Source organism: Serinus canaria, chromosome 1A, assembly GCF_022539315.1.
Source record: "Serinus canaria isolate serCan28SL12 chromosome 1A, serCan2020, whole genome shotgun sequence".
NCBI lineage: Eukaryota > Metazoa > Chordata > Aves > Passeriformes > Fringillidae > Serinus > Serinus canaria.
In genome coordinates, this window is record NC_066314.1 from 24,066,600 (window position 1) to 24,354,957 (window position 288,358).

Genomic DNA, 288,358 nt, shown 5'->3' on the forward strand with positions numbered 1-288,358 from the left:
GTAAATTATTTAGACTCTATTTTTTTTTGGAGATTGAGCTTAGTAATGTTCCAGATGTGAAAGAACAGGAAGTTCTATCATTTCCTCAGAATATGTGATGTGTAGACTATTATTATAAAACTACAGATTGATAAAATAGGAAGAAAAAAAAGAATAATTTTCTTAAATAAATGTGTTATGATATTAGTATTATTCATTGCCCTTTTTTTAAAAACTTTTTTCTTAGTAACATAATTGTTTTCTCATTTTAAGAATCCATCTAGAAGTAGATTTTACTTCAAGTGGAATGAGAAACCATTAGGATGGTATTTTTAGAACATAATTACACTGATAACAACAACAACAACAACAACAACAACAGCAGTTATAATAATAAACAGTATTTGAAAAAAATCTGTGTTGAATATTAATGATAATTATTAGTACATATATGGAAATATTTTCCATAGTACTTATCATAAAATCTTGTGTGGCATCCCTGATTAGACAAATATGTGACTAGAAAATATGTGCTTGAAATCAGACAAGAATATAATTCAAATTTATATAGGTAACTGTAGAATTTTTTCCAGTCTGAGAGCAGCTAAAGCAGAGCAGATGTTCAATCAGTAATCTCCTCATTAATTCGTTTTAATGATGAATTTGCAAAGTCTTTCTTGTCTGATACACTGAACTCTTCAGCATTGTGCACTTTTCTCAAATACAGACCTTGCTACAGTAAACTCTTTTCCTATCTGTATATATATATATCCATGTTTATGCATGTAAACTTTATGTATTTTCCTCAAGAAAAGTAGTTAACATGAGAAATTCTGAACGTCATGTTTTGATCTTCCTTACAATTTTACTAATTTCTGAAATGTTAAAAAATCCTTCAGGAAAGGTAGAACTTGAATTATGAATGAATTCACGATCCTGAAGAGTAGAAGAGGCAAGCCAAGACCTTCCAAGGACACCTTTCATTGGATTGTATTTCCAAAAACACTACATCTTAGTATCAGTCCCTGTTTGGTCTCAAAATGTGTTCCAAATATATGTTGACCTAGTGAATAAACACATTTCTGAGAATGGTTTCTAGATAAAGACATGAGAGAGTGTCTCAAACACAGCAATCAAACTAATTCACCAGTAAATCTTAAAGAGCAAAGATTTGAAAGTAAAGTAAATCTTAAAGAGCAATGAAATTTAAACCTGATCATTATTCAAGATAATTTGTGTAATTTAATCTACAGAACAATACTTAGATTTTGTTTACTGCAAGTGTCATTATTAATGACTAGACATGCTACAATTGAAGTAATGTGAATTTTGGGCAGTACTGAAGTCATAAGAACTCAAAATCTAATTCAGGTACAAGTTACACAAAGAAAGATGGGCTGTAGTCCAGCTGTAGTGCTGAGCCTGCAAGAATGTCATCCTGTGAGCGTGACAGCAGCTATGTGATACCACAAATAAAGCAACTAGGTGGAAAACCATCAAGAATAGGATTTCTAACTCCCATTTGGAGCTACACTCAGCCCTAAATTGCATAGTACCTGAAAAAGAATCTGAAGCCTGTAGTCCTATTCATCTGTGGGCTGTTTTACTACAGAAACAAAATTTTATTTTACTCCACCAGCAGAAACCTCAGCCCAGGGCACTTCTATAATATAGAGTAACAAAATACTTATGTAAGCAACGTGGAAAGAGATGTAATAACTCTGTGTTACATTTGAAGGGATCAGAATATTGACTATGAGGATAAATATCACTAAATGATTTAGGAGTCTTTCAAGCTGTATACTTGCCTACAGAAAAAATATTGCTTAAAACATTGCAATAAGGCAACATATTCCTATTTATCTTGAGTTAATTTCAAAGGGACCTGTGCATTGTAAGTTTCCAGAAATCCTTCCATTTACTGACATGTATTTTGAGATAGCTGCTTTATACAAGCACATGACCGACTATCAATAAATTAAAGGGCCATCAATGAAGAGCATGTAATAAATTCCTTGGCTTCCAAGAGCTTACCAATAGTCTACTGAGAGTTGTGCTGTGGTAAGGCACCTGTCAAGTGTTAAAAAGTGCTTTCTTGGCATGGCAGGGAGCGACATAAAAGATGAAGGCATGTTTGGACACCTGCTTCTGCTAAAGTGTCACCTGCAGTCTCACCTGATCTCTCCAAAGATTTTACAAACCTGAAGTTGTTCCCAGTATTGCAATCAGCAGTATGGCTGCATCCATCCTTCAACATGCATCCAGTTGTGCTGTTTGTGTTGTTTCCTAACACAAACAACACATCCTTATTTTGTCTTGTTTCATAACCTGCCATGGTGAGGTAAACCTGGCCTAATTTAGGGAAATCAAAAAGAGCACTCTGAAGTTAGAACAGCTTTTGGAATAAGCTGCTTCTCCAGTGGTCCACTTTTAGGAACAGTCTAAAAACAGGAAACTGTATTCTGCAATCCTGAAAACACCTTGGACCGTAGCAAGGAAATAAATAGCTCCTTTCCACTCCAAGCTGCTGGCTGTGCTTGTGCATTGTTTTTTTGGCTGAGTAACAGCTGTGAAGAGAGGAATACCTTCCAAATGCAAATATTAAAATGCCCTTAAGATGTAGACATTTTTATTGCTCTTTGGGAACAGTGTGTTCTAGTTTAGACATTAAAAATTCAACATAAAGTACATAGTTTACACCTATTAACTAGATTTCTAGTGGTGGTTGGCCTAAACTGGATGTACATGGAAAGGGTATAAGAAAGAAAAGACTTGATGGAAATTAAATGACCTCTAAATATATGGTTTTCACAGAATTACATTTAAATATTTTCATTCTTTTTCCAGTCCTTCTCTAAATGGATTAAAAAACTCATGACTTCAAGGACACACAGGCAACATCCTTTTCTTTTAGCACATTATCTTGCAAAAGTCCCCATGTCTAAGACATGAGGACATGTTTTATTACCATGTAGAAGAGGATAAAACACCATGAGTCAGTCTTCTCCACACTCAATTTTCTTCTTGTTATGAAATACAATGTTCTGAAAGCACTGAGTCATGAAAAAATGAGAAAGATCCCTAGTACAGTATTTGTTAAACAGTCAAAAAAGAAGAAACTATTTAATTTTAATGAATTCTAAAGTTATTATCTGTTAGATTTCCAGATATTTTTAAAGAACAATTGAGAAATTACTCATTAACTATTTTGTTCTGATTAGAAATGGACTGAAATGGTCTGAAGAATAATTTCCAACGTAAAATACGGTGTAATGAAATTGAAAAATATATGAGAAGATTTTTTTCAGTTGAAACTGCTAATGGAAGATAGTCTGGCTTCCAGATTTTTATCCTTCTTGTTGTCCCATTCACTTCATACTATTCAATAGCTCTTCAGCATCTCTTTTGAACTGCAATTAAAAAAAAAAAAAATTAACCAAAACCAAACCAACCAAACAACTTTGCCATCAAGAAAAAATTTGCCTTTCATATTTTAATATAATTCAGGGAAGAAAAAGGAGATATTTTATATTTAGCTTTAGGGAGTTAAATTTTTTTTACAGAAAGGAAAGTGAAGATCCCCCATGAAAATATTTGCTAACTCAGAATGTTAAGATGACCCGGATTAAGCAGAGCCAGGACATCCTGAACCTCCATCCAACCTTGGCTTTTTAATCTCAGGTTAAAATTTGGAAGGAGATAAGAAAGGAATGTTAGTGTCAGTAACTAAAGCTCTGTAGTCTTAACTTCTTTACCTCAGATTTGGTATCAGTGCAATTACATTACCCTACCCAGAAACTGGTGTAACTGTGTGGCTTCTTGATACAAATATTTTGTTAGAGAAACTGTTATAATGTGCCTTTAAAAATTAGAAAGGGATATAAGCACAGAAATCTGTATTAGCATTTAATCTGGCGAGTAAATAATTACAGAAATTCTAGAAAATTATCACAAAATAGCTACTTGTAGCTTTCTGTGCAAGTGAACCAGCTATTAGCATTAATGGAGACTCTGCTCTTCAGTGACTCCCACAGCAAGGCTGGAGCATGCTGAGGCTCTCATCCAAGCTGTGACCCATAGAAAATAAGCTCATATGATAAGATTGCTACTGCAGATGCATTTTGCTGATAGTTCCCAACCTTCTCCTCTAGCATTCCCCAAGTGTTACCATAAAGCCACTTCTGGGTCTGGATTCCATATGTGCTCGGGCTCATGCTTTTGCACAGCACATGGATGAAGTCAAAGAAATGAATGGCAGACTCACAATGCAGGCACCAATGTTTCTTGATAAGCCCACTTCAAGGAACTAGACTTCCCTAGACATTAATGTAAAGCATGCCTGGGCTGTGTAGGTGCTCCAACACTTATCTTAGACGCCAAAGTTATTTGGGTACTTTTAGTGGCATTACAACAGTTGGTAGGGCCTCAGTTTGTGGTTAAATGAATCAGTTCAGGGCTTTTATCTGAAAGGGCTTGATTTGTTAGCAATGGTTTGAGCACTCGGGTCTGCAAGGGAAGAGGGAAGGCAGTGGCCATGTTGTTCTGGAGACCTGGGGGAAAGCACTTCCCTGGGAAGTGGAAGATCTGATTCAGTTTCCTCCACATCCTGAGGAAGGGAGAGCCCTCTCCCATTTCCCAGTCTTTTCCCTAGACAGGTATGGGGTCACACTCCATCCTTCCTATTGCAGAAAGGCTACTGACAGTGCAGATGAAGCAAGCATGAACCCAAAGAACAGGCAGGCAAGAGGACCCCCATGTGACTGGTAACGTGTGAGCTGTGGGAAACTTGGCTTCCCTCTTAGGAGTGAACATGTAAACAGCTTGGGAAACCTCTGATTAGCTGTGAATACTAAAACAGCTTGGGAAGTGGGCACTCTTAAGTTATCTCTAAATGAGTAATGTGTTTTCTGGGCAATGCCACCACCTGTGTTTTGGGCTGACATGAATGATTCAGTGTGACATCTGCAGTGTGCACCCTTCTGAATACATCATTGTTATCAGTGGGATGAAAATGTATCTCCATTTTGGCCCATTTAGCAAATTAGCAAAAGCTCTGAATAATGGCCATGGTACAAAAACATGAGATGACTAATCAGTTGAAATTTTTTTTGGCAAGGATGTCAAAAAGGCATGAAACATTTTTCATATATAAGAAATGTAATAAGCCTCTGGACTGCCAGTAAAGGGCAGTGTTAAGGCAAGTGAAAAAGAAAACATTTTCATGCTTATTGCAGCACAGAGGGTGCTGAAAGGTTCCTACTTCTCCTAGGTTAATGAGATGAAGGAAACCCATGCTGAAGAAGAGAGAAATAAAGTATCAAAAGGATGTCATTTTTGGAGACAATTTATTTTTTGGGATTCCTATTATTTTCTTCATCCTTGTCCTCCTTCCCCTCTGTTCCATCTTCCTCATTGGAGTGGAGCAGGAGGTGGTGTGATATTGTGACTAGTCCAGAATATGGAGCAACTTCAATCTTCAATGCCTCTATGTGTTTATGCATGTGTGCCTGTGAGTATGTTAATGCACTTGTACAATATTCCATCTGATGCTGACAAAATACCTCCAAAGGAAGGAGTGATGGTATTTCCTCCTTTTGTTCTTGAGGAGGGTAAGACACATTTTTCTGCACACAAATGCTCTCCTGTTCCTGATTCAATCACTTTCAAAGTGAGCTGTCCCACCCAAATGAGAATTGCATCCTACTTTTCTCCTCTGGGGACTGTGAGCTTTAAATTTTAGGGCATGTCTCTACAAGCACAGTCTTTACTTCCCTCTGGCCCATGCAGGCAAAGAGATCAGACCATCCATTGCACCACCCACAGTCAACTGTTTATCTTGAAAAACCAGGGTACCTCTTACAGTTGGATGGAACCTCAAGATGTGTTGGGGGGAAAGTCTGTAGCTTTAAAATGATGCATAATAAATAACAAAAACTTAACTCTGAAATCCAGTGTTGTTTTGTAATGTCAGTCTGAAATATCTGTTATCTTTGAGCTGATGTCTTCAGGGACCACAGGGGTAGGTGCTGAGCCTGGGGCTCTTTCTGAGTCAGAAAGGCACAGGGCCAGGAAAAATGGCAGTTCCCAGCCCTTATTAATGAGAGCATGGGGAGATCCTTCTGTTTACAGGATCAAAGACCAGCTGACACTTGCTCTGGCACTGAGAAGATTATAAATAAGGATCCTGCTTTTGTGAGTTCCTGAGCACCTTTAAATCTCTTTGACCTTGGTGAAGAGGAAGAAGAAACTGTAAATATAACTCTCTGAAGATTCTCTGTGAAGTCCTTGCATTCATGTGGGACAGCAGCGACCAATGCAGGAATCTGAGTGTCTCCAAGATACCACAACCTCAGGACACTTTTTTTTTTCAAAACCAGCATCATTTTTTTTTAATACAAAGTTGTCTCTTTTAAAATGACCATTGGAAGAAATGACCCTGTGATATGGGTGAAGTTGTACTGAATACCTTAGATGATGAATGATGATATATTGTATCCTATTGCACAGTTCCTGAAGAGGCATAGTTTGTCTACAGGAAAGGTATTAACTTGCATAATTCTTACCATTTCCTTTTCATATTATAAAAGCAAAAAACTATGCAGATTGGATGTCCATGGTTCACATGAAGAAATGTGCTTCATTTGTTTTTCATTCATAAAATGTTATAGATATTATTTACAAAAAAATTCCTTGTCCATGGCTGAACTTTATGCATTTTTCTGCTTTCCCGACTTGTGGCAGAAAATGAAACAAAAGCCTTATCTGGGTTTTTACCAGTAGGGTAGCATACACCCTTTGGTAACTTGGTGTATTTTTATCTTTAGTTTATTTGGTCTTCTATTTGTTTTTTTCAATTGATTGCCATTGATTATTAACATTTTAATTAATGATTACGTGGTAAATTATTTTTTTTATTTGAAATGCCCTGAAAACAGCAGGAAGAACAGAGAAGTAAATCATGCCTGAGCCTTCAGTTCCCTCTTCTTTTGACATCTGCCTTCAGCAAATGAATGACTTGCATAAAAATACCTTTTAACTGCAGCTGTAAGATTTTTTGTTATCTATTGAAGATTAAATGATTATGCATTTCCCAAAAATGCTGCTTAACTTCATTTTTTAAAGAAAGAAAATTTTTAAAAATAAAGGGGGATTTTTGAAATTGTCAACCCTCTTTTTACCAGCAGCAACTCAGCAGATTTTTTACTCACCTGTCCTGTGATTCTTTTGCCTTTTTCCCCCCTCTATGCTTACTTCCTGCCCCTTTTCCCTGCCTTCGGAATATCTCTGTTGGTTCTGCTCTGCTCCTGAAGCCCCTGCATGTGATGTACTATTGCTGCATAGGAAAAAAATTCTTCACCAGGGCAGCTTACCTGGTAAGTGGGGAGTAGAAGCACCCTAATTCCAAAGAAGGGAAATGCAGAGCGGTGGCATTTGGGAGCTGTACATGAAGTCCAAAGCACTGTGTGGAACCAGACTGACATCTATAACACCAGCTAGATTTTGTGTCCCTTCATCTCTCCTCCCACCTTCTGAGGAAATGATCCAAGAAAAAGCAACTGTTATGTAGGCAAAGTCTCTGGCAAATTTTGGTTGCACCAGGGTATTTGGAAACCTCTGTGGCAAGTGTCTTTGTGGCTAAGAGCCTGTAAGTAAATTTGCAGATTAAAAATAACATTCTTTCAGGTTCAGCTCCTAAACAGATCAAATAATCTTAATATCTGCCTTGTAAATGTTTATACTGACAAAAATCTTTAAAGTAAAGTTTGAATTGCAAATTCACCTGTATTAAATGTTGACCTCCTGGAAAGACGCTTAAATACACTTTCATAAGCGAACCTTGTTTATAGTGCTGGAGTGTATAACTTGGAGGATATTCAAAAGAAATTGTTTTGGAAGAGCTTTTTGCTTCCCTAGTTTTCTGAGCAAAACTTGCAGCAAAACTATGCAGTCAAATACAAATGACGCTTCAGTGGGAACAGTTTATAATAGCTTCATTCTGATTCAAATTTATACCAGCTTTGCACTGGTGTAACTGCTGGCTCCAGATGAGCACAAGGGCAGAGAACACACAGTCAGTCCCTGGGGAGTGGAACTGGGGAGAAAAAAGTGATGGTGGTGTATGTAATAGTGTATATGTTTGATAAGGCATTTATAGAATACTCTGTGTGTGTTTATGCAGTATATATGCTTTATGTAGAGAGATCCTATATCCATACAGTTGAAGTGCTGTGCATTTATCTTGTGTGGAAGCTCGCTTCTGGCAGCTGGGCTCCAGGCTGAGGTTAGTGGCAGCTGGAATGGGCTCAGGAGGCTTTTTCTTTCTCCCAGCAGCCTGGTGGGCTCAGGGCTCCAGCCCCGGGGCAGGGTCTGGCTGTGCAGCCCCATGACCCCACTGCTCCTGGCAGGACTCCATCCATCCATCCATCCATCCATCCATCCATCCATCCATCCATCCATCCATCCATCCATCCATCCATCCATCCATCCATCCATCCATCCATCCATCCATCCATCCATCCATCCATCCATCCATCCATCCATCCATCCATCCATCCATCCATCCCTCCCCATGACCTGCCCCTGCCAGGCCCAGACTTGTAAAGAACTAAGCCATTTTTCTGCCCTTGAGCCGAGTCCATGCCAGCCAGTCTGAAGGAGCTCACCACGGCTGCTTTTCAAACATCTCTGATATTTTAATCTGTGCATAACAGTTCATGTTACTCCAAAATCTTATTCCCCATCCCTTTTTCTCTCTTGGTCCCTGTAGGTTATTTTCCCGTTCTGGCAGCATTCCCACCTACTCCATGCTGAATTAATGTTCTGTTTACCTCCTGGTCCAGATTGTTAACAGCATGACCCTGGTCCATGAAGTTCAGTGGCTTTTATTAGGCTTAAATGGGTCCTTTAATAGGGCTGCTCATTCCTATTAAAGCCTGGCAGATTGACTTCATTTTTTCCTTAAATCCAAAGAAGAAAAATCAGAAACACACATTACCTCTAGCACAGTTGCATTTCAAGTCAAAACAGGTTGCTTTTATTTCTGGGATTTCCACTAGGTTTTTCTGTCATAACCCCTGGCTCAGGCAACAGGTTTTTTTTTTGTTTTGGAAAGGGTAAACAGACTATTTTTCCCCCTCTCCAAGACTTTTATACAGATCATAATTCCTTTCAAACCTGCAAAATGTGAATGTCAGAGGACCTGGGTTGTTCCCACTTACTGGAATGAGGCTGCTAATCTCTTCCTGCATCTGATTTATATGTAAATGGAAAGGAGGTGGCTTGTTGGGAGGCCAAATAGGAATCCCTTCTGTTATAGGAAACCACAGCTGTGAGTCATTCCAAATGAAGAGGTTAGTAAAAACATCAACATCCCTAAAGTATTTTTTGGGAAAAAAAATCCATGCAAGAGAAAATTAACCTGCTGATTCTAAACCAAATTATGGAAAGGTTTCCCTTTCTTTTTTTTCTTTTTTTTTTTTTTTTTCTGCATGTTCATTCCCTTCCCTTTCTGCACAGTGCTTTCTGCAGAAAGTGATTTTAAATAGTACCCAGAGCCAACTCTTTGAAGTTTAACAGCAGAGATGAGTGAAGCTTTCATGTCCTGCACACTCAGAGGATCACTGACATGAGCAAACACTGCAGGATGAAGGTGATAAGCAGAACAGGAGAATTACAGAGCTACTTGAAGTTTGTAGCTTTATTAAGATGCCAACACTTACACAAAAAAGCCCAACTGCAGTGCTCCGTGCCTTTTTACACTTCTGAGCTCTCTCCATAGGTAATTCTATGTCTCAAGCTACTCTCCATAGGTAATTCACTCTCAAGCTACTTTTCTCCTGGGTTTCTCACACTTATTTACCATTATATTTTCCTTTTTTTTCTTTTTTTTTTCCTTCTTTTTGATGTGGCTACTGAGCAGACCTGGCTGGTCTGGTGTTCCCCTGCAAGGAACAGCAGCAACTGTGGTTTTACCATTCTGCCTCCCTATGTTTTGTAGCTGACTGTTCCATATGTCTCCTCCCACAGGCTTCTGTTTACTGAGTTTATTTTACTTGAGTTTTTGTTTGCTTGTCTCATTGGCCTGGAAGCTTTTCCATACACAAGGAGCTTAGGGGACAGCATTTCATCTGCAGTAAAGCATAGCCATTACACATTTCTTATTATTTTAGCAGTGTGGCCTGACCTTGAGCTATGCACAGACTGCAGAGAAGTCTGGAAATTCAGCTTAAAACCAAAACTGAAAAATAGCAGGGGGATTCTCATCTGCAAGGAAATGAGCAGCAGGCTCCATGAAGCTGTGTGGCTCCTGGCAGCAGCTCCTTCCCCACGTAAGAGACAGAACATGAAATAAAGCCATCAAACCTCTGCCTGGGATTTTAGTGCCCATATAGGTATTAGGTACCTGTTTCCTAAATTTTGTATTATTTCCTTCTGCTGTTCTTTTTTATATAGTTGCTTCTTATTATTCATACTTGACATCATATAAAACTGTCAACTTTTGTTTAATACAGTATGCATCCAGGAAAAACCTTATCTTTATAATGAATAAGAAGTGGCTCCTATAAATGTATAAATGTGTAAATTGCAGTTTTCCAGTTCCCTGCAGGGGATTTTGCTTGTTATGCAGGAGTGCAACACCTTCCAGTCATTCAGCCAATGTCACCTGAGTTCCATACATTTGTGTAAGTAATAATCAATTAGAAGCAGTATCAAAGCCAAGCAAAATCCCCAAATATATAATCCTTGGGCTTTTTCCGGGTTAATTATGTGTCCTTCATCTGATCATTTGTTTGGTTTATATTATCTTAACCAGCAGATAACCTGAAGCAGGATCCCTCTGGCTGAGGAAAATAAGGGGTCAAAAAAACCCCTGTAAATCTAACAAGTTTCCTGTGTTACTGCCACTGCCATTTAAACTTGTTCTAGGTACATTTACTGTTTAAACATCCTTCCTAATTTGATTATCAGCAAGATAAAGTGTGGAGTTATTTACCTGCCTTTGGGTGCTCCATAGGTTTGTTTTGGCAACATTTCACAGAAGGCATATCTTTAAAAACATTAGTGACTGTTGTACAGTATCTCAATGAACAAAGACTAGATAAATCTAGCAGGTTTTATCAACTTTCCATCTGAATCACAGCTGTAAAGGGAGGCACACTCGGGACTTTGGCCAAAATTTTCTTTAATCTGAAGTGGCCAGCAAGCAAACCCTGAAGGTGAGGAATCCAGCCTCACAGTGACAATTAACATGCCCTTGCAAAACCCAGAGGTGTGGTTTGAAATTGTTGTGCCTTTGTTGGGAACCTTCCTCTTGGCACTTCTCCTTCTTGAACAGCAGTACTATTAGTCTGCTCTCAGTTTGCTTTTCAGAAGTCCAGTTTAGATGCAATCCTGTAAAATATTTGGGACTGTACTACTTTAAATTGCTCAAAGAAGCCATAGAATGAAGTTTAGGTCCTTGGTTGGATTATGGTGATGGCAGTAGAGTTGCTTCAGGAACCAAACAAGTTTGTGGCAGTTGAAACTTTGATGGAATAATGACTTCTTGGTTTGTATGCTGCTCATGCCTGCTAAGAATTGAAATATTTTCTCTCTTTCTTTTTTTTCTCTGTGAGATTAAAGATTGCTTGAGGGTCTCAAGTAACAACAGTTTTCTAGATGTTCCATTTGTTAAACATTCTTACCTGGGTATTTGGACTATGTTCAGACCATTCCTAAATCCATTATTTGGTCATCATTTCTGCTTTGGTTTGGTAGTCCCAGTAAGTGATCTGAAATGAGCCTTTGTCACTCGTTCTGGGCTGAGCAGTAGCTCTGCCCCAAACAGAAGGAAGGTGTAGCTGGTCACTGTGGGTCAGTGCACATCTGCCAGATCACCTGCACAGAAATGTTGTGTGAGAATGAAGAAATCTTGCCTGTCTTCAGATTGTCCTGTCTGTGTTCCAGCAGTGGAAATTGTTGTCACAGGACAGAAATTTTTAATTGGATCTATTGTGTTGTAGAATAGATCAAATCAGTCATGTACAAGACAGGACATCTAATAAATGCAGCTTTTTCTCGTGCTGTGTGATACTTTGTCTGGTTCCAAATCCACCTGAAAGGGCTGATCACTTGTTCTACTGAAGGCCTGTAACTTTAGAGGTGGAAAGACAATATGCATTAATTACTTTGGAAAACAGAGGAGGGACACGAAGATGATCCAAGGGCTGGAGCACCTCCCCTATGAGGACAGACCAAAAGAGCTGGGGTTGTTCAGCCAGCAAAAGAGAAGGCTTCAGGGAGACCTCATGTGGAGGGGAAGGCTTCAGGGAGAGCTCCAGTACCTGAAGGGGGCTCATAAGGAGGGAAAGAGACTTTTTATAAGGGCAGACAGTGACAGGGCAAGGGACAGTGGTTCTAAACTGGAAAAGGACAGATTTAGGTTAGAAGTAAGGAAGAATCTCTTTACTCAGAGAGTGGTGAGACAGAAAGAGTTTGAGCAGAGAAGTTGTGGAGGCCCCACCCCTGGAAGTGTTCAAGGCCAGTTTGGATGGGACCCTGAGCTATCTGAACTAGTAAACGGCATCCCTGCCCATGGCAGGTGGTTTGGAACCCAATTATCTTTAATGCCCTTCCCAACCCAAACCATTCTATGACTCCACAATTCTTGCTTCTTTTTAACTATTCTTTTTAATTTCTGGAAATCCATCTTTCAGCTAGTGTCCCCAAGAAAAAAGTGAAAGAGGATCTAAAAAATCAATTAATTTTGTTGCCAAAAATTGTCAATATTTCCACTATTTTTCAATTTCCACTAACATTTCAAGTCTCAGAAAGGTGTATTTCTTTCATCCCTTCTGTTGTTTAAGTCAAGAGAGTTTGCTGATTCCCAGCCTTCCAACGCAGATCCAAACATTTCTGCTTTTTCCTCTCTTTCTGCAGTAAAGGTGGCAGTTAAAGCATCACTTCATGAGATGCTGGTAAAAAAAATCTGTTTAGCCTGGTAAGATTGATAGAAAATTAATGTGTAGGTAAAATCTGTGTCAGGACAAAAAGAGCTAGGAGCCTCCTCCTGGAGACAAGTCTTCCTACACTTGCCCTGCTAGCCCAGACACATGAGTGAGGTCTTTCCAAGTTCTCTGGCTGGTTTCCTCCTGGTGCCCCAGGCTGGGTGACACAGCTTGCAAAGGCTCCTCTGTTGCTCTCACATTTTAAATTGCAGACACTTCAGCCTGACCCCAAATGCAGCAGAACTGTTCTATCAGGAGTAAAACAATGGTCCAGAAAATGCCACATGGAAGCAGCTGCAGCAGCATCAGTGGTGGTGTCCCAGGAGGGCAGGACCAGTTTTCCAGCAGGAGGTGAGTGAGTCATGTGCTTTTTGCTTCAAAGTACTTGTTTGAGAATATTGCCCACAGATTCTGCTGCTGAATTTACTTTCTTCCTACTTCTCAGTAAAATGTAATAGTAAAATATTCCCTAAACTCTTTGGGATCTTAATTAATGGGTTTGTCTTATGAAAGCAGAATAAATAAGCTGTTACAACTGTTTGCTCCAGTAAGATATTACTTTCCAGATGGGAGGCTCCCTGTTTAGTCCATAGCTTTAAAATCTCTCTTCTGGTAGAGAGATGCTATGTGTAAGTGCTGGCTTTTAACTTTCTTTCCTCAGCATCAGTGACTAGCAAAACCAATTAAAAAGGAGACTTCACAAAATTCCACTGCAAAACCAGCAGTAGCAGCTCACTCTTCCAGTGCCCCTGCAGAGCCCCTGCAGAACACATCTGCTGCACATCTCCAGCTGCTGCCCTCTGTACCACAGCAGATTTTTGGGTTTTCTCTTGGCCAGCTCCTTGGAAATGCTCTCTTGGGTGTTTTTGCCATCAATGAACATAAATTTTAAAGGAATCGACAGAAATAGTATCGGAAAAATTATTTGGAGCAGAGAAGGGAAAATTTCTCAGCTGAAGAATGGCTTTATCAGAAAGGGGAATATAGTCATGCATAGTAACTGCTGAAAAAATCGATAATATGATTTCATTATCCAGCAGTGTAAATCAGGAGTTTTTCTGGCAGAGTCAGTGTCCCAGATTCAATAGCAGAATGCTAGTGGTTAACATTACTGTGAAGCAGACTAAAGTAAAACACATAAAGTCTATGGAGAATCCTGATATACTGAGTGCTGGTCACACATTACATCTTAATATTTTGCCTTATTGCCATTTTTAGCGTTGATTGCTGTAAAACTACAATTTTCTCACAAAAGAAATTAAACAACCCTATTATATATGGCTGTTTGCTCTCTATCAGCTCACCCAAAATGTCTGCCAAATGAGGAGGAGGAAATACTGCATTTCATTTTAAGTTCAATAAGTGAATTTTAAAAAGTTAAGATAGTGGATGAGAATTTTCTGAATGTAGGTCAAGTATATCATACATATATATATATATATATATACATATATATGTATGTATGTATGTATGTATGTATGTATGTTATTTAGTCCAGTAATGAGTAAATGAGTAAGGGCAGAATTAAGTGAATTTCATAACTTGTGTGTGTGTCTGTGTCTATGTGTATCCATGAACACAGATCCTCTGTTGCAATTTTGAGAAATACATGGAATTCCTTCCTGCTTTAAAATTAGTGATGTCTGTGACACATTGATTTTCTAAGTACAGTATTACTCAAGGGTAATGTTTTGCTTTTGCTAAATGTGTGTGCACTTGCTTGCAACACGATCCCTGTCATTAGTAGTGGCTGGAGGCTCCATCTGTAGGAGCATCGTGCCTGGACACCACTCTTCACTTTAACCACTTCCTTGTAAAGACTCCAATGGCAGCACAGGGGGTTTATGATTTATTTCCCCTAAAGAGCTCAGAATTACTGGTTTCTCACTTTGTTTTAGTTATATTAAAAAAAAAAAAAAAAGCTATGGAAGATTCCAAGCAGTATTATCATAAATAGCAACATCTGTCTATCTGAAAGCACTGGGGGTTACATGCCTTGCTCAGATAGTCATAGAATCATACACACATGAAATCATGGAATGGCTTGGGTTGAAAGGGACCTTACAGGTCATCTACTTCCCCTCTGCCATGGGCAGGGACACCTTCCACTAGAGGAGGTTGCTCAGATCCCCATTGAGCCTGGCTTTGAACACTGCGGGGATGGGTCATCCAAAACTTCTCTGGGCAAATTGTTCCAGTGTTTCATCATCTTCTAAATAAGAATTTATTCTCCATATCTCATCTAAACCTCCCCTCTTTCTGCTTTAAGTCCTTCTCCCCTGTCCTATCCCTACATGCCCTTGCAGGATGTCCCTCTCCAGCTCTCTTGCAGCATCTATTTAGGGACTGACAGTCTACTCTGAGGCCTCACTGAAGCCTTGCCTGCTCAAAGGTGAACAGCTCCAGCTCTCTCAGCCTATCTTGGTAGGAGAGGAGTTCCTATCCTAGAGACATTTGATCATCTTTGTGTCCTTTCTCTGAGCTTGTTCCAGCAGGTCCCTGTCCTTCTTGTGGTGAGGGCCCCAGAGCTGGGTGCAGTATTGCAGGTGAAATATCTGTGGCACCAGATCAGGTCTAACATATATTTTTGCATTTAAAGCTCACAGAAAGTTCCCTGCGTTATTTTGGTTTCCTTGCAGTCTTAATAATTCTGAAATGCTTCTCCTGAGACTGTCCCTAGCTGGCTGGCTGGCTGAGAGGGGTCCTGGCACAGGAAAGATGCAGCTGAGATAAGCAGACTGGGAGGGTTTGGAGAAAGCCTTTGCACAAAGACTGAGCTCTGGCAGCAGGCTGCCTCCCCAGGATGCTTGCCCAATTTTCCAGGGTGCTACAGGGGCCACTAGGGACTAAAAGCACATTCAGGTTTTGCTTTAAGTCCCTTTATCAGCATGGGCAAAAATATGGCACTGGTTTAGTGATAGCAGTAAGTAAAGGAAGATAGCACTCCAGCTGAAACTCTCATTTCTATGGGGTGCACTACAAATCATGAGCAATCCTTAGGACTGTGAATTCCATGTGAATGAATAAAAAGCCTTCCTTTGTTGTCCAAGCTTCATGTCAGTCTGGGGCTTAAAGACCATTAGTTGCAAAATGAATTGCAAGTAAATGGCAGGTTTTATTGTGCTTCATTTTCTTGCCAAAACCACAAGAAGCCTTACTCAGTTTTATTAATGAACTGGAAGATAAAAGAAAAATTAGAAGGCTTTACCTTAGTTTAATAACAAAAATCACTCAATAATTTAAGCCAGTTCTTCTGTCATGCTCTACAAGGATCAGCATGTGTCTCCGTATGGAGCAAAAAGATGGAGCAGATTTTCCAGTTTCCTTCTCAATCCTGAGGAAGCATGAAAAAAAAATAGAGCCAGACTACAGATGGTGTGGAGCCTTATGTGTTTGTTTTGTGTGCATTTCTATATAGCACACTGCAGGTGTCAAGCACAGCTAAGCAGCCAAGGGAATGCTACTATATGTTTTAAGCTGTCCATCTTTAAACCTGCATTTCTGAAAAAAATATACCACAAAGAGAGGCAGAACATACAACAGATGCTCTTGAATACTGTTTTATATTTTCATCAAGTCACCCAAATTGTGGATTATAGACAAAAGCATTTACTGAATTAAGGAATTTCTTCTAATCTGGCAAATATAATCTATAGTTTGCTGTTTTATCCTCCCTTTACTTCAATACTTCTTTCCTCTTAAACAGGAAATGGGAGCTCAGGTGGGCTACACCCAGTGTTTTCAGCATGGCCTGGTGGCTGTTCAGTTCCACCTGAGCTGGGGGCACTGATATGGCCATGCACAGCTGATTTGGCCAGACACATGCCACCCCTCTAAAGCCCCACACTGTTCAGCACCAGTTTCCACAATCCTCTTCACAGGTCTTAAAGGTCTTTTCCAACCCAAATAATTCTTTGATTCTGCAAATGTGAATTGCTGTTGGAATTGTGTCACTGCTACTTAAGGGAAAAGGAAAGAGAACAAAGCAAGACTATGTGAGGGAACATTTTACCAGCTTATAAAGGATGAGCTATCTGACAACTAGTTTATAGGCTGCCTAAACTGTCCTAGATTACTGTTCCTCACTTTCAATCAGTTTGAAGTGTTTACACAGTGCAGGTCACCAAATTGGATCAGATTGAGCCATTAGGCTTGGATCCCAGTCTGGAGAAGATACTGGTGGACTTTTAAAATCCTATCTCTTGGAAGGCCTTCAACAAGAGAAAGATTCTGTTCTACATTTTTTACATTTAGATCATATCTGGTGTTAGAAAGAGCCAATTTTAAAGAACCCCTTGGTTTTCCCCCATGACATCAGTCATATCCCTTGCTCTCTCTCACAGCTTGCCTTCTAAAGGCTCTTTGCATATGTATCTCCCATGGGTCTCTCACATTCCCAAACAGACACTCACAGAGGGAAGAGGAAGAAGAGCATCCAAGAACAAGCAATGATAAAGGTCAGTGCTTCTCCAGGCCTTGATTCAGAAAATTGTAATTTAGAAATATTTCAGATTCTGCAGCTTCACATTTGAACTTTCCGAAGGAAACTTCAAGGAAATAAGATTTGGCACTGATGGTAACATCAGACTGGTGGTCTGACATATGGACTTCCCACCCACTTTCTCATCAGCCCTCTCAGATGTCATGGGACCTGGTGGCAAGGGGGTCAGTAAAACAGCTCCTGGGGGCTAGGCAGGGCTGCTAACAATTCTCAGCTTAGTGACAGAGAAGATGAGAATTTTTGAATCCTTATTCTCAAGAGATATCATTTATATCTTGGGAAGATCTGGAAGAGTGGACCAGAAATGACCTTTTGTGAAAAGTAATTTTTTTTTATTGTGATACCCTCAGATGGCTGGCCACTGAGAATTTCCCCTGTGACTGTCACTGCAAGGCCAATGACAAGCCAGTTTAGGATTTTGATCGAGGGAATGAGGAGGACCCTGTCTTGTATCAGGTCATCTTGGCTTTGTTTTCAGGCCACATTGCTGCAGCAGCTCACATTCTTCCTGTTGTGCTCTGAGACCAGGAGTAACTGTATGGAATAAGTATGGTTAGTCCACAGTCCAGTTTCCCTAACATCCATGAGACAGCAGGACTTGTCTGGCTCTCATTAACAACGTGTTACACTTACCTTGACTGATGCAGCCTTCCTGGAGTAGGCATGATGTTCTTACAGATCTTCCACTGTGAATATCATCAGGGACTTGGAGAGGGTAACTACTTTCAACCACATATTTGCAGTTGCATTCACATGAAACAGCCTTGTCTATAAAATTGGAAGCCCCTAGACTGAAAATGAAGAATATGGTACTATGAAGCCTGCCAAGCACCCTTTCAGTTGCTTTCTTCTTTGTTTTGGTTGAATGTTATTTTTGTGTACACAGATACAGTGGAGAATTTACACTGAATTCTGTACTTCTCTTGAAGCCTTTGCTCTGTGAGCAGGTATGATGGTTTGGGATCCTAACTGAGCTAAAAGAACACATTTGGTTTCTTTCTCATCATTAATAATCACTCATTAATCAGTCATCACATATGGAAAGAAGCTCATTTAGGATGCTAGACCTGAAATCTCAAAATCTGCCTTTTTGTTTGGCCTTGGTACTTCAGTTCAGACCAGTGGGACTGTTGTGTTTGTGTCTACAAGCACTCCAACATCAGCCTCCTCCCCTACTGTACAGTGTGTGCTCCCAGGGTCTTCCCAGTTACTGGGCACTGAGGGTTTGCTGTCACAGACATTTCTAACAAACATGAGGAAGGACATGAATGCAGCAGCTTTGTCCTCAAAACGCTGGCAGAAGTGGGGCAAACAGATGCTGGGCTCCCCTTGTACCATGATAGTGGGGGACAGGCACCTCCAGGTGGGTGGGGAAGGAGCCATTTCCAGGGGACACAGGAGGGACACGGACACCCCAGCCCCTCCTGGGATTACTGGAGATGAATAGCAGGGCAAATGACATGATGAAGGCCTTGCTTCTCGTGGCTGAAGCAGGATAGTGGCATCAGCTGAGAGTGCAGAACAGAGCACTGCAGCCCAGGAGTGGGCAGGTGCCCAGTCCTTGAGGGAGGAGGAGGCTTCTCCCAGTGCTGCTGCATCTGCTGCAGAGTGATGGAAGACCTTTTGTTCTTCAGTGAGGGACTCCAGGGAAAGTGTGCAGAGTTTTGTAATAAAAGCTCACTCAAAGGGGTAGGCATTTAGCCTGGTATAAAGCTGGGCAGTTGAATTTTTTTATGGCTAAAACGTGGCTGATTTTCAGCTGCAAGTTTTCCATGCAAAGCCAAATAATGTCCACCTTAGAAATCCTGGAGCTGCAGTGTGTGGCAGGTTTTATAGCCTGTGTGATATGGAAATTATTACAAACAGGATTTGCAATTCTTTTGGAGTGAGGAGACAGTCTTGTGTCAACATTTTGACTTGCAAATATTCTGAAATGTCTCACACCACAGAGGAAATAAATCTGATTTTTCCAGGCATATAATGACTTGTACTGATTAAAGAACACTGCTCATATCTGTGTCCAATAAAAGTAAGTGAACAAAGCAAATAGACATGCAAATAAAAAAGAGATCTGATATGGCATGGTGTAAAGTTTAATCCAAATAAGGCTATGAATGGGTTCTTCAAAGTGCTTCATTGACAATAAAAAATGTATTTAAGGCAGTAAATGTACAACAGCTGGCAAATATCACGTGCCAAGTCTTATTTTAGATTAGTAAGAGAAAACTGAGGCTTATTAAACTTCTCCACTGATTCCCAGGATAGCCAGCTGGAGTTTTAGAACTTCTTTCTGGTGCTACTAAATTAGTACCCAACTTAAGGGAACCTGTGGCCTTGAAAATGGAAGAATACACAGAAATGGTTGGATTGATGAAAACAAAGCAAAAATAAACCTGGGAAAGGCAAATAGCCCATCCCAGCCTCAGTTCACTTAAAATGACTGAGAAGCAGGCAGGGAGGCAATCCATTATATAGCTCATCATCCTTGCACAGACACTCAGTTTAATAGCCTCTGAAATGTTTTAATAAAATTTCTGCTTTCAAGTGCTACCTACCATCTGCTTGCAATGGCATGCATTTTAGAAAAGTTATAGGTTTTAAAATTTATGTAAATGTTATACTACATATTTTTAGTTTTAATTTAAAAAATCAGGTGAAAATAAACCCTGCAGAGAAAACAAAAAAATTCTTTTTGTTTGTTTGTCTTTTTCACTAATAGAAATATTAAAAAAATTCAAGTTACATCTGTACCCTCAGTCACCACCAGTTAAATGGAAATGATATTTTTAGAAGATAATTGAAACTTTTGCTGAGATGAGCAGTGTAGCTCAGCCTGCAAAGTGACCAAAGGGATGGACCACAGGGTCACAGAATATTCTGAGTTGAGAGAGACCCACAAGGATCATTGAGTCCAACTGCTGACCTTGCACAGGACAGTCCCAAGAGTCACAGCACAAGCCTGATGCTGATGTGGTGATAATGCCAAGTGTGTCAAGCAATGGAGAAAGCCCTGTAAGATTTGCAATCAGGTTTGGTTGTGTACAACCTCACTGAAGTCTAAATGAAGGTGCTGCATGTAGAGGTAAGGAAGTTCCTGATTTTTCCCTGCAATAGTTGTCATGTGTCCTGCAGCTGAGGGAAGCTCAATAGGTGAAATCTCCAGAGTGCTGAATCTGCAGGTTTAGAGCAGTCAGGCAGTGTGGGCTCTCAGGTCGGTGTTGATCAAGGTGATGTGGAAAGGTGGTGGCCAAGGAGCTCCCTTGGTCCCCTTGGAAGCTGGTGCTACCTGGGACACTTGCCTGCTCCATGCTGGACTCTGCTCTGAGGTCTGACCTTCCTCCTGAGGGGTTTCTTGCCCTTGTTTCTGATTTTTGTACGCGTTCATCCCTCTAAACTTTATGGCTGTGCTCTGAAATTGTGCTTTAATTTTGTACTGAGTAAACAGCAATGCTGGAAAATTTTCCTGGAGCAGCACTGACCTTGAAATTCTCCATCTCATAACCTGGCAGAGCTGGATTTTACCCACCTCCTTTATGCATGAATATGCTTTGCAATTCAAAGGGTTTTAGACAGCAATATATGATTCTAAAGTCTGGGTATGATTGGTTTTCTTTCCAATCTGAATGCACAGATATGTGCACAATAATGAATTGGGGCCCTAAGATATTTTAAAAGTGCTTGTAGCAAGGACTATGTATTTTCAGATATAAATAAAAACACATGACATGAATACTATTTTATTTTATTTTTGTTATTTATTTGCTTTTTTTTCAGTTCTACAAAGCAATAAACTCCTAACTGTAGAAATGTGGGCAGGAAATATAAAAATGAGATTCAATCTGAAGAGGGGGCTGATCCATCAGATGAAAAAATAATTCAAAACATATATATTCAAGAAGAAAAATAAAAGATAATTGAAATGCAGTAATATAGAAGAGACCTAAGGGTAGCATCAGACAGGAAATTACAAAGCCATTTCAAATGCAATGTAATCATTACTTACATGAAATAATAATAATAATATTTTATCTATCTGACTGAAGATCTCAAAATGATTCATGGGTTTCATACATTGCAATCATTTCCCCCCATCACTGTGAAACATTAGTCTTCAGAGTGCTTTTTCTTATATTTCATATTTTTGCTCCCCTCAGAATGCATGTGACTTTTGTAATTATATTTTGCTGCTTGGGTTTCTGCTTCAGGATGGTGGGAGCCATGCAGGACTGCCAGTGCTGTTGGAGGGGTGACAGCAGTGACTGAGTTTGGTTGAAGCTGTGTTTGTGTGTTCAGAGGAGCTGCTGGTGGGAATCACCCTTCCAGGGACTTCCCAGTTTCCTTTTAAAGCTGCCTTGGTTTTGCAGAGAGCATTCAGCTGGAGCTTTCCCCAGAAGCTCAGTGTCCTGCTCCTGCACACAGCTGTTCAGGGAGCCCTGAGGGAGAGGGGGTTTCATTGGCAGAGATTTTCAAGCAAATACTGGGCTGGTTTGGAGACAAAAAAGGCTTGTGCCAGAACATTATGGGTTTACACTTGACAGACAAGCTTTGAGCAATTTTATAGCACCTGGGTGATCCATAAATAGAACTCATTAATTAAAGGCTTAACAAATGACCCATTATTATATGTATTAAAAAGAAACCAAAACCACTCCAATTTGTCTTTTTTGGGGGTGATGAACTCTTGCTGGGTGTACTTATTCTTAATTTAATAATTATAGAGGCCTGCTTGCCAGTGTGGGTATCTAAATCAAGCATTCAGAAAACAGCAACAGGGTTAGAGGAATAGTTGCTGTAGCTATTCTCTGGTACTTCCTGGGATTTCAATTAAGGTATAAGAACATTTTTAAATGCCTTTATTTTCTACAGTCATTAATTTTATCCATAATATTAAAATAATACCCTGTTATCCTTCTCATCAGCACTCTATGATTTTATCAGCTGGCCTGATTTAGCTTAAATGCATGAAAATGTATTATAGAGCACACACAAAAAACCTACTCACTTCCTCATGTGATTTTTTTCTAGGATTCTTTATAAGCAGAGAAGAGCAAGACAGAAAATACGACTCTTGTGGAAACACCCAATGTTCAAAGACATCAGCTGCATACACACTGCTGCAACATACAGTAGAAGTAAGATTTGACACTGTCAAATGCTTTATTCTGAGGAAAATGGTTGTTCTGAGTATCCATAAAAAATGTAAGGAGAAAGATTTCCAAGCACATTTCTGAGTATCTCATCATTCCTCTGCGGGCGCGCTCCTCTGTGTGTACCCACGCTCTGCTCTCTGTTTCTGTGATGGGGATTTTCCACAGGGAGGAATTCACCACTGAAGTATTTGGATCCTGCAACTGCAGGTACAGCTTTGGATTTAGAAGCTGGAGCGAGCCCAGATGCTTCCAGCTGTCATCAGTTCCTGCTCTCTGAACTGCCTTGGATGCCTACTGCAGCTCCTGCAGTTAACACACTGCCCTCACTGCTGTTCAGCAAAGGAAAAGGGCACAATCTTGACACCCTTCAGCCGGGCTTGCTTTGGGAGATACAAAGAGTAGGAAAAGTTCTGTCTTGCATGTTGAAATAATAAGGCCTATAAGGCTTTTTGTGTCCTTATATAGAAATAGGGTTTTCTGGAGTGCTTGAAGTGCACAAAATAGCTATGGAGACAGACTGGACTCTGAAATGGGTGGCCTTTTCTTCTGGAGGTCTTCCAGCCATCTGTCTAGTTCCTTTCTAATTCCTTGCAAACTTGTAGCTGCAGTAGCATTTTCATAGCTCAGGAAGTCATTTTCCTGTTCATTCTCTCCATCACTGGTGACTGTAGAGCAATTGTCAAATCTCCACCAGTATTCTCTGTTCTCAAGCTGAATTGTACTTGTCTGTTTAACTGTTTAACTGATACAGGAGATATTCCCTATGGCTAGGATCACACATGTAGCATTTCTTTGCCTGTTTTCCATTCTCTACACCTTTTTAAGATTGGGAAATCAGAAGTGTCCACACCATTCAAGAAGTGGGCGCTGTAAGGTTTTATAGCAGGGACACACAGAGCACTCAGGGGGCACACCCTGTGCTGCTCAAGGAGCAATCTGGCAGGTCCAGAAAGGTGTTTCACCCACCTGCTTCTCACAGTGCCCTTCCTCGTCAGGGTCACTGCTGCAGATCCTGCTCCACGCTAAGCTCCACACTACAACCTAAAAAAAGAGAAGTATTCCTCACATAACGAAAGAAGCATCATGAGGGAAAACACTGTGTCTTTGTGAAAGTTATTTGAAACCTGAGCTTGTGTGGTCAGATAATTTCTAAATTTTCTAAATCATCCACAAAACCACTCACTTCTAACTTCCCTGTGGAAAAATAAGTACTAGAACAAAATGAATTAAGAAAGTGAACTTGACAGTGTCATATTTTATGTCTTTATGTTTTCGTGTGTGCATTTTTCTGTTGACCACAAACTATTCAGCAATAAATCACACATTGTGACCTTAAATGTCTTTTCCTGCAAGTTAGCCTCTTTCAAGAAATACTGCACGTCGGGACTGCCTATTTGTTTTATTTTGGTGTTGGTGGTGTTTTTTTGTTGTAGTTTTTGTTTGGTTGTTTGTTTTTTAAATCTGTAGTGCAATTTACAGTGTGATTGTACACTTTTAACATCGCATCTGTCTGTGTTAGGGGCCTACTTTTCCTCCAGATGGAGGAAATAGAGGTCTCTGGTAAAAGCTCTTAGCTGTCTTTCCCTATAAAAATCAAGTGCAGTTAACCACAGCAGAGAATCCAAGGCTGTGTAGGTGTTAACATGCTTAAACAATTTTCTGTCACCCAAAGCTTCTTACTATGTCTTTCCTCCTATGGTTGCCCACGGAAAATGGATCCAGCTTCCATGTCTTACCATAATTCCTGCAAGGTAGGTATATTTATTATATGTTTTATTATCTCAACTTTTATGGCTAGCAACAATCCAGATTAAAGGATTCATTTAAACACTCAATCCTGTGGTAAAATGTTGGATCTTACTGTAGATGGTGTCCCTCGATGCTATAAGATTTCCCAAGATTGCAAAACAGAGGTGCTGTCTTTTCCCCAGTTCCCTTGTGACTTTGGATGTACTCATAAGAATTCCCAACCCTTTTTTGCTCATTTTACTATAGAACAAAAAACTATGGATAATATATTTAAGAGGGGCTGTAAGTGCCATTTTGATGGTAGAAAAGCTTTTACCTATTTGTCAGTCCAGCAGGCCTTGCCTCTTCTCTTATCAAAACTGTAACTAGAAGCAAAATAATGCCAGTGTTAATAATACCTGTCTTTATTAAACTCAGCTTGAAATGGCATGGTTTCCTATTAATGTTATATGAACACCTGAGTTAATGGAATACCAGTGAGCAGTGCAAAGTGAAACACTTGGAAGCTTGGAGCAGTTTCAGGGAAGTTCTAACATGGACTCTAGATGTGGAAGATGAAAAGCAGATTTTGAATTCTCCCATTCAGCTGCCTGAACTCTGCCCAAACTCTGGATGCCCAAACACCACTAAATGCTGATTTTCTTACTCCAAGGTTCCCCAGGGGCTTTCTGTGCAAATGCAAAACATCTTGGCATCTGTCTCAGGACTGAGTAATTAGTAATCATGTATAGAGAAATACCTAATGGTATTTCTCTGCTGAGCACTCCCAGGGGGCCATCTTTACAGCCAATCCATGTGTTATGTGAGATGGGAGAAGGCCGGAGTGCATTTCACCTTTCTTCTTTAAACTGTGTTACTGCACAGAGGGGTGGGGGTGAGGAAGGACTAAGAATCTGTGTAACACAGTGTGTGAGAAGCCATAAGGACCAGAAATGAGGTTTTCCCTATTTCCTGCACTCTGGATGAGTCATCTTGCTGACAGCTCATTTCCCTCTTTCCTCCTTGCTTTTCCCATGCCCGTCTCTGCTCCTGCCTGCTGCACTACAACTCTCTTTCTCACATAATTCTTTATTACTGCTCCTTCATTATCAGCTCTCTATCATCAGGCCACTGCTTCCACCCTACCTTCAGATCCCAAGCATTTGAGCACTGGGATCTTAACATGCCCACAGCTTTCACATCCAGACCTGAGAGTAGTTCCTTTGTGCTACAGTTGCACAGAGCGCCTGGAGAGGGTGAGGAGCCAATGAAGAAACTACAGAGTAAGTCCCAATATAACTCTATGGACTCCTGGGAAATGGAGTTTGTCAGGGGATTGTTACACAGTGTACTAGTGATTTTCTAAGGGACTGCAAAAAGTACATCCTACCTCTCACCTTTCTGCTAAATTCAAGTCCCTACTAAGCAAGCAGAAGAACTTCTCAATACAAATACCTTAAAAAAATTCTTTAACATAGAGAGAACATGTATTTTCCCTTGACCTTATCCTGGACAACAGCCACAGCTGGGATTTTAAAGCTTGCATGTGGAAAATTAAAAAGGGATCAAATTCCCTATTGACTTAAAAGTGCACAGTAACTGCATCTGCTTAAGCTATTGGCAGAACTGGCCTTTCATATCTTCCTCAAAAACATTTCAAAATGATAACACTTTTTAATATAATTCTCAGTATAGTTAGTGAAAATGACTACTTGAATCATGTTGGTTTAAGAAGTGTTTGTCACATAGCACCGGTGTTACGAGTTTTTCTGTAATGGAGTGTAGCAACCTCTCCAAAGCACTTTAACACAAAACGTGTTCCAGACTCTTCCTATTGCTCACTTCTGAGTTTCAATCCATTGAATCATCTCACACGGTATCAGGGTGCATTTTTTGCAATCTTCATAACTTTGCCTGCTGCTTTAACAGCATATGTGCTCCAGTTCAAGCTGTATGGAATTCAGGAACAGGTGGTAGGACAAGATGACCCATCAGAGATTTGTGCTGAGATTAAATAATCTGAGATTGTGCAGTGAATTTCTGGACAAAACTGTAAAGACACAATAATAATTCAGCTGAAAATGCTGAAGTTTAAAAAAAGTAGTTAAAAGGACCTCTTCAAATCCTATGTGTAATTTTAACACTTAAAAAAGATCAGCAAACTACAGCTGACTTTGAGAGAGGGTAAGGTGAACAGGGAATGTATTGCTGTTCCCTCGGGCAGTGTGGAAGTCTTTGGTGAATAGGTTTTGTTCCTTGCATGCTTCACTTAGGTGCTTTCCTGGTCTGGCATAAGTTAGCAGAAGTGGAGCTGTGTGCTTTGCTTCCTTTCCAAACATCTGCCCTCGAGGATGTTTTTGTTTGTGCCTGCCCCAGGAACGCAGGAGCACGGAGCTTCCAGCGCTGTCCCCTCCCAAATCCAAGCTGCTGTGGAACAGCCATCTCCTCCCTGCCTGCCCCTCCTGCTCTCAGCGTTGGGCACCTGACAGCCCCAGCGGTGGCCCTGGCTGGGAGCATCTCAGGGCTGTGTTTTCCTGCCCCCTCCGGGCAGTCCCGACCAGGCAGCAGGATCTGGCTTTGACGGGAGAAGGCTGAATGGCAGAGCCTGTCCCTGCATGGGATGGAGCTGCTGGCCCTGGCACAGTCACTGCAGGAGAGGTGTGCTGGCACTTGCACGAGATGCTTCTGGCTCCTTGCGAGGGCTTGCACCAGCACGGCCTGTGAAGCAGGGTGTCCCAGCCCTGCGGGGAGGTCACAGAATAAATTCATTCCTCCGGGGCACTGGCACAGCCTGGCCCAGGGTGCCAGCCCTGTGCTGCTACCAGGCAGTCAACAGACATTTTGCAATATCTGCTCTCAGTCCCAAACGTGGCAACACATCTTAGATACTGCAATCCAACAGCCCTCAGCAAGCTTGTCTGGCCAAGTCCTTCCCTAAACAAGCTGGCTTTATGAAAATATTGGGGTGAACTTCTGCTATGGAGTTGGGCTTCAATGGTGTCAGCTTTGTTTAAATGTAATAAAGAGAGCATTGAAGAGCAATGCTGGGCAGAGCTCTGGTGGCCAAGGGGTGTGAGGTGTGTACCACAGACACCTACAGGGAGGGAAGTGCAGTGGTGCTGCTGCTCTCTGCCCGTCCCCTCCCGACTGCCGATGCTTTGCTGTGTTTCCTTTCTGTTTGTTTTTCTGCTTCCCCTCTAAACTTTTTGCATCATCCTGGCTGCTTTCCCGAGCTGAGGCTCAGCACCTCGTTGGCTCCCTGGAGCCCTCCCTGTGCCCTGGTGCACAGGCATTAAGCTGCGTTGCCATGGGAAGGGGCTGTTTGTTACCTATTGCACCAGGCTCCCGAGCTGGGCAGGACAGGTCCCGGTTAAGTCAACACACTGCTGGAAGAGTGCACGAACTTTTGTGATATACACACTGGGGGGAAAAAAGAAGGCGGATTTTGGCAGCTTTGAATGCACTTGAACTGGGCAGTGCCCATACCACAGCTCTGACTAAGCCATTTGGCATGGCCAGGATCCCCAGGGCTGGGTTCTCCTTGGAGGTAAAGCACAGCACTCTTGAAGCAAAAGTACCTTGAGGTACTGGAGAGGGTGGTTCCAAATGGCAAAGGGCAAGCACCTGAGCAAAGCCTTTGTTACCTCGTGGTTTTCAGGGTGCTGAGGAAAGCCCAGGTGGAGCCTTCCCTCAGCCACTGCAGCTGAGCAGGGAGCACGGGAGGAGAGAGATGTTGGGTGCAAAAGCTCTGATCAGGCTGAAATTTTACCATGGAAATTGACTTTGTGCAACTAATAAGAACAGGAAATACTTCTTGTTTTCTCTCAGGAGGGGAACATTAAGTAATGGCTTTATCTTAATTTGTCAGGCTTTGCCCAAGGGACCAAAATTAAATGGCTGGAAGCCAGCGGAGACTTGAGAACTGAAGCATTAACACTCTGATAAATAAAAAAGAATTCATTTTAATTAGTTTTCCAGCTGAAAAATAATGAAGCTCTGCATGCCAAAAAGCTGTAATGGAGCAATGGAAAGGCCTGTGCTTATACAATGGAGCCTGATTGCAATCTCAGGGCTCCATTTGTATTCATTTGTAGCATGAAACAAAGGAAGGTGTTTGGATTCTCTCTCTTTATATAAAGCCTCTGCTCCGGCACTCTGGGCTGGTCTTCAACCAGGCTTCCCACAGTCCTACTGCCAAATCTACAAAATTTTCCTGGCTGACATTCAGGAAAGTACTGCTCGGGCTGTAGGATGGAAAGTTAAAAGACTTTGCCTGGTTACTCTGAAACATACAAACAGTACTTGACGTATGGCACTGATTCATCCTGCACAGGCTGTCCCTGCTGTATCCCAGGGGATACAGCATTGTAAAGCTCCCTGAAAGCATCTCACTCTCCAGTGTTAGAATCTAGCGAGAGGAGTCATCTCCAACACTTGTAGGGACGCTTTCCCTTGGAGGATTAGCAGCATGTAGCTGGACTGTAGCACTCCTCAGGTCCAGGGTGGGATTAGCCTGGGATAAACAGCCCAGATGCATTTATAAAAAGTAGGGTTATGGTCAAAAATATCTTTAGTTACTGTGACTAAGAGGCTGTCCTGACTGTTGGAGGAGTGACAGACACTTCAGAGCTCAGAGCTCCTATTTCCCATTGCAGAGGGCTAGTAGAGCTCTAATCACAAGCTCATATTTATTTACTGAGCTGCTATTCAATTAGTAACAACAACAACAACTCTATTTGCTCTCCTGTTCAGAGGAGCAAATAGAAAAGGAATAGGAAATGTCTCACTGCCATGAACAGTCTGACTGATATACACCTTGTTTATAAAATCACATTGTCTCTGTGAAGACAATGATCAGCTGGGCAAACACATCCCTGCCTTTGCCCAGAGATCACCTCTTGGGAAGCAGGACTTGGAGTCTGCAGCTGCCTGCTTCTGGAGGATTTGTCCTGGAAGGATGACATGGACTGTTCCACCCCACCGTGCAGCCACCTCCACAGAGGAAGCAATGTACACTGTGCTCTTTGCAGCACTCCTCCCAGCCAGGATGGCCTTGGCTCCTGCCACATGCCCCAGCATTTCTGTTTGCTTCTCCATAAATGGCCTGGATATAGAAAGACAAGAATTTATCCTTTGCTCATCATTGCTTCAATCTACCTTCTGCCCACAAAGAGCTATGTTTTTCACACTCAAAAAGCACTTGTGTTGTCTGTAGTCAAAATGACATTGTCCCTACTTGGACTTAAAAAATGTGAGTTAAGCAGCAAAAAGCATCAGATGCTGGTTTTTTGGTTTTTTTTGTTTTTTTTGTTGTTGTTTTTTTTTTTTTTTTTTTTTTTTTTTTTTTTTTTTTTTTTTTTTTTTTTCAGCTGGTATTTTCAGGCTTCAGGTCAAGTTGTCAGACCTCTCTGATCTTAAACCTCCTCTTAAAAGTGAATTCAGTGTCTTATGGACAAACTGTGTAGTTCTGGAAGCAAGGACTCTACAGATAAATGTAAAAAAAATAATAAAAGCTGACATTGAAGTACTGATGTCAGGAGCAATTACCCATTTTCAGTTTGTTAGAAGTCAGTTTGGATTGATTTTCCCAACTGCAAGCTGTGATGGAGAACAAATACAACTTATATACTGCCAGTCCTATGGCAAGGGAATAGAATCCTTTCTGTATGAAGTTTTCATGGGCAGAAATTAAGCAGGAAGAGATAAGCACCACTTACTACAACAAGCAAAAGTCAGTCTATAAAGAAGAAACCCTATGAAAGTTAGGAAAACAGAAAAAAACTATTTATCCTAGAATCATAGAATGGTTTGAGTCTGAAGGGGCCTTAAGCATCACCCAGTTCCAGCCCACCTGCCATGAGCAGGGATGCCACTCACTAGGCAAGGCTGCTCAAAGTCCCATCTAGCCTGGACTCGAGCTCTTCCAGGAGCTGGGAATCCACAACTTCTCTTGGAAACCTGTTCCAGTGCCTAACCATCCTCATGGTAAAGAATTGCTTCTTAATATGGGATCCAAACCTCCCCTCTTTCAATCCAAAGCCATTGCCCCTATCCAATCACTACATGCCCCAGTAAAAAGTCCCTCTCCATCTCTCCTGAAGGTCTTTACATACTGGAAAGTGCTCTAAGCTCTCTCTGGAGTTTTCTCTTCCTCAGGCTAAACAGTGCCAGCTCTCTTGCCCTCTTTTCATAGGAGAGGTGTTCCAGCCCTCATTGTGGCCTCCTCTGGGCTTGCTCTGACAGATCTTTTTTAAGCTGGGGGCCGCAGAGCCGAATGCAGCACACCAGGTGGGATCTCACCAGAGTGGAGCAGTGGGACAGAATTCCAGAACCCCAACCTGCTGGCCACAATGCTTCTGAGGCAGACCAGGATATGGTTGGCATTCTGAACGTTGCTGGGTCATGCTGAGGTTCCTGTCCATCAACACCCCCGAGTCCTTCTCCTCAGGCTGCTCTAAATTCCTCCTCTGCTCAGCCTGTGCTTGTGCTTGGCATTGCACCAACCCAGGAACAACACCTTACACTTGGCCTCGTTGATCTTCGTGGTCTTCACATGGGCCCACCTCTCAAGCCTATCCAGGTCCCCCTGCACAGCATCCTTTCCCTCCAGTGTGCCAATAGCACCACAGCTTGGTGTCACCAGCAAATTTGCTGAGCAGGCACTCAATCCCACTGTTCTGTCACCAGCTAGGTATGAAACAGTGCTGCATTACCCACCCAAGAGACATGAGCACAAAGCAAATAAACAACTGTATTCAAAAAGTCTAAAAAAGATGAGACAGTTTACAGCTTTAGTTGGTTGCATTTAAGTTGGGCGTTTTATTTATTTATTGTGCAATGTTGTTTATGAATGATGGCTGGTACCCAAAGTTTTGAATAAGCACCTTTCTGTTTAAAATTACAAAATATGAAAATAAAAGAATGAGCAGGTTTTTAAGGAATAATAAGCTTTTAAGGAGAGAGGAAAGCCCTGGAAAACTGTCCTCCTTAACACAGGCTGAAGTGTTTTGTCTCATTGTTTTGCAACTGATCCTTTGGTTGAAAGGGATTCAATCTTGATTACAGATGTGAACAGACAGATAATTATCATGACGTGATGACTTCTTTAAATAATTATGTGTCCTGATTTTAGGCTATTTTTTTCAACAGCTACATATTTCTTTTGACTTGTCTGACCTTCTTCTGTTGGCTCTTGTTGTGTTTGGCCTCTTAGTACCAGGAATGTCTTTCAGTAAGATGTTTATGCCCATGTGTGGCAAAAACATGCTGTTTTTTCAAGGCTAGAGTTTTTCTCAGGGGAAAAAAATAGAAAATTAGTAATTTTGTAGTGGATTAAGCTAACCTGTTGTGAGGAGCCTACTGTGTCATGTGTCTAAATAATCATCTTCCTGCCACCTTCAGCTCTAGAAAAACTAAACCCTAAGCCAACACAGAAGATGTGTGTGGTTATTATCCAGTCAGTGGTTGTATCATTCAGAACCTGTGTCTTCATGGATTGAAAACAGATTAAATTCCTTCTACAAGATAGAGATGTGTTGACCAAACTGTCTGCTTGTCAGATGTCATAGAACCACAGGAGATGCTGAGTAGGAGTGGACTCACAAGAATCATCAAAGTTGAACTCCTGGCCCTGCACAGAGCAGCCCCAAGAATCACACTGCATGTCTGAGAGCATTGTCCAAACACTCCTTGAGCTCAGTCAGGCTGGTGCTGTGACCACTTCCCTGGGGACCCTGTTCCAGTACTCAACTACCCCCTGTGTGAAAACCTTTTCTGGATATCCAATTTAAACCTCTCCTGACTCAGCCTTTCCCTTGAGTCCTGTCGCTGGTCATGAGAGTGAAGAGTTCAGTACCTGCCCCGCCACTTCACCTTGTGAAGGTCCTGGAGGCAGTAATGAGGCCTTGTCTTCTGTAGGCTGAACAAACAAACAAAATTGTTATGTTTAAGCAGACAGGTTTTTTTGTACTATTTCTGTGATTCAACCAATGCTCTCAAATAAAATGTTGCATGGAGCCTCATTATTTTATACGTAGGTGTTTAACAACCCTGTGTCAAGTATTCCTACAGATCTAAAAACAGGTTAAAAGTCAACTGAAAAGAGTGGAACAATTTTTGAATAGTATATCTTTGTACAACCAATTGCAATGAGGATATGATGTAGCTTTAAATAGAAACAGTCCATGGCTCAGCACAGAGAGGCATCATCAAGCTTTGAGCCAGAGCTGCCATTTAGTGCTCTAAGTTGCAGCAGTAGAAGTAGAACATCTTATGGATAGTATAAGTTTAAGTATCATAAAAGAAAGACTAAGAAAATGGTGTTTTTATTACTGGCTGTTGCTATTGCACTTACAAAATTGTTATTTGACTGAAGACAAGTGTAATATTGACCTGGTTATTAGAGAAAATATGTGGAACAATTATCTCCTAAATAATTGTGATAAACTGGTAAGATATGTAATTCAAATAGCTACTTTTGATTTGTAATGGTCATCTTTGTGACTAAAGCAGTGACTTCCATGGATAAACAACATATTTCAACAGCACCCTTGCCTCCTAGTTTCAAATTCTTGGATTACATTAGAAAGCCAAGTTTGTAGGAAATGATGTAAAAAAGTTCCCAAAATCAAACTGAATAAATGATAGCAGTGGCAGGCTTTGCTGCAGCATCCCTGCTCTATGCATCACAGCATAAGTTGCAGTCCAGACAGTCACAAAACACAGAGTATCACCATATAATTTCAGAAAGCTTTAAGCAGTCACCCGTACAGAGTCACACCAAACCACAGCAGAAGGCTCCAGGTGTCTGCCAACACAGAGTAGCACCACATCACTGCAGAAGGCTGCAAACAGCTGCCCTTCTTGTTCTTTAGCCCAGCCTTTCATACCCCTCATGTTCATGCATTGTACCTGTGTGCCCTCTGCTCCCTTTGGTGGCTGGTCAGTGTCCCTGGGCACTCCATGGCTCATGGCTGTCAATGCTGCTCACCTGCTTCTCACAGCTGTACCCACTGGGGATGAGGCTGGGCCACAGCCCCACTCCCAATTACCACAAACTGTGTGCCTGCAGCTGTGCCCAGCAGGTCTGTGCCAGGGCTACCCTGGTATTATTTGTGCAACACACCATGTGTCAGTAAGGTGAGATATTCAGAGAAGGTTCTAGAGTCTTACCGCCTTGTGAAGCCCATTAATAAACATTCCCCAAGACCTGTGCCAAGGCACTGTAATTCAAAATTGTGTTTCTGGAGTGAAGCAGCCTTCCATCTGGTACTTTGAGAATCAAAAGGAGACTTTTTCTGGTTGAGCCAAACACTACCTTCTCAATAAATTGATGGCAGCTACATAGGCTTTTGCTCTTCCAACAGAATGTTAGGGATTCCGGACTCCACAGCACACATGCATGAATGACAAGTTTTTAGAATGGGCCATGAAGTCTAACATTTACTGTCTTCAAATAGGATGCTAAAAAGTTGAGACAATAAGCACAGTAAAAATAACCACAGAACTCATTAACAAAAGGAAAAAAATGAACTGCCAAAAAACAGGAAGTTCTTGAAAATGCTTGTATTTGTAACTACTGTTCAAAATTAACAATAGGCTGTGAGAATGTGCCCGGTATAATAGCTGTGAGGAGTACAGAAAGGAAAATCTGCTGCTGAATGAGAGGTCTATCCCAGCAATTTTCAGCATGTCAAAGAATTAATCTCAGTGTTCAGTTTTGCTCACCATTTGGTCACCATTGTTTGACATCCACAAGGATCACATCCTATCTTCCAACCTAAGAAACAGTGAACATAGATTTCTTGCTATTGACACCTCTGCCATAAAGGAACATTCCCATTCTAAGTCAACTGAGGAGCCAATGTAACTGAAAGGCTAAACAAGTTTGTGTGTTCATGGCTGTAAACAAAATGTGGTCACTCTTGTGGTCTTGCTGTCATCATTTGTAATCTGGTTTTGCTCTGTGGCATTGAGCTGTGAACACTTTTGGCACAATATTTTCATTCATCTTGTTTTCACAGCACTTCACAAAACCTTTGGTTTCCCAATGTTTTATTACCAGAGAAAGAAGAAAAAGACATATTGCATAAAGTGCCAAAATGAAGACTTGCTTAAAATTGATACGAGTTGGTATTTTTAAATGTGAATTTTCTAATTTTGTGCCTGCATTCCTGAACTCACAGGTTCTGTGTCTCATTTTACTGACACTTCCTGCATTACCTTGGGCAGTTGGATCTGGACTCATTGTCCCTCTGCTAGCCAATGAGCAGAAGTGACAAGATTAGGAGAACATCTTCCCTGAGATCCTTGTTTGATGGGGAAAGGTGAAGAGTGTGCTTGAGTTCTCATGTCTGTCCAAAGGTCTCTGAGCAAGAATCCAAGGAAATGGCTTCCATTATCTGTGGCTCTACCACGGTGATATGGTTTGTAAGATTTATGTTGACTGGATTTCTGCTACCAATATATAAATATAGTCATAGTGAGGTCAGAAATTGTGACTGTAATATTTGGAACTTTGGCATCACTGCATAAACTAGAAGTTTTTAAAATTTTCAGTAAAAGAATGTTTTAGGGCAAAGCTGCTTGGTACATTTCTTTGAAAAAGTATTTTGTATTACTGACTATGCATAAAAATTTATTTACAAAATATAAAATCTTTAAAATACACAAAAAATTATTCTATTTTAAAATAGGTAATTATGCTAATTTTATTGAAAATTATTTGATGCAAAATATATTTTTTTTATTTGAAACTTCAGCTTATAGAATGTCACGATAAGGCACGAAATGATGACACAGACACTGCTGCTCTCGAGGGGAACAAAAAAGAGCACCTTTATTTTCTGACTCCAACATTTATAGTTTTCCAAAGGTGACAGTGGATTGGAAGGTGACAGTGCCACCTCTCCAATGCCACTGGACAGACCAAGGGTCCATCAATTCTCTCCACCTCCATGAAAGAATGCAAAACACAGGTTATTTACAGAATTGTGTGTGAGAAAGTTTGTTGAGAGAATATAAACATCAGAAGGCTTACAAAGTTTTACAAAATCAGGGCGACAATAGAATGTAAATTATCTGTTGGAAAAAAGTTTCCTTCAAGACGTTCAGCTTCTTATATCTAGAAGCTTATGGTTTATATTACAGAGAGGAAAGAAATTAGTTAGAAAACCCTGTCAGAGTGAGCTGATAAATTCCTGTTACTGAATTTTAGTCCATGGGAAAGGGAATCTGTTGGGAAAGGATGTAAAGTAATCCAAACCTGTGACAGTGTTATCATCACCTCAGTGTCTGTATGTTACACTGTTTTGCAGGTCAAACTAATCTGTGTAGCTCAGGCTGTCCATCACCAGAGGCTCTCAGGCTTGCCATCCATCTGTCAGCAGGCTGAGACCAAGCCCTTCTCCAGAAGGGGAATGGATTGCCCCTACGAGCCTGCAACCTTCTGCCAGATTGATTGACTTTGGGTGGTTTATTTGAAAGCAATGGATGAGTTTCCTGAGGCCAGAGCCATAGTCCAAAGACAGGAGGCACAAATGGGATTTGTGGTTCTTTTAAGTAGGATCACAGGACTGATAGAAATTGTAGGGTTTTGCTGGTGTTTGGGAGCATGCATGTGATGAGGTTGGGGTTACCAGCTCAGGGTGGCCGAGAACATCTGGTCTGGCTGAGACATCACAGGAAGCATTGCCACTGCCTAGCACTACACAGGGAACACGAGCAGCCTGGTTCCCCAGTTGTCCTGATACTGAGGAAAAAGGAAGATCCAGAAAGCAAATCAGAACAAAGAGTCTAAAGGGCTGAGGAATACAACACTTTCTGTTTATTGTTTTATTTCTTTTGTGGAATTAAAATGGTGAGATAAAGCTCAAGGACTACACTCCTCTGATAGTACCCAAATTTCTCCAGTGTAAAACATTTCATTGAAAAAGTCTTAATAAGCTCTAGAGAAAATTTTCAGGTCAGGGTAAATAAACCATGGAACAAATTTATGGAGCAGGATTCTCATAATTTCCAGCCTTTAAATCAAGAAAATATTTCTTACTAAAAGATATATGATGCTTTATCTCCAATTAATGGGATTCGGTGCAAGAATTACTGGGTAAAATTTGATAGCCTATGCTATGCAGGTCAGACTAAATGTTCACACTGACCCTTGACCTTTGCAGCTATTAATCAGTCATGAGAGCAAAGCCATAAAAGACAGATGAATGCAATAAATGGGAACTGCTGTCTCTGGAGGACTATTTAGAAGGTTCTCTTGAATTAGCTAATGTGAGGAAAAGACGTTTTCTGATAGAAAGGCCTCCAAATCCCCGAAGTTACACAGATTATCTTTCATTTTGACGTGAGAGGAAATTGCATTTTGGTTAAAGATATTGTTTACTAATATCTTCTGGTTTCTGATCATTTGGAATGTGATCAGAAAGTGGAGGAGATTTAATGAAAAATAGGAAAACTAAAATATTGCAGGGTTTGACCTTTCAGAGCTTTAAAAAATTTTTATCTCTCAAAATACCAAGTCTCTTTGGTGATAAAGTAGAAATGTTCTCTCTCCTCTGGTGTGACCAGGATTTGTAGGTGTGCTCAGGGCACTGGCTGTCTCTTTTGTCCTCTCCATCTCCATCCAGTGTCCTTGAGGTGGGCTTTGGGTGGGAGTAGAACACAAGTGCTTTGCTCACACAAATCCCAGCCAGGAAGGCATGCCCTGTGTTCAGGGAAGGTTTGGTCAGTGGGTGCTCAGGTCCTTTGTCCTGATCATGATGGGTGGAGGGGCTGAAGGATATCACCTGTTTCCAGAGCCCTGTAAGCCACATCCTGAGGAAGAAAGGGGCCTCAGGGACTGCTAGGATGTTTCTTCCCTTAAAAATTTTCTGATACCTGTAATTAGGGCTTTATTAATTTGTCTGTCTCTGTTACAACTTGTCCCTTTTGTTTTTATTTCTGTGCCATGAATTACACTATCATTTGAATATATATGTTGCAATCTAGAGGACAATCTACTACTATGGCACCTGGCAAGAAACAATGCATCTCTCCATAAGAAACATACATCAACACCTGGCTCATGAGATTAATTTTCATCTTCTCATGGAATTTTTATAATTCTATTGAAACTCCTTCAGTGGTGATTTTTAACATTTCTGAAAGTAGTGGTACTTTGTAAATAAGTGCTACATCCCAAGCTGGTGCAAGTTGCAGCAATGAAGCTGCAGCAGCTGTTTCTCATGGAAGACATGGTCTGACTAATACAATTTACCAAATAACCATGGTCAGAGACAAGAGGATGCAGGTTGTCAGCTGAGCTCACTGCCTGACAGCTGAGATAGAGCTGAAAGAAATTTTCTTTGACTGTCCCATCACTAGCCAAAGACCACAGGAGACAGCTCAGGATTTAGTCCCACCACCAGCAGCTTGAGCCCTCACTGATGCCAAGGCTGGCTTTGCAGGCTTATAACCCATATATCAGTTAGGAGAACAAAACCATTCTTCTCCAGTGCATCTTGTGCTCCCTAACCACAGAATTCCCACCATCACTCCTATGTATATTGTTTTCTAATACCTGTGTATATTTTTCAGTTGTTACTTCAATAGGGCTTCTCCAGTGAGCTGTGCTTAAGGCATTTTGCTGACTCACAGGTAGATGAGTCAGGGATGTTTAAATGTGCTGAAATGAGAAGACCATGTTAGGGGAACAGCTTTTCTTTTCTGCCTGGTTTCAGTTCAGTTCTGGCTACAAGTGCCCCTGGTCCATGCTCAGCTCCTCGCTCGTGTTCCTGCTCTGTGGGTCACTGACTCACCCTTGCTGGCTGAGCCAAGGTGCAGGAACTGTTACTGAAGGCTGCCAGATGGACTATTAGGAAAAATACTTAGGCCAGAGTTTTACAACAAATACCAGAGCAGTTGAGCCTTTTCATTTCTCATCCTAGAATAAAAGTTTTCATTATTGTCTAAGCTCTTGCACTATGCTTGTGCTTCTTCACCAAGGTTTGAATCTCTCTTGTTCTGAAACAGAACAGAAAGCACATGGGGAGACTGGGGGAAAGATTTCTTCCAACAAAAATCAAATAATAACTTGAAGATGAAGGCAAAGAATAAAAACAGTTGCTGGGATTCCCACACTGCAGTGTCCTTTCTTTGCAGAATATTTACTTCCACTCTCCATGTTGCCTTTTTTGATCAGCACCTAGTTTTGCTCTTTTCCACACAATATGTAGGCAAATGTATGCCTTAGACTGACTGTCTGTGGCTTTATTCACATTAGAGGTTATTGAAATAAAACACATAAAGAACAAAGTTCTTCAAAGAGTGGCAAAAGTCTGCAGTGTCATTTTTCAGCAGGTGAGGTTTCTGTGAAGTGCTTGTGACAAGGCTCATTCCTCAGAACACTTTTCATAATGGGGTGAAGGATCTGGCTTTTCATTTATAATCCATCTCCAGTGATTTGTTGTTCTCCTCTGCAAAGAACACTAGGTTTCAGACAGGGCTGCAGGAATCTTACCTTCGTTAACGTCAGCAAATAAGCCTGTGTCTTTTTAAACTAAAGACAGAATTTATTCCTTAAACTGAAAAGCTGGTAAATTAATAATTTTTCCAGACTCTCATCCTCTGTTATTTTGGAGCAGTTACACATACATATACCAGTGGCTTACACAAATGAAAAAAAAAAATTGAAACATAATTCCCATTAATCAGGAATTCCAGATTATTACCCTGATTTTGGTATAAGTCCATGGTTTATAGTGAGCAAAGGCTGAGCACTCACAATTGAATTTATAAACTGTGTATAAGTCTTCAAAACTGGCATGATACTGTTAAAACTGTGTAAAATACACATAGCTGAAGGATGTTCCTTGCAGAGAATAAATTCCATGTAGATGGTCTTCTGATGTGTTTACACAATGTTTTGCAGCTTTACACCCAGCATTTGGGCCAATAAATTACATTGGTCCTGACTTTGTGTATTCAGAGACTCTCTAGTCATTGCCTTTGGAAAGGGAATACTACAGATTTCCTACCAATGGAAATCTGCTTTGGTTGCAAAGAATGTATGAAACATCCTGTTATCCTGAAATCAGTGAGGAACAAGAGGGGACAGTTTTCTCTCTTTAAAATGTTCAACTTCTCTAAAAGAAGCCTCTTCTGGCCTTTCCCCCTGTCACACTCTACTCACTTGCTCACCTCTCTCATCCTGGCTATTTCTGCTGTACAGACATGGTTTTTGTACACATATGGCTCCAATAATCAATGTCTGTGTTTCCCCTGCAGAAACCTGTTTCTTCCCCCAGCAGTAGCTCGCCCTTGTTCAGGGTTTGGTTTCATTCCAAAAAGTGATTTTCAGAGTGAAAAGCAGAAATATGCTCAGGATCTGATCTTCTTTCTGCTCTTCTTCTCCCCCCACTGTAATCTGGACTTGAAAATTATATTATGGATCAAATCTGCAAAAATCCAATATCAAGTAGGAAAACATGCTTGGTAGGAGTCAGTCCAATTAAAAATAGCAATAAAACCAGAAATATGTAAGCTTATTTTGTTGTATTAGTAATCAGCTTTGTCATCATATTATTCAAAGTTGGCTTTAATTAATTTCATTTTCTTCTCTTGAGTACTGCTCAAGGAAAATTGTTAGTACTTCAACACTGCTATTGCTGCTCCTTCTGTTTGCTTTATAATTTCCTTTTTCTTTCCTTGCCACTGCCCTCTCCTTGTGCCAGGGCCTGATCTGAACCTTATTAATCAGTCCTTTTTCAGCATTATGTCTCTGGCAGTGTCCCTTCAAATAAGCTTTGCAAAGTTTCCAGTTCTCATGTTTTCTCACATGTAGACTGTGATGAATACTCCATATTCTTTTCCACTCTCTTTGCCTACAGCTACGGCTCAATTTTCCCTCTAGATGTTCTTTAACTTTCATCCCACTACAGTTATGTTACAAAAAAATGAATCACATGTAAAGGTTGCTTATAGAAATAGTATGATACAGTTTGGTGTCATGTTTGGTCTCTGTGTTCTTCACTACATATGTAGGAATCATCTTTTCTCATGAAAGAGTTTGCATTTAATTTTTTTAAGAACACATTAAGAACATACGGCTCTTCTCTCCTGCTAGACCCTTCAATGAAGGTGTGACACCTCTTCATTTTATTACCTTTCTTTTCATTTCCATGTTTCACAACTTCGTGGTGCTGAACAATTCAAAAAGCTAATGTCCCTGTTTCCATTTCATTTGCTTAAGCCAGGAATATGATATGCCACACTGTGTTTCCCCCTTTTTGTCCCTATTTCATTTTCTAAGCATCCCAAATGAATCCTATTGTCTCAACATACTGTTCAAAGGCAAGGGAGAAACAAAGGCAAGAAGAAAGAGGAAAGGAACTTCAAGGCTTTGTCCTGGGTTTATCCTTTTCCTAAGTGAGACCAGACAGTAGGGAGAGCTGGTAACTTTGTGGGAGATATTCACAAAATGCTAAGACAGCACTTTTCTCATCAGCCTTGGCTGTCATATGCACTCTAGCAGCACTGTTGCTGCCTCCCTGCACCTTGCCCTCTCTCTGTCTTGGAGGCAGCTCTCAAAGTCTCTATACCACCCCTGCATAAAGCCTGAAGAATATAAAAGCTTGTCACCTTAACAATCTCTCTTGGCCTGGACAAAACCACATGCCATCAAGCAAGCAGTCAATCAGCTCAGTGCTAGCTGTACATTTTATACTGGTACCACTAGTGAGTGTTACTCCAAGCTCTCCTCTCTGATTATTGGGCTTTATTAAGGTTTCTGGGGCCTTGCTGTGTCACACATACAGAGGTGCAATTTACAGTTCTGCAGACAGAAGATTAATCTAACTAAATTTAGTTTGGCACCACCATTTCAGTGGGGGACATTTTTTGTTTGTGTGTGTCCCCATTTGTTTTTTTTTTTTTTCTTTTTCCTTTATGTCTGCTGCAGTAACCATTATTCTGCTTGCAGTACCCTTTAGGCTGCTTCTCTTTGGTTATTGTATGCAGAGATCACTCAGCTTCCCTTGATCCACACTGCTCTCCTCATTTAGACATTGGTTACATGTACTGCTTTCTGTTTGCTTCTTCTGGGTGGAAGCTGGGGGCTTCTGAGCCCCAGAACCTCAGTGTTATTCAGGTGCCAAGGTCAGCATAGAGCTTGAAGGCCCCCAGCTTTGTGCATTATCTGGATTTACAGTGCAGCTCTTTAGAGGCTTCTGATATCTGAAACAAATAGTACCCAAAAGAGTTCTAAACCCTATAATTTATTCCTCACTGTAAATAACAAAGAAGTGCAGGCACACAGTTTGTGGTAATTTGGAATGGGGCTGTGGCCCAGCCTCATCCCCAATGGGTACAGCTGTGAGAAGCAGGTGAGGAGCACTGACAGCAATGAGCCATGGAGTGCCCAGGGACACTGACCAGCCACCAAAGGGAGCAGAGGGCACACAGGTACAATGCATCAACATGAGGGGTATGAAAGGTTGGGCTAAAGAACAAGAGGAATGGGTGTTTGCAGCCTTCTGCAGTGATGTGGTGTTACTCTGTGTGGGCAGATGCCTGAAGCCTTCTGCTGTGGTTTGGTGTTACCCTGCATGGGTGAATGCTTAAAGCCTTCTGAAATTGTGTGGGGACACTCTGTGTGTTGTGGCTGTCCCAGCTGTAACACTGAAGTGTGTCACCATTCATACAGAGCTGTAAGACTGGGCACAACTGTCTCTGTTACTGGCAGGTTGGGCTTTATCTCCCCCCTTCCCAGGCCGTTTCTGAGTTCAAGTCAGATTCCTCTGTGCATCTGTGACCTTGCCCCTGCCAGCACTCTGAGTCTGGGGCACAGCCCTGCTCCTTTAGAGACTCACAGCCTTGGCATGCTCCATCCTGCTCTGTCACCCAGCTCTCTGAGCTGTGTGTGCCCATACATCTGTCCAGATATTTTCTTTGGGAGGAGAGGATGGGGTGGAAACAACTTTGAAATTTCCAGTGAGACATGGAAAAATTAAGTCAAGTGATTGAGATCAAGAAAGATGAACAGAATAATGGAAAACAAAAAGATTTCTTTTCAGGTCAACTCCTCAGCAGTAAACCCGTGGTTAATTTCCCATACCATAGGTTTCTATACACAGACAAGAAGATGAAATTTGACATTAATTTAACAAGCATAATTTTATTTCAGTCAGTGAATCACTTTTATCAGCCTACTTATTTTTATGGCTGCTTTCATCATTGTATATGTAAACCTGTCATGTAAACATGATTTGTCATCACAACACTTCTCCAAGGCAGAGAATGATTATGAGCTTATTGTGTCTGGAAAACTGAGATACAGAAAATTTAGCCACTTGCACAAAGTTAGGGGGGGATTATCAGACTCCACCCCATTTCCATTTCACTGGCTTTCCTTCCCCATTTTTACAGATATATATATATATATATTTATATACATATATATATATATATATATATATATATATATATATAAAACATTTCATTAATTTATTAAAAAACCTGGAACTCTTAGTACTGCTGATAGATACATTGAATTTGAATTCTTAGCATATGAGTCACAAATTGCATGTATTATTCAGAGGTTTCATAGACAGGAATATGACTGCAGCTTATAACCCTGCTCTCCCAAGGGATTTATGCTAATTTGTCCTGATGGAACCACCAGAAAAAAAAAGTGGGTATTTATATCTAAACTGATGCTGGCAAGACAAGTGGGTTTGGTATCTGAACTTCTCCTACTTTTTGTGACTGCATAGGCCAAATATATTTCTTTTTTTCATATTTCTTTATATTTAATTACATATCCAACTGTCGCTGTTACAATAACTGTGAAAGATTGAAATAATGGTGAAAGATGGAAATTGTAGAAGACACATAGAATGATCTGCTTTTTAACTCCATTCCCCTCAGTCTAAAGATCAAAGCACTAAAAAAAAAATAAAGTAGCTTTAATATTAAGTTTCTGGATTCTCAAGAAAAGTGTCTCAAGACAAATCTACCAAATGTATGGAGCTGTGAATATAATTTTTTTGAAGGGCTGAATTACAACATTTTAATAATAAAGCCCCACTATCTTTAAAAGGCTCATGCTTTAAGTGGCAATAAAAATAAAATAATTTAAAATTTTTAAATAAAAGTAAACATTATTTGGATTAGAAAAATGGATGACATATGGAGTTTTAAATAAAACCAGATAAAATTCAACAAAAATAGGGTACTCTTTTCCAGTTCAGCACTTGTAACCTTTCTCTCCAAAGGCTGCACCATTCAATTATGGTGCAGTAGAAAACATAAAAGTACCTGCTCTAACCAGCTTTGAGCACCAATTGCAGCTTTTCTGCTCCAGTTCAGGTTGAAGCTATTCTGTTCTTTAGGTTCATGTAAGGCCCAAAAAAATGTGCAGGTGTTTGCATTCTTCCCTGTTAATGATTCAGTGTTCAGATACAGTGCCATTATTTCTATTTTTCTCACTGGTACATCCTCACCAAAATGGTTTCTATGATTTTCCATCATAGGTCTTACTGCAAAGGGTCCCAAATGCCAGGCTGACAGTCTAGATGTTTACCTGAGAATTGACAATTACTTTCATCCATAAGCAATAGCTGTTTTATCCTCATTTCATTTTAGTTTACTTCAGGTGACTTTTCTTTTGTATAATTTCTAAGGATTATCTGTGGACCCTGAGCATGCACGACTGAGGATGGAGGAGTTAATTTTTGAAGTAAAACATAGCTGAATTAAGGAAGGACAAAGATTTACTTTATCTCTTTGAAGCCTGCTTCTGTTGAGTTGTGATGTGTCCTGGTGGAAAGAGCTGCAATTAAAAACAAAAGTCTCACAGCATGAGTTTTGATAAGTTACTAAAATATGCATTTAGGGGATAAGTGCAGGTGGTGAAATTCTGGCACCGTTACCATCAACAGGAATTTTGTCAGTGACTATAATGGACTTGCAAGTTCACCCATTTAAAGAAATGAAATGAATGAACAAATCCTTTTTATTCTTGTTGCCATTATTTTAACATTTTTGTGACAGAATGTTCAACATACGAAGAGACCAGTTAATTTCATCCCATTTTCTCCAGCCTCTTGGTGAGTATGCTTTGCAAGAAGATCCAGAAAAGCCCCCCAGTCTTTACCTCTGTCTTTCTCTGGAGCAGCCTGCCTGGGTTTCCCTCCTGAGATCCCTGCTGTCAGCATCCTGAGCACGTCACTGGGCTCTGGGAGGAACCTCTGGCCATGGCGTGCTCTGAAGGCAGCTGGCCCAGGGCAGGGAGGAGGGAGGAGAGGTGGGTGTTTATTTCCATAGTGGCTGATTTCCCAAATGAAGCACCTAATTATTCATCTCCCTCGGTGAGTTTATGCCTGTGAATAGAGCAAAAGTATGTCAGTAGCTGTGCTAGGGAGGGCCCCTGGTTCTGGAGAGCAAATGCTGGGGTGGTCCCTGCTCTGGAGCTGCTGAAGTACCCTTGTGTAGCACAAAGGGAGGGTATATTTTTGGGTACATTTTAATTCTTGCTGGTAGTAGTCATAGCCTCGGTGACTCATCAATCTGGCTCACAAAGCAAAAACAGATTTACCCTTTATAGGGTTTGGCAGTTGGCAGATGGTTCTTTCCCCTCTATGAATCAGACTTTTATTTATTTAGTGTAATCAAGAAGGAACTGTCTGTTTTGTGACCTTCTAGGTTAGTGAAAGGGAACAAAGGATTTCTCTTTATTATTATTATTTTTTGGCATCATGCAGTTAGCAGAACAATGCAAAACTATGATAAAGAATCATGCTCTGGTTGGCTGGCTGCTCAGACTGTAGCTGCATGCCACATTATTATTCCAGTTGGTCTGAAGAACTCTTTTACATGAGCAGAAATAAGCTATTTATGACAAATAAAGTGGAATCCATACGCTTTAGAGTCAGTCAGGAAACATTGTTCCTTTTTCACAGATACCTAGATAACCATTTAACATTAAGGCACTGAAAGTTCCTAGAATAATTTTGCTAAGCTGGACAAAAATAACAAGAGGCTTTTGCAACATGCCTGGCTATTGGATAGAGTACATCCTGCCAGATTACAGACATATCTCATGCAAATTACAAGGAAAAAAAATTCAGATGGCAGTCAGGGACTCTGGTAAGCAACTCAAGGACAGCAATTTGGGTAACAGGCCTAAAATACTTTTAGAAATTGCTCAATGATATTTGAGCTGAAAGAAATTAGAATAAGCTAAGCATAACTAATCAGAAATTACACGTTGGTTACTGCTCCTTATCCAGACCAGGAGAAAACACTGTTTGGAAAGGTCCTGCCATTCCTAAACTTCGTATTTTGTTTAAAGAAAATGGCTTCACCAGCATGAAGCACGCTAATTCACTCCTGGGCCTGGCACTCTGCAGGAATTTTGCTGAGACCTGTAAATGATCTGCAATATGTTCAGGGAATGCCAACAAACATTATTCCTCACTAGAGCTGCATTTGTTACATACTTTTCTAGGCTGGCTATTTCTAAACGTTTTTCCCTTCTGCATTTAGCCAGCAGCAAGTTTCACATGCCATGAAAAGCCCCGGTGCCCAGGGAAGCTGCAGTGGGGCCCTGCAGGGTGGGCTGGCAGTGCCCTTCCATGAGGGGGACACTGCTCTGACCTCCCTGGTGCTGCTGGGGCTCTGAGCATTGCACCCATGAGGAGACAGCTTCTTGTCCTCACTGCATTCCAGTGCTGCCACGCTGTGACTGTTATAAGTGTGCTGGGTTATTGAGAGCCTCGGCTAAGGAAGGGTGTGCTAGGGAGAAAAGTTAGGAAAACACAGGTTCCTCAAGCTAAGCACTTGAAAAAGTACATTGCAAAGTAACCCACACTTCTTTCAAATCAGCCCTTTCTAGGGTATTAAAAAAGGGAAGGGAAAAGATGTGCATTAGTTTTAAATAAAGCATGTCCATCAGTTTAGCTGGGTTGGAGGCATTACAACAGGAGCTTCCATGAACAATTGCTTTCTTAAGAAAGATCTTCTTCCTCAATTAGGAGATCTCCAAATTACCAAGCTGAGAATGTTTGTCAGCAAACAGCATGCTTTGCTTGGCAGTGTATGGTCCATGAGTGACATCAGATGGCCAAGGGATGCTGCAGGTTCTTTCTCACTGGGATCTGCAGACAGGATGAACAATCCCCTGTGGGGAGTGGTTTCAGTGGAAGGTGAGTCAGTGATATCTGACAGCTCTTTCATCACTCTGTTTTTATCTGCTAAGGGAAAGATAAAATGATGGAAACCATGTTTGTTGGTTTGAATTCAGAAATGCATTATTTGACACGAAAGAAGATTGATTTAATTTCTGTTGGAAGTCAATGCATCTCTGAATAGACCCCAATCCATTCTCAAAGCTGTAGTGTTATTGACTTAAGAGAAGACATAAAGAAGTGTTTATCTTGAAGAATGTACTTATGGCACACTCCAAGATTCTTTACTCAGACCCTGATAACACTTGACACACTACTGTGACCACAATTTTAGTGTGGCTTCACCTGAAATGCTCCCAAAGCAAATGCTCTTGACTTTCACAGTGTGGGCTATCTTGCAATAAAATGATTATGGATACAACTAGACCAAGGAGAAAATTACTTGCAGACCCACAAGTGTACTTTATTCTTCCAGTTTCTTTTCCTCAGAAGCATAATCCTCCTGAGACCAAAACTGTCAAAAATAAAACAGAAAAATAATGCCATTTTTGGGTAAAGATAAAGTGATTGTAGTTAGCGATATCCATGATTTTATTATAACTTTCAGGATTTTTGGTGTCCTTCAAGCCTTTTTTTCCCGATTTTTCTTGTGTCATGTGAGAGGCTCTACTATTGCTTAATAAAGAAAGATTCTAATCCACATAATGTGAAGAAAGACCTTTAGAGTTTATAACCAGATGCAGAATAGAAAGAAGACAGATTGTTTTTCTTTTTCATAAAAGTATTTCAATTTCAAAGTCAGCCTAAAAGTTTATTTGTCCTTCCTCTGGATTTGGGGTCTCTGTCTACAAAGAAAAAAGCAGACTCACTTCCAGTGAACCATTCTGTGTATATATATAAGATAAGCAAAGGGTGGGGGAAGCAAACTATTGTGAAGAATGTGGAAATTAGGCTTAAGGGATTAAACTGCCAGTACTTTCAACACTTGGTTATACAGATAAGGTCACAGACCCAAGAGGGCAGAGGCAGCCTGCAGGACAGGAGAGCTGGGAACTGACCCCAGCTGCTCCTCAGGAGGGGACACAAGTGGCATCAGTAAAAAAAAAGACAATAAAACACCCCAGGACCCAATGGTGATAAAAGAGCTGCAGAGCTTGGTACTTTCTTAGTGAGTGTCACTGTGAACAATCTCAATGGACTGCCACAATTGTCCATGTTTTGGTCTCTGGGTTAAGGGACATAGATGGGAAACAAAGAGCACAATTATTGTTCTTCATGAAATAGTTCAGCTTGGGAACTGCTTGGCACGGGGGTCTGTGAATGGTAAAAGTTTACAGAGCATTAAAAGGAAACTGGACAAGCCCAGGGGTAAGAAATCAGTAAATACCACCAAATTAAAAAACACCCAACAGAACCAAACTACAACATTTGCTCTTAGGGTTGACTTTTATTTGAAAATTGCTCAAGGGTGAGAATGTATTTCAGTGATATATCTCCTTTTTCCTTGTTCCCACACCCTTCCTTAGACACTGACTTGTGGTCACTGCTGGAGACAGGATGTTGGTGTAACTGGAGTTTGTTGTGACCTACTACCACTGTCCCAAGGCCATAATGTTATGGGGAACATGCTCTGATGGCAGCTGAAGGTCTAACCCACCAGCTGTTGGAAGTTTTCTTAGATGCTATGTGGGCTTTTTGGCTATTAAGTAGTTTCCAGAGATGCCTTTTCCCAGAATCTCTTGGCCCTGCAAATAAAGCAGTTCTGCATGGTTCTATCTGCTTTAGGCTCTCTGTGAGTCAGTTCTTGGGACTGCAGCTCATGGAAGGGATCAAATGCCTTCTTACCAAGGGTGGGCTGCACCACACTGGAAATTTTCTTCCTCACTATACCCCTGACATTTCTAAAATCTAAGAAATGGGTTTCTACAAATAAACAACATCTGGGTGTTATCAGCATTATCCATCTTCAAGATGGAATACATTCATCTGAGCAGTTCCTGAAAGCCCTCCCAGGAATATTTCAAATCCATTTTCTAGGTAAAGTAAACAGATATTTCTGCCCCAGCCCTGCATCCCACACTGACTCCTGCATTCACAAGAACCCCAGTGACCTCTCTGGGTCCATCCAGGCTAAGCAGACTGCAGGGCAGTGCATTACCTTTTAGAATTAGTACTGTATGGTTTTCAATGAGTATACTTCAATTTTGTCACTTCTCCTAACAAGAAAATTACATTTAAATTGTCATAAATTAATAAATTGAAACCCACCAAGGTAATTTAAATGAAAAAATGTCAAGTATCCACATAAGCTCAAATCAGATAAATAAACTATCAGATGAGAAACACAGGCCTTGAAAACAAAGGCACATCAGTAGCTTTATTTTAAAAAATGCATTTCTGTGTGATTAAAAGAAAGACCTGGAGGTGATGTAAATAGTTTGGAATAGTTTGTAAATCAGCCCCACTGTAATAATTTATTCAGAAGAAATATGTGTGAATTTCAATGATTGGTACAAATATAGCCCAGATCTGTGGGGAAAAAAATCACAACAATTTAATCAAACTGTGGCTCAGACTTACACTGTAATACAATTATTTGCCAAAATATTTACTACATATTTGTATTTACTACAAATATGTAGTAAAAGGGAAAATCTCACCATTTCCCTCCCCAAAATCCACTGGTGAAAGATTCAGTAGCTCTTCAGGCTCCCAATTCTAATTCAATTTGCCTTCTTGATTGCAAGATATTACTGGCTTTCAGTGATCTGGTAGAGACTGACTGCTCCAAGGGTGCTCCTGGCCCTTTGCAAATGCAAAGGGAGCTGGGTTTGTAAGCAGTCACCCACAAAGGTTTAAGCTGCCTGTTTGCAATGGGCTGGGACCACGTGCACGTCCAGCCACTGACAGACAATTGAGATGTGCTAACTTGAGCTTGTGAGAACAAATCATTAAAATGCCTTCACTGCACTCCAAAATATGTTGTGTCAAGCTTGTGATAAAGTTTTATTTATTCATACTACATGGAAATTAAAATGAAGACAGGTACCCTGCAAAGGTTTGCGTCTTCTATCTACCTTTCTCTCATTCTAGATGTTTCTGATCAAGGTTCCATTTGCTCCTTTCAGTACTAAGTGCACTGAGATGTTATCTCAGTTTTTTATGCTTTTTATCAGAATTCAGAGGATCTCAAGACCACACAAGGAGGTCTTTGGCAAACCTCAACTACAGAGTTTTCCACAAGGCTGTGTGGCTGCCTTTTGATGATCTTTAGCTTTAGTTGTTATCCACTTGCTGAAAAAACTTTCTGATATATAAGAAGGGAAGTGCTGTGGTTTTTTTTTCTCAACAAATTATTAATTCATTTTTAGCTGAAACTCCACATCTAGATAAGAGTTCCACTCCGAACAGGCAGTTACTTCTCACTGCCTGAATTCTTTCCATCCGAGAACTAGGTATAAATTTATCACTGTGGGTGTGACAGCAATCTGCAGATACAGTAATAGATAAGAAGAGAATAAATTATTTCTCTCTGACAATTTCGTGGCCAAGGGATTTCATTCTCCTGTAATATTATTTAAAAAAAAAAAGAGTTCAAGGGGCTGGTAGCATTTTTTTTTTCTGTTCCTGCTTACGTGTAATAACAGAGGGACACAGACCTTATTTTTGTCTTCAAATTATATCAATATTTTAAGCTGGTACATAGACTAAATGAAGTCATTGCAAATTCTGCAGATATTGATAGGTAATTAGACCAAATTTGACTCTCAGAAAGTCACATGTGTAGTCTAAGTCAAAAGACTACCATCAAGAGAGAAAAAGAGGAATGAGTGGGAAAAATTCAGTTATTCATAAATAAATGTCTGAAATAAAATCACCCTCTGGAGATGCTTTTACCTCCTCTCTTTAGAACAAGGCTGAGTTTTGATGACTAGCTTCAGATTGACATCTTACTGTTAAATGGCTAAAATTAGGTGACATGAATTTTATCCTCCCATTATCTATTTCCACCCAATGCAGCAAAGCATTTAATAGCAGTCTTATGTAAAAAGACTGCCATACATCTTTTTAAATGTACTGCTGGGTCAGGTCAGGAGTGCTCATCAGTTTGCAGGATTAAATACTGTATCTCTAATGGTGTTTAGGCCTTGAAATTCCTATCAATAACATTGCTCTAATTAGCAGCTACAGCTTTAAAATGTAAGGACCAGATTTGAAAGGATTTGTTTACCACTTGTCTAATCTGCCTTTACCAGAGGGAAGTGAAGGTGTAGGAAAAAGAGCTTGCATACTTCACGTCTGGCTGAATACTAAGCATCTGAATGTTATTTTCTTTTGCTATCTTAAAAAAAGCAGGAAAAGGGGAAAGCAGAGACACTGAAGTGGGAATAGATTTAACACACAATTACTAAGTTTACTTAGTGATACACTGTGCTTGCTTTAGGCATCTACCTTAGGTGCAATTAAGGAGATGCAAGTTTAGGAATCCAGATTCAATTACAGTCAATAGGAAGAGACACAAAGGGACAGTGGGAACATCAGCATTAGCTGCCCATAACCTCCAGTGTTACCTATTTCACTATTTAATTGCAACATTATTGCCGGGTTGTTTCCTGGCAAGGTATTAAGTACATATGGAAAAATTAGATATTGCAGGAACAGAGAGCACCTTTTTGAGCCCATTTAACTCCCCTGCAAGTTGGCAAGCAGAACTTGCTTTCACTGAAGTCTTGTGTCTAAGCAACACAAAAATGTTTTTCAGGCAGTATTTATCATATTTTACAGCACTATTTCACAGCAATCCAGATAAGTGGCTTGCATAAACTGTGTTGCAGTTTGACTATGAGAAGCAAACTCATAGAGACTATTTGTGTTCATATCACAAAGATAAAACAGAAGCTACTAAACAATGTTATGCCTTGACTTTGAACATGGTGAGTATAGCACATTATCATCCGGCAAAAACAAATGTGGAATTTTTGAAAAATATTCAGGAAATTAAACTTTGACATGATTTGCCATCCAGTTTTGTTTCCAAAGTGACTGAAAGAGTAAAATACTTCTCTTGCCTGCATTGCTGTTGTTTTAGGCCAAAGAGAGGATTGGCTTTAGCAGCTCTGCTCTGACTTTTATTATATTGTTTGACTTATTAGAAATCTAGTCAAAACAAAGGAAAGAAAACATTTCATAGTTGAAGACTATTACATACTTATTCGAAGCTAATATAAAACAGGACTTTGCATTTGCTTCTCTGATGTTCTAGTTGCCACAATATGTGTTTACCATTGCTGCTCATTCAAGATGGACTCACATATTTTGTGAGTCAACAGCAAATAACTCTGAGAAAAGTCCTGTTTAAGATGGTGGCTGAAATCTCCACTCTTAAACCTATGATGGGAAGGGAAACGTCTGCTTAAGCTGGCAGATGTTGACCAGTCAGTGTGCTAGTGTTGTGCCCCAGAAAAAAGGAAATTTCATCAAGGATGAACCAATTTTTTTACACAAAGGAGAAGAGAAATTACTCCCTTGATCTATTTGCTAATGTAAAGCATCATTTATTAGTCTAAAGAAGTTACCTTGTTCTTACGTCTTCTAAGACAACACCTAGCACAGTTTGGTGGACTAAGAGACAATTTGGAGACCCAAAAGCAACATTTTCCAAAGGAAATAACTTTTGTCTTCTTTCCAATTCTGTTTTCTATTATTATTCTCCAGACTTTACATCATTGCTTAACTATAAATTGTCCCATGCCACTTATAGGCATAGAGTGCATGCAGCCTCAGTGTTATGCTCAAAGTAAGCTGCTGCACAGGCCTGATAATATGAACATCTATAAAGCTTTTTTTTTTACCTAGAGGAAGTGTCAGCTGCATGCAGATACTCTGGACAATGGGCTTTTTGCCTTTTGTCCTTATTAAAGTGAATTCTAACCTCACAACATTTTCTGACTTAAGCCCATGTGTGGGTTTGACCTGAGGTATAGACTGAGGGGCTGTGGTTTAGATTTGTGCTGAAAACACTCCTGATAATATCAAGATGTTTTTGCTGTTGCTGAGCAGTGCTGGGAATGCATGGCAAGTTGGGAGGAGGCACAGCCAGGGCAAATGATTCAAACTGGCCAAAGGGCTATTCCATATATTACCAGACAACATCATGTTCTGGTTTTAAAGTGGGGATGATGAAGGGGAAAGGGGGGATGTTTGGAGTGATGGCATTTGGCATCCCAAGTCACCATTATGTGTGATGGGACTCTGCTCTCCTGGAGACGATGGAACACCTGTCTGCCCATGGGAAGCAGTGACCCAATTCCTTGTTTTGCTTTGCTTGTGTGCACAGCTTCTGCTTTCCCTATTAAACTGTCTCTTTCTCAATCCATGAGTTTTCCAGCTTTTATCCTTTTGATTTTACCCTCAATCCTGGTGATGGGGCAGTGAGTGAGTAGCTGTGAGGGGCTTGGTTATTGGCTGGGGTAGAACCACAATGCCCCAAAAGACAAGAGCGCCTCCAAAACCTGAGAACTTCCCTCCTGTACTCAGCATTGGTGATGCCACATCTTGAATTCAGTTTTGGGTCCCTCACTTTAAAAAGGTCATGGAGACACTGGAGCCTGTGCAGTGAAGGGCAATAAGGTGAAAGGTCTAGAAAACACGTTTTATGAGGAGTGGCCGAGGGAACTGGGTTTGTTTAGTCTTGAGGACACTCAGGGAGCAGCTCATCACCTTCCTCAATTACCTGAAGGGAGGCTGTTGTGAGGTGGGGGCTAGTCTCTTCTACTTGCCTGCAGTGAGAGGAAATTGCCTTAAACTGAGACAGGAGATTCAGATTAGGTGTTAGAAAAAAAATTACTGTTGGGGTGATGATTGAAATAAGTTGCCAGGGAGGTGCTTGATTAACCATACCTGGAGATGTTTAAGAGGCATCTGTGTCTGGCACTGGGTGTGATGTGGTTTAGTGGGTACAGTGGTAGTGCTGGGTGCATAGACTGGAAAATCTTTAAGATCTCCTCCAGCTGTGATTGTCCTGTGACTCCCTCAGTCAGCTGAATTGGCTGCAGATTGGTATGAGCAGGCAGCTGGCCAGCTCTCACTTCTGTGCCTTCCCTCGGAGAGGTTTCCTGGAGGGGTCACTATTAACAATGGAAGAGGCAACTCTCTGGCCTGGGGTGAAAGGACCGTGCTTGACCAAAAAATGTACACCTCCACATTTCTTGTGTGCTTTATCAGATGTGGGGAATCCTGTGAAAGTAATTTGCTGGATCAGATGGCTCTGATGACTCAGTGTTGCCTCACTTGTGGATGTCGGCCCTATCGCTATGAGTGTAAAGTGAAGGATATGGGTTAGCTAATGGGGTGGGACTCTGACATTCCTCAGAGGCTTCTAATTCCTGCCCTGTTACTGGAGTCCCTAGAGAACCCCTCCCAAAGAGCTCTGTCTTCCTATTACCTCTGCTAATGGGACTGAGACCTGTGTACCACCACGTATGAAGACTGCTGGCAGGCTCCTCTGAAATGGGAGTCTAAAATTCCACATCCTATTCCCTTTCCACAGACTTCTGTCAGTAGGGACCTGTTCTTATCAGTTTGAGAGATGGAACACTTGCTGATACAACCTTTTCCTGCACTAATGAGATCACCCACCCATAGATGTTCTCTGAATGATTAGTAGTGCAGACTAGTGTAGAGCTGCCATAGCAAATAATACTTCTAATAATGCAATCCTAATGAGACCATTTGGGATTATGTTGGATTAAAGGATGTTGGGTTTTTTAAAACTTTTATTTGATTTGGTTCTTTATTTGAATGTTGTCTTCTGGTAAGAAAGTAAATAAATAGCTGCACTTAACTCAGTATACGAGTTAATTGGCTGAACTGAGAACTAAAATTTACCTGCAGTAACAGCATCAGAGTATTTCTGAAATAAAAGGTACCACACTTTGAGCCAAGATTCAGAGCAGGGGAGCTGAGTGGCAACATGCAACTAGAGCCTCAAGGCCTACACGTAATAGCCAGATATTGTCAGCCAAGCAAATTTCTGTATTGAGTTCTGTGAAACTGGAATGATGAGAACATAGTCACCTGGAGTAAACATTTACTACCTTTCATCTTCAAGTTTTTTTTAAACTATTAATTGACTTCAGAAGGTTCCAGAAACATTGGTGCTGCCATTCTAATTTAAAAAAAAAAAAAAACAAAACCACAGAACTAGAAAAGGTTTCACTTTCTCTAAGTGATTAGCAGTGAGAGAAAGAAAACCCAGCCTCAAGATGACACCTCAGGATTTCTGGTTTCCAGAACTAGTTTTCAATAAAAAAAGTTTCACCTCCTGCAAGCCCCCCACAATATACTCAATATTGCACCTTTTCTTGCTAAGTAGAAAGAAATCCTCAGTTTGGGGTATCACATTTGGGTCAGGTTGGGATGCAGCACAGCCCTCTCTGGAACAGTGTGTGCCTTCCAAGTCTGCTCAGACACACGTTGTACAACTGTGCCTGAAGGCAAGTGGCAGTGGTTTACATTGGGATCACAACTGGGCTTGGGACAGTGAGCTCAGCAAGCATGAGAAGAATGCTTCTTTCTTTAGCCATCTGCAGGCTCCACCCCGTTTCTCAAAATTGCTGAACTATTTACAAATGTTTAAGAGAATCTCTGTGTGATGTTTACACTGCCATGCATTTCAGCTATACAACCAAGGCTCACCCCAAAGACAAGAGCTGTGCTGTGTTATCATAATACGTACTGGTTCTACTCTCCACTACCATACAAGGCACTTCTGCATTCCTCCTAACCTTCCATTACCTCCTAAGTTTTCCAGATTTCTTAAGCTTTGTGGAATGATTACAGGATTCCTAAATATAAAGCCCAGATTCTGTTTGGCAGTTTTGTATGGGAATTTCAAAATGAAAAGGTATTTCAGAAAAGACTGTTAAGACCATTTACAGAACTGCACTGCAGTTATACACTTTACAGATTCAATAAACTTTACTGGTTAGAGTGAACCAGGCCTCAAAATATCCCCTTCAGTTGCTGTTACAGCCATCCCACATAGGATGGGAAAGGAGGATCAGAATGCCCAAGGAATTTAGACAATGTCTGTTGCATTCAGGGGACTGGAATTAGATGTTGGATGCTTCTGCTTTGCAGTCATGCTCTGCAGTCTGCTAAACTATGCTGATTCCTTATGCTTTTAGAAAGAGGTAAAAGGATAAAAAGGATTCCAACCAGTGTATATGGATACTCTCCATGCATTTCAGTTAAGTTAGGGTGGGCTAAGAACCTGTCTGTTTGCAATTAAGAAATCTGTAGAGAAATATTCAGTTTTATAGATAATTTCCCTCACATATTAAAAAACCTAACTAAAATAAAACAAACAAGAAATGGAATAGATGCAAGTCCACAAAAGTGGCCTGAAAAACTTCTGAATGCCTGTCATATTGAGAGTTTTTGAAGCGAAAAAAAGCGCATTGAATTCCTGGAATGAGAGAGATGCTGTTTGTATTCTGCCCACAATGTTCTGGCTCCCTATTCTGAAAGGTCATTAAAATGTTTTCTAAGAACTGATGGACTGTTTGCTGATTTTATTCTTACTGACTATTCTTGACTTGTCTCCTGAATACACCACCAAACTTACTAATTTAAAATACCTCCCAGCTTGTTTCAGCTGGAAGTTTAAGCTCTGTTGTTGACTTTCTTCCGTATTTTCTTTGATGAATATGTGTCCAGCTAAGACAAGATAATCCTCAATAGCTTCCATTGAGTCAAATTTCTACACAAATTAACTAAAAGGTGTCAGAACTCAACGCTGTCTGTCAGAATGGGCCATTTTTGGGTCCAGAACTTGAAATGCAGTACAGGTTAGAGCCATAATGCTGAACAGAGGGTCACACCACCAAAACACACCTGTGGGAAAAGCTGCAAATGCTGAACGTGGATTTGTCTGCGTGTTCTGAAGCTTGCTAGTGTCAGAGAGAAATGGGTGCAGACCACACTGAAGTGTTAGTTTTTTGGAAAGACTCTTCAGACTGAGTCATGTGTGGATGTGTTTTCCATGTAGGCGGTCTGTGTGTGAGACAGAGGAGCCTCTTCTCCTGTAACCTTAGCCAAACTTGGCAGAGGGATAGACATCTAATATTAAGTTCCTAAAAGTTTCAAAAAGCTTGCAAAACACGTTTTGTCTGTTAATGCTGAACCTCTGCTGAGCCTCAGCCTCTTAATAGACAACCTAAATTTTGCATGGGCAAGTAAGATCTAATGAATTCCCAAATCATGGGAAATGCATTAGTCAGAGTATGTTCTGTAAGCCACAGAAACCCTCAGAGTTCTTGCCTGTATGGAGTCTCTGCTACACAGTAAATGTAGATGATGATAAAAGTCATAAATACGTTTATAAGTATGTTTTCCCAATTAGATTCTTTGAAGTCTCTAAAGGAGAAACTCTTGCTGCAAATTAATTTAGTACAATTAGATTGTCAATCACAAAACTCTGGGAGCTAAGCTGCTTTGGTTCAGGTACTTGGACATGCTTTGATTGTTGTAAGGAAGATGTTATGGAGCAATGATCTTAGTTGGAGAGAGAAATGGCAGCTGGCAGGCATCTTTTCAGTGATGTGTGACAGTGAAAACCAGAGCAGGCCAGGAGATAACAGAACTAAATGACAACTGTCGTTGGAATAAGCAGGCTGTGACTTTGACTTGGCTGGACAAGGCCCTGAGTAACAATGTACCCACAAATTTTATTCTGCTTTCAGCAGAGGATTGAACTGGATGACTCCTAGAGGTCTCTTCAGTTTAAATCTGTGTGTGATGTAATGAGCCCTCAAACACTGATTCCACAGTTAAAAGATGGACACTTGATTTTGCCTTTATGTTGCTTAGGTGTTACCAGGGCTCTAATTCCTCCAAATGAGATGTGAAATTCCTCAGAATCAGATCTCCTTGCTAGGAAGAGTCATAAAGCTAAGCTCAGGCAGCATGCTTCAGCACACTGCATCACACCAGTAGCACACAAAACCACTTTTGCTTTACTGAAATGAGTTACTCCTATTAATCACCACACAGGTGTAACACATCACTTTTCAATGTAAGTGTGCAACATTAGGAGCATGGAGTCCTGCTGAATCACAGAATCCCTGAATGGGTAAGACTGGAAAGGACCACAGGGGTCAACTGGTCCAACTTCCCTGCTCAAGCAGGGTCATCCAGACCACATGGCATAGGGTTGTGTTTGGGTGGTTCTTGAATATTTCCACTGAGGCAGACTCTACAGCCTCTCTGAGCAGACTGTTCCAGGGCATAGTCAGTCACCAGCACAGTAAAGTTCTTTCTTATATACAGGTGAATATAGGAGGCACTTCCTGAGCATCAGTTTCTGCCTGTTGCTTTTTGTGCTGTTGCTCAGCACCACTGAGCAGAGCCTGGCTCCCATGCCCTTGACACCCTCCCTTCAATACTGATAGACTGTGATGATGTCACCACTCAGTTGTCTCTTCTCAAGGCTGAAAAGGCTGAAAAGGCCCAGCTCCCTCAGACTTTCCTCATAAGAGACGCTTCAGGTCCTCAATCAGCTTTGTTGTCCTCTGCTGAAGCTCCAGGTCTGTCCTGTATGAGGCAACCAAAACTGGGCACAGCATTCCAGATATGCCTCATCAGGGCTGAAGAACTACCTGTCCTCATCACCTGTCATCTTGAAGTCCTCTTCTTATCTCACAGCCTTGATTATTGCAGCCTGTTTCTTACCATCATAGCCTGATTTCTACCCATGGCAATCAAACAGCATCAGCAACTTTCCTTTTCTAGAGAAATTTAACTTCAGCTCTCCATGGTTTTTTACCTTTTAATAGTAAGTCAAAACTATTTCACAGTGTTTCCATGATTCAGGATTATGTCCTGGCTTATTACATATTTTCCCTCTATTTTCCCACTCTGCTCATGTTAATTCTAAAATATCTTTGTTGAGTCTCTTTCTCCTATCCAAATTTCTGGTCATGTTATTTTCCAGTTCTACACTGCCTTCTAGACTTAGAGCTCTGTCCTCAGCTTACTCCTTAAAGCCTTCAGAGCAACTCTTTCAGTTCAAACTTATTTTCCTGCTGTTTCCCGGAGCCCTGCCCTGTGGAGGCAGCAGCCCGTGCGCTGAGCGCAGCACAGACGGCATCTGCTGGGGAACTGAGGAACATCGGGTGGCTGCTTCCAAAAGTTCAGTTCCTGCCAACAGAAAAATCATGTCTTGGCTCATGTAAACAACTCAGGCAGGGCAACCAATAAATAGCCTCGATACTTTATTATGACACTAATTTTTTTTTTTTTTAACAAATGAAAAGTTAACAAATTTATGAAGTTTGACTAGCTTCTCATAAACTGGGTGCAAAAGTTTTCTGTGACAATGCTGGGCATAAATCCAAATCTGAACAATGCTGGGCTTAATTTGTAGCAGAAACATCCTCTTATTTTTTCACTTGTTTTGGGGGGAGGCAAAGGGGGAAACTGATCTGTAACACTTTGTCATGATTGCTCATAGCAGTCACATTGCAGCTCTGGTGGTGGCACCCTGAAGCAGGTATTGTCCACGCTTGCCAGAGGTAAAACCTATCTGGTTCAGTTTTTGTGAGCTAGGCAGTGAACACAGGGTGGCAGTCTGCAATCTGAGAGCCTAGTCCTGGCTCAGATGGTTTTGGACTTTAGATCTCTAAAGCTCCTTTACCCATCATTTTATGTTAATAAGGAAATGGAAAAAAATAAACATGTTATTTTCAGTACTTGATGATGATTAGATATGTTTTCCATTTAGCACTTACTTCTAGGGCCTCTTTGGCAGTACACTCAACTCTACTAAGTACCATTTTTTGGCCTTATGCTTAATTAACTCAATTTACTTTTTGGCTGAAGGATGGAGTAAAGGCAGAGGTAGAAGGCCCTGGCCCATAGACTTTTTCAGCCTCAGCACTTTGAAGCAATAAGGTGCTAGATGCAATGAGTGCAGAGAGGCTCCAACTTTATACCATTAATAAGCAGCACTTTGCAAGACAAAAATCACCAAATCCTGTGTGTGATCCTACTCACTGCTGAGTGCTAACAGCATTGCAATACAACTTCAATGGTGTTTTTCAGTTAACATTAAAAATCATTAGCTTTTGTACTGTGTGTAGTACTAGCTACACATAGTATCATGTGTAGTTTAGGTTGACTATGAAATTCTTATTTGCTTTGGTCTGCCTACAATGGATGATATGAAGGGTGCCTACTTGGAGCTGACACCACAGCTTGATGGCTGGGACATTCTACCAGAAGCTGTGAGGGAGAATTTGGAGATAAAATTCTTGAGAACAGCCTTGAATCAGGAATCCCCTCTTCTGGAAGCAAACACTTCATTCATTGAGAGACATAAAAGAAGGTGAACAAACCTTCCCCGTGTTTCACACTGAAAATAGAAAATAACGTCTGCACTTAATGGAGACTGACTGTGACAAGCAGTTGGAGTGTGCTCCTGTCAGTTCTAGGATAAAGCAGGGCACTCCACAGTCCTGACACATGGAGAAGTGTGGAGGCTAGCAAAAGATTTTCTACTGGCCTCTCCTACCCTTTTTCACCACACAAAAACATTCATATATATTGATGAGAATCAGACTGGAATCTTTGTCAGTGTTTTGCTTGGGCTGAGAAAGAAGGACTACTTGGGACCCAGAGGACTGCTCTTGTGGAGGTGATTTTTAAGATGGCTTTCCACTGAGATTCAACAAAGTATGGGATGCTGCTGTGGTGGAGAGTATGCCCAGGACCTGAGGACACCCTACTTGAACTCTAAATTTCTGCCCTTGAACTGCTACACCCACTAGCTCCCTTCATCCTGCTCTTAGTAGAGCCATTGTGCCCCTGGTCCCCTGGAGAGCCTGCTGCTGGGCGAATTGCTGACCCTCTCACGGACTGCCAGCCTCCTTCCTGCCACCCATTCCTAGCTCTAGCATCCCAAACCCATGCTAAATTTATCAGAGCTATTGAGCAAAATGTTACCATTCTGCCACCCCCACCTCAGCAGTTCTGGGAACAGAGGGTCTGGAGTGTCCAAGTACTTCTAGTTCTGCAAGCAAACACTTCTGAGCCAATGGTCACTATTACTAAAAAGTCAGGTAATTTTGCTTCACACCATTAACTCTGTTCAGATTCAAAACCTGATTCTGGAAGCTAATGGGAAGTTGTTGATTGCTCTTTAGCATGTCCTAAAGTACATAAACTTTAGATTTCCAGAGGTAAAAAATACATATAAGAGCTGATTAAAATATGTTTTCCTTTTATTTCTAGCATATGTATAAACATACTAAGTTTGAAATCTAATCCAAATGTCAGTAAAAGATTATTCCTACCATGTACAAATATGTTACTAATTCAAAGATGCATTTCCTTAGCTTTGTTCTTTCAAAGTTTTTGCAAAGCTTTTGCTAGCCTCAGTTTTACAGATCCACAGAGTATCTCTTCCTTAAATAAAAAGATTGAGCTGTTAAAATGACTGCTTATGACCTTATACCAACAAAGTTCTAATCTTCAACAAAGAACTTCAACATTCAAAAGAGGTCAAAATTTCATCTGGAAAGTATATATTTTTATTACTGAAGTATGCAAAAGCTTCCAGCTTCTATTCTTAGCTTATTAAGATAAATAGGCCCAAAGGGACTTCTAATAAAATAGCTAAAAAATGCAAGAGAAAAAATCCCAACACTTTACTGCCAATATTTTTATTATGACAGTGACAGAATGAAATCCCCTAATCTTGTTTTTGAGCTCCAGTATGTTGACACATCTTTCAGCTAACACAAAAAAGCATTATCTGCAGGAACATAAATTCCTTCCTAGCTCATTACAAGAAGAGCTCAGCACTCCTAATCATCTGTGACCTATTGTGAAATCACACAGCAGTATCTCTACTCTCCGTATCACCTGTATGTTACACACCTGACGTTCTTAAGATATGATCCTTTCCAGCTACTGCATGAACTGGAATTAACCTTTGGATACCCCATAGAAGAAACACCCAGATGCATCAGGTTCCAGGGAGGAGAGCCAGAGGGATCAAGCAGGCAAGAGAAGATACTCAAGAAGAGTCCCAGCTAAAACCAGCAAGACAACATGCTTCAGAAGAGGCCTGGAAAAAGTTAGTCCTAGTTGATGGACTATTGAAATTGTTTGGTTTGACATAAATTTCCTTAGCAATTGTGTCTTGATGGAATAAGTAACTCCTGAGTATTTCCAGCTCAGCTTTGTAAATGAAGGTTATACAGTAATAAATTTTAATAAACAAAACTGTTCAAAACAAGATTTAAAGTGAAAAGTATGACTGCTATCAGTTCAAGTAATCACACTAATGACAAAGCTGTTAGTGTGGCAAGGGAAGGGCAAAGAAAGGTGCAAAGATCTTTCCATTGTTCTTCATAAAAGTCAGCTGTATCTTTTAGAAGAGATGTTAGTGAGTGGCTGAGGACAGATGTACTCAAGACACATAAAACCAGTCACTATTAAGTACCTTATGGATATTCATTAAATAAGACCTTATCCCTCCCCCAGACACCATTCTCACAGCATTTCCTGTACAGGTTTAAGTACATAACCTAGTGCAGGTTAAGTAGCACTTACATGGAAAAACCTTATCTTACTGAGACATTCTTGGTTTAAACCTGCCAATCTGGCAACAATACAGGTTATTGATATAAGCTAAAATACATATACTTTTTGAAATTCCTGAGGATCTCTGAGAAAAGCTGTACAGGCTTCAAGAACATGGATGTAAAGTTTACAACTTAAGACAACATATAAAAATCCCAATGTATCTCAGTGGGTCTTATTTACACAGGACCCAAAGGATCACAATGCACACATTTTCTCAACACATTACCTCACTTGTATGAATTCAAAACTTCCCATCCAAAGTCCCAAAATAGTTTATGTGAACAAAAAATAACACTAAGTTCTGAAGTTGTGTATTTGTTGGAACTAGACCTACTATTCTGCACAATAACAATGTTACACAAGATAGTAACTACTGTACAATAATACAAGTCTTCAGTTTTTAGGAAATAATGTCCAAGCTAAAGTAAGGGAACATTTCCCTTCCTCCTCGCCTCCTCTGAAGGGGACTAAACAAGAACAGAATTAGTAGACAATTTAAAGTGAAAACCACTAATTTTATTTATAGGTGTTACAATACAATCACCATAAAACTGACAAGAACTGAACTTAAGACTTGCATAGACTTTCTTTAAAAATTAATTATTTTATTATTTTTTTAGGCCAAAGACTCCCCATTCAGTGTTTGGCACAGAGATATCTAAGAAGCTTCACTGTAGGGCTAGAATTATTAAATAAAAGAATGAGCTACACATTTGGTTTATCTAGTAAGCAAAGCTAACACACAGCTGTGAATTTTTTCACTCAAATACTGGAAGTTTTCTGGGAAAGACTTCTTCATGCTTTGGTTAGAACTTAGAAATCAAAAGCAGGATCCATTTGCAGAAATACATTCTTGGAAATGCATACAGTACTATGTGCCACATCCTCTTGATAGAAGGCACAGCTTAGGAAAGGAACATTCATGATATAAAACAGAAGCCAGTTCTGAAAGGCTAAAAGTGACACCCACTACTTCTGGCCATTTTTTGTTTAATCTAAGCAAGACCTGCTCTTATTTTTTAACACCAACACACCCCATGCCCAATCTATAACATAACTTTAGTATCTGTAAAATTAAAGCTTTTCCAGGCATGAACAGTTGCAAAAAAGAAACATGAGGCAACATTTTTCTACTGGTGGAGTTACTTTCAAAACTAGACATGAGAAGTCACTATTCCCCAAGAACCCATGTGTCAAAACCAAAGAAATTATTAAAGGCAAAATTTTTAAGTGTCATTCTCCCTGCATACTTGAAGTCAGGAAAACAAATCTGCACATGGCAGTAAAACTGATCATTTTGTCTAAAGTGCTTGATGAAAGCAGAAAAACTATAAAAATGATAAATTAGTGAAACCAGAGGTGGAAGTGTTACATTTATCATACAAAACAAGATAAATTGGAGCATTTTCACATTTTCTTGTTCCATTAGACAAGATACAGCAGAAAGATTCTTCACAGTGAAGAGCTCCCTTAGAATGTACAGAGTTTGTAACACATTTTTTCTTACTTTTCTGTGCTATGAAGTAATTTGAAGTAAGACACAGAAACAGTATTCCAAAAGAGAAAATATTATTATAGCTAAGAAATGAGGATTAAATAGGAAGCTTCAGACATTTAAAAAAAATCTTTGGGAAATGCTATTTAATACTTTCAATAATTTTAAATGCCCTGACACTATATATTTTACAGTAGAAATGCAAGAGCCTTTGGAACACAGCAATACTTGATTAGTTTTGTGCATGTCTTCTTTTAGGACATCATCTTTTCCTTACATCCCACTGAGCAGAAAAGCATCCCTTCCACAGATATGAACTTCTGGCCAATGAGACACTTGCTGCAACAGGAGCACAAGAAGCATTCCCGCTTAGCATGCCAGTTGTAGTTGTTGTAGGTTACACGCTGAACCTCGGGATCTATGGCATTGTGACAGCCTTGGCAGGTCTGGTGAGAAATAAAACAACACTGAAACTAAGCACACATATGCTCTCTTCAAGTGAAATAAAACCTGGAACTTATAAATGTTTTTGGAGGAAAGAGACAGGTGTTAAAAGAAGCCTTTAATAAAAGTCTCCAGCTTTTGATTTTTTTTCTTTACTTTCAAAGTGTTTTGATTAGAATTCAGCTGAGGGCACAGAATAATAAAATGAACAGGCAAGTTATTTGCTGCTGGGACTAAGCTTAGACAGTTATGATGGTTAGGATTTCCCACTACCCAAATAATCATAAAAACCTTTTATGTCAAATGGCACAGATCTTCATATAGTAACCTAAATATGTGAAGAGATTAGCTACAAATCTTCCTGTGCATTGACAGGTTATGCCAAATAATGAAGAGTTATTAGAAAGCCTTGAATGCAATTTATCTTAAAATCTGGTTGTTCACAAATTATAATTTAAACTGCCAACTAGAGATGACCAAATTTTTTCTTCATTCACTATATAAATCACCTAGGTGCACATCAGACTGAGCCCCCAACTAGTGGCTAGCCTACTTATAGATAAGAATGGACCATTATCTCAGAATAGTTTCCAGCATAACCACGAATTGAGAACTACCCTTCTTTTGCAAACTTCTAGCTTTATCCTGTCAATCACTCTCCTTTTTAACACGTGTAGGTAGAAATAAACGAAACAAAAGTACCTAGATTGCAGTATTTAAGTACAGGCCTTTAGCAGCAGCTGAAGTTGATTACCACCAGGCTCAGTGAACTACAACTGATGAGAAGTAAACATTTAGCAGCATCACTCATCTTCATCTATATTACTTCTTCTGTTACCAAATCCTGCTTCACCACTGGCTAAGTTCAAGGTGTTTTTCCAACACCTTCTCCCTAGCAGCAGCTTTTGTTCAAGTTTATGAAGTCACAAAACACTTGCCTGCCTGAAGTTGTGGGTTTTGGTTTCTTTTTCCTGAAGGGGAAGAATATGACTGACTCAAGCCTAAATATTCCATTTATACTCTTCACATACTCCCAGACTGAGAAAAAGTAAGAGTTTGAAGCTCCACAGACTTATGTTCCTTTCCTTCACAACACCAAGACATCTGCAAGGACCTTACCACAGCATGGTTCTTCATGTAGCAGGATTTGCAGACTGGCTTGTCATTCACTGTTATATAGGTTATCCCAGCCAGAACACAATCACAGTCAAAACAGCAGAAGTGTTTCAGATGCCAGTTTTGCCCTTCTGCTAGAGTATATTCATTGCTGAATATTAGCTGTGAGGAAGATACAAACAAGGGTACAAGTAAACAAGCACATTCATTTGAACAGTGTACCTTTTAATAAACTTAGCCTCTGGATGTTTTGTGATTTGCAAGGAACTCCCAGTGGTTCCACCACTGTTTTGTTTCCCAAAAGCCTCCATGCTGCTCCCAAGAGCTCACAGATGCCAGAGGCCCCAGGAGGGCTGTTCCCTGTTGCTGCCCAGGGTCAGTTTGGCCCCTAGTGTTCCTGATAAGGAAACAACTGCCTAAGTGTGACTTTTTGGAAGAATTTGCCCTCACATATCACATCCTATGTCCCTATAGATGGTGCAAAATCACCACCAAATCCAAAGATCCAAAGCAAACTATGGGTTTTCTTCAATGTGCAGTGTCCATACTGGTTTCAGTTCTTTGCAACTAAAATACCAACTGTACTGGTGAAGGAATATCATCTTCCTCCACTGAAACATTTTATTAAAAGTCCTAAGCACTTATCAGGGGAACAAACTTTTGTTTGTTCCCCTGATAACTCTGCTAGAAGAATGGACTAGGATATTTCTCACCTCATCACATCCAGCACAGCGGGGTCTTTCACTATCACAATAATGTCTTCCACAATACAGGTTACCATTCTTCCAGAAATAGATCATGTCCACTAGAAGTTCACCGCAGGTGCAACAGACGAAACAACCTGGATGCCACAATTTGTCATATCCAGCACGTTCTGCATAGACAGCTGGGTCACCTTCCTTCATGTTCATTTTGCAGTGATAGCAGGACTGGAAAGAGATTATAACTAAATTAATGATGTCTTTGAGAGCTAAATTTATAAAAATTACATACTATTGATATATTTAATAAATTCCATCTTTCCAGACTGAAATGAAAGCATTAGTTTAATCCCACAAGCAGATAGCAGTGGTTCAGGATATACCTGTACCATAGTTTAGGTTTAACTAAGCCATTCAAGATGATGCACATTCCACTGTCATAGCATTAGTGCTCTTTAAAAGGATTGCTGTACTTTGCTGTATTCACATTCTGCAGTTGCAGTCCAGTGTTTAAAGAAAACAACAGGCAATTAAAGTTCATGTTATGCTCTGTAAACCTTACATGCTTAGGAAAAGGACAGAATAATGATCCTCCATCCAAGCCAACCAACTATGACTAGAATGCATGACAAGGAAATTGCTGTACTTATAGGTCATGAGAAGACCAAGCCATATCTGCATCACTGGTGGGGAAAATAAAAAATTAGTGAATATTTCAAACTGATTCTGTTTAAAGCTGTGTTCTAGGGACACTTGTCACTTGTGGCTGCTGTCCAACAGTCTGTGATTAATGATTTTAGGACAAGAGAGTGACTATGGATAAACTACAAAGCATACACAGCTACACTACAAATAGTTCCAGAGACTCCACAATCAGTCTTCTGCCCTATACCTGCCTACAGAGAGGGCTGTGCCATCAAGTAAAAAACACAGATGAATTATGTTACTGAAGCAAAATTTTTTTTATCTACAGTTCAATCATCAGTTTGGCATTTCCTGCAGTCCAGCTGGTCTGTGGACTGGGCTGAACATCCTGGGAAGGTTTTCCTCTATGACTCACATCAGCCACAAATGGCTTTGTGTGTGCATATAAAAATAAAATATGCCTCAGCTACAAGGCATATTGATCAGATCCCAGATGCCTGACAATTTCAAAAGATAGAGAGAAAGCCACCAAAAGGAGAACAACTTGGAACAGAAGCAGAATGCAGAGAAATTAATGAAAGGGCAAGTTCAAATATACATGTATATAAAGGTTTCTGACCTTTCTACTTTAGACCTCATACTCCAAGAGAAGCCCACTGAAAGGTTAAGTAGCTGCCTAGACCCAAGTCTAGGCAATGTGATTCACCTGCCTACCATTTACAACAACTCTGGTTTTGGTGGTTAAAAGGTACACAGAAATTTCCTTCTTTACAAAATGAAAATATGCTAAGCACATATTCTTCTTTAATTCAGCTTTCAGTCATGGTGAAAAAGCTTTGTATTTGTAAACACAGGGACAATTACTATAGGTATATTTACATTAATAGTGACCTGGTTGTGTGTGAGTGTTGTTTGGTTTGCTTTTTTTTTTTTTTTTAATCAGGTTTCAAAGAAGTGAAGTCTATTCCTAGAATGAAAACTAATTTTTCAAGAGATTCTTTTTACCACAGCTACAGGAATACAGCTTTCAAACTCAGTCTGAAAAACAACGTACAAGAATATCTGATGAGCAAAAATGCAGAACCAATAAAAAAAGTGTGGACATGGATGGCATTCTCCTGCTAAGTATTTAAGAGCTCTTCTGTATCAATTTATGCTGAACTGTTAAAAAGCAGTTGAGATAATGCTAAATCATACAGCTGAAACTAAGTCTCATTGCAAAAGTAAGACATCCCCCCCACCAGAACACTTAAAAATAACATATCTACATCCTGATTATTTAACCCAGTGTAAAGTCAGTACCTAACAACAGATAAGAAACCCAAATATTCACATATGCTATTAAGAACCTACAAGCCTCTTTCTAAATCACAGCCCACAGTGATAATATATGCTTGGCTTAAACTGAAGGAAGAATACTCAGGTACTGGAGTAAGAAAAGTTTGGAAGTGATAAACAGCTGTAATGTAAAAAACAAAGCACCTTCTGATACAATTACTCATGAGGACAGAGTGCCTCCTGCTATTGACTTATAGTCCAAGACAGTTGGTCAGCAGGGTGCAATGCAAGATTTCTCCATAACAAGACAGTTACAAAAAAAAAAAAAAAAAAAAAAAAAAAAAGGCAAATAACTGCTGGTTTTATATTTCACACCATTAGTCATACTTACTGTCAGTTCAGAAACAAACAACAAAAAACACATCACAACCCCCAATAATACCAAAAGTCACATTCTACAACCAATGTTAAACAAACCTTTTTCTCCATCTAGAACTTGTACATTAATTTTCTGTAAGCAACCTGCAGACCAACATTTTTAAGGATTCATACACACAATAGCAACATTTCTAGAAATCACCTTATAGTAGAGCTTTTGGCACTCCTAAGTAATGTGTACCTCCACTAAACTGATTTAATGTTCCTTCACTAATCCTACCCCTATTTTGAATTTCTAATTGGTAGCTGAGATATGCACAGCAGTAGTCATGTCAGAAATACTTGATTAAGAATATAATTTTTGAAATATCAATGAAAACTGGGTAGTTTTATATACTTTGTTTTTTGTTGAGCTATTACAAGGAGAAATCAGATGCCAAAGGAAAAAAATTGATAAGAAATGGAGCTGAATATGAAAAGAAGGCTAGTCAAAAAAGCCATTGTATGGTTCAACTTGTTGGACACAAGATGGAGACATGTTACTTTATTATTCCTTAATTTAATTTCACTTAAAACACAATTTTTCAAGTGGGTAATTTCAGTGCTCTTCCAAAAAAAGAGGAAAAAACAAGCTTCTAAAATTAAACTAACTCTTCAAGAGGAGAAGAATGTAACAATTAGTCCCTAAGATGACACAAACTCTTTGATTATTATTCTGTAAAAGCCACCCTAATACACTATCTCCAAGCTAACATGTTTTTGCACTGAAAATGAAAGTGTCACCTAGGAAGTTATTTGCAGCAATGAATTAAATACTGTCAGAAACCACGGCTCTATGCAGACATTCACAACATTTTCCAGTTTCTTCTTTCCCTCCCCAGCTTTTTTCAATTCCAAATTAACAAACAATTTAATTGGGCTAAAATGACCAAATAGAGGACTCAGATGACAATATACCTTCTTGCTTTACCTTTCCCTTCTTATACTTACATATTGAGATGCTTTCTGATTTGGGAACTTCTCCATTGCTCCAACAGCAGATGAGGTACCTCTGCCACCACCATTTTTCAAGTTATTCACATCAGGAGCTCTCACTTCGGCATCACCAGGGAGCTTGACATCTCCTACACCAAGTGCCTCTCTTTTGTACTTCTTCACGAATTGTTCCATATGCCTCACTTCACTGGGGGAAAGCTCGTGGCACTTTGAAGGGTCCTGATCGTGAGCAGGCAGCTGCTTTGCCAACTGCTTCTTCCTGTACTGTGCGCCTTCCGAGCCAGCCACAGGCTGCTTCTCCTTGGGTAACATCTGCATGTACTGCTTAGCCTGAATCAGCAAGAATCACACATCAGATGGCACTTCAACTGCACACCCATTCTCATAAGCAAACATAACTAAACTAATCTCTACTGTTTTTAGTGACAGTCAAATTTGTCAAAAACAAGGTTTTTTCCATAAACATTAAGCTCCTGAAAAAGTAATGGAGATAAAATACAGCAGATGCATTAATTGGCTTTTTCCCAGAGTAAGAGAAAGACTCCTTTTTAAGCCTTTTACAACATACAAAAAGAGTTATTACTTCTCTTAATAAATAACATTTACTCAGCACCTTGTCTCTATCTATGAATACTGATCATGAGTGTACTCTTAGAAAAGTAGAAACTGAAAGAATCTGCTTGGGGCACACAGCCCATTGAAGAAATAACTCTAGCTAAATTAAGGGGGAAAAAAAAGCCCTAGTTTAAATAAAGAAATTACAAGGCTAAAAATCAAATTGCTAACTGAATGTTAAGTAAGTCTTAGATGCACAAGGTTTGATTAATTCAATGAAAAGGAATAATTTGAGATAATGTCATTCTGGCATGGATTGCACAACATTTTGGTACAATAAATTAGTAATCAAAGTTGAAAAGTGAAGCAAGATCCTCAGAAGGCTATCTACCATCTCATCTACTTCAGCTGAAAATACACTGGAAGAGAGCTGCTCTTTTAGATGTCAACACTGACCTTGTTCTTGCCATATACAGTAAAAGCTATAAGAAAGACTAAGTGTTCCCCTTAACTTTAAACAATGATATAAATTGATGTGGTGTTGCATATTGGCTTTTTTTTTCCTTTAAGCCTACACTCCCTGTGCAAACGTTTCAACTTTATTAAAAAAAGAAAAACAAAGAAAAAAATGAAAACAAAAAAGAAAAAAGAAAAGAAAAAAACCCAAAAAGAGAGCAGGTTACAGAACCTGGACTCCAGGGACTTAGTAGATAACTCTTAATCCTATGTATTAAAAATGACCTCACCTCCCCAGGTTTTTAAGAATTTCTATAGACAAACAACCATAAAGCAAGATGACAGATGCATGACTCATTAAACAGGCACCATATTTCCAGTTTTGAGGAGTAAGAAAGGAAGAGGCAAAGCTATCCTTCCAGTAAGCTCTACTACTTTATCTCCCACCAACTCTTGACTAGAACATGAAAAAATGTGAGTTGGACTTACAAGGGTCTGATTCTGAACAGGAGGAGCCCACTCATAAGTCACAGTATCGATGGTTATGTTCTTCTTGGCTGGCACTGGGCTGGTCATTATCATTACATTGCGTTTATACAAGGGATTGCCATCATTCTTCAGCTTTGCAATGAGAGTTGTGTATTTTGTATCTTCAAAGAGTTTACCCACTTTCCTATCTTCCTCACTGCTTGAAGGGATATCATGCTCCTCCTGGCCACATTTGCAGTTGCGGCATATTTTCCTGAAATTCATGGAAACAGCAACAAAATTACAATCTCACATCATCAGGTCATGTAGTAACATCACCAGGAACCCAAACCTTTGTTTTCAGTGCAATATGTCAAACACCTCCTTTATGTGTCCTGTTGTATTATTTACATTGTTTATTTGCAGATACTGTTATCAGCTATCACTCAACTACACTAATGCATTTTTAATACGAAGCCATGACATTTCTTCAGTTACATCTCAGTACTGATCAAACACATACATATCCATTATCAGTCACCTACCAGATTTATTATAAGATAACTTAATGCATCAACATGATTTCCCCAGCAATCATTTGCTTGGGATTTTAGTTTTTCAGCTGCTCTTCAAACATTCAAAATTACACACACTCTACTAATTTCTTCATATGTATTTCACTGTATGCATGATATTTGGTTATCAACAGGTTGCTATTGCCTGGAAACAAGCATTTCCAAGAAAGGAAGACAATGCATACAGACATATGAAAAGCATAATTGCACCAAGTTCTGTTCAAAGCACAGGATTTAAAGAGAAGATGAAAGAAAAGTTAAAGGCTTATATGGATAAAGCTTTTCAAAGCAGCTCTGAACCAAGTCAGAGGTACTCTGGCACATGCTGTAGAGAGACTTTTCACAGAAAACAGCCTTAAAAGGTAGAAGCAGATCTACTTCCTTGGATATAAATTATATTCTTTCATATACAACGTATTTCAACTGCTTTGGCTAACGAATATTAGAAAGTAATTTGTTACCTTAAGCATAATTAAACAATTCACATATAATAAACAGAACCTAGGATTAGACAAGCTAATTCATTATTTATTAACAGCGTCTCCAGAATTTCTGCACAAAGCAGTCAGCCAGAAATCAGAGAAACTAGATGTTAACTGAAGGTTCTTGTTACAGACTAAGAAAACATATCAACCTTCTGGATCTCTGGGGTTTGAAGAGGAATGAGCAGTGTTTTACCTCGTTATTTATCCTTCATGCAACAAACAGCATAAACTTTAGCTATAAAATGCTTCTGAACCCTGCCTGCCAAAACTCATCAAACTCTAACATTGTTCTGCATCTTGCTTTAGACAGTCTTGAAGGCAATTTAGGTACCATAAGATATGTCACAGGAACACAACAAGAATATGCCATGACTACAGCAAGTCCCTGAGTTAATGGGAAAGGAAGTAGGACCTTTAATTGGCAACCTGAAGTGACAGTCAGCCAGCCCCAAACACATGCTTTCTGTATGGACACAAGTTTAGGATGTAGGGTACTAACATTTTAATGTGTGGTGGATGCTGCACTGGTCATTTGGTTACACAGAAACATACATTGTGGTAATTTCAGTTTTAAAGCCCATTCCAAACAAAAATACCTAAACTCTAAAATGAGCCACTTATTCAAAATAAGAATGTTAAGCAGAAGTGACTTCACTTTCCAACACAAATACCTAAAGAGATCACTAATTGAGATGTAGACTGTCTGACAGCTTCCAACTCATTTCCACAACAGGAAAGACGTGCAAAATTTCAAAGCTGATACTTACCTGAATAGCTACTATACACTAATCACTTTGCCATCTCCCAGTTTACCAAAACATTCAAGCATGAACTAGCATTTCCCACTGAGCTTAAAAGCTTTACTATGCATCTCAAGCACTCAAAACATAAAATTCTGCAGGATCTTCAACATCTGTCTACACAAGTCCTTTATATAGCTAATACTTAGAGACTATTTAATATACTAATAAAGCAATTCATATTCACTTTGCTCATCTTTTATGGCATGCATGTGATTATACCTTATTACCAATTCTCAGTCATATCTTTTTTGAGATCTAATACCAGGTGACAGAATCAGACCTAGCTTTTTGCAGATTTAGTGATTTACATCATGATCACCATGCAGCTTTATGCTTCAAAGCACACATGCCACTGGAATTGAAGTAGCCTGTCCATCCAAACAATGACACTAAACACTTTATTTACAACTTACATCTTTAGCAACAGTAACCCCCAGTTTTAGACTTGCATCTTGATAGGATGTGATTTAATAACACTGGTGAAGACCAGCCATTCTTGGGCTCCCTGCACAGACTTACACATTTGTAGCACAATCATGCTGTTCAGAACTGCTCTGCTTGCAAGACAGACCTCAGTAAGAACAGTTCATACTGCTGCATTGCCTGTGCGGTCACAACTGCCATGCGACACAGGCTGGGCACTCTACCCCCACGACAGCATCCAACCACAGTAAAGCAGCACTGACAGCAGAGACCAGACCACCCTCCACAAGCTGTGGTGGAATTCATCCTAAGACTTTCATGTGTGCTGGAAAAGCCACAAGAGCACCTTATTTTTGCTCATGTTATGTCACGAAATTGCATATATTTCTCCTAATAGCATTCCTTCAGAATAGCTTAGAGACCCTGTTTCTACTTTCCATTAGATGAACACTGTGACTCAGCTGCTGTTATTATTCTTGGTCCCACTTGAAGGCTTAATGTTTCACTGACTGCAGTATCTGTGAGAAATTTTTTTTTTGCTTTCCTCATAAAGAAGTAGTGGAAAAGAAGTGAAAGCACACAATTTGTCCTTAGGTCCTTCCTGGGACTCACTGTGAAAACTGGCACAGAACTACTGTGCTTTATATTTGCATTGAATATAACGAGGTACTCACTAATCTTCCCCACCAGGAAGCCACTGAAATTAAGAATTTGACTGTGTACATTTTAGTTTAATCTCCTTGCTCATTCAAAATTAAGTGAATAATTATTTGCCAACGGTTTGCAAGATGTTACAGGGGCTATGTTACAAGTGTAATAGTGGCCTGGGCATTAGAACTTGGGTGCTATTATGCCTCTGAATACAGGACAAAACAACACAGAAAGAATGTGGAGAATGCTGAGTCACAACTGATGTCAGCATATCTCAGTAAATCAAAGGAAAATCCCCTAGGCTGTTGCCATTTCCAATGCTCCCCAATGCCTCCCCTGGATCTCAGCCACATGAAGATGTCCATACGGCTGCTAAAAAAAGCAAAAAAGTATCCTGTTCTGATTTATAATCTTTCCTCTTGAATAATTTCCAGCACTAAAAGATATCCAGTTGATACTTACATACATAACTGTTCCTGAACAGTACTGTTCACAATTTAGTCCTAACTTCTATCACTAGTTGCCACAGCACAATCCTGCTCATTAGTCACTCACTGTCCCCTCTGAAGAAGGTATATGGCCAATTATTTCTCTTTAGAATAGGCTGGCTGGCAATTTTTTTGACTGCATATTTTGGAGTATCTAGTATATAGTAAGGAGGTGTTAGGGACTCGAGCTTATGTCTTCACGGCTCTCAGGACCTCATCAAAGCAGAGCAATGTCCGTGTCCTGTTCCCCCCCACCCCACTCCGCAAACTCAACCTCAGCAATTGGAAAAGCTTTTCCCACTCAAAACATGGAAGATAGGGCGGAAACTTCCATGGAAAGTTTTCTTAGAAGGAAACTATGGAATGAAAAGTTGCATATCACTGTAAAGACAGGTCTATTAGATAATGCCTTGCTAGCAGGTCTTCAGTAGTTAGAAAGAAGAAGGAAGAAAGATATGGAGATTCCATTCTCTCAAGTGATGAATTCCTGTGTCCTGAATGTTTACTGACATGAAGGATCAAAGACTTCCAGTTCCTTCTCTAAAATCAAATGTAAACCAACTTACTGATTGCCTACGTTTTGATGTATGGAGAGAAAAATAAAATGGCTCATGTTCCTTTCTATGCTGGCTCCTACTGACAGGAGGCAGTAGCTGCAAGCATAGAGAAATTCTCAAACACCTGGCAAGTACTGAGGCTTGTGCCCTCCATGTAGAACGACTAACCTCCTCCTATTACAGGATCAGAAATCCAGATGGTCTGAATATCTCAGTGAGGGAAACTCCACTCCTGCTCCAGTGCTCAGTCACCTGCACAGTGCAGAAGTTCTTCTTCATATTCAGGTGGAACTTCCTGTACAGCAGTTTCTGCCCATTGCCCTTTGTCTTATTGCTCAGCACCACCAAGCCAAGCGTGGCTGCATCCTTCTGACACCACCCTCCCTTGAGATACTGATAGACATTGATGAGGTCCCCTCACTTCTTGAGGCTGAATAGGCCCAGCTCCCTCAGTCTTTCCTTTTGAGAGAGATGCTCCAAGATGCTCCAGCCCCTTAATCATCTTTGCTGCCCTCCACCAAACCCATTCCAGGAGCTCCATGTCTCTCTTGTACTACGGAGTACAGAATAGGACACAGCACACCACATGCAGAATGCACCCCAGGACACCACTGGCCCCCAGGGCATACTGCTGGTTCAGGGAGAGTTTGTATTCCACAGGTCCTTCTCCACAGAGCTGCTTTCTAGCAGGTCAGCCTTCCTGTACTGGTGCCTGGCCTTATTCTTCCCCAGGACCCTGCATTTCCCTTTGCTGCATTTCATCTCCTGCACCCATCTCTCCAACCCATCAAAATCCTCCTGAAGGGCTGCACAGGACTCTAGCGTATTGGCCACTCCTCCAGCTTTGCATCATCAATGAAATGATGCAGAAGGCACTGAGAAGGCACTTTGCTTTGTCATCCAAGTCTTTGATTTTATGATTTCTTTTGTTATGTTTTTTTGCTATTACTGCAACTATAAGTAATTGCCATTGCTTTGAACTGTGTTTCAATGCTTCCCTGCCAGCTGTAGTATCAGAAAATCATAAAGCCAACTTAGGGCTCTCCCTGCCTTCCACATACTGTATCTGTGCAGAGAAGCCACATGATGAAAAAGATCATTCCCAAGCTTAGGAGTCTTGTTTTCAGAGGTTTATTTTACCATCTTGGGAAGTCACAAAGGGGACAGTAACCACTTTCTGGTATATATGCAACCAAGATAAATCAGAACCTTCTCTCCTGTTTTTATCAACTTCTCACTCCAGTCCCATAGTTCCCCCTAGTGGGAAATACATTCCCTAAGAGCAATATGTAACTAACTGAGTAGCAATCTCTTACATCCAGCCTGACCCACTGGACATGTGAGAGGGGTGTTTTTCAGCCTAAAATAAATCTAACACCTAAATTAAAAAGACCTTCTTCACCTTCTGCTGCACTTACACTTAGACAGAAACATGATTCTGATGACAATTTTAAAAGCAAAAGCTATTAACACACTAAGATAGACCAAGCAATTTTTAACCATTCAATGACCATTGTAGACCACATCTCTCATTTTATTCATTTTTGTATTCAGCTCACAACACTGAGGCTATCAGAACTTCAAAATTTAGGAGTAAATTTTACTAGAGGCTTGGTTTACCACCATTTCTATACTAGCTTCAATTTATAGTTCTGCACCTATAAAACCTGCCCATACAGCGTGTCAAGATTTACAGCACAAATGTCTTAAAACAGTATGTTCCACCCAGGAGAGATATATTCCAAATACTCCCAGTAAAGAGAAGAAGGCAAGGGTGTAGTAGCTCCTTGTAAAGCCCTGCTACTCGATAGGTACACTTGGGTTTTTTTGTGCACTTTACAATCTGACTCCCCAGAGGAAAAATTGAGGGCCTTTTGTATGGAAGTACAAAAAGAAATTACACGTTGGCTGTTCGAGGAACAGCATTTTCCTGTATCAGGCCAAGAGCTGTGCGATGTGCTGAAGCTCCTCGGCAGTCCCCAGGAGAGGGCAGTGTCAGCCTTGCACAGCCTGCAGCAGAACCACGCCCGGCACAGGCTGCTGCTGCCCCGCTTGCTGGGCTGCATCTGGCTCCTATGGAGGTCACTGTCTTCATAATGCCCTTACAGAGCTGTGCTATGGGTTTCTAGCTAAAACAGTCTTGATAGGATTTGCTAGTACTACTGGCACAAAGGCAAGGCTTTGCGTTTTTGAACTCTGCCCCCGCCTCAGCAAGTAGAGAAGCTGGGAAGGGCACATCTGACTCAAATTGGTCAGTGGGGTTTAAATGTTCTATAACATCATGATAAGCCATAAATCGGAAATAGAGGATGAAGTCAGGGTTTCTGACTTAAGTAGTTACAGCTTGGAGACTGGCTGGGCATCAGTGTGCTGGTGGGAGCGGGCCAGTGATTCCCTTTACAGCACTTGCTCACCCACTACTTCACCTTTTAAACGGACAATTTCAACCCATGAGCCGCCTCACTTTTATATCTCCTTTTTTGTCTCCCAACCTGATGTCTGGGACAGGGAGTGAGCAGCTGTATGGGTGTTTGGCTGCTGACCAGGGTCAATCCCTACCCCCAATTATTCTGCCAATGTGTAACTGTTGCTCTAATTACAATTCTTACTCCAACACTTGTCTTTTACAGACAAGTAGCAATTAAGTAAGTGGGTAAACTTGAACAGATTTTGATTATTCATGTTATAAAGACAATATTCTGTCCAGTTGTGCTACAGTTTGTTCCTACTTAAAACAGATTTTCAGATTTAAAGGCTAAAAAGTAAGCAAACAGATATTTGGGATGCAATGTGTTCCACTTAAGTGGTGGACTACAACAATACATGTGTCATGCAATGCATATTAATATATTTTTCCCTTTGAAAACTATTCACACAGAACTGAATGAAGACTTCAGATTCACACTCTTACTGTCCCCAGTAGCAGCTCTGCTGGAGAAACAGCTATTTTCCAACCCATTCTTGAATTCTCTCAATTGTTAACTTTTTTACTGTCTCAGAAGTATGTGCCACATTTGGCTGACACTTAGATGAAGCTTCTCAGACTACTTCCAGCCACATTATTTATCAGGTCTATCCTATATGGACTCAATTTCCAAATTAAATCTTAGCTAATTAGTCACTGTTTTTACATCTTTTTCATTACTTGCTTTTTAATCCACTGCTGTCCACAAACTTCTGCATTTCTAGGAGAGACTGTTCTGGCACAATGAGCCCTAACCACAGGAAGACAGTGCAATATGGATAAAGAAAAACACAGGCAAAAAAACCCAAATACCCACATAGAAGCAGACACCTTTTAACCTGGCAATCATACTATGATGTAAATAAACCACTTTAGCCATTTTATTTCTTTTTATTCCAAATTATTTCATGTTTTAGAATAACCTAGCAATTACATGGTGCAATATTGGCAATCGGGTAAAAAAAAAAAAAAAAAAAAAAAAGAGAGAGAGAGAGAGTTAAAAAGTTAACTGGACTTTTTCCTCCCCCACTTGTAATTTCCCCATCTGCCATGGTGACTATGGACAAAAGAGCTTTCAGTAGAAAGTAATACAATTTCTCATCTAACAATGGATAAACACTATTTACTGTTGCACTTTTAAAAATTATCTTTTGTTGCATTACTTACATTAATTCTGTTTTATTTTACTATTACTTCTACACACAACCCGTCAATGATGCAGGGGTGCTGAAAAAGTCCTTCTATAAATTATTCCTTTCATCTTATGATCACGTTTACCTACTAGTGCATAAACACTTCTTGATCTGTCATTATTTGTAAGTTGTTTCTATAGCTATATATTACAGATAAGAATATAGCTTGATTATGTGTCAACATTTTTGCTGTGTTTTGTTTTCCTTTGCCTGATTACTTTCTGAACAGTCTCCTCTGCAGTCAAATATTTGGGCAAAGATGTAAAATCTCCTAGGCCTTATCAGTACCTGATGTCACTACAGCTGGCATACAAAGGCTACCTTTTAAGACAAAACTAAATTCTCTGCAAATGCAACCTTCACTCTAGCTAGTTAGCATTGGTTAAATGCATTAATTTCATTGATAGCATGTGCTAGTACTATTAAAATGTATTTTTCTGTTCTTTTCAGGCTTTTCCCTTTGAGAGGGACATTTTTTCTAAAAAATCAGAATTATTAAGCTACATCTTAGAACATGCCCAGTATCATGAGTTAACTGGGCCAGTGATACATAAATCCATTGATATACATATATACATCTTGTTTCAGTAAAGCAAGAAAGGTCTTAATGAAATAGAAAGTTTCTGCAAAAGTAATGACAGACTATTTACTGTTATCATCAACTCACTGATTTAGGAACAGTACACCATCCAAGATTCAGCATTATCTAACTTATTTGAATTTATGTGACACACACAAGTGACACCTCCTCCCCATCTAAATAAGTTGTAGGTGTGTACAACGTTTCAAATATTTTCAAAGTAATTTTACAAAGCATCTCAGATCAAAGCTTACATATTTGGTCAGGAGTTGAAAAAGCATTTTATTACAGAAATAAAACACACTTCTCTGTCATGTCTCTTGCAGTAAGGCTAGACATATTTTTATAAATCTACTTCAATTGTTTAGTCAGCTAAAGAAAATGCTGCAGTAGAAGTACCACCATTCACTTCAGGGTGGATAAAATGCATGTTCACAAGTGCCTAGATACTCTGGTGTAATCCATCTCAGAATTTCTGGCCCTGAACCGTGTCAGCTTTTTAAAAACATCCTAACAGTTTAATTGAGAGAGAACAAAAATGGTTACTTAAACATTTGTCATACAGATGTCAAGGTCTGCAGTGCTGAGTCATGGCTCAGGATACATTTGGTGTCACTTACCTCCAGTAATGAAGCTCAAATCCTTGACACTTCTCCTTGCATTTTAAGCAGGGGGCACCAAATCCTTCCTCATGGCCCAAGCCCATCTGTATACACAGGAAGATGACTACAGTCAGCTTCAAGTATTATGGTGCACGAATGATCTTACTGATGCCTTTATAATCTGCAATCAACAGCTAAAGCAAAAGATTAAGCATTTGACTAAGGTGACATAAGGACAGCATTTGGGGTGCACTCACCTTCCTACTGTATCTACATAAGTGGCAGTGGTCACACAAGCCTCTACACAGGATTAAGCTAAGCAGGCAGAAATAGCCTTAGTACTTCTCTGGTGACTTTTCTCCCCAGCCCAGCTTGTTCTACCACCTTCACACAAGACAAGAAGAAGGTTCTTGGCAGCATTTCCTTAGGCCTAAGGCTGTGAAATCAGAGTAAGTGAGGCCAGAAGACCTCAAGTCAAAGGACATTTAATCCAGCTATCTGGACTAAGTGATTTACAGTATTTAACTTGGCAAAACACCGGACACCAAGAAATAAACAAGCCCCAGATTTATTTGCACTAATCCTGAATAAAGAAAACAACTAAGTGGTTTGTCTAATATTTCCAAGTATATTTGAGGCTACTCTGATAGTGACTGAGACTAGCATATACCTTTTACAATTACATTTCAGCTGGACTCATACCAGCTGACTTTCTGAGGGGAAAGAGAAACAGCACAGTTAGTAAAATCAATGACCAGAAGGAATACGTAAAGGGTTTCAAAAGGATGGATGACCAATTCACAATGCAGAGGAAATATCAGAGAATATAGACAACAGTGCAGAGTAAAAGTATTCACACAATATATCAACACATCAGCAAATTTAACCAAGTAACAGCCATTTGTAAGTTTGAAGTGATAAACAAATATGAAGCACGATAACTCATAAGGCATTCATACAACATGGTAAAATTAAAGTGTCTCACTCCAGTACTTTAAACCTTTGAGGCTCTCAAATCAGACAGATGAAGGACCATGGAAGTGTGGCCACAGCTGGGTATGCAGGCTCATGCTCAACAGACAGAGGGTGAGGGGATGGGTATGCCCAACATAGCCATCCCCTCACTCCACACAGTGGAAGGAGCTCCCAACCAGCTGTAGGTAGAAACAGCTCACCTGCAGTTTAGCTTTTACTGTGAATGGAAACTGAGCTAGAACTGACAAGTTCTGGTACTAACTTTAGTTCTGGCAACAACACAATGCCAAAGATAATTACATGTGGTGATAGTTTTATTATTAATTTTGCCATTTACGAAGAGAAATCATACTGCTATTATTGTACGTACAAGGATATAAACCAGGTCAACTTTTCAACTTGGTCTCTGTCCAAAGAACAGATTTTTCACAAACCACTTGTTTAATACAGAACACATGGTAAAATGCAGGGAATATTATGTTTTCAGTTACTTTGTAATTAAAAGGATCACTGCCTCAACAATCATCAGACATCCCTGAGGAAAACTACCCTGAAGATTGTGATCTATTTAGAAGAAGGAGGTATGTTGGCAGCTATTAAGCTACTGCAAGGATGGACAGAAGGATATGACATTATTTCTTCCAGCTACTAAGCTACTGCAGGGATGGATAGAAGGATATGACATTATTTCTTCTGTATCTGGAAGATGAAATACAAGCTGGATATAATCATGGTGACATCATCAACCTAAGGGCTCATGAAGTTCACATGAGGTGCTAACCTGAAACCTACCAGTAGATATGTAAAATAAGCATAACTTTGAAGATTAGGTTCTTCATCAGCTACACTTTTGATAAGCTAACTGGTTAATAAAAGTTCATCTTCACTGAAGATGGGCATTTATAGGACTCTTTTCTGGAATCCAGAGATCTCCCATATATACACACACACAACAAACCACAAAAAAATGAGCACTCTTTCCAATTCACACTCAAAGAGAATAAGATGTTGGCCAGGATGTTTTCTAAAGGGAAAAATAAAGCTAAAATCAACACAAAACAACTTTTTAAAATTTTTTTGGGGGAGGGGGAGGTAATGGGGAAAGACAGGCTGTTTGTCATTTGCTGTTGTTTTCCCTTCTTTTAAAGTCATCCTCTAAAAAAAGTTGTTAAAACTTACAATATGATTGCACTGCCCTAATAAACAAACAAAACTCCCCCAAAACCCTGATCTCCTCCCTCCCCCCATAAAATGACAACATTAACCCATTCTCTCTTGCTGCTACTTCAGTTACAAACTGGCGTTACTCTATGCTCAGGCTCTCCCTTCCTCCAAAAAGAGAGGAATGAGAAGAAAGGGAAATAATAATAAACTCATTAGTACTGCAATTAGAAGATTTAGAAACATAGGATCACTTGTAACAGTGACAACAGTTATACAGTTTCTTCTCAGTTATACTGAGAAATAAGCTTGGCATTTCAAGAATTTCCAAAGCAGCATCAGAAATTCAAGTAAGAAATATAAAAAAATTGCAAAAACCATTTTAACTATCACTTCCAAGCTTCCTAACATTTAAGGATTTTTTAAGCTAAAAAAAAAAAACAAAAAACACCTCTTCAGAAACAAATTAAGGGGAGGAAATATGTGCTATCTAAATGCTCCACCCAGAATATAATCTCTCCAGACTACAGGGACAACAACCAACCAGCCTACTTGCACTTTCACAGCCATAAGTCTTAGTGCAGATTTCTTTAGAAATACAGCATTCTATATTCCCTCCCCAGAAATAAAGAGCACACCATTATGTAAATGCCTGTGTAGCTCAAGACAAATAAATTGAATTAGCAAATGAGAGAGACTTGTTTTAAAACAGGTTTTTCAATTTGCTGTGAAACAGAAAGAGGGAATTACCTTTCTATACACAATGTCTGGGCACCTTATGGTAAAGGTTTAGCTCAAGACCAAAAGGCACACTAAAAACCAAACTAGATTTGATTCTAGATGCACACACAGCCTCAGCCTTTGTTCTGACGGAGAAACTATATGGCTGCTTGCCAAAAATTAAGATATAAAATAGCCAAACTCAAAAGCACTGCAGGTTATTGTCATCCACAAGTCAGTGCATTACACACATTTCTCCAGAGTCCCGGAGTAACAGGACATCCTTCAGCTGTAGTTCAGGAAATTCAGAAAGCCTAAAACTTCAGTGTGGTGCTTCTTAGAGCTATCCATATCTATCTCCATGTCTTCTGCAGAACATGGCCAGCTCTAAGCAAAACCACCCAGAAATACAGAGCAGGCTGAGCACTGGAGAGGTAATGCATGTCTGGAACAGCAGGGAACCCATTTTCCCCACAAATACAGTTATGGAAGAAATGGCACAGATTGGTCAGCTGAATCCTGCCAGAAGAAGGTTCCTGTCCGTCTACCACCATTAATTTTCATTTTACAGCAAAAACTAACCAAACCCATCTGGTATTACCAAAATACCCAGTACTGATTTAAACAGCCTGAGTACAGAAGGTGATATTATGACTGGGATCATCCATTGCATGCTGCTTTCAAGATTACACAGTACCCAAGGGCGAAAAGCTTTAAGTGGTTACAGCCAAGTGACAATTAGTGAAAGACTGCCCATTTCAGTTCACACTGGAATCTAGTGACAAAAGCTGGCTGACTTTACAGTAAGAAAGGAGTCATGCATAGAAGCTTACTTACTATCATAAAAACTCAAATTATCATATTCAAGTGTCTAAGAGTTTGTTCAGAAGTGTAAGAGAAACAGCACTTCCTATGAAATAATTTAAACCTGGCTTATCAGAAGGGTTTATTCTTAAGTTTATTGATCATTTCTTATCTCAGTCCCACCACAAGACCGGAATTAACTCAGGCTCCAGCTGCTTTTCTTTCCTCACTCCAAGAGTACTCCTGTACCACCAGACAGGTGAGCTTGATTCCCCCCCCCCCCCCCCCCCCCCCCCCCCCGACAATAAGACACAATACTTGTACTCAGCCTCTACAAAAGATCAAAAACCCTTCCAGTGTTACAGGTACCTCCAGAATTTGAAAGGACGTGGCTATACAGTGAGAATGCTGTCATTAATGGATTGCAACAATTAACAGTGAGCCTCAGATCTGAACTAAATCCTCTTCACTATTCTTTTTGCAGAGCTTTCTCCTGTGCTCGAAGGTGCTCCAAGCACGGAATTCATGCTAAAGCTATTCTTAGATTTACCATAAAATTCTAGGAATGCTCTGGTTTGAAGAATAGTTAACTATTGATCTGTTTGGAGATTTGAGTTGAAAGCACCTGTAAAGAACAAGAGATTTCGAGTACATCTTAATGTGCTTTAGACACTTTCAAAGAAAAGGACAGACTAAAAACCCCAAAAAACCTAAGAAATCTCACTGCTCTGCATGCTCTGTTGCTGAGATCTAATCTTACATCACTATATTCTGTACTATCAGACGTCTTCTCTAACAGAGAAACACAACAAATGGAAAATTTAAAAAGGTTACAGCATGTAAACTTTAAAAACAGAAGAGCAATGATACTTCTTATGATTCCAAAATTATAAAAGAACAAACTACTACAAAAGACATATGAATATCTGGGCTATGCTCTTAAACAACTTTGACAGACACTGTATGAGCAGGAAAAAAAAATTCTGATCTGTAACAAAGAGCAGTATGCCACAAATCACTTTATACTTGTTTTTAAAATGTCTATTAAAATTGATGGCAACTGTGACCCTGGGGTTTTTTAATATGTGCTTTGATTTGGGCAAAGTTGACTGGAATTAAGAACTCTGGGTACAGAAGTCCATTTTTGCACAGAAAGAAGGATGCCAAAAAGCAGCTGCATCCAAGAAAAATATTTGGAGGAGGATCTGGACAGGCAGATGAATAAATCAAGGAGCTGCAGAAGCCCAATAGTAGAAAACTCCCAGGAATTTATTTGATTGCGGTATCTTCTACTAAATATCAGATAGCTCAGAATTTAAATATTTAAGACACGGCTACATAGTGTACCTTCAAAAGGCTAACAGCTATCAAAGATAGCTCAGCTGGACAGAAAACAAGTGTTGTTTATTCATGAAGTCCAGCATTACACTAGCGAAGTTTGAATGAAGCTGACACACACACAGTAACACAATCTGTAAACCTCCAATACAACACTATCCATCATCCAGAACTGCAGAGGCATTTTCACAATACTCCATGTATTTTGTTTTGACATCAGCACTCTTACCCAGTTGCGCTCTCTAACATTAGGTTTTGAGAAGGTTTTGAAACCTACACATTCATTTTTAGGAGCTCTAGTCATGCAGCAAAGTCATGCCTTTTTTCTGCTTTTAAAAGCTGCAGCTAGACAACCTCAGACTAAAAACAAGGCACAAATAAAGAGTTAGGCAGACTTAAAAAACAACAAAAAATTCCCCAACAAAACCAGAAACACATAGACCAGCAGTACTGGAGTACAGTTAGATCTGGTGTATTCTGGAAATGTCATGACAGAAACCTCCTAACTCCTTTAACCTGTTCATTTGATCAAGTTTGAGATGCTAGGTAACAGGTGTGACATGCTTTCATCTAAAGAGCTCTGCTCTTCCTGAAGGTCTAAAAGAACCCCACCAACTTTGGTCATCAGCAAAAACTATATATATGGGGGGTTTGTACATATGTATCCCTATAAAAAACCATGTGTGCGTATATATATATATATATATATATATAAATATAAATATATTTAAAACCAATACACATAAGTATTAGTTACATATAAATAAAACATGCATATCTAGATTGCAAAATACAATTTTAAAACATACTACATTATAGATGCTTACATCTACACCCTCATAACTGTAAACTTTGTATCTGCTAGGAAGAAGACAGTAATTTGCATGATGTGTTCAGTACACTTTCTTGAAGTAAAAAAAAAAGTATTTTTTAAGCAACTTTTACCAATAAAATTTCTTTTAAAATTGCTACTCACCATTACTACTACTTACTTAGAGAAAAATAGAAACATTTCTTTCTTTTTTTCCAGGTACAACTTCAGAATCAGATCTTTGTTACTTTTATGACAGAATACTGTAACTCAAGGTTAGTTAATTTTCCCCCTTGCTGCAAAATACTTGGTTTATAATTATACCCTATCGAAGAAACTTTCATCTGATCTTAAGTCATGCAATCCTGCATTCAAAGAATTTCTTGACTTGCTATTCAGGCATTTTGTGATATTTTATAGTCAGACACCTGGGGAGTACTTTTGCCATGGGAAAAAAAAGAGTAAGAGTCAAAAAGTTCAGTTCAGCTGTGCTGTATTTGCCAAGCTGCTACCCAGGGATGCAACAAAAAAAAAAATCTAGAGGTGTAGATTCAGACAGGTGCTCCAAAAAATTATTCTTTTTTTTTTTTTTAACTTTGCTGGGGGAAAAAACCCTCAGACCCCACCGCATATGCAGGAAGCAGTTACTTAGCTTGTGAACAAAACTGAAGTAGTTTTCTCTCATATCTATATAAATGTTTTCATTCTTCCACTTTCAGGCAAAACTCACCCCTGAATAAAAGTACATTTCCTTGATCTTACTGTACATATGAAACAGCAAAAACGATCTACTATAATGGGTTTCCATAGCAGTAACACCAAAACAAACAGTGACCTCAACAGGAAGTACAGCCTAGCAGACATGACTAAATCATGCTTTGCAAAACAGAAAAGTTGACTTTGCTCCTATACATACTTTATTCACCATTCATTTATCAAAGATCATTACAGTTGTTGACTTAGCAATGTCTAAAACACTCAGTGTTTGGTTTTCCAATTGTAACAGAACAAACTAAGTCTCACACCACTGAAAAATAACCACACACAAATTCCACATTAGAGAAGTTGCGCCTCTTCTCCCCAAACCGCCTGCCCCTTCTCCACTGCAAGCAAAGTTCTTTTTATAAAGCAAGTATTATACTGTGAAAGTTTATACAGAACAGACTCAGTGCCAGATTCTTATTTTCTCTAGTGAAGCATGAGACTGTGCTGCCAGCACAGCTGAAAAGCAGGACCGTGACCTACTGATTCATTTTACCAAGTTCACAGAGGTGGCAGACAGGGCAGGAATCCAGGCTGTTAGAACAAAGTTCTGTTAGAGTATTCAACACAAAGCATTAAATCTTTATGTTCCCTATAGCCTCAAAGCAAGGTTTGAGAACACAGCATATATTGTATTTGGGAGAAACAGTGGTCTGTTTTTTACACAAGTACTTTTCAAGCTGGAGCTCCTGTTCTTACCCTTCATCTCTGTGGTGCAATCGTTTTATACAAACACTATCTTCATGATCCTCAAATGCAAGAGCAAAGCTAATTCCCCCTGAGAAAAAGGAGAAAACTGTACAGTTCCCCCTAAATTCAAAAGGAAAATTTTAACAGATCAGGAAAAGTCTTAGACTTAGTATTCAAGGCAGCCAAAAAGACACTACTCACTGCCTAGATGTTTGCCAGTTACTTAATAGCTCTAAAATGCATGGGGAACTGACTACAAAATTAATGTCACCACACATTTGCATATGTTCTGCATATATATTGCTCAGTGCAGAAAGTTCATGCTGAAAGTTCTGTTTCTGATAGGCTGTGGCTGTCCAGAGCCCAGGATTCAGCCCAAGAGAGACTTCTGGCTTCACAGTAGTACTGGTTCGTCTGGCCACTTAAGACAGCAAGATGAGTTTTACAACACATGAAAGAAACACAACAGAAGCTAAATTAAAAGTCTGAGCCAAAGTAACTGTGCCCTTAAGATTCCTACAGAAGGGTAAGTTAAACAGGACTGCTGCTTTTCTGTCATGAGACAAAGTATATAAGGCATCCACTGTCCACTGCTGAAAGGATGGGTTAGAAATTGTGGCAGGTGGGGCAGCAGTACTTCCTGCAGAAGAACATGTACATTGTTGGAGTCCTAGTGGTCTTGTACTGGAGGGAAGCGATTCCGATCAGACAGACTGTGACAGAACTGCTACATTTGGAGGGAAAAAACCCACCAAACCGAATAACAGCAATGAAAACAGACTTTCTGAGAGTTTTTTTCTTCACACAAACCCAGACATGTAGATACAAATCTATGTAGCAGCTCTCCAAAGAGACAATACAGAAGCTCAAAAATGGACTCATGGATTACTGACACTTAGAGAAATCTTAGGAATGTCACCTTGAAAACTTCATCTATCAGGTTTCCCAGAAGCAGAAAACATTCCATTATATTACCCTGTACAGTTATAAATTAGCAGTTGTGGGTAGGGGAAGAAGCTTTTCTACAGCACCAGCAGAGTGTCTGAGCCTCCACACCACATGCTGCTCCAAGGCATTAATTTCCTTCTGCTCTGCTGAACACCAGGGCTACAGAATAGCCAACATCTAAACTAAGAGTTCAAAAATGCAATGGAATTACTTATCTGGGGACAACATGACAATTCCTGCTTTCTTCTGCCCAGTGCTTTAGGAAATTCCTGCTCAACAGGCAGATTAGCCACTCACCACTCCATAATATTTACCAGGTTATTTGCCAGGCAACAAATACCTACAAGTCACTACAAAATAAAAGGTTACATAAAGTACATTTTGTAAGAGAACTCAAGCTATTTTGCTCCAGGGTGCAAGATAAAGGTGAGAACCATGGCAAGTGGTAAAGCAACCCATTGCTGCTGATGGACTAAAAATCTGACACAGGAATCTCCATCTCAGGACAAGTTTCTTCTAAAAGCCAAGTAGCTCACCGGTTCTGATAATCTTGACTGGACACTTCTCAGAATGTTCTTCCACCTTTCAAGAAAGAAGGAAGTTGGCAAAAAAGAGAGAAGCAAAAAGATAATAAAACAAACAGGTTGAGAACTGGAATTAAAGGACAGAAAAGGAAGACACACAGTTATTCCAGAGTTGACACGAAACTGTTATTCTATTCAGGGTACAAAATTTAAGACGTTTTGATCGAATAAATTTTAGTAGTCAAAAAAGAAGAATTTTGTACTGAACTCACTGGTACCTAGTAAAGCTTCCCCGTTCTCCCTGTAGGGACTTTCAGAGAGCCTCTTCTGTTCTCTTGGAAAATGAGCTTCATCCAAGTTACAAAGAGAAAGAAGATGAGATGATGTGAGCAAGAGATGAGAGACAGCGCAATAACAGACACACTTTTCTGAGTGTACACGTAGTAGAAACAGAGAAAATGTGATGGTTTTCAAATTATAGACATCTCTGCATACTAAAACTAAAGCGGTGCAGAATAGAAATACTACTTTCATAAAACAGGGCTTTGCTGGTTTCTTTTGTAGCACTTGCTTTTGTGTCTCTTTCAGCAGGTTCAGAAAAAGTCTTCAGGAGTCTTCAAAGTTGATGAAGAAGAGAAGTAAAAGATAAGCAAGAAAAATTTAGCAAAATAGTCAAATAAATTTAAAACACACACAACTACCCAATAATTACAGAGTAATTTCAAGCAGATGATCAGCAACACTCAAACCAAGACTCCATTATCAGCAGAATTTTATCAGTCATTTCACACCCCATATCTATTTTCTCTTTAGATAAATAAGTTCTGAATTAGATGCTGTGTCTTCCATAAATATGCGTCTTTCACCTCCTGGAGCTCAAAAAGCTTCCAGCAAACAAGCTCTGTGATGCCATCAAATTTAAGTTTTAAATTTCGCTTACAACACAAGGAAATCTACTCAAGAAGATTATTTATATTGCATTCAAGGAGTCACAGGTGGGGAACAACCCTGTGCACACAACCAGCTTCTAAAGACAGCAACAGTACTTAGCTACACCCATCTATACGCTGATGGCCTAATGACCAGGGGTTGAGATAGGCAGTTCCTCCAAAGCAGGATCCTCACCCAAGTGACACTATCACACGGTGACACCACTTGAAGCAAGCTGTAACTCAAGGCCATCCATTCCTATGATTCAGCCCTAACAGGTAGCCTTCCACACGACATAACTACTTCCATCCACAGGTCAGTTTCTAGCCTGCAAGCTGGAAAAGCACACAGATATACAAAAGTGCATATATGTATTTTAAAACTAGTTGCTACCTTTAAATAAAACTATTCAGGAATAAACCCCCCACACATTCATACAACATGTATTTCAAAAGACTACTTTCCACATATCAATGAAGGTTATGTATAGACTTAACCCATGTTCACTTATAAAGGTCTTTTTCCCTTTATCAAATAGTATCAAAACAGATACTACAGATAAGTTTTTAATTTTTAAAAAGTCAGTGCTTTAGCACTACATTTAATTTGTGAAAGAACTAGAGGCAAAGCTTATAAGAGTATCCCACGTGACATCAGTTTTACATAAAAAGTTTTAAATGGTTAGTTTTGGAAAGAGATTCAATACAATTGGATTACCTATGGCTTTCTTTTACTTACCTTTTGTTTCTTGCCAGTTTGACTCAACTAACTAGTCAATATACCTTTAAAATAAAGAAAAATCAAGCCCAGGCTTCTCGCTCAAGGAGGTGATCCCTAGGACCGCTGATAACACACTTGTGAAGAGTCAGTCACATCACAGGTCTGCAATCAATCACTGACATAACCACAAACAGCGACTTGGCTGCTTGTAATTTAAGTTTCATACTACATACACAGCGCACGTACATGAAAACAACTATCAGATCTCGGGGGTTTATTGGGGAGACCGAACACACGTTTGACTTGCATGACAGAACAGCAGTACGTCCCACCTGGGGCACGAACTGCGGCGACTCCCTAGGGCCGGCAGCAGCGAGGCAGCCCAGCTGGGCGCGCACCGGGGCTCCCCGGCAGACGGCTCTCCTGCCACGGGGCCCGGGCGGTAAGCGCGGGGCGCCGGGAAGGGCTGATCCCGGCACCCGAGGGGAGACCCCGGGGCAGTCCCCGCGGGGGCTGCAGCGCCAAGGCGGGTGCGCCGCTCCCCAGAGAGCGGACAGCGGCGTGCGCGGCAGATATCCCGGCGGGCAGCCCCGCTTACCTTCTTCACTTTATTCTCCAGGGTCATGACGGCGACTCCGGCTGTGAGGCAGCTCCCACGGAGGAGTCTCCGCTCGCGCGCTCCGCGACGCTCAAACTTCCGCTGCCCTGCGGCAGTGGCTGCAGCCGAACAAAGGCTGCGCGGCAGCCAATCCCCGCCGGCCGCCGCCGGCCCGGCAGCCAATCGCCGCCGCCCCGCCCGGCCCCACCGGGCCCCGCCCGGCTCGGCCCGGCCCGGCCGTGAGTCAGCCCCGGTGCGGCGGGAGGTGACGGCGGGGCGCTGCCCGTGCAGGCTCTCGCCTTCGGGTACAGACCCGTACAAATGCGGAACCTCCCGAAGCATGAGAAGGGAGGAAATCTTGGGCTATAATGCAAGTGTACCCTTGAGGCCAGGAGGGCCAGTGGTAACCTGGGGTGCATCGGGAGGACTTTGGCCAGCAGGTGGTCCTGGCCCTCTCCTCGGCCCTTGTGAGGCGACATCTGGAGCTCTGGGTTGAGTTCTGGGCTCCTCAGCACAGGAGACAAAGAGCTACTGGAGAGGGTCCAGTGAGGGCCACAAAGATCATTTGGGGTCTGGAGCATCTTTTTTATGAGGAGAGACTGCAGCAGCTGGGCCGGTTTAGTCTAGAGACCACTGAGAGGGGATCACATTAATGCACATAAATATCTCAAAGGCGGCTGTCAGCTGGATCGTGCCAGGCTCTTCTCAGTGGTTCCCAGCGACAGAATGACGAGCAACGGCTAGAAACTAAAGCACAAAATGTTTCACCTCAGCGTAAGGAAGAACTTTTTCACTTTGAGGATGACAGAGCCCTGGAACAGGCAGCCCAGGAGTCTCCCTCACTGGACACATTCCACCTGGCCACGTTCCTGTGCCACTTTCTCTCCATGACCCAGCCTTGTCAGGGAAATTGGGCTAGATGATCTCAGAGGTCCCAACCAACCCCGACAATTCTGTGGTTTATTGACTTGAGGAGGAGCAGGAGCCGGCAGCGGGCAAGGTTCGACCGTGCCCCGCCTGGCCGAGACTGCTCCGGAATTCCCAGCGACTTCCTGAGCAGAGCCGTGCCCGCAAGGGCTGGGTCCCAGGCTCCACCTACCTGCCTGCCGGAAACAAAGTTAGACTCTGATCCCAGTCTTCCAACACGTACCCGTGTGTTCAGTCGTGGAATACCACTAAGATAAATTGTATTTTACCCGTAATGTATACGTAATGCAAAATGACAAAAAATTGAAGCGTTTGCGAGACTGAATACTTCCATAAATATTTTAATGTTTCACATTTCTTTTATCTTTGGAAAAAGTAGCAAGCATTCATACGGACTTTATAGATACCCTAGGAAGGGATGGTGAAAAATTTGGTAGTTTTTTCATTTATTTGCAGACTCTAGTGTTTTCTCTCCACAATTACCAGCTTTTCTCAAGTAGATCTTAGGTAATTTTGTTTTTTCCCCAGAGGCCAGAGATTCTTCTATTTCAGCATTTTTTTTTTGTCTGATGCCACTTGTTGAAAGATGTTTGCAACAAAGCAAAAATGTTTTTGTTTGTTTGTCTGTTGTCTGTTAGCAGATGAAAGCAAAACTGACTTTTCTGCTAGGGCTAGCATCATGGTGTATGCCATGGGCCATCAGCTCCTATAGGTAAATCTGTGCAGCAGATCTTGACCAAGAAGCTCAGTAAAAAAACTAAGAGAGGGTGGGGTCAAGCTGTAGCATTAGAAAAAATGAAATACCATAGTCCACCAAGTAATGCTGCTGTATTTAGTGTGTGTCTCCCTTGCAGAGGTGAACAATAGGAACTTGCACGTATTTTGTTTGGTTGGGTTTGACATTTTGGTTTTCATTTCTGGTTCTCACTCTGTTTTGTTTGGTTTAGTGGTTAATTCCTGGTGTTTTGGGGTTGAAAGACAAGGGGAAGTTAAGAGTGCTGGCTGTTGGTGTACCTGGGACCTTATAGTTTGAACACCATCAAGCCTCATAACTTCCTTAGACTACTGTCAAAGTAATAAGCAGGAAATTATTCCTGTTCAGTAATTGTGCTGTCGAATGCCAGCAATTACAAGGACTAGAGAGATATTTTTTACCATACTGAGCAGAGAAATGAAACCATCATAGTCATCATTGTATACTTTTCATTTGGGAATGGATGTAGGAGCATGTTTTCATTCTAGGAAACAACAAAGAAGTGAAATAAAATCTTGTATGGTTTAAGTGTATTTTGCTTATCCTTATCTCTCTGGGTATAATCTCATAAATAATGGTTTTAACCATGTAATTTTTCTCTTTTTTTTTCCCCTACTAAGTGACAACTCTGCTCAGTTAATAATAATAATATCATTTGCGTATATTTTTTCTAAACTTCTTGAGTTGGAAATGCTCTGGTTGTGATTTGTGCATATTTCAATTGTGTAATATAGTGCCAGAAAATAGTAATATTTTAACAACTCTCCTATCTGCAAATTCATATACAAAGCCTACAAATTCATGTATCTAATGAAAAATGCAGACAGTAATATAAAACTTGTGGTTTGCAAACCAGCAGGTTGCTGAGGTTGCTGTTGGAATGCACTTTTTCTGAGACCTAGATCAATAAAGAATGCATTTTAAGATTGTAACTGTTTTCTGTGTTTTCTATGGCTTTAATTTGCCTGGCAGAAATAATTTTCTATTCAGTGGATACGATCCTGTATGACTCTTCTACTTAAAGATTTTGAAGTTACCAGAAGAACAACATTGACATGCCAGGGCACAGAGCTGGGCTTTATTATAACTGTCTGGGAAATATCAATACCTGTTTTAAATACTTGTATTTTCTAAGGAAAGAGCACGATGTATCCCAGCACTAGCTTTCCCACAGCAACGTTCATGAAGCCAACAGGCAGAAGATGGGAAAAGGCTAATACTTCAAGCATATACATTTCTGGGAACAAGGACAGCTGAGAGTGGATGGTCTGACAGATAATTTTCCTGGTTTTACAATTTTCTTTGCAGACAGATACCATAATGATAAATGAACTACATTTCTCCAAACATTAGATACGTAGATTATGTAGATGACTTATATGTCCATCCTCAGATGGAAGGTATCATAACTGAGCAATGCTGAAAATTTGTTTCCAGTAAAGCTGTTATTTAATAAACAGTTCTTCTGTTTAAACTTTTGAAGCAAATACTTGAGATTAGCTTCCAGTTAAATTCTTCTAGTTTGCTGTTTTCTCAGTGCTTTATATGTTAGATGAAATGACACTGTGCTTTTAAAATCTTTTTCTGTAAATACAATCTGAAGTGTGATATAAATATAAAGAGTCTGTCTTGCCTCAAAGTGGCTTAACACACTAATTTAGTTTTAAAAAAGCATTTCAGTTTGAGAAGGAAATAATATTTGCATTTTTGTATCCATTTGAATAAAACAAAGGAATGTTACATAAAATGTCTTGTGGCAGGTCCAATAAAAATGCAGAAGGGAATTCGGGTACATAGATTAAAAATTGTAAGTCTGGAGGCATTACTGATTATCTTCTTACCAGGTAAGCCTAAACATGGTTTTCCATTTTACTGTAATTCTTTTCCTTTTAACTGTTTCAGATTTCAGATGCTGTGAGTGTTAATATTGACACAGCAATTTTGATAATTGTTTCATGCTTCATCCATTGTAAATCTAGAAATTAAACTTTGCTGAATTTCATTCTACAGAGAGGCTTATTATGTTAGGAAGTTTCAGACCACGCATGAAATAGAGGCTGATTTAAGAACCTTGTAAAGCTTTTGGTAACAGCCATTGCCTTTTAAAAAGAATATAGAAAGAAGAGGCTCTGCCCCACTTTTCTATAAAGCTTGAGTAGATATTGAACCTTCCCCCAAGTCAGAATACGTCTTCAGATTTCATCAGCGTGATGGGGAATCAAACTCCATCTGTTAGGACTGTGGCCTACCTGCCAGACTTTGGCTACATTGTAGTTCCACTGTACAGAAAAGAAAAAGTGCTCTCTGACCAGTGACAGAGTGAATCCGTCAATGTGGCTATGCAGTCCCAAGGCCTACATTGGCCAGATGTTGGGTAAGCTTATAGTTTGACAAATGAGGCCTTGTTATCCAAAGAACCCTTAACACAGGCTATAGTCATGCTCTTTCTTGTTCTCTCTGATTGTCCCTGTGACTTTTCAGTTCTTGAAACAGTAGCAAAACAAAATGGTGGGAAAATGTGGTATAGCTTGATGATTATGACACTTGCTGGGAAAATCAAAACTTCCTACAACCAGAAGAGGAACTTGAACTTTTCTGCTTTGTGGACAGTTTTAGGAGCATAAAGAGAAGGGGAGAAAACAGTAAAAGAAAAACCTCTTCTACAAGGAAAGAGTAAGCTGTGCTCTTTCCTTTGAAAGAATTGGGATAAAAGGAGTCTCTGTTTCCTAACAAGTAGAGATATTTTCCATCAAGTCTGGGTGATTCAGCTAAGTTGGGAGACAGCTTTTTGCTGACTATCATTTCTTTTTTGCTCAGTATGCTTCATGGCTTTGTGCCTGTTCTGAGTTATGGGACTACTCCATGACCTCTGTGTGCCTTAGGTCACCTAGCATAGAAACTAAGCATGTCACTTTTAGGTTTCTAAGTCAGTTATTGGATATAACTCAGAAATTATGGACTGGAGAAGGGAGCTAATTCTTTTATTTCATGTCTGGTTTTCAGTCCCAGTCACAAAATGTGTAGTTACAACCTGAAGAAGGTTCCTGCATTATTAATTCTCTAATAGAGATAAATTTACTTAGGCAAAAAACCCTACTCAACACCTTCTCAAACACCTTCTCAAAAGGTATTGTAAATTATAAGAAATTAAATGTATGGCACCAGAAAAATACTAAGTAAAACCAGAGATGCACTTCTTGTTCTTTGAGAAGCTTACTATATAGTAAGTTTCCATACATATTTCATTCATGGGAGAAAAAGGAGCTCCTGTCAAAATTCAAACATACAAAGGGAGTTTATAGAAGGTGAAAGCAGGGACGGGTAACCTGAGAGGAATACTGAGGCACTGTCTGGTGTGCAAAGTTATGTCTATGAAATCCAAAGCCCACTTGTAGCTGAATCTGAAAAAGGATGTCACAAGAAGCAAGATAAAGTTCTTGAGTACACAAGTAGTAAAAGGAAGAGTAGGGGAAGTGTGGACATGCTGCTGAATGGGGAAGTGGCCCTGGTGACATGGGACATGCAAAAGGCATTGGCATCTTCACCTCAGTCTTTACTAATAAAGCTGGCCTTCAGATATCTCAGATACCAGTGGGAAAGACTGGAACAAGGAAGAAGACATACCTTTGGTGGAAGAAGGTGAGGTCAGGGCATACACAAGCAAGCTGGACATATGCAAGTCTATAGGTCCTAATGGGAGGTATCCATGGCTGCCAAGAAGGCTGGATGATGCCATTGTGAGACCAGTTGATGATTTTGGATTCATCATGGTGACTGGTAGAAGTTCCTGAAGACTGGAGACAAGTAAATGTCACTCCTATCTTCAAAAGAAGCAGGAGAAAGAGGACCAAGGGAACTACAGGCCACTCACCCTCACCTTTATCCCTGTGATGTTTGATGGAGCAGCTAGTCCCAGAAATCATTTCCAGGCATGTAAAGGAGGAGGGTAGTCATCATGGATTCACCAAATCATGCTTGACCAACCTGATATGATCCTGAGGTTTATCCACAAGATAACTGGCTTGGTAGATGAGAGTAGCACCCTCATTACTGGGTGATGAGGCAGAGCATAGCCACAGCAAGCTTGCTGATGATGCAAAACAGGTGGGTGTGACAGACACACCAAGGGGGTCCTACTGCCATCTGGAGAGATCTGGACAGGCTGGAAAAATGGGCTGACAGAAACCTCTTGAAATTCAAGAGGAATTGCAGAGTCCTGCAGCTGCGAGGAACAGCCCCAGGCACCATTGCCTGCTGAGCCACCGAAAAGCAACTTTGCAGACAAGGACATGGTGCTATTGGTGGACACAAAGCTGATCATGCACTAGCAATTTGCCTTTGTAGCAAAGAAGACGTAGGATATCCTGGGCAGCAGGGTGAGGGAGGTGATCCTTCCCTTCTATTCACTGATAATGCATTATTGGAAGTACTGTGTCCAGATCTGGGCTTCCTGGGACAAAAGAAACAGGCATACTTTGATTTGGAACAGCTGTCTACATACTGGTATTTTCCATCTGAAGAGAGAGATCAAAAATTTGATGTTTATCTATTAGCTCCATGGACTTCATAGAAGTCGAAAGGTTGTCTATTTTTTTGTTGTTGTTGTTGTTGTTGTTGTTGTGAATTATGTCAGAGGTCTCTCAATATCCAGAGGCAAAATTTTGAAAACTATGGTTATTTAGAATTTTTTTTGGCAAACAGCTTTTTATTTTGTCATGTCAACAGGGCAGTTATTTGAAATCAAATTTTCCTGCAGGAGTTCAAATGCTAGGAGTGGAATTTTTGATGACAACAGAGAACACAAAAAAAAAAAAGCCTCCATCTCATTAGGACTAAAGTCTTTACATGAGTTGCAGAAGTGCAGTATCTGATGCTGCTTTGCCTAGGTCAAAGACTGTAACCATGGGGGATGCTTCCACTCTGGGAGTAGTTAGTTCAATAAAGGATAAAGTCTGTTTCTGTCATGTTTCTCACTTGGAACACTCTTGATTTTGTTCCAATGAAATGTGAGAGAATTTTATATTTATGCTCTCAAAAAAAATGTGGAATGGAACTAATTTCCTATACAGCTCTGCTGACAATATATGTTATGAGCACTTGTTTGGCTTCTTTCCCATGCAAGAGAGCTCCAGCAAGGGTTCTGTGGTTCTCAGATTTTCCATTAGTAATATTTTACATAAAGATTGTATATGTCTAGAGAAGGATAATTTAAGTACCATCTGGATAGAATCATAGCAACTCTTTTGCTATAATTTGTATTTAATAACTTCAGCCTATGCTTGAAGAGATGATGTCTAATGCTATTGAAAGAAAGTAGTTATGGTATATGAGATCATGCTTTTATGACTACAGATGCCAAGAAACATTAATAGATAATTGAATTCTTTATGTGTCTGTTCATAATCCAGTATCCTGTGATACTTGCCACCCACATTTGAAAAAAGCAAATCTGTAATGTCTTAGGAAAAGTGCTCTGATGATCAGAATTTCTGCATACCAGACTCCTTTCAGAGTCACCAAAAAAATTTTCTGGCTTGGTTTGCAAGCAAAAATTTTTTCTATTAAATGGACTGAAGTTGTCATTAGGGTCATAGTTCTCCAAGCTGTCACTTTGATAGATCAAAGACTCTTGCTTTTTCTACTGATCAAACCTACTGTTAGCCCAGCCAAAAAGGTACCCACTTGAGATCTTACTCAGTAACTTACAGGTTGTCAAAGGACTAGTCTCAGGGGACATGATTTATAATTTCAGATGGTATATGTGGTATACAGGTTGAAAAATCGAAATTAGGACAATTATCTAAACGGCAGTAAGTAAACTCCCTGCTTGGGCTTGCCACTTCTGTTATTATCAGTCCTGGAAGACTTTCTACTGCACTCTAATCCTTCTTCATGAAACAAATGTCACAATATAATATGGCCTTGATATGAGTCTAGCATTTGCTGCCTCTATTAAAATACAAGTTTAGGATCTGATCCAGCAGATGGGAATGCTAGCTGAGAGTCATAAGTCAGCCACAGAGATAATTTTCCTACACCTGTGCCTTCATTTAAAATGAAAATGCATGGCAGGTAATTCACTTTGGCCATTTTATTCTGCTGTTCGACTTGGAAGCTTTTGGTGTAGAGGTTTTCTAGCTCTGAAGCATGGCTCAATATGCAGGACTGCAGCTGATGTCTCAGGAATCAGAGCAAACTGCTTTTTCAACCAATAAAAGTTCTTTTCAAAACTTTTCAGAAAATCTGATAATATTTCCCGTGACAAAGAGCCTACAGAGGCATAAGTTCCACCACAGGTGGATGCTTATATTTGCTTACTGGATTTGGTCTTTCTTAGGGCTTGTCCTACAAGTAGTTTGCCTATGCTTTTAGCTTTACACAGCCACATGGTGAAATTGACTTTAAGTGGTTTAATGACTTGCATACCATTAACAAATGTGTTTTGGAGAGAAATAAAAACATTTTCATATTATTAAAAAAATTCAGTAAAGGTGGCTATGTAGCTGAGGAGCAATGAGAGAAGACATCTGGTTCTATCTAACATTCATTTCTGGCTAAAGCAACCGTTCTGATTTTTCCCTCTTCCTTAATTTCTGCCCATTGCCCCTAATGACCTTCCTTGTGCCATCTCTGGTTCTCACCTGATTCCTTGAGCAGTCAGTTCAACTCTGAAACCAGAAGAAACGTATTAATCTTGTGATTATTTAATTTTCTGTCCTCTTAGTGAGCTGAATTTAGAGACCTGAAATGGCTGTGGAAGAATTCAAACATGAGAGAAAGCAGAGGAGAGGAGCGTGATGGTGTAGTTGGTAGCAGAGAAGTTCTCATGGAACTTCAAAGTGAGATAATGGGAGAAGTCATTGCAGAAGCAGAATTGGGTGGGCTGTTAAATACAGCTGTGAGACAGCTTTGTGACAAAATTATGTCCAGAAGGGATTAGGGATTAGCCCTTGGAGATGAATAGGTGGAGGCAAGCATGGGGGGCTAGTTGTTCAGGAGACACTCTAGAATTCCTGTCTTCTAGACAGTATTATGGGGGAGCTGTCTCTTGGACATACCACAGACCAAGAAACAAGTTTGATTCCCAAAGATTATCAGCGTGTTTGCATGTCTTGAACTACAGTACTGTCTAAATTCTGGCTTGTTCAGTAGGAGCTGGTAAAATTACAACAGTATGTAAGCTAAGAACTGAACACTGTATCATTCACTGGTTCAAGCATTTAGTACTAATGAACAAGGGGTATATTGTGTCTCAAAACCTGTGGGATAGAATATGATGCACGAGTGCTGAGGGAAACAGAAACTGTTGAATTTGTATCTCATTTTAAGTTTTTCACTTCTTCATTGCCTGTATGGTGTATTTCTTCTTTTCTGTGCATAGTAGGCATGAAACATTGCAACACAATTTATCACAGCTGTTTCACGTATGCAACAACTGTACTCCTTTACTGGTAAAGACTAAAGGATTCACAAAAAATTATTTAAAAAAAACTGTATGAACCACATGGTTCATCAGAATATAGCTTTTCATTTATCTTCCTCAGTCTTCTCTATGTATGCCTCTTTTCTATGCTTTGCTCTGTTGTTTGGTTTCCATCTTCCCACTCCCTTATATGGAGGAACTGAATTCTTAGTTTACTTTTTTCATCCATGTTTTGCCTTCCATTCTCAAAAAGAGTATTTTAATATGACTTGATAGCATCTTGTATTTGTCTGTTACTAAGGCAATATATACAAAAAGGTACACAAGAAAAGAAAGTCAGAATTCAGTGCCCATGTATGTGCCTACCTCTCAAATGCTTTTCTCATACATTTCTTTGCTTAGTTTTCCACCAGTGACAAAATACAATACCAAGAGCCAAGGCTAGCCCATGCTTCCTGGTACAGGGTCTATATTCAGCTTGTTAGAGCTTTATCAAGCATCAGCCATTTGAGATGAAAGCTTTACTGCTTCACATCCTACCCAGCATAATAGCATAATTATTCCATTCTTCTTCTAAAATTTGTTGACTGTTTTTTTTGGTTTTTTTTTGGATGTGGAACTTTAGAGGACAGAAAGAAATTGTTTTGATTTCCTGTTGATCCCAGATAATTAAGGTGTTTCCTAGAACATGATTAGTGAAGAATATTTTTGTTTCTTTTGCCAGAGCTAACAATTTTTGTGCCTGTTTCCCTGAATTTTTTTCTGACAGCTGGAGTCTCATTTTGGAGGCATTTTGAATAGAAGTCAGTGGCTATATTCAGCAAACAGCCTAAATGGATGTACTGATCTCTTCTTGGATAGTCTTGTGTTTAAGGCCTTCAGCTGTACTTGAAGTATGGGGCAGCCTTGTCTAATACTTTTTATTTTTATATCAAATCTCCCACACAAATACTGTAACCTCAAAGGTTATAAAACAATCTGTCTCACCATGTATGTACCTAAAATATTTTGTATGGAACGGAACAGCTTTGACAGGAAATGTTATTTTTCTAATATATCTGTTTCTGTGCAGAATCCCTGCTGTGAAGGAGCAACCCCTGCTTTGGGATAATTACCCATTCCATTTAATGTGGAATAATTGTGAGTGTAGTCACACTTAGAACATATAAACTCTGCCATTTCTATATTCTCTGGCAACTTTAATATGCACTAGTGGATAAAGTTTTGGAAGAAAATATACCTTTCTTTCCTGGTTTTGTAAATGACCCCTGAAATTGGCTGTTTTGGTTTGGGTTTTTTAATAAAACCTATTTGTCAGATTCAGCCCAGCATCATAGATGCCATTAGAGAATGTAAAATTGCTTTTTTATTAAATTGATTGTTCCCTCCAAAAGTGCATCTAACTGTAATTATAATATTTCTAATCTGCTCAATGAATACTTGAATTTTTGCAGAAAATAAGTCTGGGATTTCTCTTTTCATGTTTATTAAAGAACAGATGGATTTAATTATGACTCTATAATCATTATGGTGTGATTATTAGAGAGAGATGCCTCTGCTCAAATTAAGATGCAAGTAAGACCATATGCCAAAGCCAATAGTACAGATTTTATTTAACTGTAAATGTGAAATAGAGAAAGGGAGAAAGAAATATGAAAGAGAGGGCAGGAGGAAGAAAGAGAGTGAGAGACAATTTAAGTAGAAAGAGCCACCACCCCTGTGGATCCAGTGGCATCCTGTTGGTCCCTTTCACCCTGAGCTTGTAGGTGTTGGGGTCCCATGGAACACAGAGTTCTGTGGATTAATGTAGTTCAGGTACAGGTGGGAATGCCCTGGGAATGGGAAATGAATGAGTAAGGGGCACACTTCTCTGGTCTTTTGTGGTTTGTGACACCTTCTAGACCTGACAGCTGCCTCTCATGTCAGAGCAGTTGAATGTCCTGTGAAAATGGGACCTTCTGGGGTGTGGGAGGGAGAGTTTTACAGCTGGGCCAGTTTGTGTAAGGGAAGACAACTGGCATGGTAAAAAGCACTATTTTTTCTCTGCTGTGTCTGCTTCTTATCTGGCCCAAATCTCATCTTTTAGCTCTCAGTGGTGGATGTTCAGCCTCTCTGTTTTCTGAAGACCAGAGGCTTTGTCACCACCTCCCCAAAAACTCCCCTTCTGCTCCCCCTTGGTTTGTGGGAGGAGAGCTTGCAAACCTGGCCTCAGCAAATGAGTCTGTGGGCTGTGGCCTGCCCAGCCTTGTTTGCTCCTCCTTAGACCTGATACTTGGACAATAGTAGTGGCTTTTATCTTATCTCGAGTTCCTGTCAGGTGGCTTAACTCACTTTCCAGCTTCCTGAAATCAGGAGGCATATATCTGGAGGGCTGAGCTTCAGTGGTTGTAGATGAGCAGTTGCACAGTTTGCTGCAGTGGGCAAAGTCCTTTCGTGGTCTTAACAGTGTTTAAGACAATTATAATTTTAAAGTGTCTTATAATAATATTAGCATTTGAAAAATTGTGTTCTCAAAAACATGTCACAATTTGGTAGCTCAGTTTGAAACCTCTCAATGCCAGGTAGTTTAGCAACCATTCCCTCTAAGCTCAGTAACCTGAAAAGGATGCATGGCTGAATAATGTGCTGGGAATAAAAATTTAGAATCAGCTAACTTAATTTCTTGAAAAATCTGTATCTAAGTATTCATGTCTAAAATATGAAAAATAAGTCTTCCTTAGGTCCATATGACTTTTGAAAAAACATGGATTTAAAAAAATCAAGAATACAAGAGCTTCATATGCAGCAAGGGACAAACTTCATTAATACCTGAAATAGATACCTTGCTCTGGAGCAATTAAATAGAGACTCAGTTTCAACATCTTATTGTTTTCTGATTTTAGTTAAGTCAAATACTTATATTTATTAATTTCTTATGATTTACCTTGTCTTTCCTTTTGAGGGGATGCCTTGTTTAAACCAGATAATTCACTTCAGATTTTGATCCACTGATAGTATTAATAGAAGTTTTTCTGTCACCAGTGTGCCTTGCATCTGGTGGCCAGCTACATCAAACAACAGCAAATTGTTTTATCAAGCATTGCTATGTTTTTAAAGCTCTGCTCCACTCCGAAAATAAAGATTCTACTGCTTTTGGCAGGAGAACGCTGAATTTTCCTTTAAATTCAATTTGCAATTCAAATAATGTCTTCAAAACAGGATTATCAAACATCAGGTTCATGCAGGATTCCTAAAACATCTTAATGCAAGTTGGCAGTCGCTTATCACACATTATTAAGCAGTTTTCAGAAATCACAATGTTGTCACTGTAATTAGAAGCCTCTTTATATTGTACTACATAAGTGGCTTATTAATCTGAAAAGAAAGTTATTAATAGAAGGGTCTTAATTGCTGTAATTACATTAAAAGTAGTTTTGCTATAAAGCCTGAGAAAGCTCTAGCTGCTTTACAGACTTCTGTGTCTTTGGATGATCATTATGAAATGCCAGTGAGTTTAAATTAGCTTTCAGAGATAATTATTATTTAATTTGTAAACTCTGCATTACTTCATGTAGTATAGCCTGAAAATACCTTCTGCTTTGAGATTATAATGTAGCTAAGGATAAAATTCTACAAGACTGCCATCACAATTTCAGGGGGTTTTTTTAAACTTTTTTTTTTTTTGATTATTAATTAATGATTTTCTTTTCTTTTTTGAAATGTTAGTGAACCTGGTAAATAGCAGATCATCCAACTAACAACTACAGTGTAATCTTAGAATTACACAGATTTTAATCTTATCACTCACTCACTCCCCCTCAGTGCTGGGGAGAGAATCAGAAGGGTACAACCGAAGAAAACTCACGAATGAAATAAAAGCAATATAAGTAAGATAGACAGAGGGGGGAAAAAAGTAAGGAAAAACCCAAACAAAGAGAAGGAAAAATAAAATCCAATTTTTTTTCTTGACAATGTAAAAGAAGACAATTGCTCACCAGCAACTGACCAATGCCCAGTGAGGCCCCACCAGCCTCCCTCCCTGAATTTTGCTGCTGAGCACAACGTCCTATGATCTGGAATATACTTGTGATCAGTAGATGTCATCTGTCCTGGCTGTCTTCCCTCCAAGCATCTTGTGCATCCCCCACCTCCTCACTGGAAGAGGGAATGTCAGGAGCAGAATCAGCTTTGACTCTGTAAGCCCTGCTCAGCAGTAACTAAAGAAGCCCTGCATTACCAACATTATTTTCAACACAAATCCAAAACGAGCTGCTGTGGAGAAAATTTACTCTATTCCAGCCAAAATGAGTGGAAACCTCCAGTAGATTTGCATAGATACCAACATAGGTGCAAGAAAGCTCTAGAACATCTCAAGGCCTTCTGCAGTGAACTTTCTTGCCTTCCTAAACCAGCAGGCAAGGGTATTATTCTGCTAGTTTACCTGTTACAAGTAGTTCACTCTGCTGGGGTTGGCATCAAGGATGAGAGGAAGCAAGACACCAGAGGGACAAGAGGGAACTGTGACACCTTCACCAGAGAGAGTCTGAAGCTGTCAGAACAGCTGCCTCAGGTTGTAATTTGAGATACATCCAAATTGCCACTGACTTCCACAAAGCAGTTCCCTTCCTTCTTCCCTGTGCCCATGTGCCCATTTCTGTTCCACATTGGCATGGGTGGATCTGAACGAGCTTGTCTATCATGTGGCTCTGAAAATAAGGTAATTGGTACCACTCAACAGGTATCTAGAAAGCAAAATGGAATGAAAGATTGAGGGTGGGAACTTCTCATAAGGATAATAAATCCAGCTCTGGCAGTGCTGTTCTCTGTTCTAGAAGTGTACTATCCATTTCATTTGAAATTGCATACAAATTCAAGCTCCAAGATGTGCCTTGCTTAAAAAGCTCAATTTTCCTACAGCTTTATTATGTAAACAGCTTGAGTTTGTTACACTTCACATGGGAAAAGGGAGAGGTTTAAGAGAACCACTGATACAAGAAGTAGTACTATGGAAAACACATGTTTTCTATTCCCAAAAAGGCAATCCAAAGATCTATTTCTATCTCTGAAGTAGCTGCATGGCATCATAGAATTTATTTCTGTCACTGATTCAAAGAAGTGCTGAATAAAGATGTGTCTTTCTCATGCCATGATTTTATTACAGGTATAACTATCTCTGTATTCAATTTATGAAACAATTCAGACCATTGAATTTTTTTAGGTTTTATTAAACCATTCCCTAAATATGAATGTGTTAAAGCATGAATATCTTCCAGTTGCCTGAATTCTTGATTATAGAGAAAAGACATTTTATTGCTTATTTTGGTTTGCCATATGAGACAAGATTAGTTTATATTTTGAACAAAGTCCAAAGAAAAAAATTATAGTGCTAGCTAAAGGTCAGGGTTTTTTTTGTGGAAGCTCTGTTGATAAATCTTCTTGACTGAACCAGCTCAGTTCTCTAACAAGCTTCTGATATTGTATTTGATGAGCTGATGTGGGACTTTTTTAATTTCTTCTGCTATTTTAATTTAAAGTAATGCATAGTCATTAATATTGGTGCATTAATTATGAAAAAGTAAGGAACAATCTTATTGGATCAGGAAATTGTAAAACCAGATGGCTCACAGTAACACATGAAATGCATCTAAAAAGGATGTTATTTTGGAAGGTCAAAGGAATATCCTGACACTGGGTGTTTCTTTATCAGCGTAGCGCTGATTGATATCTTTTGTCTCATCTGACAAAATGCAATGTTCAGTCATTGTTTATGGAAGCAGAAACAAGGAAAACAGTGCCTACTGAAATGTACAAGAACTAAGGAGAGGCCTGGGAATAGGAAACACCTGTGAGAAAGTCAGGAAACAGGGAATTCAATGCTCCTTGCTCATTCACAGGGAAGGGAATGGTGACGGTTGTTAAAGTTGCATCAGTAAATTCTGTGGACTGAGACAATGTGATGTAGTTCAGGTCTGCTTCCACTGTCTGCTTTGTCTTACTGTTAATGGAGGTCCACAATTTGTTCATTCATTAGTTTGTTGGAGCCAAGGAGGGCTCAGGCAACTCATAAATGCAAGTCTTCTGCCTTGCTTTGTTTTACAAGGGGACCAGTTTTTAACACAGTTTGATTTGCAAAACTCCAGGTTCAGAGTGTAGGTAGCAGGCATAAAAATCATCTTTTTTTGGAAACTGAATAAACAAGCTCTCTCTGTTAAATATAGACTCCAGTAATGTGGTTAGGCTAGCACCTATTAAATGTCTGCTATAAGCACTTAAGTTTTGTGTGTGTGTGTGTCTGTGTGTGTGTGTTAGTGTGGTCTATGAACCCTGGGTGCTATGGGCTAGTATTTGTACAGGATCAGAAAGTATGATGAAATGATGGAAATATTAGTGAAATATTGATTCAGTGAATCAAACACTTGCAGAAGTACCAGGTGAATTATGTGTGTACTGAGTTTCCCCCTTCTATGCAGAGGGGGAAATATCTTTTTGAGGGAACTTTATTTCTCCCTACAACTACCTGAAAGGACATTATGGACAGATTGGGCTGGTCTCTGCTCCCAAGTAAAAAGGGCCAGGACAAGAGAAAATGGCCTCAAGTTACACCAGGGAAGGTTTAGATTGGACATCAGAAAAAATTCCTTTGCTGAAAGGGAGGTCAAGCACAGGAACAGGCTTCCCAGTGGAGCAGTGGAATCACTGTCTCTGGAAATGTTCAAAACACATCTGGATATGCTGCATGGAGACATGGTTTAGTAGAGGACTTGGGTGCTGGGTTAATGGTTGGACTCAGTGATCTTAAAGATCTTTCCCAACCTAAATGTTTTTGTGATTCTGTAAGTACCTGGGATGTATGTGAGGCCAGACTTCTAGCCATTACTCTGTGATTTGCAATCCTGTACAAATTACAGTACCACTCACTCTGCCTGGACATGTTTTCAGTGGAAAAAGATTAAATACAGCTGGGAAACCCCAAACATATGGCATCATCTTTCCAGCATCAACCAGATTTGAAAAACAGGACAGGGACTTGTAGAAGACACTCGTACAGACTTGTCAGCCCCACAGATATCGTGTTTGAACCATAGAGTTGTAGAAGCAATGACAGTGACAATATTTCATACACAATTCAGCTTGTTCATTTCTGACAGTGAACCTCTAGCACACAGATGGACAGATTTCTCAGCTGTAAACATATCTGTGAAAAGTACCATATTTTCCAAGCTGCTTGAAAAGATATGGAGATACTGAGTACTAAAAAGGCATGGGGCTCAGTAATGTGAAGACTTAGGGAAGGGGATTTTGTTGCAATGAATTGTTACATAGGCCATGTTGTTCTGCTCATTCAATAGCCAGAGCACTGAGCTCAGCTGATGTATCATGAAAAGAAGCTACCAGTCAGTTCACAGTGGGGCACATTCTGTCTCTTCATTGTGGGAGGTTTCATTATTTTTTTTTCCCTGAGGTTCTAAAGATCATTTAGTTTTACTTTATTAAATATTAAAGCATCTGATTTAAGCAGTGAGAAATAATGTTTTTTAAATCAGAGGAATACACATGCTACTGGTGTATTACTTTTTTATGTTAATTGGACTATGAAGAGGTGGTAGTAAAACACACCAGTAGCATCAACTGTGCAAAAGAGTGGACAGTTACGGCTCTCAATTAAAAAGGAGTTTGCTGCCATCTCATGGGCTTGTGAAGTATTTATTTTCCTAAAAGTAGTGCAGCACTATTATGAAAATTCTTTAAATTATTTTCCCTAATCTATAGATGATCTTGAAAGAGCCTGTCCTGTCTAGGGTATTTTTTTAAAATTTTTAAGTCTAAATTCTCTTTAATTAAAAACTGCTTCATTTGGTGCTTTAAAGCCTAATCTTCTCAGTAGGTATTAACAACCAAAATACATAATTTTAACTTTTATTAATTTCAATTATGTATATTTTTGTATGTTATGAAAACTATTAATTATTTTAAGTCTTAAATTACTATTTTTAAAACCCCATTAGCAATCTGGATGACAGGCTTTTATCTTCCCAACCACTATAGTGCTTTACACATGTAGGTTATCTGTTGATGGCTTCTCTATCTTCTGAAGATGTGTTGGCCTTGCCAGCTACTCTGGGGTGCCATACATAGGGAATGCCCTTCTCTCTCAGCAGGGGTCAAGACCATGTAAAAATTTTTTCCCATTATAAACAAATACTCCTATTTAATAAAAGGTTTTTCTGTGTCTTTCAACATATAAGTAGCTGGTCCAGTAGAAATCGCTAATCAAACAATCTAAGACTTAAATCTCCAGACTTTTTAAATACAAGGGAGGAAAGATCAACTATAAGCAGAGCTGAATTCTTGTAAGTATGCTTCCCATTAAAGACAACAAACCCAAAACACAGTACTGTTTTTGACAGCTGTTGAGGAGGGTGTTGATCTGAATATGGAAAAGATTTTCTGCTATACAGAATTTTCTGATATTTAAATATTCTGTGTTATCTTACAATAGACCAGAAGGTACAAATATTTTGTGGAAAAAGATTTCAGAACAGTAAATATGCTCCTTGTTTGGTGCATTGAACTCATAAGGAAAGAACTCTTGCTTCAACAGGTTTTCTCTTTCGTTTTTTGGAAGCAGAAACAGCTTCTGAAAAATAGATCAAGTCAATGTTGTGCAAGCACTTATTCTCACCTGGGATGCAAGAAAGTTTGAAAGGTATTCTTCTCAGGTATTGCAATTTACACTTTTTTTTTTCCACAGAAATTCCATAGAAGCTGAAATTAAGAACTTACTGTATTTAGTTTGGTTTTTTTTTTTTTTTCCTGGGGGGAAAGAAAAAGTTTTGTAGTGAGTCAGTATTTTCTCTCAGGCTGCTTTCCTTGAAAAGTCCTCACCCAGATTAATTTACAAACAAGTTTGTGAAATTGCCGGGCTTTCCCGCAAATCTGAAAGAAAACGGGGTAGATGAGGTTGCAAAAAGTTGAATTGCAGGTGACTTCTTTTCACTTCAAAAGATTTCCCTATCACTTGCACTTAAAACCTCATTACTGTACTTTTTCTGGATTGAAATGGACCAGTAGGGGATATTTCAGAACCATTATGTAGGCGTCAATTTTGATAAAATAATTCTACAAGGGATTTAAGAAAGAAAGCGTGAAAGTTTGATTTTCCTGCGCTCCCCATTGCAGCATGCCCGTGTTCCCTCTAGCGGCAGACTGCGGGCTAGGGCTCAGCCCAGCGCACAGCGCTGCAGGATTGCTCCAAAGATCCCTGGGTGCCCACCCCCAGGCCCTGCGGGGGCTCCCTGCTGGAGCCAGAACCCTGAGCCTCCTCACCCAGTATTTGCAGTGTCTTCTTCATTGCAGCAGCTTGTGCCTGGTGAGGACAGGGGTGTTAGGGAGCAGTGGAGTTTGCCACTTACCAAATATGGCCCATGTTAAATACACCAAATATTATTATTTGGTGTATTTAATATTAATTATTATTACATTATATTATATTATATTATATTATATGTATATTATATTATATGATATTATATTATATTATATTATATTATATTATATTATATTATATTATATTATATTATTATATTATGTCATGTCATGTCATGTCATGTCATGTCATGTCATGTCATGTCATGTCATGTCATGTCATGTCATGTCATATCATATCATATCATATCATATCATATCATATCATATCATATCATATTATATTATAGTATATTATATTAGTATTATATTATATTATATATATTATATTATATTATTATATTATATTATATTATATTATATTATATTATATATATTATATTATATTATATTCTATTATATTTTGTTTAATTTATTATTATTTAATACACCAATACATCTTACCAAATATGGCCCATATTAAATACACTCAGAGAGGGGAAAGAATCACACTGGTTATAGAAATACATTTCTGTGTCTAATTCTCTTCCATATCAGTACCTGAAAGGAAGGTGTGGTGGAGTGGGTGGTTTATTTGCAGCTGTATTTCAGCTACCTGAATTAAGGGATAAATTTTTTCCTTTCAGGGAGTTTAGCTACATGATAAGCCTCATGAATAACATTGCAAGCCAAAATAGGATGACATGAATGTCACTTTATAAGTTTCACTCCAGCAATCTCAAAGAGTAATTATTGCTCCTGTTCTAGCATGACATGCAGTTATTTGTCATCAAGAAGGAACTTATTTGTGATTAATTTCCTTGTCAATCCATGACCAAAGATAGAACTGACTGAGTGTGACATGGCTTTTCTTCCCTTATACTTCTTGGTCCTTCTCCTCCTAGACTAGACTAGGATAATTTGGCAATCAGTGGAGAGTACATAGGAATCTCTTTTAAGAAGAAGTACATGTGGGGCATGTGTTAGTCAAGGGAACTAATAAAGGACATCAGGCTTAGAATTTCCTTGCTGAAATTAGGTTTCCATCTTTGAAGGAAAAAGTGGGACAGAGAGTTTGCTTAGGGCAGGCATATAATCAGCATGGACTGGTAGGTACATACTGGAAATGTCCAGCTATTGCAGGCATATTCCTACCTCGCTTTCTTCTCTAGATAGGCAATCTCTAGGAAGTGCTGGGGAGGTGCTCTCCATCTTGCATTCCCCTCTGCCTGTTTCTGTCCTGAAAATAGACCCTATGGCAGCACCCAGCCTTCAGGGTTTGTATGGAGTTTCTGTGTTCTTTCAGGTAATTTTGGAGGGACAGAGGTCATGGATACTTTGGTCATCTCTTTGTCTTGGTGATAATTTTTTTTCCTTCTCTTTATTTCCATTATCCTATTTGCTGTCATTATCATTAATTTGATTTAAAATTGCATGTTTTTGAAAATAAGCAAATCTGTCTCAATACATTGCTAATGAAAACAGCGCCAAAAAATATTGCATCACCTATGTTCTCTATATTGAGGACTGTTGGTTAAGGCTACATGTCTAGAATTTTCTTCCTTCTTAAGTTTTAGAAGTGCTATTTCCCAGCATAAAGTCTCTTCCAGAGACACAGGCACATGCAGTCCCATCAAGTAGTGGCTAGGACCCTGAGATACTTCATCTATCTGAATATTCCACTTCTCTTTAAAGGTCTGCAGCATACTTTCTTAATCCTGAGTGCTTTATTGTACAAATATAGATCCAGAATAAAGCATTTTACAAGTATCTGGTGATTTTGTTTTAATTTTGATATAAACCTGTAAATTTGGAAGTAGCTTTTTACATAATCAGACAACACAATGACTCAGCAGTTAAACCCCAACATCTGCTACAGCAGCACCTCTTGGGGGTTTCGAACAAGAACTGGGTTGTTATCTGTTTATAAATCAGTCATGTTGAATAAAGAGGAAGTAACCAGTAAGTCAAGTGGGGAAGAATAGAAAAAATTCCTATAATGAAGTAGGTAGTAACTAAAATGTCCATAATATGTCCTTCTTCCAACTTCAATTTGACTATTGAGACAATAAAAATTCTGGAAGAAGAGACAAAGTGGTCAGAAGCTTTGTCTCATAGAATGCTCTAGAATGTCCTGTCACAGCAGCCTCTATGTAATATTCCAAGCTAGACCTTCTGGCTCATCTCTAAAGGCTTACAATACATTATGATGTTGTGTGTAGGATTGGACACAAAACCAGTTATGAGGAAGAAAATTATTAGGCACTATTAACAGTGTCCTCAGTTTCTGCCATTTGCTGATTATCCTTTTCAGTTTTTTTTCATAGCTGTTCTAGTATGAGGATTTACTTTGCAGTGAGGTTAATCTATAGAAAAGGGAGGTTTGAGGCTGGGAGAATGCTTCCTCTTACAGTTCCTTCACAAGATTGTGCAAGCCAAGGGGCATCTTGAGGCATAGTATTTGTATGGGTGGGTGGGAAGTTGGGTATCTAGTCAGGGAAGTTTCTGATGAAGCAATGTAATGAAACTGTGGGTAGAGAAAGGGGAGTGTGGATGCAAATAAACTAAAATGACATCCTGGGGGGTCTATAACTCACATTCAATCAGATTTTGTGATGTGGAATGTCAAGATGGGAATGTGGCCCCCAGTGCACTCTCAGCAGGGGTTGGAGGAACCCTGGAGGTGCCTGTACACTCACAGGGCTCCAGTCTGGCACTTTCTGTGACCTGTGGAAAGGCTGTGCCTTTGGCATCACTCACAGCACTACAAAAACTTCGTCAAGTGTCAATGTGTTTATTGTTCACTTGCCCTTCAATGTCAAAACACAGCAAACAAACTGGGTATAGAAAGGATTTAGAAACCAAATAAGTTTCTTGAGGTCTCTTGACTTTTGGATTTGGATGTTGTTGGTAGGTGTGAAAGCCTTCGAAACGGTTAGAATGTCAAAACCTGTACTTAGGGAACCGTATTTAGGGAAAGAATAGAAGCACTTGAGCAGGGAATTTCCAGGACAGATACATTACTTCTTATACGCATACTCTAAAAACTCAGAAGTTATGGAACTGAAGGCTCTGAAGAGCACTGAAGTACTGGCAGGTGGTAGGCTTCTACAACTACATATCCTGGAATTTTCTAATGTGTGTGGCAGCATATTTCACAAATATGAATTGGCTCTGATCATACTATAGCTGATGTTTCTAAGAAACCCTCATGCTTCAGAAGTATCCAGACCTGACTATATTTTTAGTATTTTGAAGCATATATTAGGTTCTAAACAAAGGAAAAGATTTTGTGAAAATTTTGGAAACTTTTCTGGAAAAAAGTTTCCTATGGAAAAGATAACATGTCTGAGGAAAAAGCATATGCATGTCAACTTTGGAAAAGTTGCCACAAACTCAGAAAAATGGGGGTTTGTAAACCTCCATAAAGTGATTAGTCCTTTTCCAGTCAGAAATGCCTTTTTTGTGTACAGTACACATAAGATTAGTGAATGAATGAGACTTGACATCAAGAGTTTATTTCCTGAAAGCTCCTGAAACAGGATGCTAGAGAAACATCTAGAACTTATATAGACAAAAAAATAAAAAATATATTTAATCACCAGATGCAATAGAGGAAAAATTGGATTTGGAGCCATTTGCAGAGCAGGAATTATGTTTTGCATCCTGAGTTTTAATAATGAAATTGCAAATGTTATATTCTGGTTCTAACCATCACAATGCCTGTTAAGCATACACACGTTTTACTGAAATATCAATCAAATATTATTGTCTGGAAAACGACACAAAGTGTGTATTGATTTGCTGCAACACTTAAAGTGATTAAAGAGACAAATAATACAATGATTTAGAATGTTATTAAAATATTCACATACTTAATTTTTGTAAATACAGTAGATCTTGTAAGAAAATAGTGATCAGCTGTATTCCTTTATGTTTATGTTTGGTATTTAATAGTGTTGTTATTTTTTAGACTAACACATGTATTTGGTTTTTTATCATGTGTAGCACTGGACACTTGCTAAAAGATGCTGTGCCATTTTTCATGGCCTCTTTAGCAGAATTATGTTAGAGGAGTAGCATTTTATCAATATTTCTTGTTTCTAATCTTAAAGTAATATCCTGGCATTTCTTTGAGAGGCTGACAGTAGTCAAAATAGTTACACTTATGTATTAGTCATCACTTAACAACTCTGTTTAATAAATGGGGAACAAGTATTCTGTAAAAAAGAGGAAGTGACTTTGGTTTATATAGCAGGTCCTTGGTCTAAGGGGAGACAAAGACACCCATTTAGAACTGAAAGAGAACATGTTCTTTGTCTGAAAAGCCAATACAGAAAATGCATACAGCAAATAGTGTGCCTGCAGCATTACTGAAGGTAATATTTTTTCAGAATATTTCTTCAAGAAATAGAACCAAGAAAACAGAGGTAATTGATTGAAATATATTACTTACTGATTAAAATCAAAAGAGATAACTTCGCTGCAGCAAGCTCTGGCAGCTAAAATGTTTTTAAATTATGTGTTTGTATTTCAGTGATGTCCAGAGATGTTCTGAATTGGCTGGGGGTCATTGTAATGGACAAAGAGGAAAATAATTTCATTGCCATAAAATGCTTTGTATCATAGTTTAAGGGGCTAATGAAGTGAGAAAACTAATGGGTTAAATGTGTTAACGTTTACACCAATGTGTTTATCTGTTTTATGAAGATGATGTGAAGTTCCATATTAGGTACAATTTTTGCATGTGATGTACTGAGCACATGGGTGTTACTCCATGGCTACTGTAGTGTTTCCTGAGGTTGGTGTTCAGACATAGTTCTGGTGCTCTTGGCTGCATCACATTCTTAGATGCATGCTGCTAGAAATCACAGTTGCAGCAGTGTGTGCAGGTGCACTCCTCAATACTTGGTGCTGGCTGATGCTTAGGCCTGAGTCAGCTTCTTGTTCTCACTCCAGCTGTGCATCCCCACGTGTGCTCAGGGTGGGAAAAGGGAAGAGCAATGAGAGAAAGAGCCGTGGCTGTTCCTGTGCTGCTGTCCGCTGCATTCCGCAGCTGGGTCAAGGCTGATGGCTCCACCCTGTTCAAGCTTTTTACAATGCTTCTATCATGTAGTGATGGAAGCAGCAGGAGTGGCTTTACATTTACACAGAATTGGTTTAGATTAGATATTAGGAAAAATTATTTTATTGTGATGGCAGTGAGATGCTGGCACAAATTGCCCTAGGAATGTTGCTGATAAAGTTCAAGACAGGTTGAATGGAGCTTTGAGCAACCTGATCTGGTGCAAGGTGTCCTGGCTCAGGGCAGGGAGGTTGGAACTAGATGATCTTCCAGATGCCTTCCAAACCACACCATTCCATGATTCTGTAAGCTCTAGTGCTGTCTTTGGGGCTACACCTCTCCAAATGAGTTTTTCTGGAGGAAAGACTTCCAGCCACATTACACTTATTGTGTGAAGGTGAAAGGATAGTTAATCAGCCTTGATCTGTCTTCTCTTCACTTTTTGTTGTACTTTTGATGGAAGAACAGCAAGTCTGTTGTGGGATTTTGAAAGATGTAGAATATGATACAAGGATTTTACACTCAATTAGACTCAGGCAGGCTGAATTCCTCTCACCTCTTGGCTACAAGTAATAGGTATAAACAAAGGACATAAACTTGTATCATTCTTGCTGATGTTGGTCAGAAGTTTTAGAACGGCCTAATGACAGACACAGGGTGTTATTGACTACTTGTAATAGCTAGCCTGGATACAAGGTAGTAGGAAAGTAATCTCTAACTGATGGTCAGAAGTTTCTAAGGCTGAGAGAAATGAAGCTAGATAAAAGACAGAGAAAAAAAAAAATCAAATGAAAGCTTGTTCTTAAAATCTCTGATGTAGAGGAGGTAACGAGATCCTGATTCTTCTTTGGTCAATTTAAACTTAAAGTCCATTATTAAAAAAAAACAACCCAAAAAGCAACCCAGCCTCCCCCCTGGCCCCCCAACCTGAACCCCAAACTTATTTTTTTATCAGCATTCAGGTTCTGCAAATATGGCAGAGGCAGGAAGCCTATTAATGTGCTACTGCCCCCAGAGTGTCCTTAGAACTGGATGTCTCATAAAAAACCCCACACTCAACAACTTATCATGAAATGCTAGAATTGCTTTCAAAAATCGGAGATGTTTTTTCTTTCCTAATAGCGGTCACTTCCTTCATATTTTCCAAAGTACTTAGGACATATTTTCAATTAATAGCCATAATTAATAGAAAAAAGTCTTAGCTTCTCAATACATCTGAAAAGCATTATCTTTCCATGACATAGCTTACCATTATTCAAAGTAATTTTTTTATTATTTCACTCTGCTAAAAATTTATCAGTGATTTTTTCAATTTATTTATCTTTGAAAGGAGACTTCTTCTAATGTAAACCCGCAAAAATGGGAGGATGTATTTATATCTACTTATGTTTTAAAAGATCAGTGGAGGAATTTTAAAAATAATGCAACTTTAGACAATGTTTATTCATATTGCATGAGTGCTATTCCTGACATAAGTGGAGCTACTCAAAAAGTGAAGCACTGTTAAACATGAGCAAAGACATCAAAACCATGCCCAGAATGTGTGGAAAATATGCAGTGTTCTGTAATTGCTCAGTTTCTGGTAATGTTTCTCTGTATATGGAACAATGGGTGTTTGGTTTTTTTATCATAGTTTTTAGCAGCACAAGATGACAATACTGAAATCTCCCACATCTATATTTGGACCATACTTCCTTCTTTCAAATGTCACTGCATATTTTTAGACATGAAGAAAGGGGGATCTAAATTCTTTCAACATACTGCACAATGTGTGATGTTTAAACATGCCCTTTTAAAATGGACCCTAAATGTAGCTATGATTCCCCACCAGTTCCTACTGGGGAAATAAGTCCTGGAGTCTAGAGTGGGGACCTGGGCTCCAAAAAGGAAATTTCTGTCTTGCATCCAAGGTTTTGATCTTCCCAGAGTGGAGATGTGCCTCCACGTGTGTGCTGCGGCCACAGAGGTGCAGCCTGCACTGACATTGTTGTGCTCCCTGCCTTCTTTGTGCCAGTTTGGTGCATGTGCACATCGTGTTACGCTGAGCTCAGTGTCACCCAGCCTGTGATGTGGATAGAGTACCTGGAACTGCATGGGCAGAAGTAGGCAGTATGCAGGTGTGCAGGCACAGAATGCATTTACTCATCTCCATGTGTGTGTAGGGTGCAGCACATCCAGCTCTCCATGGCTTTGGAAGGAGCTTTGGGTGGGAAGTGTCATGAATCCTACTTTTCTCTTTGCTTACCTTCAATGACCAGAAGCCTTGTCCTTATGGTGTAAGAAGGAAGAAGAGTTATATATGCATTTACCTGAAAAAAAAATCTGCTCTGTTAGTTGGAGAAAGGATTATTGCAGGACTTGATGACAAACGGCCAATTTAAAAATGAAGTCTGATGCAGATATAAGAAACTCTTTCAATGTCATGTATTTGAGTTCCAAAATAATCTTTTTCTTGCTATTTTTGTATGGACTAATTTTTTTTTCTTATCACATTTTTGTCAGTAGGTTTTTCCATAAGATTGTCTCTCTGTTGTGTTTGAATGCCTCACCATTGTTTTGGGATCTTTGTGACCCTTTTCACTCTAACTTTTGCAGTCTAACACAGCAAGTTTCTGCATTTACATTGCTTATCTGAGAATATGCAAAAAAAATAAGGTGCTGTGTTCTTTGTGAGACTAAGGCCTTTGTGTGGTAATGTAATATATGGAGAAGGTGGGAAAGAGAAAGACATAAAGAGTCTGGAAGGTATAAGAAAAGCTAGAAAAAAAAGCTATTTTGTGCATAGGTGCTGCCTGACTTATGCAATAAAACAGCATAATGATAAACTGTGAATATATACATAAGATATGTTTATCTTATATTATAGATTTTAACATTACCATTTTGCTTTAGCTTAATTTTACAGTCAGTTTTTATAAATAAAGGTATATAAATAATTAGCAACAAAAAAAGATAAGTATAATTTCCTTATGCAAAGCATTTAGCCTGGTATATGCATGCCATTTTTTTTTCTGATGAAATACCAGTTTTTCTTTATTTTTTGTATTTCTATGTATTTTGTTCAACTGCTCTCAAAATTCTCAGTGGCTCTGTTTGTTAGGACCCAAATGTGTTGTGTGTGCCTCCTCCCCAGTGTGAAAATTGATAGTGGTTGTTCCATGCTGTAAATGCTGCAGGCCAAATAGAACAGCTGTTTGCTGACCAGATACCACTCTCTAGTTAATAACAGAGAAATATCTATGACAGGTTTATTTTTATGTTATCACTAGAACTTAAAGGTGATGTCTGTGTTTGCACTGACTTGTGGCTGTCTTTCACTCTGCCACTTCCAGGTCATTCTGCCATTTTAGAACTCGCTGTTCTTGCCTAAATACTTCCATTGCTTTTTTGAAATTAGTATTGCCATAGTTAAATTTCTAAGTTTGGAAATACCCCATTGTTTACCTGTAGGTTGACTTTTTTTTCCTTTTGGCAACATTATTACTGATGCCAAATGCTAAATTGGAGTTATTTAATTTTTCCCCTTCTTCCGAACCATCCTACTGAAAATAAGACAGAACTTGACTACTGGCTTTTCAGAAATGACTCACTTTTCTCCTCTCCTGATCACATCAGTTTTACTGCTATGAGTTTTTCTGTCTTCTCAGATTTCTCACCTGCTCATGACACAGAATCAGAAAGATCTGATTAAGGTGGTATTTTGTCACTTTTTCAGTGTCCTGGATATGGCCCATTAACTGGAAACTCTTTTTGCAACTGCAGCTATCATGGTAGCACTCCTTTGTTTCTTTATTTTCCCATTCCAACTAAATTTTAAGGAATAGAGGGAAGACAATAACCTCATTTTAAAGTATATAAGGAATCTGCTGATGGAGGAAAAATCTTATGTTGGAATGGCTGAACCAACTTAATGTCTCTTGAAATGGGTTTGAGGGTAGGATTCCATGTTGGCAAAACTTTGTTCTCAGAGTGTTATGTTGACAGAAAGTGAAACCAGAGTGAAAGTGCAGATCTAAGATGTTTGAGGTATAAAGTCCCTGGGGTATAAAGTTGTGTATAGTAATTTTTCTGTGTGAGCACTTGAACATCATGTGAGTGAGAATGACTCAGAGCTGTCTTTCTTCAACTGAATAAAATATCACCACGTTTCCCAGTAATGTGTGCCAGCCCTTTTTGGTAAACTTAGTTTATTTATTCTATAGTGGGGCATGTATTATTGTGAAGTAAGACAGCGAGTATAATTTATAGAGGAATAATATTGTTTGGGGGACTGCATGCTGTTAGAATAGTTGAGATTAAAAGAAAATAGTCACTGTCTTAAAATCATGATGTGTAGCTTCTAAAAAACACTGAATGTTTCTAATAGAGAGACATATTTGTCTAATAAAATTAAATAGCCAGGAAAATGTGCATGTTATAAATATAATTATAAAGATTATAAATATACTGTATAATATGCAAAATTTTAATATATGTGCATATAATTTAATATATAATATGAATTTGACAAAAATATAAAAAAAAAAAAAGCAAGTGACTTCTGATTTAGTAAACATAGTGAGAAGATAATAATAAAAACTGAAGTTACATGTAGGCTCAGCCCTACACATGTTGCCACTGAGAAGTGTCTAGTTTTCTGTGTAGGTATTTCTTTTACTAGAGCTCTTAAAAAGCGTATAATACAAACATCCATCAGGAAAAATATGGATACAATTTATCACATAGCAGATCTGGGAAATGCATGAGATGATTTCCTGATGGCAATTCAAGTTGTTATTTTCCATGATTTTGTGACTGAGAGGCTCTAATGTTTCTGATTTTTATTGAAGTGCTGGGAAATTAGTTAGTCTGAAGAGCTTATATAAAAAATAGAAAAATTACTGCATGTGCAAGACAAACAGAAAAGGTCAGGTATTTTTTTAAAGAAAGCCTGCTTACATGAACTTTATGCAGATTTTAAACTCTGAACTTTTTATATTCTTTTCATGTTTTTACCTACCAATCTGCAGTCTTGTTTAGTATCTAACAGCAGAAAATCTGGCAGCAATCATATGCATGTGCTCCTCATAGCATTCTTGGAAAAAAAAAATCTGGCAGATTAAAACCAGTTGCTAAAGAAGAACTGTGGGCCTGTGAATTCTCTACCTTTCTGCTGCTTCCTGGGAGGGTTATTCCCTGGGATGCTCTGAGCCTCCTACCCAGCTCACTTCCAGTCTTTTCTATAAGCATCATTTTCCCCACACATTGATCAATCAATCATGGGCCAAGTTACAGAGTACCACTAAATTGCCTTCAATATGAATGGACTCTAAGGATTCAAATCAGGAAGTGCTTTATTTTTTGCTTTAGTTTGTTTTCATCTCTCTGGCTTTCTGTGGTTCACGTATGATGGCATTCATCAAAACTGGTGCTACCCTGTCAGGGAAATGGCAATACCAGCTTCCTTTGAAGGGTGCTTTTTGTAGCCCTTTCATGCTTCAAATTGCTCCAGGTGCCTGTGCCTACTCCCAGCAGGTTTCCCAAGCACAGCTGGGCACAGCAGAAGCACTATCATCCCTTCAGAAGGACAATCAGCCCTATCTCTTGGCATCAATATTCACACTTTGCATAAGCCCCTCAGAAGAAGATTTCCATTTTTAATGGTTTTAATTAGCATTTATGAAAAACTGGTCTCACATGATATAAAGCAACAGATTAAATTTGTTAAGTGGATAATAATAAAATGTGAGTTGATTTGTTTCACTGGAGTTTAAAAGGCTTTTGCTCAATGGGGCCTCCATGTTAATTCATTAAGCATGCTTTAGACCTTATGGAGATTTTTTTAAAATTTAATTAACACAGATCAAACTCCCAGGAGATTTTATGTCCTCCACAGCAGTGTGTGATAGAGACAGTAATTTAAAACTTATTTATAGGTCTTTGTGTTCATTTACTTGAAAAAGGGATTAAAAAATTCTATGAAATCATTCTAATATGACAGAAGCTACTGAAGTACTTTAGAGTAGGAGCAAATGTGCTTATAAATGATGGAAGAGCAGTGGCTAAGACTGGGCTTCAGATTTTTTTTTTTTTTCCTGACAGCAAAAATGGCTAGTACCTGCTAAGCAAACCATTTGAACATTTTGTCCACAGATGTTTTAACCCATGCTGCAGAAGCAGGCCCTTAAGCTGGGTCCCAAGACCTCGACCCCTCCTTCTCACAGTGTTCATCAGTGGGCCTGGCTGAGCTCTGTCTAAGTGTAAAAGATGGGATGAAAATATGTGGTGTGGTTAGGGTGATCTCCAAGGAATTAATGGGTTGTTGGTTTCACCCTCAACACCCTGAGGAGGTCCCCAAGAGTTGCTGGAGCACTGTAATAGCATCTTATATTTTCTTAATAAAAAGAAATCACTTCTAGAGACATTTTTGTACTTCTCTCAATGTGATTGCTACCATTTTTCATTGAACTCAGTGATTTCTAAGTCTAAGAATCAGTTCCCTCCTGTCTGTTTTTCATAGTGTTGTGGCTGAACTGATGTATCCATGTTCTACATGTAAATTGTTTCTCAGGTGCTTTGAATTAGATTCAGAGGGAAAAAAAAATAAAATCACTTCCCTACAAAAAATAATGAGAAGTAGAGAGAGAGAAATTCAGAGAGAGAGAGAAGCATTCATTGAGGAATACAAAAGCAAAGAACCGCCTAAATACTCCCAAATAGATTCTGTAAAGCATACGAGAGCCATGGAAGGAGATCTCAAGCAATTGTGCAGTGTCTAAATTCTCCTTTATCATGTGTCCCATCAGGCTGCCTCTGTTCTCAAACAGGGTCTTGAGACAAAATGATATGATATTGCAATTAAATAATATATTGTGTCCCATACACAAAGGGCAGGAAAAGATCGATTGCATACAGCATTGAAGTTGTTCTTCCAAGCCAGGGACCAGACTGATTCTTAGTGGAAGCAGATGGAACAGAGTGAATATATGCTTTGCTCAGGAAGTTCCAGAATAGCATGTTTTACAATCCTTTAAGAGATAGGATTTGCTCTGGGATTCAGCCAGCCTTGTGTCCACCTGTGAGCTAGACTCCCTTGACCTCCATGGATATCTGGTCAATATGGTCAGAGCTGCAAGGAGAGTGATTCAACTGACTGGCTTCTCCCAGGGGAACTGAGTTACCCTCGTGTTGCTGCTTTGGAACTGCTGACTGTAATGGAAGCCTAGATACCCAATGCAGTGAGGACTTCTTCAGAGAGTCTCTTAATCTTCAACCTCAGCCAAAGAGTCCTCTTGATAGACATGATATTTGAACATTGTTTCCTGCAGTACTTCTGTAGCAGTGTGTTTTAATCTACATGGTCTGATGTAAAAGTAGTTGAATGCAGGTTTTTACATTTTATTTTATGATTGTACTGATGGCTGCTTTATACTCTTCAGAGTTCAGTCAAGATTTTTCAGTATTCTATGCAGGAGAATTCTATGCATGCTGAAATGTTCAGTGATGAGAGTTTTACTATTCCACTCTGCCAGCAATTCTCTGAGAGGTGCTGATGCTATGTGTCAGTAGTCAGGCAGATCTGTATTGCAGTACTGAGGTATGGGATCACTGTCATTCTGTGTTCTTTGGGCATTAGGAAAACCTGAGCTCTACCTCCTTCATTGTTTTAGTCAACAACAAATATCAAATGTGTGGGATTGTGCAACAAATGCAAAATATATAGGATTTTGTTGGAAGGTTGCTGGTTGCTGCTCCCTCCAAGTTTTATTTTGTACATCTCAGAAGTGATTATGATTATGATTATGATTATGATTATGATTATGATTATGATTATGATTATGATTATGATTATGATTATGATTATGATTATGATTATGATTATGATTATGATTATGTCAGTGTTATGATTATTATTCTGATTTGTTGCACTTTGCAGATTTCAGCAATATTCCTGGGGGATTTTTTGTGTTGCATACCTTAAAATGTGCAATCATGATCCCAAGCATCATAAGGATTTTCTCTGTGCTATGCCTTTCAGAAAAGCATTTATTTTGTCTTTGAGGACTGCTTTTTGGAGCTCCCTATGATTACTGTCATTTCTTCTTCACTGCTTTTAAGCCTTGGGAATATTTTTATCTCCATCGAAAAAAAAAAAAAAAAAAGAGAAAAAAATGTGAAATGAACATCTTTATAAGGTGTTCCCAAATTGTAATGATTTAATACTGGGTCTGAGGCCTTCCTGAGGTCTAGCAGAACATCTGATAGATTTTATCACAAAAAGAAAATTACATTCAGAAGAAACTCTTAGCAAGGTAACAGAGCTGTTAAAATAGAACTTTCAAAGGAAATACATTTTTTAAAAGCCTAAACTTTAATTTAATATAATGTATTTTCCAGAAAATAAAATTCAGAATCATTCAGTTTCCCCAACACTTAAACATATACTTATGAGTGAGAGAGACAGAAAAACTTTACCAGCTTCTGTACAAATGATGAAGAATATTCCTGAATCTGGGCTTCTTATATCCATGATCAAAAAATGGTCTGCTCTGGCAGACTATTACATCTGACAAGAGAAAGAGTGGTGGTTCATACCATCTTTCAGGTTGTGTTAATAACATTTTTTTTCTGAAAACTTCATTAAAATCCTATGCACAGCAAGGTTTTTTGAGTTTCATCTTTCAAGAACATTGGAGTTATAAAAAGATTAAATGAAACTGTGGAGTCTAAAGGAAACCCACCCAATCCCATCTGAACTCTGTACCATAATACACTTTAATCTTTCATAACATCATGAAATAATACTCTTTTAACCACAAGAGTATAGTTAGAAAGCCATATTAAAATATACAACATAGTAGTATAGCTGGGAATTTTTAAAACACCCTCTCTGCAAGTATTTATACTGAACAAAATACCACTCATTACAAAAAATATATAAAGTATTTGCTATCTTCTGAACATGTTCATTTTAATATTTTTATTTAATTTTTATGATGTTTCAAGATGGGAAATTAAACATCACAAATGGTAAACGATATTCCCAGCTGCCTCTATATTAGTAAAAAAATTCTTCTGGTTCAGCAAATTGTAAGGAAAGACCACCTTCTCCTATTTCACAACCTCTGGATCAATTAAAACCTTCTCTGAGTTTCCTGCAGGAAAGGCCTTAGGCTCATATTTGTGTCACATATTTATACAAAATGAACTCATGTTGGAAGTTCCTCATCCAGGAGCCTGGAGCTGTGTGTGTACATCAGTCTGTGCAGGACTTTAAACTCAGTGCAGTGTTAGGTAATTGGCCTGTGAATGGAGTTGTGAGTTATGGCAATCTGAATGTCCTTTTTTTAGGGTGCAATTTAACTTAGCGTTTTCTTGGTTTCTAACCTGTAATTTTTGTGCAGTGAAGATGTGAGATGGTGGATGCTCTTGGAAGCAATGCATCCCCTTTTTCCAGACATCACATCTTCTGCTGAGGCACAGACATGACAGGCAGCACTAACCTTTTCCAGTATTTGTAAAGTATTTCCAGTCCTTTTTTTGTTCAGTGGATCAACTGCTTTGCAAGTTTTATAAATCATGACGTGCCTTCTTCCTTTTGAGGCTCCTTGAAATGCCTCTGCAATTTCCAAACTGCTAGCTGGAGGTGCAGAGCAACTACTTAAAGGGAAGGTTTTGGTAAGTGGGACTGAAATTCATCCCATCTAATTTTCATCAAAGCATGTTAAGCATTCAGTCTAAACTTTTGTCTAGACTTCCTCTCGAGAGGATGGGGGCATAAGAAGTAGAAAACCTCCTCCCAAGGTGAGTAATTTTATCCCCTGAAGTTTTAAAACAGACATGAAATGAATAATTTTCTATGTCTCTATTAAGGAGCCTAGATGGCGAGCTTAGACCACACATGAACTTTCAGCGAGATGAATGTGGTCTGGAAAAAGATGAGAAGGATAAATAAAGCAGAGCTCAACTCTGTAGAAGAGGATAATGAGTGGGCTTATGTAGTCAATGAACTTTCCCTTCTTTGTGGTATCAGGACACTTGAATCAGTGAGAAAGCATAGGGCTTTCTAATAGGGAGAAGACAAAGCAGAGAAGTTGGGAATGTGGAGGGAAAAATTTGTGAATGTACCATATGACAAAAGGTTTTTACCTTGTCCACCAGATAAACTCTATGGGATATCAAAGGGGAGTTCTGTCTGCAGACAGGAAAGATAGAAGAGAAGAGATGATCTGATATATTTGGCAATATTTCCCCTGCTTGATGTCTGCAGAAGGGGAACCCCCAGAGAGCTTTAGTCAGCCTACCACGTGAACTTCAGGAGGAAATGTTCTCCTTTACATTGTCAAACATCCCTTGTGTGCAAGTTACATTTTGAACACACTATTTCTACCAAAAAAAAAAAAAAAAAAAAAAAGAGTCACACAAATTTTGCACTGAGTTAATTCAGATACTCTGCCCTAGTTTTGGACAAAATCCAGACAATCAAAGACCTCAGCTCTCAGTTTTGGACATATTGGGATGCTTCTATGAATTTTAGAGTACAGAGGAGGTAAAAGTCAACCCTTGCACATTATTCAGGGAAACCTTAACTCCATGGTAAGTTACTTCACCCTGTTTGTTAGGCAGTATAAGATGCAGTGAGAATATATAAATAAGAGTAGCTCCTAGAAGCTGATACTCTCTCACAGACTAACACAGAATTGGGATGGTTGCATATTGCCTCTGCTTTGCAGTCAGGGATGCTCAGAGAGGTAGCTCTTCAGGGAATTGAAGGTAACACAGAAAGCCAGCAGTAAAACTTGGTTGCTGACTTTTGGGCTAATGCCCAAGCCATTTATTGCAATTTGTTTAGCTTCATTTGCTTGAGGCCTAAATGAAGGAGTATCAAACTGATTCTGCTTCACAAAGGTCTTTCACAAAGTGCTGGCTGCAGCAAGTTGTATGTAGAAGAGGATGCACACAACTCCAGTTGTTAAAGTCACAAAAGATTGAAAGAAAGAGAACGAGGAATCTCATCTGGCCTATGTTTAGTGAGGTTGGCTACCTTTTCTAAGATATTTGTGGCATCAATGTTCCTCTGTTTGATTTTCCTGCCTACGCAAGAAGCAACTGAGGCTTCGTGTTGCTGTGTGAAACCATATGGTGATCAGGGTGATCAGAGCAGGAGCAGCTCTGCTCCAGTATCCTTGTGGTGCAAGGTGGGAGCGAGGGCAGGTGGAGGGGCTGCAGCCTCCCCAGACCTGTCCCACAGCCTGGCAGCTCTGATGAGTCCTGAGAACATGCCAGCCCCCAGTCCCCATCCCTGCCTTGCCCTGTGCAGCCCAGAGGCCAAGCCACAGAGCTGCATAGGTGGGAGGTGTGGGAAAGTTTTCAGACAGTGAAAATTCAGGCTGAGTCCTGAGTTTAGTGCCAAACCGTGGGCACAAACTACTGCAGGTGACCCCAGCTGAGAACTCCTTGTGGGCCAGATGCTCATAAGGGGACAGGAAAGCTGCTGCAATGGGGCCAATGAAGATTTTCCCTGGCATAGGGGAATTCCTTTGTAGCTTTTCTCCATGAAGAGAAAGAAGACAACTGAAAGTTTTGAAAATGTTTCTCTCTATTCTCTTTTACTCTACTTTTTACTGTTTGGTGTTTGCTTCCCTGAGTCCTGTAACACTGTTGTTTCACCATCTCTTTTTTTGAGTAGTACTGATCATCAGGGCTACAGAGAAAAAAGCTTTGAGAGGAAACACCTGCAAATTAGACTCTTAATTGGTTTTCTTTCCAAAATCAAATCTTACACAAACCCTGCAAGATTTCTTTCATAAAGAAACCAAAAAGAGCCTCTCAGCAGCCTTCTCAGCCAACTCACCTCCAAGACTCCCGTTTTTCCACTGTAAGGTTCTTTCAAACCTTTTACACAAAAGAAAAAACCAAAAAACCCCAGACCAAGTCCCCTGATAGCAAAGAGTATCAGACTTGAGCTCTGGAAGGAACAAAGTTACCTAACTAACTGTAACAAATGGATGGCAACAAGAGCACTGGGCTTTGTTTCACGGTTTCTCACATCTATTCATTATTTGTATTGGCAAAATTACGCCTTTTATTGTCACTGTGCGTGCTGGTGGCTCTGCTGATGAAACCACTGGAAGGTTGTGGGTCCCCAGTCAGTGTTTACCATCATTCCTGGCAATGAGTGAGCTGCAGAGTACTTGCTGTGGGGTTTTTCTTTCTCTCTGGTGCAGGAACTGCTTATGTAGACAGCACTAACATTTTAGCTGATCCCCTGAGAGTCAGAAGCTGCTGAGTGGTTCTAGTTTAAGGCCCTCTGTTGCCTTTTACAAATCCTTGTTGCATCCCTGAAAACCAGAGGCACACCAGCCCACTGCAGTGCCTGCTGCAGCAATGCTTACAGCCCAGGGTTTGCAAAGCCCAAAAGCCTCCCAGAGCTCGCTGCATGTCACAAAAGGCAAAGTCAGTTCTAGCTCAGGTTACCTGTCTTAAAAGTCTAATATGAAAGTATTGTTTCCAATTTTCTACATTTTGGGAAGGTGGGAAAGGCTTAAAGTGATATTTATAGTCATTCTAGATTTTGGTCTCATTTTACTTTAAAGATTCATTAAAACTCAAATTAAGCAAGACTCCTGCTGTTAGCTCAGTCAGCTGTGAAGGGCTCTGCAAAACTCTTACACATCCTTTGAAAGTAACTGAGTAAGAGGAAAAAAAAACCTGCTAAGGCTTTCCTTTTGATATAGAAGGATTTGTTCAACAAGGATTTTCATTTGTTTTAAGACTTTGATTACTTAAATATTTTCAGAGAAGAAAGCATTCATGATTCTTAATTTCTTCCTGAGTTGGGAAACTGCTATATCTTAAGCAGAGAATTGAATTTTTGTATTCTTCTTAAGGATCCTTTCTTGCTAATCTTCCAGATAAAATGAACTCTAGAGTGAAATTCATTAATCGTGATATCTTAATAATATTATATCTTAATAATATGTATCTTAATAACTTCAAAGGAAGTATCTTCCCTTTTAGATTACGAATATCTGATAGGTGAAAGCCACCTGTACTGTGACTGGCTGGGGACATCTAGTGGAGAAAAAGTAAAATACTGAAAATGCCAGGAACTAAAAATGCTGCTGCCCCAAAGTCAAAATCAGCACTTTCACGACTGAACAGAAACTTGCTCTTCTTAAACCCTAAATTAAAAGTTTATGGACAAAATAAAATTGTTTCCTATTTGTAGAAGATTCGATTGTGTCTTTTTAGTTATCTTTAAATAATACATTATAATTAATTTAATTTCATTATGGGTGCAGGAGGGTTTTTTCCCCCCCATTGTTTAATTAATCTGGTAAGTAAATTGCTTACCTTTAATTCGGATTCCTTGCCTAACATAAAACAAAGACAATATTTGTCAAATAATAGTTGCCAACTATTTTATTAATTTTGAGATGTTTGGATGGAAGATGTTTTAAGAAGTATGTACAGGTAGCTCAAACATTCCTTTCTTAAAATAGAATCATAGAATTTAGGCTTTTTAGAATTAAAGCAGTCAATTAAGTGAATTTCTACTACTCACACTACCAATATTATTACATTTAATCTTTGACATATTTTATATAGGACCTTGCAACTCAACTTGGTTTTGGAACTGTACTGTCATACTAGCAAGAAAAATGCTTATTTTGACTACTTCAAATGCAGGTTCAGAATCCTGAGTCTTTCTCAGGGCAATTTTAAATCTCCAGGTAGTGGGATATTGACTTGCAACGACACCAATCAGAGCAGTATTCCTTGAGATTGGCCAACCAAAGGAGCCTGCAGGTTTTAGAAGCTACTTGGGAGTAGCATCAAAACAATTACTGACCTGCCATTATGATTATAGAAAGGCCAAATAATATTTAATGAACACAATAACCATCCTCCCATCTATCTCACTACACTTAGATGCTCAATTCACTTAGAAAGAAACCCACACAGGTGTGTACAGGTAGGCTTGTGATATGCTAAGTCACTTATGGAAGCAGTCTGAGACTGATTTCAGGAGCCAAAGCCAAGGAAAACACCTTGTTCCAAGGAAAGTTTCAGGCTAGAACACATGGGAGGGCAGGTGTTGTGGTGTGATCTTATTCTGGAATAGCTTGGGTTGCAAGGGACCTTTAATGATCGGCTGGTTCCAACTCCCCTGCCATGTAGAAAACCATAAAATGGGATGCAGCTAAACTGAGCTGTACCAAGGACCTGTGGGGAAGTAGTACACCACCAATATGTGTTGATTCACATTTCTGTTGGTGAAAGAGAGTTATATTTATGGCCAAGATCAGCAGTAGCTTCAGACAGGGACACTTAATCGTGCCTCTGTAGTGATGCAAGGAAACACAACTTGTGTAGCAGCCACCTCAAGGAAGAACTGGGCTACTTTGGGTCTGAAATTTGAGAGAATCAGGAAACAGCATCTCCTCAGAGGCAACATGAAAGCTATTCTACTCAGTCTACTCTATATTATTCTCAGTGCATCAAAAGGCCTTGGGAAAAGTGCCACAGATTTTTAGTTTAGCATAGAATTTTTGAGGTTGCTCTTCAGAATGGCAAAATTCTGAAGAGGAAAAGTCAAGTAAATGCACATGAACCCTGAGCCTTAGCCATTGGGAGTTATTCTAACAAGTCATTCTAAAAGCAGTCTTCAAGAAGGCAGGGAGGTTGAGTCCATAAGCAGAACTAGGCAGGTAGATTGAGGTTATCCATAAGCAGGAGTAAAATTTACTTCCTTAGAATTGTAGAAGAGTGTCCTTCCCCTCTCCAGAGAAATGTCATGGTAATCTTCTCTCCCACAAATTGAGTTACACTAGCCAGGTTCTCAACAGTCCTGACTACTGTTTTCCAGAGACTAGTGAGAACTCTCTGTGGTCAGGCACTGTTGCTATGGAGTTCTACTGTAAGATCAGCAAAAGAAGACACTCAACATTTTGTGTATTAGAATCTATGGGATTGTGATAAACTGTTCCTTTATCTGCTATTTGTTTACAGGAATTGTCTTCTGAAATCTTCCCTTTGTTTAATAGGCCCTGGGTGAATAGTAAAAGCCTCTTTGGAGGAAAAATCTGTCCTGAAGGTCTAACAGTTACTTAAATTAGATTTTAAATCTAGGAGAGATGTAAGATTTGCCAAGACTCTGCATCATATAGCTAAATCAAATACTACTGAAATCCAACTCTTCCTCCAGGGAGAACCAACCCATTGGCATCACTAAGTAGCTAAATACTGTTTTTTCGGGACTTTTTTCAGATGTTTGACACTGAGAGAGTTTAATTTATAGCACTGATGAAATTACATTTGAACTGGAAATAGTTTGGGCATGTGTGTGACTGGATTAGAAAGGAAAAATTCACCCTCTGTTAGACAAAATCACACCAGAGATTTTTTCCTGGCTCTAAGCAGAGTCCCTCTTGGATCAGTTGACCTCTTTAATAGAAGAGTCTGTCCTTCCATTAAATCAAAGGGAACAGAAGTCAGTCCTGTAAGCAGGTGGCTGTCTCTGGGTGATGTCCAAGGTCAGACTTTCTAACTCTTGTCTGAGTTACTGGGGAAACTGCCCATGAAATTGGAGACATTGTGAAGGTAGAGGCTAAACAAGCTGTTCACTCCCCTGCTAGTGTTATGAGGACTCAAGACTGATGTGTCTTTGTGAAAACAGAAAAGCTTAAATTCTCACTCAGACTGATGAGATTTTAGACAAGCTGCACAGTGCATTCTTCCTTATGGAAAAAATTTAATTAAGTGCTACTGCCTTCTAGACTCAGTTTCAGCACTGGGTGAACCAGCTCATTGCAGAGAATGAAGGTGTTTGACCAATGATACATCAACAGCACCTTATTTCTATTGAGCAAAAGAAAAATATATTCCCTGGGGTAAGGGTGGCTTGGAACACATCCAAAAATATAAAAAAGATAAAAATATTTTGAATTTTATTTAAAAATATAAAAATATTCAATATATATATATATCAAATATAAAAAATATGAAAAATATAAAGTGAGTTTTCTAGGACTGGTTTATTGAAGTGGCACACAATGATTTGAAGCCACATGCAGGATAGCTGGGATTGACTGAGGTGAAGGGCTTATCCCAGGGCTGTGTCTGTCCCCTTTTAAAACATTGAAATTTTATGGGAGATCTGTGCCAGTTTTATAAATGGTTGGCTTAGGCAATAACAAAGAAAATATTTTCTGAACTCGTTATTTTGAAAAGTTTTTACATGAAAATTAGAGTAACAAAGCAAAAAAACTCCAGGTGTTCTAAATTCATATTTTGACTAAACTTCCAGGCATTTCTCAGTCACAAATTTGTTGAAGTACTGTGCTGTGGCAGAGTGCTGTGAGGCAAAGGGGATAATCAATTGTGTACTTGGAAAAAAGAAAAATCTTGATTGACAAGAATATTATTTACAACTGTTGAAAAATAGGGCCCTGCATTTTTTTAATTCTTAAAATATGGAAAGCCTGACAATATTTTTGTCTAGTCACTATTTTTTTACCCTGTTCTGTATACAAGACTCGCTTCTAGTATTGCAGCTAACTGGTCTGAAAAATCTGACCATTGTTACTATAAATTTCTTCATGTTCCTCTTGTCATTAAGTGGTTTTGGAGATGCTGCATAGTTTTTTCAAGAATAAATGAAAGAGCTGTCTAGTGAAATCTTGCTATAATAAATGAAGATAGAGTAATTAGTATAGGACAATAGTGGGAAAATCACCCAGATTTGGCAGATAGTACACTTAGTACTGGGGATTTTTCAACCCTGTCAGTCTCTTTATCAAACCTACTCCTTAACACCTCTAATGGAATGTTTCCAAGCAACTTGTTCAAATACTTAACCATCTTAAAATTTGAAAAGTTCTTATGGATAGCAAATCTTAATTCTTTTAGCTTTTATCAAATCTGCAGAGGGCAAAAAGAACAGTGGGTTTCATTCTATCTCTAAAGCCCTTTCACACACTGAAAGAATATTCCCATTTCCTCTAATTTTTATTTTTTAAAATAGAATATTTCTTTTAACAGACCTTGGAGGTGATGGTTTCTATCTTTTATATTATTAACTATTGGGCTGTTTCCCAAAGGAGAAATAATCTCTATATTACATTACAGTACCCAAAAATGAGCACTCCCCTCTAGGTGACTTCTCCTACACTAAACAATTCTTGTGTCTTGTATGTGATGATTCCCAAAGTATGAGACATTTGAATGTCTTTTTACAGTGGAATCACGTTCTTGGCTTAAATCAAATGTCTGATTCACTGAAAGCCCAAAGCCTTTTTTCAGTATGGCTGAATAGTCAACTGTTTCCCTATTGTATTTATCACTTGAATTTTCCTTAGCACTTTACTTAGCCTATACTGAATATTACCGTGTTGTTTTCAAAATGTGCCTTTTGTTTAATAACACTACTAAAAAAATTTAAACCAAGTTCTGCTGAACACTTGTAACCTGTTCTAGTTTGAACAGCTCTGCAAATGTGACAAGTTTGTTCTCAAGTCAGTCATCCAAGACACTGAGGAAATTACTGAATGCAGCCTGCAATGGATGTCTGCAGCCTGTCACTTGATTTCTTCTCACAGCTGGGCAGATAACTTTTAATAGCTAGCTTGTGAGTACATTTTCTTGGGTGGCTACACACCTATTTACCAAAATTTATCAATTTGTACTCTGTATTTCTATATTTTGTGAGCAAGAATTGCATTTAAAGCAGTGCCAATAGCATTACTAAGTGTTCTATCTGCCAATATCTGACCTAATCTCACCCTTTGTGAGTGCTGAGGCAAAGGTTATACTAACTTTTCAGCCTTTACTCTGTGCTGTTCACTTTCTTTCCTTGTTAAGTACTAGGCATTATTTTCTTGCCGTCCTCCCATTCCTAAACTGTATTTCTTCTTGAATTTTATGTTTCTTGTTAGATTAAATTATTTTCATTTTGATTTACTCTACATGGTATTACTTTACAGTCTTACATGTATGCTTGTAAGTCCTTGTTCCTGCTTGTGTATTTCTTATTATATTTTTGTTTATATTTAGATTTGTTTGCTTTCCTTTTTCTTTTCTTGTCTCTTAAAGAGCTTCTGATGGAGCCATATTGGTCTCTTACTGTGCTCCATGTTTCTTCTACATCATGAGAGTCTACCATTTTATCTTTAATATAGCCCCTTTCAGTAACTGTGAACTCTGTTGCAGTCTTTTTTCTCCCGTTTAGAATAACTTCCCAAGAGACCCCACCTTCCAGTTCCCTCAACCTGATGAATTCTGGTTTTTTTGGACTACATTGTCCTTATTCAGCCTCTCTGGTTCCTGCCTTTTTTAGATTTGTGAGCTCCATAGTTTTGTAATCACTGTTTTCAGCAGAGTGAGATTGATTTTTTCCTTTCAAAATTCCAGCCTGTTCCTGCTGAAGTAGACTCTCTTAACTGTGAGCAAGTTTATTCCCAAAGCTACAGAAATCCTCATAAATTTGGTGCATCTCTCTAACCTAGCAGGGGTTATTTGGATTGCTATGAACGAGCCACACCAAACCTGACATCATCCTTCCCAACACTGCAAGGGCTTTTTATAATTTCACGATGGAAAATGCAACCTCTCCCTGTCTGGTAAGTAGTTTTGATCCAAACAACGGGGGATGACAGCTGCAGAGTTTCCTTGGGATTATTGCATCATTAAGGAAACAAATTCAGAGCATTTATCACAGCGTCAGAAATTGTTCAGGGTGTCTCTGATACACTGAAAAAACACAGAATCACCAAATGGGTAATTTGAAGGACCAGAATAATTTGGTTTATCTGGCAATCACCTAGTCCACCTTCCCTGTTTAGAACAAGCTGAGCTATAGCACACTGCCTATGGAGGTGTGCCCATGGACTTTTGAATATCTCCAAGGATGGTGACTCCACAACGTCCTCAGACAAACTGCTCCAGTGTTTGAAGAGTAAGAAAATGTTTTTCCTTACATTTAATTGGAATTTCCTATATTTCAATTTTCTGCCCACTCTCTCTTGGGCCTGTCCCTGGGAGCTACTGACAAGTCTGCTCTATTTTCTTTATTCCCTGCCATCAGGGATTTAGACTTCTCTAAAAAAAGTCTGACCAGTCCCAGCCCTTTCAGCTTCTTCACCTATCTCATCATCTTCATGGTCCCCTGCCTTGCTGCCTTCAGTAAGTTTGTGTGTCTGTTTGTATCTTCCTTCTTGCCCATCTTTGAGGTTGACATTTGCTTTCTTCTAGGAAAGATGATCAAGAAAGGCTTCACAAATTACATGCTACTAAGTCACATGCACTGCTGTGTTTTAAATGTTCCCTAATCTGATCTTCCTCCAACAAGGGCCAGTCTTGTTGCTCCAGAAAAATGCCATAACAAGAGTTGCCAGAGTGTGATGGGGAACCAGTCTCATGGCATACAGCCCATTTTAGAGATGTGCTCAAAAACCAGACTTTTTTGGCCAGGATTCACCTTAATGTAGGACATTTTATTTATTTCAGCTTTACTTTTAAAAAAATCACAGAAATACCCATTGATAAAATTCAGTCCAATGGCACTTATTTTATGAAGAACATAAGTTTTATCAAAGTGAAATATATAAAATATATCCTCTAATAAAACATTAATATAAAGGCAGGAGGAGTCATATTGCAATATGAAATTTTCTCCTGAGGAACATGCTAGAAGAACCTTAATTTCATTCTGAATAGTACTGAACAAAACATCATTTTTTCAGTAGAAATACTGGACAATACGTATCAGCAAGAACATCCCTGGTGACAATTCACTGATCCATACATGCACACTGGATAACTAAGTAGGGAAATTATGAATATAGCTCTGCCTACCTATTTAGACTTCTGAAAAATTTACTTGCTATTTGCATGTCTCTTGCAATGCAAGGTAGAAAGATTTTGTGTAAACTTCAGATTATTTGGATTTGAAAAATATACACCAAGGGTAATGTAAGATTTGGCTGAGAACTGCTTTTGTTTGTTTTTTTGTTTTGTTAATGTGCCCTTTTGAGAAACTCCCTGCAGCCCAAGAAATCAAGATAAAATTCCAAAAATCATCTTTAGATAAGAACATAATCTCTCCAGAGCATGAATGTCCTTGCTTTGTAGAATATACAGCAGCAACCAGGAATGGTTAGCTGGCTTAGCTTCATTTAGTCCAGATGATTGGATTGTTCACACTTCAGGAAGATATTCAGTTCAATATTAAATAAATGAGTGAAATACATGTTCATCCTCAGTTCTCCCACATGCTTCTGCAGGTGAATAGCCACAGGAGCTATGGATACAGGGAATGCTGCTTTGGTGTTATTACAGTCTTTGCCATCATTCCCAGAGCCCGTGACTACCCTGAGTAGTTCGGACCAGAGTTCTGGAATTAGGTAGTAAGGATGGGAGAGCAAGTGGTGATTTATGGCAGACTTCCCTCAGGGGGGATGGATATCTGTCCAGATGGCAGTTTGCAGTCTCCAGTGGCAGCATGCTGGCAGTCCCTGTGTGCAGGGGCTCTGCTCAGGTGTGGGGTGGGCCCTTGTGGACATGTCCCCACGCAGGACACAGGAGGGCAGGGGAAAGTTCTGGGCAAGGAATTTCCCATTTTGCAGCTATACCTGGCCTTATGAGTCAGAACACTGAGCTTTTCTCCCCTTAAAAGGCATAATTTAGTACTTTCTCTCCAAGTGGTTGCTGTCTTCTCTCCTTACTAAAAATCCTGAGAGGCTAAAAGTCTGTCTTCTTTACTTGAGCCAAAATCAAAGAAAGTAGAATGAGGCTCTCTGTGAGTTTAGATGGGTTTGGATTTACAGAAGGCATACTTTGCACACCAAGTATACATTACAGATTAAAATGTACTGATTGAAAAGGAAATACAAGTAATAATGCCATAAGCTTTCATTCAGAAGCTGTCTGAAAAAACAACACTTGGTTGTATTGCAATTATGCCAACACATGCAGCCTTTCTTTCCAGGTATGCATTAAAAACTATTGCCCTTAGACACTCTAACAATTTGCATATACAGAATCCCTTATGTCGAGCAAAAATGACTTGCATAATAAATTGCACGTGCACAAAGAAGAAGGTGTGCAAAATAAACACATCAACTAGCTGAATACTAATTACTTATATGCAAAATCTGGAGGCACTCAATATGCAGAACCAATCAGTTATCATAGTGAACACCTATAACTAATTTCCTCCAGGAAGAAAATTTTCCATTAGCTTTAGTGAATTTATACCCATTATAGAAAGGTTGTAGCTAAATAAATATTATTTTAGTTTAATTGGATTAAAAATTAGAAATGCAAATTCTGGTGCACCATGTCTCTGAGTCCTTGTCTCCCTTTTTATGGTAATACCCTTCTAATGGTTTAAGCCTATGAAGAAAAAACACTGAAGATTTTAACTAGCAGCTTTGCAGGGGGGCAGAAAGGAGCAAAGAAGATTTAGTGGTGAAAAGAGCAAATAAATAGGTGCTCCAAGATTAAAAAGAGGGTAGAAGTGCATGCTGAGCTGTTGAAAGACCTCTCTGTGTTTAAAGAAAAATATTGTTTGGTTCTTTCACCAGTGCATGATCAAAATAAGAGGTACAAATTAGTTCATGGCTGCTGAAGCTACAAAACATCATGCAGAGAGCTGTCTTTGGGAACGTTTTAATGAGGAGAAGAGGTCATCAGACTGTGACATTGCTTTTCAGAATTCTTCAAGAACAACACAGACTTCCTGTTCCAAATGTGGTAAAGAATAAAACAACCTTAGTAGTAATCGTACAACTTTTGAACCGTGTTCCTTGGAAATACTGTACCGTGCTCATTTTGTAGCTTTAGTTAGCTATCTCAAAGGAACTCTTCCATATTTTCCATGTGCTCTTATTTCAAAAGTACAGTGAAATGATAGAGCTTCAACAAGGATTATATTTATAAAATAAAGTTTTATTCAGTCTTCTAAAGAGATTTTAATGTTTTCATTGCTCTAGGTGAAATGGTACACTGTGGCTCTGTTCATTAACATTTAGCATCAGCGCAAAAATCAAGGATTACCACATGCGGTTTGAAAGGACATCCAAAATGACTTTGAAATTAAATTCACTGCAATCTTAGTTTTGCAGCATTTTAAACGTGATTTTAAAATGTATAAGATAAGGTAATGGCATTCCAGGTCAAATATTCTCAGGCCAATAATAAGTTCCACATAGAATGTCATTATTTAAATTTCTGGCGTACTGTATATGCTGACTAGGATTGAAGAAGTCCACTGTAAATGTAACAAATAAGATGTGTACTACCATGCATTTCTTGAAAAAGAAGATTTCTTAAGGATGTTTAGATAGACTATTAGCAAAGCAAAGGTACTGGTAAATCAAATAATTGTTCTAAGTTATGGGTATGTCACAATTGGAATGGCATCAGGACTGCCAATAATTATCAAAAATAGAAAATAATCAGAAATTGACAAGAGCTTTTACTCCTGATAAACAATGAATGAAAAAGAATGTGAAAGAAATAGATATTAAAATAATGATTTCTAACCCTCCTTTACAAAGGTGTCTAACAGTAAGAAAGAATACAAATATATGTAAATAAGGTTTATGAATCAAGTACTGTAGGTAATAATTTGGCTAAAAATTGACTTATCTATTAATTAAAATAGAAAAAGCTATATAACTGGCCTTTCTATTTTCAGAATGATTGAAATAAAATTTCATTTGGTAAAGCATCAGCAACAATGATATAAAACTGGTGTAGATGGTATTGCATGTGGCATGGAGATTTTATTTTCCTCCTTTTGTTGCATGTCATTTAAAATTATAGTCACTATGGCAAGAGAGTTAAGGATGACATAAACCATAATGAACAACACCTGCCTGTTCTTTTTCCATTAAATAAAGGGGTAAAACAAATTTGGTAGCTCTCTTCTGTAGTCAGAAAAAAATTTCTATCATAGCAGTTTCTCTCAGCTTTTCCCAGTGCACTAGTAAATGTCCACCACATGAAGTATGCCATTCTAAGCTGAAGACTGAAAGCCTAAAACACCCCATATATTTATTTGTTAACAAAGATGTGCTGTCATTCAAAAATACATTTTAGTAGTAGGAATTTATTTTTTATGCTGATAATCTTACAGCTCCAAATCTTAATTATTACCTGCTCATTGCTCTCTGTAACATTCTCACAGGAATCTGTTTACTTAAGCTTTGATTTTTATATTCTGTGGTATTGTTTCCTTGTCTTTGATGTGAGATACTAAATAGGCAGTTGGAAATATTTTAGTTGTCTGTTTCATATCTAAAAAAAAAAAATCCTGATGCAAATTTTCCCCACAAAGGCTAACAAGTTTTTTGGTTTTCAGTTTAAACCTTTAATCCTGTTTGAATGGATTGATGTCTTTTTCCTTGATTTACCAGATTCTTCAGTCAGTGATTAGGGCCTGGGAGTTTGGGCTAATCTGAGATTTCTCCTCTTTCTGTATGGTCATTCTAGTGCCCATTATTCTTGTCTTTTTTTTTTCCCTTTCCAAGAATACCACTGTATTCTATTCAATAACCATTGCTCATTGAAAGAAGATGTCTTAGATAGCCAATTAGCTGTTATGCATAGAGATTTTAACCAGCATGGTAGCAGTATTTGTTACAGGACTGTAAGCAAAGCATTGAAAAATAAATGTTTAAAAAGAGAGGGGAGGAAAAGGAGATTCTGAATTTCTGAATTCTGCTTTCAATTATCCCAAACTATATCTAGAGCAATAATGACAAGTGCAAGTTTTACAAATCAACATGATAGGAGAAAAGGCTCTTTGATGCAGTGAATAAGCTGTGATGCAGAAATCCTGCAGCAGCTTGACTAGTAAGTATGCTTTTATAATTAGAGTATCAATGATTCTCTGACTAAAGCAAAAGTGTTGTAGGATTCCTTGATAGCAAATGTGGGCAGCTCTCAGAAACTTTAATGGAACTGTCATAAAACAGGACTACTGAATGTCCCTAAGCTGAATGCCATCAAATCCCATTATGAACTTGATGGGCTGTAACAGATCTCTAGTGTCTTCTTGTGACATAAATACCTAAGTTTTGAAAAAGCCCCTCACATTTAGAGAGAGTTGTAAAATAAAGGGGTATAATCTAGGAAAAAACCTCACTCTGACATATCTGTATATATCTTTTTTTCTATAATCAGAGCTCAAACTACCAGTCTTCTGTAAATATGGTTTCGGTAAAGAAAACAAGCAAAACACACAACAACATGCAAAATAAGTATTTGATTTTTTTTTTTTTTTGTTTACAAAAAGTGATGTTCTTCATTAAATGACAAGTATATATCTCCAAAATGGAATGATACAGAAACTAAAATATCTTCAAGATTATAAAAGCATCATGGTATATGTGTATAACATTATGTGACATTAGTTGAATATTTATTGGTAGTTCTGTTAGTGACTATTAATAAGTTTATGGCTTTCATGCATATATTTTATTTTATTCAAAATATGGAAACTATAGTTTGATTTGTGCATCTTCAAATATATTTTATTTACTTTCATAAACATAGTTTAAAAGTTTTAGTAATATTTTGTAATATTAATATATTTATATAACTCTTCTGAATATTTATCAAACATCAATTGCACAGAAAAAAATTGATTTTTTTATATAAAAATATTTTTGTAACTTTATTTCATATAGTTTTGGTTCTCACTGTGAAATTGCAGAAACAAAATTCTGCAATATTTTTGAAGTGGACTTGGACTTAAGTGCTATTTTGGTCAAGGTACTACAGCAGATCTTGAAAAAGAGAGGTCAATCCCTATAAAACAGAAAAGGTTTCTCAGGACTTTTCTATTTTAGAACACGGTGTTTTAACACAGAATTTTCTATTTAGAAGCTACTCTGAATGTCTGCTGGTACTGAAGGAAATGTCTGCTGGTACTGAAGTAGCTGCACCCATGTGTTAATATTGCTGGGTTAAACACAGTACCTCTTGTTGGGTTTTTCCTTAAAATGTTAATTCAGTGAAAACAGAGCATTCTAGTGAGCTACACCTGATGGGTCCTTGGCAAGAAGGTGTACACATCTAGGCATCATTGTGCACTGCATTATTATGCTGTGCATGCTTTGTGTTCTTGTCAGGACCTAAGAAAGTTTTTTATTGAGTGTGAGGCATACAGAGGGACATTCCAGGTGCTTTATTTAAATCAAACAATTAGCTGATTAAGTAATAACGTACCACTGTTGCCATAGGGAGCTGTGAGACATTTTACACTGCTGAGTTATTGTTTGAATGAGAAAAACCCTAACACTGGGTTTCATTGCAATCCCCACACATTCCATGGTGCTTTTAGCAGGATGAGGAATGCTGAACTATACCCTAACTGAATTCCAGATGAATTTTTTAGGTTCAATACGTCCATGGGGTTTCTCACTCCATAATCTATTGAAAAGTTCTGCTTTTATCTTTATCACGTGTCACAGTTTGCAACCTGCTTAGAAGGAAATCCTTTGTACTTAAATGGGAGAGGCCATCTATAAATGTGTTTACATGAAAAACACCTTAGTAATGAGTACCTTGAGACAGTTGAACAGGGAGGATCCTAAGTCATTGGATTCTGAAAAAGGTAGCAGCTGTAATTAACATAGAATAATCCTCAAGAACTCAGTAATTGGTATTTCTCCAGCAGTGCTATATATATATATATATATATATATATATATATATATATATATATGTGTGTGTGTGTAAGTATGTTTTAACCCAGATGTTTATTTGTATGACAACAGTGTGTATGTAATCAATCACTTAATTAGGCCCAAGGTTTCTAGAGTGCCAAGCCAGGAGCACTGATCTCTGGTTCTGTCAGCAGAGGATGGTTAGGATGGAATTTAGTCTTCCCTTGAGAGTAATTCTTCTTCTCCTCGGGGCCCTCTGTGCATTCCTTCCATGCAGCCCTGCAGGTTCATGCTCAAAGACTGAAAGGTGAAAGAGGAGAGGAGAAAATCTTTCAGAAATTTCACAGAAGCAACCTAATAGACAGTCACAGTAGAGTGAGGCAAGGGCAGCAAGTTGCTTGGAGGAGCCCTGACATGTGCAGGTAAATGGCCTTATCATTGAGATCCAGTAATTTAGGGGGCCAAACTCCCACTTCGTGGCAGTCACGAGAAAAGAAACTGTATCCCAGAAGAAGAACAAGAAGGGAGCTGTCTGAGTAAAAAGTATTGGCCTGTTATCCCTGCAAATCCAGCACAGAAAAATATTACTCAGGGAGAAAAAGTGAGAAGAGAAAGACCTAGAGGAAAGGCAAATACTGAGACAAAAAGAATGCAGAAGATTCTCAGAACTGGTGTTATTAACCTAATGCTGCCAGTTTCTTACTCAAATTGGTAGGTTAAATGTAGTAACTATGCATCTGTTGTGGCATTTAATAAAGCTTAATCAAGGAGATTTAAAATCCTAATCTTAGGGCTCAGGACTCACTAAAATATTATAACTATGGGCAGGCAGAAGCTTTGATCCTTTTCTCTAGCACTTTGGGTTTCACTTCATGATTGCTGATGAGTTGAGAGAAGTTCTACCATGCACATATCATATCAAGTACCCAGTCTGAGAAGTCAAGTGACATTTGCCTTTATTTCCTCCCAATCTACTGCAAGATATTTTTCCTACTTATATTAGAAAAAAACGTTTCAGACACTTTTCTGTTTCTCTCAGACTTGCAGACACATATTCTAGTTTTAAAACTGGGATGTGTGTCTTGCATATAAACCCTTGTTTTGAATATGAGTGATGAGAAATTATGTTTGGAGTCCACAATCCCTAAGTCCTTTCAGCTCCATGGAGATAGGCATTTCTATTCATATTCCATGAGTCTTCTAGAGCTGAGAAGGCCAAAATAAAGCCTTTGAAACAGGAAGAAGGCAAACATATCAGGTTTTTCTCCCTCTAAAGCAGCTTTCTGTAGTTACAAAATGGTAATTTATGATTGTGCCCGGGTTAAAGTTTGACAGTTTTTGCAGATATTATGACTATCTAGTGAGGAAGCTGCACAACTGCATATGCAATTTTTAAACATCGTAGATTGAAAGAGAATTATAAGAGATCAATTGTCCTGAGAATGACCTCTGAATGTAGGAAATATATATCAGAATTTACTTGATAACATAACTCAGCACTGAGACTATCAGTCCGTCTTCCTCACCATACCAACACCTACTATGGGGAGCAAGCCAGCAAGGTATAACAAGGAAATGTATTTTTCAGTACAGGACATGCTGAAAGAGTGATGCTCAAAAACTGAAGTTACTGCATTAAGATGAAAATTATCCTGAAACCTACAGGAGGGAATACTTGGGCTACCTTAAAAGATTTTTTAAAAATATCTGTGTATTTTGGTGAACGTGACAGAAACATCTGTTGTTTAGACTGTCTAAACTTGTTAACCATATGATTGTTTCTGACCTATTGACTGTTTTAGTTGAAATATTCTCTTTCCTGGACCCAGACCCAGGCATATTTTTGTGTGCACGTTTCTGTAGAGAAAGCACACCTGAGAGCAAGGTTATGGACAAAATACACCAGGCCAACATTAAAACCTCTTCCAGCTTTCTATTGGAAAAACAATTGTGCTACTATGAGGTAAAAATGGTACTTCACCTTTGCCCAGCAGGATACTGAGGATCAGAAAAGTCTTATGTATGTAAAACATAATGATGATGATGATGATGATGATGATGATGATGATAGACATCATCATTATATCATATTATTAGATTCAATAGTTGCAGATTACATGTAATTTCTTGGAATTACTTAAACTATAGCAACAAATCTCTTGTGTTACTTTAAGCATTGCTGCAGCATACGTTTGCAGAGACTGAGAAAAAATTTTTGCACAGGTGATCTTTTTGCCTGCTGAAAGTCACAAAAGGAAGATCAAAGAGATGCTTCATCTCCATTTCCAGGACTCTCCTGGGTACAGGGACAGGGAGATGGAGAAGAACACAAAAGTAGGAAAGTTTCCTATTGAAAAATTGAGCCATATCAGGAACTTTAAACTGGCCAGCAGGTATTCACACTCTCTGTGAATACTTGTGTGTTCAGGCTGTTTGTGGAGGAATTTTTGTGCTCTTCATTGGATTTAATATGTAGCAACTGTGCTTCTGGTAACAGGTCTGCTGCACATTGCTACAGATTTCTCAGAGAAAATGTAAGGCTGGCAGGATTGTGCCTTGCTCTCAATTTGTGTGGGTGGCTGCTGCAAGGCTAGCCCAAGGTCTAGATCATGAAGACCTGGTATTTTTTTCCTAGAGAAAGGTCACAGTTAATGTGCTAGAGTGCAAGCCTCCTTGGGACATCATGCCATAACTATTCATGTCCTAGGCAGCTTTTTTCAGCTGTATATACCCGTTTATAGAATGTGTTACTTGCTCTTCACTTCCTCCCTAAATGCTTAGCTTAAAAAGTTTAATACATGGAGGAAAAATACAACAAGGCATATTCTTCTGATATGCAGCCCATAACAAGTAGTGTGATTGTACATAAAAGAAAGAGATTGTTGTTAGTATTATGTGCTTTTTTCCTAATATTTCACTCAAATTTTATTACTTCAATACTGTCTCATACATTCTGTCTTTCAAAAATAAAAGCTTCTGGCTCTTCTTATACTGAAAAAAACCCTTAATAGTTAAGAAGCTTAAACCCAAGCAATGATTTTTTAAATTTTTTTTTTATGAAATAGCATGCTTTTTGTACATTATTGAACTCAATGGGTTCATAGCACTGTTTTAGATATACTTTGCATAAGCAGAGACTGTCAAACATATCTGATCTGAATTTTCATTCCATACAGGATAGAATGTATTTTCATTAGAGGGTCCATGGAAATTGAATTTGTTCTTCGTTCATCTGAAAGACAAATATTCTATCAAAGGTCGTGGAGAACATTGCTTTGCATTGCCTAGGAGGTACTAGGGCTCTTACTGGAGGGACACCAGAGGGCTGCAGAAGGCCCAGTTTGGGTGAGGAAGCAGCCTGAGGTGGGTGCTGAAATTTCTGGGTGGGAGTGGGAAGGAGTTTACCACGGTGGTGCCTTTTGACTGCAATGAGATGCCTCTGTGCTTGTGCCACTGTGCTGTACACCCAGCTTTGATCAGGATGCCTGCAGACTGCCAGCAAACTGGTGTACCTAGTGAGGTGAGCTCTGGGAATGAAGATGGAGAAGGCTGTATGGAGTCTTCCTTGGCTTCTTTAGTCCATATGCAGTCCCAGGCACTTAATGTAAACTAATCCTGCAGCTTCACTGAGACAGGAACTTCACCATGAGGTGGCACAAATGCAGGGTGACAGAGAGGTTACTTCTTACATCTGCTTGGGGTCGACAGGATTCTTGTGTCTTGACAGTATGAAGTGTAGCAATCTAAGGAGTTTGTGTTTATTTCTTTATTGGTGATGAAAAGTATTGATTTCTGTCTTGGAGGTACACAGTTCTTCAAGCATATATCCTTACAGGCTGTACAACAAATGTTCATGGTTTTGTCTTTTTTGAACACAATTAGTTGTATTGATTAGTTGCATTTAGTGGGTCATCTAAATGCAACAAAACAACCCCACCTAAATTGCAAAGTTACACTGTTCATCTTGACTCTAGATTGCTGATCAAATTTATTTCCTTCATCCATCCATTAGGAGCCCCTTCCCTGGAGCCAAACCGCCCAGCACAGTGGGATCACCTGCTCCCAGAAGCCCTCACATGGAAGAGTTGCCATTGTGCTGGCAATTATCACATCTGGTTTTGGCTCTGTGAGCTGGAAACCTAAATCTCAGCATAAAAGCAGAGTTGTCCCAAGCTGAAAAGTAACTTTTCAAATCAAACTACACATTCTGTGTCAATATCCAGACTGATGATTTATGGCAAATGTATTATTTTTAAAGAGATGCCTATACATGGGATTCATAGTCCCTAATGTTTTCATTAAGGAAATTGACAGTACTAAACAGCATTTGAATATACTAATTGGCCATGTGCAGTTCTAATTTCCACTTTGAGTGCTGTAAGGCAATGTATTGCAGTCATTAACTCTGGATTGTTGCTAATCTGTAGGATGCCAGGGAGTAAATAATCAAATTTTTGCAAAATTACCAAATATGCAGATATACTATTGACAAAAAATAGAGAAAATAGTATTTTTTTAGAAAAGAAAATATTGACAATTTAGTTTTCAAGATAAGAAATGGAATGGTCTTTGATTCAAAAAACAGAAAATACTCTCTTTTTTGGTAGTCTGGTGAATGGATTAATATTAAGGACCCTGGGACAAATATTGTAAGGAACATCTTCCAAACTGGAAAATGCTACATGCTGTGACAGCTGAGGGCATCTAGAGCTGATGACTGAAGGTTCTCTGTTAATTGTATTATAGTCTCTGATGTCTGTTGTTGTGTTAAAATATTAAATTAATGAATTATTGGGATTTTATATCCTGTATTCTTTAATCTGCCTTTGATTCTGAAGGCAGGAAGATGCACTGAAGAGGAATTTTCAAACCCCCTTGCTAACTGAAGAGCACATGCCTATCCAAAAAGGCTTCTGTTACATGAACACTCTCCTCAGAATTACACCACAAGGATATATTAGCTAATACAATTAGATTGTAGATTGATGGTGGTTCTGATGCATTTTAGTTTAGGTAGAAAATATGCTTGTGCTTACATGAGTGTGCATGCACACATTCAAAAAACACAGCCAAAAGTTAAAACCAACAATGCCATAGAATACAAGTGAGTATAGGCTATTTCTCATTAAGATAATGCTGGAAAGGTGACAATATCTAGTTGTTATACATTGGAAAAGAGAAAAGGTAGGCGCTACCTTACAGAAGATTTTGTTATTTTATCCTATGTGCTCCTTTCCATGTTCTCTCCCCAGAGATGCTCTTCTCTGTTTCCTCATATGAATGCAATAAAGTGACCTCAGATGAAGTTAACAGCAAATCACAGGGCTTTCTCTTCAGCCTCAGAAGGAGGCAAAATAGGGTGGCCACATGCACAGACACCCTCATTTCTGAGTGTCATTGGCTGGAGACTTATTGATGCTGCCCCTTATGTGTTTTTACACTTGTGCACTAGGCTGGACCCTTCCGCAGAAGAGACACACAATGTTAATGGGGATGTAAGCAGTAATAATTAGCTGTCCCATTCACATGCTGTGAGCCTGACACCCAAGACAGTTGATCACACTTCTGAGCTAGAGTGGAGGTTGGAAGCCCTCAGGGAACTCCAGGGATGGTGCTCAGACTCTGTGTTCACAACAGACCCAGGCCACAAGAGATCTTCAAGAGCAATGGTTGCTATCATGCGTCACCACCTCCTGCTTTCATTACAGGAAACCCTACTTGTCACCAGGGTCACCGGGTTTTGCATGAACATCCTCAAATGAAATAGCTTTCTTTGGTTCTGGGTTATTTCTCAAACATTGTTTCCTAATACTTTTAAACAGTAATGAAAAACTGGAAATAGCACAAACTGGCATCACTGAAACTATTGGTAGAAGCTTTTACTCAAAAACTTGTTTCTCTGAAAATGGTAATCAGGAAAAAAAGCTTGTGCATGAAATCCTGCTACTCCCTTACCTTTGAGACTTGCATTTTCAAAAAGTTGATGGCAGTGGACTGCACATTTTCTTTGCTGCTACTCCAGCCTGATCCCTCTGCATTTTGCTTTTCAATGTCTTCAAATTTAGTTTTCTGTGCAGTCATTCACACCAAACCCCCAGAAGAAGATACCTATATATTTATAACAATAAAAGAAAGGATTTCTTGACTTTTATGGACTTCTGATATTTTATTAGTCAGTCTACATTCACCCTCACCCTTACTGGTCTCCCTGTGGTAGCTCTGGCTCTGCTGCTCTTGTAGACAAATGATGGAATCATCTGACTTAGAGCCTTTTAGAATCAAAGAAGATTGAGAGGGAAAAGACATGCTAGGTCACTTTGTCCATCCCTTGCCAATACAGGGTCATGACCTACTGTACAATAACTCCACTAATGTTTTGCCAAGTCTCAATTTAAACAAATCAAGTGGTGGGGATTATATCACTTTTTTTTTTTCCTTGGGAACAATGTATCCCTGTTTTTCCAAATTTCGTATGAAGAGCTGTTGTGATATTCTACTTAATATTCTTAATATTCCCATAATTACATGAATAACTTATTTTCTTCTTGTAATAGTTGTTTCTTTCTTGGCATGCATGTTTTTAATATATATTTTAAAATATACTATATTTTATTATTTATATGATAAATATGTTAAAAGCACATATATATGTTAGAAATATTTATCATGTGATTTTTTTCAGCTTTTTTCATAGGTCAGATCCTAAGCCCCTTATTAATACTTGCTGTTTAATTTCATTTAATTTCCTTCCACTTTATTATTCTTTCTGGTATAGACTGCTCAAAAAGGTATGTGTTGCTCACTAGATCATTCTAGGTGTTAGTGTTCTACAGCAGGGCTTTTGTTTGAGTCATAATGTGAGGCATCAGGATTTGTATTTCCATATCTCCTTAGTGTCCTTCCTTTTAACCTACTGCAGCTGTCTGACCAGCTCTCATTCCTGACTTCTATTGCACCAATATACCTTTTCCACATTGCTGAAAATCTGTTTTAGTGAATTATCTTTCCAATTCTCAAGAAACCAACTTGCCCATTATTTTCATCACTCAGTATTTGAACTCATCCTATTTTTTCCCCATGCCCTTTGTAGAGTGTAAAGCTTATTTTCTTTTTCAGAATTTCTGAATGTTATATTTTACTCAAACTGGAAATTAAAAAAATAAAAAAAAAAACCCAGCCAGAATTTGCATTATGTAAAGTTTATTGAATTTTAAAACATCAATCTATTTTTCTTGGAGTGGCAAGGAATAAACTGCTATGAAGATAAATATATGTTTATTGGTTGCCATTGCTGCAGATTGGAGTTCAGGCTGTAATGAATTATATCTGAATATTTCCAAGACAGTATATATTTACCTTTCACTTGAACCTAACCTTCATGTGAAATTCTTATGATACTTTTTGCTTTGAAATAATTTAGAGGTAGTTTTAATTTTACCAGAACTTTCAATTTTTTTTTTTTGTTTCCATTAGAATTCTTTGAATTGATGGTCTGACTAGAAAATTTTGAAAGCCCGAAACTATAATGAATAAAAGAAAAAGATATTGCATAATTTTTAAAAAATTTCGTGATACTACTTAATCTCTTTGAATAAAGCAAATTGTATTTGAAATTACTGTAGAAATTAATAGAATTTACTATTTACTCTGTTTGGCAACTTGTAAGATATTGTGCAAACCATGTAATTTAGGTTGGATTTCAGTTTCAAAATATCATTTTAACTTTTTAAAAATTTTTTAAACTGTAAAATTGCACAGATAAATATTTTATAAAGAGAATATTTTATAAAGGAAAGAATGTTTGAAGTTCCTGTATGTCTTTTATACTTAACCTTTGTGTATGTAGCTATTCTCCTCTTTCCCCAATAATATAACTAAAAGATCATAAGTATGTATTCCTTAATTAGCACATATTCCTTCACTGTCAAAAGTAGCTCCAGGCAAATGTTGGCAAGTAAAGAGTTAACAAAAAGGTCAATGAAATGTGAAGACATCTGGTCCTCAATGTGTACAAAAATAATATTTGTGGCTTTTAGATGTCTTTTATGTTTCTATTGTGCAAAAATAGATTTTTTTTTGATTGAACATTTTCAGCCTTCCATTGACTGAAATAGATGACTGCCTTAGGGCATTTTTGGAAGGGAAAACTAAAAGAAAAATGACTAAATTCCTTTGTTCAGAGCTGCTGCTCTGCATATCCAGTAAATTTTTTAATACAAAGACATATCAGTCAATGGGGAGTTTAGTTTGCAAAAGGACTGCAAGATTAGGTTTTTAGTATGCAAGTGTGACCACAAGACAGGCATGATATGACCAGGAAGGGGCAGGTACAGCCATCTTCTCATTTTTCATATTTCAGAACTTTACAGGTATTCACATTGAAGAAGTCTCTCCAAAATAAGAGAGAGGGCCAGGGAGGTAAGGAAAAGAAATGATTCACACTGCAGAACAGCTGGGAAGCAACACCAGCTGGTGCCATGGTTAAGGCAGCCTGATGCTCCAGCACAAAAGCCAGGTGACTTTCTGGGCACATGGGAAGCATTCAGTTCTTGCTGAGCTTTAGTCTGGAGCTGACTGTGCTGTTGGTACCTTCAGAGCTGGTAAATAATGCAGGCACAATGGATCAAAGCCTGTGTACAGAAGAACTCTGTGGCTAAGGAATGACATCAGCAGTAAGGAGAGATAGTACTTTACTTCATTTTATTTTTGAATCAGCACAGATGTGTTAGCTAGACTGTTCCTCAGCTTTCCCTCTTGCTTGTATCTATTAGAAGAGGCTGCTGTGAGAAGTGGTGCTGTAGTTTTTGTGATGTATGTAACATCACAGCCTTAACTGAAGGTGCACTCAAAGAAAAAGCCATATCCTTGTTCTGTCTGGGGCTATCTGGGAAGCAGCTTTGCAGAGAAGGTCCTGGAGACTCTGGTGGGCTAGGAGCCCATAGCACACCCTTTCAAAAGAAAATCAGTCCAACAGCCTCTCCCTGGGTGCATCAGCAACCACTCTGCATAACTGCATTAAGGGTGATCCTTTTCCTCCCAGCCCTGGAGAAGCTGCAGCTGGAGTGCTGCTCCAGTTCTGAGCTGCCTAGTAGTAAAAGGACATGGATGTACTGGAGTCAGCAAGGGGCCACAAAGATGCTGAAGGGCTTGGAATTTGTGAGTTATGAGAGGGTGAGAGAGCTTCCATTGTTCAGCCTGGAGAACAGAAGGTTCAGGATGACCTTCATGTGTGTAGACACCTACTGGTTGGGGAGGAAAAAAGGTGGAGCTAGGGTCTTAGTGGTGCCCAATGATAACTCAAGAGGCAATAGGCACAAACTGAAATGGGTGAAATTTCAATTCCTCATAAGAAAATTATTATATTTTTAGGACATACATGATCAAACACTGGGATAGTTTGCTTGGGCAGGCTGCGTAATCTCTGTCCTTGATGATATTTGAAATTCAACACAGCCCTGAGAACATACTGTGGCTGATCCTGCTTTGAGTGGGGCAGTTGGATTAGACCCCAGAGGTCTTTCCAACCTCACCCATGAAGGGATTCTGTGGTTCATCATAAGAAACTCTGCTGAGGTCATTAGAGATTTTGGAATACTTCTTTAATCCTTTTTCTCTTTTTCTTTTTACCCCCAGGGAAAATCATGTCATCAATAAACAAAAGGCTGCTCACACTGTGGTGTACCACTTCCCTCATTTTGCTTTCTGTTTATCTAATAGTGCTTTCTGTCAGGGCCTGGGCCAAGGAGGATCTAATGTCTCATGCAGTTCATATCACATGAACTGTTCACACTGCAGTGAATTAGTGATTGTGTTCAAGTCTCATTGTGTTTCCTGGGGCAAAGGCAGTATATGCCACTATAAACGTGCTTTTATTTTAAAGGGTTGGAGGTTGATCCTACAATCACTTTCTAGTGTGAGCAATTCTGATATAAGGTTTCCTTCCCCAGAGCTACTCACTTTTGAAAGGGTGACTCTTTGCAGAACCAACCGGTGTGTTGTATGGGGCAGTTTAGAAACTGGACTGTGAAAATATTTCTTCTTCTAAACACACAATGATAATGTGGATGGTTGTTAGCAATGCAATTCTTCCAGCAAATGGGAATGGTTACTGCATACAAAATCAGTTTTTCTTTCATTATTTTTCAAGCAGTTACTTAAATATATATATATATATATAGTGTCTGCTATAGAGCAAGTGGGAAAGAGAATGGGGGAAAATGAAGGCTTCTCATTTCAATTGTGGTCCTTTTTTTAACTGGCAGTTGTTCCTGTTTTCAAGTGTTTGTTTCTACTTTAATGAGGATACCAACTTTCATCCAGTGAGATGTGTGGGTCACTTTGTTAGCGCACTTGCACACACTAAGGCAACACACCAGCTGGAAATTTGGACTTTTAGCTGAATTATTTTTCCCCAGCAAATGGCTTTCCTTTTGACATATTTTAATGTACTTGCACACAGAGAGGAAGAGTGGGTGAACAGAAAACAGACTGTTTTATTAACCCAGCAGTCACCTTTGAGATTCATACGTGTCCACTTTTTTCTTGCCTTTGTACCTAATCCCAAGAGCCTGGTACCTGGCTTCCCTTGGAATAACAAAGTCAGTCACAAACCTCCAAACATGATTGTTAACGGAATGCCAACTGTTTCTTCTCATCTTTTTTTTTCCTTTTTTGTTTTTTTTTCTTTTTTTTCCAGTGCTGTGCTAAGGATTGTGTTCTTATGGGTGCCCAATAACCATAATATTAATTTGGATTTATACTGAAGTTTTGTTTTGGTTTTGTTTTTTATTTTTTTTTCAATAGTAGATGTACATTGTTCAAGAAATTAAATTGCTGCTTCTATTTTGTGTGTGTGTTTTATAGTGATTTTTTCAGCTCTGCGAATAGTGGGAAGGGAAGAAATAAAGCAATGCTGCAGGCACTTACTGGACTACAGTTTCAGCTCAGAGGAAAGCTACAGGATCAAAAGTGGCCAGACAAGCACCCTCGAGAAGAAGCCCATGGCACATTATTCACAGTGTCATATGGCAGTTTCACAGTATCCTACCTTCAATGGATTTTTTCCAATGGGAACACACTTTTCATCAGACAAAGCTCCAGCATTCTCAGAGGTACCTATACTACCAGTAGATATTTACAAAGCAGATTTCAGAATGCTGTGTTATCTGCCAAAAGCTATTCTTAATTGTAACACATTTAGATCATTTTGGAGTGTGCCTGAATGAAATCAAGAGAGAGGTGAGGATGAGGCTGCTGGAATTAAAATGCTCTAAACAAAACCCAAATAGGGCTCAAGCAAGCAAATACTAAGGTATTAAACTAACTACGTCTTGTCCCTGTGCTGTCTCAAATAATGTTCTTTAAATCATTAATCTTTGGATCAACTCTCTAATGGTCCAGGGCTGACAATTTGCACTCCATCTTCTTCTGGGATAGTGGAATGTCTCTGGAGTTTTCTTTCAACACCACAATGTATTTCCAGACAGCAGACAGGCTAAGATCCAGCCAGTGAGCAGCGAAAACAGAGTCCAGCAGCTCAATGTTTGCTTCCTTGCCCCTTGTCAGAGCAGGCAGCATCTCATGACAGAGGCAGAGAGGATGCTGCACCCTGGTGAATCTGTGCCTGGCAGAAAATGTTTGGCACCAGCCATTTGGGAATACACGTTTTTCATCCACTGTTGTTGACAGGCTGGGGCAGTTCTGGACTGAGGTCTGGTCCCCCATCCCCAAGGATTGGTCATGGTAAGTGGTTTGGTACAGTGGCTGTGGTGTCCAGGACGATTTTGCACAGGCTATCTACTCCTTGGCCTTAGCAGAGTGTGTGCAGGGGTGCAGAGCTGCCTCACAGCCACATCACCTCTTGAGAGCTGTGAGCTGCTGAGTGGAGGCTAAAAACCTGTCACTAGACAGATTAGATGATGCCACCATATTTCTTTCTATTTGAAAGTAACTGTGGTATTTTAAATACCACATGGTGGCAGCTGTTGATAAAGGCTGGTACTAGTTTGTTTTTCATTTTTAAAACTGAGGAATTATAAATTCCAGTAAGTGGAGCAGCCAGGTTTCAGACATTTCAGACATTTCATCATCAGGAATGTTCTGATAACTTGGTATCAGATGCACTGAACCTTTCTTTCCTAGTTTGCAGTGGGACCGAAAATAAAAATATAAATAGAGATTCAAACTCTGAATCCAACAATGAATATTTTAAACCTTTCTTTGACTGCTAATAAACTTTCCTTCCAGTTCTCACCACTCCCTTTCTTTTCTGGGCTCCCTCCACTCTCCCATTCCTCCAGTATTCTTCACTGTAGCCTGGGGAAAAGAAGTTTTAGAAAAATAATAAAGTTTTTATTTATTCCTTCCAGCTTTTCTGCCCCTGTGGGCATTTGTCTGCCTGTCTGGCTAATGTGCTGTAATGAATCTGCTCTCTGCCATACACACACATATCGTGCTATCAATCAGGGAGAGGAAATGCTGAGTATGGTGAGCACTAACAAGCACTCGGAGGGGTCACTACACCAGTGCACTACAGTGGCATGCTACTTTCCCTACAGGCTGCTCTAATTGGGGGAACATCAATGAGGCAGCATGTGGCTGGCACCATGTTTTCTTGCCAATCTCTCTTCTCTGGCAAACTGACCCTCTCTGCTTCACCTTTCAGGGCAATGCCAGCCCCGTTCTGGTTCCTGTTGCAACAGAAGTCCCTCTCAACCTGGTTGGACTCTCTGGGTTAACTGGAGCACTGGAACTGCTGGAGGAGCTTGCAGAGGCTAGAGGGTGATCAAAGGTGCTGCAGAGCCTGTGAGGATAGCATTCCTTTGCAGGTTGGAAATCATGATGCAAATAGAAGTGGGAAAAGATGGAGAAAAGGGGGCTGAGGAAATTTAAAGCAAGGGGGGATAGGAGAGAGAAATGGTGAAAGAAATAGAAGATGGGGAAACTGGAAGGGCTGAGGAAAAATGTTGAGAAAACAAATTAGAGGAGAGAAAAAGATAAAGAAGTAAAAGATAAAAAGATGTGGAAAGTCACTTATTGCTGAAAAGCAAGACTCAAAGAAAAAAAAAGAGAAAACCAAAAATATTCCTGTATCCTAAATCAAGGCAGATAGGAAGGAACACCTCCATAAGAACTCAAAGAATATCAAGAGACCAGAGGTATTTTTCATGGCAGGTTTCAGGATTTGGACAAGAAATTGTGTCCAATCCATAATTAAGGGGCAGTGTTTTAAGTTATGTCTAGAAGTCTACCTATCTATAGGTATATGATTCCTTTTCACCTTTGTGGGGTGCCAGCATGCAGTTAAGCACCCACTGTCATTGCCTTGTAGCAAGAATTACTACTACTGAGTAAACTTTCTACTGGAGGTTTCTCAGCAAAGTCTTTGTTGGCTGTTTGAAAGGAGGAAGGGATTTGTTGAGAAGAATGGAGGGATTACAAATCTCTGAGGGACAGTAACACGTAAAGTGAGATCCAGGGGTTAACAGTATGCAAGGATGGAGATGTGTACCTTTTGGCAAGTTTGAAATTTTCTTTGCCCAGAAGTTCTTGTGTTCACAGACGTAGTGTGTCTGCATGGCAGTCAAGTGATGGAAACATCTTAAAGCAGTTTTTCCTTGCCCAGAGTGAGCACTGATGGGGAAACCCTTCTGAGTGAAGATTCATAGAATGCCATTGAGAATGCTGTCTTTGAGGTGGAGGGTTTGGGAAGTAGCAAGAAAGGGTTAGTTTGGTACTTTAAAAACAGTAGCAAAGGCCCAAGAAAGAGTTTGAAGACTGAGACCTCTCTTTGAGACTCAAAATCTTGAGTCAGATTAATTTCTGTGTTGATTAAGGGAAGTTACCTGTGTTCTGCAGGAAGCCAGGTTAACCTGGTAGTATAGAAATACCCAGTGCAGTAAAAGAGCCACCAGATTTTTCCCTGCAGTATTTATAAGCTCTATGAAGTAAGAAGCATTGGCTTTAGCAGACACTGATTGAAGACTCTGAAAAAAAATCCAGATGAAAGTAGGATGCCATTTGTAACTCAAAAAGTGACTTCTGCCCTTCAACGAATGCCTGATAAGGTGAAAGGCAATGTGTTATGAGGAACACCATCCATCAGTCACTGGGCAAGGGTTTACACCCTGCTGCCCTTTCCTCAGGAGTGTTCCACTACAGTAGTGAAAGTTCACCTTAAATACTGAATTCCCTTTGAAGGAAACTATGTTTTCTCTAGGAGCGGTTTTTGTCCAGTATTAGTTTTGGTGGAAATCGTTTTTTCTTCAAACAATCAGTTAAAACTAACAAGATAGAATCAAATGGAAAATACCTTAAAGAACATCAAGTCCACTGTTCACCTCACCTAACCTGCCAGGTGCACCACTAAACCCTGTGCCCAAGTGCCACACCTGCACCTTTTCTAGATACCTCCAGGAGTGGTGACTTTGCCACATCCCTGGGCAGTCTGTTCCAGTGCTTGACAGCACTTTGCAAAGAAATTTGTCCTGATACACAATCTAAACCTCTCCTAGAGCAACTTGAGGCCATTTCTTCTTGGGGTTCTTTATGCTGAAAACTGTAACTTTGTCAAAGACATCAGTCAGAGACCTTGATCAACTGGAAACGAGCAACATTGCAGCAAATTATTAAACCAAATTTCCATATAAAAATGTGTATAAAGAAATTAATTAATTCAGTAGGACTGGGGATATTGATTTAGCTGTGTAATTGGGGCTGATGTGACCATTACTGGATGCTGTATCAATTCATACCACCATGGATCCAGTAGGAAGCTGGTAGGAAGGTGAGGACTAACCAGAGACTGGAAATCATTAAAGTATATAAAACATATAAATTACCATGAAAGATTTTGGGAACATCATCTGTTTAACTAGTGCAAAATAAGATTTAAATGCAACCTGCAGAAAAATCCCTCAACAGCTAAGAGATACCAAAACATTGAGAACATACTCTCCAATATTCACAGCAAAGGTATGCCACAGACAGAGATTGGAAGCTGATTTCAGCTACCTGAGGAATGAGCATAAACATAAGAGTAATGTTTTATTGCATACACTGGGAAAAGCTCTGCATAAGAGTCTGCCTGGTAACCACTTTAAAATCCCCACTCTACTATTATTTTCTCAATGCATGGCTAGGAAGAATGTTATTGTTGCAGTGACCTGGGACACTAAGGAAGCTTGAGGGTAAGCTTCTCACAAACATAACATAACAACAAACACTGTCTATAAATGTCTATATTTCTTTTGGAAACAATTGTTTTAGGCCCCTGGGGCTTATTTTTATTAATTTCTCTTTTGAAACCTTTCTGCAACCAAATTTTGTATTTAAAGACAGAACAGGTCGAACAGGTCCAGTCCAGACATTGCTAGGAGGGAAGTCATGGCTTTTAAAAAGTATTCTGAAAGTTACAAATCCCTCTAATGTTCTGTGCTGCCTGCCTTATATTTCCCATATAGGGAGTCTCATCTACCCAGTGTTTGCCACACTGGCCTCTTTCCAGTTTCTTTTTTAGATATGCTCTCTTGATTGTGGCAATTCCCACACTTCCTACAATAATGCAAACCATTTCTTAAACTGGTATGTTTTTTTTGATGGATTGGCACATAATTGGAAGGATTTTTGACAGATTAAGAGACACTATGAACAGAAGGGAGAACAGAATGGCAGTTTTTTACTTCTCTTACCAAAAATTATGTAATTTAAAAGCCTAAAAATTCCCTTCATGACCAAGAGGACCCATTTCAGATCCATGTACATATCCCATCTGCCTCCATAGGCTCTCTAATACCATTATAGGGCTTTGCTCCAGGTCACAACTGCTGTGTAAGTGACGTAGTAGCAGCACATAGAAACACAAGAATACTTAAACTAGAATAGATCAGGTGTCCATAAAGCTTAATCCATAAATCTGTCCATAAATCTGTTTCAGAACACCTTCACTGTGCTCTCACCTATCTCCATATTGTATTTGCCTTGCCCTCAGACAGAGGAAGGAATGATAAATCTCACTCCATGTTCTCCGAAGTTTAATTTATTATTTTTTGATACTATATTGTATTAAAGAATGCTATACTAAACTATACTAAAGAATAGAGAAAGGATACTTACAGAATGCTAAAAAGATGATGATGAAAACTCGTGACTCTCTCCAGAGTCCTGACACAGCTTGGCACTGATTGGCCAATGAGTCAAAACAACTCACAGCAGAAACCAATGAAACAACCACCTGTTGGATAAGCAATCTCCATACACATTCCACATGAGCAAAACAGAGGAGAAACAAATGAGATAATTATTGTTTTCATTTTTCTCTGAGGCTTCTCAGCTTCCCAGGAGAAAAAGCCTGGGGGAAGGGATTTTTCAGAGAATGTGAATGCCACATCTCCAGGATAGGTGCCTACATCTGAATTAGATGCCCTAGCAACTTTTGTAGCCAGTGGGGCAAGTGGACCCATTGAAGATCCAATTTATCTGGCTTATCTTAAGCATGTACTTTGAAGTAAGACGGATTGCACCCTCCAAGTGATATTTTTCTATCTGTTGACTGAAAAAAAAAAATCTAGGTAATGAGCTTGGATGTAGGCATCTGCATTTTGTCATAAACATGGTCAAATACGTTCCATGTCTATGTTTCTTTGCTTCAGAGAAAGTACAGAATTCTCAACATTTCTTGATTCCAATTGAATTAGCTTATGAGGGTTTGAGGGTTAAAATTTAATTTTATGTTAAATTACCACAGTAGAGTAATTGAGGTTGTTATGCTTAAGTCTTCCTAGACTTTTTGCTGAAGCAGTTTGCAGCAGCAGGACTGTCTCTGCAGATTTTTTCTTGGCAGTCACTTAAAATATGTTCCTTTTTAGTTCTGTTCACTGTATTATTTTTATTTTTTAAAATAATACTTACATTTATTTACGTTAAGAAAGTACTTAGATTTTGTATTACTATTTCTATAATGAGAAGAAGTACATAGAAAAGAGGAAAGGTGGAAAATTATGTGAAGGCGCACACAAATAACAGGGAAAAGGGAATTGGGAAAAAGAACAAAATGCAATATGGAAGATCTAGAAAGTGGAGGAGCAGAATGGAGACCAAAAGAGATAAGTAAGTGGGAAATAAATAGAGAGTTCTGTGTAAGATCCTCAGGCTCACTCATTATTTTGTAGACTTTCATAATATATCTTCTCTTTCTCACATTTCACAGACTTCATCTTTTTAACCTTACAGCGTCTAAAGTCCACAGTCTCTATTCTTTCTCCCATATACCTCATATTTTTTTTCCTTTTTTTTAGACTTTTTTATTTTTGCTATGTCTATTCTGGCACACACCTCTACACATCTGAGCACAGCTGTTAACCTACTTCTGTGTGATAATTCCTGTGGTATGGAAATCACTGATGTAACTGCCATTCAAAGAGTACGTTCAGCAGGTCCATTGCCTTCAGTAGCTGGAGAGAGCATTAATGCTGAATCAAAATTTGATTTTTGTCTCAAAACCAGAATTGCAGGTAACAACCTTTGAGAGACTTGGAGCTGTCTATTGTAAGGGTGGTTCTTTTTAAAGTCTGCTGTGATTCTTGATATGAAGTAGGCAAAGTGTGGAAGACAGATGTAAGAAGAGAACCAGTCATGGTTTAATCACAGGGTGTCCTGATTTCTTCCCATGTGTTCTCAGCTCAGCACCCCGAGCAGTAGTGAGCAGTCTATCCACACTTGTATATTTAACTATGCCTAGGACATGTCCAGGCAGTCCTACTGTTAGGAGAGTCCCTGGCACAGTTTTAGCCTATGCCTATGAGTGCTGCCCCTCACTGGGGCTTGGAAGTTACAGGGTCCTGGGACAGTTCAAAATCAGCATTTTGCAAACAGCTGCATTCTTCTAGTTGTCAAAGATTTCAACAACAAAAATATGAATTCTTCCATGACTTCTGGGCTCAGTGTCCACCACCATTCCCAAGTGTATCAATTTTACGAATTAAATTATAGCTTGAGAGGGTCTCATAAAACTTTTGTTTTGACAACCCTGTGCTGCTCAATGGGTGGTGCAAGTAAGGGAGGAGCCCATTTGCAGGAGATAAGCTTTTTTTCTTTCCTTTCCATGAAGAACATGAACAGGTCCCAAACAGAATTAACAAAGACTTTGCAATTGTAAAGTAGAGAACAAAGGTGCAAACGCTGCTATCTCTACCTTGAGGATGTTCAGGCTTTTCCAGTGTTAATGAAAGGAGCCTCAGTTTCTTGTCAGCTGCAGCAAAGAGAAGTTCCACAAACTTGGAAAGAGATCAGCATTTTTTGAAATGCTGGCCCAGGGTTAAAAGCATAACAGGATTCCCAGCTTCCTACTGACTTCAGTGGAAAGGTGAGGATCATGACGGGTGTTAGGATTCCAATATAAATCTACACTTCACTTGACAGTCATACTATTCCTGAACTGACAAATGGCAGCCAAGGAAGAAGTAGTCAAGCTGAAGGGTCACTAGGGAAAAAAAGGAGCTTTAAAAGAGCAGTGCTAGTCTCTATGACAAGAGCTATAGTAATTGAATTTTGAAGAGACCTGACTGAGATATTAAGTATTATACACCGCATTAGTAATTACGTAACAGATAATATTAATGATACTTATACAAGTGTTTGTTAAACCAGTAATTCAGATTTAATGAATAACAAATGGCCTTTTTTATAAGCGGGAATCCCCCGCTTAATTTCTGAGATTAATCTTATTTAAAGCAAAAATTCTATCTCTGAATAGCTGGTAGTGTTCAGCTTAAATTAGCATCTGCTGAAGTGAGTAGTTGAGCTTCATCTGACATTTATTAGGACCAATGCATAAAGGCTGTACTGTGGCAATACCATTTAATTGTCAAGGCAATTAGTTGCCACTTTGGATATCAGAATTGTCACTGAGTTAAAAAATAAGGGAAGAAGACATGGCAGAAATAGTTTTCTTTCCAACTGGAAATTGTGTCTGGATTTTATATTAGTCATAGAAGTGAGAACTGATGACATAGATCAGACTTGGACATAACAGGGAAAATGTTATAATTTTAACAACACTTGATTTACTTGTGACGTCAAACCAACTCCAAATTTTATAAAAAGTGTGTAAATCACTGCATGCTAGGCTAAAATTCCATGTAGTTTTTATGGTTCCCTTATTTCCCTAGAAACAAATCAGGATTATTTGTTTTCTTTTCAACAATATGAAGATATTTAGAATAAAAAACCCCCTCATTCACTATTCTGTGGGCCTTACATTTGCTCATGTATAGACATGTATAGATCTTAAGCAAGTTATATATGCATGACTCTTACCTTTACCTATAAGAGTTTTCTAAGTTTAAAAAGGATTCATATAGTTATATTCTTTCAAAATGCAAGTAAACTGGCCACTGGCTGCATGAGAAAAACCTCTTAATTATTGTACTTTTTGTGCTCAAATGTTTTCTAGAGAAATTTAAAGTCAGTTTTGCATATCTGCCATTAATATTCACAGAGTAAAGCCAGAAAAGTGCAGTGTAGAAATGAGAGTTCAAGGCTCTGATCAAAAGTGCGGGGTCTGGAAGTCCATACTCTGGCAGCTTGCACACTGGCTGGCCTTTGGATTAATGTAGGAATGCAAAGCTACAAGTCCTTAATCTTCGTAAAGAATGACAACCATCTCTAAATGGCTAGAGCCTGCACGTTCATCCCATCCTTCTCTGCTCCTCACCAAAGTGCAGTTTTTTGGTTTCTGTCCTGTCCAGATCAACTTCTACAGTCCATATTTTTCATGTGTAGGCCATTTCTGCATCTGGACACATCATAAAAGTTATTAGGTGATCCTCTGCTTTATAAAGGGGAAATTAGGGAAGTTTTAAATCAAACTCTAGGAATAATTAAGTGAGATTTTCATTTGGGCTATGCTGGACACCTTTGGGCTGTGTTGTGATCCGTCTGTGTAGAGGGAGAATGTTGCTTATCTCAGCTGCTATTTTCTAGCCTAACCCTAGTGGCAATGCATCTCAGCTATTCTTTCAAGAATATTTCCAGCCATCTCCCAAAGTTCAGTGTGCTTCCCACAGATGAGCCTATTTTCTGAGCAGTACCAAACAAAATTAGGTTAATTAATAGCTATAGTATAATTTAATTAGCTTCCATGCATTATTTATTTCTGAGAACTTGTGGACACCAGCACTTCAAAAGTTGAGAAAGTAATATTTTTTTTTGTAGGTGGGACATTAAAGGTTTGAGCTACAAATAAAAGATTGAATCATTAAAATGTATAGATCAATTGATTTTGGGTTAACTTCTTTTATTGGAGTGAAAAACGAAGCTTTGAAATGAGTGGAAGCTCCAAAAAACCTCTACAGGTAGATGAAATCAAACTGAAATATGATTGCAAGTGTCAAGATATTATGTTTTATCTGGGGTTACCTGCAAGTCCAGCAAAACAAGAGATGCTGACACCAATAGGATTTAAGAGATCTTTTCACATCACACTTTTCACATCATGGTGTTTCTGTTCCTTTTATTCTAAACACTTGTTGATCTCTGTTGTGATCTTGACTACAGTCTTTTCTCATAATGATTGTTGCTATATTGACTCCCAGGAAAATTTATTTCTTAGTTAACTGAAGTATAAAGCAAACCTCAACTTTACCCAGGAAGGTGGTTCTCTTTCTTTTTTTTTTTTTTTTGTTATAAGTCATTATTCTAGGGCCAGACTTCTGAAATATGCATGCTTATTTCAAACCTGTGTAACATCTTCCTGTACTATTTTGAAAAGGGGCTCTTAGTCATTCTCTGATATTTCTTGAAGTGCATTTTTCCAGAAAAGAAGCATATGGTTATTGTCAACAGAAACCTGTGGTCAACCTTAGTCTTGATTTCTCCAGTAGCTGGAAGGAAATAAAAAACTAAACTTGTCAGTTCCATCTGTCCTGACTCACAGCTGGTTCTTTATTGGTTTAGTTACACTTCAGATGTTCTGCTGTACGAGCTTTGGTCAGTAAAACACGACTGAGTATCTCATATTTTCCTCTGAGACAAGAATATAAACAGCCCTTTATAACTGACGTCAGTATTTTTTGATTTGACAGGGAATTTTAGGATATTAAAATTTTTTTTCAGATGTCAAATGTACACCTTAAAACAGAGTCATCTTCAGTTCAGGCCCTTGTATCATATGATGTACAGGTAGTTACTCAAAATGCAGGGAGAATTAAGTCAATCATTGCCCATCAAATGCAAATACAAAATAAACCACAAAAAACTCAACATGTGTAAAGAAATCCAAGAATTATATTTCATCAAGTCAGTTGCCTGCTGTTCATTCTGTAGTATAGAAACACTTTTGTCCATCCAACACTTTTCACCAAATATTTTATTCTTTCTCAGGACACAGCTATTTAAATGCAATTATTTGAATCTGCGAGATTGCTTGAAACTCACAAAACTGCGAACCATAAAAAGTGGTAATGGAGAAAACTCTAATAAACAGAATAAGCTTTGGTGCTCTACAAAGGAGAATACCTGTTGTGAATTGCAGCAACTTTCTAGTGGCCATAAACATAAGGAAGAAAAGGTAGTGTTATTCTACAGCCATGATAATTTTCAAAGCAATGCTACCTGCAGAGGTTGTCAAGAGAGCAGAAAAACCACAATAACCCCCACATCTCTAGCATTCCACATTCCACTTATTTCACCCAAGGCTGCATATTTACTTTGAGATTAATTTGGTACATGTAGTGTACATTTGCCAAGTTTTTTCTGGTGGTTTTTTTTTTTTTTTTGCTATTTAAATCTTCAATTCCAAAGCTATGTATTAATCCTATTACTGCTAATTGAGAGAAGTCTGCAGTCTTTTTGAGTTAGGTGAAGTTCAAGTTGTAATTGGTATCAAAGAAAAGCACAGAGTAAGAACTGAATATTAATATTTAACTCTTGCCATTTTATTATTTCCACTTGAAAATCACAGCAGTGGTTAAAAGACCTTTTTATGAGTTCATGAGGGTAGTGAATTGGAGACTATGGGATGAGATTTTTCATTCATGCAGCAAGATCGACAAAAATTGCTTTGTAAGAAACGTAAATGAAATATTATACTGGGGCCCAGTAGTACTGGTTATAGCCACAGGTTTCTCAGTATTCCCATTATGAAATTTTCCTTGTAGGTTAAGTACCTGCACTGTAAAATTTAACTCAGGGTTAATACAGCATACAAGACTCTAGCCCAGGAGCTATTTTGTTCCAAATCTTCCATTTAGCCTTTTACAGATAACTGTAGTTTTAGATGATGTTTTGAATTTGAGTACTTTTTAAATGACTCTGCTTTTAGGGCAGAACATCTCATAAGGCATGCACACAAAGGTGGATTAATTGCTTATGATGGAAAAAAAGGACAAAGACCACCCAGGACAAAGATGATCCCTTTGATATCAGATCCCTAATCAAGCTCATTTATTTGTACATTTGTTCAAAGATACAAATGGATAATTTTTTCAAAGGTCAAAGAAATTAAAAGAAAAATGCCCATTGACTTATTGGCTTTGGAAATAATTTCTAACCCTGACTAAACAGTATTTGGAACACCAGTTAACAAAGAATTTATCCAAGTTTTATTTTATCTATTTTTTGGAATTTTATGCATTGGGAATTACAGGCTCTGTCCTTAATCATACCCATAGAGCATATTTACTATTATACTCTTGGGATTGCTGTAATCAATCATTTGAGATCAAACTGGATGGAGACCAGAATGCAAGAGTCATTTCAGAACTGTATCTTGTTGTTGAAATATCAGAAAAAACACGTGAAAAAAAGGTTTGAGAGGAAGAAAAATGATAAGATGTAATGTTGGAAGTCAGAGTAAACAAGTAAGGAGATCAAAATATCGAAAGAAAGCAAATAAGATATGAAAAATTAGAGAGAACAACCCTGAAACCAGGAAAGTGGACACAGCTTGAAATACTGCATTTCCACCACTTTACATCAGAGATGACAAATTGTGATAACAATTGATTGTTTTTTCTGTTGAAAGTGTTTTCCATCCTATGAATATTGAAGATAGTCCAAACTGATCATTTGACCAAAATGCATCAATAGCAATGGTAGCAAATCTGGTTCCAAAGTGAGATATTTGATTCCAAGCACTTGCTCTGTGTACTGTGATTTCAGACAAATGCACAGATAATCAAAATTTTTTATTTATTTACAAATTTTCTCCCTTATTTCTTTATATTAATTTACTTTGGAGTTTGTTACCCTCAAAGACCTTGCAAGTTCAGACCAAAAGTAGCTCCATGAAGGCCTGGTAACTTTGTGAGGTGCAATGACACAACTGTAGTTGCAGTCAATTCCTCATGCAGAAGAAAATTCAATTGCTCTCTAAAACAAACAAAAGGTTTCTTTCTTTTTTTTTTTTGGGAAAAGATTATGAAACCAATACTTGGGTTGGAACTGCATGGTAAATATAAGCTTACAACTTTTATAATTAGTGCTGTTACAAATCATAAATATATTTCTAAAGAACAAACTCTACTTTTTGTTTATATCTAGACCATTAACAATTGAACTGTGTCCTGCCTCTCTAATATAGAAAGAGACAGACTATAGTTACAGAATAAAGGGTGTGAATAACTAAAAAATAGATTGTATTAAGTCCTGAGATAAACTATGGTATCTAACACACAGACAATGAAAAAGAAACGTTGCTACTACAACCTCCAACTGACTTAGTGAGAATTTTGCCTTGAAAAATTCAGTTGAACAGAATAAAAATAAACAATGTCATCCACTTCGAAGTACTGAAAATGCAGATTCTGTGGCTTAAGTAATAATATTGATAGTTAAAATATATTTCATACATAATGCTTAAAGAATCATCTAGTTCATTCAAACTCCAGGATTACTTCCCTCTAGATTTTTTCTTCAGTTAGTAAAAATGCCAACAAGATTTGAATACCAGCATTCAGTTCATACCTTTTGGGGGTTGGGAGTCCTTGACTCCAGCAGCAATTTTCTGGCCTCCACTGACATTTTGACAATATCATATAAATTGTAATGTTTCACCCCACACAGTCTTACTGTGAGGAAGGTGTCACGTCTTGCAGGTAAAAAATTTTTTTGCAGAGACACAAATTCATTTTCTCTTAGTAAAAGGTTTAGCTTCCATATATGCCTACATGGATCCAGCTTTTTAGTCATGTAAATAATAGGCATCTAATCAAAGTTCATTGCTCAAGTCTCCTTCTGTGATGAACCATAAGAGAGGAACATGTCCAGAGGAATGAAGAGAAAAAAAAATCCTGCTTTTTTATGAAGTCTCCCAGGGGTATCTGCAAAGTAATTCTCTTTCTGGAGATCTTTTCTCTTCCTTTTGTCCAAAAGACAGACTTTTTCATAATGCAGACTAGAAAAATTCCTCTTAGAGATGAATGTAACTTGTGATGAATGCTCAAAATTATCCAGGGACTCAAGTACAGGTAGGAAATTGCACCTCAGTCTTTAATGTCTTTGTGTCACAGATAACCGTGGAACTATTCTTCTTGCAACCCAGATGATCTTCCTCTAGAGACTGAGCCCACTTCTCTTATAGCCCAGTGAATCATGAAGTCTTTTCTCCCCTTCAAGTCAGTAATGTGCATTTCATTCTTTCACAGCAGGATTACAACAAATACTGCTCTACAAATGACTGTGAGATGCCAAAGCATCTTTTAGGATAGTGCTATAGACAGCTTTATGACCTGCCTGACATTGTGCTTATCTTACACTGACCACTGGTAGTCAAGATGAATTGGTAACATGATGTCTTTTGACATCAAACACGAAATACTTCATATTAGATGTTGTCTGTTAGATATCTTGTGCATCCACAACGTTAAAAATTTCAGCAGTAGTTCTGCAGTAAAACAAGTATCACTTCCCTGCAGGCTGGTTAAGGATTGCCACCTGTAAGCCAGAAGACCAATTTCAAAACCCACTAATGGCTTTTTGACTTTATTGAGCTTTTCATCCAGTCTACAGAAATAGAATTTTACATGAAGAATCATTCTGTCTTCAGATAGAAAAATAGCTTGAAAACATTTTAAAGCATTCCAGCCAGTGATTCTTTCAAGAGACTTGGTCTGACCAGACACTCCACTGATTTGTATTTAAAGCATTATTAAAAAAATGTGCTATGGAAGGTATTATTTTGCATCATAGGCAATAAAACTTAAGGGGAATCCAGCTCTGTAGAGCCCTGTGTCTTTTTGAATAAAATTGAACACATATAATATGAAAAAGCCCCAAACAAAACCATGAACCTGTTCTGTGCTCTTATTTGAAATCTTTATATCAAGTCAGGCCCCAGTGTGTACAGGGCTATTTTAAGCACAGTTTCTACCAAAAGAACTGCTGATGACATTTCAGAAGTGATTCCCTCACAGCTGTACTCCAGTTAATGGGCCACTCTTGTGATAGCAGCAGTATTGCTTCTATAAATGTGATGATTTGCTGCAGATAGAAACATCTTTTTCTGCATTATGCCCATTGATTAAAAAAAAAAAAAACATACTAAACCCTTATCCATGGAACTCAGACTTGGAGGAAATGAGGCTTAACTGGACTTTATTCTCAAAAATAATAAGAGAATCTACTAGAAGGACTAGGCTCTTTTCAACCCTTATCCCCTGATAATTTGGTACACTTAATATATAAATATACCTATGACTCCCTGTAAGCATAGATATACCTGCTTGAAAGACATTCTATATGTATGTGTGGAAGTGTATATATCAATGTCAAAACCTGTGAGGAGTGGTCCATTGTCACTTCACTGAATATGACACCACAAATATGCATATGAGCACTGAACTAGTGATCCCAAATGTCTGTTCCCTTCTTATTCATAGTGTTTTATTACAGAAACGAGCACCTGGTAATCAAACAGACAAGCAGCCTGTGATTGCTATTGAGGTAGCTGTGATACACTGTTTAATACATTTGCACTAGGTCAGGTGCTTAGATGAGGAACACTAAGCTGATATTCCCAAAAATGGCTTTATGACTGAGAAATGCAATCTCCATGATTTCAGTTAATTGGTGAGTTAATTACACAGCAAACAGGTGAATATATAATTTTTGCTTTTCATCAGGAATACCTAATCTGTCTGAAGTGTCAACAATATTCAGCTACTTAATCTGAAGAACATTATCGATTATTTTTCTACAATTACTTTTCTCACAGTGGGAAGATGAATGTGAATTTTCTTTTTAGCTGCGTGGTGTTCCTCCAAATTCAAGCAAATTATTTTATGCAGCTTCCTTGCTGCCAGTGTTGGCTGTATGCAGTGATTCAGCTCATTCAGTTACTTGGTGACTCCTTAGTTCAAAATGTGCTTTAGCTCTTTCAGAAAGTATTTCTGAAACACTCACTGAAAAGGGAATACACCAGGTGAAATATTAAATGGTGCCTTCAAGACTTCCATAAATACAATCCACATTTTTAATTCAATGTCTTTCAGTAGGCAAGTCACTGCAATTTCAATTATTAGATATTAGTCAGAAACTAGATTGTAAAAGACACTGATGGTATAATTTGAGAAAATCCTACTTCAGAAATTTAACAAAAATGATTGGAGCTTCTGATCACCTGCTTGAAATCCACTTTAGTGTAGACTGATTCAAGTCTGATATTCAAAAGTTTTTATAATTTGTTTCCCCTCCACTATTTTTAATATCAGTTTTACTTTTCTCCTTGCTACCCCTTTTCTCCTTCATGTCTTTGCTCCTACATGCCATCCTTTTCTGCCTTCGACATGTACTACATATTAAACCCAATGAAGTCATATTTCCTATCATACCTGTTTTCTGCCTTTCAATCAATATTAAAATTGGAGAGTTGTTTCACAAGATTTCTTCATATTATGAGAAAATACAATTTTTAAAAAAATAATATTTGTTGAAAGAGCAAGAGCATTATTCCTTCTGTGTTGTCTCATCTTCTTATTGTTGTAGATGTGAGGTCTTGAAGTTTTCCTGGGATCCAAAGGATACCATTGTGACTTTGTAACTTCTCTGAAATCAGTTGAGAGTTTTGGAAAAAAATCCTAAAATTCCTGCAAACTCAGAATCAATAAATATATTCGATTTTTGTTTTAATAAGGGTGTATACTGTAGAAATCAAGACTTCCTTGTTATCATCTATAGGGTGAGTGCTTCCTAAGGTTATTCTGTATTCAATAAATAGAAACCTTTTGAATATGCCTCAGCATGAAACAGTGTTCTGGGAACTTCAGTTTCAAAGTGATATCCATTGCTTTCCCAAGGCAGCAATATCTGATCATTTTTAGCATAGCTTCCTGAAGAAATGTGGCATGTTTTGATGGCTGTTTCTGTCTGTTTGCTCCTCATAAACCTTCCTTTCCTTCCACCTCAGTGTCTTTGCTCCTGCAGTCCGGTTTCAGTAGAACTGCATTGAGGTGTCACGGAAATCCACAGGCAGATGGGGAAAAAGGATAAACTGTACAATGGGAAAAGATAGCTCTTAATGAGTCTGCAGAGCAATGAGCAAGGGCAGCAGATGAGTGGGGATGCTTGGGTTTATGTGGGCTCAGGAAGGAGCCCATGTGCTGAAAGCTCCCTTCCCTGGCAGGAGATGTGATCACCTCTTGGAAAGTGCAATGCAGTGGTCATGGAAAACAATCCAAAACTGGGTAACTTGGAGTCCTGGGAGAGAAAGCTTTAAGGGAAACAAAGCAGAATCTGTGGGAAACAGCAGTTTATTGGTTTCACTATTCATGGAAGAGCTTGTTCATATGGAACATTCAAATTTTACTGTGTAAAGTAAAATTCTCATGATAAGAGACACTATGGAAATATTTTATTTATATATTTCAGCTCACACTCATTTTGAGGCTTATCCTCTGTGTCTATTTCTGCACTACAGGTTTTTTAGGGTAGTGTAACAAATCAGTGTTTTTTGCCTAGAGTGTTGAAGTTTGAACCAGGTTTTCTATTTTTTTGCTAAGCTTGCAGGGTTTCAGTATCTTATTATCTGAACACTTGAGGTCTGTTATCTACTTCAGTGAAGTCCTGTTCAGTGCAGAAAAGCTCATGGAAAATATATGATATTGATGATGATGATCTTACTGGAAAAGAGAGAGAATCTAAAATAAGATGCAATTCCCAGAGAAAATGCCCAATTTCTGGATTGTATTACAGAAAGTAGAAGGATGAATTAATGTGACTGATTTCAGAATCAATCTTGCTGTATTTAACCCATAGCTGGCCTTGGACTGCAGCATTTTAAATGAAATGAAGAAAATAGTTTGATAGAACTCTTTATGTATTTTATTTATCACGTTATTGACAAGAGATCTAACTTGTTTCCACTTTGGAAAAAGAGGTATTTTTTAGCTTAATAATGTTCAGTTCTTACAGAGTTCAGATGCTCAGGTTTTAGTCTGCCAGGGCAACATATTTTACATACAGTTAAGAGTCTAGTTGAGAATAGCTACTTTTTCTCTAATCAGTTTTGTTGCTGTTTGTGCTTTTTTTCAAGCTCAAACCAATTGTTCTTGTAGGCAATCAACTCCTATTTCTGTTCCCTGCTGTATTCCATATGTGGTGCAAGTTCAGCTTATGTCGTGGTTCATGCTGGCCTTTTATTGGTGTTCTGATGTAGAAGTTGAATATTAATCTGTAAGCTATAATAATGTGAGTTCCTGTTCTTCCTGATTACTCAGGAAGAAAATATTTACATTTCATACAGGTTTGGACATAGAGAAAAGAATCTAGAAGACTTCCAAACTTAGCTACCACATGTGGTGTGGGACTTGTGACAGACCTTTGCACTGGGCTGCTCCTGTGGAAGTTGTAAGGGACTGATATTGACTTCAGCAACAGAGCATTTTCAGAAGCCTCTACTGTGACTGAAACAGGTTGTAGTCAGAAGTTATTGGATAATTCTGAGTTGTTCCACCAGATCAGTGCCCTAGTGTGCAAAACATTATACAGACATAGCGAGCTGCTTCCTTAAGGGCCTTACAGCTTTAAAAGACTTTATTGACAGAAAGCACATCTTAAACCTTGAAAGTTTCAATGTCAAATCCAGCAGTATAGAAAAAAAGTGGAAAGGATAGCAGTAATCATTCAATGCAGATACTGAAGTTGTATGTTTGTTTAAATAATTTGGCTGGTATTTTACTTTTCTGCATTAAAAATAGTTGAAGTTATATCTGAAATAAAATGTTCTCAGTTCTCTGAAATAAAGTGACATTCTTATGTCTGGGGGTCCTGAAATATTCCTGTAAAAATGAAATCTACCTGAAAAATTAGGACTCTGTACTAAGTACATTTAATTGGCTTCTTCAGTGTAGAAAAGCAATATGTAGAAATTTAGGAAACTGGCATATAGAAATTATCTTGTGCACGGAAACTGTAAATTCTTCATTGCTTGCCCAGAATGGGTTATTTAATCTCTGCTTTAAATGCTGTGATGTGTTCCAGCTGAGTGAGGTGTCAACTTGTGTGGTCAGATGCCCCTGAAAATACTGCCTCAATTTAACAGCATTGTAAGAATTGCAGCAGGTACGTTTTCAAAGGGAGAGAGGAGAAACTGCAGGGAGAGAGCAGCCACAGGCTGGAATGTGTCTAGTCTTCTGTGAGCAGCATCCTGAGGTAAGATCCCCGAGGATCAGAGGTCTTCCTACCCCCCTCTGCCTGGTGAAAATGCTCCTCAGCACAGCTCCTGGTAGCACAATATATGGTGGCTCCCCATTTATGTGATATACTCAGCATTATCAAGGCATTCAGAATATGGAGGCTGGATTTTACAAAACCAATTTTTTTGGTTTATGGATTTAGCATAAATCTCTCTTTTAAGGAATGATTAATTGGGAATGTTATAGTCTGTTGAATTTTTGACTATAGTATCACAAGCCCAGCTCTGCACCATTGATGTAAAGTACTCTTCTGCTTTGGATTTAGACAACATTCTCCTATTTGTATAAACCATATTAATTTTCAGATGTTAAAATTACACTTCTTTCAAGAGAAATTATTTATACCCGCTTTATCTGAATTACATATTAATGAGACAAAACCTTATATTCAGGCTATATTTAATGAGGAAAAAGTCAATTCATGGAGTGCAACAGTTCCATATGGACACAACTATGAAAAGTAAATTACTTCACAGATCTCTCTGGTTTTTAGTTTGGATGCTAAAAGAGCCAAGTTTAAATGGAACACTTAATAACTCCAAATTCATGGATGATGAGTTTGCATTAGTCCAGTCAACAGGTCAGTCTATGGAGTGTGGTTGGAGATTGTATTTTGTTTAGATTAACTGAAATATTTTGCACATTGTTCACCTGAAGATGGAGCTTGAGTGGTTCTGAATACACAAGCAAAGTACAACTTGTCACACAGAGCTGTGGTTAATAACTTTCTCTTTGGACTTTGTATAGGGGAAGAAGCACCATCTTAAGCTTATTTAGATTCTTGTGGCAGAAAAATGAAATCTATAAACAAACTTTCTTTCTTTAATCTTCCCTAACTTACCTATGCTCCTGGGTGTTTTACAGATTCTAATGTAAGACTCCTGTAATTATTGAACTGTTCTTTTGACCTGGTTGCTTGAAGGATATTGGATTTCTCTTATCTGCAAATGGAGATTAGCAGTCAGATCACCAGAAGTGCTAAAACACTGTTACTTTTTTAAAAACAGATTTATTGCAAAACCTTATTTTTCCTCCCTACCTTGAACTTCAGCATTCACATTTCACTCATTCTATTATCTGTTTGGGGTAATTTGAGGATGACATTCCTGGGGTAAATTTTTAGTGTGCACTTTAAGGTCTCCAGTACAATTTTATTAGCTAACTGGTGTCTCTGGAAAAGAATAATTACACAGTTGGATAATTACTTAGGTACTGCTAATAATAATTTAAAATAATTAGAGGGTGTTCTCTGTGGCTGCTGTTTCCTGGTTACTTAAGACTGCTTTCTTAAAGGACCTCTTGCCTGTGCATACTTCAGCTCACAGTACTCTCTGAGGACCTCTTTTCTTTACATTCCAACTTTTCAGGTAAAGCCATTGATTGCACAGTTCCCAGACACACAGAAGTGTCTATGAGGACATGAAATTGCCTGCAGTGTAACTACCTAAAAAATAGGGTAATTCTAATTGTGATTAGGCTTGGTCCTAATTCTGTCCCTTCTGATTTGTGCCCCCAAACTATAGTCCCAACTTAGTAATTTTCTAGGGTTGCTGGAGCAGGAATGTGGGCACCTGTGGCAGAAGAATACCAAGCATATAATGAGTGACCAAGCTGAGGAAACAGACATAATCTTCCCCATTTTGAGTGAAAACAATGAGTCCTAAGTTGTTTTTCCTGAAATTTGAAGCCCATCAACACTTCTGAGTTTGTGAACAGGAGTCTGAGCTTTGACTTCCCAGAACAGTCAAGGTTTTATTTTCCTTTTTTGTATTCTCATTATTAAAATACATTCCTTCTTTGTTACAGAATTTTGTACGTGGAAATATTCTTAGCACTAAGATCAACAAAGAAATGAGGTATTTTCTTTTTGTTAACTAGAACACCACTCTCCTAGAAATTGTCTCTTAACAGGTAAAGTGGTATCTACCTCTCAACTGAGCAAAGATCACTTCTGACAAAAGTGAAGAGCGGGTGAGGGCACAGAAAAGAATGAAATTGAAAATTAAATATTTTAAGATAATTCTTACTCCTACAAATGCAAAATGAGAACTAGGCACCAAGCTTGCAAATAAAGCAACAGGCATATGGGGAGAAAAACAGGGTCACTAGGGCCAGTGACCTCCACAAAGGAAGAACAAGACAGTTGTAAACATTATCTGTCCAGTTCACAAACCTTCTTCAGTCTCTGTTTACAAGCCTGAGAAAAACATTTTAGGCAAAGCTTTAAAAGAACCTGGAGGACTGTACAAAAATGCCAAGAATTGGATTAATTGGCATAATGCAAGGTGGCTGGGCACAGCTGGGGAAAGTGTCAGTGTAGGGAGAATCCCCACCAAGTAAGACTGTCTGTGCAATTAGCTATCTGAACTCTAACCCTTCCAGAATAATTAATGAATAACAGAGGGGATCAAGACAAAGACACAAAGTGATTTGGTGGGTGCTAGCAAGTAATACATCAAAGAATGCTGGTAATTGGCCCTGTGGCTTTCATTCTTTGCCCTATTTCTTTCAATTCATTGACTCAAAATAATGGGTTCAGGTTCATTATCAACAGGTTTTAGCTGCAAGAGCACAACACTTCAACAAAGCTATGATTGTAGCAGCGCTGGTGGCTAAGCAAAAGTTGTAGACTGTAGCACACTCCCTTGAAAGGGAAAGTAGCAGCATAGTCCCAGGCTTTGTCTTACATGAAACAGTTGGTATCCACGAATTTGCTCCGAGTTTCCTAGGACTTGGTGTTTGCCGAGGTTACGATGCTGGAATACAGCTGGTACGGGCAGGTAGGTGCAGCTCCCCTCCAAACCCTGTTGCAGGAGCAACATCTGTGTTTCGTTCCTTCAGCTGTAAGAAATGAAATAGAATTCCTGACATCATGTGTCACATGTACATGACATTATTTGCATACTAATGGGAGACAGTTTAGAGACTTTTCTCTCCCTGTTTTGGCAGCATTGCAGTAAAGGCAAAATTTATTATTCTGAATCCGTAAAAATAACTTTCTGATCTGCAAAATTTTACTTGAGAGTTTGAGTTTGTTTGTTTGTTTGTTTGTTTTTTCCCTGAAATCAGAGATGGACTCTCCACTGTTCTGTTGGGTTTCTAGCGTAAATGCTGTTGTAAAATGTTGATATAACTGTTGAGAACACACTTAATTAATTAGAATGGCTTTTGATAAAGAACAGAAGAAGAAGGAGGATATTAGAGAAGTCATCTTCAAGGAGTGAATGATATGTATTTTTCCTCTGCTGTCATTTTGCCATGGTCATTTCTCCCTAGTAAATATTGTTATACTCTAACTGCATATACTCTATACTCATAGCAGTAAATACAATTGCATTTATGGTTAAAATCTGTGTAACACTTCAGCTTAAAACTGTCCTTTTGGTTTAGTATTTGAGAAATTTGAGAAGTGCTTTAAATTTATTAGCTTACTTCTAAACACAAATAGGTGTAAAATTATTTTTTTCTTGGTTAATGATGTTATTCTGAACTTAGGTTAGTAGCAAATACACAAAATGGTGTAAATGTTTTAAATAGGAAACTGTGCTCCTTATTGTCATACACAGCAACATAAAAACTACCCATTTCCTTTGACAATCTGTGAGGAGATAGTCTGCAAGTATTTTCTGTGTAAGTCTTACAGATCAGATTCTGATCTCCATTATGCCACTGTTGATCTGAAAGAGCTTGAGTGAACTTTATGCAGAATTTAATTTCAAGAGGACAATGTTTTATGATTGTGAAATCATACAGTAGAATATTGAGTAATAATAAAGTAGAGAAAAAGTTTCTGATACAGCTTTTGGTATTTAATTTTCATTTTAGCCTTATTTCAGAGAATAACAACTAGGTGTTAAATATTCAAATGCATATGTGAATTACCAGTGTATAAATGCAGTTATAAATGCAACAATGTGGTGCATGACAAACAGCCTCAGCCATTTGAGTGCAGTCATGCTGTTTGACATAATGATGTCACTGATCTGTGCGTGGTTGTTCTTTGTTGTTGTCTTCTATTACGCAGGTTCCTCGGTTAAACACGTGCCTCATCAATAGCTTTGCTTGTGCTATAGGCAAAAGTGCTGCAGCTTAGGAAGGGCTTCATTAGTGTTAGACTGAATAGTTATCTTCTGGTAAATTCTAAGCAACTCTTCCTGGAATTTTAGAATACTTTAAATGTTTGTTTTAAAACACTGCTTTGCACTGGGAACAGCGCTCCAAGCTGAGTGTGACAAAGCTGTTAGTCAGAGTGTTTGCTCTCTGCTCTTTGTGATTCCAAGTGCTTTTGGCAGAGGTTTCTTGTGGAAATCTCAGCATGACTGAGATGATACATGAAACACTTTGAGAGTATTTCAGAATTGTTAAGTTCAAAATGCAGTTCTTTCTGAGGCTTTTCATAGCACCGAGGAAGTCTTTTCCATCTGTTCACACTAGGACACGAATGACATGAATATATATATATATCTTCACAATAATAACTTTTAAGGATGGCAAAGAAAAAGTAAACTGTGATTTTTTTTTAGTCTTGACACTATTATGTGTTGTTAAAATAAATATTTAAAAACTACTTGTATTGTGGAGAGCCGTGCTCCAAGTGCCTTCTGTCACACATATATTTCAAGTTCCTGAGTTGACAAAATACTGATTGATCTTGTCTCAGAGGTTCTTACATTTTTTCAGAAAGTTGCTCCTCTCTTTGTATAATTTTGCCTTCAAGTGAATAACAAGACTTTGGGGGAGAAGGAAAATCGTTATTAAAAATACACACAGACTTGATCAAAATAACTTTGATGGCTAGAATGGTGAGTACAGCCGTTCTCTTCCTTTGACAGATTTTTTTTGTCTGAGATTTGAGGGCACCAATATTGATTTAGAAAGCTCTGTCACTCAAATTTTAAATGAATTGGAAACTTTTCCATTTTCTCACCTATCAGCCTCCATAAAAAAGGAGATGCTCTTGCAGGGAAAACTGCTATTCTCACTTTGGATATCACAATGTGTTTATGATGTGGGGCTTAACTAAACAGCTCCCATTTATGTGACTAGGAAAAAAAGACAATCTTTATTAGAGTTGGAGTTTCGGCTGTAGCAGCTGGATACAAGTCTGGATCCTAGGCTGGACTGTGGGACCTGGATCCCCTCGAGGCATTCTTTCCATCAGGTACCCTCTGTCTTTCTTCTCTCTGATGGAAGTGACAACAGTAGAAGCCTGTTCCCTGCTCTCCCTCTCCTGCAAGTAGCTGCACTCCAGAGAAAAGGCAGAAAGCTGCATGTGACTGTGCAGCAGCCTGGATCATTTTGGACCACAGAAAGTTTCCCTGAAATGCACAGGGAGCTGACACTTTCTACTTATGATTATCAAAATGACTCTCATGCTCTAAAAATGGATTTGGTTTGGTAGCAGAACTAACTGTAAATGGGGAATGCAGAGGAAGAGGAGCTGAGAGACAGTTGTGTTTCTCAAACATGCTCAGTTCCTGTCTTTTAGTGAGAACAGGAACAGCTCCAGATTTTAAGAACGTTTAGCAGATGAGAATTAAAATACAACTCATTGCATTTCTTTCTAATAGAGAGTGCACAAAGCCTGCAAAAGAGAAGGGAGTCTTGGTTGCTGAAGGTCAGTTCGTGTTTCAAAGGCTGACCTCCTTTGAAAAGGGTCTCTCTGCCTAGTGTTCCCATAGGAAGGGACCCAGGGGCTGGATTCATGCTGGCCTGCGGTCAGGGAAGTGCTGAGCTTCCGCTCAAATCACTGTTCTCTGAAAGAAAAGGCATTTCAGTGCAACCTTAGGTGTCTTTGACAAAGATCCGGACACTTTCTGAAGCAGGATCTTCATTTGGCTGATATGATGTGGTTGAAAATCTCAAAGGCTGCAAACTTTGCAAAATCCAGATTTGTCTTTGCTGTATTTTTTTTAATCTTAACTTGGTATGGTTTATTTGGCACTGCACAGAGCCTTACAGGAACTATTAGCAAAATATGGGCTGAATTGGTCTGGGAGAGAAAATAGTATTTTTTTCTCAAATCTCTAGGTACTATAAAGGGAAAAGCATAGGATGGCAGTAACTAGACTCAGGGATTACAATCTGTGTATCTAAGCTTCATTCCTAAACTTTCATACACCAAATTTATTACCAAGTCTTCCAAAGGTGACGATATTCACCATGACAAAGCCCTCTGAGATTATTAGGTAAAAGCTTTATATAGCAGGAAAATATTACAATAATGGCATTTAAATTTAATTATTTCTCAAACAATTATTAAAGGAAATCTTTTTAGCTTTGGAAGGGAGCTGACCCCTGTAATCAATGTTTGTAACTCCTTGCAAAGTGTATTGCTTATACCAAAGAACAAGAAATGATGTCTGGATCTCAGGGAAAAGGATGGCAGGATGTGGAAGGGCACAAGGATGCTGATAAAAGAATCCTGAGCAGCCACTTCTCATGGAAATAACTGAGGTGGAAGACAGAAACAGGAAACAATTGAGGAGAATGCTTTTGATATTAGATCTGCTAATGTGTCTTGCCCAACCAAGAAGGGTGGCTAACCCATCTCTCCCCTCCCCCCTTAGGGCCAGGCCTTCAATTTTTTCATGCCCTTTGCCTCCTGGTCTCTTCCATGATGGTTTTTATACCACTTGCAAGCATTTTTTTCTGGCTGGAGGTTCAAAGGATTTTTCTCATTAAAAAAAAAACAACAAAAAAACTTCTGTGAATGTTGTCTTGTTTGTAGACCTTTGAATCCATCTAAGATTTTCAAGTGCCCTGTGGAGAGCTAGGTTGTCCCTGTCAAGAGTGGAGCTCAGGGAAAGGCAAGTGCATGTCCTATTATCTCTTTTTGAGTTTTCACTGTGAGGATAGCAATGACATCTTCAGCTCTTAAGAAGGCATCTCTGTTTCAGTGTCCAAGTGTTATGTCTGTCTGATGTTTTTTGTCCCTGAACAACTTCTGGTATCGGATCTCTTCCCTGCTTGCTGATATCAGAAGTGTTATTAACTTCTCCCAGTGTTGTTCCTAAAATTTTTGAACTGCTGTTTGAACTCAGTCTCCTTGCATCTGTTTTGGTGCAATGGAATAAAAACTTGTATTTTTGTAGCTTTCAAGTAAAGAACAATTAAACCAGGAAAATGCCATGCTAATTATACCTCATTTGTCATTACTGGTGTCCTCCAATACTTGCCTCTCATGAAGAGTTAGGTGAATCCTTTAATATTACACAGAGAATAATACAATTGCAAGAGAAAATGCAGTGGATGCAACTCCTGTGTTGGAAAGTATTTGAATGTGAAGATTCAGATACGCCCATAGCACTTACAGCAGTGTAAAAACTAGGTTTCAAGAGGCAAAAGTGCTCTAGTATATAATTACTACTGCAAGAATAAAAAAAAATAAAGCTTAGGGGTCTTAGCATGATTTTTAGTTATTCCTAATTTGGGGGAATTAATTGCATTATATGAGCCTATCCTGATCACAGAATTTTTTAATCACAGTCTGAGGTGACAAATGTGTCTTCAACACCACATAAACCAGAGTTTCCCTACAAAATACAGAAAGCCTTGATCCATATTCAAGCTCTTTTCTTGAGTCTCCCTACTGTGATGAAAGCGTCATCTCATCTTGCATTAATTTTGTCTAGATATGTATATATTATGAATATTATTATGCTATACCTTCCGGGACAGGTTTTCTCATATGCTTTTCACAATTTTAAACTGTTAAAATAATACCTAAAACTTCCACCTCACTTCAAAAAACCATGTTTGTTTGTGAGAAGAGGGTGGTGTTACGCAAACTTTGCCCTGTCTGTTACAGCCTATGAAAGTCAAATACAGAAGCAAATTTCTAGTAGTTCCTTAAGAAGAAAACTTTGTCCCCACCCTTCATGGGAAGGGAAGCAGGAGCTGTGAAACCCCTGTGCTTGCTTCTCTTGGCATTACTGACCTCCCCTGTCTGGCCATGTCTGCCCGCCGTGCTATGGCTGAGGAGCCAGGGTGAGTACTGGCAGAGGCACTGCCCGCTTCCAGGGATTATTCTGCTTCTTGGTGATGGGGAAAACCAGCTGGCAGGAGCTAACCCGGGTTCAGGGACTGCAGGAGAGGATGCAAGACCTTGTAGTGTTGGTGGCAGCTCTGGGGAGAGCCCAAGAATCCCTCCAAGCCTGGCAGGCAGCTCCTGCCTGTTGAGTGAGTGTGTGTGAGAGCAGCAATTGCACAACAGGGCTCCGTGGTGTAGTCATTAACTATCAATTTCAGTTCTTGTGTCTTAACTGCCATTGATGCTGCAGTGTATCTTTGTGGCAGGAGCTGCTTGGTTAAAAAGTTAGTTCAATGCCTTCAGTATTTAGACCATAATTAAACCTTTTTACTTCTATAGCCATAGTGTTGTACCATAGCTTATGGGCTCTGAGTTAGACCATTAACTTAATAAACTGCTTTCTGAGGAGACAAGAAGATTTGATTTCACTGTTCTGTAAAATTAAGCTTGTTGTACTACAGAAAGAGTACCTGATTTTTACTGCTTATTTACACAGAGCTTCAGTAGAGTTCAGTGGAAGTTTTGATGATTAATTCAGAGCAAGGCTCTGTTCAAATAATATTCACATGACAGCACACTTTTTCATTGTGCAGTTTACTGCTTTCACTGATTTATTTTATATTTAATTATTAAACATATTTTTAGGAGTATAGTGACTTTAATGATTGTATGTACAAATGTTAAGTTCATGTTTATGGATGTATAGACATCTAAATTCATTCACAACCAAGCTCTCTGCCATAAAAACTTGATTTTAAATACAGGCAATTTGTCCCCAAGGGAAAAGGAAATAAAACCCACTGATCTAAAACAAAACCTTAAAAATGCCCCTCTGTACCCCCAACTTATAACTATGGTGTCTAAAGAATTTAATAGTACTTGGTCTTTCTGCCTCCACAGCCATGGACATATCTCTCAAATTTGGATGTCCAAAATGTAAATGAATTTTAGAGCATGGTCTACAATAAGATCAGTGGAGACTGGCATTCTATAGTCACTTTTGTGGCTCTCACAAGAATATCCTGAATGTATACTTTCACATCAAAGTCAGTATGCTTCCTGAAATGCTGAGCAGAGCAACTGACTTTTGGAGAGCTATGCATAAATGTATTCTGGCACTACTGTGGCAACTGACAGGACTGAATACTAATTTAGATGCCTAATTTAAATCAAGATTACCTTAAAAATGCCACAATTATTTATCTCAAATAATAAACTAAAACTGCTTCTGGTTAGCTCATCTAATCTGTGTCATTCTAAAAGATTGACACGTGGGCTGAGCCAGTTGTTATTGTTGTGGAGAAGCAAGATCTAACACAGAGCAATCACTTGCCTATTTTAAACATAATCAGGACACAACTCACTAATTTATTTTAAAATCCAAAACTTGCCTTCTGGATCTGACATGAATTTGTACAAAAGAAACATAGCAAAAAAAAAAAGAAATTATATTTGAAGCCATTATTTTCTCTTCATGTTGACCTGTTATGTGCTCCCCAAGGTCAGGAACCCCCACCACCTCTGCTGAGCAGGAGACTACAAATGTGACCAGGAGCTGTGAGGAATAACACTTGCTTACAGGAGACACACATCTGTATTCTCTCCAAGGTGACTGGTCATGTTGGGTGAATGCAGGTGTGTACCTCATTGTAAGTGTAATGTAGTTAAGAAAACAAAGGTGCAAATCAGAAGTTTCTAAACCAGGCTGGTAAAAGGCAAAGTTTCCCTTGAGCTGTGTGTTGTCTTGGTGTTTTTTGTTTTAATCTGCCACTCTAAGCTGCTTCCCTTTGATAGAGTTGTGTTGCCAGGACACGAGACAGTGAGCTTTCCAGGCAGTTGCTTTCCCTGCACCAAAAGCTGCAGGAACACTGTGAGGATGTTTTGGTAAAAAGGCATAGGAGGGTCGTGCTGTAGAGCCACCTTGAAGCAGTAAGTGAGGAGCAAGTGAGCAAGGGGCCAGGATTTGATTCACAGTCATTCTTCCTTGGGAGGCTTCTTGGAACTGCACCAGTATGTTGGCCATCTAGATGAAAGGTAAGCAGGGCTGGTCAATATTGTGGTTACGTCTGCTGTCACTGGCCTTGTACCAATGGGACAGATTCTGCTGAGCTGTGGAAACACAGGGCTGCAGGCTGGTGTCAGCACAAGGCTGGGAACTGAACAAACTCTCTTCTGCAAGCGATAATTATACCACGGTTCAGTAAAGGAGCACTTGCAAAGCCCAGCAGAGTGAAGCACAAAATAACCTTGCTGATCAGGCAGCCATGCCCGTTGGGATCTGTTAACTTTTCATCTTGGCAGAGACTATATAGGTGTGTTCATAACCTGCTGGTTTAATGTTTATTTCAGGAAAAATTAAGTTAGGATAGGGGAAGCTGCTTCTCAAGTCTCAGGCTAGACGTCTTGCAGGAAGTACTTATTGTTTTCCTCAGTTTCACATAATGTTTCAAAGCCTCGCTTCTTCAGAAGGTGTTCAATCCAGCTGTATGCCTTTACACAAGTGGGATCCCCCTCTTCAACTCCCTCCAATGGCTGCATGTGCTACAAAGTCTTTAGGGGATGAAGTGATTTATTGCAGTGCAAAATGATTTTCCCCTTTTTTGGGTATTTAATGAATTGTGACTTTGAAATGAAGAGTAATTCTGTTCAATTAAAGTAAGTCCAACCAAGCTCAGATAAAACTTTACTCAGAGATTTATTAAGTCTAAATGGCTACACAGGCTGTGTTAGAGGCAAGTGCCATCTGCCAGAAGGATCCAGCCCCTCAGTCATTGCATAGGAATACACCCTCACTGTCCTAAGATAGAGTTCTTCACCATGTATCTTCGATCAATTTTAATCCAATATGTTATTGATTTTGTCATACTGCTCTGAACTTCCTTTTTAAGTCACAGTCTTAAGCAATAGCTGAAAGTTTGGGATGGAGAAGGGGAGAACAAAACATGAGCCGAGACTTGTCAGACTTCTCTCAGCCTGTTCTGGAAAAGGAAGTGCAGGGCATTTTGCAAGATAATCAGGCCTTAAAAAAAAACCAAAAAAAACCCCAAAAAACCAACCACACAAAACAACAAAAAAACCCACAAAAAATTTCAGCGTGTTTTACAACAAATTTCAGACACTGCTTAAGGGAAGCAGTGCGTCAAACACAATTCTACAGCAAACAAGTTCAGTAACAGATTTTACTACATATGCTCTCAGTTGTACTGATTTGAAAATGGCCAAATAAACAGGAAAATTTGGGGTTTTTTATGAGTAATATATGAACTCATCATGACAGTGTTTTAAGTGGAAATTCAGAACCTCTACCACATAGTTTATGGATTCAAAATGTGGAAATACTTTTGATACCACTTTCCACTTTGTTTTCATAACTTCCATTATGTTGACAACATAACTGCTCTTCATAAATTCCATAAATGTAATCAATATATTGGAGAAATGTGAAATATTCTTTTATAATTTCTACTGTTTTTTGCAGAACTGCAACTGCTTAACAGCATCATAAATGGTATGCAAATATAAATGCAAGCCTTCAGTGGGCTATATTGACAGCATTCAACATGAGATATGTTTCACACTGGGGGAAAAAAGGACAGAATGCAGAAATAACATTAGAATAATTTACAAACATGAATGAGATAGGCAGACTTAAAAGATGAAGATTAGGAATGATGTGGCAAATGAAATAAAACCCAAAGGTATTGATAAAATTAAAAACTATCTGTAGTCCAGATGTTTACTTACACAAAATCTATCCTGTGAATCAAGTACAAGTTGCCTCTCTGTTCTAAAGAGGATCTTCTAATAAAAGAAGTCAATCTGCTTTTTCATCTCAACGTTCATAAATCTTCAGTCTCTGGGCTTGACATCTATTTTAAAAAGGAGCAAAAATAGGAAAGTGAAGTATAATGACTTTGAGCAATAACAGCATGACTCAGACTACTTTTTCTTAGAATCCACTGTTAACACAAACTAAGGATGGGCTCTGCTCAGTTTTAGTTTCTAATACTCGGCTATCTTTCTGGCAGAAATTTGTTAAAGACAGCTAAAATCTTTGTTGTAGGAATTATGATGCCATAGAAACTTTATTAAAGAGGTTCAGATACTCAGCTACCATATCTCAGTGTTCAATGAAATGAGTTATAATAAGTTATGATCTCAAGCAATGTGACCAGCATTCAAAATAAGGGTGGTCATTTTCCTTACTCATATCAGATAACTTCAGAACCATGTAAATGACAGCATCTGTAGCTCAACAGCTTTAATATATTTAATAATGACAAACCCAGACCTTTCCACTGCAGTGTGGAACATTTTCAAGGGCTGTTTCCAGAAATGTTGCAGGACCTTTGGGGTAGCATAATTCCTGCTGCTGTTATCTGGCTGCTTAAGACCCCCTCAAGTAGGAGTGTCTTGAGGGGGGTGAAGCTGGTGCACAGTGAGAGTTTCCTGTTCTCTTTGGGGACCTGCAGGCAACTGAGATTGACTCTGCCACACCTGTCTGATGTCTCTGGGGTGCTTTCTGCTCCCCCTCAGATCTGGTTGCTGCTCAGGGCACCCATGAGCTGTTTAACAGCTGGAAAGAAAGTTACTTTTTCTGAAAAAGACAGAACCTAAATACTGTCTTTGTCCTCCTAGGAGTAAATAATTTTGGGAGAGCCTGGGCTCCCAGAGGTAAAGGGAGAGTCTGAGTTGCCTTAGTGCCTACAGATGTTTGATCAGGTCTGCAGCTTCTCTTCCTTTATAGTGATTTCTTTGCAAAAAGATGTCCAACCAGTTATAAACACCAATAAGGATTTAGCTTATCTTTATGGTTACTAACATGATAGCACATTAAAATACCTCTACTTTTTAACCAAACTGAATTAATCAAAATTATCTTTTTCTTTGATGCACATGAGTTCTGTTCAGCCTGCAAAATGCTCAAAGGGTTAAATTAAAGATGAAACAGGACACAGAAAGATGCAGGAGAACATCCCCCTCCTTCAAATAATACTTCAATGATAAAAAGGCTTTCTACAGGGTTAAAGTCAAAGTGTAGATTTCCTGTTATGTTTAATAATGTAACTTCTTCATTCATAATGATAAAACTTTACTCTTGTAAATTAAATTTCTGGAATTACCATAATTAATTATGTCAGAAAATAATGGAAAGCAATTTATTTTCTGTTTGTTTGAATCTTCTTTAAGCTGACTATTTTTTATGCACAAACATTTTTTCTATCAGTATTTTTCAAAGGACTTTATGTTTAAAGATCTTTCAATTTAATTCCATTGGTTCATTATTTTTCTCCACATTGCTATTTCTGATTCATACCATTTCAATTAGATTTTATTTTAAGCTATGTTCCATTTTTATGTCAGCAGACTGTGCCTGAAACTGCCAAAGAAACCTGTGTGTCACTGAGGACAGTCATGATTTTATATCTGTAAAATGTCAATAAATTTATTAGATGAAATTCAATAAGATAGCTTCAAATATATACATATTTAGCAGCTACTGAAAGTCTGGGTGCACCATTGTTGTTTTGCTCATTTTTGTCAAACAGTACAAGGAAAAGCATGAAGGAAATGAATAATATTGTATAAATATTTTTATTCAAGTTTTTTGTGCTTCATTTATGCCTACGGATGTGCACAATTTGTGCAAGTGAGGAATATTCATAACTGAATGTTATGGAACATTAAAGTAAAATGAGTTCAGAGAACTCTTATTTAGAAGTTCCTAATTTACCACTACTAACTTTCAGTTAGAATAAAAAAATTAAATGAAATATTTGAATGCTCTAAATGTGTGTCTGTCTTTGCTCTGTGCTCAGGAACAGAGCTCTCATTTGGAAGGGAGGATGGTGAAGGGAAAGCAGTAGCAGATATCTTCAAGTCAGGCATTGCCTGATCAGCTGTGGTGTGCACAGGCACATGGAACTAGGCTTTAATCTTAGTTGTATCTGCACTAGTTGTGTAGGAGCTCTTTAGTTATTTTAGTTGTAAAACTTGTGAAGGTTTATTATCCATCAATGCACTAAGCATTTTTGCATAGCAATGGCAGCATTAGTGAAATATTAGGAAATATTTGATGGGCTTGCTGGGACCAAAACCTGTGGTGTTGGGTGCTGGGTTTCTCTGGGCCTTGAAGCTGACCACTACTGCAAGGATTGGGAGTGAAGCCAGGTCTTCCTGGGGTCGATTCATAACCTGGATTTTTTCCTACAGTAGGCTGCAAAACACATGAATTTGAACACAAGAGGCAGCTGTGTTCCCCACAGAGGTTACAGGTCAAGGTGGGGCTAGAGTTTAGTTGTGGAATTTATCATATGGTGGTGCTGCTTGTATAAGCAAAGCTTTTAAATTTAAGTTTTAGGGTAAAAAAGGGAAAAAAAGGACATTTCCCTAGTAAGTGAAGCCAGCTTAGAAACTCTTGAAACATTTTTTGGGAAACAATTGACAGAAAGGTATTTTGTGGACATGCTCCACCATTTCATAACAGACTTGTTCTGAGCTACTAGAACTATCTACACCTCTTATTCATTTGGCCAAGTCCCAGAAGTTTCTTACACAGCTCTCATATATTTAAAAGTGAAAGGGAATAAAAAGCCCAACATACACTTTGTGTGCAGCAGACAGAGACTTTGAAAATTATAAAAAGTGTGACTTGTCATCAGGTGTAAGTGGGCTTGGCTGCCTATGGCTCCACTGCAGCTACATTAGATGACACAACCTAAAAACCCTTGCATAAATATTTTTTTCTCTCATAGTTTTGAAAGCAAAACCCCTGATAAACTCTTTCTTTTAAAGCAAAGAATGCATGTAAAAATGTGTCCTCTATATTCACCAGACATGCTGTTGAATTTGATTGACCCATCATTTGTACACTACGTGTGTTGTTGCTTTAATGCATTCCCTCCCTACTTTGATAAAAGCCTTAAGATGTTGCCACTAGTCCTTTGATGTTTCCTTCTGATGTTGCAGTACCTTTTTTTACTTCTCTTCCAAAAAATTTGTTTTGCATAAACATGAGCAGAGAAGACATTTCTAGTTAAGGATAGAAACATCATGTTCTAGCAATAAAAGGACAAAATGGCAAGCTCTATCGAGAGTTTTATATACTCTTTTGAAGCCCTTATAGATGAAAATATTGCATATATTTTAGAGAAAATATGATAATATTTTATTAGTTAAAAAAGAAAAAAACATCTTGGCTGCTGTGAATTTTCTTGTGACAGAACAATTAATTTTCTGATAAACTGGAAGAATAAATCTTACAGTGGCAAGAAAGTATTTGCCTGTCTATTCAGTCTATAAACTACCAATTTCTTAACAGGGATTTTTAGGTCATTATGCAAGAGGAAAGACTGATTTTTTTATATTTAGTCTCAGAGTCTCACATTGTATTTTAAAAAATAAAGTTGCTTAATCTGTTTTTTGTTTTTTACTGCAAATAAGTAAGGTATTATTATTATTGGTGGTGGTGGTAGTAGCAGTAATAGCTGTAGAAGGATAAGAATTGTTTCAGCTCGAGATGCCAGTGAAGAGGTGGTGACATTGTCCCAAGGGGACTGGAGTAATTGTTGCCCTCAGAATTTTCTGAGATGAAACAGATATACTGATAGTGATAAATAGATAGAGTTATTCAAATTTATCAAGGAAAAGAGATTCAAAATTTAGCTCAAGGCTGCATAGGGAAAATGTAGCAAAGGCAGGGAATACACAGCACTCTGGAGTGCCAATCCACTGTAATTTAAGGTATTGGCAAGTACTGTGAAAGAGTGATTTTCCTGTGAATGGCATGACTGTTTTGCTGCAGTCAAGAAGAACCTAGTGCAGTGGAGCCACATCATGGTCTGGTGATTAAAAAATGTTAACTTAAGCCAAGGAATGCCAGTTGTCTCACTTCTTCCAAGGCATACATATTGTTTGGCTATTCAAAGTTTCATGATCAATTCTCAGCAATGTAAATAGGGATAGAATATTGCTTCTTTTTCACAGATCTGAAGCATGGTACACCTAAAGATTTTTTTCATAACTCGCTAATGCAGTATGCTCTGGAAAATTACTGATTAGAGCTCCAGTCCTACAAGCCATTGTCCATATGGCTATTTTCCCTGAAATCAGTGAAAGCCCTTCACAGGTTACAATGGAAATTCTAAGTAGTTGTAGGATGAGGGCCTAGAAAGGTATTAGCAAGGGTAAGGATATCTTGTACTTATAAGCAATGATAAAACTGAAACCAACACTTTCACCATCCCACCTCCAACGAGATGGATGGAAATAGAGATAAAGTAAGCTACTAGTAAACAGGGAAATTTGGGAATTGGAAATAAGTAGGTAAAAAAATCCCTCCTATTTATCTGTGGAATCAAGAATGATGCAATTATAAAAAGTTGTAAAGGAACATAAAAATGGAAGGAATAATTGAGAATTAATTTTTATTAAATACATTTATTTCTTACCCTTCTACAAATCACTTACTGCTTTTGTGTCCCCCTTCTGTGTTCTCTGTGCTGCTAAAGATATCGAGTTCAGACATAGGAAGAAGGAGACGAGGGCATAGGAATTCAACATTAGTTGATCACTAGTAGAGAACCTCCAGATCCCTCCCATTTTTCCTCTGCAATACTCTATATACACTATTTTAATACTGATTGATTTTACTGTTCAGCTGTGACACAGAACATGTAATTTGTGTCAGTGATCAGGCTGTAAACAATCTCTTCATGTGATGAGTTATATGTAGACTTTATTTCCTGAGGCTGTGTAGGACCCTTGCCACAATTCTCTTCCTACCAGCCTTTCTCTTTTGCTTACCCTCAACACATCTTCAGAGACAGTGTCCATGTCTGAAGCCTACAGTAAAATGACTTAGAATTTTACAGTACAGCAGCCATGGGCACCATGAATAATTTTAACTTTTCTTGCTGCCATGCAGACTTTTTTTCTCTGTCTCATCTCTATCTGTCACATCCCAGAGTGCCTTATATCAGACCTCCCAAAATGGTGGACTTTAAAAGCAGGTTTAGGAAATTGATATCCATTTATACCTCCCTTCTAACACATAATTCTCTTTACTGTGGTCTAAATCCTAGGACTATTAGACACCCCATACACTGAAATTGAGATCCGTAAACAGGAATCAAGATTTAAAGGGTTAACTGGAATTTTCAGTGACTCTTAATAAGTCCTCAGCCAAAACTCAAAATTACCAGGACCTTACTGCTCAATATTTGCAGTTAGTAAAAAAAAATGATTTATTCTCAGGACTTCTCTTCCATGTGACACTATTCCCCTCCTATCCACAGTAGCTTTAACACAGTGGACATACACTTTTCATACTTAGACATAAAATTTGTTTCAAATAAGTTTCTGTGTGCATCCTCTCAACAGTGAAGCCATGCTGCTGGTACAGCCCTGTTTGTGAGATAGATAGGCTGAAATTTTCTTTAATGAAGCAATACAATCTTAAAATTATTTGCCTGCCCATCCTCTGTCTGGCCAAAATTTACCACCTTGAAGAAAACCTTAGCAACAAAACAACCACATTGTTTGGCTCCATAAGATGATCAAAACCCCTGCTGGGAGTGTGACTGTTTCTTGTTCTGCTGGTAGTCTTTTATATGATTCCCAGCTCATGCTGGCAAAGAACTTTCTGGTTGATATACTCCTGTGGTGTTTTGAGCTTCATGTCTAACATCAGGGCCCTTTGTTCTGTACAAATACACAGAAGTCTTCTCTTCTCCAGTTTTTCTTTTATTCTGTGAAGGCTGTTTAGTTTTCATTATGATGACAGACTAATCTTTGTTTTCCTTTACAGTTGCTGTGGTTTAACCCCAGCAGGCAACTAAATACCACGTAGCTGCTTGCTCACTTCCCCTTCCCCTGCCACCCAGTGATGAGAAGGGGAGGAAATTCAGAAAGGAAAGAAAAGAAAATACAACTCGTGGGTTGACATAGAGAAAGTTTAATGAAAAGAGCAAATAAAAGATAATAAAATCAACAAGAACAATAAGAACAACAAAACTAATACTTCTTCTGATAATTGTAATAGAAAGGAGAGGGAGAGAGGGGAGATAAAACCCAAGACAAGTGATGCACAATGCAGTTGCTCATCACTTGCTGAATGATGCTGTCTCTGAGCCACAACTGGTTCTCCCCTGCAGGTAAATCTCCCAAATTTAGATACTAGCCATGGTGTTTTGTGGTGTGGAATATTCTTTTGGCCATTTCATGTCAGCTGTCCTGGCCATACTCCCTCCCAGCTTCTTGTTCAGCTCTTCACTGGCTAAGCAAGAGACACTGAAAAGTCCCTGACTTAGAGTAGCTACTACTTATCAACAACTAAAGCATCTCTGTATTATCAACATTATCCTCAGACTTAATCCAAAACACAGCTCTGTACCAGCTACTGAGAAGACATTTGTCTCAGCTGTAGCCAGGATATTAGTTTTATTCCGCTTATTTTTTTTTCAGGGGCTTTATTTTTGCTCCCAAGTATTATGGTTAGGAATAGAGGGAGACCCAAAATACCTTCTAAGTAGAAAGTGATCTTAATGTTTTTTTCTATCGTTTTGTATTCTGATAGCTTTTTATGAAGGCCTATTTTTTTTTTTTTCTGCTTACATGATCAGCTTAATCTAGACGGTCGAAATTTTCCATTTTTAATTGGTCATAGTGTTTTTCCTCTTTTATAATTGTATTAAACCCAGTTCTTGTTTTGTGGCTACTCATCCTGAGTCAGCATATCCTCCTCTTCCAGCTACTCTGAACATTGCCTCAAAGCTTTCCAGTAAATAGGAGGATAATGCCATCTGCAAATCTCAGGTGACTTGAGTATTCTTTGCTGATAATACTGTGCTTAGTTTTTATTGAAAGTTTACAGTGATCTTACAGGGGAAAAGGGGTTTGCTGACATAACTGAAAAGGACCTTTTCATTTACCTTGTAAAATGTAAATTTCCACTGAACTGCACTACAAATTCTTTTGAAGAGAGAAAATCAACAATAATTTAAATAGTATTTTGGAAGTGAATATGAAACTTTAGTAGTCTAAATGAAAATGATTGAGAATGTAGGTTAAATTAGCTGGGCTGGAGACTTGTGGATTTATGTGACAAGCTAAATTCTTCTGCTGGAAATCCAGCTGTGAGGAAGGACAGCAGCAATTTTACACTTCAAGTAGTGGGATTTTGTAATCTTTAGAGAAGGATACTCCTGCCTAATAAAGAGATCATCCTGACTAATTGTGGGCTGTGCACTCATGCAAGTGTGGTCAAAGACGCAATAAAAAGGAAAGAAAATCTCAGACATAGGCACAGCTATAGTCTGAAGCCATGTTTACCTATGATGTACTTTGTGTTAGTTTTCTGTAAGAAAGCCTTCCTCAATCTGACAAGCACTTATCCATCTGCTAATTCAGTAGGATGGTCCTGAGGGCCAATAATGTAAGAATAAAATCTGGACTTGAGTGAGAAAAACAAGAGTATTACCAAAATTTAACTGTCTTAGGTATATGCTCTGCATCCGGCCAAGAAAAATGTGATGAGCCTGAGTAAATCCCAGTGAATTCTGTTGTTAAATGACTTTGAGATAGTGCTGAATAAACTGTGATTGTGAGCTGGGTTGAGAATAACTCCAGTGTTTGTAGTGTTTGATGTAGAAGATAATTATCTCATTCCAGATTACAATAAGAACAAAAGGCTACGATAGGAAGAGTTCTGTGTCACAAAGCATTTAGGCTTTGTGGGCTTTTGAATGGCAACAGTGATGACATAATGACAAAAAAAGATTGAAGGAAACTGCTAACATGGCCATACTGTCATGCTATTGATTTCTTCCAGCACATATTCTTCAGCTAATAATGCATTTAAGACACAGATAGGAAGTTTCTTTCCTTTAAAGTTCTGTATCGTTTCTTCCTCTTTAACTGAAATTCCAGCCAGAGTTAAGGAAATGCCCTTATGAACCATTTCTCCTTTCTTCCCCTCAAACTGACTGGATATACATAGACATCCATTATTCATGGCCAGATTTGTACCAGTCTTTTCTTCTTTGCTGTTCTGTGTTTGGGTACCCAGGCTCTGGGGCGATGCTGTTGTGTAGAGGTGATAAAACTGATAGAAGTCCAGGCACTGCAGGTAGGTGATGATGCTGGCCAATCAATATTTCTGTACTTCTGGCTTCCTGATAACAATCAGGCTAATTGATTCATACTTTATTTTGTGCTTGTGATGGAATCACAGTTTTATCTGCCAGCTTCTTAAGCCAGACCACAGAGACTAGAATTTGCCTTCTCTCTGTAACATGGCCGACTGATTATGCTGCAAAATGCTAATTAACTCACTTGATAATTAAATAAATTTGTTAATACTAATAAACTCAATTACTAAATCTTAGCATTAACATTCACAGCACACCATTTTGGTGCTGTGCAAACACTGTGATGTTTTACTTATCAAAGTTCTGTGCCAAAATACTAAGGACTCTTTTTAATAGCTATTGTTATTAAATATTCTTTCTTTCAACTAAAAATATTTCACACAGGTACATAGATATCACAATAATATTACTAGGCAACTCTAACAACTGTTTAAGTTGTACATTCCTTTCCACATTAGGATTGTTTAATTTGAAAGACTTGTTCTGTACAATACGGCTTATAAATAATGCTCTTAATAATGGCTTACCAGTAGTAAGCTTTAATTCCATATTCACACAGAGCTCTCATTTAAACTAAGTGGGAGTTTCTCTTGATTAATCCCAGTAAAATCAATCAACTTTTGTTAATTAACGTTTTTAGTTAGTGACTCTTAGTTGAAAACTGTTAAATAGTTTGAGTTTAGCTTAATATTTTTCTTCCAACTCCTATTCTACAGCATCTACTGAGTGCAAAAATGTCTGTTGTACCTAAATTGAAATGGAAAGAGAGTATAACTCTGACACTGAAGCACATGTGATTGTTTCTGCTAGGCTGACTTTTGATTCTATTTATGGTGTTTTTACAGCAGTTCTGGTTCTAAGTTTGTTTTTTTTTAAGGCTGATATCAGAATGTAAAGGCTGAATTTTGATCTTGCATATTAGAAATGGTATTAACATTTCATCTTTTTTTTTTTTTACTAATTGAGTTAGTGCTGAATGGAACATATTGTGAACTAAGATTAGTTTAAATACACATCAAAAGGCAAGACTGCCTTCTCAGTTCAGTACTGAAAGTACCAGTTATGCTATTTTTGTGAGCTTTCCTGTCAACTGCAGAGTACAGCAAAACCTAAGTGTTTGGAGCTTTGCATGCTGTAAGTGCTCCCCGAATTAATTTTTTGCTTGCCTTGTCTTCAGCAGATGCTCATCAGGGTCAGCCTGAAATTCATGTTTTCTGACCCAAACATACAAAATTATAGTTCAGCAAATATTCCTCAAAATCAATTACAAATTTTTAAGTGAACATTTATATTCATGATAATTTCTGGTAATATTAGGTGTTTTTTTCACTTACATCTAGGCTCTTTATTTAACTCTTATTTTTAAGAATAGTGACAAATACAGATTCTTTAAAGTCAATAAAGTATTTGAAGTTATTAAAGTATTTCAAGGGCCACATGCTTAAGTCATTGTAAATCCACTGCTACTACTCTCAGTCTATAAGTGGAAGTGTGTTGCCAAAAGAGTACACAGATTTCTGGCTGACATTCAGGTAATGAAGGAAATTTTGCTAACGCCATGAACAGCATGTCAGCAGCATCCTTGGGCCATGAACATGCTCAGACTCATTGCCACTTATGGCCAGAAAACATATTTGGACACAAAATAGGCCAGGTAGATTTTAAAAAAATTCTTTTAGCAGATGATAAGATTTTTTTTTTTTTTACTTTTTAGTCATATAGCCATCCTTGAACTGCCATTCCTGTTTTTGACAGAAACATCACCTACTGCTGTCAGCTAACCCAATCTGCTCGCTTTGTATGAAAGCACACTCTGTGGCCAGATCCTAAGCTGGCTTAAAATGATGTTGCTGCCTTGACTTCACAAAAATCGTGTTGTGAAGCTGAACCTAAGATGCCTACTTTGAAAGCTTCCCCCCTTGCCCTCTTTATCATTCTGTGGCTGAGGAAATAGAAATAGAAGACATATCTCTCAGACTGAAGCTAGTTTTTTTCTGTGCCTTTACAGAAGCTCTAACCCTTCACAGGCTTAAAATATCTTGTCCAACAGATCAGCCTCCCTGATGTGACTGTCTCACCAAACCACCTTATGGCACTGGCTTTATTTCCTCTGCTCTTGCAGTGCATGGGCTGGGGGCTGCATATTTCTTTACATTTTGTTTTCAGAATGAAGGAGGACTGAAACACACACGCAAAAAATGGCAATAATAAGCAGTGCTGTCATCTGGTGGTGAAATTGTCACCACTTTTAACAAACTGACCATGCTTTTCAACCAATAGCTTCTTCTTTTTTTGAGGATGTTGATGTAGTCCCCTTGGCATATTAGAACCAGGCAAACCCAGCGGTTTTATCCAAAATGACTAAACTTTTTAAACTTTGTTTTTGTGGAAGAATAGCACACCAGAGGTAGGTTGGCTGTGTTCAGGCTTTGAAATTTTCTTTGGCTGCCAAACCAATGGAGTCCAAAGGAATGAGTAAGCAAGGACAAAAAGACACTCCTCTCTCAGACAAATGTGAAAGTACTGTTTTCTGCTCTTACAGTTTTACCATCAGTACTTTTCTACCACCTTATAGTTGATGTCCATATCTTTACATACCAAAAAAATACATCTTTTAGATCTAGCTTCAAGGACTGTTTGCTGGATGTAACTGAGCAAGAGGGATATTACTGCCATCTCAAAAGATACAGTCTGCTCATCTGGGGAGACAGAAAAAGTGTACAGCAAACAATGAAAAAAATTTTACTTCATGATCTCTCCTCGTACTTTTTAAGGCTGACTCCTTTCTGAGGTTTCTTAACCTTTAAAGTGAGACAAAATTGAAAAAATATTATAGCTGCTGCGTGAAAAAAATTAGAAATCAAACATCAAACCAAATTATTTTGAAGTTATTGTTACACATAAATGTAGTACACATACCAACTGCATTTCTCCAATGTCAGACCTATATTACAAACTTTACAGATGGATAGCAAAATAGACTATATGGGTGTTTATAATACAGTCATCTTTTGTCTTCCCTGAGTGCTTTCATTGGAAGTTAAATGGTTAAAAATGCTGAAATTAAAATATAAGTTTTTGTGTCTGCAAGAATTTTCCTTACTGTCTATTAGCCTGTGTTATATGAGTCCTATATTTTGGAGTAGATTTTTTTAGATGTATGACATTTACCAGAAAATCTTGAACTGTTGAATAAAATAGATCATTCTGGTTACAGATTTTCCATGCTGCTATAACTGTAATTAACTGCTATTATAACTGCTATTTCTATGGGTCTGTGCTAGTCGTAGGAGTTGACAAATACAGAAATTTCAATGTTGCTGTTTTGTTTCTCTTGCAAGGACTGAACAGTCCACACTGATGAAAATTCACTGACACTGACATTTTTTAATTCAAAAGGAGATGATTGTACTTTCTATACTCAAAACTGATTTTCCTTGAATCTGGTTGTGGTATGCTCTTCTCCATTTAATAGCAACTTAGTAGCCGACCTAATTTGAATAACTTCTGGAGGCAGAGACAAGGAGTTAAATAAAGGTATCAGGACCCAGCTCTTTAAATGTAGCTAGCCATACAAAATGTTTCTTCACATTTTTGAAATGCTATAGTCACACTCACTGTCCTGTAATAACACCAACAATAAAGAGGAACTGGAACAGTAAAGATTTATTATATTCACAAATTTCGAGAATCAGTGAGAGCACGGACAGGGTCACAGTGTAGAGTCAAAGTAAGGATATTAGCTGGGGTTTCTTAATTTGATTGTGAACCATTGTTATGCTTGTGTGGCCTATTACCTGTAGTGGTTGGTTTCATTCACAGTTTAGATTTTCAGCTTAAATTCCAAGTTAAATCAAAGGGATGGTTTTGTAAAAATACTTCCTGTAGTTTGCTTTGCTTAACTTTATAAGATGTTTTTATAGTGCAATGTTAAAAACTTGATTCTTTTCTACCAGTGAAGACCACAAAGTCATCGAGACTCATTGTTATTTTAAAACATGACAAGCTGGCCTTAAGACCTTAGGGATCCTTTCTTCAGAAGTCAAGCTGGTGATGGATAAGGAGCCATCAGAGCTGTGTGTATCTTAACTGCAGGAGTTCAATTAAGAAGCCAAGAGTGTCTCAGGTACACGGGTGCAAATGGAAGTGCTCGCTTTGATAATGTCTCTGTAGTGGCTCAGTGCAGGTAGTTGGCTTCCCCCAACTCATTTCTGATTGCACAAGGAGGTTAGCACAGAGGAATTCCTGAAAGGACTGAGCTCCATCAATGTTCAGTGAGTGCTAGAGAATGCCACAATGGGGAAATGTTATCAAAATCCCAGTGCCTGCATGGGGATTTGTCAGGAAATGGTTAGCTGTAAGATCTAGTTTCTATTAGCCACAGCCCTGAGAGCTCTGCTGCCTTTCTGCTCCTGAGAGAAACACTGTTCTGCTGCCTGTGCTGTGCAAAGAAAGTTTTCTTACCCAGCACCTATTTCTGAAAAGTCTGTTTTGCAGTTGTTTTGCTCCCACTTTCCTCTTGCTTTTCGTAATACTTGGAAGTGTGATGGAGAATTTCCAGTTACTCCCACCCCACCTTTATCAGCTATTTTTAGACATTGAGATACCAAAATACACAAGAAGTAGTCATTGTTGAAGAGGTGGTCTTTTTTATGAACTTTTAGATGTTTCTTCTTCAGTCCCTTCAGCCTTGAAAGAATATGGACAGGTTCCTGATGAATATGATGTCAAAGGTTAAATAAATGAAAAATAGTGCATTAGAGTCACATGAAAATTTTTTCTTAACTTGAAAGCTACTGTAATGCATCAACAAAACACAGCTGTAAGTTTCCAGACTACATGTCTTTTGTATTCTTTCTTCATGCATATTAATGGGAAGGTCTCATCTAGTCAGATCAAAGTTCCTATAGGAAAAAATATTCACATTTAAAAATTAATTACTGTGTTTAGCTTAAGTAATTAATTGGCATAATCACACATGCTTTTATAAACTAAACATTAAAGTGAACAGCCACAGTATTTGGTGATAGTCTTTGGGATAGAACAGAAGTGTATAATTCCTAAGTTAAATCGAATTTTCATTTTGCTATTAAATAATTTTACTAGTATTTTTTCCTCAAAAAGTTTAATAAAGAGAGCAGGAGAAACAAACAACTGATATTCATTTGTAATAGATGTTAAAAAGGATTATTTCAGAATTAAATTTTTTTTTCCCTTAACCTTTAAAATACGTTTGAAAGTCCCAAGATATGGAGCAAAAATAGTCTGTGTTGTGACTGTGTTTCTTATCTTAAAATGGAATTAAAATTTCTGGCTACTTATGGAACATTTTAATAATTAAGAGTGGATAATTAAATGCTTATTTTCTAGTACAGTGGCTGAAAAGAGCATGAAGTCCCATCACTCATTTGCAGGGAGGTGTTGTGTTCAGGATTGATGATGAATGATGCAATCCTATCAGGGTGAAAAATTTTTCTTCAAAAGCTATTAAAATACTGAAAAAAATTGATATCCATTATAAATGGCAAACTTCAGTGAAGTCTGCTGAGTTCTTTCCAGTATACTATGATCATCTTTGAGCATATTATTTTGTAGCAGATGTTTAAGCATTTTTTTAATTCAAAGTTAATTTATATCAAAGGTTGCCATTAAACTAGCCAGCTCTTATGTCCAAAACCCCATAAAATCTAAACACAGCAAGAGTTATTAGACCCCTTATTCTAATTCCTCTAAAATCATGGACTTTTGTATTGCATTCAGTTGTTACCTTAGTACTCAGCTTTGAGTTCAAGAATATGTTTGATAAAAGTATGCCCTGGATTTGGATATTCTGTCTCTCCCAGAAAGTCATTGATGGTTTGTTTGAAGAAAACAGTAGTAAGAGCACTTCCTTTTGAGTACTTCACTGTTTATGCACACAATTTCTGCTATGTCTCACTTCAATTTGTGGCTAGTGGCTCTTAACACACTTTTTGTGCTAGCTTTCACATTCAGAATGTCCCATGAATTTCACAATTTTTTTCACAAACTGACAACAAGAACGTAACTAAGCTTCTTTAAGCTTTCATTGAAATACCTTTTACTCAGTCTTCAATTACTTTCAGAGTTCTTTTCTACATGCTTTGCACTTTTCAACAGTGTTTCAAAAATATTTAGGGTAGAAATATTTTTAGGCTTCCATTATTTATCTTCTCTGAGCCATAAAAAAAGCAGAGCAGAGTAAAGCCAGGCTCCTATTCACTACCTTCTTTATGCCATTTTTTCTTTCTTCCTATAGCATCAGTGGGACACTCCTGCTGAGTTGCTGGCTTGCTATGACCCCAAGTTCTTTACAGACTCATTGCTTGAGGTGTTTACTTCATTGTTGCATCCTGTATTTCTTCCTCCACTGTATGCAGATTTGTATTACTTAGACTGGGAACACTAGTCTAAAAATATTTATGCTTTTCAGTTTGTTTTATTTTTCATTAGTCCCAAATCACTGATTGCAAAATTACACAAGTCTGAACTGCCCCTCTTTCTGATGCCAAGCCTTTGCTGATCACTCTCTTATGCACGTTGCTCAGCCAATGCTTAATCCAGTTAAAACATGCTTTATTGATACTGTGCAGTGCTATATTTTTAATTAGAATATTGAGTGATACTAAGTCAAAAGGCACACAAAAGTTGAAGTGTATTATACCTACATCGTTACCTTTGGCAACCTAACTTAAAATCTCATCAAAGAGCAGAAGTAGATTTGTTTGACAAGGCTTATTTTGCACAGAACTATGTTGACTAGCATTAATTATATTCCTATATTTTAATAATTTATTAATTGAATCTCTTTTCAGTTTTCCTATTATTTCTCTCGGGAATGATGTTGAGCTAAGCAGCCTGGGAATACAGATGTCACCTGCTTGCTCTAAGTGGAACATCAAGAAAAAAGTAGCACTGCTGATTAATGGAATGTCAGTGGCATTGTTCATTCCTTCTTTAGGTCCCCTAAATAGGTATTTTTTCTTAATTTTGACATGCTATATATTTTTCCTAGCAGAAGAAAAATTCCATCAGCAAATTGAGAAGTAAAATAGTTTATGTAAATAAACAACTGAAAGTCTAGCTATGCCATTGTGCAATGTATAAGAAATGAAAGCAAACTTAGGGTGAATATGGGAAAAGATGTTACACAACTGTACTGCAGTGTTACAACATGATGATGTGTGCTCAAATTAGAAAGGGCAATTGAAGAAGTCTGAATATGCATCTGTAATTCTGAAAGGCTGTTATGTTCTTGTTCCCAGAACTGGCTTGTCAGTGAGATATGAAATAGAAATATGTACAGTCAGTTTCCTGTGCATTGGGATCCTTTTCTGGATTACAAAATCCATCTCAAAGTTTTCATTTCTGTTTTGGCTTTGTGGAAATGGGGGAGTTATAATATTTGCCTTTGTTTTGGATGCTTTTGATTCCCTTCATGCTTGAAGTTTCTGGTTCTGAGTAGACTTTAAATTCACTGTGTTTAGGAGAGACAGATATTAAACAAAAGCAATGCCCAGAAGGGAGTGGATAATCTATTAATTGCTAGATTTTATGCTGTCTTTCATTCCTCAAATAATCTTAGATAATTAGCATTTAAAGTACATGGCTACAGCTGCTGCAAGACAATGTCTGGGAGGACAACCAGCACAACTTCATCCCCTTGTTACACTTTGCAGATGTGATATCAGGAGCACTTGGCAGGAAGGGCCAGGTAAACCATTATTGCACCATGGGCTAGAGCAGATGTACCAGCAGAACAACACTAAATCCTGGGCTGTGCCTGAGGTTTGTCTGAGTCAGGGTCTGGATCATTAGGTGGTCACTGAGTGCCTTTTTTTCCCTAGATATTAATAGAAATCAGGTATACCAACAAGCAAGGGCATCCATCTCACTAAACAATAGGATGGCAGAGAGGCATTTAATAGAAAATTGTCTGCTGAGAGCTCGAAGATTTGCTTTATCAAATCACACCGCTAAATTTTTGTCACAGATGTGAATCCAGGTTCCACAGATATGCCAGATTATTGGATGCACTATCCTGAAAGCATTTCAGGGTCTTCCTTCATGCTTTTCTGCTTTAAACAAAGGATTAAGTATTCATTGACCCAGAGAGACAAAAAAAAGAAGGTATTTAGACTGTTGTGGCAGTAAAAGGTGTATCAGCATAAACATCTGAATCTTAAAATTCCACATAAGCTCTGGTAAAATATTGTCACACATTATGGGAATTCCTCAAAAGATTTTAAATGGAAAAATCGATCTCCCAGCACTGCTGGAGGATACCATATTAGAATTATTGGGAAAAATTAAAAATTCTTCTACTCTGGAAAATCTTTTTTTTCCTTTTTTTTTTTTTTTTTTTGGAGGGTTTGTGTTTTGTGGATCTAAAACATGCCCATGATTAGGGCCTCTAAGCAGCTAAGTCTATGTTGATCTTGGTTATTTTACTTGTGAGATTACTTTCTGTGGAGCTGATCTTTCAGTCTTTTGCTTTTTTGCATTTCTTTCACTGACCTTCTAACCTGACACCATCCTTCTTTTCACCAGACCTGATAATGGTTATTCATAGTATCTCTATGTAGACTATCAATTCAAATGTCCCTGCCTGTTTTTAGCTTTCTTTTGCTTCTTCAGGTTCTCAGGGCCTTGTCCAGAAAAGTGTTGAAAATCTCCAAGAGTGGAGATTCCACAGCCTCTCAGGGCAACTGGGTGTGCCAGTGCTTAACTGCTCCTTGTGCATCATTGGAAGGAAACTCAAAATCAGGTCAAAGTTTAATATTTGCAATTTTTGAAATACTTACTTAAAAGAGTTAAAGTCATCTGCAATATTCAGAAAATCTAAGTTGAAACTTACCTTCATACCACTGATAAAAGATATATGAGAAGTCATGCAACATCCCAATGGAGGATAAATCACTCATACTTGGGATGAGACACTGGACTTTCTGGTTTATAAAATGATGAGGATTTGAGTTTTTACTCCCAGTTCACACATATTACATGCACATTTTTAAAAGTAAATTCTACTTTTGAAGAGCTTGACTTGAAATCTCAATATTCCTTTCTCATAGTATGAATTTCCTCTCCCCCTAGTTCACTTTTATTGTACATTAACAATATGATTATAAAAATGGGTTTCCCATTCTGCTTTGTCTTTACTTTGTGGTTTGAGTTTTAAAAGTGCTTTACTTTAGCAGTGATTATTAGGACTTATTTAGAATATAAAAGAGGAAAATCAGGGCATAGATCTATTTTTAACCTCAAAAATTCTGCTTTGTAATGATTGTAACTGGCACAGTAAAGGGGTGGAGACATTTGCAAAACCACAGATCCTGTCAGCAAATCTTTAATTCTTTTTCTGCCTGTGTAAGTTCAGGAGAGGATATAATCACTGAAAGATTATCACACTAAGTAAGCACTTCTGATAAACAGTTTTTTTCCTAATCAGCAGTTAGCTGAATGTCTTACACAGATCTTCCCTTTGCCCAGTGGGATGGCCCTGTGGTGGTTCACTAAGAAAACAGGATGCACAGAGATTTTGGTCTGCCACCAGCAATCTGGGGCCCAGAGGAAAAAATAAAGCAAGCCTTTGACTTTTCAGCAGCTTTCTTGTAGCAGACCTATAAAAATTCCTTATTAAAAACGCATTGAAAACAAGGTAGTCTAGATCTTGGACACTGCAATTTTCTTGTTTCCCATTTAATTTTGATATTCTTGATTTTATGCTTCAGGTAGGCCTGTAGAAATTCTGAGGCAGAAATTCATTGCTCGTTACAAGGAATTCATCAGCTTCATTAAAGATAAAACATTAGTAGGGATGAAATGCAGAAAATGCAATTGTGGCCTGTGTATGCCACTTAAAGAATCTGTGTTTTCAAAGCTGTTGATTGCAGAGTTCTGCAGTGCTGGAAGGATCTTCATCAGGTTAGCTACTGCAAGGCTCTGGTTAGTGTCACCCTGTGTGGATTCTGTCAGTGAGTGTGGAGTCCAGCACAATCATGAATTGTCCATGGATGCCTCTGAAAGAGCAGCAGACAGTGAGGGAAAAGAGACAATCCCTGCTCCAGCCATCCAGTTGGACATATTAGTTTTTCCTTAATATATTTGATTTTGCCCCAAAATAATATTATGGTTAAAGTGGCATGCAATAAATTTCATTAGATTATCATTTCAAAAAATGCTTGAATATCTAATTTTCAATATGAGCTTAATTATGAAGGACTAAATAGATGCATAAGTATCTGAATTATTTATGATTTTACATGTATCCCTATACATGATATATGAGAGCTTAAACTAATAGTGCATTATGCACTTTCTAAAACTATCACGAAAATCTAAGTTAAGACAAATAATGATATAAGTAATCCCAAATATACATGTAATTTTTGCAACCTTATATATTATGCATACCTTCCTGACATAAATCAGGGGAAATCAAAAAAAGTGTATTTAAGATTCTATATCAATATTTTAATGGAATATTATTTAATAACTTTAGGGTCCACATCGAAATAAAAAAATCTCATATTCATCACTGCATGACTTCATCTTTTTGTATTAATTTAGTTTAAAGAAATTAGTTTAAAGAAACATAACTAAAATTATACTATAATGATTAAAGTAAAGTAGGTATTGCAATATGTACAAAACCATGACTTCTTCAGATGAAAATTGCTTTTATGGCTGTCTCTGCTTATGTATTTTAGGGGAATTAAAAAGGAATTTGCTTAAATAAGTAAATATTTTTCAGAAAAAAGTCTTAAAAGTTTTCAAAGCAATTCTTGCTATTATTTAACAAATATTAATCACGCTTACAGAGACCACTTGGGAAAAATTTATGGTAAGACATTTGTTACCAGTCATGCCATAGGAAGAGAAGAGAGTCACAGGGCTGAAATGACAGTAAGTGCATGAAGCGCTCCTCTGGTAGTTAAATTGCAGGAATGTGACATTGATCTGAAATGGGAGCTGTTTGAGGTGGCAACTGTCAATCTCTATAACCAAAGGATGGCGCAAAGTCTTACTCAATCAGCCATTTTGGCATGACCACTCAGTTTATCAAGCCAAATCCACTAAAAAATGATCTGTCTTCAAGAGGCACTTCAAGAAGTCTGCACAGCTTGTGGATAGTGATCAGTCATTCAGAACTACGCCTTGGACTCTATTGCCAATGTACAGCAATGTCTCATTTTAGTGACTGTCCTTATTACCAGGTGAGACAATTGTGGATTGAGGTGTGAACAAATGTCTACTGCTGTTATTATTTAAAATTTCTTGGATGATATTTCTCTGTGTATTTATTTACTCTTTCATGTACAAAAGAGTAAATTTTACTTTTAGAGTTCATATATGCATGTGGATTTGATTGCAGTGATTTCAAGAGAGATCACTTTTAATTGAGAAAAATGTGTAGCATATTTTTGGTCTTTTCTCAGGAACATGGTTATCTTTTCAAATTCTGTTTTTCTTTATAATTATTCAGCGTTTGTTCACCTGTGTAAGGAGAAAATGGTAAAGAAATTAAAAATAATTGTGTAAAACTGAAAAAAAAATAGTAATTCTATCCAAGTGTTCTTAAAGCTGAATCTGTTGATTTGAAATATTTTTAAGTGAGCATATGTATCAATACTGATACTAGCAACTTGAAACGTCAGCAATTATTTCTCTTCCTTCCCAGGTACAAACACACTTGGAAAACCAGTCTAGATACCACATCCAGCAGAGCCAGAGGCACCAGGTGAAGCAGTACCTGGCCCTTGACACCAAGCTGTCCGGCCAGACGCTCTCGCTGTCGCAGCCGCAGCCGGTGGCGGTGAGCTCCATCCTGCGCAGCGGCCCCATGGCCCCCGCCAGCGGCGCCACCGACAGCGCTGTCACCAAGCTGCTGGCCCTCGGCGGCCAACACGAGCATGCGGTACGGCGGGGCTGGCGAGAGAATGGGGAACTGGGCTCTGTCTGCTCCTACAAAAGTGTTACATCACCCACCTTGCACTAGAAGTGGGCAAGACATGACTTTCTTAACGTTCAAGGGAATAGCTTACTGCTGGATCAAGCTTTTAGACTGCTGCCAGATGAAATGTACTGCTGCACCTTTTTACATATACATCATATGTTGCTGTACATTTTCTCAATATGCACTTTGCAAAGAAAAGCATCGTTTTTTTCAGATGGGAGCTGTTTCTGTCTGAAGGTATTAACCTAGCTGCATAAAAAAATGTTAAATACAGATCGCCTTCACTACATAACTGAAAAAATCACTCATTCATTTTTCAGTTAGCTGCTATATTTTTATGTGGGTTATCTTGACTAAATTGGCAAAGATATGCTAACTTTAGTGCCACCATTGATTTTAATAGAGGTTCAGCTATAACACAATATCAGATTCTTAGCCAGTGTGAGATGTAGGTCATTATGGCTTTTAATACTTCAATAGATTTCAAAAGAGGCTGTTTATTAGGTAAGAGGGGAATTCCTACAGAAATGAGAAATGGAGATGCTGTATCATGTCTTGGACTTTAATAGAACAGAAGAATCTTACAAATACACCATGACTCATTCGAGCACTTGGACGGAACATGAGGGAGCCCATAAAGCTTCCTGGAGAGTTCATCTGGGGCCTCTGCATTCCTTCTGCATTGACAACTGACACTTTGAGTCAGGTTTATGGATTACTGGAGCTACATTAAAATGCTATTTTAAATGGCCTTTGTGGACACCTGTGTGACCACCTCCATGCTGGCAAAGTGCAGTGTGCTGAAACTGTTCTCAGGCATTTTGGGTCTGATCAGGAGCCTGCCCTGTATCACTCTCCATCCTGGTGATGACTGGGAGGGTGATACCTGGCACTGGCAAGATCCTGGCAGCTTTGCAATGATTTGGACAATCTCATCTCAGACTTAGGGGAATGGATGGCTGTCACAGTGGAATTTCTTAATGTGGGTGTGCCCTGTGGTTAAGGGTAGGTTATAGGTAGATTAGTAAATAATGTAGAGCCAACACCCAGGTTGCTGCAGTAAACTGCACTCCTTCATATTGCTTAATTGCCAGCATTTCTTGGTTTCATTTTGGCCCTGATGGTGCTTTCCAAGATATGTCTGGGCACAACTCCTGGGGCAGTAGTTCTGTGTTCTCTGGTTTACCAGAAGGAGGGGAAGGCATGTATGAGCTGTGCTGGGCCATGTGGCCAAAAAGTCTGTGTTGAAAGGTCCCATGTTTGTGTGATACTTTCATTGCCATCTACAACTTCCCAAGCTCCCAAGAACTGCAGATAATAGAGTTAAAATTGACATGCTTATCATGAGATATCTCCCAAAATTATATTGTGAATGGAACCAGACCATAATTATCATTGAAAACTCATGTTGCATTGGTCCAAATCTATGTGTATCTATAAACCTTCAAAGAACTCATTGTTTTATCCCAAGTAATTATTGAGCTATTCCATCTGCCTCAGCAGTTTTTGGCTCAGATCAGATCAAAAGAGAGACCAGAAGGCTGTCTGGAGAAGTATCCAGTGTGCTGCTAAACAAAGAAACCTCTGCCTGCCCAAGAGGGCAGCATGGAACACCAAACCTGGAGTGACTCAAGCAGTGGCAGAACCACAGGTTCCTTTCAGTCTTCCTGCAGCAATGCAGCAATGCACTGTGATCAAGATGACATTTGATCAAGATGATAGGTCACAGTTACAGCTTAACAATGCACTCCTGTCATCTGATCATGGTGCTGCAATGAGGGGTTAAATACAGGCATGGCCTGGTGTTTAAGAGAAAGATGTGTCTTGCTAAACCACAACTGTTTCACAAGAAGTAAAAAATATGAATATTGTATAGAGGTGTTTGAATTATAAGATACAAACTTCTGAACTTGTTTTATTGCTGCCATAGATATTCAAGATTAATAATCTGTATTTTTAAAATAACTTTTTTCCATTATTATTTGTACTGATTTTTCTTAAAATATTATTTTATCAGATGGAAGAAGTTATTGAAGACATAATCAATATGGAATCAAATTTTAATGATGAAGGGATAGGTTGTTCTGAAACTCCTTTACTAATGCAAAGAACTGTAAGTATTTTGTTGAATTTCATCTTGCTTTTTTATACTAGAAAGCTTCTTTGAGTGATTCAAGCACATCACAGTTCAGAGATTAAGGAATAGTATCAGTGGACTGTTCTTCTTTCTCTTCAGTTGATTGCCTTTTTGTCAATAATTATTACAGAAAAGGGCACCAGTGTGGTGAGACATAGTTGTTTTAAATGGTCTGAGTAGCATTTGGGGTTCTAGTCCAGCAAATTCCTGGTGAATAACCCATTGGAGTTACTGATGTCTCTGCAGTGCTAAAAATAAGAACAAAAAGTCTCTGGAACCTGAGAAGGCCATTTAAAGCCTTGCTTAAAGATCCTTCCACCTCAAATGAAAAAAAAAAATAAAGTCCAAACATCCCCATGTAATAGCTTCTATGGTACAGTGGTTTCTCCAGTGTCTTATCCTGAAGCAAGGCTCTAGTTCTGGATTTTCATACAGACAAGTTGCATTTAGTTGAATAATTTCAAGGACAAATAAGAGGAAGTGTTACTTCTTCACAAGAATTAATGCAACAAACTTCAATTTTATGATGTCTCTTTTTGGATAAATGTGAGAGGACTAACAAAGGCTATTTATGTTTCCATATATGTTACATATTTGAAGAGGAAGGATGGAGCTTTTCTGGACACAAAACCACAAAGAGTGTTATTATTTATGAAAGTAATACATATCAATACCTGTAATGCACTTTACAGAAGGATGTATGTTCTACCCTAGCTGATGTCCAGAACTGTTTTTCCTCAGGGCTTTAAGCTGTATCTCGATAGAAGGGACCCTCACCCTGATGAAGGCAGGAGGATTGTCACAGGCTTTGACAATCCACCACGGGTGCGTCAGGAAGCAGTCTTTGCTCTTTATCGCCCTCTGGGGAGCAGCTTTTTACGACCTTCAGAACTTCCCTTGCTCCAAAAATACCTCAGGAGACAAGATCTCTACTCTTCCACGTTGCCCACTCTACAGCCCAGCATTAGTGCCAATTGACATTTCCATGAACACCTGCTATTTGCATGCCAGCTACAGAACTGTTGCAGCTGGACTGATTTACACACGTGTCTGTACAGAACATAGCAAAGTAGTGGTCCCTAGGGAGTGAATTATTGTTTTGGCTCAAGTTAATGTGAGGCAAGGGAGGATAATTTGTGGTATGATAGCGTGGGATGATGATGAGAGGCATGAATTCTGGGTTTTGGGTTGAAGTCATACTCCCTTCAAAACCTTTTAAAATTGGATGATGTTAATCTGTCCTAATTCCAGGTTCATTAGCCTTTATCTTCAGCCTTGAAGGAAGGACATTTGTCTCTAAAATTTATTGAATACCTTACTCTTGATGAGGAAGGAACTATGCAATGTCTTTTAGACCTTGATGGTATTGTACTTGCAAAGATGTGGGACTCTTGAGGTGCCTCTGGGGCAAGTAATAGTATTTGCATTTTCATTTGTGCTGAGGAAATCAGCACGCTGATAGGTAAGCCAGGGAGTAGCACACATTTCCAAATTGCTCTGTTCAATACTGTGGCAAAATAAAGCCTGCCTTCAGCAGGGCAGGCAAACTGCCTGGGCGTGAGTGGTGTCTCTGCTGTCTTCTCTTTTACCATTGTCTGCTTTAAAAATATGCAAAAGAATTAGGCATAAGGAGATGATCTCAGGAATTTAGCTCATGCCACTCGGTTTTAAGCCATCTTTCAGGCAACATCCTAAATCTGCCAGCAAAATTTTGGCCATAAATTTTTGGCCATAAAATTTTTCTCTACTGGAGTAGAGAAAGATAGAGATGCAGGTAGAAAATAATTTTTCTGTATCCAGTTTTTCATTATAATCTTAAACACAATGAAACTTCTTTATCTGAGCCAAACATGTATGTATTACAAGATTATTGGACTAGGAGGCTTGATCAAGAACGAGAGAACATCTAATTTCCCTGAGATGTGCTGGGTTTGTGCTGTACTTCAGCAAGGACCCAGAGCAGCTCTGATACCTGCACAAGGTGCCTGCTGTGGTGGCTGACACAAACACAGAGTAAGTGAGATTACAGATGAGACTGAGTTGCCTCTGTATCTGGCTGATTTTGGCTTTCTCTTTAAAATTCTCCAGTGTCATTCCTAAGTATTTCTAGAATTTCTTTTTTTGGCTTTCCTTACTTGGGACTTGTCCTGATTTTGCAAACTGTGCAGAGCAATCTCTGAAATTCTGAAACGGACTGGCTTGGTTTTCAGAATGTGGTAAAAGGCTCAGGTACTTTTTCAGCAAAATCTTTTCTTGAGAAAGATAAATTCATGATGCCATTTTTCTGCCCCAGTGTTCTCATGGCTTACTCAGTGGCTGAGTAATCTTTCCACTTTTTACAGTGCAACCTGTTGTGTGTTGCAGTGAACTAATGTTTGCTTTAGTCAAATGCACCCATGTACCATTTTAATGGCACATTAAATGAAGACATTGAATTCTGTGAGAGCACTCATGTGAATAATTGCTCAAAGGCTCATTGTCTGACCCTGAATTAATGAATTACAGTGTTGCATTAGTAGAATCAGAGAAGTGAAAATAAGAACATTCCTCCATCTCTCATTAAAATAATTACAGCTGCTGAGCAGTGGATTATCTGGCTTGTGTTTGGACCCAAGTTTAAAATTTCATGAAAATGTCTGGTTTTGGGTTGTCACTTAAGAATTGCTTAAACTAGGGAATATTCTGGCTACCTTTCTATTGCTCTTCAGAATACCCTAATGGCAGAAACCTACTTTTGATAACATTCTTTTAGAAGTTCAGTTAAAATGTAAGACGAGTTTTCCCTACATGCAAGACGTCTTGATTTCTCTGAAAGAATTTGTAAACCAAATTATATCTTTATTCATGAAGCATAACTGAAATAAAATCATAACTATTCTTATGAACTACCATGTAATGACAATTGTTTGTTCATTATGGAGAAAGTAAGATTCAATTAAAAAAAGACACCATTGAAGATGGGATCAATTTAAAGTCATTTTTCCTTGTAATAATTTAGTTTTATAAAATTTTAATTAACAGACAGCAGAGTGTTTGTTTATTATAACACTATTTTTTTTCTCTAAGTATATATAGGAGTAGCAGGTTTGTTCCTGACCATATAAGAATCATTAAAAAATGAAACAAATAATATATGAGTGAGTTTTTGAAGCAAACTACTGTCATGTAGGTCAGATATGGTGACAGACATTTGAAAAATAAATACTTTTCATTTTTATCAGAAGTCCATTCTTATCCAAAATCCTTACAGGCTATTTAACATTCTGTAGTGAATTTAAAGCATATTAGTACTTCCAAATATTCAGAACACAGAAAGTGTAGATGTTTAGGTCTGTTAATACAAAGCATATATTTCACCATCATTAATAGTTCAGGGCAGGTAGCAAAAAGCTCTGCTCTACATTGCTTTTAATATCAGCAAAGAAAAAAATTTAGGAAACATATTAAAGCAGATGTTCAGAGAATTAGTCACAGAGAAGAGAGGAAAGAGCAGAGTTAAAAAAATAGGATCTCTGTGCTTTTCAATGTGTGATTTAACAGTGTGTGGTCTTATGAATCACTTTGTACTAAATGCTGTTTTGTTTTGATCATATACATATACAGCCCTAGGACTCACCAGTATACCCAGTAATCTGGCAACCACAGTGGAGATCTGTATGGAAACAGTTGGCAATTTACCAGTAATTTCATTCAGAAATAGCTGTTGCATTCCAAACAATCACTGTACAACTGGGATAATGCTCTCTACTTGACATGCAGTCCTCTAAAACTTACTTATGTCACAAGAATTGGGAGATTGACTGGCTTGGAATGAGGATGCAGTGAGAAGAAGTTTATGTTCTGCAATAGCATGGGCCTGTCTTGCATAGACCTGGGTGGCACCAGTGAGAGAAATAATTTAATCTTGTGAAGGTTTTCAAGGATTCTAAGTTGCCTTTTTTCCTGGTGCACAAAACATGAGCTTTCAGCACTATTTTTGAAGAAGTCTGGGGCGAGGGTCTCTGTAGCAGTTAGATGGCTGGCAAGGAGAGCTAAGATGTAGTTGCAGAGCAATGCTTCAGGCACAGCACTACCATGAAATTGGATTTCAAAAAGCCACCAGGAGAGGCCCAGCTGCTGGTGTGTTGAATCAGTTCAGCTCCATGTTGCTGGAGTAGTCAGTACTGAATGACTAAACTAAATGGAGCACTTAATTTCAGATTGGAAAAAAATTGAAAGCTATTTCATGGAAAACCTTTTCATTCAATTTTTTCCACATCCAGTACCAAATAAAGCCAAGAAAAAACTGTTTCCCTGTTGATGTAGGAAGAAATTGTTTACTGTGAGAGTGGTGAGACACTGGAATGGGTTGCCCAGGAAAATTGTGAATGCCCCAACCCCAGCAGTGTTCAAGGCCAGGCTTGATTAAGGCCTTGAGTAACCTGGTTTGGTGGGAGGTGTCCCTGCCCATGGCAGGGGGGTTGGTACTATATGGCTTTTAAGGTCCAAAACAACCCATTAACATTCTATGATACTGTGATTTATTTGTAATACTTAAGAACTATTTTCTTTAACTATCCCCTTGAATGACCTTAGCAGCAAGAATGTTGAGAAAAGAAGAATTAAACCAGTACTAGAGAAGGGAAGCCAGAGCACCTGGGCATGCTGGAAGTCAGGGGCTGTGCCAGTTGTGAGCTGGGGAAAGGTGGCAATACTCTGCAAAGGTGGTGCCTTGCAGTGGGTCACCTCTTCAGAGATCTTCTGAGGCTTCACTGCTTCACTTTCATTTCATACACTCATAGTTCACTATTTTACCAAGACTGGGAGCTACTGTTTATTTCCAGTCTTCTTGGGAGTCAAGTCAGTGGATTGCTGCACTTCTGCCCCTCTTGCAGGAAAAGAGCTTGTGGAGAAAATCCTCAGTGGCTTCATGGCTTGCCTATATTTGTTTTGCTCCTTTGGCATTTGGAAAAAACCTTGTGTTGTGCAGGTGTGGAGCAGAAGTTAGATCAGACTATTCTGACACATAGATGTTTTCCCTCTTTAATTTTTATGATTCTACATAACTGCAGCTGGTATAAAGTTATGATTAAATCTGTTAACTCTGCATTTGATTTTAGGGAGACACTATTTATTAGTAAAAGCATGGTTCACTCTGTCTGCAAAATCTCACTGCTATTATAAGGTCTTTGAAGTCACAGTTTCTCATCATGGCATCAATAATTTGTGTTTGTATTAATTATTTGTTAAGTATTGATGGTGACCATCTGGGTGGGTTGCAAAAGCTGCTGTCTGTCCCATTCTCAGAAATCACGCAAAAGGAAGAAATTCAAGTATGTATACTCAAAGGGTGTTATTCAACAAGTGCTGCAATTATTCAGTGATGAAGTAAAGCCAGCTTTCCACTGGAGGTGCATATAGCATTGCTGATCTAGGCAGCCCCCTACTGCATAATCACGAGTACTTTTTATTTAGTGAATACTGATGTAATTTGGCAACCCTTATAAGTTGATAAAATCTGCTAAAGTTCAAAACCATTTTAGAGAAAGGGCTGGAGTAAACATTAACCTCATTTGCTTAGGTTGGCTAACTTGAAAAGGCTGCATAACATCAATGAAAATGCTTTGTCAATCACATTCTACACTAGATTAGTCTTAAAGTCCAAGGAAGAATCAAAGTTCACCTAAGTATATAAACTTCTGCTTAGCACTCTCTGGTATCACTTACATGTTTAAGGAAAAAGAAAGATGAAGGAGAAGGAACAGTCAGTAGCTATTGAGGACATATTAGACGCCTCAAAAGTAAAACTGGTGAGCAAATATTTTCTTTGTATTCCTTCAATACTATAAAAGTGTTAGGTAGGAAATTGTGTCTTTCAGTCGCTTCAGCTGCAAAAAAAACTAACTATGAAAAGCACAAATTCAGAGCTCCTCAGGCCTGTTTCCTGCAGCTGGAAGTATCTTTTGTTATCACTGCCACTGCTGTTTTGAATGTCATACAAATGTCAGATGAAGGCTTGCTTTTGGTGTTTCACACAATTTAGTAGTTTGAGGAGGAAATGGGCAGTGTACAGCCCTCTTGCCTGCACAATTTACCTCATGCTGTAGAAAAGGTCTTCAGAGAAAAGAGCATGCATACTTTGGGTCAGGAGAAGAACTGTGATCTACTTTTACATAGCTGCAGCATTCAAAAACTGTGCAAAATGAGCAAAAAGCTCAGCTCTGTCTCTGGCACACTAACAGACCAATGTCCACTAATCCTTCTCTATTTTGGGGGTAGAACTCTGGCTAAAGGGAGCCAAAAGACTCAATTTTCATGCAACTGTAGTAAAGTTTCCATAACTCTGAAACTAAGGGAAATTTTCTTTTTTCCTCTCTGGTTCTCTCTTTCTAAAAGATAAGCAGACAGAAATGAAAGTATTATTCAAAAATATGCAGTTGCCTGTATGCAAGTACCTTTTACAAAAATGGTCTTTATCTCAGACCTTAACATTTGTTTAACAGTAGTAAGAGAAAAGGATAGTTAAAACAGGTTTCTAACTCTCCCAATATTCATTCCTTATTTATTCCAAGCCCCTCTTCAGCAGGAACTGCCAGCAGATTCCTGCTGTTTGGGGCCACTAGGAAGATTTTTTTTTTTATCCCAAAGCCGCTGCTGCATCTTGTGTTGTCTTGCAATGCAAGACTTGAAGTCCTTAGGATGTTGGCAGGCCATAAAGGAGATTATATTTGGTTCTGCTGTCTGCAGCATACAGGTTATGATACCTTCTTTAGAAGAAAGGAGGGAAACTATGAATTTCTGTCAGTGGCAGAGGCAATAATGGTGGCTACTTTGTTCTCCAGGTGCAGTCAAGCTTTTTACTGCAAGACAAAACTAGCTTGGGGAAAGCAAGGACTTCTTGAAATCCATTTTGATAAATACACTTCCAAAAGTACAATTTTAATGATCTTCTTAGCACTTCCTTTTGCATCAGCCTAGGCCTTTAATATATGTGTAAAGTATTTTATTAAGTAGCTGACTATTATGTTATATTTACATTTATATTTATGCATATTTATATTTACACTAGAAATATGCGTTTGCGAATTTATCTGAAATAAAACACTACAGATAGGATTTTAAACCAAAATGAATTTCTGCATGGTACACCCATGTGGAAACACTAGAACACTGAAACCTTTCTGCAATATGTTCAGGGACTTAGGTGTTAGATGACATCTCAGAGGACATAATATAAAGCATAAAATATAGAGAGTGTATGATATAAATAAATGTATTTTTCACTTCTTCAGCCTTAATTTTTCACTTTTTTTGTGCTTTCCATTACTTTTAGAGGAAGAATTTAAATGATTTGATATATGCATTTATATACTGTATCCAACAAAATTGAAGTAAGGTGGAACCAGGAATTAGTGCATTAGCTGGTGTTACTTGTGAAATAATAGTAAAATAGCTCACAGATCTATAATTTAATTGGCATCTTTTGTTTTCAGAACCTGGGGTTTAGTGGGCAGTACTCTTATGAACTGATTTCCAGCTGCAAGCTGGATGATGACATTATCATAGCATCACTTAACTTCTGGACTGTGCCTGTTAATTTTGTGATCAGAAAAGTAAGAAAGAGTTAAAAACATACAATTAAAAGGTAGTAATTGAAAGAGCATATATGTCATGCAAAGGGTTGATTCTCCAGAAAATTCCTTTGCTTGGTCATATTTGATCAGACGTTTATCTAGACAATGGACTTCTAAGTATATGATCTGGGCAGAAATGTACTATGACTGGAATATGAAGAGAGTTCATTTTTCTCTGATGAATAATGAACCATCTTGATGATCATTATTGGACGATAAAAAATGAACCAGTTTTCATGCATAATATATAATATCTGATATAAAATATCTGAACATTAAGTCTCCGGTTGAGGATGGTGTAATTATGAAACTTGTTAAAGATAAATATAGAAGGGGATACAATTTTTTCAGATGGAAACAAATCTGAGAAGGACAGTATTCTCTGCTAGCCTCTTTGCATAATATAAAGGGAAAGTGGAACATTTTTGAATCGTTACTGCTGAAGACCATTTGTACTCTAATATAAGTATTTTGCATTGCAATTGCAAAAGGACCAAGAATATCCAGCTGTAAATGGGATCTTCTAGATTCTGAGAACAGTATACTACATCTTCTGTGGCAATTGACAGTGCAAACACATCCTTATATATAGAAAGGATAACACAGCTTATGTTCAACTTCAAGCAGTACAGCAATTGAGAAAGAAAGCTGAACCCTTGTCTTTCCAGCATAGCACTTGCATTGGCAAGATTACACATCCTGTCTGTAATACATTTGAAAAGATGAAAAGTCAAAATTTAAAAAAACACACACTAAAGATACAAGAACTGCCCCAGTTTTCCCCTTGTCAAACCTGCAAACGCCCATTATACCAGGCATTGTTATTTAGAAAATGGATTTGTTAATATGTGTTAATTTATTGATCAACTCACTCTTTGGCCGAATTCAGTGCACATTTTGAGGTCAATCTGTGAACTTGAGAGATTGAAAAACGGTTTTGTTTACCTGTCCTGAATAAATTGTAAAGGCATGACAAGCAATCAATTGTGGTTTTATGTTTGGTACCCCAGTATCACAAACACAAACTTTTATAACATAAAAACTTTTATGACAGGCTAGCTGATGAACTGTTTTGACCTGCCAGGACAGTCCAGATACCTTTGATGAAGAGCTCTTGCTATCCTAGGGTTTGGCCATTTTAGACAACTAGAACATGTCAGGTGTCTGCTTTTTAACGGTAAACACCCTCTGTCATCCTTGAGTAGTAGCGTCCTTTGGGTATATGGAGAGATGTTTCCTATTGGAATTAACCTTTTTTAGCCAGACCTGCATATCCAAGGTTTGCTGTTGACAACCTTGTGTGTGAACACATTTTAGTAAAAGACAGAACAGGTTATTTAGAAAGTAACTGAACAGAATTCCTTTCAAGCTAAGGAGCAAGCTAAAGAGGCAATAAAGTTTTTCTATTTAAAATAAAAAAAATATTAATGAAGTGAACCAATAACCAATCCTTGACCTCAGTTCACCTAATATTTTCATTAGTGATCTTGGAACAAAAAGATACAAAGATACATTTATGCTCATGAAATTTACAGAGGTAGCAAAAGTAAAAATATTGCCAATACAAAGAAGGATGAGGATATCATAGAGGAAGAATTATATGACTGTGATGACAGAATAGTCTAAATGGGAGGAATGTAATAGTATTGAGTGGAAGGTCATTCATTTAAATACTAATAACAGGAATGTCTGCAGTAAGCTGAGAACTCATTAACTGAATATGACAGAAAAAGATCTGGTTACATTAGTTGTTCAGGGGATAACTATAAGCCATCAAAATGATGGGACTGCATAAAGGAGATAAATATGATCTTAGTATCCATCATGAGACTGAATTCCAGGAGACATGAGGAAATATCCAGTGTGGGATTCACTGGGCATGAAACTCTTTGAATACTATAGGCAAAAAAAATGGTGTACACCCTTCAGAAAAACTTATTCAAAGCAGAAAAGGTACAGAGAGGCTCTTAGAACATATCATTGCATGGGAAGTCTGTCTGAAGAATCATGGCCTGTCCAATCTAGCAAAGCAGTCTCAAGGCAGCTGTGTCCACTCCCAGTAGTCACCTGCATGGAGGGATGTTAAACAATGACATATGTGTCAAAGGAACACAAAACAAAATAAAATTTGTCTACAAATGGAAATAAAAGATAAGCTTTTTGACAATTATTTGTGATCAGTCAACTTTTTTGACACTCTCCAAATAAAAATATTTAGGATGTGAAACCTAATTGATTTTAGACAGAGCATTATTGGCTCTTGAACTAGATTATGTAATGATATGTTAAATGAATCAATGTCCAGGAAATGCTTTTTAGTCCAGACTGGGCATTACCATTTTAAGCAGAATTCTCAAATTAAGAAAATTCTAGCTTTGGAAAAGGGTTGGGCTGTTATTTTCTAGCTGTGCAACACTGGCTGTGATACAACCATGATCCTTACAGACTTGAATGGTACTGTAAGGCAAACACATTGTACAAAGATTAGCCAAAATGGAAAAATACTTAGATACTATGAGATCATGCAAGTGAACACTATTGTGACATAGACCTGTTCAGGGACTAGAAAAGAATAGACATAGACAACCTGGATCAATACATTTTATTGCTCTATTCAAAATCCTTCTCTTGGAAAATAAGGAAATGCTAAGTCTTCCTTAAAATGATGTGATATTTACCAAGAGCTATCATGCTAGAAGATTTGGAATACCACATAATTTCCTTTTATAGGGAATGTCTTTCATGTAATGTTTTCCTTTATAAAATGCCCCCAAACTTGGTATTAGAGACTGCAAATTGTGATCAAAACTGTCCATTGCTAGTCACCCATGCTGTTAATAAACCCTTAGCATTTGCTACACAATCCTGCCTGCACGGCAGTTCAGACCCAAGTATTGAACATAGCAATCTTGTCTCGATGAGACCTCCACAGTACTTCCCTTGGACACTGTCAGCAAGCACAAGGTCACAGGCGCCTGTGACGTGTATTCACTCAGGTAGTCCAGCTGAAGTGTGCTCTCATAATTGGTCTAAGCTTCAAAGTTGGGTATCTTTCAGGACTGAGCCCCATGAATGGAAATTCTCATGTTCCAGTCTTTGCACACAGGCATTGAAGATCCCATGACACTTTATACAAAAGGAAGAATGTTAACCCCAGTGTCCTTGCCACATGCTAACTTCGTTAATTACAGCCTGCTTTCTTCAATGCTCCTTGCAGTTTTAATTAGAAATTGTATTATTCTCTTCCTGTACTACATTGTCACTGGTTATTCCCAGTTAACCATTTGCTGTGCTAAAGGTTGTTGTTCTTTTGTCCAAAGCTGGCTGAATTTCAGAAGTGGGAAAGATGGCGTTTCATATTCTGCTATTTTTAATATTTCTGTTCTCATTCCTTATGAGCCGCTTGCATTTAAATTCCTAGACACATATACATAAATATAAGTATCATGAATGCAAGGTTTGGAAATTATGTGACTTACAAAGACTTCTCAGAACAGTACAGGTGTGAACTAATAAGACACCTGCAAGATGAATGATTTGCTAGGAATTTTCATACCCAAATGTTTGTGTTTCCACATCTAAATTGAAAACAACAGCATGCTTTTGACATGGTGGAATCAGCTGGATTTTTAAAGCGTTTTGGAATTCATGAAGTTTCACAGTGCTATAGAATTGTAAAATCATCATTGTATACATATTGCATAATTGTGCAAGATTAAGTGATTTGTACTTTTAGTAACATTGTGTTGAATTTTTGTGAACTTATGTGTGTATGTACACATACATAAACTTATCTTTTAATGTAGGCCTGGAAGCTATTTGAAGCCTCAGTACTGCAACAACTTTCCTTGCTTAAAGGATTCTATAAGCAATAAATTGCATTACGATGTACGTAATTTTGGTACACATCCAAACGTCTAGCTACATATTGGCTCAAAATTTTTGTAAGATATTGTGCTATGTATTTTGATTTTATAATTTGAAAATTAGTTTGCTTACAGATGTCTACAGTTCTAAAAGAACTTGCTGTTTTGTCAGACAAGTATGTTTCCTCGTGTTATATCAAAATCAGCCAATTTCTACTATGAGATTGCTCTCAGTGTTCGGTAACATTAGTAAAGAAATTCCTTGGAACTTTCTATACTTGATACCAATGCAGAGCAAATTCAGGTAGACAGCTTCAGCAAAATACTTTGACACATTTTTTGACTGTATATTATAAAAGTCTCTGGCAATCAGAAAAATGAATAATTTTAAAGGAAGTCTTTCTTATGTGATTTTAAAAGTAAGAGTTTATTTTGAAATTTTCACATTAGGAGAACAGTGAGGTTTCCTGAGAAGGTACACATGGGAAGGCTGCAACATTCACCCCAAACTTTCTTCAGAGTCAAGAATAAGAGACAGAGACCATGCAGTTCATCTGGACACACTCAAGTGTTCAAAACAAGTCACATTAATCACTCTCTATATCTTCTCCTGATCCTGAATCCTGACACATATAATTATTCCTTGCACACAAGTTCATAGCAGATTTTTTGCGTTAACTGTGTGAATGAGTGTGTCAAAGGGAGACCACCAGTGGCCATATCCACAAAGCCACTTATCTGTCATAGTGGCCATTGCAATATAATTCAGATTCGTGCTAAATTCACAGAAGAAAGAGACAGTTGATAGTGCAATTGGCACTAACTTTCCATAAAGTTTCTTGTCACCTTCATCAAGATGGCAGACCTGTAGTTCCTCCATCTTCCTTCTGGCCCACCTTATAGATGGACATCACGTTTACTCCAATAACTGTGACCTCCTCATTTAGTCAGGACTTCTGGTAAATGACTCAAGATGGCTCAGTGAGCTCTTCTGCCTGCTCCCTCAGGACCCTCAGGTGCATCCTGTCTGGCCTCATGAACCTCAGTATTTGAATTACTTGGCTTTGGGCTTCATTTTCATCTTCATCATATGGGGTGGTGATTCTGTTTTCCTAATGGCTGGTAAATATTGTGAAATGACAAGTGGAAGAATGCTGGAGAGCATCTGCATGAAACAAAGGTGGTATGGTACATTTGGCAGAGACACTCCGCAAGCAGACAAATTAGGGGGCTGGACAGTCAGTGAGTGAAGCTTTACAAAGACAATTCCTGAATTCTGTACCTGGGATGGGGCAACTCTGCATGTGTGTCCAAAGTGAGGAATGAGATGGTGGAAAGCAGTGCTGCAGAAAGGGACCTGGGGGTCCTGGTTGATGGCCAATTGAATTTGAGTCAGCAGTGCCCTGGCAGCCAGGAGGGCCACCTGTGTCCTGGGGTGCATCAGGCACAGCATCACCAGCCAGGCAAGGGAGGGGATTGTCCAGCAGTTGTATGGAATTGCCTTTATCAACTGTGCAATTGAATTCAGATGAAACATCTACCTGTGGTTTAAAGTTGAATTTACTCATGCTCTTTTGAACCATCAAACAATTTTGAACTTTGAGGTGTGCTGGTATTATTTTTTCCTTGCCAGCTAAATTGGCCAGTCATGAAATTTTCTCTTTGATTTGGACATAGTCATTTAAATTCACACCTTTGTGAATATATTTTAGAAATTTAACTATCTTTCAATGATAAATTTGAATTTCTGTCTGAAAATTAGAACTAATCAATTAAGTATCTCATGTTTGTGTTAAGCTGTGGTTGACAAGCTTGTTTTTTCATTAATGGCATTGATAATCTACTAAATTGAAGATTGCCACCAGTGTCATGAAAATTATTGAACTTATGTACACAGCTGTGTGAACTTCATAAAGAATGATAGATATGTATTTCTCATTTGTTAGATTATTTATTAGATTATATTATTTTCAGTGGTGACTATTTCCTAGCATTTCACAAAAACAGTAGCCTAAATCATATAATAGCCTTGCCAAAGTCCTCTGGAACCTGGAGGTGTAGGAGTGTAGGAGTCACATTGAGTCTCAATTTTTTATGTCATCCTGTTTTCGTATCATTTGAATAAACCAAATTCATTTACATGAATGTAGGGAGTAATTAAATATGACGAGAGCTAATATGAGTTCACTCTTGTAATGTCTTTGTTCCTATCACTGGAACAAAGAAAATGCAATGGTAAAACTACAGTGAATTCTGACAGTGAATTCACGTTAGGATACCTAACGTGAGAATGCTCTTAGCATTTAAATCCTGCCTCTTAAACACAGCTTGTTCTGAGTAATGCTCATCTGAATTCCAAACATTCTTTAAAAAAGTATTTTCACTGAGAGATCAAATGCATAAGCAGATTTTTAAAACTGACTTAGTGTTGTGATTTATAAGGGTATTCAAGAATTTTCATTTTTCCTAATAAAGCTGTAGTTTAAAAATGAGCAGGTTATTTATATATATGTTCAATAAGAATTCTGATTGCTTCATTTCATAGTATGTAATAGAACTGGGAGACTTTAACTCAAACTAGATTCTCAGATGATCTAGTAAAGTTATTAGTTAATTTAATAAAATCATTATTTAAAAATAAAACTAATTTAAAATTTCAGTTTTAACATAGAATACAGGGAGCACTTCCATGGAACAACTTCAAACTTGCAAGTAATTTGGAAAATTGTCTCCATTTAAAATAACTTGTGGTGAAGCTCACAGTCTCTACAAAAAGAGAAATTACAAGACTCTGAAAAAAGCTGGTTCCCAGCAGACCTATAGCTGGTGTCTTGGTGACCTGCTTGGAAAATTCCAGATTGTTTCAGGATCCATAGCTGGTGGGCAAATCTGTAACAACACATTTTCTTGTCTATGAAAAACAATTTTCTTAAATAACTCCTAATTTCCTGTCATGCTTTACTGTCTCAAGTCGGTGTTTGTACCCACATATATTTCCCCCACTTTTTAATCCTTTTTGGGTTTTTGGTGTTTTTCTTTTGTTTTCTTTTGGATTTATTTTATGTTATCATGGCCATGTGGATCCAAACTCAGTCTTTAAATCCTTGAATGTTGACCACAAAAAAACCCAGAAGATTTCAGCACAAATTTTATATGCATGATTTAAAAAACAGAAATGTTTTTATTTTACTGCAAAGGATCGATGCTAAAAGGTTGGTCATAGGGTCAGAGAAAATAGGCAAAGCTGAACTGTTCTTCAGTAAACTTTTGCATATTTACAGTTATTTCTTATATATAAAGTTATTCAAATAAAGGTAATTGTACAATTACCTGAAATCCACATACTTTAGCCTTACTTTTCTTATTGTGTATTCTATGGGCTTATTTAAACAGCATTATATCATATTTTTTAAGGGAATATTATTTTTTAAGGGAAGAAGGGTACTGGTATACATGGTTATATGTTATGCATGTTAAAACCATTAGGTTATCTGGTCTAACCTGACAACAGTACAGTTCCTTTCCTCAAAGCATGTTCTCTGATGTTCTCTCCACTCTAATTTTAACTATTACATAGGTCCCTGAACATATTGCTGGACCAGGCCCTGTATGAAGTACGAATTCAGAGTTTAGAGTTGTGGTTAAAAATTCATACTGGGGAGAATGGTCAAAGCATGGTAAAGTTGACTTTTGGCCTAATGGAATTTGAAGTGCAGACATGGCAATTTAGAAAATGCAGTTTGGAAGCAATTGAAAAACAGACACCGTGGCTCATATCTTGCCATCTCCATAGATCTGAAGCCCACAAAAATGGCACCTGTAGAAAAATGGCAGACAGTGACTCTTTGCTTTCAATTTTAGTTAATATTGTTTAACAGGAGTCCTTCCCTTTAGATATATGTACATATACTCTTTCTAAAGAAAACCAGACTCATATCCATAGATATTTGCTCCTTGCATGCATCAGTTTTAAAAAAAAAATCTTTTAAGTCTTTTACTTATTTTAATTTTTTTTCCTTATTCTTCTTTCCTTCCTTACCCCTCAAGCTCTCTAGCAGCATTTTGGATATATATAACAGTGACCAGGGAATGGCACCAGCTAATATGGGTCTCACAAATGCTTCTTGCCCAGCCAATCTACCAGTAAAAAGGGAGCTCACAGGTAAAAGAACTCTGAGATTTTAGTATATAACTGCATAAGTGATGGTGTGTGTTTTAAAAGTTGAAACTGATCCATGAAAAATATATCCATAATTAAATTCCTGAGAATTTTCAGTCTGTGGTTTCATTTAAGGAAAAGAACAAAGATAAATGAGAAATGTTTTCTTTCTGTTCTTTTTTTTAGAAATTCAGAAACTCCCTGTTTTCCCCCTGTTTTTATGAACATCGTGCTTCTAAAAAACCTTAATAATTTAGAAAACAGTATATTTTTCTACATGTTGGCTTCTGACCAACAATATAAATAAATTATCATCCATTAAATTTGTTCCAAGGTAGAACAAATAGTTCTTTGAAAACTTTACAATAAGGCTATTCAAGGTAAAGCTTTATTAGTGGATTACAAACTTTAAAAGTTACATTCAATTAATCCAAAGAATGCTAAAAATCATGTACAGTTTATTAATGTCACTCAGAGGAAACAGTGAGTTTATTCAATATCTTACAAATCTGATTAACTCTTGCATTATGGGATGTAGAAAATCGATATTCACCTTAGTGTATTTTAAGTTTTATCCTGATGTAAAATACAGGAAATTGGAGGAAAATACCCCTCCACAGCATTTCTACATTCTTAAATGTAAAAAAAGTGCCACAAAAAATGTAAAGCAACCTGCCAGACTTGCTCAAAATTTAGTACTGGTAGAATAAAGATTTGCCTATGATGTGTTTTAATAATAAAAAAAGGAATGCAGTAGAAGGACTGGAAGTCTTGTCTTTGTGACAAGAGGCCATTTTCAAAAGATGAAAGAAGTACTGGAATTGCATCTTAAGGACTATTTTAATAAATTTTACTTTCTGTCAGAAGCAGATACAAGAGCAATGGCAAAGGAGAGACAAAAAAAGGATAACCACAATCTCAGTAAGTATATGTTCATCTTCCATCTCATTAAATGGAATGCATGGAGAATGCAAAACCCTGATACATTAGCTACCACATCTCTGCTCTTCTTCTAGACCAGCCTCTCAGTAGGCCAACTCAGGCTACAAAAACAGCTGACCATAAAGTTTTCTTTCTTGAAATTAATTTATGTCTCTGACATTTGTCTTTCAAAAGGCTTTGCATATTGCAGGTAATTTATTTCCATATAATCTCCCACTATTATTTTTTCACAGTGGCACACTTGATGTTTTCTCTAAGAATTACAGTGCAAAGCAGACAAGAAAGGAGGCAGGTTATGAGAGAAACAACACTGAAAATCCATTCTTCACACCTTATTTACTGAAGTGCCAAAGCAAGAGGCTGCACCTATTTATGGGTGATGGGGTAGGAAAGAATTTGTATCAGACCACTTCTAAGTGGTTGCTAAGCTCTTAAAGTTATTGAAATTGTATGTCCCTGAAGGAGATCAGTGCAGGACTTTGTGAGACTCACCAGTGTTCTGGCTCTGCCACACAAGCCCCATAACCCTGTCATTTGGGATACACTTCTCTTTCCTTTATGGATAACAGTGCAGATGTGTACAGATGAATAGCGTGTTGGTTTTAGAGGAACAGTCTTAGAACAGTGAAATTCATACTTCAATGTCTAAATATTAGAATTACAAATATAAAAACCATTTTAGTTTATTTAGAACAGAAAAAAAACCCTATCCGTTTCATTACTGGGAGATTGCCTATAAAATTATCCATTTTTCTCTCTAAAGCAGAATTTGAAACAAAAAGGCTGCAGGATCCTTTTTGGAAAGTTTTGAATAAAGCAGTTAAAATTTTCAAGTTCTCCTTTCCAGTTCTTCCAACAGAAATAGTATGGGAGCTGGATTCAATGATCCTTATGAATCACTTCCAACTTGTGATATTCTAGGATTCAATGAATTTAAACCTAAATTAGTAATTCGTTAATAGCTACTATTTATATTTTTATTATCTTACTTCCATCTTGTTTCTCTGGCTATTTGATTTCCAGCAACCAAAGAGGGATTTATGGCTTTACTTGCATGAAATGACATACCTGAAAGTATACATCCACTGGTACAATGTGCTAGCAATCACTGTGGACAATCTTCTGCTACTTAGAATTTCCAGAGGGCATCCTTATATCTGTCTGGAATTTTTTTTTTTTTTTTTTGTGGGTTACAGGCAGACCATGAAGATTTTAGATGTGTTGCTAGCACGTAATCTCTGAAATGCCAATGCAGCTGCTCTCTGTCTTGTTAGGGCAGAAATGGGGAGTTTTGCTGGACTAAGAAAGGGGGTGGGTAGGGGTTATCTGGAGCTACAAGGGGTAACAGAGGCTCATCACAGATACATCAGGGATGCCATGTCTCACTCTTGCCTCCACTGTTTGCTTTGGCTTATCAAAGTCCTTCCTGATCACAGAAGAAATGTCTGAGAACTTTCCCTCACCACTGGCAACTAAACTGAAGGCCACTGCAGACAGGCAGCATCTGTTTTGGCTTGGCTCCAGGTGTGTGCTGCAGAGCTCCAAGGCTCTCTGGACACAGCTCTACTGTCTAAAGGCTTGGACACAGTCATGCATTGCATATCAAGGCTTTATCAGTGTAATTGACTCTTTTAAGGGGATCCGGTTTCTTGGTGATGGTCTGGAAAATCAGTTTTTGAAAGTTGATTGGAATTATACAAACTTTCAATTTTCAGGTTGAATAAAGGCCTACATTTCACAGGAATGGTCTTGTACATTCTCATAACAAGGAGTAATAAAGGCACTGAAAAAATTTTCCTTTGAAAGATGGTATATTGAATGAAACCATGAAAAAGGGTTTTGATTGAAGAAGTGGAACCCCTTCATGCAATGGACAGAGTTTAAAACATTGCCTAATGTTTTTTAACTTTGGGGTTTTTTGCTTCCAAACAAAGAATGTTATATTATAATCCTGTCCATGTTTGAAAAATAATTTTCTGATTTGGCTCATGTATAATTTGATTCTTGAAATATTACTGATAACTCAGGACATCTCTAGAAATGTTATAGGCACACAGCAGGAAAGTTCTATTGCAACAAGTTTCCAAGCTTAAAATCTTCCCTTCTTACTCATTGACACGACCACTGGAAATTTTTTTTTCGGGAAAAAAAAGCAAAAATATAAAAAAAAAAAGAATTCTGCAAGTGTTCACTTGTAAGGATATTTTTTCATTGCCTTGTTTTATAGCTACTGCTTAGTTGACTACTTTTTTATTAGTATCTTATAGAGTTTTCCACAGTGTAAGTATTAATTAGCTATTGTGTCATGGGACAGTATAGTTCAAGGAAATTCTTCAATTTTGTTTGCTGTGCCATTATTTTGCCAAAGCAACTGAAATATATCTTTTAAATTTTCCAGTTGCTCTGTGTTTTTGTACACTGGACTCTCCTACAAGATCCAGCACATTCATTCCAATGAAATGCAGGGGCTCACTGAGCAGTACACTCAGGAGGATGATAACCCTGTCTTCTGAATATGTCAATCATCACCAAAATGATGCTTTAATTGTTAAGTGAAGCTGAGATGCTTTAATTTTTTAAGTGAAGCTCCTGTTCCTATAAAGCAAGACAAGATAATGTATCCCACCAAGGTAGAGTACTTCATCAGAGTAAATAATAACACTCAAGCTGTTCCTGGAGCTTGAATCTGCCAGGGAGGAAATAACTGACTGCTGCACAAACCTAGGGCCTCACACAGACAGGAAGCATTTTATCTAGAGGGAGAAGAGGACTAAAAATGATCCAGATTGTGGGGCTGAGACTGAAAGTGACATGCTCATATGACTGTGAGAGGATTGAAGTCAGCCTTGGAAGACCCACTAGGATGCCCTTGGCTGGACACTTATAACTTAGCTCTACTGGGCTTTTTGTGTTTGTACTCAAAATTAGGCCATTAGACTTTAGGTGCACATCTCCAGACATCTCCAGTGGCATTGGCATGTTGAGCCCAAGGTAAGGTCTTCCAAGGTGCAGAGGACAGGAGAAAGAGTTCAGTGTGATGTTAGTGGTGAAGAAAAGCTGATTTCTGTGTATTCAGTGAGATTTGGATAGAGTTAAAGTGGAGGCAGTGGACAAAGGTGTGAGCTCACACCAGTAGGACAGCAGTAGAGACTGCTGGTCTCTGACACCCAGCAGTACCCTAATGGGACTATATTCCCACTGAATGCACTTTCTGTGTCAAAATTATATACAAGAAATTCCCCAAAGCAATGACATATTCTCTGGACCTATCTACTGGGAAAATGTGAAGGTTTTGAAGGATCACAGGCACCTGCCTGGATACCAGTACAATGTTGGTAAAATGAACTGAGAGCATGCAGGGGGGTAATAATTTTAAGAGATTAATTTTCTTTTTTTTCCTTCTAACCAAACTACAAAGTGAACCGAGATGCCCTACTTATCTTGTCTTAGGAGAAGCATACATTTAAATCCAAAAAATATATTTCATAGTTTAAACCATGGTATTTTTAAAATTTTTTTTCTATTTTTTAAAAATGATCATAAATATTTTTTTTGTGCTGTCCATCACCAAAGGAAAGATGTACAGGGGTGAAGTAGCTTTGAGACATAATCTTGCTCTGTTTCAGCGAGGGGATACAGCTGTAGTAATATACTCTGTGTGGGTTTAAATGCTGGTAATTGTAAATAAGGGATAATGAAGCTGTTACCTTGTGATTTGTAACAAGAGTTCTGCCAAAATATCAATTGCTGGGTGAATTGTCTTGTATCCCTGTTGGAGTCAGCAGCAAGACTCCATTGAGCTGAAATCTGTTCTGTGGGAACCTGGTAGAGACAGAATACACAAACATCAGGAAAAAAGAAATGTTAGCTCACATTTAGACAAGATGTGACTATTTCATTCTCTAGAAATTGAATTCTAAATGGAGGAAAACCCTGTAGTTAAGGTAAGATACAGATGGTACTAATGATAGAGTTTGTCCTGAGAGTAAGTCAGAGACAGGTAGGAGCTCATGTTGGGACTGCTGTTTGAGAAAGATTTTTTCTGTATGTTGAATAACATGTTTTTAACTAATTAAAATGTTTTATGTGCAATTTCTCCAAAAATATTTCAGTGTAAAAATAGCAAATGTTTCTTTTTAACAGTTGAGAGAAGAAGAAGGTATAATATTAATTACCGAATCAAGGAGCTTGGCACACTCATCCCCAAGTCTAATGATCCGTGAGTTCAACTGTCTTTCCTATCATAATGTTTATGGTATTAATACAGCAGAAAAGAGACAGTTGTGTATAGGATTGAGAAATGGGATACAAAATCTTCCATACCTGGTCACTGGCTCAGCTCAGGCTGTTGAAGTTACAAACCTTTGACAGATGTTTTTGGGCCTGTTGAAAAACTTATGTGAAAGAATAATAATATGAAAGCAATTTCAGGGTGTTTAAGAGCAACTGCCACTTAAAGGGAAAACAAACAAACAAACAAACAAAAGATAAACCAAACAGCAGAAAATCCATCTCTCTGTCCCCAAGCACAATTGTGTGGGGTCTCTGGAGAAGGAAGCATAGGAAGTATTGGTGCTTTCAGCTCTTGCCATGGCCCTCTAGTGGGATAACACAAAATTTATGTTGCCGCTGTCTGCCCTCTGACTGAGAGAAAAAAAAATCAATTTCAGAGTCTGTAGACTGAGTATTTTTCAAAAGTCCTCAACTCAGTGTAGGGAAAGCACCAGTCCTAAAAGGACTGCAAGGATAAAAGTAATAATTGCTATAATTGCTATAATAATATCATTTTATACTAATGCATATACTTACAGAAACACAAAATGCATATTGCTTGAACTATATGTGCATTCCCTCAAAGCTTATATTTGTCATCAACAGGAAAAAAGCTGCCTTGGAGAAAAGCCCATTGCAGGATTAACAATAACAATTCAGAGTGATTTTTAATGCAGAACTTTAGCCTTAGATTTCTCTTGTTGCTCAGGGAAGACTTAAGACAATGCAGCAGCATGATTGTAACTTGCATAAAATTGATTATACAGATTTGGACTTTATCATTTGCATTTCAATACAGATGTGCATGATACTTCAAATGAAAATATCCATTGATATTTCAGCTTTTTTAACCTTAGGACTAAGAAACTTTTGATTACATTAAGGATTTCTGCAACAATACAAGGCCGTGTGAGACTTACACAAGTAGAAGGTTGCTTTATTTGAAGTGAAGCCACCAGAGAGAAAGTTAACATACTGCATCCATTTTAGAGAATTCACAAACTCAGCTCCTTCTGTAGCATCCACCAAAGATTGGATAAATGGCCATGGTTTCTTGGTATTAATATGGAAATAGGTGTTAAAGCTGAATTAAACTAAAAAGCGCTTCAAGTACCTAAATAAAGTTTTGGACATGTGATCTATTGCAAGCAGAAACTGAGAGAAGTGTTTTAATTTTGCTGCTGCATCTTTCAGTATTCAGTACCATTTGGGCAAGTAATTGAAAGATTTCTCAGAAAAACAGTGGATGGCACTGTTGGTTTGCAGCTATAAAGCAAAAATAGAAACTGGTAATACTGCAATTAGAGAGGGGCATGGGGTACAAATTCCAGTTGCACTTTTTGATTGCCTATAAATGTGTTTCACTGACATGTTTTGGTCTGGATTCAGGTTGACTTTGTGAACTTAATCAAAACTTAATACCTAGAGTAATCATTTAAGCTGTTCTTAAAATGATTGACCTGGAGCTGCTCCAGTAAGAGGATGATGGACTTCACCCTCAGTTTTTGGTGTTGCTGCCTGATGAAAGTTTCAGGTATAGATTCTGAAATCATTGCCTTACCTTGGTTTAGTTTGCAAACCCATGGCTGAGTTCAGCAGTGTGACCAGACCCAGAGTGGTTCATGTTTACAAAAGCACAAGGTGAACTAAAGTTCCTCACATTCTGCAGACTGCTGTCCTCAAAAGGCTGATAATCAGCACTCCTTTGGAAAGCAGGCCTACTGAAAAGCTTTTAAGTTGGTGCTAAAAAAAAAAAAAGGCATCAGAACCTGCAGGGCTTTTGAAAAACCAGTTTGCAACACAATTTTGCTATAGCTTAGTGCAAGGATAAATTAATTGAAAGAAATGTAAGTAGGGGTTTTTTTTGTATTTGTATTTTTAGGCAGAAATTTATTAATTTGAACATGTTGTTTTGTTGGCTGAGCAGATCAACATTATTATTACCTTTTGGCATGGTGTTGTTTTGCCAAATCATAACTCAGCATCCTTATTCTCTCTTTCAGTTCTTGCTTTTTATTTCATAACACCTTACTGTGCCCCCAGTCTGGCCCTTCTGCTTTGAAAGAAAGAGATTTATCATGGCTTACAATACTTTATCTGTAACATTTTATCACACACAGCATTTTTGCCTCATATTAATTTTAGAAGATTCTTCTTAAAGTGGAAACTTAGTAGTAAAAGGAGAAAGCTTACTGCTGCTTAGACTAATGACAGTGAAGAGAATCAGCCTCTGCATTGAAGAGCAAACACTACTGTAACTAAGCCATTGTAGTTAGCATGCTTGTCCCAGATGGCTTGCTTCAAGAAGATTACATTCAGAATCAGAAGCAGAAAAGGACATTTTTTTTATGCCATTTGGAAACCTTTTGTGATTTATATTTCTTAGAATTGCTGTGTGGGGTTTCTATTTCACTTTTGTTTTGTTGGTTATGTAGTGAACTTGTTTGGCTCCTGCAGAGCTCCTGCAGGGACTTTCTTTTGACTGGATTAAACCCCTATTCTTTTCACTTTTTTTCTTTTTTTCTTAATTTAATGATGAAAAGTGAGGATTACATTACATAAATGAATGGGTGTCTCAAGTTCACCTCATCAGCATTAGAAAATGAAGATAAGTGTAAGTTACAAAGAACTATGACTCTTTTGTTTAACTTTCAATGCTTAGATATCCAAATGCTAGATGATTCAGAAATGCAAATCAGTTTTAAAGAACAAAATTTAAAAACAGAATTTAAAAATGCCAGGCATACTCAGTCATATTTTGCTGAAAAACTCATAACCTGCTCCTATAATTATACCTACCTTTCTATTTGTGTTCAATCTTTCAGAATCCACCTTTTAGGTGGTTAACAGGATTCCTTTTTGTGATGGAGTCTGGCAATGCCTACACAAGAACTCTTTAATGATAGTCAGGCTTAAATTGCCAGAAAGAGAAATGAGAAAAAAGAATTCTGGCAATGTTTCAGAGCTGGAATGTTATGAGAACTGCTGAGGATTTGGGCAGAAGCAGTGGGCTGCTCTCACTCTTTCCTTTCAGCTCCCTGCATCTACCTGTGCCTGACCTCTGTGCTGTCTGTGCACAGACCCTCTGGCAGCCAGCACAAACACATTCCTTGCAAAGGAAGGGCTTGTGTACACTCATGCTGTTATAAAGTGGAAACTTGCTGCCTCTTTCAGAATAAAACACTTCACAATTTTGCAAGTCCTCAAAACAAGTACAAAGTCCTTCCAAGTATTTTGAGCAAGTTTCCTTAGTTTAAAGCTAATTTCTCAGAAACAGGGAAATAAATAGTCTGCAAACACAGTTTCAACTTTGCAAATGCATTTATTATTAGTAACTGGCCCGTGTCTGGCAACTCTGTAACTATCACACTCAAACACTGCTTTTACTAATTAGTTCTAATCTTAGATGACCAGGTGCTCCCATCCTTCCTACAGGAGCTCAACTTCTGTAACCTAGTGAAGCTCTTTTGACTTCAACAAAGTTAAATTAATGGAAATGAGGTGAAGATCAGTCTCTTTTCCATGTTTTGTTTCTCCAATACTGGAAACTCTGCTTGGGGAGAGTTACGTGGTTTGTTCTGGGCACTTGAGTTTTGTAGAGAGATTCAGTACAGAGGAGACAGGATTCAGAGACTAAGAAAACTTAATGTGTTTTTTACTCTGTTTTTTAATTTTCCATTAAAATCTTGTTATTTTCGGTAAGCCTCTATTAATTAAACACACCAGCATATCTGTGGATTGCTAGAAACTTCAAATTACTCTACCACACAGACACAGAAACAAAGAAGCAATCTTTCTTTGCAGAGGCCATTTCTGATGACCAGACTGGCAAAACATTTGCTGCTCTCAAATGACTTGGCTTGAATGTAAAATTTCCCATGTATGTCAGTATTTACAGGATGGTGCCATACATGCATTTAATAAAAATCACGACTAAGAAAAAAAAAATGCCAAAAAACCCCAGAACCCGCCCCCCCCACCAAAACAAGCAGACAAACAAACAAACAAACAAACAAACAAAACCAGAACAAAGCAAATTAATAGAACTGGAAGATCAAACTGAAAAAAAAAGAATTCCTGCCATATCTGAAAATAAGTAGGTCTACAGCTAAGTTTTTAGAACCAAACAGTTAAGAATGCAAATATTTTGTCTGTTTTCATACAGAAATTTCCAATTAAATTAGTATCAACTGAAAGTGATTCCTCAATTTTTAAAGGTTCCAAAAATGTCTTTGTAGGGCTTTTCATTTCAGTTTTTACCTCCAATTACAATCTAAAAATCTCTAAAAAGCAAAAACCATGAATTCCTAGTGACATTTTTATAACTTTTCAGGTAGTTTTATTTACACAAAATTTTGAATTTGTTGTTTACAGAGAAATAACAGAAACCAAATAGCTGACCAGAGGATTTCTGAATTCCTCTTATGCACTTCTTGTGCTTTGAGTTAATCCATTTTCAAATGTTGAGTTGTTTTTTCTTCCCATCAGAGATGAATCTGCTTGCCTGCCTGGTATGTAGAGCTAGATGCACTTCAGACTATTGGTATGCAGGAATCTCACCATTACCAGCCCAAATTTGCCTTCATCCTCACCAGTTGCACTGTTGCTCTTCCAGCCCTGCACATCTGCCTAGAACCTCTGCTGCTCTGCAGCACTGTCCTGTGACTGCTGTCTCTGGGCTACAGTGAATGAAGAGTGCCAGTGATGCAGAATCAGCACAGACACCTCCAGGATCTTCCTTAGATCCTGGTAAAGAGAGACACACAGTGAAATACATGTTCATGTGCTTCTAAGGTCATCAGCTGTTCCTTTGCTATGTTGCCTTCAGACACTGGAAGGTTCAACTTCAATATTCTTCATTTAATAGGAATATTCTTCATTTAGCCAGTGTATGTACATATGAGAAGTGATGTAGAACCATATACACATGCACAGGCACATACACACGTGTACACAGGTTAAAGAACAGTCTCTTAAATAACAATAGTATCTCTGCATTTTTATCCTAGCTCTCCTTTACAGTTTTGCCTCTCAGATCTGTAAATATTACCCCAAGAGATATCTATCCATATGTATCTCATGCAAAAGCTGACCAGGTCCATCTCTCTGGCAGTTTGAATCCAGGCATTAGTCTTTCAGTGAAGATTTATTCAAAACTACGAAAAAGAATTGCCACAGAAATAAAAACTAAACCTATCAAGGAAAAATGAACTAAAAGTAAGCCATATCACAAGGTGATGTTAAGTGTAACATGAATTAATTTAATCAAAGGTATTCCAAATACATTCATGAATATATGACTTATTCATATGTCAATCAGAAAAATCAACCAAAAATAATTTTGTCCTATTCTGAATTCATGATTTTTTTTGTGAAAACACTATGAAATATTTTCTACATATGTGATATATTAATTTTTTTTCTGCTGCTGTTACATTTCTTTAATTATTTCCATTTTCCCAGCTAGGGGTTTATTTCTAATTTCATAATACTATATCTTTAAGTTTGGACCATCAGTTCAAACCTGTCTTAGTTTTGTTTTTAGCCCTTATAAGAGACTAAACCTCCTTGTCAAGGCAGATTGTGTTTCTCCATGTAGCATATACAGCTCATATCTGTGATGGGAATGGAGAATTCCTGTTTGAAAAGTTATTGTTATGATAACTTTATTTATTTTATTTAGCTTATTTATTCATGAGTGGTCTGGCACAGACAGACAGACACTTTACTGCCTTTCAAACTCTATTGCAATTTAGTCATAAACAGGGACCTCTCAGTATTTTACCCAACTTTCCAGAGGTGTGAAGAAAATGGAACTGTGACATGATGATGGCAGTCAAAGATTGCCCAGAAAACATGCATATTAAAAGCTTTCTTAACCTTTACACTTTGAACATAGGTAAGCCATTTGAGAGGAGAAAGTCCTCTCCTAGGAGGAAGCCTATGGGATACTGGCAAGAAATTCTGTCCTCTCACCTGCTCAAGAGGTACAGGGACAGGAAGGAGAAGGCAGAGGAGCTGCCAAGAGGTGATTCAACCATCATGGGAGAGATGTATTCTGCTCTTGGCTCCTAGTCCCACCTCTGCTCTAACTTTTTGACCAGGCAATGTCTAAATCAGAATGCATACCCAATTCTGTTTTGGCTTTGTAGACAACAATTATTTTCTCTCTGACCTCCTCAACCTTTAATCCCAAAAACTGTCTGTTTCTGGCCTGCAGCACTGAGAGGAGGTGAGGGCCCTGCATTCAGGAGCCTCACAATTTGTAAGTTGTCCAGAGATAAGTGACATTTGAATTTGAGCACTTTTGATCAAAAAAAAAATGGTACTCCCAAATCTCTACCAAATTACCTGAATTCTATGGCATGGTTAAAGACTGTGATGCTTTATCACAAATAATTTTGCATATTTTTCTTAGTGTCCTAAAGTTATCAGCTCCAAAAGGTTTTGTCTATAGAAAAGCATCTGGAAAATGTGGGTGCTCTGGGTCCCTAAATCCTGTACCTGCTTGGCTTTTGCACTATGCCTTCAGAAGAGAAATAACTGCAGGTATCTCTAAAGGTGCTTAGCCTCAAGAGGGAACTTGGAGGGGCAGGCACTGATCTCTTCATTCTCATGACCAGTGACAGGACTCAAGGAAATGACATGAGGCTGAGTCAGGGGAAGTTTGGGTTGGATATCAGGATAAGGTTTTCACCCTGTGGGTACCTGAGAACTGGAAAGAGGTTTTCCAGGGAAACAGGTTTTCCATAGCTCCGTGCCTGGCAGAACTCAAGAAGTGTTGGGACAATGCTCTCAGACACATGGTGTGACATGGGGAGCTCTTGGGTATCCAGTGCAAGGCCAGGAGTTGGACTCACTAATCCTGATGGGTGCTTTCCAAGTCAGCATATTCTATGATTCTATGAATAAGGGAAAGGGATAATAGCTGGGCATTTAATTTTTTCTCTCCATAAATGACAGCATGTGAATATATGTCTTTGGATGAAGTATTGAAAAAATGCTTGTCCCTCCCAACATGAGATTCTTACTTGTTCTTACAACAGCTTTGTGTTGGTTTGGGATCAGAAGCTTGGTCAACCTTCTGCTCAGCCTAAGCAACTTGAAGTGAAGCAGATAGTTTGGATAAAACCCATATTGAATGCACTGAACCCATACTGTATCACAAAATACGGGCACTTATTAGAAATTAAATATTTTTAGCAAAATTCATTTTTGTTCCAATACCTTACTTAAAGGAATACATGAAAATTTGCTAAATGGATACATGAAAATCTTTGGACAGTTTAATTTGAACAGGAGTTTTGTTGCTAGTGAGGCTGCTTGTGAGCTGTAAGTCAAATCATGATTTCCTGAATGATGCGCAGGTTTATTCTATTTTTTTTTAAAAGCTTTTGTTTTGAGTTGGGGTCTGCATGTAGCTGTAGATTTAAACTTGTTTTTTAAATTGTTTCAAGATTTCTGAACATGATTTTTGTCATTCCCTATTCATTATGGTTATGAAAATGTGATTTTTCTGGCCTGTCATCAATGAGGAGTAGCATTCAGCACAGATCATTTTTTTCCCTACCGGCATAAAAGCAACCTCATTAGTAAGTCAGGTAAAAGGAGTAGTATATTCAAAATGATCTTTAAAAATTTAGGCTTAAGTCCTCAGTAATGTATATTTCCTAGTTCATTAATGCAGAAATACTGCACATAGATTTTAATCTCAGAGTTAATAATAAAAGCAATTTTCACTAAAAATATAAAAACTGTAATGGTAGAATCATGATATTGCATTTAGCTCTCCCACAAAAAGTCACTTTATTACTTTCTTTTGACACTTATTTTCATTCTGGGATTAATTTTACTATATAAGGGCTTCTTAACTATTCTATTAAAATTTCCATTCAGAAGCAATAATATCTAAGAGTGAATAATAGTCATGTAAATCATTATTTCATATTAATGTAAAAGATTTTGTAAGTTCTTATGAATTCTGCTGACATGCACAATTGTGAAAAGGTTATCTCTACATTCTGCAGTGATATGCGCTGGAACAAAGGAACTATTTTAAAAGCATCGGTGGAGTACATCAAGTGGCTACAAAAAGAACAACAGAGAGCCAGAGAATTAGAACACAGGCAGAAGAAATTAGAGCATGCTAACAGAAGACTTCTGCTCCGAATTCAGGTTTGTATAAGCGTTGCCACGAACTACAAAGCTTTCTCAGTACTTATCCCCCATTAAATTTTGTTAATCTATATAATTTTTCCTCAAATTATGTTTATTAAAAATAAATTGTCTTTGCCTTTTTATTTCTGTGTCTATTGGGGAGGGGGTATTCTTTAGATTTCTAGGAAATATCTTTGATAATTATACTTTACATAAAGTAACTAGTGGAAAAGTAATAAAGTGTTTGTACAAACAGTTTCGTTATGCATGTGTTAGAAACAAAGACAAAAAAAGGGAATAAGTCTATTCCTGCAGCCAAAAATCAATACTGGTCACAAGGTTTCTTTCAGTATTTTAATTTTCCCTTTCAAACTATTTAATGCATTCTGCTCCCTGGTAAGACTGTCTTATGTTAAATCTGCTTTTGACACTAAGAAGTAGAACATAGCCCTTCATGGGTTAAAAAGCAAGATTCTAATACAGACACACACCTATGGAAATGGCATGGGTAAATAGACGTAAAACTGATCATCTTAAATATGTGATTTACTTATATATCTTTATAATATAAGCATTATCAAGTAAAGAATCTTATTTTTCTCCAGACAACACATTTATAAAGAACTATCAAGTTGCAATATTTTTCTGCTACCTTCATTGAATTCAGTATGTAATGGTTTTAGAGAGGCTTCCCTACCTCTTCTGCTCCCATGGAATAGTTGCTTAATGGCAAAAAGGAACTAAAAAACACTTGGCTAATTTTCTTAGGTAAAAAATTTAATATTTTAAAATTTAATCTCACAACTGGGCAACAGGTATAATAAATTTTCATGCATGATTTGTATATTTTCTGTAATTGTTCTGTAGAGACTGTTTTGTCTTTTAAAATTGTTTTTTGTTTGAAATGTTAGGAACTGGAGATCCAGGCACGTGCACACGGCCTCCCAGTCATGTCTTCGCTCAGTGCCGTTGATTTAGCTGCACAAGTCATCAAGCAGCAGTCTTATCCAGAGGAGAACTCTGCAGACTACTCTCAACAAATGCCTCTGGTACATGGACAAAATTCTGACGTCTGTGATGGATCCACAGCCTTTTCTGATCCACTTTCCCACTTCACGGATTTGTCCTTCAGCGCAGCTTTAAAAGAAGAACAACGACTAGAGGAAATTTTATTGGACGACACAGTGTCACCATTTGGAACAGACCCACTCTTGTCCTCCACATCTCCAGCTGCATCAAAAGAAAGCAGCAGGAGAAGCAGCTTTAGCACAGATGATGGAGATGATTTATAAAAGCAGAAAGGGTCTCATACTTCTCTAAACACTTTTTAAAAGACTTAGTAAGCCTGGTGTTTGCTCTTATTTTAAATACCTATAAGGAGAGACACTGTAAAAATCAATTACTACGTGATAAGGATTTCAATCAGCCCTGACTTCACAAGAAAATAAGATGGACATGAACCCCTATCACTCCGCCCAAATTCACCCTCTGTTCACAGCCAACATTTGCATAAATTTCTCTTCACTGGGAATATTATTTCTGTCACTTCATGACTTTTATCAGTACTATGAAAATGGTTACCAAAAAAGGAATATTCATGTTGCAAAACTGTATTCAAACTCTTTTCAGTCTGCTTACACATTTCTCTGCTACAAATAAGAAATGTAGTAATTTGCTAATTTCTTTATTTTTTTATAACTCAAAATTCTACAAAATGTGAAGCAACAGAGAACTATTTAAGCTGGGAACAGTAGAGATGTTACAGAAAGTGAAAAAACATCAGATAGTAATGCTTTCACACAAGCATGAAGTCTAAACTGTGTGGGCTTCTCTTTAAAAGGAGAAAATCCATTAAGCTCTGTATGGAATGCCTTTAGGTCTTTTTATTTCATTTTTAGAAAAAGAACACTCCTTTAAGTATCTATTTTAATGACATAGAAGAAAAATGGAAACTTACATAATGACAGTGATTCAAATGAACTCAGACAGAAAAAGACAGAGCATTGCAGCACAAAGACTGTGTGGATATACAAGACAGCACAGACACTCCACGTTACACTTAGCACAATTTAAAACAAGCACTACCTGTGACAGTGCTATGTCAGCTATTTATTCCAAGAATACTCAAACTGTGTCCTTTTTTATATGGAAGAAATAGGAATTCAGATAAAAAAACTGGGCTGCTGGATGACACTTTCAGTGTCCTTTGACAGCACAGTGGGGTTTTTGCAAAGGGACCCTAACTGTACATGTGTTTTTGATCCATTTGGAAGCAGAGGGAAATGACAAGATTCCCATTGCATGCACTCTAAACAACAAGAATCTAATTTCATATTTGCCTTTGGACTCCCCGAAGAAAAGCTTGAAAGGAAGACTTGTCAAACTGAAGGCAATATTCAGACACAGTGATGTGATGCACTACCTCTCATAACCAGCTTGCTAGGAGGGGGCATTCAGAAAACTCACTTCTACACAAAGTGAAATTCTGGAGAGTGATGTACACTCCTAAAGAATATTAAGAGCAGTCCTTCCAACTGTAATATTAAAACACAGGAAAATAAACTGGAACAGGTTCTTCATAGCCCTTCCTCAATCAAAGCCAAAAGATCCCATTAGGGAGTAGTTATGGTTTAAGCCCAGGTGGCAACCAAGTCTCATGCAGCCACTCAGTCATTGCCTGGCCAGAGTGACTGGAGAGAGAATTGGAAGGGTAAAATCTGGAAGGCTCTTGGACTAAGATAAAGACAGTTTAATAGGGAAAGCAAAAGCTGTGCACACAAGTGAAGCAAAACAAGGAATTGGGTCACTGCTTCCTATGGGCAGGCAGATATTACACCATCTCCAGGAGAGCAGAGCCCCATCACATGAATGGTGACTTTGGAAGTCAAATGCCATCACTCCAAGATCTCCCCCCTTTCTCCTTCTTCTCCCACTTTATATGCTAAGTATGATTTCATATGGTGTGGAATATCCCTTGGGGTCACCTGCTCTGGCTGTGTCTCCTCCCAACCTCCCATGCACCCCCAACTTCCTTGCCAATGTGTCAGTATGAAAAGCAGAAAAGGCCTTGGCTCTGTGTAAGCCCTGCTCAGCCCCAGAAAAAACATCTCTGTCCAGCACAAATCCAAAATACAGCCTCATGCTAACCACTGAGAAGGAAATTAACTCTACCCCAGCTGAAACCACCACAGGAGTTCTGTAACGATCCAAAATATGTTTCAAAAGTGTGCAATAATTTTACTGTCCCTGAGCCTGCCTCACTTCAGAAGTGTCACAGGTTTAGAAATAGTAAGAAGAGATTAAAGTGGACGACTTTTGGCATGAACATTTTAAGTTTTTAAAAGCAAACTTTCCAAAACCAGAGCAATTGTTTATTACAATTGCCTCTTTTGTTATTGGTACCTGGGCCCTCCTAATAGTCACTGTGAGGTTTGTGTTCCTGCCAGACCATAGCACACAGCTGACCAACCCTGGCAGTGTCACAATAGTGACATAATTGGGAAATTATGAAAAAATTTGAAAAAAACATAATTGGAAAATTAGCAGCTGGATAATAAATCACACTCAGATGGCTATGAAAGATGATGGTGTGTCCAATCTCACAGGAATATTTATAATTTTAGGAATCTCAAGGTTTTCTATGAGTTTGTGCAAACTACTTGGATGTAAGGTGACCTGTAAGCACAGACCTGACCATTTGAAGAGGCTTTGATACACTCACACTTCATGGGTAAATAAAGAGACAACAGACATGGTCTGGTAATTTTCTTTTGTTTTGGTTTGGTGTTTTAGTTTGTGGTTTTATTTGTTTATTGTGCTTGGTTTAGCATTTAAATTTTGTTGGGTTTTTCTATTTTTGGGGTTTTTTCACCTTTTTTTTTATTTTTATAGCATATCAGAAAAACAAACAAGTATTAACCAAAGATAACTGGATATAGGGCTGACCACCATTTTAATTGGGTTAATTAAAACAGGAACCACGTTGTCATAGTTTTGTCAAAGACAATTGCTAATATTGACATCTGAATACAAAACATGATGAATTAAAAGTAACCTTTATGCCCATATTATGTCTAGCCTAGTATGAGTGTTGTCCATTTCAGGAGATGAAAGGAAGGGTTATTTGGTTAAATCAAATGCCATTTGTCCTTGTACTGCAGTTTCTACTACATTAGTTTTAAATACACCAGTGTGGATTGCTCATAATGGAAAAAAAGAAATTAAATATGAATGTATTACATGATTTTCCCATTGAACTTTTACATGTGAGTTAAACCATACTTCTGAACTATACTGACTTTAAATAGCATCCTGAATTTCATCACTTTTCAAAGCACTGTTCTAAAATAACATTATAGTGCATCCATTAAATGTTTTAAAGTTGATTTTCATTCTTCTGACAACTGCTTCAGTCTAAGGCACCTGAATTTTTCTCTCTCTCCTTGCATGAGAAACTTAAGATGCTCTTTTTGCAAGGCACTGTATTGCATCTACCATTAACCATATTGAGGCTGTCTTCCTTCACACAAAACCCCCAGCTCCCTTGCCCAAAACAATAAATACATCAATCCCCCTAGGTGTTGACTATGGCAATGGTATTTCGCCAACATTGCATTTTATTCTAGCAGGAGCTCATCATAATTAGTATTTCAACTGCTAATTATATCTTGGATGCCAGGCTCACCCTGGAAATTAAGTGGTGGCACAGACTGCAAAACCAGACTAGGACATTCTGGGAATTCATAGATGCTACTGAAGGTATTTAGGAGATGCATGTGCTGGGAGTCACATCCCAGACTTTCTGAAGTAAACACTCCCTCTCCTACCACAGGCTTGGGAGCACTGCTGTGAAGCTGAGAGGACTTCTAGGGCAGAGCCAAGCCCAGTCCTACCAGCTTCTGCAGAGGAAAAGGATTCCATAACTACAGGGACAAATCCTGACATTTTCTGTCAGGCAGAATTTCTTTGCTCTCCATGCAAGTTTTATTGGGCTGAGTTGTGGTTGAAGAAAAACACAATTTTTAGTTATTTCCAGCAGAGAACTGTTTAGTGAAATCTTATGAAAGAAATACATAATATGCCTGTGGCTCTGGGCCTAGAAAATAACTTGAAATCTTACAGATCTTCACTTCAGGCAGGGCAGGGGGTAGAAGAACTGGCAATTTTTGTCAAGATGAATTAAATGAGGAGTTATTACCTGTTTTCAGTAACAGCTGTTCAAAGCTGGTGGACGTATTCCTACAGAATCCACAAAACAGCAGACTGATAATTAAACAAAAGGAAAGGGAGTTGAAATATTAACATCCTGTTTAATTCATGACATGGATATAGATGCTATGCTAAGAAAAGAAAATTAAATTATTTCATTGTGCATGGCATGGATAGTGTGAAAAGGTACAGTAAGTGCAAACAGTTTTAACAAACAGAAACACAGTTGCTTTATAGAATAAAATAACTAAATATAATTTGGTTGCTTAATCTTAATAAGAACATTGATATTATAATGCTTTCTGAATTTAATAGAACTGTATATATAAATGGAGGATGTAAAATTATTGTAATTTAAAATTATGTTAAGTCTCTTAGATAAGTAAAGGCATTTACATTGCTATTATGAGACTGTAGAATATTTTTATAATAATTGCTATTTTTCATTGTTAACCATATAGTATCTTGTTTTCTAAGTCATTGTATGCAGACAGAATGTACTTTATTATGCACTATGTATGCAATCTTTTTACAATTACATTTTATACTTGCTGGCATTTTATGTTTATTGTATGAATATAATTAAAGGACTGAAATAAAAACATCTTTTTCTATGTCCCTTGTGAAACTTCACTGTCCAGACCCTCAAAAATGCCACTGAAAGGCAATCTAGTAACATCCAGTAAGAACATCTGAGATACCTAACAGACAAAATACTTCACAACAGCCAAACATTTAGTCCATTATGATACATCATGATCCAGTAGCATCCCATTAATAAAAATAATTGATACATTCTTTAATATGGTCTCCTGCCATCTGCTTATTCCTGCTGCTAAGGCTTTGATTTATGGAAAGTGTTTTCAGAATGTTGCAAAATTGCTAGCAGGCATGATGATATCAGTTAAATCACTAAGCAGCTCTACAAAAACCTTTTAATGTACTAGATGTTCCCCAGACAATCTAGGATAAACAGAATATTGTATTTTAAGATGTAAAACATTTTTTAAAGCTGATAATTAGGTAGCATTTGGCACTAAAAGATACTCACTTAAGGAAGTTAGTTAAGGATTTGGATTTCATTTTGAATTCCTAATACCAAAATGCTGCCTTCTTTAGAAGATATTTGGTGCTTTCTGAGCATGAAATGATGTAAAAGTTGTTGAGTAGTAACCCAAATTTCAACTAGTTTTGTAATAGTTTATCATTTCACCTAAAACAGTGCTCATTTTTTGCATACAGCAGATAAACACTTTATTTGTACTAAAGATTTCAGTCTCTTTATTTTGTTAAACAATTAAGACACTCCTATCAGTATTAAAATTGAATAATATTATAAATATTATTTAAAGTTCAGTGATTATCTATGGAAAGAAGCTTTGCTTTTTTCCATATTTATTATGTACTTAGGATTTGACCATAAAATGTACTCAGCTCCTTTGTGAAGGGACTGAAACCCCCACTTTGCTTTGTAGAAAGCCAATGCTTATCCTGTTTAGGACTCAGACACTTAATGATTAAATAAACAACATGAGAAAATAAAATCAGAAGTTATTTCAGAGATTATAAAAGCCCTATGTGATACACTGCTTGATTAAAAGTAGTGACGTTTGCAACTGACAGAAAAACAGATTTAATGTCAGCATCATTTGTGGTGACAGCCAATGGGAGATTAGAGGAAAATGTATGAAGTTGTGATAATAATCAGATCAAAAGTCTAATTATAAAGGGGACTGCAGCAGTGAAGTATGCCAAGGCTTGTTGGTTAAATCACTGGTACCCATCAAGTTAAATATATACCAGCTTCATTAATTGGCAACCACAAGACAAGTGTTCTATATTCAGAGTGGTGATGATTTTGATATAATCCACCACATTGTGGTTAAGTATATGATTCATGTAATAAGAAGAAGGTGCCTCCAGGCTATTGTTCCTACCATGGATTAAAATTTACATATTGCTTCTCCTTATGTCAAAACATCTGGTGCCTGCAAATGCTAACATTTCGTTAAAAAGTTTCACAAGATAGGAAAAGTGGATTGGAAACATTGCATGTGAATCATTCAAGCATTATAATGGAATAAGAAGCTGAGTTATGAACAAGCAGATTAAACAGTAGTGTAGTCAAAGAGATTCATATGCTTATGAGCTCAAGACAACACTTTGTATAAGAAGGGGAAATGCCTCAAATCACAGAAATAACCAGTGAGTTTTTTTCAAATGTCACTGAGATATAAAATCTCAGTCTCTCCAAGTTACATTTTCCTGCCCAAATAAGATCCCTGTATCTAAGCATATGTACTTAAGTGCTAAGATTGTGTTTAATACATTAATTTAATTCATGCACTTTAAGATGTTGGCATCTTTAACTGCCATGAAGTTTCCTGACTCTTATACTTATTTTCTGATTTTACAGCAGCATATATCAGGGTTGAATCTCAGATGATTTCACTGGCAAATAATCTTAATTATCTCGCCTCTTTGGAAAACCATTCAGTCCTTACATTAGCACCTAGACCTAGACTTGAGACCTTTTCCCTTTGATTTACAGGAGGGACTTAAGATGTTAATTTTCAGTTATTGAAATTTTGTGGAGTTTTTTTTGTTGTTTTGTTTTTTGTTTTTGGTTTTTTTTTATGCTAGGTTGTCAAGAAAGATACACACCACAGATTGCTGGGATTAGCAGACACATTACTGTTGGAAACTTTCCCCTGTGTGAAAGGAGGCAATAAACAGTGTTTTCTGTGAAAGGCCTTGATTCAAGTGATATCATATCTATTAATTTTCTGGAATCAATGCATAAATATTTCTAAATGGATGCTTTGCTTGCAAAAGAGGAACCATTCAAAAAGCTCTTCAAAGTGCTTTTGAATTTTTAAAACATACTCCTTGGATTAGAAATTTACTTTCAGGCTTCTAGAATTCTAGAATGATACCTTTATGAGGTCTAAATCACCACAAAAATACCTCTGGCATGTCTCAGGACCACATGTCTGTGGAACTGAGGCAGCAGGGACAGTATTTGCTCCATTGTGCAACCAGTCCCATTGCCAGAAGATTCAAATGAAACAAACCTCTGGTGGTGAGCCCCATGGTCCCATCTCTCCAGGGAAGGACACCTCTTCACTTTCCATCTGAATTTCTTCTTCAGATGGCTGGTCACAGGGCTCCTAATCATCCTGCCTCAAATTCAGAGCTGGGTCATTTTTCAATCCTGCTGACATCCAACAGGTTCAAAATCTGTAAGTATAACACTGACATTACACAATCTGGTATTGGCCCGTGGTACAAGTCAGGATTTGGCAACATACTTGAGCTCTTCTGCAGACCTCCCAGACTTCTTAGTCCAAGGAGATTTGAACAAGAGGGCAGCCAAAATCTCAGACCAAGGGCACTCCCTCCTGCAAACCCACTGAGAGCATTATTTTGTTAATGGTGGTTAACAGGAGTTTTGCTTGGTTTTTATTTTTAAGCATTTTACCAAAAAATGCCTTTGTACATTTTATTTACTTCTAACAAGCCTATCTTCAGTTCCCAAAGATTCAAAACCATTTAAGTTTAATACTCAGAATTTGACAAAAATGTGTTAGCTAAAGTATTTTACATACTATTCCAGGAGTAGGTTGAGTTAAAGGAAATGTTTATTTTTAAAACATAACGTGACAATCTTAGAAGTCCTTAACATAATATCATTTTAGCAATTAATTTTTCTGTGACATGGGCACCTCGTGTCATTAGGGAGAGGAACCTCAGGAAAAAAAAAATGTATTTCTACAGAACCACTTGGAAAATGAAGGCAATAACAAAACTAATTGCAGAAATACCATTCCATCATTTCCTCTGGAAAATAGTTTCTGCTGTAGAACAGTTAATATACAGAGCTAGCTTGCTATAAAAACAAACTGACAAAAAGCAATTTCGTCTTACAGTAAAGTAAAGTAGGCATGATCAGTTTTAAGCATGGACCAGAGAACTGGCTCCTGCAATAAGCACCCAAGGTGCAGTGTCTCCACTTGGAAATTTACACTCCAAACTTCTTTAAATTTGACTTGCTCTTTTGCAGTGGGCAGAGAATCCTTCGGGCAAGTGAAAGCAAAACATGAGACAACTGAAGTTAAGGAGCATGGAAAACCAAAAGAAGATACATTGTTGATCCCAAAATGTCACAAATGGGTTTTGGTACACCCAAAGAAGGATCTCTGCTCAAGGGCAAGTATCCTGAGAAACAGGAGTACCAGGCTGGCTCTGGCAGAACCTGTCCCTTCCCAAAGGAAAAGGGGGAGCTTATTTCAGGGTATTTGCAGCTCTCAGTAGGGTAAGTTATGAGTACCCCTTCTTGCCCACCTCTCACATTATTCTCTCCCTCTTCAAAATGTGCCTCATTCTGAAACGTAAAAAATATTTTCCCCTCCTTTCTTCACTGTTGTTCTTCCCTAAGAGTCTGGTGGAAGTGTGAGGACCATCAGCTCCTCCTGCTTCTCAGGGAGCAGCTGCAGCTCCAGGTGAACCTGCCAGACCAGTCAGTGCTTTAACATGTTGGTAGCTCTGAAAGAATGTGAACACATTACTGGTGACAAGTATTAGTGTGATTATTTCAAAAGACCAGATTGGGTTTTTATATATCTTGGTCTTAAAATTACCAAGCATGGGAATTAAATAAACGTATTTGTCCTTTAATCCTTATTGCTTCAGTAGAGCTAATTTAGTTTTGATGCTCAGTGTATTGAAATCCAGTAAGAAATAGATATTTGGTTGCCTCAGACCCTTGAACTGGATGATTGTTGGCTTCAGGCACTCTTATTGTTGCTAGGAGGTGCTCATGGCCTGTTGATAACCTTGATGGTGGGACCAGATTTTGCATCAAGAGCATGTTTGCATAACTGAGGATTTCCTTCTAAATAAGGGTCCATGCTTGCACTTTCAAAATTAGTTTTTGGTTAATCAAGAAAAATATGGTTGTTACTGCAACCATCAGCCTCATGTCCTGTTTTGAACAGTGAAGTAAACAGAGAAATAAGTAAATTACACACTAAAATATTTGCAAAAATATGCCTATTTGGACTTTCCCTTCAAAGACAATTTCCTGAAGCAGATGTCTGAAGTTTGAATACAGGCTATGAATTACTTCATTTTTGAGAACTAAGTTCTCAAGCAAACTGAGAGCAAGTGATTCAAGACTATTCATAGACTGTTTCAGTGGAATGGTAGCTTTTTAATTTTTTTTTTCTTTCTTTGCTTAACTGTATTGTAAAAGTGTTTTTTGCTAGATGCCAGTAGCAACCAAATAATTTAAAAGTGGAAATAGAGACAGTCTGTTTTGGCTGTAAACAGACATATTCCAGGAGTCTGTTTACAGCCAAAACAGACTCCTGGAATATATGGAAAAATATGGACACAGATTTTGTGTACAGAAATAATTAAGGTCCTAAGTGTCCCCCTCAAATTCAGTCTGCTGGTAGGTGGAGTTAAGATGTTATTCACAGAGCAGCGTGAGGAACTGAGCTTATAAAAAGCCTTGCAGCAGTATCACACTTTCTAAGACTTGTTTCTTTTCTCATTTATGAAGTAACTTCATAAAGTTATATCAGTTTTCTATTCCATTATTAGCAGAGAGCACATCTACTATCAAGAAGGCTGTGGAAGCCCTGTTCCCATTTAGTGCAAGGTCCTGCATTATCTCCTTTGTCTATAAAATGCAGGGATACTTAGGTCTGTATTATAAATAATAATACATGTATGCAATGGATGATTCTAATGATGTAGTTCAGTTTCAGGATTTTACTGCCATTCATAAACTGCTTCAGCAGACTTGTTGTAATTTATGATATCAATAGAGCCCCTTAAATTACATCCTAGATTCTGCCATGTATTGCCCTATGAAAGAAAATGGCTTTGTATCCAATATCAGTGTAAAAGGAGTGCTAAAGGGAGAATGAACCAAAAGTCAAGTGCCTTTTATTGAGAGTGAAAATTGCCTTCATGGTGTGCAATATGTGAGAACTGAACACTTGAAAACAACTGCTGCAATCCTCATCTTAACTGTTTGCTTTGTAACTGTGTGGAGCTCCCTAACAGTGGTTTGTGATAAGCTTGTCAGTCACAAGAAAGGCGAGTGCATCTTTCACTGTGCTGTACTTTTTGGACCCACAGCTTTTAACTCTGAGCATGTCAAGGTCAAAGTACCTGCTGAACATTTTTGAATTGTCCAGTCTGATTCAGGATCTTCTATGTCTTGCAGGGACTGACTACCATGCCACGACCTGTTGGGGGGGAAGCAGAGCTCCCAGGCTGAAAATATTAATCCTGAAGCCCATGTTGCCCAGAGTAGTGATGGCCCTTGTGAAAGAACCAAATATTCTTGGCTGTAGCATGAATCTGCACTGACAGTTTTGAGTGTTTCCAGTCTTGACCCACGTACAAGCACAAGTTGTCTTGTCTGCCTTTGTCAGGCACGGGGATAAATCCCAATGCACCCATTAGAAGATGGATCACAGCATGGTAGGCTATTGCCTCCACAGTTTTTTTTTCCCTTTATTCGTCTTTCTCCTGTAAAACCCTCTAAGGAGGTCAAGAACTGCAGGTGGTGAGGGGACTCTTCAAAACTAGCAGAGAGAACTGGCCAATTTAGCACTGAGTTATTTTAATTCAGATGCTTTCTTCTTCTGCAATGTGTAAACCTTCCTTGAGCAGAGAACTCCTGGGGGTTGTGGCTGGAGGGGATCCATTACTGTCTTGGCACCATCAAAGCTCTTCTGGGGACAGGGAGGTGACGTGGAGGCACTGAATCTTGCTGGGGGACAGCTCATGTGGTTCCCCACCACATAAATGCTTTTATTCCTGTCTAAGGAATTATATTCCACTGCTAAAAATCAACAGAAAGTGAAGTTTTACAGAAGCTATACTTACAGAACCAGACAAGCTTCTGATTTCAGAACTGCAAGCACATTCAGTTGTTTGTGTTTCAAATGCCATTTCTGTAAGATATTAAAGCTGGATTCAAATGAAACACTATAGTCAGGATACTGGCCAAAATATTTGAAATGATAATAGGATTTTTAGTGGGTTTTTTTTTACTATTTGCATGTACTTCTAATTTTTTCAAAATATTTAAATGGAGTTTACCTTGATTGTTACCTATGAGGAAAGGCAACTTTAGAGAAGTTCTTTTGCACAAGGTGCAAAACACAACCTTAGCAGATTTTATATATGGGGAGAATATCTTGTAGATTTCAAGGGTGTTCAGCTCATAATGGAGGGGGAATAATCAGATTTATTTTGTCTAAACAACAAAGGAGACATGAAGAAAAGACTTGTTCTGAACATCCCACGTAAGTTTGAAAATACTTTGTCTTGATCTGAACTTCAAGTATTAAACATACTGACACCTTGAGATCAAAATGCAGCAGGGGCAAGCAAGACATAGCATGTGAAAATTTCGTGGCTTTTTACATAGTGCTCTAATCCTATTGTACCTAACAGTTTATATAGCAGAACATATCAACTCACAGGAATGTTATCTAGACTACTTTTTATTGCTTTTACTGTTTTATTTCTTTTTTTTTTTTCAGTGCAATTTAATTCTAGTGGCACTGTGTAATTTTCATCAACAAAAGAAATTAAATGTATACAGTAGAAAATGGATCCCATTTCAAAATGCTCCAACCTGTCAGATGTCCATTAATCTCTATATATTCCATGTAGGAAGGAGAAAGCAATATGAGTTTTCACATTCTTTGTATTTAATATTTACCTGTGGGCATGTATAAAAAAAAATTCTAATAAATTCACAGCTACTTACAATTTACAGAATGGGACTAATGCTGGTAGTTGATCCTAAACTGACACAAACCAGATATTCTCTTAATGTTACTCCAAGGAATTTTAAACTGACTCTGTTAAAGCCAAGGTTATTTGCCTTGGGGATGCCTAATGGAAGGGTTATTATAACACTGTCCACAAATAGGTGTCTTGAGAGAGCCTGGGCCATAATACTTCATTGACAGCTAATAGATTGTGCTATTGCAGTATCATAGTCATCTTTAAGGCCAAAGGTCACACCTCTTCCTTAATATTTAAATAAAGATACTTGACTGGAGCAGAAAACAGCTTATTGCCAGTGATGGCTGCTGCTCAATTTACAAGAGCCTTTACAAAGTCATGCTAATTCCTGGCCTCCTTAGAATGCACGATAACCTTTCATAAATCCATCTTTTCCAGATGTCCTTGGAAATGACAGTTATAAAACTACAAATGATTTGTAATGCAAAATGGGACTGACAGACTTGGATATTAGTTCTCAGTGTACTAAAATGACTAAAGACTATGGCTAACAGAAGACTAAAACTGCATCAATAAGTATCTGCCAAAACAGCTCATGAGTATCTTCAACATGTTCAGTAAAACCTGGAAAATAAAGAGTACTCATGATTGTAATGTGACAAGTGGCAAATTTCCCTCTAAGGGTCTCAGAGCAGGTCTTGTGTCTGTGGGTCAGTCTGGAAGGCAGATTTTGAATTCCTCATGCTTCCAGTTCAGCATTTCATTTTCCTGTATCTTCTCATTCATGAACAGGACTTTTCATGAACCAAATACAGTCTTTTATGAGATGAAATTCTATTTACTTTTGCACACATCACAGTTCAAATTGATTATAGAGTGTATTTAAATTTAGAAAGTGCTGCTGAAAATACATTTTGTTAAAAAATAAATACTTATTCCACCTTTAGGGAGAATATCCTCTTCAAGTTTTGAAAGTATATATATAACTAAGGTTTCTGAGTTTCACTAAAATACACCATAATTTATATTTATGAATAATTTTGTTTTCTGTTACCACAGGGGAAGTTTTATAATACAGGAAAAAAAAAATAAATATACCTGTATAATGATCCATGAATTTTTCAATAATTCCAGATGTCTACAGAAATCAACAGAAATAATAGTCATTGTCAGGGTTGTCTAGAAATGCAGTCTTCTAGCTAAGGCTAAAATTACTTTCTAGTACTTAAAAAAATTAGGAGGAGACAAATCCCAAGTTAGATAAAGCATTAGGGTGACAGCAGCAGCTCATGGAACCAGCTGCATCATGGCTTCTATTCCTGACTCTTCTCTTTGATTTTCTCTCTTAGCTTCAATGTACTTGCTAATTTTTGTTCTCAGATCCTTTGTCTAAAAGACTCTAACCCTGGGAAGTATTAATTTTTAATACTTAGAAGCACTCATTAATTTAATGAAGTATTAGATGAAGTAAATATGAAATGTTATCCATCAGGTTAAGGATGTATGTTATTATGAAAGTAATTTTGTTCATCTTTTCATATTGTTAAATCTACCTGGGAAAATAATAATATATATTAGAACAAGTCACTAAGATTAATTGGTCACAAAAGTGTCCCTAGCTTTTGTTCATTTGGGAATTAGTTCACAGTCCTGGTTTCTACCGTGGTATTTGTAAATCCCAAGTTTTATATGGATTTTCAAAACATAATTGAGCCAGTTGTCTGTTCCCACATGTTTTACCTCACCTGTACAGTTTTTCTTTCCTGCCAACGATTGTTTGCCAAGACATAATGATTCCTTCTCCCAGACTGAATTAGTGAAAATTGTTCATCAGTCACTCTGCAGTTTATGAAGAAAAACCTATTCATATAGATATTAAGGAGTGCCATTAATAAAAGAATGAATTTGAAAAATAATTCTTTAGCTTTCAATCTATTGTTTGTGAGCCATGATCTTATTTTATTCCTCGCTCTATTTTGTTTATTTCCATTAAAAGTTCTGATTTTGTACTCTGAAGCTCAGATACCCTCTCTATGATGTCGCCTGTTATGATGAGTCAGGGAGGTAAGGGAATAAAACCTGTGCAGTAGGGACTTTGCATCTATTCTTTTATGGCTTTTGGTGTGACTTTTGGGGATGTCGTGTGCAGGGCCATGAGCTGGATTCAATGATCTTTGTGGGTCCCTTCCAACTCAGCTTGTTCAACAGTTCTGTGATTCTGTGCTTCTGTTGAACAAGCTGGGAGGTCTTTTCTCAGCTGTCACTATTAGTTCATTCTCACTGCATGTCCTTTCCCTTCTTCTCTGGGACCTTCCAGCTTGCCTCTCCACGAAATTTATTGCAAACCATAGCTAAACCAACAATGCCAAGAGGAGGAGGACATGGATTTTGACAAATGCTCTGGGTATCTGAGGACCACCATGAATTTGGAAGGTATGTGCATGCTCATGAAAGGAAACACTGTGTGTTGGCATAACACTGTTTGCAAAACAGCTGCAGGAATTTGAGGTGAAGCCACACTTCAGACGTTGGTAGTCACTCTTCAGGCTTCTCAGCAGGAAATCCAAGAGTGGACTCAGGTGCAAGGAAAATTGGCTTCACTTGAGTGAAGCTCTGCAGAGGCTGTAGTGGAGGTGAACTGCAATAGCCTCAGAAACAGCTGCACACACCTTGCAAGCAAATGTCTCACTTCTGTGGTGCAAGCATGTGAAGCTCATACAGACCAGGGAGACAGAGGAGCAGAGGTTTGGGAATGCCACAAAATATTGCCCAGATGTTTAAAGATATTTTTAGGTGCGCAATAACACTAACATAAATTTAATGACTACTGAGGCATTCTTTCATGTTTACACTGGAATAATTGTGCCTGGTGGTTTTAATAGTGATAGAAAGGATAGAAATATTTTCTAGGTGTTTTCCCTGACAAGTCAAGTAATGAGGATGTACATGGTTAACCTATTTCCCCCAAAAAGAATACTCCCTCGCATATTCCTCTCATTTGAGAGACATAAGAACAGAGTGTTTACCTTTACAGATGTTAAAGTAATATGTACTCCAAAAGTAAGCAAAATATTCTCTGTTATTTTAAGTTTCAAATGTTCTATCTGTTTGTATTATCAGAAAATGAAAAATAAAAGTGTGAAAAAATAGCACAGTGAGAGAATCCTTTGGTTTGGGATTCCTAAATTCCAGAAAACAATCTCTGAACTTGCCACATGTACTTGGAGATGAAAAAGAGAGGGAGGGAGTATTGGATGGCTACATATGAAATGGTTTTACCCTGCCAACCTGTTCTAAACCAGTAATTCAATTTCAGTAAGAAAATTGAAACCATGTGCCTCTTTGTTGGAATGATTGGTAAATTATACTTGGTTAACTATTTTCTTCCTGCTCCTCCCCAATATGGTATCTTTACTCAATTTTTAAACATTTTTGCAGGACTAGCAATGAATCTTTTCATGTTTAAAAGATCAGCACATATTTTATGCACAAAGATTGCAGTGCCAAATAAATTTCTGCAGTAGACCACCTCCAGCAATACTCTAAATAATATTTAGAGAGGAGTCCACCTACAGGGAACCAGGAGCCCAGACACCTATCTGATCAGAGATGATGAGGCAAAGATGATGAAGTTATTCACTAAAGTAGACTCTGTAGTTCTTCTGCCATAAGCAATATATTCAGGAAACTGATTGATAAGACTTGTTTTCATGCAATAAACATTTGAAGGATGAGAAATGAAAATTGAAGATACATCATATGAGTAAATGTGATCCAAACAAAAAACCAGGTGGCTGAGAGGAGATAATACAGCATATAAACTATACCATTAACTTGTCTTTTGTCTTCCAAAAGAAAAGAGAAAACAGAAATTGAGGTTTTGCTCCCTTTTTATTGTTCTTGCTTACCCAAACCACTATGTACTTGTTTCCTCGGTGATGTACTATTGTCATCTAGACAACAAAGCTATGTGAATAAACTTTATGTTATTAAAATGAAATATATTGAAAAAGATAAATGCTCTCATTGCAAATTCCAAAGTGCCAGCTGTCTGATTCATGGGCTTGCTGAAATACCTACACACAAGTAACAAGTGGGTTATCTTGGCAAATTGCTGAGAACTGTTGGTAAAATTAATGACAGAACTGTGAATAACCTGTATGATGAATGGGGTTGAGAAATCACATCATCTTCATCTGTCTGGGACAGCTTAATTAATCCAAATGAAGAAATTAAAGGTATATGAAGGAGATTAAGACAAAAGCTGAAAATAAAAATAGATCTGCAAAATGTTAGATCTCTCCTAGCCTCAAAAGAGATCAATTGAATCTTTACAAGGGAAAAGGCACTGAAGAGCTCTCCTGTGAAGCCAGCAAAAGTCTGAAGTGTAATATTTTGGAAATACCATAAATTAGGGAGAATACAATGTGTTATTTTTATATGCTGCAGAACTCCACAGCTCCACCTCCTTTTCCCTGTTAAAAATGCTACCCAAATAGCTTAATACTCAAAACTCTTTGACACAGTGTCCTGGATTTTAACACCTTCTGCCTATTGTATTTTCCACATCTGCAGCAGCTCCAGAAATCAGTCCCTTCAGTGTTATTATTCTCCATAATCAGGGAGGAGTGATTGATTCCTTTATAAATTATGTGTACCACATGGCAGACTGGCTGATAAACATTGTGATAGTAAACAGGCCTTCTCTTTAAACCTTTATTTTTGAGAATTCTGCTCAAAGAGTTTAAATTTCTGATTAACTGCTTGCTCCTTCTCTAATTAGCATTAACACTAAAAACACTATTCACTCTTCATATTTGCTCATCTCCTTATCTTAGATTAACCACTGTTTAATATGTGGTTAAAATTATTCTGCACATCATCAACTGATCTGTGTGAAACAGCACAGAGAACAAAAGACGCTTAATCTTCCATGAAGCTTCAGTCAAGTGAAACTGTACATAATCCAGAGACAAGTTTCTTTTTGATAACCTGGACTTAATACACAGTGCATGTCCCCTCTCTCTCTGCCCATGCATTATTTTGAATCTGCTTATTAAAACAAAAAATAGTTCTGATTAATATTATTAACATTTTGCTAGATTTCACACACTTGGGGCATAATTGTGCCAACTCTTTTCATTGGGCATGACAGCTGAGCTGTGCCATGGACACAACACCATGCTTACAGACATGGCAGCAGCAGGATCAGTACATCCCGAAGAAATAAGACTTTGGGAGATGAGACTTTCAATAGTGACTGTAGCTGCAAATGCCTTGAGACAAATAGTTGTCATTTGGGCTGCTAAGACGAAAAAGAAATTGAAAAAATAAACAAGATACCTCCCATAAACAAGTAAAGCAACAGGATATAAATATGTGAAATGACTAAGGTGTGACAACACTTTCTTATTGAACCTAAGTTGCATCACCTGTATTTTTCCAAATTCCTCTCTTAAGTAGGTCAGGGGTCTCAAGTAACAGGAGCAGTAAGACTACCCAAATTTTCTCTGACTTGAAATATTTTATATTTTAAAAAAGTCACACAGCAACTTTAGCTTCTAATGTCACGTCCCGCGGTGCGCTGCTGCAGAACGCGGTAAATTAAAGCCTGAAACAGAGAGAAAGGCACTTTTGTCCCTTTAGCCTGTGGCAGCAGCGGGATGCCGGTGGCCATTCCCGCAGTGGACCGCAGGCCCTCCGCACGGGGGAGAGCTCGGGGGGTGCGGCAGGCGCGGTGCTGTACGCTGAGCCAAGCGGTTCCGGTCCGGGGCAGGCGGTGATTCGCGCGGGGTGTTGGGGGGTTCTGTGCGGCTGGGAGGGGAGCGGGGCCGTGCGGGGCAGTGGCGAGCAGTGCGTGCGGTGCGGTGCGGTGCGGTGCGGTGCGGTTCGAAGCGGAGCCGTGCGGTGCGGGGCGGCGGGAGCGGTGCGGTGCGTGCGGTGCGATGCGGAGCGGCGGGAGCGGTGCAGGGCGGTGCGGAGCCGTGCGGTTCGGGGCGGCGGGAGCGGTGCAGGGCGGTGCGGTGCGGGACGGTGGAAGCTGTGCGGTTTGGTGCGGAGCTGTGCGGTGCTGTTCGCAGCGGTGAGGTGCTGTGCAGTGCAGGGCGGTGCTGTGCGGTGCGGTTCGGTTCGCAGCGGGGCCGTGCGGTGCGGTGCGGTGCGGGGCAGGAAGAGGCGTCCCGGGCCGGCGCTGCGCTGCCGCCGCTAGAGGTCTCTCTCGTCACAGCTTTGCCGGCCCCGCGCCCCGCAATGATTTTACTCAAAGGAACAATTCTGCCTTTTCGATCGGAATGCCTCATTTTAAGCTGCGTGCTAGAGAAAGATATAGTGCCTCCTTAGCTTGTTCTCCTGCTGATGAGTAGATGTTGGGTTGGCTGAATGAATCATCCTGGATATTTTAATACACAATGGATATACTTTAGTAGAGAAGTTTGAGCTTTCACCTTGGCTTCCAAAAGGTTGAAAATTTGGCCAGATAAGACAACATGCCACGATAAAAAAGAGCCTTACTGTCGAGAGAGAGGCAGCATGAAACTTCAGACTCTCATGAGGACACCTAGGACCTGGTATACTTAGATGCCATAATTGCAAATATGAACCCTTTTACAGTCATTTCTATTCTTTTTTTTTTTTTTGGGGGGGGGGGAAATAAAAGCATATTTTTCTCTATAAGTTGTCAGTAAAGTTCTAGTGTATAACTACTTCCACTTTTTCATGCCTTTTCCTTTTAATAAAAAGTGGGGTATTAACTATGGTAGCCATCTTTTTTGCTGTACCTTTTTATGGAAAAAGGCCCTATCAAACTTCTTTGTTTACCATATTCTTAGTGTTTTCAATGCTTGAATGATGTTGCTTTCCTTATACTTGCTACGCAGATAAGGTACAACACTATCCAGCTCACATAATGTTATGTTAATAAAAGGCTGTGAAGGAAACTGAACAAAATGCAAACACACCCCCATCCCCATGATCAAGGCAAATTGTATTTGAAGAAAGCACAACAAAGCAAATTGATGTCAGCTATAAGGGTACATAAAGAGCCATGAGATAGAGAGAATTTTCTGATTTCTAAGGATGGTAGAGGAAGACAGCTGTGGGGAATCTTCTTAGCACAGGGTGGGGAGTGTGAGAGGTAAAGAAGAACATACTGCAACAAATCATTGACAGTAACATGCTGAAGGTAGTCAGAATAAGGGAAGAGATTCCTGTTAAACAGAAGGAGACACTGTGCAACGGTGGGGGGGAAACAAAAAGGGGTTTGAATTAGCAGTAGTGGGATGATAAAACATGGCCAAAACTGGGAGACAAAAAGAAGCCAGAGTACTCTATCAAAAAATACTGTGAACTGAGCAAGAAAGCACTGTAAGGGAATGTTATGGGGCCATAATCATACCATTCAGGCTATGCTGAGAGAATTCAAGGTGAGGTCTATTTCCTACTAACAAACTGAAAAGTAGTGTTACAGTGGGAGTACACATTCCCCACAATATCTTATTGGGATTGTTAAAATGTTAGTGTAGGTCTGGATACTGATTTCACTTATACTACTTCCACTGCAGTGCAGCTGGAAATCTCACAGGAGTTACTATTTATTTACAGTCCTGTGAGATCACACTCAGGATTTTAAAAAGAAAAGAGGTTCTCAGTAGTCCTATTATGACTCCAAATTGCTTGTTCAGTGACCAAAACCATCTTTTTCTCAAAGATTTTAAAGAGCCTTATTTTCAGTTTCCAGCTTTATCTCCTTCACTGTTCCCAAATTTCCAGAGTGAGTGTAGAATACTCTCTGCCCAATATTGCCTCTTGGCATTGTGTTTGTCTAAGCACATAAAACTGTGCAGGTGATAAGCAGTAGAAAATCATGCACTCATAATTCTTAGGATACTTGTGGTGTTCAAATCTTTAATAGACCAAAACCTGGACCACGATACTCCTGCTGCAAGGCTTTTGCAGAGCCAGACACCCTGACCAGGCTCTGGTAGGCTGATACATATTGTGAGGCTGTTGGCCTGCTTTATTGAAGCTGTTGGCACCTGGTGAGACACTGTTGCTTCAGCACTACAGAGGTGAACTGAATTATTCAGTTCACCAATTTTTGTGTTTAAATTTAGGTGTCAAGTGAAGAAAGAAGTAGATTTTTGAAATCAGAGAAGACAACACTGGGAGTAAAACCACTAGCTTGTAGAAGAGCGTGATCACTAAACTCGGAGCATTCCTGCAGTGAGCACCTTCTTGACTCAGTGTGGAGAGGTAAATCCCTCTTCCCTGACTAATGGAAATCCTATGGGAATTAAAAGTTTGCATAGTTCTCTGAGCCTAGTGGCTGCAAGTGTCTCTCCATTATGTAGAAGGGAGGTGGTGTTAAGAAACCTTCTTCATCTTCTCCTTCTGCATGAGGAGGTCATTTTTGTTTTGAAATCCTGGTAGACATTCAATGCAGTTAATTTCACCATCATTTACAGTAGTTCCACACAGATCATTGTAGCCTGAGGGCTATCATTACTGCTAGGGCTTACAGAAGGGGAAAGAAAGACCAGATTCATTATTCATTTGTACTGGAGGGAGAGGGAATGAATCCAGAGAGACAGAGTGGTCATACACAGAATCCGGTTTTCCCCATTCCCACTGTGTTCACTGGGCTGTGCTGCCTTTGCTGTGCATCAGGGATCAGAAATACATTAAGTACAAGTGTCTGCCCAACAGGCTGTGTAGCTCTGGCCCATCTCCTGGGGCAGAGCAGAGCCACTACTGCTTTGGAGCAGGGACTGCAAGGTGATGCCAGAGGCCGAGGGCCCAATCCTTCCCTGTCTGGGGAAACAACCCAGCCTAGTAAGTGATGAGGAAGGGCTGCCACATCTTCAGCAGAGCTGGACACAGCTGCCATGCAGGCACATAGAGCAGCATTTCTTCAGCTCGTGACCCAGAGTATGTGCCCCTTATTTTGTCTCATAAATCCATTGCTGTTAACTGCTGCATTAAATAGACCCATGACCTCAATATTTTTAGTTCATCTTTTCCTGGACTCTGGCTTGGCTATTACTATAAATTAAGAAAATAAGAAAGGATTGTATTATCTCTGGAAGTGTCCTTGTTCTGCAGACCCATCTCCTGCTCTCAGTAGTAGCTCTAGCTTTCAGTGAGCCTGAATCTGTGACTTCCAAGGTTTTGGGTTTCATGTTTTTTGGGGGGGATTTAGGTTTTCTTTTAGATTTACGTAGGGAAAAATATACCAGGTCAGCATGGCCAGTTTATAGATGATGGTCTTTAACAGCAGTGCTGAACAAGCTGTTATCCCATGTTACCTTTTTTGGGAAGATATTTCTCTACATGTTGATCCCCACAAGGACTTCTATATTGCTTCTTCAGGAGGATGTTTCTCGGAATGTTAGGCTCCATACTGGCTGTGGAAAGACTGCAACTGTCAATGTTCAAGGGCAGCTTCTGAGAAGAAGGCCATCATCTATACATTCACTTTTCCCAGAGTAGAAGGCATGTCCTCTCTCAAGTTGCTGTAGAGAACATGTGTGGTCTGGAGACATGTTTGCATTATGTAAAATAAAAAAAGGAGAGAGAAGCTTTGAAATTAAAAAGCTCAAATGAAAATGGTACTGGGTAGGGAAAAGCAGGTATTTTGGCAGGATCAGGTCAGGTATTCATCAGTGACTTTCTTACTGAAATATGGGTTAAGTTCTACAACCAGCAGCCTAGAAAAAGTCTATGTGTATAGAAACTTCTTTGCCTGGGAAATACTAGATGTAATAGGCCATGTGTAACCACCAAAGGTCCAAGATCCAATACCTATGGAGAGTTTGAGACAGAGTCCACCTTCATCTCATTTGCTGAAAGTATTACAAATGTTTGCATGAAAAAAAAAAGTAGATTCTGTCATTGACATTAATTGTTAGTGGAAGTTACCCATTCTGCCTCTGCAAAGCAGAATATTGCCTTCTGGTCACACAGCTAGGTTTTTGCAGCAGATTAGAAGGATTTTGAACTTTGCTTCACAAGGGTATTAACATCAACTATCAGTCAGTTTATGTATAGGTCTGAAGAGGTAGTAAGAGAATAATATTACAGCTGAGATCCACTGTGAATATAGGGAAACAAAATTCTCATTATATTTATTCTGACTTGAAGGAAGTGTTTGGTCATGGCTTGTTTCCCTGTCTGAATTGCACTGTGGAGACTCCTTACCCATCACTTTGTATTGTTTTCATGTTTGGGATATTATCAGCCTGTTGGATTGGCATTAAATTGATATTTAAAGATAAAGTTAGGAAGGAAAGAGAATCAGACAAAATGAATTGCTGAATTCCTATAGAAACATCTCTCTCCAGTTTCATTTCAATCCAAAAATGTATAAAGAATACCAGAATACTGATTTAAACTGTGAATATATGTCTGCACATTTCTTGGCACTGAGCTTTCAAAAAAACTCTTTGTCAGTAGCCATCTGATACATAAATGGCTTTGTTTACAGCAAATTGCTGGCATAAATAAATAGGAATATTGAACCAGAACAACTGCATTTAGCAGCCAGTGCTGTAAATCATACACAAGCTGTCATCAGGAGTTGAAACACGTCTGCATACTTAGTACCATGTTTAGCTTGCTTAATCAGAACAATATGAAAACTGTTAGTGCATGAGAGCTTGCCAAGACAAAAATTATTTACAAGTTGCATTTTGTGTTTCTGGAAATTTTTAAGAGAGGAGAGGAGAGGAGAGGAGAGGAGAGGAGAGGAGAGGAGAGGAGAGGAGAGGAGAGGAGAGGAGAGGAGAGGAGAGGAGAGGAGAGGAGAGGAGAGGAGAGGAGAGGAGAGGAGAGGAGAGGAGAGGAGAGGAGAGGAGAGGAGAGGAATTTGTTTTCATATTATAAAAAATACATTGGGTATAATAATCAAGGAAATACGAAATGTTTCCTTGACTATGCAATAGTGTGGACCAGGTCCCCAGCTGATGTAAATCAAAAGAGTCAGTGAAGCTGTACAGATCTATACCAGCTATAATTCTGTCTGTTAAGTTTTTACTATCACTTAAATTAAGAGGAATATAAACAAATAGTTAAAGGCCACATGTATTTTTCAGCTCAATTCCAGTCATCAGACTGTGGTGCCTTAATGATACATATTCTGACCCTAGCAGTCTTTTAACTTGTGGGTGGGTAGAGCCTTTAAAAAATATGTACACTGGAGCAGATTCTCAAATGTGTAGACTGGATGTTTGATTTGAATTGCTGTTACTTTAGTTTGTATTCCCAAGTTTTTGTTTACAAGAAACACTAAGCTCCTTTTATTTTACTGAGAGTAATGAGAAGCGTGGGCTGCCCATGTTCCTCTCTCATGTACAGCCCCCTGATGTCACCTTGAACACTGTCCCTGATTAGCCATTCGTATATGGATTTTTCTGGAGACTCTTGTGTTGCTGTTGATGGGAAGACTTAATAGGGAAATATCTCCCGTGACATATGATTGTGTTTTTAGCATTGCTGGAGGATGGTGATAAGGACTAAGTGTGCTATTAGCAGCAATGCATGAGGCAAAGTGTGTCTACAGAAGTTTCTGATGGCCCTTCAGAGTTGGTGTTAAGGGTTTCATTTGCTGCCAGAATGATATGGCCCTTGTTTCAGGCAGGGGTTGCTCTCCCAAGAGATGCAGCAATGCTGCAGCCAGGCAGTGGAGCAGGCCTGCCACTTGGTAAAGCTGTGCAGATAGAAATGGACAAGAGAAATCCATTGTGCATGTTCTGGCTGTGCATCAGCTGCTGAAGAGGGAGAGCCAAGATCATCACATTTAGGGATGACAGGGTCAATGACATGTCCTAGTTCAGCTTTTGGAGAAGCAGCATCTATTCCTCTGCACAGCTGTCCAGGTCAGCCAGAGGAGAGCAGCATTTAGGCTTCAGATTGGCTTGCCTGCTGTTGGAGCTTGGAGTGAAGTGGGAGGAAATGAAATGAAACTTCTTCAGCTGCACAAGGATCAGGCATTCATCCCTAGACAAAATACTATGATCAAGAATATAATTTCCACTGCTATGGGACCTGAAGAAAATTTCAATAACCACTCTCATTTTCACATGATAATTTTTTATCTATTTTTATGGACTATAAAGAGACAGAACTTCAGCACAGATTCCTGCCTTGAGTATTTGCTGTTTACAAATCAGATTTTCTTTTGTTTCTGAGCATGCTGTTCCAGCAGAGAATCCTTTGTAAATCTCTAATTGCTCTGTAGGCCACACACTATCTGATCCTGGTGGTCCGTGAAGAACAATAAAAGTAGACTTACAATAGCCTTCTTTAAATAATGCTTGGCACTTGACCATGAACATGCATGCATTCTGAGGTTTCCATTTATTAAAAAACTAGCACTTTTTATTGAGAAAATTAATGGTTCAAAATCACAATGAAATACCTCTATTACAGCTGATCTTACCTAGAAAAATATGGCACTAAATCTAATGAGAATGAACTGTTCTCTCTCCATTTTGCATACACTGCTGACATCCATATGTGGTGTTACAAAAACTGTCTTTGGCCTTTTTAGAAAAATCTTAATGTGTATTTAAATGAAAACATAAGTGAGTTACAATCCTCTGAAGTACTTTATTCAGTTAACTCTTTTTCTTTCCTCAGTAGAAAGATTTGAATTATATTGTTTTGCTCCTTGAAAATATCTAGTGTGATTACTATGATGATGCCATTTGTGCCACTCTGGGTACATTTATGTCATATTTTTCATTTATAACTCCTTGTTTCAGATTTTTATGATTAAACCATTAGAACTCCAATCCTGTAAAAAAGACTTAGAAATGAGAACTTGAAAAAAACATATACATGTGCTTAACTTGAGTGCCCAGCATTGTCCTTATAGTAAAGTTTAGCATGAATGCAATGCTGTGACTTTCTCTGTTTTGTTGGACAGGCTAACTGCAATGGGACAACTTGGTTCATGGAATTAAGGTTGGGTGCATTGTGTAAGTCCAAAGCTGGAGTTTTCTCTGGGATGAAACTATAGGATCTAAAGTTCAAATGTTGCTAGCCTAAAGAAAAAAATGGAAGCAAATTGTTTCAGTTGTTATAAGGTGGCATAAATGAAGGATATGGGAATGGTTGTAAATTAGATGCCTTTTTTAGTTTATGAAACAAAAAAAAACCCCTAAAATTAAAATTTTCAGTTCATTAGTCTTTTAAAGGCAGAGAAGTTTTAGGAGCTATTGTGAAAATGCCAGATAACTCATATTTTTTTTCAGCTGGTCATTTATACACAGATACACCCACGACAACCTAATTTTAAAAATAATATATTTCATAACTGCTCACAGATTGTTCTGTATGTGCAGCAGCCAAATAGACATGAAATTCTGAAGCTGATTTAATGGAGGAGTTGTAGTCTATTGGGGTTAAAAATCTCCTGTCTGCAGGAATTTAAATATGCATTTAAATAATAGCCCATAGTAATTCAAAGAACTCCTATGCTGTAGAGAAGAAATAGAATAGTTACTAATAGGAAGTCAGCTAAGTTATCATAAAGGTATTTGAAAAGCCCCATGGCATGTGGGTTCATAGGTTGGGGAACAATGCCACGGAAAACCACAGCTCCCTCCTACCTGGGCTGTCCGCCTGGCTTGCAAAGAGGCGATTCAACAGCCAGATTTTTAGCCTCCTGCACACATTCCTCTGTGATTATTCATTCACACAATGAGTCCTATTAAAACCAAAGGGACTCCTTGGGAGAATAGCATTACTTGCCTGTGGGTAATGGGTTCTTGATTTGACTCCAAGAAAGTAAGATTTAGCAACATTGTGCTGCCCAGCTGTGGTAAAGTGTTTTGGCAAATTGACTTATAGTCTTGGCAAATGAGACATGCTGAAAGGCATTTACACTGCTTCCAAATTAGCACATGCTTGATCATCTCTGTTTACCAAAGAGACTGTCTTCAGTGGGGCAAATATACCAAACAGAAGGTTATAGCCTTTGACACCATTTGCAGACGCAGTTTTCATAGATAAATATTCAGTTTCTTACTGTTTTCTCCTTTCTGATGTATCACATAATTTAATGGCATCTCTGAGCTTCTGTGTATTTTCTGTTCTCATACATTGAAGCCCTGAGCTTGTTAATAAACAGTCACAAAAACATCTCACTGATTACAAAGACACTAGTCACAACAGTAAAGTTATTTATAAGTTTAAACCCATGAAGAACTGTGCCTGTAGGATTAGTGCCTTAATTTAATTTTTTTGATGTTTGTTTAATATTTAAAATTGATTTAAGTAGTTTTTGTCATTATGATTGAACACAGGTGAAGAGAACCATTTTTGGATGCTTATCTTCTTTTCATCTTTATTAAAGTTTTTCTTTATTGAACTGGAAAAATATTAAACTTTTCACCTTAGACAGCAGGTTGAAGTATGACATTGTAATTGTAATCCAGATGGGAAACACAAGAAGACGGATAAAAGAAAATGAACTGCAAAGGAGCCCAAGCTGAAGAGGTTGACAATGCTGTAATAGTAACTTCAACTTAGTTTCAAGCTGTTTGTTTTTGCACTGAACACAAGTTTCCATTGTAACATTTTTCTGTATGAAAACTATGGCAATACTTTGGTTTCCTTGGTGATGTTTTTCTTTTTTGTACATATTTATCCTCAAAAAGCAGGAAGCCCACCAATTTTTCTCTCTTTTAGCACTTAATAATTGAAGTCAAAGCTGATTTATTTTTTATGTCAGGGTGTCTTAAACACATTCCTGTATCAGTGAAAACTCCCACAGTATTACAGTCATTTACTGTAAGCAATTTATTCCAAACACTACTTCAGGAAAAAAAATTCCAGGTTTGAAAACTTTAGAGTGCCCTACCTTTTCTCTCCCAGATTCAATTGACTCCAGGGGGTATCAGGGCTAAACTTTCAAACTATTTCAGGGCACACCGCCCTACACACAAAGCTTTTGGCTTCATTAATATGATATACAAGAGATGCAGCATTTCTGTTTCTTGCCAGTGACCACAGAATACTTGGAAGAGCAAAATGTCTTATGAAATTAAACTTTTTGGAAACAGAGTTGCTCTGTCTTCACCTGGCTTGCAACACTTTGCATTTACAGAGCAGCACTGTTATTTTTGACTCCTCCACAACAGAGCTGAAAATAGTAAATAAACTAGGATGGCCACTATGTCAGTTTTTCTATGCCTCAAATCCATCCTTCACCTGGTATTTTGCGAACATTTCTCAAGTGAAAAAAAGTTAGAAACTCAATCCAAAACAATTTTTCCATTCTCAGGTTCCCAAGCTGATGCATTTTATTAGCAGAGCTTGGTATGTTAGAGGAAAGATACCCTGGTGAAGTATGTTGTCTAATTAGTTTTGAATCTAAAAGCACCAAGGATATGTGACATAATTAAATATACAAATGCTACTTGAACCTGAACAGTTTCTGCAGAAATTGAGGTAACATCAGAATGATCCCTTCAGAATGTATTAAGTGGCAATGAACAAGGTCTGGATGCTATATATAGCATCTGGAGAGGGTGGGTCCCCCTTAGGCGATTTAGTGTGCGTCCTCAGTATTTACAGCATTCTGCATGATTCCCCCTATTTCCCAGCAAAACTGAAAAAAGGGTTCTCTAAATCCATAACAAATGGGTGCCATAACCCAACGCCAAGATGCTTGGCCAAACTGGTAGAACAGACTGCAATTTGGGATGATGTCACCATGGTGACATGGTGATGAGCATGCTACACAGATACAGCCATTTTTTAATTTAATGGCTGTGAGTAGTTACAGGATTACTCCAAGTTCAGTGGGCTTTGTTAAGTGCAACGCAACTGGAGATGGCTATCAGGAAAATAATAATTAAAGAGGCCTTAGGAAGAGTTGCTGAAAAATCACAGGTACTTCTGTCCCTGTTCTGTTTCTGGCCAGCAGAGCTGAGCTGAGTGTTGGCCAGACCACTCAGAGCACACGGGCTGCAGTGCTGCGGGCAGTGGGGGCTGCTCCTGTGATGGGAAGGGCACGGCTAGCACTGCAGGTTCTCTGGCCAAGGACCTGTTTCACTTCCTCTTGACAATGCTCCCAGACCTCTGGAGATGGGAGATATGTGTGCATAAGAAGAAATGCTGACATCTGCCATGCACTGATGGAGCTGCTGCCTGCCCAGAAGTGAAGGGGGATGAGATACCTTTGCTTTTCCCCTCAAACACCTCCTTTCAGGTGTAGGATGCTAATGCGAACTCCTCTTCCTGAGTGGCCTCTGTGAGGACCCTGTCCTTCACTGAGACTGTCTTTCCCTCTTCTTTGGGAGATCAAATATTCTAACTTTTTCTTTGTTTGTTTATTTTTTGTGATTTCTTAGGAGGAGAATTTGTATACTGTTGTGGATTTAGGAGTAAAGAAACAAAAGCTGTTGAACAAAGATCAATCATCAGATTTATACAAAAGTAAAAAGACAGCTAGACAGATGCATATACATATATACACGGTTCTCACTCACAATGGTAGCAATATATTGGTGTACAATGAAGAAATATGGAATATCATTAATTTCTGGACAGACCAAACACAGGATTAAATATACATATATACTTCTATGTATAAAAACTGTTGAATACATGCATGTGAAGTGAGCAGCTGAGGTTTCAGTGTCTAGGGTAAATTTTATAAAACTTTTTGAACTCTTTAATATTCTCAGTTTAACTCTTTCCATTCTTTGTTTTTATATAACCTAATAAAGACAATATTTTTGCTTTGTGGTAACATGTTGGCTAATGATACATACAGGTAGTTCAGTCTAAGCCTTGGGCATTTCTTCTGGATTTATTTATCTTTTATTGTAGAGCAGTGGTGGTCTTTCATATATGCACTAATAATGTTTACATTTCTAAAATGGAATGCACACTTTCATTTGAGGTAAAAGATCACAAGGTCAAGGAAACTCAGAGATTAGATCTTCTGCCTAAGTCGGCTGCAACCAGCAATACTTTGGAGATCTTGACAGCTAATGTTAATACCCTCCCACAGAGCCAGAGGCCAAGGCCTTTTGAGGACCAGCATTTTTCTTAAAACTGCCTTCTACAATTTCTTTCAATAACCCACTCACACCAGTGCCACCACAACTCCCAACTAGCTCTTTGGAGTATGACCATATTTCAGGTTCACCTTACAGCCTCAGCCTGATCCAGACCCTGTAGAGAGGGATGTCATTCTCCTGCCCACTGCTGATGGAAATGTACTGGTGGCTGTGAAACAAGAAATGCTATTAAACACTCTGGTACAATAGGCAGGTCAAACACGTGATGGTGATTTTTAGCGGAACAAACTCACCTATCACAGCTTGGAAAGGAAGAAAGTGAAAGTCAACACCTTTGAGACTGGGCTGTTTGGGCAGTAATGTCCCTAAACAATTAAGTCTGACAAGCTGCAGAAAATCTCTGGAGGTAGGTTAACTCATGAGTTTTGAATTAATTGGTGGTTACATTTAATTCATTCAGATATGAGGAGACTAAATTAGTAAAAATACTGGGGCTGTTCAAGTATTCTTTCCTAGGACGACTTTTTGCACTGGATAAATATTGAGCATCATCCCCATAATATGCATGTCATTTCCAAAAGGAGTCCAAGTAGATCTTAGTTTCTTTGCAGCTCTCTTACTGCTCTTTGGTATTGTAACTTGTAGGCCCTCTTCAGCCTAGTTTACTTCTGTGTCTGTGCCTAAGTAAAGAATTTGAGTTTCATCTTCCCTAGAATCGTAGTGTCTGTAATAGTTTAGACTATAAGAGAGGCAAAGTAAATGGAAGAAGTTGCATCTGTTTATTAGAGAATCAAAGATATTTGAAAGATACCAAAGATGTAGAAGAGTTTCTGCTGCTATTACTTTGTTTCTTACAAAGCAAAAGTTCAAACAAACAAACAAAAAAAAAAAAAAAGCAACCACCAACTGGAAAATATATTTTAAAAAATGAGAAGGAAAAGATTTTCCTAAATTATCAGTTTTTTGACTGAAGTATTTGACTATTTTACTTGAAATAACGTTTCTAGTTTTTCAGCTGGAAAAAAATGTTAGTTTTGAGCTATATCAATCTGCTTCATATTTTGGGAGCCTCATGGAAATGATAGTTCTTAGACTCTTATACCCTCCTTCTTCCCTTTCTTATGGTTTACAGTTAGACTACTTTTCTCATGGTCAGCAGTGGCCACTCCTTAGTAATGAATTATTACAATACTCAAGAGAGAATTTGTAAAATCCCCAACTGGCAAAACACCCCTGTTGCTGGGCTTTGTGTAGGAATTTTTCTTTTTGCAAAGTTGAGAAAGGAAAACATTTCCTTTCCTGTTGTAAGTCTGCAAAACTACTTGCTCATTTCCCTGAACTTCCCTGTGTCTCTTTGCAGAAAGATCCTTCTTGTTCTTGCAAGGTGCTGTGTATTTTGTGGGGTCCCCTGGTATCCCTGAAATCTAAATTCACCTTTCTCTTGTACTGAAGATGTGTAAGGGATACTGTGTGTGGATGTTTCAGCTGTGTAACTCTATACAGATCACAGAGGTGTCATCCAAACCTGCAGCCATTTATTGGCTAAACAGGAGAAAATGGCTCCTACAAATGGTGAATGAAATGGAGACTTATTGACCTTCCTGGAACCAAGTCCATGGCTACAGAATGTGCATAGCCGGATGGAGATGAGAAAGACAAAAAGGATGCCTGAGGAAAATCAGCGGCATTTATTCAGTTGCAGAGAGAGAATGGAGCCAAAATCAGTTACTGCAAAACCAGACAACTTCAGACTTGAGTTCTGATTCCAGCCAGTTTCTAAAAATAACATGAAAGCTGTGGTGAAAACTGATAAAAGCTTGGAAATACCAAACTACAGCTGGTCACTGGGCTTGATTCACTGCTTTATTAAAGCCCCTTTAAACATCTCTGGCAGGGCAAAGGGGCTTTAGAGTGAGTGTGAATTATATGGTTAAATACTTTCTGGTGATTTATTGTAGCTTGTATTGCTGTATAGGGTTATGGAATACATATTTTCTAGTCCTGTTTTCCTGAGTTGTGCAGGTCTAAGGAACTCATGTGTTTGCAGGATATCTGCAGCTGGAACACACAGAATGAGGCATGCTGTGGGGGCTCAAGCTTAAAAGAAAACCTCAGAATTCTCAGTAGAGAAGTTTGCAATATACAAAATTATATTGATATTTACACGGAATTGTCTGCATTAAGTACAAATTTTAAAAGTTAATAAGAAATTTACACCTCATTCTATGTAGGTTTCTAAGTCTGGCAACAGTAATTCTACATTTATACATAAAGTTCAAGATATATACTCTTCAAAGAGGTCATTTTTAAAGTTGGTAGAAGCCTAAATTTCCCTTTATAAAAGCTGTCTAATTAAATTATTTCATCTTAGTTTTAACATGATTAGGTAAATTGCCCAGGCAATATTTTTCTCTGGGTTCCACTTAATCCAAGTGAATCTCTTTTAAATAGCTAAATTGGTGAATTTCTAGATCAAGGGTTGTACTCAGATCAATGACAGTTGTGTATATTGATTACTAACCATGCCTATGAAAGTATCATTTGTTACTTCAGGAATGATAGTAGAAGGAACAAGCTAACTCCAAACTGAAAGGAGATCAATGTGTTGTATGTAGATAAAAAGAAGCATGTTACCTGAGAGAGCATCAATTTTTTCATGGTCTGTGGACAAAACACCAAAGAAAAAGGAATTCTATGGGTCACACTGAATTACTGAGGTCTTATATTATTTTCTTCTAGCATAAGAATGAAACTAAGTTCATTTTTTTCAGTCACAGAGAAGGAGGAAATTCTCTAAGCCATTCTGGAATACATGAGGGCACATCCACTAAAAGTGAAGATATGTGCTGTGCTATTTACACTCATACTCAGTGGTTTAGAAACAGAGACTTGTGTATCATGTTATAATAAGTACTCCTAGGCAGACATGCTAAACCAGCCAGGGATGAACACCTTATGCACATAAACCAATTGTGTCCAGGTCTCCAGGAGAAGCTCACTTTTTCTCTTTTCCTCAGACATATGAAGTTAGAATTAGAGTATTCATATTTTAAAAGTACACTTAATTAAAAAAGTGTAACACATTGCAATAGTAATGACAAACATGCTTCCTTGTAAACATGTATTTCTGTTTCTTACTCTACTCTGAGCTTAGCACTGAAGTGGATTGGCAGATCATGGCAAATTAGTTTTTCTGCTGTAAATGTGCAATAGAAGAAGGATTTAGTCCACATGTCAGCTGCCCTTTCTGCAGTTTGAGGGATGGGATATTCTACAAGGAAATGTAGAATATGTGAAGGACAAAGTATCTGTTGTGCAGAGCTGCTCTGCTGAAGTGCAGAGCAACCTGGGGCAGGGGAGAGAGTTTGCCAAGCAGAGGAGCTGCAGGTGTCCTAGAGCCACACTGGAGGACCTGAGTCTCTGCAGATAGGTCCATGCTGCCAGGTGGCTCTGGGCAGCCATGGGGAAAGCCCACTGCTGTCTCTGCAGTGAAGGGGAGAGAATGAAGGAGTGACCTCATGTACCTGGAGAGTGATCTGGTGGAAACTTCCCAAAGCCAAATTTTTCTTTGTCTGATTTTTGTCTGTCTTAGTTGTCCTTTCTAGTATACAGGTGGCAAACTCCTACAGGTTAGGCTGTGTCACTAGACCAGGAGATGGTAATTATTTCTACTTTTGTGACACTAATAAAGGTACTAGTCTACAGGGACCTGACTCATCCCTGATAATCATAATTCCCTGATGAACTCCAGACTTATCTACTGGGATCTTTAGGAAGTTACTCAAGTCTAAAGTAACAAAATTTTTTTGTGCTGCTCTAATCTTGAGGAAAACTGCAGCTATTATAATCAGTATAGAAGTCACGAACTGAGAGTCTAAATTCTTAGCCTGTTTCTAATTACTTTTCTGTCTGATCCTATGAAATTTCTGTAGCATTTTTTTCACAATGCGTTATAGTGAAATGTATGGAATAGTGGCAAAAGATCTGCTGTCTTAATTTTTCATGAGTATTCAATTATTTTTCCCCTCCAAACAGGGAAGGGAAGGGAAGGGAAGGGAAGGGAAGGGAAGGGAAGGGAAGGGAAGGGAAGGGAAGGGAGGGAAGGGAAGGGAAGGGAAGGGAAGGGAAGGGAAGGGAAGGGAAGGGAAGGGAAGGGAAGGGAAGGGAAGGGAAGGGAAGGGAAGGGAAGGGAAGGGAAGGGAAGGGAAGGGAAGGGAAGGGAAGGGAAGGGAAGGGAAGGGAAGGGAAGGGACAGGGAAGGGAAGGGAAGGGAAGGGAAGGGAAGGAAGGGAAGGGAAGGGAAGGGAAGGGAAGGGAAGGGAAGGGAAGGGAAGGGAAGGGAAGACTTTCCAGAGTGAATTTAGAAATATTGACTGTTGTCTGAGCTTAAGGTACAAGGTAAAAGAGAAAATCTTTTATTGATTCCACATTACTTTTTTGTCCTGTGATTCTGTAACCGTGCTTGTGGTATTTTAATTAATTTTTAAATTTGCAATTATAAGTGAAATGATAGGTGTTATTAAAATCAGAATAAATTGAAGGTTTTCAGTCATATAGTGTGAATGATTTCCACTCTACAAGCTGACATAATCCTAAACAGCCTGTACCTCTTCTCAGATTTGCTTTTGACAGTGACAGAAGAAATACAGAACAAAAATAAATACAGGTTCTCTATTTTATTAGTGAAGACAACTGTATAGACAGAGAGTTTCCAGATTATTCACTACCACTTCAAATAAACAATCTTCCACAGTATTACTTCCTTAAAATATTTTGGATGGATGTAACAAGTCAACTAAAATTACCCACTGATTAAAAACCATGAGAAGTTGAAAACTTGAATACTACTGTGGCTCAGAAAACTCAGAGAACTTCTAGATAAAAGCAAACAAGCTAACTCCAATGTTATTCTTTTATTTGTTTTGAAAAATTGAAGAAAGTCATAAAAACAACTCACAAAGAGGAATTTGTCATCTGGGTAAAGTGAAGGAGTGTGATCCTCATCAGAAAAGAAAGCGGTTTTGATATTAGCCAGCTAAACTGGATTAATGTTGATTTATTTTTCTGCTGCTGTTGTTTTTCCTTTTCTTCCAAGCATTAGACAAATGCTAGTTTTCTGTTTTGTTTCAAGCAAGATGATTAAATGTAGACACTAGCTAGCATGCTAAAGGAAAGATTGTCTCAGACAATTAGCACCCTTATTATATGGTTCAGATTTTAAATCAAAATTAGAAATAAGACTGACACCCTGTTTTATATGAACCACAGGGCAATTTTTACATGTAAAAACACTGATTAGCATTTCACTTCAATTTGTTAATTTAATTAGGTTTTTTCAGATATTTGAAATATTTTTTGAGCAGAAGTCCTGTATTTAAAGCTTTCATGTGCAGGTCATATGGGCAAATCATGTTTTGCCAGGTGGACTGTCTGCAGTGCTCAGAATCTTGATAAAAAACAGCTGCAATGGCCTGATACTGGTTGAGACTCAAAAATCAGACTGTGCAAACAAATATATCCTGGCCCTAGATACTTGCCACATCTGCCAACAATTAGTTATATATCAGGACTAGAAAGGGGCACAGAATAAACAAGATCTGATTTCAGAATAAGCAAATAAACAAGGAGCTCTGCATCATTATTCATCTAGTGGATGTTGAATAACATAAATTGCAGGCTTAGGTTCACAACTGTCAATCCTTGAGGTTTAGCTAAAAAGTATTAAGTAACAGAGGATCTGATTGACAAATACTTCACAGATGCTCTGGAGCACATTATCCCACCTGCTTGCTGACTCCAGAGTGTCACCCAAACACTCAGCCACCGAGCTCCTGGAGACAGATGCTAGGGGCCAACTGGCTGTAGGAGGAGAAAGAGCCACTTCTAAAGAGCTTCTTCTGATGGTTTTCAGGGATTCTACAAATGGAGGTGACATTATGCCGGTAGTGTCGCAAGACATCTGTCTTTTCAGAATTAGGTGAGACTCTAAACCAAGTAAATACTAATATTTTGAAGTCTGAAGGAGTTTTTTTAAACCAAGTGTTTTATGAGGATTGAAGGAGGGAGGGAAGCTGAAAATCAGTGAAAATACTGAGGTTTCCTGGCATGCAAAGTTTAGTTGCTGTGTAAAGAAACCATGAATCCTGACTCTCATTTTGCTGGAAAAATATTCCAAGTTTTGAAGATATTCCAAAATATCTTGATCAGTTGCCTGAGAGCATGAAATGAAACAATATTTGGTTTATGTAACAAGAACATTTAATGAGAATAAAATTGACAAATAATAGGTTATGTTTACTATTTAGACAAAGCAAGGCATTCTGGTATCTAGTTTCACTTAGAAGATTGTGTTCAACTAAAATCAAAGCAGGAAAAGAATTTTATTACCTGCATGTAATGTGGGATATGATATAATGACCTTCATTCAAACTGCAAATCATTAAAACTTTTTAACGGGTGACCAGGGAGGACTTCAGATTCAGGTCCAACAGCAGTGAAATACGAATAAGATCCATAGTTTAATTGAATCAGTGATTCTAAACCTTCATACACAAATGGCATGAGGAAATCAGGAATGTGGAAAAATAAGCTTTCACTCTAAAGTATTACATTTTATTTTGAATAATTATTAAACTCAGCTGTGCTGGAGAAAATACAGGAAGACTCTGCACACTGTCAGGTCTCTCTGATACCCCAATTTTATTCTCTCTAGAGAATCCTCTGATAGTTGTCAACAAGCAGTAACCTAACAAAAAAGGGTGAGCTTCTGCTCCCTTGCACAATGCAATTCCTGTAGTGGACCAGGACCATAGTTCAGAGAAAATAAAGAGTGGATATTCTTCTGATGCCTGATCTAAATGACATCTGAAAAAACACATTTTTGTGTTTATGGAATAGGAATTAATGAGCATGTTTTTCTCATCCCTAGATTGATAATGGTAATATAATCACACATTCCATGGCAATCAGCCTCAAGATTTTAGTTGGTTCTGGCCAATTTTCCATCAGGCTTGCAGACAGCAAACAGGTGGAGGTACATGAGGGTATAAGTTATTCTTCCTAAGGTTTGGGGAAATCAATTTCTGTTCAGCACACCTACAAATTAGGGCATATGCCTTGGAAGGACCTCAAAAAATTATCTTCTGTCCCTTTGTACAGTGTGACAGTCATGGCAGAAGTTCATAATGACCCATTTAGGTTTTGTGGGATAACCAGGCTTAAGTGTTGTAGTCATTTTGCCTTCTCATGGATTAGAAAGAAGAATATGTCCTAGCCAAGAATAATGCAGTCATGTCCAAAAGGAAAACTAAGAGCTTTCCTCAGAAACACAAATTTCAGAGGGGAGAATAAGACACCTCTGCTCCACAGCCTCAGATAGCTGTATTCAAATTCCAGAGCTCACAAGAAGATGAAATAGAATAAAACCTGAATTCTAATCATACTTTACATTGCCTTAAAAACTCGCATATATACAATGGAATATTTTGTCTGAGTTAATTAAAAAACCACTCTTTTCATCTTATTAACTATGCTTAACCAAACCAGTTGAAAGTTGCTTAAAAATACGAAATAGGAAAGGAACTCATTAAAAAGTGAATTAGCATTTCACTGATTTGAGTTTAATATGATTGCATTTATACACTACAGAAAAATTACCACTTTATTAGAAGTCATTTGTATACTTAACTGCTGTATGATTTCACCTTTGATGTAGTAGAATATTATTTGTATTAACTGTTAAATATTATAAGGCAATTAGTCTTGCTCTCTTCTGCTTCTAAATAGTGAGTTATTAGATGAACCTGATATGATGCAAGTCTTATGATTTGTGGCCCAAAAATCTCTATTAATCTCTTGGGTTATGTCTCTGTAGTGGCTTGTCTTTATTGTCTTTCCTAAATATTACTTTAGGAAAGGTATTACAAACCTGTTGCTGATGTGACAGGACCCTAAAGCCTAGTTTTTCCTCTCTGATCAGTCCAAGAACCTGGAGAGTGTCTGCAAGAAAGTTGGCATGATTTTTCTTTTGGGAAGAGCATTGTGGCTGAGTAAAAGCGTGCACATAAGGTGTCCCAACACCTGAATACCCCAGTGAAGTTCATTTCAGAATTTAATGTCCTAAAATAAAATTAAAGTAGGAAAAATAAGAGTATATATATTTTTTCAGATATATTATATATATATTATATATGTATATATTTTTCAAATATCTAGAGGATGTGCAATCAGATTTGTGTTCTAGTCTTTCCTGATTCTTGAAAATGTTGAAAAATATTTCTAAACCACATTTCAAAGTCAACTCTTCTCTTGTTCAGGACTTCAAATTGTGTCAGAGCAAAGTGCACCAGACTGATGTAAATGTGCCTTTTAAAATGAAGCCAGAATTCTTGAGTCTGGCTTGAGTCATGTTATATTTCATTCAATGGCCACAACATCTTTCTTTACATTCAAAGGAAGGAAGGAAGGAAGGAAGGAAGGAAGGAAGGAAGGAAGGAAGGAAGGAAGGAAGGAAGGAAGGAAGGAAGGAAGGAAGGAAGGAAGGAAGGAAGGAAGGAAGGAAGGAAGGAAGGAAGGACGGAAGGAAGGAAGGAAGGAGGAGGAAGGAAGGAGGAAGGAAGGAAGGAAGGAAGGAAGGAAGGAGGAAGGAAGGAAGGAAGGAAGGAAGGAAGGAAGGAAGGGAAAAGGGTTTGAAAAGAGTCAGGGAGAGTGAAGAGGAAGAGGCAAGGAAGGAAAATTAAAGAACCTTTCACAATACTTTTGCTCTTTGACCTACTTGGGAAAGGAAGAACAGATTCAGCAGATTCTCTTCTGGCATCGTTGGTCTAAAATTCATATGATTTTCAACGACCAAGTGCTCATTCATAGATGTTGCATTCTTTTCTGTTTGAACAGTGCTGCAGCCTCTTAAAAGGATAGTCCCTTCATATCCATGGTTAAGGAATGTGGAAGGTGCTCTATTGTGACTGTTGATTTTTAGTGAAGCTCATACAGAAGAGCATGCTTCCTAAATAATCTTCCAAATGCCTGCTCCATTCTTAATTTGCAAGGGATTGAAACACTAGAAGCTGATTTCCATGTTCATTCACTTTTTGTTTCCCTTAGAATTTAATCTAAATCTTGCCAGGTTTCATTTGCACCATATTAATTTTTCCATATGCCTGCTTTATAAGGAAATATGATAGGGAATCGTAATTTATTCCCACAAGTAATTCAAAAAATTGAATTTTTAAAAGCTTTCAATCCTTAGCAATGTTTAGCCAATTTCAGAAAGACAATTTACATGGGAAAATCCCGGACTGTTACTTCTAACATAAGCCAACAATTTTTTAATATCTAAGACCTATATTTTAAAAACATGATCAGTTGCAACTGCCATCATATTCTGCATTTCAACAAAGTTTGGTGTTGTTTTAAACAGTGCTTTTATCCCAGTTCTGCAAGAAAAAAAGCGTTAGGAACAATATCTAACCAGTCAACAAGTCTATTGGTCCATCTAGGTGTGTATGGCTCATATGTCTCCAAGGATCCCCTTTAGTTTTTTGAGTAGGTAAAAATCCTGCATTTCTGTTATTCTTTTTTTCTCAGTCTTTAGATGGTTGATAGGTTTGTGTATGCCTGTGTACATCAGTCAGCTATGGATACATACTTGTGTAAAATAATGGGTTCATTAAGGACAGCTGAATTGAAAAAATATGGGCACCTCATTTTCAAAACCCCCTTTTGTTTACATGATTGTTGTGAATGAATTCACAGGATCTCCCACAATCCTTAAGATCTCATTTTCCAGGGCTTGCTATCTTTTGCTTGTAGAATGAGGTATTTTGTTCTGAAGGGGAAAGTAGAATCTCTCAGATAACTTTCCAGATTCCTGGAGGAGACTGTAAGAATCAGGATGGACTTTTGTCTTTGAATTTAGTGTTAGGATGGAGAATGCCAGCTTGCAAAGCTGATCACCAGTTGTGTTCCCAGGGAACACAAAAACAGGGTTGTTTAAAAATGGCCTGCTGCAGTCTGCTGCCAGAGACCTTTGATGGAGAGAAGCTGTCATCCTTCTCTGGGCTCTTATGGAGTCACAAAGCCTGTGGAGTTACTGTGCTCTCTATGGCAAGTTCAGACATGAAGTTTAACACGAGACACAAATTTCTGGAAATAATAAATGGGATGAACATATATGAATATATGTATGTATGTATTATATACTAGACTCTAAAACTTTTGATAGCCATCAGCGGTGAGTATTCTGAGGATGAAGATTAATTTAGTCAAAGGCCTATTCCCTCAATAGTGAGATATGCTGCAGAAGAAGCAAATGTTTGTGTCTTTATGAGTTTTTCTCTTGGCACATTATCAAGCAGAATGAGAAGGAAAAAATCTCTGTGGAAAGAACAAAAAGCTTGCAGCTGCCACCCCACCACCACCCCCCAGCCCTTCTTCACTGCCCAAATCATTTTTTACTATTTAAATATGGAAAAGCAAAAGTCTGAATAGATTATAAAAGAAGGTGTTGAGAGAAGATTAATAAAATGTGTGTCATCTTTTGCATTCATGACTTCTATTACAGAGGGATCTGCAAAGACTGTAGTGCACACTTTTGTCATCTTTAGCCTAGACATAAAATAGTAAGGAAGGCATAGATTAGAACTAAATATGTTTTCATTCTAATCACTTGCACACAAATGTGTGTTGAAGACATAGCACTGCTTAGAGTGAATCTGTCACAGAGTTAACTTTCCTGTTTGTTACTGGTTTTGGTAATAATAGATGTGTGTTAAACAGAAATAAATCAAGGTCACGGTTTTGGAGCATCATTCAAATTCATCAGACTGCATCCATCTTCCAATACCATCTTTGCTTTGTACTAAAACATTTTGTTTTCAGATGACTTCTGTGAGAATTCTTATAGTGTTGCAGCAGTATACTCCTGTATGATATTCAGAACCCCTAAACAGGGAAATTACAGTACCTGTCAAATTGATGTTCAAACACCACTGTGCTTCTGTGGGATAGTTTTCATTTACTTTGTTAATTTTTGTTTCCAGAGGTAAAGTCATGTTTGTATGAAGTTGAGCTGAAGATATTTATTATCTCAGTATGTTAAGTAAAACAGCCATGGCATATAAAGGCAGATTATTGGCTGAATATTTTGCAATCAATTTACAGTCTCAGAAGGAAACTTTTTCTCTTTTCAATTCTTTGTAAAGCCATGTGTAATAACCTTGTTTTCTGAAAAGCATATGCCAACAATTGCTAGTGTGATAATGTATTATTAGTGTAACTAAGCTCAAAACCAGGCACATGTGTAATTCTTTCTTCTCTTGTGGGCTGCTTTGTCTAGAACATGGATGGGGGCCGACTGCTTAATCTGTGCACATCCAGCTCTCTGAAACTGCCCCCTTGTCCTTGGAAACCTCATGGCTCTTTCTTCTTAGCTGGGCTGGAGGTAAAAATCTTTATGGGTTGGTGCTTGGGCAGGGAATGACTGCATTTCACCAAGGTGTGATGAAGAAATAGTAATACTGAATATTCTGAGTTCATTGCTTACTCCCCTGGTTCTAAATTTGCTTTGCTTTTTCTAGACCTGTCAAATCCTCCATTTTGGAATTGAGATGCAGCAGGTTTGATGTTGTTCTTCAATCATCTTAGCACTAGATTGGAGTAATTTGATAAACATGGAGCTTTACTTTATAGACAGAGGGTACGTAATTCTGCTAAACTTTTTTATTCTTCTAAACAACATCAATAAGAGTTAAAATTTGAAAATTATACAAAATTAAAAGATGCTGTAAGTAAACATAAGGACAGAAAAATAATAGAGGATCTATGAAATTTGGTAAAATGTAGTAAAAATAAGTTCACATAGGTGAGAGACAAAGCGAAAAAATACAAATTAGTAAATTTTGAGATGAAGGGAATATGAAACTGAGTTTTCACCAGGAAGATAATACTTGAAAACCAAATGGGTCACAGGGACCTAATCTGAAATATTACAGTGTACTTGTTGAACCTAGAATAAGGTACAATGGAAAAAAAATCCAAAGAGTAATTGTTTCAGTGAAACTGATTTTGATAGCAAGAAATCCTTTTTGCCCTTTTGCACCTCCAGAATATCTGAAAGTCACTGTCTTTTTAAAGTATTTTATTCTATTACAATTAAAATCTCAGAGTTTCCACAAAAGAGGAACTTTTTAGTACTCTACATAAGAAAAGGAATAAAACACAGATAATTGTTCTTCCTGCCAGTTAATGCTCTTTTGAGAAGTTTTAACTGCTTTGTTTGCTTATGTAATAAAGATTTTATCAAGGATTGTCTGTAAATTAAAAGTGGTAGTTCACCACTTTCTAAAGCCCAACCTGAAACAGGATTAATCAGACTGTTTTAAACGTAATACCTTAGTGTTCTGAATGTAACATGAAACATACAGCTGGCCCATTATGATTCATCTATAGTCTCCATATAGTATCCAGCAAACTTTAGAGATGACTTTAGAGTATGGATTTACTTTTTTTTCTTTTTTTTTCCAATCACAACAGGTAAAATGGTCTTGCCAACTGATTTTATTTTGCCAGATCTGATCTCATTTACAGCTGCATTCAGATGAGGTCTTTCTTGACAGGTGACAAAGTAAATACTTCCCTTCAACGTGATTCATTTGGGACTGCAATGGAGAAGCAGAAATTGGTTAAGCAGTAAAAAAATGTCAAGCTTTTTCAAATACAGAAGTCTATGAGAGTAACTATCAAAATGAGGTCACTGAACTCTCTGATTTTGAAAGGAATTGTGTTTGCATGCACTGCAGCTTAAGGATCATAGATATTTACATGCAAGCCGGAATGAGCAGGCCTGGAAACCATGATAAGCACCTGAACCTGTAGCTCTTCTGATCTTTGATTTTAGAATACTTTTCCTGAAAGTGGCTCTTCAAGGATTGGCAGGTGTTCTAATCAAAATGTTTGTTTCATTAACAAAATTCAGCTTATTTCTCCACATCTAGGCCTTACTTCTGATTATATTCTTATGTGTCCTGTCAAGAATGCAGTTATTTGTGAAGTGTCTGTGGTTGCTGGGTACTCCAGTTTGAACACTCTGTGGGCAATACATTTTCTAGAGTATTAAATAGTTTGAAAAAACTATTGAAAAAAAAATCGGATGTGAATTAAACACTCAAACCCCCACACTTCCAACCTTTTAATTCTTCATCAGTACAAGTGAAAATGTCTGTCACAGCTGTCATGACTCATGTACTCCTTTATTTTTAAAATGGTGTGTGACTTCTGACATTATGGCACTTCTGTGCTGCTATGTGTGGGTAGATGGAAGAGAAATTTATCCACCTTTACTGAGTTTTATCTCCTAACTTTTGATGAGAATTTTTTCTTTCTCCTTGCATTGTGAATGCAGGGACAAATGAGAAATAGCGACCGGTTTTACATTGTCCATAGTCCCACAGCGTGACGAATCCCAGGTGTTCCTAATGGAGCAGTTCCTGTGGGCACACATATTTTCAGCGGAGAGTGGTGGAAGAGGGTGAGCCAAGTGTTTCTAATCCCACAGGCTCAGGTTTTTCTCTCACTGCTGCAAGGCAGTGAAGAATGTGTTATATATGGAGCAGCTGGGTAACTTCTCTGGATACATCACAGGTTTAAAGACAAAGGCACTCTCTGTGCATGGAATAAAATACCTTGAAAAGCAGCAAGCTCGCAAAATGAGGTCTTCCTGACTGTGTTGTGGAGCCCACTTGTGTACCTCAACACAGCCATGAATGATGCACTTTAACAAATCAGATCTTCAGAAAGTGAGTCAAAGGGAGTAATGATACCTGAATGGACCAGTGGTATGAACTTTTGAAGTTACCAAGGGGTGCACAGGAATATGTTGTAGAATATGTTGTGAGATCAGAGCCAAGGTCCCGATCCCTAATAAATGCAAAATGTTTTTAGTTTTGTTTTTCTTTTCTTTCCTCTTTCCTTGAACTGTAATGTGAGGTATTACTTATCCTTCAGATGAGCCAGTGAAAAGGTAGGTGACAATTTCCCTGGACCAATAAATTATGTAATTTAGGGTCCAATTTGAAGCCAATTGAAAGGTCAAATTTGTTATTTCTGTTGGGTTTTTTAAATTAGTAAAACTTCAATGACATGAGTGGATTGGTTCCTAATGTAAATGAGAAAGGAATGAAGCCAACCATTCTGTCAGAGGAAATGCGTTTGAATTGTCTGGTTTTGTTGGTCACTTTCTCTGTTCTGAGTCTTTTGCTTTCACTGACTTCTGAAGTTCTTGACTTGACTCCAAGTTCTTTCAACAGTCAGTTTTGAGAAGAAAGATCAATCCAGATTTTCTTGCAAGGTTCCCACTATTTACATGGAACTGATTTGTATTATCACACACCAGCACAAAAAAATACGTAAATTGGTAGTTATTAAGGGAACAAAGTATGAAATTTAGAATATTACTGCTAGACCACTTACAGGTGACCTCTGGAGGACAGGAACAAGCAATTTAGAGGAGTACATGCAGTGCAGTGGTTATCTTACTGAATATAAGTCTTTTTACTACAACACATTATTCCTTTTTATTTAATTTTCAGTTTATTAAACTACCTTAATTTCAGTGGAGGTGACCTCCTGCTGGCAAAATGGTGAAAACATTGCATTTGGACATGAAAATTCATGTTTTAGATTAGAAGAAAGAATCAATTCCATCAATACTAAAACACATAGTCATTGAATATGTTTGTATCTTCAAAAAAATAATGTCTTATACTTTTTTGAGAGAAGTCATTTGACATCCATATTAGAATTATTTTTAAAATTTCTGTATTAAATAATGTAATAAGATAAACATATTTAGATTAGAATAAATGGCCCATGTGTAGAGATTGTATACTGATAAAGATTTATATAATGATAAACAACAGCCTAATTCATCAATGAAAGAAAGTCAAGGTGTAACCAGTGTGGGAAAGCAGTCATGATAAGAAAAACTGATGGAAGCTCTATTACTCCTTCCATTCTTGCAAAACTGGTCCTAGGTGTAAATATAAAACCGTTGTCAATGTCAGTCCCAAATTAAGTATCTGAAAGAGTTTGTGATACCTATATGTTGGAACCTGAGTTGAGTTCCTAGCCAAAATAATCAAATAATCACTAAAGCCTATTACATACTCTACTCACCCTGCAACCTCCTTTGGGGAGCTGAACTGTACTCTTGAATGCATTGACTGCAAAAGCAGAGATCCATCAAGATCCCACAAGATCATCTATCTGTGAATACCATAATTCAGTGTCTTCATCAAGGCAAGGAATCCCACCCCATTGTTAAAATTCAGAGAACACCTCTAGTGAGGCTTTTCCCAGTCCTGAATGTCTCAAATAATCCAGGATGTTTCAAAGAGCAGTAGGTGCCTGCATGACGATAACTGGGCTAAGTCTTTCCAAGGAAACACCTACATCAGCTGGAGAGACTTACAGAATTATACAGAAACATTATACATTTACACTCATGTAAATGCAGCTTCAATTGAAAATCACAAAACACTTTTCACCTCGTTGTTAACAGATGGTTTTCAGGCTCACTCTAGGTGTACTTTTGATTTTGTGTTTGCATCACATGGTAATGGAGAGAAAATTATTTCTCTGCCACTTCTTAGTCACATTAGCATGCCAGAAAATATCGATCAGCTTTTAAAATTCCAAAATTTACAGACTGTATTTAGTGTAATATTTTCTATTACTGACATTTCTGTTTATTATTCAGAGTCTTCCCAACAACTCTACAAAACTAGGGCTGAAAGTTTACTGAATAACTTGTGTATCTGTCTTATTTTGGCTCCATATTATGCTGTGTGAAATCTGCCACATCATACTAAGGGGATATGCTGAAAGTGGGATATATCTGAAGTCTTTCTCTTCATAGAAGTGCTCTGTAGAAATCAATGGTATACCCTTTAATGTTCCTCAAATTTTTAACCTGGGGTTCCTGGAGCTGACCTAAGTTGTTCTTTGCCAAGTAGAAGAATACAAAAATTCAGCTGGCTGGAAATTTCTGCCTCATTCATCTACAAATCCTGAGAGGATCCTTCCTTCTCTAAATATACCTGGTAAGTGGCCTCATGGAAAAGAGAAGAATCCATTCTTTTATTTCCTTCATTGAGAAAGAAAGAATTCTCTGAAGTGGCATTAAAACTGTATGCCACTTCAGCCCTCATACAGAGTTCATGGACAAAACTGAAAGCTAGCTACATCTGCTAATCAAAAAAGCCCTGTACTTGAAATAGCAAAACAAAAAAAAAGAGGTTAACTGTATCTACCTATAGATATAGTTACAGCAAGTCAACCTCAAAATATATCAAATTGGGTTTGCCATAGCATCAGGAGAGATTTTAAAAGATATTAAATCAGAAACCTTCCTGAAGCTTTTTCACTGTTTATGTGGGTTCTCCATAAAAATTCTATTCAAGGTTAAAAAACAAACAAAAAAAACCCTCTAAAACCCCCCAAAAATCAACCTACCAACCAACCCCTAAACAAAGCAAAAACAAACAAACAAACAAACAAAAAAAACCCAACAAAAAACAAGCCCAAAAAAGGAAAAATCTCTAAAACACCCCCAAGCTACCACAGTTTTAAAAAAGGAAAAAATATATTTACAGATGATTAAAAAAACCCTAGTTCTTTTTATAAACAAGGATATCAGGGAAAAATTGATTTGTGATTCAGAGGAAGAATTCATTTGGAGAAAAGAACTTTCTTTTTTTTGGTTTAAAGTTTACTAGTTTGGTTTAAAGTTTCTATGAAACTATTTTGCTTTCTCTTTTTCATACAGTGACAATGTAAGTGTGTATTCATTCTAATTAGTACTATTTTTCACTGAGGGCTATTTTTACACAAAATGTGTCATTCAAAAAAACCCTAGGCCCAAATGGCAGTTTCTGACAAATAGATAACTTTCTCCAATCATCAAATGTGAATGTACAGATAATAACAGACAGAATGTACAAGTAATAACAGACATCTACTTTTTCATGTTTTCATGAAAATGCTTTGTACACCAAGCATTGTGTATCTGAATTAGTTTTACCTTTTCTAACCTTGAAAAAGTATTCAGGTGTTCCATCCTAGTGTATACTTATTTACTGATTTCAAAATTTGATAAAAATATTAAAAAAATATCTAAATACTGAAGACTTGAAATAAAGCTTTCATATAATAAAATTTCTTATGATATGGCAATATTAAAACAAGTACAGTTACCCAAGAGAATATCAAAAGATAGTACAAGGTAAGTTTAAAAACTCCCATCATATCACTCTCATGTGTTATCCTAAGATTTATCCTTGGAGTGTATTATAGGTTCTGTTTTCTATTTACTTCCCAGTTTTTAAGCACGAGAAGAATTAAAATTTTCTCTTCTCCCAAAGAATTATAGCTATCCTTTATACCACATATTTTGTACTCTCAAATATTCTGTATTTTGCTTGGATTGCCATTCCACTTTTGTCTGAAAGGTTATTGAGGCTGTCAACAGGAAAAGGACTAGCATTACCAGCCAATCAAATTACAGAATACTTAAAAGGTCAAAGTAGTACAGCACACTAACATAATTCACAGAATATATGAGGCTTTAAAACCCTAATACCTCATTCTCGTAACAAAGGTTGTAATGAGAGCAAGAAATGGCACAACATGAATTCGTTCACGTGACTGCGATTATAACAAGGACCTGAAATGCAATAAACTTAACCCATTCTTGCTGCAAAGCTAAGACTGTACCTTAGCTTTGTTTCATGCTACCTTGAAAATTATTTGGATGATAAACTTTAGGAAGGATGCAGGGTAGTAGGTTTTGCTTATGCATCACCTCAAAGTAATTGTTAATCAGAATTTTTAATTTGTTGTCTACAACATACACACCAAAAGCTCCAAAGTGAACCAGAAATTTGTTTTAAAGTTTGTGCATTTGTTTGTTTGCTTGTTTAGCAAGGAGTTTCTTGATATAGCATGTGGGAAAGTGTTACATATATTTCTATTTTTCTAGTACTAAACTGAAGCTGTCTGAAGTCCAATCAACTAGTCCAAATAATAGCGATATAGAAATGCTACTCAGAAATGTAGACGTAACAGATTATTTGTAGAACAAAATTCATGTGTAGCACAGTTTCACAGAAATTAGACTGGCTTTTATAGGAGTCTTTACTATCTGTGTCATTGCAGTTATTAGAACATGTAAAATCTTAACAAGTCTTTTTTTCCTGATAGAATATTTCACATTAGATCACAAAACCTTTCAAGGCAAAGACAACTGGCAATGACAAGCAGTTCAACCCTTAACTTCCCAGCACTTTTTTTGGGGGGGGTGGGGGGCGTGGGGGTGGAGCATAATGGTAAAATCATTCTTATTTTACATCTCTTTTCTTCAGTGATGTGTGTAGCATAACCCGTTCTATCCAATCCTATCTACAGAGAGGAAATAAAAACAGATTTAACCTACAGACCTTTGGTTAACTTCTTCCTAAACTAAATATAAAATGTTACCTCATCTTGCTCAGATTAAAAGGGGAGAGGGGGAACTCCCCCCTTCACCACACGTTCCCTTATTGAGAATCTCTTCTATATAAAAAGAAGAGTCTGCATATAAAAGACAATCCAGAGACATCTTTGAAGGTTCTCTTTCAAAGCGTCTCTACTTCCCTGAGCGTCTGGGGATTTCTGTTATTAATTGAAGTTAATTTTCTAGGATATCAGTTTGCCATGCACGTGGGAAAGATTGATAGCCTCTTCGATTCTCAAGAGTGTTGGAAATGACACTGTTCCATCACCGGGTGTCTTCACTTTTATCATCACAAATCAAATTATAAACATCGGGGCAACCTTGCTGGAATCTGGCTTCGGGAGATTTCCATAAGATTAATTAGGCGGCCAAAGCAAAGATGGTAAAATCTAAGGGCGGGGGGGGTGTGGGGTGTGTGGGGGAAGGCAGGGGGAGGACAGGGAAAGGGGGGAGAGAGGCACCATTCATTCCTTGTAGAATGGGAAGTCAATTCAACAATGGGTAATTAGCGTGGGCCATGGATTCTCAAAGGCACTGAGGACACTGGACTCTTTCTCTCACTCTGATGTTTAGTGCGGTATTGTGGACCCCTCATTTAATTAGTGCACTTTGATACCCACAGGAGCTTGAAGCTCCAGGGCATGCTAAACACAGACTGACACCAGCAAGCTTCTGCCTCCTTCCAGTCTAATTAGAGACACAATGAGCTGCAAAGACAATGTTTTACTCCAAGATTTCTTCTGCAGATACCTCTGGCAGGAAACAATCGTTTATTTTGTGTCTATATTGGTATTCAGATTAAATTGTTAGCATGCAAAAGATGAGCTAAGGGCACATATCTATTAAAAATGCTTAGCAGAGTTCAGAAAGGATGGAAGCAATTTGTGGGGAAAAAAAAGTATTTTCCCCTTTGGAATTTTTTTTTGTTCTCTTATCTAATTAGAAGTAAATGATTTGAGTAAGAAAACCAAAATAGGCTGGACTCTAAAGCATCTCTTATGAAATTATTTTCCCCCCTTTGCATTAATAGTTTCTACCTCTCAGAAATAAGATTTTTAACTTAACTGTTTGCAAAAGTGAAAGGCAGGAAAAAAACGGAAATTAAAAAATTATTACTTCTATTACAATTGCCTGTTGAAATGAGCACCCACCTACTTTAACAGGACAGTGTCCAGAGAAAATGTTACTCATATTTGCAGCTCTTCAGAGAAGAGACCCCAAAAAGTTTGTGGCAATGATTGAATGACTGTGTGTGTGTGTGTGTGTGTGTGTGTGCTGTGTGGGTATATAAAGTTACTTTTGATGGACAGTTCTATGCTTATTGGAAGAATATAAATATCCCAAGGGAAGCTGCATATTGAAAATTAGTCTCAGCCTACACTAAACACTTGCATGTGCTGCTTAACAATAGATTGGAGAACCAGTACTCCTAAAAATTCAACTTCTTCTACATTTATGGTATCATTACATTCCTCTTTGTCAGGTAATTAAAGAGAAACAGTCCAACGTGTCAATGTGTCGATTCTCAGACTAGAAGGGTACTCTAGGACCTTAGATTATGGTAATTTGGGCATTACACCATTTAATAAGTGTTTATAATGGAAGAGGGAATGGATGTGAGAACATAGGAAAAGAAAATGCAAAACAAAATTTCTATTCAAGTTTTAGATCTTTGAATCTAATTGTGGACTGAGGAGCAGTGAGGGGAACAGTCTTGCCATCCTGTGTAAGAACCTTGTCCTTTGGTGACCCCTTGCAGGCTTCTTCCACTATCTGGGGATCACAGGAGGATTACAGGCATCCAACTACCCTCCTGCATTTCTCTGTAACATCTGCTCCATGGAAAAGAGTCTTCTCTAGCCCCCAAACTGAGACCCAGAATGAGCTAAGGGCACATATCTATAAAACGTGCAGAGAATGGTGATGAACAGAGTTAAGTACAGCTGATGGATGGCTACCAGTAGTGTTCTCCAGAACTCTATACTGGGGCCAGTCCTGTTTAAGATTTTTATTAATGGACACAGGATGCTCCTTCCATTTGCAGATGACACCAAGGTTGGTGTATTGATCTGCTGAAGGGCAGGAAGACTCCACAGAGAGATCTGGACTGACTGGACTGATGGATTGAGGTCAGCTGTGTGAGGCTCAGTAAGGCAAAGTACTGGGTCCTGCACCTGTGGTTGCTGGGTCACAACTACCACATGCAGTGCTACAAGCTGGGAGATGAGTGGCTGGAAATCTGTCTGTTAGAAAAGGACCTGGGGATGCTGGTCAACAGGTAGGTGAACTTGAGCCAGAGTGTGCCAAGGTGGACAAGACGATGAATGGCATCATAGATTGTGACAGAAATTGTGTCAGGACTAAAGAAATGGTTGTCACACTGTATTCAGCACTAGTGAGGCTGTACCTTGAATTTTGTGTTCAGTTTTGGGTACCTCACTGCAAGAAAAATGTTTAGTTTGAATGATAGAAGGAGACCTTAGCTCTCTCTACAACTGCCTGAGAGAGGATTATAGCAAGGTGGGGTCAATTCTCTTCTCCCAGGTAACAAGTGATAGGGCAAGAGAAAATTGCTTCAAGTTGCACCAGGGAGATTTAGATTGGATATTAGGAAAAAATTATTCACAGAAAGAGTTGTTGTGCATTGGAACAGACTGCCCAGGGAAGTGGTAGAGTCATCATCCCCAGGGGTATTTAAACATCATGTAAATGTGGCATTTAGGGACATAGTTTAGTGGTGGACTTGGCACTATTGGTCCTAAAGGTCGTGTCTAAGCTGAACAATTTTATGGTTCTAAAATCAACATATCATAAGGTCTAGCAGAAGGGAAAAGCAGGCTCCATCCCTGACCTGAAATCCTTGTCTAAATTTGGAAAGACATCTGAGCAGAGATTTTTCCTCTGTTGGAACTCCCATCCCAAATTCAGAGGCTATGCCTGCATTAGTAAGCTAAATGTAAGGAAACCAGTTGCTATAAACCAGGTATATATGTGATTTTACCAATATATTTTATTATTAAACTTATAATGCTTGCTTTCTTTCACAAATATTTAACCAAAATACCTCATGTGAGTTTGTGTTGACACAATAATGAATGCTGGCATAAGTTGGAAACCGTATATCAAAATAGAATACACAGAAGTGTTCCAGGATATTTATGTAAATTTTGGTTTTATGGTAGTTCCTGCTGTAGTAGGTCCAGTTCACAGACTTAAATTGTGGCTTGCTGTCACTCATGGCATTGTTCACTTTAAGCTTTTGCCACCTAGCACTTTCCCAAGCATCTCCAGAAACTTCCTTAGAACGAGCACAGCAACCCAAACATCTTTGTAATCTCCCAAGACCCACTTGTTCTAATCCCACATAGGAAGGTGTGAAAATAAGTAGCCTGTTCTGACCTGCCAGTCAGCCAGGCTGCAGAGAAGTATTTGCATTATTCCATGAACTTTGAAATGAGGAAAGCACTCCTCAGGTAATCAGTGTGTCTCATGACTATGACATTCAGTGACCCCAGAGGAGATCCAGAAGCTGTGTAGTGGAAATGGAATCAGGGACACGGCTTGACCAAGCACCTGCAGCTGGGCCATGGTCCCTGCTGTTTTCTCTGACAGAGCAATGGAGAGGACAAGACATGAGCTGTCCTTTACAAGGATTGTGAAAAATTGTCCTATTTCCTAGTGAGGATTGCTGTCATTTGACATTCCTTTTTTCAGATGGAAACAATCCAATAGGATTGTTGTTGAACAGAATTTAGTGTGTTACTTCTCATTTAACATCTTTGTAGCAGTCACGTGCTACAAAGGACCACCTGGATGGCTTACTTTTGTGGGAGGCTGTAATCAATTATATAAGCACATGAAAGTGTTAATTTTTTCTTTGAAATATCATTTGAGTTTTCTTCTTGACTTGCAATCCTCTGGTTCTCCTGGGCCTAGAGTTTGCCATTGGGGTGTTCCAAGGCCTTCCCAGAGGACCCTAAGCTGTGCTGCTGAACCAGCTAATAGTTCATGATTTCACCAAAGACCAGAGAAGGTGGGTCAAGAAGGACTCTGAAGTGTGACACAGGCAGGAAAGAACAAATGAATTTCCCTTTCCACCACCCCCAGCATGAGTTGGGGTTGACAAGTGATGGCAATAAATCCTTCTGTACTCCAGAACAACAACGACGGTCATAGGGCTATTAGGCAACATCTAGATTTGGTTGGTTTGTTTTTCTTTTTTCTAATGAAATTTAATTTTACCACTCTGCTTTCCATCTTTGAACGCAGAAAGAAATAGCAATGATTATATGCAGTGGATATCTTCCAGTAATAATCCTTTACTATAGCTAGACGTTAAAAGCAGGATATGTTCTCCCCAAGGCTACTTATTCCCTATCTGAAACATTAAAGTAACTGCTGAATAATTAGCCGTTGATACCTTGGAAATTAATGTTTAAAATGCAGAGGAAAAAAAACCTGTACATTTTCTTCAAGAAAAAAAAATTCAAGCTGTAAGTTGAAAGTGCCTAATCCTTTCAAACATCTCCCGCTTCCCAAGAAAACAAAAAAGATTATATTATTACTATTTACCATATATACCAAGCTTTTTGTCATTTTTGGTGCATTTCTGAAAGCTATAAGGCAATTAATTAGGCAAACTCTAGGATTTCATTGTGTTATTGTTCACATGCTGGGTTTTTCTGACATGATAACGTGCATGATATGTAAAAATTATAAGCAGGTAAAGGAGACTAGAAGTGAATGGAGCAACTGAGCAATAATTAGGTTTTAAATATTTAATATTGTTGAGAAATAATTAGGATTCAAAAGTGGATGTAGGTATCAGTCAACAATGAAACCCAAGAAGCTTTCTTAGGTGCATGTGGGCTTTCCAGCCATTCATTCCTGTGTAATTAAAGCTGTCATTCTGCATACACCTGTCTGAAAGTAAATCAATGGAACCATGTCTTCCTGAGTATGTACAGCTTCAGAGCTTTTGCTATTTCCTATTGGTCTGCACAGTCACAGGAAAATTAAAACACCATATATAATCAGAATCTGTAAGATAACCTCAAATTTCTGCTGCTGCTTCCTGGGAATACAGTAAATTATCATGTGGGGTCTGAAATGTGCAGCCATGGTTGGAAACTGGATTTTCATAAATTGGCCTTTTCACTAGAAAAAATCTTATTGTTTCATTCACTGTGTCTATTAGTAAAAGACATCTCTGAGGACTCCAGCTCCTAAGCAGACCAATATCCCAGGAAAAGGGTGCTGGGTATTTCAATAACTTGCACTTGCCAGCAGCAGCTGGAACTCTGGATGGGAAAAGATCTGATCAGTTTGTGTGACCATGTCTCATTGACAGGTGGCTCCTTAATATGTAGTTGTCCAATATGACTAAGTAGGCTATGGTGAATAACTGGTTCGTTTTAAAGTTAAGATCAAAGATGACAGGGTCCAGAATCCAGGAACCCCCTTATTACAAAAAAAAACGTGTTTTAAAATAATCTCTGACAAAAGACTGACTGACTTGTACTACGGGGTTCCCGCATTATTTTAGATAATAGCAAATAAATTTCTAAAAAGTAGTGTCAGCAATAAGAATCAGAGAAATAAGAGGAAAAGGGTCTTATGCTCTCCTTGCTTCTTTCTTATTGTCTCCCTTATTTTCATTTGAATATTTCCTCTGCCACCCCTCTATCTGCTCCTTTTGTTTAGAAATTCATCTCATTCCCTCTTGAATTCCATGATGCTTCTTGCTTCAGGGGCCCTTTATAGTAATTTATTCCATATACTTCTAATCCTTCTGTGTAAGATAGTTATGCCTTAGCATTTCTTTTCTTGTTCCCAACTTTCTAATTTTTAGATCATGTCTTCTAACGTCTGTGGTCTTGCAAGTGTAAAGAGCCTGCTTGGATCAATTTTATCAGTCTTCATAATTTTTAAAACTTAAGTTGGGTTACATGAAGTCTCTTCTTTTCCACTGAGAATATGCTCAACTTTCTCAGTCTTTCCTTATAACTTAAATCGTTGATCTCTGGTATCATTTGTATAATTGCTCTACACTGCTCCCCTGAAGAGCAATTAAACCTTTACAAAGATATAGAGGCCAGCACTGTATAAATTAAACAAGGTAAGGATCTAAAAGGTAAAAATTATTCTTAAATAAAAATAATTCTGATTATCTTGATTTAGATGGAAATTCCTCTAGCATCACTGTTCAAATTTCGATTCAATTTGCTAAATTTTTAATTTCATTTGCATTATGGAATGAAAAATTATTTAAAATTATTTGCTCTGTATAACAGGCAAATTGAAAGATGAAGAACAGTTTTCTGCTATAAAGATTATATAACAAGGAAGAGGAAAGAAAAATTGGAAAACAAAGAGTTATGACCCAATTGCACTTGACTCTAAGGACTCATATGCCTTTCCTACCCTTCTGGGAGGGTCAAAGACTCAAAAAAGTAGTTACAGTAATAAAGATTTTAAAATTCCCCCAATTAAAAAACCTTGGAAAGAGTACACTTCCAGAGTTTGACACTATATGTACCTCATTCTGGTTGTCCAGTACATTTCAACTCAGAGAAAAATGCTTGTGCTCAAACCTATGATCACTGCACTGGCTCACACACCTTTCTCTTAGTAAGCAAAAGTAATAGTTTTATGAGTGAGCACATTTTTTCTTGTCTCTTTATCTGGGAGGTTAAGATTTGCTCACAGCCATATTTACATCTCACTTGTGACAGAGGCTGAAACTTTTAGATGGTGGAATGGCACACTTACATGCTTCTTATCTGTTGAAGAAATAAATATAAATATAAATATAAATATAAATATAAATATAAATATAAATATAAATATAAATATAAATATAAATATAAATATAAATAGAAATATAAATATAAATATAAATAATATAAATATAATAAATATCTCACTTTAACTAACCACACATACTACAATGCTGTCCCAAAATATAAGATACATTTCAAATATGCTCATTCACAATTTTTTCCTAAGTTAAAATTGTTTAAACCTTTCTCTAACACCTTTACTACTTACCATTTTCTACAAAATAAAATAAAATACTTATTTTTCAAGGCCCT

At 38.3% G+C, this 288,358-nt stretch overlaps 2 protein-coding genes across 2 annotated transcripts; one reads left to right on the forward strand and one right to left on the reverse strand.

The window, feature by feature from the left end:
• Positions 1-60,865: 60,865 nt before the first annotated feature.
• TES (testin LIM domain protein) lies at positions 60,866-90,641 on the reverse strand. Its single transcript, XM_009086771.4, has 7 exons — positions 90,499-90,641; positions 79,536-79,621; positions 70,718-70,970; positions 69,212-69,547; positions 65,933-66,148; positions 65,223-65,381; positions 60,866-64,105 (listed from the first exon to the last, which is right to left on the reverse strand). Exons 1-7 carry the CDS (start codon positions 90,523-90,525, stop codon positions 63,914-63,916), a joined length of 1,269 nt encoding a protein of 422 aa, XP_009085019.2. The 5' UTR covers positions 90,526-90,641; the 3' UTR covers positions 60,866-63,913.
• Positions 90,642-113,283: 22,642 nt separating this feature from the next.
• TFEC (transcription factor EC) lies at positions 113,284-238,523 on the forward strand. The gene is given in 10 exon segments (XM_050969953.1): positions 113,284-113,365; positions 150,573-150,711; positions 150,713-150,820; positions 201,279-201,515; positions 203,572-203,667; positions 219,218-219,332; positions 220,194-220,250; positions 224,415-224,490; positions 232,571-232,718; positions 233,612-238,523. Coding segments are annotated over 9 exon segments (1,311 nt in total). The 5' UTR covers positions 113,284-113,365; positions 150,573-150,618; the 3' UTR covers positions 233,993-238,523.
• The last annotated feature ends 49,835 nt before the right edge of the window (positions 238,524-288,358 follow it).

What these genes read in the sequence shown, in the direction of transcription:
- TES (XM_009086771.4), bottom strand. Translation starts at nt 90,525, where the DNA reads ATGACCCTGGAGAATAAAGTGAAGAAG. An exon ending in ATCAGAAAGCATCTCAATAT is followed by an intron (nt 66,149 to 69,211) that starts GTAAGTATAAGA and finishes ATCTCTTTCCAG; the next exon opens with TCCTGCTATCACTGCAAAAT. An exon ending in ACATGAAGAACCATGCTGTG is followed by an intron (nt 64,106 to 65,222) that starts GTAAGGTCCTTG and finishes ATTTCTCACCAG; the next exon opens with ACCTGCCAAGGCTGTCACAA.